At 54.4% G+C, this 249,349-nt stretch overlaps 12 protein-coding genes and 1 long non-coding RNA gene across 49 annotated transcripts; 7 read left to right on the plus strand and 6 right to left on the minus strand.

Moving 5' to 3' along the window:
• Positions 1 to 4,842: 4,842 nt before the first annotated feature.
• TNMD (tenomodulin) lies at positions 4,843 to 17,037 on the plus strand. Its single transcript, XM_086850361.1, has 9 exons — positions 4,843 to 5,323; positions 5,414 to 7,088; positions 7,155 to 8,560; positions 8,683 to 8,817; positions 11,881 to 12,021; positions 12,811 to 12,912; positions 14,629 to 14,782; positions 15,924 to 16,096; positions 16,337 to 17,037. Exons 3-9 carry the CDS (start codon positions 8,210 to 8,212, stop codon positions 16,544 to 16,546), a joined length of 1,266 nt encoding a protein of 421 aa, XP_086706487.1. The 5' UTR covers positions 4,843 to 5,323; positions 5,414 to 7,088; positions 7,155 to 8,209; the 3' UTR covers positions 16,547 to 17,037.
• Positions 17,038 to 19,346: 2,309 nt separating this feature from the next.
• TSPAN6 (tetraspanin 6) lies at positions 19,347 to 24,572 on the minus strand. The gene is made up of 8 exons (XM_086850741.1): positions 24,425 to 24,572; positions 24,142 to 24,330; positions 23,862 to 23,936; positions 23,217 to 23,315; positions 22,859 to 23,014; positions 22,121 to 22,204; positions 20,266 to 20,364; positions 19,347 to 20,060 (listed from the first exon to the last, which is right to left on the minus strand). The coding sequence occupies exons 1-7, from the start codon at positions 24,509 to 24,511 to the stop codon at positions 20,296 to 20,298; spliced, it is 759 nt and encodes a 252-aa protein (XP_086706867.1). The 5' UTR covers positions 24,512 to 24,572; the 3' UTR covers positions 19,347 to 20,060; positions 20,266 to 20,295.
• Positions 24,573 to 27,229: 2,657 nt separating this feature from the next.
• SRPX2 (sushi repeat containing protein X-linked 2) lies at positions 27,230 to 34,430 on the plus strand. Of its 2 annotated transcripts, XM_086850773.1 has the most exons (11): positions 27,230 to 27,746; positions 27,862 to 27,988; positions 30,886 to 30,969; positions 31,056 to 31,247; positions 31,831 to 32,007; positions 32,322 to 32,448; positions 32,542 to 32,663; positions 32,769 to 32,948; positions 33,065 to 33,198; positions 33,266 to 33,387; positions 33,660 to 34,430. In XM_086850773.1, exons 2-11 carry the CDS (start codon positions 27,919 to 27,921, stop codon positions 33,838 to 33,840), a joined length of 1,389 nt encoding a protein of 462 aa, XP_086706899.1. In that variant the 5' UTR covers positions 27,230 to 27,746; positions 27,862 to 27,918; the 3' UTR covers positions 33,841 to 34,430. The 2 variants fall into 2 exon arrangements, with proteins under 2 accessions (XP_086706899.1, XP_086706900.1); XM_086850774.1 differs by lacking the exons at positions 27,230 to 27,746; positions 33,266 to 33,387 and having other exon boundaries at positions 27,749 to 27,988.
• Positions 34,431 to 34,783: 353 nt separating this feature from the next.
• Positions 34,784 to 41,774, minus strand: SYTL4 (synaptotagmin like 4). Of its 21 annotated transcripts, none has more exons than XM_086850761.1 (17): positions 41,593 to 41,774; positions 40,651 to 40,798; positions 40,304 to 40,519; positions 39,669 to 39,778; positions 39,393 to 39,507; positions 39,125 to 39,232; positions 38,758 to 38,872; positions 38,566 to 38,650; positions 38,289 to 38,392; positions 38,094 to 38,180; positions 37,585 to 37,763; positions 37,293 to 37,395; positions 36,310 to 36,471; positions 35,778 to 35,883; positions 35,574 to 35,673; positions 35,139 to 35,347; positions 34,784 to 35,032 (listed from the first exon to the last, which is right to left on the minus strand). In XM_086850761.1, exons 2-17 carry the CDS (start codon positions 40,758 to 40,760, stop codon positions 34,890 to 34,892), a joined length of 2,052 nt encoding a protein of 683 aa, XP_086706887.1. In that variant the 5' UTR covers positions 40,761 to 40,798; positions 41,593 to 41,774; the 3' UTR covers positions 34,784 to 34,889. The 21 variants fall into 21 exon arrangements, with proteins under 21 accessions (XP_086706887.1, XP_086706874.1, XP_086706868.1 ...); XM_086850748.1 differs by having other exon boundaries at positions 40,651 to 41,038; positions 41,439 to 41,708; XM_086850742.1 differs by having other exon boundaries at positions 40,651 to 40,988; positions 41,439 to 41,706.
• A 639-nt stretch (positions 41,775 to 42,413) lies between these two features.
• Positions 42,414 to 45,141, minus strand: TYW2 (tRNA wybutosine-synthesizing protein 2). 5 transcript variants are annotated; one of them, XM_086850772.1, is made up of 7 exons: positions 44,824 to 45,141; positions 44,554 to 44,701; positions 44,288 to 44,477; positions 44,053 to 44,203; positions 43,874 to 43,983; positions 43,412 to 43,569; positions 42,414 to 43,343 (listed from the first exon to the last, which is right to left on the minus strand). In XM_086850772.1, the coding sequence occupies exons 1-7, from the start codon at positions 44,904 to 44,906 to the stop codon at positions 42,897 to 42,899; spliced, it is 1,287 nt and encodes a 428-aa protein (XP_086706898.1). In that variant the 5' UTR covers positions 44,907 to 45,141; the 3' UTR covers positions 42,414 to 42,896. The 5 variants fall into 5 exon arrangements, with proteins under 5 accessions (XP_086706898.1, XP_086706895.1, XP_086706896.1 ...); XM_086850769.1 differs by having other exon boundaries at positions 43,412 to 43,728; positions 44,824 to 44,962; XM_086850770.1 differs by having other exon boundaries at positions 44,053 to 44,477; positions 44,824 to 44,962.
• On the plus strand, positions 44,954 to 51,989 carry CSTF2 (cleavage stimulation factor subunit 2). Of its 3 annotated transcripts, XM_086850764.1 has the most exons (15): positions 45,159 to 45,269; positions 45,386 to 45,464; positions 46,110 to 46,279; positions 46,762 to 46,898; positions 46,991 to 47,110; positions 47,204 to 47,359; positions 47,466 to 47,589; positions 47,898 to 47,960; positions 49,059 to 49,118; positions 49,716 to 49,857; positions 50,222 to 50,373; positions 50,670 to 50,932; positions 51,294 to 51,404; positions 51,547 to 51,672; positions 51,796 to 51,989. In XM_086850764.1, exons 1-14 carry the CDS (start codon positions 45,212 to 45,214, stop codon positions 51,667 to 51,669), a joined length of 1,758 nt encoding a protein of 585 aa, XP_086706890.1. In that variant the 5' UTR covers positions 45,159 to 45,211; the 3' UTR covers positions 51,670 to 51,672; positions 51,796 to 51,989. The 3 variants fall into 3 exon arrangements, with proteins under 3 accessions (XP_086706891.1, XP_086706890.1, XP_086706892.1); XM_086850765.1 differs by lacking the exon at positions 49,059 to 49,118 and having other exon boundaries at positions 44,954 to 45,269; XM_086850766.1 differs by lacking the exons at positions 49,059 to 49,118; positions 49,716 to 49,857; positions 50,222 to 50,373.
• Positions 51,990 to 52,452: 463 nt separating this feature from the next.
• NOX1 (NADPH oxidase 1) lies at positions 52,453 to 58,190 on the minus strand. Of its 2 annotated transcripts, none has more exons than XM_086850775.1 (13): positions 58,063 to 58,190; positions 55,934 to 56,029; positions 55,482 to 55,592; positions 55,317 to 55,401; positions 55,098 to 55,240; positions 54,840 to 55,021; positions 54,517 to 54,655; positions 54,323 to 54,415; positions 53,941 to 54,167; positions 53,700 to 53,862; positions 53,471 to 53,617; positions 53,145 to 53,269; positions 52,453 to 52,975 (listed from the first exon to the last, which is right to left on the minus strand). In XM_086850775.1, exons 3-13 carry the CDS (start codon positions 55,539 to 55,541, stop codon positions 52,849 to 52,851), a joined length of 1,491 nt encoding a protein of 496 aa, XP_086706901.1. In that variant the 5' UTR covers positions 55,542 to 55,592; positions 55,934 to 56,029; positions 58,063 to 58,190; the 3' UTR covers positions 52,453 to 52,848. The 2 variants fall into 2 exon arrangements, with proteins under 2 accessions (XP_086706901.1, XP_023773783.1); XM_023918015.2 differs by having other exon boundaries at positions 57,038 to 58,186.
• XKRX (XK related X-linked) lies at positions 58,167 to 69,080 on the minus strand. The gene is made up of 4 exons (XM_086850776.1): positions 68,989 to 69,080; positions 63,082 to 63,436; positions 60,916 to 61,175; positions 58,167 to 59,470 (listed from the first exon to the last, which is right to left on the minus strand). Exons 2-4 carry the CDS (start codon positions 63,372 to 63,374, stop codon positions 58,725 to 58,727), a joined length of 1,299 nt encoding a protein of 432 aa, XP_086706902.1. The 5' UTR covers positions 63,375 to 63,436; positions 68,989 to 69,080; the 3' UTR covers positions 58,167 to 58,724.
• Positions 69,081 to 70,258: 1,178 nt separating this feature from the next.
• On the plus strand, positions 70,259 to 77,354 carry ARL13A (ARF like GTPase 13A). The gene is given in 9 exon segments (XM_086851018.1): positions 70,259 to 70,406; positions 71,357 to 71,513; positions 72,571 to 72,641; positions 72,859 to 73,108; positions 73,410 to 73,515; positions 75,182 to 75,475; positions 75,557 to 75,761; positions 76,090 to 76,191; positions 76,471 to 77,354. Coding segments are annotated over 9 exon segments (1,410 nt in total). The 3' UTR covers positions 76,548 to 77,354.
• A 7,754-nt stretch (positions 77,355 to 85,108) lies between these two features.
• Positions 85,109 to 138,175, plus strand: ATP11C (ATPase phospholipid transporting 11C (ATP11C blood group)). Of its 5 annotated transcripts, none has more exons than XM_086850021.1 (31): positions 85,109 to 85,248; positions 102,055 to 102,174; positions 103,576 to 103,665; positions 107,048 to 107,128; positions 108,085 to 108,192; positions 108,760 to 108,888; positions 111,191 to 111,294; positions 111,886 to 111,936; positions 112,755 to 112,819; positions 113,345 to 113,426; positions 113,805 to 113,955; positions 114,709 to 114,906; positions 115,765 to 115,926; positions 116,024 to 116,181; positions 117,064 to 117,135; positions 118,016 to 118,089; positions 118,722 to 118,825; positions 119,376 to 119,557; positions 120,112 to 120,375; positions 120,715 to 120,889; positions 121,539 to 121,641; positions 122,174 to 122,319; positions 122,688 to 122,747; positions 123,791 to 123,918; positions 126,279 to 126,414; positions 127,648 to 127,663; positions 128,126 to 128,191; positions 129,035 to 129,138; positions 130,516 to 130,669; positions 132,946 to 133,036; positions 135,080 to 138,175. In XM_086850021.1, exons 1-30 carry the CDS (start codon positions 85,222 to 85,224, stop codon positions 133,029 to 133,031), a joined length of 3,396 nt encoding a protein of 1,131 aa, XP_086706147.1. In that variant the 5' UTR covers positions 85,109 to 85,221; the 3' UTR covers positions 133,032 to 133,036; positions 135,080 to 138,175. The 5 variants fall into 5 exon arrangements, 4 of the variants coding, with proteins under 4 accessions (XP_086706147.1, XP_086706148.1, XP_086706149.1 ...); XR_015276101.1 differs by lacking the exon at positions 127,648 to 127,663 and adding an exon at positions 133,873 to 133,968 and having other exon boundaries at positions 85,110 to 85,248; positions 135,080 to 137,943; XM_086850022.1 differs by lacking the exons at positions 127,648 to 127,663; positions 132,946 to 133,036 and adding an exon at positions 133,873 to 133,968.
• Positions 138,176 to 141,739: 3,564 nt separating this feature from the next.
• On the plus strand, positions 141,740 to 198,663 carry MCF2 (MCF.2 cell line derived transforming sequence). Of its 4 annotated transcripts, none has more exons than XM_086850929.1 (30): positions 141,740 to 141,893; positions 151,933 to 152,001; positions 152,544 to 152,658; positions 158,919 to 159,009; positions 165,175 to 165,294; positions 166,721 to 166,837; positions 167,454 to 167,603; positions 171,193 to 171,317; positions 171,779 to 171,893; positions 172,254 to 172,373; positions 173,472 to 173,663; positions 174,927 to 175,118; positions 175,262 to 175,433; positions 178,871 to 178,959; positions 179,524 to 179,612; positions 179,836 to 179,902; positions 181,593 to 181,708; positions 181,821 to 181,890; positions 182,225 to 182,317; positions 182,647 to 182,739; positions 183,692 to 183,817; positions 184,568 to 184,789; positions 188,200 to 188,292; positions 188,581 to 188,659; positions 189,186 to 189,249; positions 189,559 to 189,665; positions 189,740 to 189,852; positions 190,120 to 190,232; positions 191,623 to 191,723; positions 196,800 to 198,663. In XM_086850929.1, exons 1-30 carry the CDS (start codon positions 141,752 to 141,754, stop codon positions 196,838 to 196,840), a joined length of 3,396 nt encoding a protein of 1,131 aa, XP_086707055.1. In that variant the 5' UTR covers positions 141,740 to 141,751; the 3' UTR covers positions 196,841 to 198,663. The 4 variants fall into 4 exon arrangements, with proteins under 4 accessions (XP_086707055.1, XP_086707054.1, XP_086707056.1 ...); XM_086850928.1 differs by lacking the exon at positions 196,800 to 198,663 and adding an exon at positions 191,977 to 192,531 and having other exon boundaries at positions 141,810 to 141,893; XM_086850930.1 differs by lacking the exon at positions 196,800 to 198,663 and adding an exon at positions 192,299 to 192,531 and having other exon boundaries at positions 141,810 to 141,893.
• Positions 198,664 to 199,855: 1,192 nt separating this feature from the next.
• On the minus strand, positions 199,856 to 211,472 carry F9 (coagulation factor IX). 2 transcript variants are annotated; one of them, XM_086850269.1, is made up of 8 exons: positions 211,391 to 211,472; positions 209,304 to 209,467; positions 208,953 to 208,977; positions 206,923 to 207,036; positions 205,289 to 205,417; positions 203,124 to 203,362; positions 202,488 to 202,611; positions 199,856 to 200,580 (listed from the first exon to the last, which is right to left on the minus strand). In XM_086850269.1, the coding sequence occupies exons 1-8, from the start codon at positions 211,455 to 211,457 to the stop codon at positions 200,033 to 200,035; spliced, it is 1,410 nt and encodes a 469-aa protein (XP_086706395.1). In that variant the 5' UTR covers positions 211,458 to 211,472; the 3' UTR covers positions 199,856 to 200,032. The 2 variants fall into 2 exon arrangements, with proteins under 2 accessions (XP_086706395.1, XP_086706394.1); XM_086850268.1 differs by lacking the exon at positions 211,391 to 211,472 and having other exon boundaries at positions 209,304 to 209,654.
• On the plus strand, positions 208,468 to 212,821 carry LOC147650617 (uncharacterized). The gene is made up of 4 exons (XR_015276282.1): positions 208,468 to 208,712; positions 209,379 to 210,107; positions 210,223 to 211,925; positions 212,129 to 212,821. It is a non-coding gene; the product is annotated as an uncharacterized LOC147650617 (long non-coding RNA).
• Positions 212,822 to 249,349: the final 36,528 nt, after the last annotated feature.

The following is a 249,349-nucleotide window of genomic DNA, read 5'->3' on the forward strand; positions in this document are numbered from 1 at the left end:
GCTTTCTTTAGTGAGCAGTTTCTCACAGGACCAAAAAAAATTGTAGAAAGGTGGAAACAAATCACTGTAGGTGACAGCAGAGTAAAGCAGATTCTCCTGGGAATTTCCACATGCCAGCTGAGACATCACCAGGGACAGAGGCAGGGTGCAGACCCCAGTGCCAGGGTCCCTTCCCAAGGGCTGCAGAACCAGGGAGAAGGGGAGATGCTGGAGGTGCAATGGGAAGAGAAGATCACAGCAGGTGGCACAGAGAGGGAAAGAGCAAGGAGGAGGCAGCAGGAACCAGGAGGGAGAGTGGGAACAAAGCAACGGCAGAGAGAAAAATCCAACAGAAGGGAAGCACCTTGGCAGGGAGGGAGGAAAAAAAAAGAACCTGCCAGGTGTAGCGAGGGGAGAGCAGAGCAGTAGAAGAGAAAGAGCATGAGATGAAGCCTCAAGCCTTAATGCCAAGGAAAAGAGAGAGGAGAGAGGGAGGTGTTATCTGAGAGAGGGCACTGCAGATGCTCTCTGTGTGCCCAGACTGCTCCAAAGGCACAGGGGCTGTGTCTCAGGGGGCTTCACGAGGCACAGCCAGGGGGGACAGCGAGCTGAGCCCCCAGAGCAGACCCTCAGGGGTGCATGGGGTGGAAGGTGAGGGCAGACACACTCCACACCACAGTGCCATGGTGTCCCCCTGCACCCATCTGCCAGCACACCTGCCTGGGGCATGGAGAGTGGCACAGGAGGAGGAGGCCATCCCCTGCCATCACCGCCCCAGCCTGGTGCAGGTGCCCAGAGCAGCAGGGCTGGTCAGTGCCTGCCTCACTGCCCTGCCCCACAGCTCCCACCTCACCTGTGAGCACCAGAACCTCCTCCCAGCCCTCTTTCCTTCCTTTGCCAGTGTTTCCTCTTGCTGCTCCTCAGCACACATTGCTGCTGGGAGCCCTGCAGGCCCACTCTGCCAGCCAAGGGCACACCCCAAATCCTCCTGCATCCCCTCAGCCCCTGTGTACCCTCCCAGCAGCTCAGCAGCCTTGGCTCCAAGCGCCTCTGCTCATGAGGAACACCTGATGCCCCAGGAAGAAGGGTGGCTGTCAGGAGTGCCCCCATCTGGGCACCCCCAGCTGCCAGGGAACATCCAGAGGGGAGCCAGCATCAGCTGATGAACCCCAAAACTCATGGGTTACAGAGCCTTCCATCACTTTGTTCTATTTGAGGCAGACGTGGGCAACCATGCTGACTTTGGTTCATTTCATTTATTTTATTGATTTTTAAAATAGCTGGGTTTTTTTCCAAAAGGGCCCTGGGGCTGTGAACAGCTTGACTGTACGTGTGAGAACTGGGAAAGTGCAGCAGCAGAGCTGGAGGCACAGCAAAACAGGTGATGCTGAATGGAGACTTCACCAAGAAAGAACCAGGCAAGCCCCCATCTCCTGAGCCTCAGAATCTCCCCAGGAACCTTGGTGCACCCAGGAGACCTGGGGAATTCATCCCCCATCACTGAGCTGCAGCTGCCTGTGGTCTCAAAGGACAAGGGAAAAAATGTTTGCATCATCACTGGGCAATTAATAGTAAAAGACATCAATGGGAGGTTTAATGACAGTCAAAGAAAAATTAACTGTATTGAATTTCTTCAGTTTAATGGATCCTTTCTTGATTAGTAGCATGTGGGAGTAATCTCAGCTCTTTCTTTACTTGCTTTGGAGTAAACAACGTTAATGCATGTATCAGGTGACAGTAAAATAAGGCAGGAGACATTGTGGTACTGCACTGATTGAGTAGGAAATGTTCAATATGTTAACATTAAACACTGTGGGTTTGCTAAGCAGTGACAAAACACTGGTTATTCTCTTCACAGCAACGAAGACCCTTTTACCAAAACTTTTCTTCTCCCTGTAGGCTTCCCCCTGGCAAGTTCTCAGCTGAGGTAAGACACTGAGCTGGCAGTTCCTCAGGTGGGACCCTGGAGCCTCTCTGAGTGTTGATGAGTTTATTGCTGGTACCCAGAGCATCCCTGCATCCCGCACTGGTACCCAGAGCATCCCTGCATCCCGCACCGGTACCCAGAGCATCCCTGCATCCCGCACTGGTACCCAGAGCATCCCTGCATCCTGCACCGGTACCCAGAGCATCCCTGCATCCCGCACTGGTACCCAGAGCATCCCTGCATCCTGCACTGGTACCCAGAGCATCCCTGCATCCCGCACCGGTACCCAGAGCATCCCTGCATCCCGCACTGGTACCCAGAGCATCCCTGCATCCCGCACCGGTACCCAGAGCATCCCTGCATCCTGCACTGGTACCCAGAGCATCCCTGTATCCCGCACTGCCCCCCACACCTGCAGCACCACACCTGCACCTCTCTGAGCAGCCAGGCCGGCCTCATCCACCTCCTTCCCCTCAGACACAGTCATCACAAAATTGCCTGCTGCTAATGAAGGAGGCTGGCAATTAACTGCTGCCAGCAGAGCGTTGGCATCACTCCGAGCAGCCGTCTGCTGCCGTGAGCAGGGAGCCCAGTAACACCTGCGGTGCTTTTGGGTGCTGGGTGATGGGGGGATCGCTGCAGGGCAGGGGGAGACAGCAACCCATCACCCCCAGGTTATCCCCTGCTTGCTCTCCTTTCTTGCACATCCCAGAGGAGCTGTCAACTATTCCTTAACAACCTCCAAACTATTTTTAATAAAAGGTTTTTCGGTGTGGCACCAACACACACGGAGCTTTCAATTGCATTTTAGCTGTCCCAGTAGGAAGCAGCTCTTTATTGGGAAAAGTGACTTAGGATAGTGCAGGATTATAGTCTTTGCATTACAGGTATTCAAAGCCCAGTGAAAATAAGATCTGCTCAGCACACATTCCATAGCTGAGCTAAGCCTCGTGCAGGGGGAAGCATTTTGGAAGAAGTTAAGTGTTTGAAGTAAAACCGTGTAGTCATCTGGTAGAACAGAGACGTGAAATTGTTATTTATCAAGATGAAACTGGCATTTGGATAAAATTCTCCGGCGCTGTTAATAACTTGTGTTGACGAGGGAGTTGTGAGAGCAGCGCTGAGGCAGCTGTCCCCGGAGCCCAGAGTGGGATTTTTCATGGGCTGTGAGCAGGGGAAGCGCGTGTCTGCTGTAATAACTTTCCAGGAGCCTCCGTCAGAACGGCCACCACGAATTTATCTTTTTCTGTTCTCTCCCAAAGCTTTGTCAGTTTTGAGTAATTTGCTGTGAGTAGCAGCTGCTGGAGTGCCACATGGCCACGTGCGTCTCTGACACGAACTCCAACTCCCTGAGCAGTTTTATCATAATGATTAAGTTTCTTAAGTTGAATCAAGGATGTCTCTGGAGTTCCCTACGACGATGTGAACTTAAGATAAACAATGAATGATGAATAGGCCAATTACTGAAAGCTCCCTTACTGAAACCTTGGGCTGAGGCTGGATGTGGCTGCTTGATAAGAGGAGGCACACATCCTCTCATCTGGCAAATGTTACCCAAAATTGAACGGTTTGAAGCAAAGACAGTTCTGGGTAATCAGGCACTGGCTAATGAGCACCTTTCTTTTAGATGTGCTTTTTCCCTTTCTGCTTGCTGTCCATATTGCTGGAAGTGGAGAGGGAGCCACGTGCTACAAATGCTTCACCGTGGCACAAATCCCTGCCCTGGGCCCCCACAGTGCAGCCCAGCACACGGCCCAATAGCAGCAGGACACTGTCAAGGGTGGTCCTGCACATCTTCTGGGGTAAGGAAGCCTTTCCTGAGAGACCCACCCAAATGAGAGGAAGGTCTACCAGCAGTCTGATAAAACTTCATGGGTGCAGCTGCAGAGGGACACAGACAGCACAGCTGAGGATGGAGGGAGAAGCACCTTGGAGCAGGGATGCAGCACTCCAGCCCTGCTGTCAGTCAGCATTCTGGACATCCCTGGGGCTGAAGCACCAAAAAGAGCAAAGCAAGAGGCATTTTCCCTGCTGAGGGATCTCCAGAGGCAGACAAGGGCCGAGGTGGAGGGGGACAGTGATGTCCCTCGGTGCTGTGGCTCTGTGCTGCTCCTCAGGCCCCATCCAGGAGCAGGTGTCACCACTGCCAGCAGTGAGAGCTGCATGGACCACGTGCCTCAGTAAATGATATGATTTACTTACTACCTATGGAATTGCCCAATTAATTCACTATCCACATTAATATTATGGCTCATTTTTAACTTTACTGTCTCCATCGTTCCAATTTAGTGCTGCTCAGAGATGCTGCCACTGACCTTAATGGGTTTTTCATTATAACAAAGAGCATGATATTAATCACGAGGGGCTTTCAGCTGCAGGTTGCTGCCCTAACCCCACTGCTTTGAGGAGCTGCTTTTTAGTGGTTTGGGGACCTATTTTATTTCTGCCAAGCTGCTCACCCCTGCTCACACCGTGTGCAATGCTTTGTGCTGTCCAGGAGGAATTTCTTGGTATAACATTTCCAGGCACAGAGGTTTTATGCTGCAGTCAGGCTGTGCTGCAGACATGATAGATTTCTCTGGGCAAATTGGAACAAGGAGTAGAAAACTGAAAGGATGCACCAGTCATAGCCAATGAGTCTCCTATTGTCCTGCATAAAAATCAAATGCCTTTTAATCATTTCAAATGTTCTTCTGGGTATCAATTAGTCACACATTAATATCAGCATTGCTTCTCTTCCTCAGTTCACATCAGATTAAATTCTCCCCTGTCATATACACTCGCTCTCATTAGCTTCATGGAGATTAGTAATTGTTCCCTCTCCATTGGCATTGATGGGAGATTTTCATCACAACTGCTTTTTATACAGAGAACCTGGTTGTCATCTTAAGGACACTAAGGGGTTTCCCCCAAAATTGTTGTCTTTTCATAAAAAATACTATTTTTTTTTCTTTTTTTTTTTTTTTTTCCCTTGAAACCCTGAACCCCAGAGCATTGGGGAATAGGGGGAAAAACACAAGATTTTTCATGACAATCACTTTTCATGACAATCCTACAGTTTCTGTCCCTCTCTGCATCCCAGCTGCCACTGAGACAATATCCATGTCCTTGTCAGGATCCAGTGGCTCTAACACAGCCACAGCTGCTGAGGGGGGACCCTGGGGCTGCAGGGGGATTTGGTGCTGTCAGAGCCCCCATCCAAGGCTGGCTGTTCATGGCAGCCTCTGTGGAGAGCAGCAGTGTGGAGGGCTCTCATCCTGCTCCCTGCTCTCCCTGGGGCCAGGACAGTGCGGGCTGAGCTGCCCTGGGTGTGCCTGTGCTCACCCCTGCTGCCCCCAGCCCTCCTGGCAGCTGTGCCAGCTGTGCAGGGCCAGCTGTGCAGGGCAGCTGTGCAGGGCCAGCTGTGCAGGGCCAGCAGTGCAGGGCAGCTGTGCCAGCTGTGCAGGCCAGCTGTGCCAGCTGTGCAGGCCAGCTGTGCAGGGCAGCTGTGCCAGCTGTGCAGGCCAGCTGTGCAGGGCAGCTGTGCCAGCTGTGCAGCACCAGCTGTGCAGGGCCAGCTGTGCAGGGCCAGCAGTGCCAGCAGTGCAGGACCAGCAGTGCCCAGGGCTCCAGCCACAGCATCCCCCACACCCCCAGCACCCACCCTGGCCTCTCCATCCCCAGCACTGCCAGAGCTGGAAGGGACCTGTGATATTTATTGAGTTTTATTAACTCCCAGTCCTGGGAGGTTCTCACCTCTTGCAGCTGATTCAGACACCCGGCTCCTGATGGAGTTACAGTGATTGCCGTTAAAAAGCTTGACATTTACCTTACAACAGTAATAAAATAATAATGCCTAATTTGGTTTATGAGTGGTATTTGCAGTGTTTCCTGTGCCTTGAGTGGGGGATATGGTGAAGATCTGCTGATCAATTATGTCTGCTTAGCAGCACTGCTGTAATTCTTTCCTGTAATCAGAACCATCTTTCAGTAGAGCTGCTCCAAAGTTTTCCTCTGAAACTCTAATTTTGACAAGAAAAGAAAATGTTTTCAAATACTTGAATTTCCAGTGAATAACAAAAGCTTCCAAGATGGAACTTTCTGGAGAGAAGTGGAGACAGACAAACCTGGTGTCTGCACAGATTTGCTGCATTTAGATTTCCAAAACCTCTCAGATGTTTTCAAAGGCTGTCTGCAATTGCTTTCCATTAAAAAGGGTTTTTTTATTCTCCTCCAAACAACCTCGTCAGTATGATTCCCTTCTGCTATTGCCATCTCAAACATTAACCCCCCTGCAGTGCGTTTGGCACCCCTGGTACTGCTGGGGGGCTGTGGGGTGAGGAGCTGCTGCTGCTCTGGGGCCAGGGAGCCCAAAGGCCTTTGCAGGGAGCAGAGACACACCAGGGCACCCCCAGCACACACAGGAGCACAGTGCTCTCCCCAGGCTGTGCAGCATCTCTGTCCCTCCAGGATTTACCCCAGGCTGCAGCATCCCAGTGCTCACAAAGCCAGTGCCAGACCTGCTAAAAGCAATTTCTTTCTCCATTTCTCATCCTGAGCAAAACTCGATGTGGATTTTCTTTTTTCAGTGCAATTTTAATTAGTGCATGATGCACTTTGGGTTTTTATTAGAGTAAACAGCTTGGAAAAAAAGTCCATGCCAGCTCTTCTACACCAGGGAGCCTCATCCTGTTCAGACCAGAAACCTCACGCCGGATTTCTGAAAGCCTTTCTTAAGATGGGTTCATTTCCATGAAGAAATGCTATGATTTCAACAAATGGAAATTTCTGAACATATTGAAAAAGAAAAAAAAATAGTCAGGAAATTCCTGGCTAGACCAACTTAGGGGTAGGGCTGTGCACAGGGCAGAGAGCTCAGGCCTCACCCCACACACGTGTGCACACTGCATGGCCAGGTACAGCCATGCACACCCTGCTCACGTGTCTGTACACACACACAGTGCACACACACAGACAGACACAAACACACACACAGACAGACACAGAGACACACACACACACAGACACACAGACACACAGAGACACACACACAGACACACACACACAAACATTCACACACACACACGTGTGCACACTGCATGGCCAGGTACAGCCATGCACACCCTGCTCACGTGTCTGTACACACACACAGTGCACACACACACACACACACAAACATTCACACACAGTCACACACACACACGTGTGCACACTGCATGGCCAGGTGCAGCCATGCACACCCTGCTCACGTGTCTGTACACACACACAGTGCACACACACAGACAGACACACACACACACACACGCACACTCACACACAGCACACACACACACACAGCGACACACACACAGACACACACACACACACACACAGACACACAGACACACAGACACACAGACACACACACACAGACACACACACACACACACACAGACACACAGACAGACAGACACAAACACACACACACACACACACTCACACACAGTGCACACACACACACACACACACACACAAACACACTCACACAGGTGTGCACAGATGTGTTCCCCTGCCCTGCTCATGTGGCCCTGCCATGCCCCTGTCCCCCTGCCATGCCCGTGTCCCCCTGCCATGCCCCTGTCCCCCTGCCATGCCCGTGTCCCTCTGCCATGCCCATGACCCCGCTGGCAGCTCCTGGGCTGTTCCCACACACGCACAGACAGTGCAGCAGTGTCCCTGTCCCCAAGCTCACAGGTACCCTGCAGTCTGGGCACCTCCAGCCATTGGCACACGGGCAGAAGGGAAGGGCAAAAGCACAGACCAAGCAAGGAGAGCGCCCTGGACGTGTCTGCCAGCCAGGGCACTGTGGGGCTAGCCAGGGCACCATGGGACCAGCCAGGGCACTGTGGGGCTAGCCAGGGCACCATAGGGCCAGCCAGGGCACCGTGGGGCCAGCCAGGGCACCGTGGGGCCAGCCAGGGCACTGTAGGGCCAGCCAGGGCACCGTGGGGCCAGCCAGGGCACTGTAGGGCCAGCCAGGGCACCGTGGGGCCAGCCAGGGCACTGTGGGGCCAGCCAGGGCACTGTGGGGCCAGCCAGGGCACCGTGGGGCCAGCCAGGGCACTGTAGGGCCAGCCAGGGCACCGTGGGGCCAGCCAGGGCACTGTGGGGCCAGCCAGGGCACTGTAGGGCCAGCCAGGGCACCGTGGGGCCAGCCAGGGCACCGGGGGGCCAGCCAGGGCACTGTAGGGCCAGCCTGGGCACCGTGGGACCAGCCAGGGCACCGTGGGGCCAGCCAGGGCACTGTAGGGCCAGCCAGGGCACCATGGGACCAGCCAGGGCACCATGGGGCCAGCCAGGGCACTGTGGGACCAGCCAGGGCACCGTGGGGCTAGCCAGGGCACCATAGGGCCAGCCAGGGCACCGTGGGGCCAGCCAGGGCACTGTAGGGCCAGCCAGGGCACCGTGGGGCCTGGTGCGGGCACATCCAGCGGTCTGGCACCAGCCAGGCCCCGCGGCCAGCAGCGCTGCAGGGATGCTGGCTGTCCCTCCGTGGGGGTGGCCGTGGCCCAGCCTTCCCCCTGCATGTGCAGCCAGAGCCTCTTAACTCCACCTCGGAGCAGGCTGGCTCCTCGCACACGGGACACCATGGGAGGGACGGCTCGGCGCAGCCCGGAGCGCTGCCGCTTTCTGGACGTAAGTTCACGGCTTGCCTCGCCACCCTGCATCCCTGCGGTGCCACAAATGTCTGAGGAGTGTCCTCCTCCCCCCGGGAGCCCCCAGCACACCCTGCCTGGCACTGCTTTGTCACCCAATAGGCAGAAGCAGCCAAGCCCAGGAAGAAGAGCTGCCCCGGGTACCAGCTCTGTGGACTGCTCCTCTGCGTGCTGCTCCTTTCTCTTATTCTGATATTTTTTGGTGTCAAATACCTCTGGAACCCAGCACCCAGAAAAGTAAGTAAAAATTCTTTGATCCTGCATTTCAGAGCTTTGCTTCCCCAGAGCTGTCCCCCTCCCCTTGACTCGCTGAAACTTTTAACAACTCTCCAAAAGCCAGGCAACTTCACAAAATGCATTTTCTCAGACCACAGGTATTCATGGGACTTTTAAAAATCTTTGCATTATTCATAACTAGCTTTTACTTTACACAGGCTGGGTTTTTTCCCTGTCACCGCATTCTTTCCCCAGTTGACAATTACAGGGGACGGGAGCTAAGCCATGAAGAGTTAAAGTTACTCTTATTTCACCAGCAGCAAATTTTATGACAAGTAAGAAAATATTTTCCATTTCATTTCAATTATCTTGCCAGAAACCGGTGGAAAAGTCATTATGCCACCGCATAAAGAGGAGAGAAAGCCAGGACGCAGCGGTGATTGATTGTCACGGATTATATTTCTTACTTTAATGTGTCTGCAATGTGAGGGACGGTGAGACGGATTAGCTTCTGGAGGAGCTCCTGCTAACTGGATTGGGCTCTTTTATTCCCAGCTGCAGACGGACACTGCTGCAAGTGCTGAGCGTGTTGGGGCAGCAGCAGGACTGAGCATCTCCAGGCACAGCCTCTGCCCACTGCTGCCAAAGCCCTTTTTTATCCCACACCCCAAGAAAATTGTTTAACCTCGAAACCAGCACCCTGCCTGCTGCCTCTCATCCTCTTTTCCTTTGAATTTCCATGCTCATCCAGGAGGCCCCTCTTTGCACCCCATCACCAGTGGGTTTTTCTAGCTCTTAAGAACATCTCCAGAATTCCTGTGCACAGCCAAGGCAGGCTCTTTCCCACGCTGGCATCTCCAATCTCCCCCCTGCCCTATCCTGGAGCTGCTCCAGCCTGGCCAGGCTGCCCTCCTGCTGGGCAGAGGAAACACCCTGCTAGCTGGAAACTTTATCTTCTTATCAGCAAATGGAAATAAATACCCCCCGAAATAAAAGAGAAAACAATAAAAGCCATATGTTCCTCCAGAATCCTGCCAAGATGATTATAAAGTCTCTACTGTTCCTAGCAAAACAGGGGTCATGCCAGGCATGAGGGGAAGAGGCTGTTAACCCCTGGAGGGGCGGTTTTCTCTGAGCAGGCAGCACAGAGTCAATGCCACAGCCCCAGAAAGGACATCCAGCCCTTGGTGTCCTCACTGGTGGCACTGGTGGAGGATGGAATCCATCCAGCACCCCCAGCACCTGATGGGCAGGCAGGAAGGGTGTGAGGTGATGAGAAAGCAGAGCTGTTCCTGCACACAGACACTCCCAGAGCCAGCACTGCCCCGTCCCTGTGGCTGTGGGGCTTCTCCAGCCATAGGAGTCCTCAGGACACAGCAGGCTGGGGGAGTGGCAGTTTGTAACGCTCAAAAATATCAGCCAAGGGGAATTCAACTCTTTAAAGAACATGAAACCCTTCAAGCTTCCTTTGTGTAACTGAAGAGTGGAAACAAAACTTGAAAGAGGAGTTGTTCCTCTGAGGGGTGGCCTTGGACACGGCTCTGCCCTCTGCACAGCAGCCTCCCTGCCGGCCAGCACAGCTGATGATTCAGCTAACGAGGGCTTCATCACAGCCTTGCAGAGGGACATATTTCAACCATTCACCAGCAAGTGTCATTTTTAGCCCTATAAAACATCTCACAGCTCTCTGAGCAGCACAGAGCTGGCAAAGCCCAAGTGGGTTAGCTGGCCGCTGTGCTGGCCAAAGTAATTCTTTGTAAATGGAGAGGCACTTGAAGGTAAGGTGCCACCTGGGATCCTGCCCTCCTTGAAATGATTTATGGCACTGTGTGCATTTTGTCAGTCAAAACCAGCGGCCTTCCACCCATCTCAGGCTTCAGACTGTTTTACCATATCATAAAATCCATTGAGAGCTATAAATCTTTACAAAGTCTTCCTGCAGACCAGCAGATGTCCGTGGCTGCTGAGGCGCACATCACTCCTCTGACCTTTAAGCAGGGGTGAATGTACCCATCAGTTCCCGTCTGCACAGCCAGTTCTGCCCCCAGGTGGATGCCAAGCAGGGGATACCAACGCTGGGAACACGGCTGAGAGACTTTGAACCGCCCCAGGGCAGGGATGTGCAGGAACCAGGGCCCTGTGCAAGGGGGTTTGGGCTGGCACTAAGGGCAGAGCTCCTGCCCCACACCAGTGGGGCCAGCATGCTCCTGCCTGGTCCCATGGCCACGCCGTGGGATGAACAGAGCTCTCCCCTCCCTGTGCCTCCATCTCTGCTCCCTGCCCCGTGCATTTGAGGGGGTTTGCACAAGCCCTTTACTTCCACGTGGCACTGTTCAATTTGGGAAGCGAGGCTCCCCAGGGCCTGCTGGAGCTCACTGTGCCAGCAGGACGGGCTCTGTGCCTCAAACAGCATCTGCCACTGCTCACCCTGTAAGGGCTGGGCATCCACAGGGAGCGGGGGCTGCTGGAGCACGGCCAGAGCTGCTCCTGCTCCCCTGGGATGATGCCGGCTGCTGCGCCCCAAGCTCTGCAGCAGCTCTCGAGGAGCTCTTTGATCCACAGGCAATCCTTGATCTCCTCCAGGCAGAGAGAGGCTCCTGCCTCTGCCTTTCAGGAAAACCAGAAGGCTCAGAGTTGGAGAGAGTAAGCTGGGGAGGACACAGTGGAGCAGGTGAGCTGGGGACACAGCAATGGAGCAAACGAGCCAGGGATGCAGCGTGGAACAAGCGAGCCAGGGAGAAGGGAGAATGGAGTACCTGTGGATTTGGGAATTCAGTCTAGCCTGGGATATAACCAGGCTCATGCCACAGAAAGCATCAGCTGTGGCAAAGCTGCTGGTGCAGGTGTGGAATCTTCTCCCAGGCCTGACATCCATTACCCCTCGTCCTGGCTGCAGCCTGCTCTTTCAGCCAACCCAGGCTCCTCCCTGGGAGCTGCCTCTCCTCCTGCTGCCCTGGTGATTGCTCTGGCTCAAGCTGGGCTGTGAGGAAGCAGCCAGTCCCCAGCAGTGGGGGTGACACAGCCGGACAGCCTGTGAGGCTGGAGGGGTGCTGAGCTGACCCCCGTGTGACTTTGGCCTCCCAGGTTTATGACATGGAACACACGTTCTTCAGCAACGGTGAGAAGAAGAAGATTGTGATGGAGATTGACCCACTGGCCAGGACAGAGACCTTCAGCAGCGGGAATGGCAGTGAGGAGATCCTGGAGATCCATGACTTCAAAAATGTGAGTGTGGCCACTTGTCCCTGAGCCCTGCAGCAGGACTGATGGGATCCTGTCACACCATGGAATCACTGGAGCAAGTCCCGGGACTGTTTATTCCTGCAACAAGGAGAGCAAGACCCAGACACGCTGGGGATGCTCTCAAAGGAAAGGAGACATGTTATCTACATAAGATTCCACCTGTATTTAATAGTGGCGTGGTTCAGTTCCAGTGAAATACATCTTAGAAGCAAGACCTGGTTATTGGATTTACCCTTGCAAAGGAGCACAGTGATCATCAGTCTATCTGAGCCCAGTGCATTTGTCTGTCTGGAGAGCATTAAAACCTCATGACGCTGTAGAAGGCTCTCTATGAAACCTAATTAAAATTTGTAGGGAAATACCCTGTGCAGTGACATATGGCAAAATTTTGAGCTAATATCCTAGCAGGAACCGGGGGGCTGAATGTTCATATAACCATAACGGTCAGATGCTCTTCTGCATATTTTTATTTATGATAATGAGAGCTCATGATAGTTAGGAGATAGGAGAAGAGGAGTAGAGTAAAATTTTATGTCTACCTGCCTTAAAATATTTGTAAAAAGCCCAGTTCTCCCAAACCATAAAATGCAATATCCCTTATGAGAACCTGTTAGTACATCTTAGCACCGCTGCTGAACGGAACTGGCACAAAAATAGCAACAGGAAAAATATGACTAAACCCTCCTCCTCCAGCTGTACCCTGCCTCCAACGGGTTATTCATCCTACTCTTTGCCCTCACTGCTTTTTGGGTGTTTGCTTTGTTCCCATAGGGAATTACCGGCATCTTCTTTGTGGGACTTCAAAAGTGTTTCATCAAAACTCAGACTAAAGTCCTACCCGAGACAACAGAGGCCAAGATCCCTGAGCTTGAGGTAGGTGAATAAAACAGGGCTCCCCTCTGCCCTGTGAAATCCTCTCCTCTCCCTGGCACAGGGGCTGCCATTCCTCCCATCTCCAGTCTATCCAGAGATGCTGCAATAAAGAAATAATGAGTTGTGATCGCTTCATAAAATGATCTTGTTTCAGAGGATTGCTTATAAAAACAAGTGAAAAGAGACGGGATTAGACAGCGACAGACAAAAGCACAATACCAGAGATCAAGAACAATAATCCTGTTGTAGTCAAAAGGTCGTAAGGCAGCTCAGGATTAGCAGGCACCAAAAAGTCAATTAAATCGTTTTCTCCAAGATTTCAGCATCATGTTTTCAAACAGAATGAGGCAGAAATAAGTGATTTAAAAGAGAAGCCACATTTAAGAAATGCAAATTGGGAAAACTCTTGGCGTGCAGACGTGAGAGGTGGGAAGTGCCAGGCTGGGGCCACTTCCTTGTCCTGCATGGACCTTGATCCCACTGATGTGCCTGATGGCATCCTGCTGCAAGGAGCCTCATGGAAGGAAGTGTGGGCTCCAGAATTTAACCCCTCTCTGACAGTGTGACCTGGAGTGACAGCTCAGTGCCCAGACCGCGTTTGTCCTTTGTCCCTGTCCCCGTCCCCGAGGCCCTGGTGGTGGCACAGCCTTCCTGCCTCCCCATTTGCAAGAGGACGGGTGTCAGCAGATTGAATCCCCCCCAGGGAAGCTGCTGCAGATAAAACGCCAGCAGGACACGTGTTTGAAATGAAGCGTGGGCAGAAACATTTCCCTGAATCATGACCCAAATTCCCAGACACCGATTCTTTGATTATGCCCTAAGAAGCTAATAGATCTTTTCAGCTACCGTCGTAAAAGGGATATAACTTCCCAGGCTTTAGCAGAACATTGCCCCAGGTAGAGAGCTGGAATGTAAAACCCAGTGAGATAAATGTAGATTTAAGCTCTAGTCATGTCTTCTTGGAGCCTGCACGCTGCCAGGTCTGCAGGCAGCACCTCCCCGACCCCGCGGCTCCCACCAGACTCCAGAAATGACCCAGACTGGGTCAGGTTGTGTTGGCTCCTTCCTGTGACTTCCTGAAGCCGTAAGGAAAAACTCTATAAAAGAGATATACAGCTCTAGGTGCCTTCTGGAGAGAAAAATGCTTTTTGCCAGCTTGCTCTATGGGCTACCACCACCAACACAGACAACGTTGCCTTGGCAGAGAGCTCAGCGCAGACCCACCCAATAATCTTTATATATCTCCTCCCTAAGTGCCTGCCAAAACACACCATGGACTAATGCGACGGCAGAGACATGTGGTATAAATTACAGAATACAGCCATGCAAAGAATTTCTGTGAGGAGTAAATTAAAGTGTTCCATCAAAAAATCAGTAGCAGAAGGAGAGAGAAATTAAGTCCTAGGAGCAAAGTAAAGCAGAGGTGCTTTAATCTTGTGTTTTAAATGACTGGGGGGCTCCAGAAGGCTCTTGCAGATAGTGGGGACTGTGCAGGAGAAGGGTCTTGGATGATGAGCTAAGAGAGAAGGGAGCAGGGTGGTGAGGGCTGTGGGGGTATCACTTGTGCATCCTGTGAGCACCAAGAGCCAAGGCAGGTGAAGTCCAGCTGCTCTCTGGGAGGGGAGAGGTGCCTCTAGGCCAAGGGGAGGAGAAGCAGGCAGTGGTGGGAGCAGGGTGTCTCACCACACCAGGGTAATGTCTCACTCTTCCTTCCAGGGACAAGAAATCACCACCACCTACTTTGAGCAGTCTGTGGTCTGGGTGCCTGGGGAAAAGCCCATTCAGAACAAGGAATTCCTGAAGAGCTCCAAAATTTTTGACATCTGCAAAAATGTGACCATCTTCTGGATCCACCCCACGCCGATAGCAGGTACAAGGAGCCACCTCCTCCCCAGGGGCCTCATGAGCCCTCTGACTGGGAACAGCCCTGTGACACACCTGTGCCCCCCCTGCCACCTCCCCCTCTGTGACACGGTGGGACACTTCCACAGCCTCGCTGTGCATGGCAGACATGAACACAGTGCTGCCCATGACCGCAGGAGATCATGGCCAAGGTAATAGCAGGGGCTGAAGTTTCTCTCTGCAAAGCACTTGTTTCTGCCGGCTCCCCACCGCCCTGCACTTTGCAGAGTCACCACCCTCCTCATAACAAGGGGGGAAAAAGACAATCCCTTGTACCTGCAAAGAAAGCAGCACTGCTGGAAACTGGGACGCCTAAATTCTCGTCACCACATGAACATCAGAGTGCGAGCAGACATCTGCATCTAAATCACACGGCGGGGTTGCCACCTCCAGCTGCTCACTACACAGCCCTTGCAGAGGTTGTGGCCTCTGAGATCTGCTGGTGTAATTACCCACTCTCTCTAACCCACTTCCAGCAGAATGAGCCAGTTTAAAAAGCCCTGCTGAGAAAACTCCCTCTGCTCTGCAGCCACAGGGGCACACGGCATCGCTCACAGGCCAGCTCACCAGTGATCCACGGGCAGCTGGGCACCGCAGCTCCCTGACGCAGGGCGAGGCTGCTGTCCTTGACTGCTGTCCCCTTGTTAGAGGACATCTGCAGCAGTGTCCTGGGCCAGTGAGTCCAGCTGGGTCACCAAGGTGCATCCAAGGCCTTTGCCAGGACAGCAGTGTCCCAAGGCTGTCTGGCATCTTCCCTAGCACAAGAAAGTTTTGCTGCTGTGGTTCTTTCCTAAGCTGAGAGCTGTAGCTGGGCATGATCTGTCCCAAATGATGCTGCTTTGATGGGGCCCCACAAATCCACCTCCCACACAGCCACAGCCCCATGCAGGAGATACCAGCACCACCCACCATGGGCCTGGGGATGGAATGGGCTGTTGTGTCCTGCAGCCCTGCAGGCTGGGTGGGAGCAGGAGGTAACAGAGCACTGCTTTGCCAGTGGGATTTTCATGTACCCTGGCACCAAATTCTGCTAGAGACATTAATTCTTTTGCTGCATTTGTCCGCCTGTTCCGTGGTTATTGACAGCAATATTTGGACTCTTCCTGTAGCTCCTGAGCTGTCCAACCTTGAAGGGGCAGAAGAAGAAGACCCTGAGCTGCTGCTGGACAAGCAGAGCTGGCTGGACAGGGGGAGCGAGCGTGAGCTGGAGAAGGAGGCGCAGGCAGGGCCCAAGCGCCGGGCACGGCAGCTCACCGAGGAGGATCTGCCCGTCAATGACTACGTGAGTGAGGGAATCCCACCCTGGGCTGCCCTGGCCGCAGTCCTGGTGATCCTGGCGCGGCCCCAGGCTGTCCGGGCTGTGTTCCTTGGGATGCCCTGTGCGTGTCCCTGGGGTGTCCCCATGTCCCCAGGGAGCTCTCTCCTCCTCTGGGCTGCCCAGCCTGCCCTCCCAGGCTGTCCTGCCGTGTTCCTGGGGAGCCACAGGACCCCTCCCCGCACCGACTGTGTCTCTCCCCGGCAGTCGGAGAACGGGCTGGAGTTCCACCCTCTGTGGGATGAGCGGGGTTACTGCTGTGCCCAGTGCCGCCGTGCCAACCGCTACTGCCGCCGTGTGTGCGAGCCCCTGCTGGGCTACCACCCCTACCCGTACTGCTACCAGGGCGGGAGGGTCATCTGCCGCATCATCATGCCCTGCAACTGGTGGATCGCCAGGATGCTGGGCAGGGTGTAGCGCCCGCCGCTCCGCCCTGGGCTGCGCGCTGGCACGGGACAGCCCGGGTGATGCCCGGGTGATGCCCGGGTGACGCCCGGGTGATGCCAGGGTGATGTCCGGGTGATGCCAGGGTGATGTCCGGGTGATGTCCGGGTGATGTCCGGGTGATGCCCAGGCGATACCAGGGTGATGTCGGGTGATGCCCGGGTGATGTCCGGGTGATGCCCAGGCGATACCAGGGTGATGCCCGGGTGATGCCCGGGTGATGCCCGGGTGATGTCCGGATGATGCCCGCACACCTGCGGCCCTGGCACCTCCCGGGTGACCCCTGCACACCTGCGGCCCTGGCACCCCCCGGGTGACCCCCGCACCCTGCGGCCCCGGCACCCCCCGGGTGACCCCCGCACCCTGCGCTGCTGCCGCGGGGCTGGGCGAAGCTGCGCCCGGCAGTGTCGCGGAACAGCAAGAGGCAAACAATAAACGTCTCGTATGAGCGATTGCAAAGAAAATGGAAAGTCGTTTCGTCTCGGTCTGATGCTTAATGGGTCTGCGAAGTGATCTAATTGCGCGGCTGCCTCCTCAGGAGCATCCATAACTCAGGTACGGGCACTGCCAGCGCAGTGCGAATGTGCAGAGGTCCCTAATTTGCTCCCTGATGGTGCTGGGGACTGCTCAGCATGTCCTGACCCTCTGTTCCAGCGTGCTCTGACGTGTTCAGCTCAGGGGTCCAGCTCCCCTCTGGAGCTGTGTGCAGCACAGGCACAAGGAGCTCCTTGGGGAACCAAGCAGCCAAAGTCAGAGGGAATCCACTCCTGTGGAGGACCTCAGGAGCCACCAGCTGTCCCCAGCCCTGTCACCAACAAATGGCTGAAGCCTGAGCTGCTGCAGGGAAGAGGTAAATCCTCAGCACTGCAGCTGTCCTGAGCAGGACACTGCCTGCTGCAGGGCTGAAGGCTTACACCAAAATCCCTGGGCAGATTTCTGCCCATGGCCTTGGAGCTCGTGCCAAAGCCAGGTCCCAGATTTCATCCCAGGGAGCCAGGGCTGCCGAGGAGCTGTGACATCCTGCAGGTGTCACCTCCTCGGTGTCACCAGGGGAGCACACTGCCACGGCCAGAATGTACACACAGAGCAGGGAACAGAGGCAGGTGCCAGGTGTGGCACTCCCAGGGCTGCCAGACCCCCTGCAAATCCCCACAGCTCCCATGGGGATGTGAGCACGTTTTAAGGGCAGTTCCCCTCCTCCCCGTTCATGGCTGCACTGACAAAGTGGTTAAAACACTGGGGGGCACAGTGCAGCACAGCTCCCCACACACCAACCCGCCCTGGGGACACCCAGCATTTCTGCCAAGTCCCTTGGGACATTTATCCCACTGAGAGGGGAGGTGCAAACACAGCGGGGGGATGTGTGAAACCCACCCAGCCACAGCTGCTGTAAGAAACCAGAGCCCTGGGGCCAGCCAAGAACGCTTTTGTCCCTGCTCTGGGTGTCCAGACAAGTGACCAAGGTGCACCCAGTGCCTTTGTCAGGACATTGGTCTCCCAAATCTGTCTAGCATCTCCCCCAGGACATGCCTGTACCTTTAGAGCATCTCTGCAAATTAAAGTGAGTCATCTACATAAGTGCTATTTAACCAGATAAGATCCACACCCTCTGATGGCTGCAGTGCTTTTGCTGCCTGTGGGGATGAGCAGGCTGCACAAGCCTCCACGTTCCCCAGGTTGGCACAACTCATGCTGGCTTTCCTGCAGCTGCTTGGAAACCTCCAGGCTCCCCGTGCCACCCTCTGCCAGAACCGTCCCCATGCACCTGGCATCACCTCCACCAGGTGTCCCAGGAAGGAATCTGCCTGCAGAGGCAGGGCACAGCCCAGGGCAGGGTCCCTCTCTGTGTGCAGGCTTTCGGATGAGGATGGATTTATCCAAACCCATTCCTGCTTCTCACGTGTCCCTGCCCTGTCTCCATCCATCCGTTCGCTCTCCGTAGCCAATCTCCAGCCTGGCTCCCGTGCTCTGACGCACTCTGCCCTGCCATCCCAAGCCAGGAGGCTCTCAGCCAGCCAGGAGCTGACAACAGTCTGATTTACTCACCTGGGATAAAAGCAACACCAGGATTTGGGGCGTTTCCCTCCAGGTTCCTACGTCAGTCATTGTTGGGCTGGGGCAGCTCACCCAGCACCCAGCAGCTTCTGCCAGAGAGGTGACACTGACAAAGGGCCACCACTGCTAGCCAGGCTTCACTGCTCTGTTTACACCTGCCTCCTCCCCAGGAGCTGTACAGGGGCCCTGCATCCAGCCAGACACAGCTCATTTGAGTTCAGTGCTTGAGACCCAAAAAATCCCCCAAGCTTGGCAGAGGGGTGCTTCACTGCGGCAGCAGGCTCACAAAGGCAGAGGCTTGCTGACAAAACTGCCCAAAAATGAGCAGTAACAAATGAATTCAAAAGCTTAAATCCACATTTCTTGCCCTGGGGAGCAGCTGGGGGCCTGGCACTGCCCTGCCCTTTGCTCCAAGCCAGCAGCCAGCAGGCAGAGGATGCCCATGTTCGCACTGGGCTGAACTCACCCACCCAGCTCCTGGGCTGGGGTGCTCCAGGCCCTCTGCTCCAGCACTGTTACACAACCACTGTTATGAAGAAAATTCAATTACAGCAGTTATTTGCAAGCAGAAGTGCACCAGTGCACGTTGGAGGAATGCAAACTGCAATGGCCACAGGTTCCTGGCTGCCCCAGAGTGAGCACATCAGCCTGGGGGGACTTGCTGCTCTTCAAGCACAGCAATTTCCAGGACATGAAAAGAAAAGTCAAGGAGGTTTCATAGAGTAAAATATCTTAATATTTATTGTGTCTCGGGACAAAAAGAATTCTACTTAATACATAAAATGAGTTGAAGCAGCATATAATACTGACAATCAAGTCACAGCTGAATCGGTGCAAGGACACCTACCAAGGTAAAGGCACCAGGAACTACATCACCAAACCTTTCTACAGCTTACAAAGAACCACTACAGCCTGTACTTAAAGAAGTACAACTATAAAAAAGTATATAAAACCCAGGGGAGGGGTGAGACAGCTTGGCAACAACCTTGGTGAGCCAAGGCTTCAGGCAGGCAGGACTGTGTTTTAACAGCCCTGTCTCGAGAACAACTCTGTCTGGAGAGTGAGGGGATGTCAAGGGGCTGCCAGAGGGAAGGGGAAGCATTGCTTTCCCAGTGGAGGCACTGAAGGTGAGCACTGGGACACCTGGGAGGCCACCAGCACTGCCAGTCCAGCACAGTGTGGCACTCAGGGCAAGAGCTGGGGGCTGCAGCGCCTGGAGGAGCGCCCTGGCTGCAGCCACCACAGCCACACCAATTACCCCAGGTGGTGGCACAGCAGAGTAGTGTCAGGACAAGTCCCTGAGTGCACCAGGACAGCTGCTGCACTCCTTTCTATGAGCTAGTTGAGAAGAAGAATCAGTCAGTTCAAAGCAAGATTTCACGACACGGCATCCGGAGGAAAGCGAGGCGGAGGAATCCTCCCCAGCCGTTCCCTGCAATGCACACAGCAGTGTTAGCACACAGCATGGATTTACACACAGGCTAAAATGACCCAGGCTAAAATGATCCAGGGTAAAATGACCCAGCAGACACGATCTTGCAGGTGTCCTCTGATCCTGAACACGTGGCACTCCCACCCCATGGGTGAGCAGCAGCTGCCAGCGGGGCAGAGACAGTCCACCAAGCCTACAGACATACCCAGGCACAGGCACAGAGCGCTGGGGCCAGCTACACCATCTCATACTGATTGTTGGTGATGTACCGGGACAGGCAGCAGGAGAGAACGATGCCAATCAACTGAAAAAGAGAAAAAACAAAGCCTGCACGTCAGAGGTAGCCAAAACCTAGGAGAGGTGTTTTCAGGAGAAAACCTGATAAATTGATCCAGGGTTTTATGAAATCCAAGGATGGACAGTGGGGTTCACAAACCACAACAAGGGCTGCTGCACCCTGCTTCAGAATCACTGGAAGTGGCTGAAGCACAGGATCCTGGCAGGCACCAACTAAACAAGCTCCTCACAAGAGATGCCCCAGGTCCCATCCTGTTTCATGTTGCTTCACGAAGCATGTACTGCTTTATGGTAATTGCAGAGATTACACAGATATCAGGAGTGTCACAGGCAATTACACAGCCACCGGAGAATGGCAGCACCTCTCCCTGCTGCAAGGACAGGGGGAAGCAGGGCTGCTGTTCTCACATCAGGAAGGCACTGTTAACACAACATGCTCTGTTATCAAAGCACAGCCTCCCAGCACCTGTGCAGGCTTCAGGGCCAGATCCTGCATGACTCCACAAGCAAAGTAAGAGGCACATTGGCACAAAAGGTCCCCATCAGATGCATGGCCCAGCCAAGCTTGCTGAAGAGGCAATAAAAGCTAGGAACTGGTTACAATTCCCAAGCCTGCCATCAGCTAAGATAATGCTGCAGCTGGGAGTGTGTGTGCAGTTCACCATTCATGTACCAGCCACATCCCAAAGAGCCCAGAGCCAGCCCAGCCCAGCCGGGGAGGATCAGGGCGAGCAGTGGGCACAGCACAGCAGCTCCAGCTCTCAGGCTGTCCCGAAGCACTCCGGAGCACCAGCTGCAGCCAAGGGCTGCTGGCTCCCACCTCTGCCCCAGTTCAGTCCATCTGCTATGGAAAACACGTGGTGACAAGCTGATTACAGCCGAGTATCTCGGCAGGTTCCTGCTCCCCACGCCGGGCAGCCTGCAGCGCCTTGACGCTCACATCACAGCCTCTCACATCACAGCCTCCAGCACCAGCTCAGGGGGAGGCAAAGTTTGAGCCCCTCCAAAGTCAAGGCTGGCTGCTCAGAGCCCGGCAAGCTTCCACAGTGCAGCTGAAGGAGGGCCAGCTGCACATCCTGCAGCCCGGCTGCAGCGCATCGGAAAGCCCTCGGCACCTCGGGAAACCCCAGCACGGCGTCAGCACCGAGCTGGGGGCAGGGGCCTCCCGTTTCCTGCCAGGATAGAGCTGCTGGAGCTGGGCTGCTGGAGCTGGGCTGCTGGAGCTGGGCTGCTGCTGCTGCAGGACGTGCCCTGCACATAAAGGGAAGGAGATGCTGGGGAGCAGGAGCGAGAGGACACTGCGGCAGGGCAGGGTGGCCCATGGGGTGGTCAGCCAGCAGCACGAGAGGTGCCAGCAGGCACTTCCAGAGACCCCACCACACAGAGCAATGCCAAACCCCTTCCTGATAACAGTGGTGGCTGGGTAGGAAAAGGAAGAGCACAAATTTGATCCCTGCCAACAGCAGGCGCAGTGAGTTTGTCCATCTCCGTTTGGTTTTTCTTGAAGTCTTTTGTTTCAGAGAGGAGCTCTATCCAAATAAACCTGAGCTCAAATAGAGCTGGGGCTTCAGCCCTGGGTGTGAGAGACTGGGGCCTGCACAGCAGTCAGATTAAATCCAAGGGGAATCCACAGAGTAGCTGCTCCTCCCTGACTGAAACCAGCCGTGCCTTTTGTACACAGCAGACTGCACTGAAATTCAATTTCTCTGGAGATGTGCTGGCTTCACTCTGCACTCCTCCCGAGCCAGACAAGGGAGATTTACCTGGAAACACGCAATGCCAAAGGAGATTCCAGCCACAACGCTCATTTTGGACTCCATTGTTGATGTTACCAGGAAAAAACAACCCTGCAGAGGAAGCAAAGTAAGAAGGTGGATGCAGTGCTTTCCATCCCCAGGAGTGCAGAGCAGCTCCTCCCCACAGCACCCCCAGCTCCAGGGGAAGATGCTCCTGTGCAGGCAGCAGTGGCTGCTGGCTGCCCCCCTCTTTCCAGACCTCAGCAAAGCCATTTCCCTACCAGGGCTGTCCCAGCCTGTGTCCCAGCCCAGGTGCCTTATCAAGGGGAGCACTGCCCTTGGGCTGCTCCCAGCCTCAGCAAGGTGACTCATCAGAGGAACTCGCTTGCATCACTCAGCCATCCCTGTGGATGTCACACGCCCTCTCACCTGGGTCAGGACTTTGCACCAAAGGGAGATGTCAGCACTGCTGGAACAAACTCTACTGGAAAACTACTTCCTTACTCACCTGTTCTTCAAAACACACATCCCCAAAGGCCAGTGCTCGGGTCTGGCTGCTCCCTGACCTCGAAGGAAGGAGTGGTGGAACCTCAGACAGAAGGGAGGATTCCATACCCTTACCCACTCCGAGGGAGTCCCTGGGCCACTGAACATCTGCATCAATAGGGCAGTTCTCCTTTCAAGCTGCCAGGGACAGACTAGCCCTCCTCCACCCACCCATCCCTGCCCAGGACTGGCAGGTGGATTTTTCTGGGCTTAACTTACATCCACAAACACTTTCAGCTTGGCCTTGTTGGGGTCTTTCAGATCTTCCTCCGAGCAGTCGTTCTGGTTCTTGCAACAGCTCTGGGGGATGCCCTTCTGGCTGAAGTATTCAGTCTTCTCCCAGTCAGAATAGCTCTGCACCCCGCAGCAGTGCAGCTGGAGCACATTTGGGGAGCCTGGTCACACCAGGGAACTGACCCCTACTCCCACCATCACCTCCACGGCTCCCCCAGCCCCGGGCAGCTCACCCAGCATCTGCCAAACCCCCAAGGCCGTGAGGGGGATGTCACAGAGCTCCGAGGGGACACCCTGGGCCGAGGGGAGCATCCCCTCCTGCTGCCCAGCCCGGGGCTCTCACCGTTCTCTGGATGGTGTCCACGGCCTCGCTGTGCCGGTCCGCAGTCACGTTGTAGTCCTTCAGGGCCAGCTCCAGGTTACTCTCAAAGTTTGTCTTTATCTGTTAGAGAGAGGTCTGAGCGGTGGTGCCGTCCCCTCCTGCCCTGCAGGACCCCATCCCGCGTTAGTCAGCGCTCGGTGACGGCAGGAATGACTCCGGCCATGGCCAGCAGACACTTGCCAGCCACCAGGCAATTAGAGGCTGTATTAAAGGGCGGGCTGGATGCACTGTGGCAGCAGGGATGCTGCCTGTAATAACAAGGACGTGCACTGTGCCAGCTCCCTCCCAAGCAGGCACAGGAACCCTCCGAGGAGCTTTAATTACTGAAATTATTGCAGAAGATAGACCAAAGCCAGAAATTACAGTCCAGGGCTACTATGCCTGTCCTGATGGAGGGATAACGTGCCGTGCTGGACTGACCCTGCACCCAGGCTCGTCCTTCTGGGTCCTTACAGGGACCAAGCGGCTCTTTGTGCTGGTTTAACCCTAGTTCTGCTAAACTAAGCACCGCTCCCAAGCAGCACCTCTGTCCCTCCAGTGACATCTGCACCTGCACTGGGGTGAAAGCAGCATCAAACTCACCCTGCAGCGGCCACCCAGACTCACCTCGTGCCTGAAGACGAAGCCCACGATGGCGGCCACCAGGACGATGAGGAAGATGAGGGACAGGAGCATGGCGTACTGCGGGCAGAAAGGAGGGGATGGGAGGGATGGGGCAGGACAGGAGGGGACGGGAGGGGACAGTGGAGGAGGAGAGGATGGGACGGGGTAGGGTGGGGATGGGATCAGACAGGAATAGGTTGGGATGTTCCGGGATGGATCAGGAGGGGTCAGGAAGGATCAGGAGAGGATGGGGCTCCATCCCTGCCTGTCCCAGGCCACCCACCAGCTTGAGCATCCAGGTGCTGCCGCGGCAGGTGGCGAAGCAGCCGAAGGTGCCCAGGAGGACAACGACGGTGCCAGCGCCCACCAGGACGAACGGGACATTGGTGGCTTTCTCGTCCAACAGGGAGAAGTAGACGGCCAGGCTCACCCTACCCCAGATGCCCACGGCCAGCAGCACAATGCCCGACACCTGGTGGGGAGAGGGGAAAGCCGCGGTGGCTCGCGACTATCGCGACAGGGCGGCGCAGCCGCGGCTTGTATCGGGGGTTAGGGCGGGCGCTCACCCAGAAGACGAAGGTGTAGGTGAGCAGGACGCTCTTGAGGCAGGTGATGACCGGCTTGGTCTGCAGCCGCCGCGAAGGGGACGCCATGGCCGACACGGGGCGACTGCGGGGCGGGGCCGGGGGAGGGGACACGCCCCCGGCACGCCCCCGACACGCCCCCGACACGCCCCCGAGCGGGGCCGGTCCCGCCCCCCGCCGGACGGACCCGAGCGCTCACGGAAATGACCGAGCGCGCCAGCAGGCCCGGTGCTCTTCCCTCTTTCTCCCGCAGAGGGCGCCAGGGACACCCCAGTGCTGTGACACCCCTGTCCTGTGCTGTGACACCCCAGTGCTGTGACACCCCTGTCCTGTGACACCCCCTGTCCTGTGACACCCCTGTGCTGTGCTGTGACACCCCAGTGCTGTGACACCCCTGTTCTGTGCTGTGACACCCCCTGTCCTGTGCTGTGACACCCCTGTGCTGTGACACCCCCTGTCCTGTGCTGTGACACCCCTGTCCTGTGCTGTGACACCCCCTGTCCTGTGACACCCCTGTGCTGTGCTGTGACACCCCAGTGCTGTGACACCCCTGTTCTGTGACACCCCTGTCCTGTGACACCCCTGTGCTGTGACACCCCTGTGCTGTGACACCCCTGTGCTGTGACACCCCTGTGCTGTGCTGTGACACCCCCTGTCCTGTGACACCCCCTGTGCTGTGCTGGGACACCCCCTGTCCTGTGACACCCCTGTGCTGTGCTGTGACACCCCAGTGCTGTGACACCCCTGTTCTGTGACACCCCTGTCCTGTGACACCCCCTGTGCTGTGACACCCCTGTGCTGTACTGTGACACCCCAGTGCTGTGACACCCCCTGTGCTGTGACACCCCCTGTCCTGTGACACCCCCTGTACTGTGACACCCCTGTACTGTGCTGTGACACCCCCTGTGCTGTGACACCCCTGTGCTGTGACACCCCTGTTCTGTGACACCCCTGTGCTGTGACACCCCTGTGCTGTGACACCCCTGTTCTGTGACACCCCTGTTCTGTGACACCCCTGTGCTGTGACACCCCTGTTCTGTGACACCCCTGTGCTGTGACACCCCTATGCTGTGACACCCCTGTCCTGTGACACCCCTGTACTGTGCTGTGACACCCCTGTGCTGTGCTGTGACACCCCCTGTCCTGTGACACCCCTGTTCTGTGACACCCCTGTTCTGTGACACCCCTGTGCTGTGACACCCCTGTTCTGTGACACCCCTGTGCTGTGACACCCCTGTGCTGTGACACCCCTGTGCTGTGCTGTGACACCCCCTGTCCTGTGACACCCCCTGTGCTGTGCTGGGACACCCCCTGTCCTGTGACACCCCTGTGCTGTGCTGTGACACCCCTGTGCTGTGACACCCCTGTGCTGTGACACCCCTGTTCTGTGACACCCCTGTGCTGTGACACCCCATTTACTGTGACACCCCCTGTCCGGGGCCACTCCCTGCTTAGCCAATGCCACCCTCTCTCCAGTGCCACCCACTGCCTTCCCTGTGCCACCGCCTGTCAGTGTCACCCCCTGCTTGCCCCATGCCACTTCTTACCTGCTTGGCGCCACCCGCTGCCACCTCCCGCCTGCCCCGTGCTACCTGTGCCACCCCCTGCCCGACCCGCGGTGTCCCTGCTGTCCTGCTGCAGCCCTGTGCAGGTGTCCAGCGGGACAGCCAGCCACCCCGCACCGGCACACAGCACCAGCAGCACGCCAACAACGCCGGCCTTCGTGCCCTGGGCGGGGTGAGCCCCCCGGGGGTGTCCCTGAGCCCTCCTGGGGGTATCCTGAGCCCTCCCGGGGCTGTCCTGAGCCCTCCCGGGGCTGTCCTGAGCCCTCCCGGGGCTGTCCTGAGCCCTCCTGGAGCTCTCCTGAGCCCTCCCGGGGGTGTCCCTGACCCCTCCCGGGGGTGTCCCTGAGCCCTCCTGGGGGTGTCCTGAGCCCTCCCGGGGCTGTCCTGAGCCCTCCTGGAGCTCTCCTGAGCCCTCCCGGGGGTGTCCCTGACCCCTCCTGGGGGTGTCCCAGGGCTGAGCCCTCCTGGGGGTGTCCTGAGCCCTTCCGGGGGTGTCCTGAGCCCTCCCGGGGGTGTCCTGAGCCCTCCTGGGGGTGTCCCTGAGCCCTCCTGGGGGTGTCCTGAGCCCTCCCGGGGCTGTCCTGAGCCCCCTGGGGGTGTCACTGAGCCCTCCTGGGGGTGTCCTGAGCCCTCCCGGGGGTATCCTGAGCCCTCCCGGGGCTGTCCTGAGCCCCCCGGGGCTGTCCTGAGCCCTCCCGGGGCTGTCCTGAGCCCCCCGGGGCTGTCCTGAGCCCTCCCGGGGCTGTCCTGAGCCCTCCCGGGGCTGTCCTGAGCCCTCCTGGAGCTCTCCTGAGCCCTCCCGGGGGTGTCCCTGACCCCTCCTGGGGGTGTCCCAGGGCTGAGCCCTCCTGGGGGTGTCCTGAGCCCTTCCGGGGGTGTCCTGAGCCCTCCCGGGGCTGTCCTGAGCCCTCCCGGGGGTGTCCTGAGCCCTCCCGGGGGTGTCCCTGAGCCCTCCCGGGGGTGTCCCTGAGCCCTCCTGGGGGTGTCCCAGGGCTGAGCCCTCCCGGGGGTGTCCTGAGCCCTCCCGGGGGTGTCCCCGAGCTGCTGCGGGCTCCCCACACTCGGAGCGGGGCCTCCCTCCTGCCCTCTCCTGTCCAGGACAGCGTGTTATTAATTAGCGCATTGAGCCGCCACATAATTAACCCTTTGAGACAGCAGCACGTCCCCACTCGAGCGCTCCTACCTGTGCGTGCCCGGCTCAGCCCCGCTCTCCCTTCCCTCGCGGCCCCGTGCTCTGGATCCCAAATCCCGGTGCTTCCAGCTCCTGTCCTGCCTCCCGCCCGACCCGCGGGCTCCTCACGCAGGCTCTGCGCTCCCTCTGCCTCTCGGGGGCCGAGCTTCGGCAGGGAACAGACCCCAGCTGCAAGCGCCTGCCCCCGGAGCGGCTCCGGAGCCTTCCTGCAGCGGGGTCTCTCCCTCCCTCCCTCCCTCCCTCCCTCCTGGCAGGAGGCTGGAAAGGGGACCCGGCTCCTGCGCTTTTGTGCTCGTCTCTGCGGGCCCCCCGCTCCCGGAGCCCGTCAGGGCTGGCACAGGCTCGCTTTGGCTCTCTCCTGTGTCTAAACAGGCTCCTGGCTCTTCTGCTCGCAGGAGAAATCCTCTCACAAGCTTTTAAAGCCCCGGAGAAGCAGGAGGCGCGTTGGAAAACGGGCGATCCTGGGATTTATTATTTTTCACGATCTCATCATTTTGGGCCTGACTCACGGCTTTTGAATGTTTGGGATGGGCAGCCAAGGGGGAAAGTAAGTTTGCTGAGCACAAGCAGAGCGGCCAGGCAGGAGGGACAGACATCTGTGCGGTGACAAGGCGACAGGGGGGGCCGTCATCCTGCCTCCAGCTCCTCTCCATCCTCGCCAGGGCTCGCGGCTGCTCCCGGCCCGGCCCGGCAGGCGAGCTGCCCACCGCAGCCCCAGCATGGCACAGGAGGCAGCCCCCGTCCTGCTGCTTGTCCTTGCCAGGCTGGTGTCATCCACGTGGCACGAAGGTGAGTGCGGGGTGTGCGGGGTGTGCGGGCTGTGCGGTGCACGGTGTGCAGGGTGTGCGGGGTGTGCTGGGTGTGCGGGGTGTGCAGTGCGGGGTGTGTGGGGTGTGCGGGGTGTGTGGGGTGTGCGGGGTGTGCGGGGTGTGCAGGGTGTGCGGGGTGTGCGGTGCGGGGTGTGCAGGGTGTGTGGGGTGTGCGGTGCGGGGTGTGCAGGGTGTGTGGGGTGTGCGGTGCGGGGTGTGCGGTGCACGGTGTGCGGGGTGTGCGGGGTGTGCGGGGTGTGCGGGGTGTGCGGGGTGTGCAGGGTGTGCGGTGCGGGGTGTGCAGGGTGTGCGGGGTGTGCGGTGCGGGGTGTGCAGGGTGTGCGGGGTGTGCGGGGTGTGCGGGGTGTGCAGGGTGTGCGGTGCAGGGTGTGCAGGGTGTGTGGGGTGTGCGGTGCGGGGTGTGCGGTGCACGGTGTGCGGGGTGTGCGGGGTGTGCGGGGTGTGCGGGGTGTGCGGTGCACGGTGTGCAGGGTGTGCGGGGTGTGCGGGGTGTGCGGGGTGTGCGGGGTGTGCGGGGTGTGCGGGGTGTGCAGGGTGTGCGGTGCAGGGTGTGCGGGCTGTGCAGGATGTGCGGGGTGTGCGGTGCGGGGTGTGCGGGGTGTGCGGGGTGTGCAGGGTGTGCGGTGCAGGGTGTGCGGGGTGTGCGGTGCGGTGCGGGGTGTGCGGTGCGGGGTGTGCGGGGTGTGCGGTGCAGGGTGTGCGGGCTGTGCAGGATGTGCGGGGTGTGCGGTGCGGGGTGTGCGGGGTGTGCGGTGCGGTGCGGGGTGTGCGGTGCGGGGTGTGCAGGGTGTGCGGGGTGTGCGGTGCGGGGTGTGCGGGGTGTGCGGGGTGTGTGGGGTGTGTGGGGTGTGCGGTACAGGGTGTGCGGTACAGGGTGTGCGGTACAGGGTGTGCGGTACAGGGTGTGCGGTACAGGGTGTGCGGGGTGTGCGGTACAGGGTGTGCGGGCACGGCAGAGCTCCGGGGGCTGCAGTTCTGCCGCTCTGCTCCTCCTGAGGACCCTGGTGGGGAGGGATGGAGCGTGCCCGGGTACAGCCGTGCCGGGAGAGCATCCGTGCGTGAGGTGGGGGTGAGCTGTGGGCACAGGGAGCGATGGAGGGGATGCTGGCAGGCATCCATGGAGCAGCAGAAACGCAGCCTCTCTTCCTCCCTGCCCCGCCTGCGGGAGCGCCGCTTCGGGCTGACTCCCGGCTCCCACGGGGACCGTCGGCCCGCAGATGTTTGCTGGACGGAGCACACAGCTCCAAGCGCTGGTCACGGGCCTTGTTTGGGGCTTGGAAGCTCCCCTGCTTCCATCCCCTCCCCTGGCCGTGCTGCCTGGGGATGCTCCTGCCCAGCGCAGCCGGGGCTGAGCTGGCCCCAGGTGAGAAGGAAAAGGCAGCAGTTGCAGTAGAAGGAAACATCACCATGAAATGGCACATCTGCCTGCGGGGACACGTGCGCTCTGTCCCCAGGGCCCCGGCGGCAGTCTTGGCAGCCCCCCCGGGAAACAGCTTTGTTCTCCCGGTCACGGAGGCATCCCCAGTGCCGCCCCCATGGGGACCGTCCCTGCTCCTCTGCTCCCGAGGATCCCCGGCAGCGGGAAAAGGCAGCAGGACAAACGCATTGTGAAAACGACTTGTGGGAAGCGGCGGGGAGCCGCTCCGTACTAAAGTTCATTTTGGAAAAAGATTCGTAATGGAGTTTCCTCCCCGTGACGGCGGGGCTCCTGCTCGGACCGGCCCCGGCGGATATCCCCCTCCCAAAGCCCAGAGCAGACACAAAGGAAGACTGCGGGCAGCCCCCGCGGGGCTGCGGCCTTTGCTGGGGTCCCCCCGAGGCCGAGCATCCCCGGGGGGGAGCGCGGGGGGGGCGGGCTGGCGGCGAGGAGGGGGCAGCGCTGGCGGGGGCAGCGGAAACGCGGCGGAAACGTGAGCTCAGTGCTGGGGAATGCCGCGGCCGGCCCAGGCGCCGGGGGGACACGGGGAATGACGCCGGGCCTCTCCCCCTGCGCGGCTCCCTCCCCACCGGAGACTACCTGGCCCATGAAGGCCCGCGGGGGCTGTGCCCACCCCATTGCGGGCCCCGCTGGCAGCACGGGTGGCGAGGGGCCAGCATCTCCGGGCGAGCCCCTTCAGCAGCTTCATCCTTCCCTGGAGCACGGGCCAGGGGCTGCACCCCCAGCACCCCCGGCCGGGCAGCTGGCCATCCCTTGCCTTGGTCAGGGCATGGGCAGGAAAGGGCAGGAAAGGGCAGGAAAGGGCAGGAAAGGGGCAGGAAAGGGGCAGGAAAGGGCAGGAAAGGGCAGGAAAGGGCAGGAAAGGGCAGGAAAGGGCAGGAAAGGGGCAGGAAAGGGGCAGGAAAAGGCAGGAAAAGGCAGGAAAGGGCAGGAAAGGGCAGGAAATGGGCAGGAAAGGGGCAGGAAAGGGCAGGAAAGGGCAGGAAAAGGCAGGAAAGGGCAGGAAAGGGCAGGAAAGAGGAGGAAAGGGCAGGAAAGGGCAGGAAAGGGGCAGGAAAGAGCAGGAAAGGGCAGGAAAGGGCAGCTCTCCTCCTTCCCCTGGGATGCCCCGTGGCAGTGGCGGTGCCATGGAGCGGGTGAAGGACTTCCCGGCAGCACGGAGCTGGGGGTCAGTGCCAGCCCACTCGGTGCCAGCTCCCGTTTCCTGCCACAGCCCCGGCTGCTGCCGCCGCTGTTTAGTCTGCGGCCGGAGCCAGCGCACATCGTGTCCCTGGGGACCGCGCTCTGCCCGCTTTAACCCGTGCCCGCAGCCCCGAGGACGGGCTCTGCCCGGGGCTGGCACTGCTTGCTGGCAGCTGCGGGGCGTTTTGCAGCCATGAGCTACCCTGCAGCCCGCTCGCCTCTTCCTTCCTCCCCAGGCTCCGGCTACTACCTGGAGAGCCGCACCAACGAGGTGTACGCAGAAGAAGCCGCCCCCGAGCCTGCCCTGGATTACCGTCGGGGTAACGGCGCCCAACCCGTCCTTCGGGCCCTCACGGGGAAACCGAGGCACGGCAGATTCCTCCCTCACCCCCCTGCTCTCCCGCAGTGCCCCAGTGGTGCGCCACGCTCGTCATCCACCGCGGAGAGGCCGCGTGCTCCTCGCCGCGGGGCAGCGCGTACCGCAGCAGCCTGGGGAGCCGCTGCGAGCCGAGCTGTGCCCGCGGCTACCGCCTGCAGGGGCCCCGCAGCGTGCGGTGCCTGCCCAGCCGCCGCTGGTCCGGGATGCCGTACTGCCGGCGTGAGTGAGCCCCTGCCCCACGGCCGGCCCCACAGCCTGCCCCACGGCCTGCCACACAGACAGCCTGCCCCACAGCCTGCCTGCCACACAGCCTGCCACACAGCCTGCCAGCCCCACAGCCTGCCCCACTGTCAGCCTGCCCCACAGCCTGCCTGCCACACAGCCTGTGCCACAGCCTGCCAGCCCCACAGCTAGCCTGCCACACAGCCTGCCACACTGTCAGCCAGCCCCACAGCCTGCCTGCCACACAGCCTGTGCCACAGCCTGCCACACAGCCAGCCAGCCCCACAGCTAGCCTGCCACACAGCCTGCCACACTGTCAGCCTGCCCCACTGTCAGCCCCACAGCCAGCCCCACAGCCTGCCAGCCACACAGCCAGCCCCACAGCCTGCCAGCCCCACAGCCTGCCCCACTGTCAGCCTGCCCCACAGCCTGCCCCACAGCCTGCCCCACAGCCAGCCCCACAGCCAGCCCCACAGCCTGCCCCACAGCCAGCCCGCCCCACGGCCAGCCAGCCCCAGCGGCTGTGCCCACTCCCGGGGCCGCAGCCGCTTCCCTCCCCTGTTCGCTCTCTCCATCCCAGAAATCCGGTGCCACGTGCTGCCAGCGGTGCTGCGGGGCTCCTACGTGTGCTCGGCGGGCGTGCAGATGGATTCCCGATGTGACTACACCTGCCTGCCCGGCTACCAGCTGGAGGGGGACCGGAGCCGCGTCTGCATGGAGGATGGCCGCTGGAGCGGGAGCGAGCCAGTCTGTGTAGGTAAATTCTCACCCACGCTGCTGGGGCAGGCAGGAGCCCGTCACCCACACCTGGGGTGTCTGCAGGTGTCACCCCACATCCAACCCGGACATTTCCTGCGCCTCCCTCCCTTGGCAGCCTGTCGCTGCTGCTCCCCGCAGTGCCATTAGCCCTGGAGCACAGGCACCGGCCCGGGGCTGGGACACTCAGCGCCGGCTCTACAGCATGTCCGAGGGGCTCCGGGGTCCCCGGGGTGCTTCAGCACCGGGCCTCGCTCTCACAGCTCAGCCAAGGCATCCACAGGTTCCGTGAATCCCTCTCCTCCCTCCGGGCAGATCTGGAGCCCCCCAAGATCCGCTGTCCCGACTCCCGGGAGCGCATAGCAGAGCCGGGCAAGCTGACTGCCACCGTCTACTGGGACCCTCCCCGCGTCAGGGACTCTGCAGACGGTGTCATCAAGAGGTGAGGGCAGAGCAGGCGCCGCCAGCCGGGGCTGCAGGCCGTGCCGGTGGCCCTGCCCGGGATGCTGATGAAGAATGCCGTCTGTCGGGTCAGGGTGATGCTGCGGGGCCCGGAGCCCGGCTCGGAATTCCCCGAGGGAGAGCATGTGATCCGCTACACCGCCCACGACCAGGCTTACAACCGAGCCAGCTGCAAGTTCAGCATCCGCGTCCAGGGTGAGCGGGCTCCCGTGGGGCTCCCGCTGCCGCCCGCAGCTGCACAGGCACGGCCGGGGCTGCGCTCCAGCACCCGCAGCCCTCAGCCGCCTCCCCTCCCTGCAGTGAGGCGCTGCCCCGTCCTGAGGCCGCCGCAGAACGGCTACATCTCCTGCACCTCCGACGGCAACAACTACGGTGCCAGCTGCGAGTACCTGTGCGACGGGGGCTACGAGCGCCAGGGCAGCTCCGTGCGGGTGTGCCAGGCCAGCCAGCACTGGACGGGCTCCCAGCCGCTGTGTGCCCGTGAGTGCTGCGGCCAGGGCTTGGCCGTGCCCCCAGCTCTGGGGGACGCTGCCTGATGGCTCAGAGGGGTGACGGGGGACACGATGGCACCTCCCCACACGCCTGTCTTGCCCCAGCCATGCAGATCAACACGGATGTCAGCTCGGCCGCCAGCCTGCTGGATCAGTTCCACGAGAAACGCCGACTCTTCGTCATCTCGGCCCCGGACCCCTCTAACCGCTACTACAAGATGCAGATCTCCATGCTGCAGGTGAGGAGACCTTCCTGCTGCCCCCTCCCCACCTCCAGCACCCCCTCAGTGTCCCCCCCGTCCGCAGCAAGCTGCCTGCGGCCTGGAGCTGCGCCACATCAGCACGGTGGAGCTGCTGGGGCAGCCCCCGCACGAGCTGGGGCGGATCCGGGAGCACCGGCTGTCCCCCGGCATCATCCAGGAGCTCAGGTAGCACAGGAGATGCGGCTGTTCCAGGGGACAGGGAGTGGGAATGGCCCTGGGAATGGCAAAGCTGAGGTTGCAGCTGGGTTGATGAGGAGCCCCTCTCTGCTGCACCCGAGGGGCCGGTGCAGTGGGGGAGCCCCCTGCAAGTGTCACCAGAGCTTCCCAGAGCTCTCAGCCCCGGGAAGAGGTGGGAGCCCCTATTCCAGGAGGATCTGGGCATGTTGCAAGAGGTGGGCAGGCTCAGCCCTCAGAGCGAGCCCCCCTTGCACCTGCAGGCGCTTCCTGCACCTCACACGCTCCCACTTCAACGCGGTGCTGCTGGACAAGGCGGGCACCGACCGCGAGCGCTTCATCTCCCCGGTGAGCCCCGACGAGCTCTTCGTCTTCATCGACACCTACCTGCTGAGCGAGCGTGAGGCGGCCAGGCGGGCACAGAGCGGGGACCCCTGCGAGTGAGCCAGCCCCGGGGAGACCCCCGCCCTGCCCCGCGGGGATGGACCTTTCCTTTCTGCTTTTCTAGTCGCCACCGTAGAGGAGGAGCAGGGCCCGGGGAGCTCCGGGGCAGGGGAGCCCCTCTCTGGCCCTTGTGGCACACAGAGGTGAGCCAGGAGCGGCTGCCAGCAGTGTCCCTCTGCCCAGCAGCCAGGAGCTGTTTCCAGCTGGGGATGGGTCGGGACCCTGGCGGGAGACACTGGAGTGTCCCTGCTCAGATCCAGGGCAGGGGGAGACGGGGAGCCAGGGGAGAGTGGCAGGGCAGGGAGGGCAGGCTGGCCAGCAGTGTGACAGCCCTAACACGGCAGCTTCAGCCTCCCCACGGCTCACCCTGGGCACAACCTGGACCCGATGCCTCCCACTCTGAAAGCCTTTATTAAAAAGCAAATGGTCCCACGCTCAGCAGAGCCCACAGCAGCCAGCCAGCGTCCAGTCCCCACTCCAGTGTCCCCTGCCACTGCCTCCCTCTCCCACCACCCACAGGGAACCCTTTCTAGGAGCTGCTTTGGCAGTAGAATATTAACTTGAAATAAATAAATTTGTATAAAAAGTCAGTGCTAGCACATGTGTCACTGAGAGGCCTGGGAAACAAACGTTTCCTGGAGACCACAATCCCCAGCCCTCCCAGGCTGACCCCACACAGTTCCATCCATCCAGTGCCACAGCTGGGGCTGGGCTGTGTATGGGGAAGAGGGTGGAAAGGAGAGAGCAGACCATGGAACAGGGTGGTAGGAAAAAGAATGGGAAGAAATAAAAACACAAAGACATTTCAAAGCATTTTGCCTGGGGAAGAAGAAGGGAGGGTCCACAGGGACTCCAGTTCAGCCTGAAATTTGGTACAAGGCTTATGACAAGAGAAAAACCCTTTTAATGAAGCTAAACCAAGAAGACTTTCTGCCCAAGCCTGTTTAGAGAAGGTCATGTTTATTAAAGTGTAAGTAAAAAGAAAACACGGTGCGTATTTGGCAGCCTTGCCAGGCTCCCAACAGCAGTGCCAGTGCTGGTGCCACAGCCTACAGCCTCAGCTTGGCCATGCTGGAGCGGAGCTGGAGCGTCCCCTCCGCCCAGGAGCCCGGGTACTGGCACATCTTCTGCCACAGGTTCAGCTCCTCGCCCGTGGAGTCCATCCAGTCCACAGCCTGCCCGTTGCTCATGCCTGGGGAAAAGGATGGGATCAGTCACTGCTGGAGCAGCCTCCTGCCCGCAGCACAGCAGCCCCAGTGAGGCTGCTGCTGCTGCCCAGAGCTCGGTGGGCTCCTCACCATTGCCCACCCCCAGACGGACGCCCCCGAGGAAGTCGTTGCTGGACAGCGGCTCGCGGTCCCAGACCGTCAGCTCCAGGCAGATGTGCTGCAGGTCCTCGGGGTTCACACCGTTGTAGACAAAGGTGTGGTTGTAATGAGGGTTCAGGGTCTTCTTCACCACGGGCGTCTTCCTCTTGGAGGCTTTGTTTTTGTGTGGCAGGAGGTAGCTGGGGGAAGCAGCCCCTTGGGTTAGCAGCACACAGGCACCAGCTCGGGGGGCTGGGGCACCTCAGCACCCAGGACCTGGCCTGGAGCCCCCCTTCCTGCCTTTCCTGGCACAGCTCAGGGAGAGGGACCATGACACCCTGCAAGGGTTCCTTCCCCAGGTCCCCCAGCAGCTTTGGGAATACAGCCAGGGAGGACAGTGCCCCCCGCCCCAGGACCCTCACTCACCCCTTAACAAAGCTGTCTGAGGTCCCCCCTGACTTGGCTGCTGTGAGGTTCTTGGCTTCCTTGATCCAGACCTGGAGCTCACCACCTTCCCCTGTTTTGCCTAGGAAAAACCCAGCACAGTAGAAATTAATCAATTTAAATTTTACCACTGCAAACTGTAGCTCCTGCAGGGCTGCACACTGATCCTGGAGCTCCAGCACCCACCTTTCCTGCCATTCCCAGCCCCGGGATGCTTGGCAGATGGGATGTACTTCATGGAGACAACCAGCTCGCCCTTGTACTGGTGAAGACCAGCAGCATCTGCCCCAACCTGCACAGAGGTGAGAATTACCAAGCACTGCAGAGAAGCCATGGCACACACAGTGACAGCCTGGTGTGCAGCACCTCCTCAGGCTGGGACAAAGGACTTGGCTTCTTCTAGATGTGGCTGAGCTGGCACAAGTGCCTGCAAACTCTCCCCAGCATGACCAGTGGAGCCCAGCTCCTTTGGGATCTCATTTTGGCCCAATCACCTGACAAGAAGGAGGGAAGGAGGACGGAAGCTAGGTTCAAGGCAGAAGATCTGCCTGCCCTTTTTTACTGCAACAGCACTGCTGTCTGCATCTGGGGTTTTCATATCTCCAAACATTGGCACAAGTCCCTTTGAGCAATGCTGAGGTCTCCACACCCCTCTGCCCACTGAGGGCTACACCCCCAACAGGACCAGGCAAGGGAGGCTGCAGGGGCAGGGGCACACCTTGCCATGCAGGGGCAGGAACTCCTCCAGGTGGCTCTCGAAGTTCCAGGCATCCAGGGGGACCTCCACCTCCCCCAGGAAGGTGTTGCGGCCAAAGCGATCGTGGTGCCACACCGAGAACTGCAGCGTCCTCGCGAGCAGGAGGGACTTGCTAATCTCATACTGGGGACAGAGAGGAAAACCACTGGTGGGCAGGCAGCACAGGACAAATGGCAAATTCCATCAGCCACAGCTCACGAGCACGAGAGGAGACAGGCTGGAGAAGCAATGGATGTGCACAGGAGCTCCTCTTTCTTTCCACGCCTGCTCAAAGCTCAGAGTCCCAGGGCAGAGTGCAGGAGCCTGTGCTCTCCCAGCAGATGGATGGTCCTCAGAGCCAGGACTCATCCAGCCATCCCACCACAAGCAGAGCTCTGCCAGCCCAGTGAGCCTCAGGTGGTCAGAGCACAAGACCTCAGCAAACCTGGCTGTGGGAGCCTAAAAACCAAACCACAGCTCTCACTTCCTCCTGCACAAGAGTGCCTGGCCTCAGGTGCTCTGCCAGGCTCGGGGACAGAGCCAGCCAGCAGGGATGGTGAAGGGCAGTGCCAAGTTGTTCTGTCCTGGGGCCCAGAACTGTCTTATCTCTGCCCCTGTGGTGTGCTGCCCTCCCTCCTGCCACTGTGACCTGCCTCCAGGGGCCAGGAAGCCTGAAGAATGAAACACCCAGGGTAAGCAGGATGCCTTTGCTCTGGGGAGCGCCACAGGAACCAGGGACATGTCCTGTGACACGGTCACATCTGCAGCTGTGCCTCCAGCCCACCGTGGCACTGGGGCTTGGCAGCACGGCCACAGCAGAGCTGGGAGTGCAGGGATTTCAGGCTGCAGTCTCTGGACACGGGTCCCCTGCAAAGACCCCTCTGCAGCGTTAGGAGCTCACCCCTCCCCTTGCTTGTTCCAGCAGCATCCTCTGAGTAGCTGCAGCCCAGCCCATCCCCACTCACCTTCAGCAGCTCGTTGTACAGGGGATTGATGGTATTGCGTTTGATGGTCGTCTTGCGCTTCCCTTGCCGGGATTTGTCGGGCAGGAGATAGGTCTTCACATACCTGAAGGGAGAACAGGCAGCACTTCAACAAGGCCCCTCCACAATCAATCCTCCGAGCTCCTCCTCAGGGCAACCCCAGACCTTCTGCCTCAGCAGGACCCTCCCACTTACAGCTCCCATCTCTGGTGGGACCCCACAACCCGGCTGGGCACCACCAGCGGTGCCAGCAGCTCTCTCCCCCTGCTCTCACGGGTTGGAGCGCTTCCTGCCCTCGTCGCCGTAGGCCAGCTGGCGACACTCCTTCACGTGAATGAACAAGGTCTGCGTCTTCTGCTCGTAGCTCAGGGAGAAGGAGATGCCCCCGGTGACAGCCACGCTGCCGAAGTCGCCGGCCTCGCTGTAAATGCTGACCATGCTCCCCAGCGTGCTCTGGAAGACGTGGCAGGGCTGAGCTGGCACAAGATCACCTGAGAGCCCCTCTTCAGCAAGGTTATTCCCTGTGCCTCTTCTGCACAGCCCCACCTGCCTCCCCATGGCTGGGGATGGCCACAAGTACCTCCCACCCACACACAGCTGCCTGGATAGAGATGAGTCTTCGCATTTTGATTCCCTTCTAGGAGAAGAAGCCTCCCCACACAAGGCTCTTACCCCTTCCCTCTGTGAGCTGCCTGCCCTGCCTCCCTCCCCCCAGCCCTTTGGCAGTGCCTTTTTCCATCACTTTTCCCTGCAGTGGAGAGGAGCACAGCCACAGGAGCTCACCGAGGAGGTGCCGCTGCGCATGCTGCCCCGGGCCACCCGCTGCCGGTGGATCTCCACCAGGTTATCGATGTCCTCCTCCTCCTCCTCCTGAAGGAGAGGGACAAACTGCCTGTGTGGGGAGTGCTCAGGCACAGCCAGCCAGCCACTCGGCTCCTCCACCCAGCAGCCATCTCTGTGGCACTCTGAGGGTCTCACCAGCTCCGTGTTGAGGCCAGGGACCGACTTGCTCCTGTCCCCCAAAGAGCCACCTTCCCCCACAAGGTCCTCGGGGCGCAGGTCGATCACGGACTTGGTGTAGTCTGCACGAGAGGTGGTGAGCAGGAGGCAGTGGCATGAGCAGGATTAGCAGAGCCCTGCTGCTCCCTCACACAAGGGGCTCCCCCAGCCTCTCCCATCTGCACTGAAAGCCCTTCACAGCCCAGGGAGGAGGGGCTGCCCACCCCGGCCGTGCCAGCACCCGCACATCTCTCACCCGCAGGCCTCACCACCCGCCGGGGGTTCTTCTTGAATATGGTTTCATGCTCGCAGGTGCTGCTGCGGGTCCCCACGGTGGCATCCTGGGGAGGAACAGTCCCTTCAGAGCAGGGCAGGGCTAGGAGCCCTGTGGGGTGCCCAGCCCCATGCCCCAGGACAGGGCTGTGCCTGCTGGAGCAGCGTCACGCACCCGTCCATCAGAGAACGCGTTTTTGGAGCGGAGAGGGAGCGTCAGGCTGGAGGAAGCAGGTCCTGCTGGCACAACAACCTGTTTTCCAGGGACAGCTCTCTCCAGGGAGTTCCTCCTGTGGCAGACACAGAAAGGTCTGTCCCAGGCCACAAGCACAGTGTGCAGAGGAAGTGCTGGCCAGAAAGTGCCATTTGAGCTGCCCGTAGCAGCCTGGGCACAGAGGACCTTCCTGCCCAGGGACAGGCTTCAGCCCAGCCAGAGGAGCCAGCTTCCCCTCGCTAGACTGAGAAAAAACACACTTCAGATGAAGGTCCCCTCCTCTGCCAGCCAGTCTTGCCAAGGACAACCCACCTCAGGATCCTCTCACCTGCCCCCCACATCAGCAGGACTAGGTCTGTAGCTGTCCAGGCTCATGTTTTCCATGGACTCTGTGTCGCTTTTACCATCCCGAGGGTCTGAGGCATCTGGAAACAAACTGCAGACAAGAAAACCACAGGTATGTCCTGTTTGGCGAGGAGGCCGGTCTGAGAGAGCTTCTGCACCACGGCTGATCCACGTGGGGCAGCAGATTCCTCTCAAACCCGCAGCAGAGGGGAGCTGGTGCCTGGAGCATGGGGGACAGCAGGAAATCTTACCTGGACCCCTCCCGGGGTGCAGGGGGGCTCGGCTGCCGGACTGCAGAGGAGCTTTTAGGCTCGCTGAGCTGGGCTTTCTGGAGGAGGGTTTGTCCCACAGTCTCTCTTTTGCTGGCTGGAAGGAGAGAGGCATCAGGAGGAACACTGCTCCAAGCTCATTCCCTGGAGCAGGAGCTGTTCCCATCCAGCTCCACGCTGGGCAGGGGTGCACTGGGGAAAGCTGGAGCATCCCAGATGGCTGGGCTGTGGGACACGGCATTGCTGTGGCACCCCTACCTGCCGGCCTGTGCCGCAGGGACAGCCGCACCATGTCACTGCCCAGGTGGTTGGCGAAGCGGTTCACCCTCTGGTCATAGAACCAGTCACCCGTCGTCTTCTTCAGCTCCCTGCAGGGCAGGGGGTGGTGGGGGCAGTCAGGGGCAGCAGGGGCTGTTTGCTGTGCCCCAACCCACCCTCCGTGCTGCCACAACCCAAGGACACAGGTACAGTGGGCAAAATCAGCAGGTGACAGGGCAGAGACAATTCACTGGGCACTTGGCAGGCTCAGCTACATCCTCAGCAAACACGGGAACAAGCCAAGTTTGGTAAGACAGGGGAGGGCAAAAGGGAGGAAACCTGGGATGCCTGAAACACAGTGCAAGGGGCACAGGGGGATGCTGCAGTCAAGTCAGGGGGGTGAAGGAGCAGGATGGACATGAAGGAGACTCAGGAGTGGGATATGACCCATTTCTCCATCACCCAAACATGAGAACTCTCTCCAGGAGTGACATCAGAGCAAGCTGCCCTGCACTGGAGAGGACCAGCCAGGCTAGGAAAGGCTGGCCGTGGGGCATCGAACTGAGGCAGCTGAGAAGAGGAAGGGGACAGGAGACACGCACAGAATGTGCCCGCCGCTTGTCCCGGCTACTCACGCCTCCTTGGTGCAGACTTTGCAGCGCCAGGAGCCGCTGGGGCTGCAGGAGCGGCAGTCCCGACACACCAAGTGGTTGCAGCCCCGGCAAGTGTTGGCCTTGGGGCTGACTCGGCCCAGGCTCTGCTGGCAGCGGGCACAGGTCCGCTCGCTGTAGCGCTGGCTGCCCCGCTTGGCTCCCTTGCGCCGGATCTCCAGCAGCTCATTCTTGAGGCGCCTGCTCAGAGCCGACACCAGGAGCTGTCACAGGCGCCCCGGGACCCCGGGGACACCCGCACTGTCCCGCAGCCACCCGCTTCCGAGCAAAGCGGGGAGCCAGCTCCTGCCCGGCTCCTGCCGCGCTCGCACCTGATCCTCCTCTCCTCGGCTTTGCGGAGCTCCTCGTCGCGCTGCAGGACCTGCAGGATCAAATCTCTCTCCGCGTCCGACAGGAAGGACAGATCCACAGCCTCCGACATCGCTCCGCCCGGGCCGGCTGGCCCTCCCCGGATTCCAGCTAGGGACGTGCCAGCTGCTGAGCCCGGCTCTCGCCCCGCCAGGTGCCCCGTGCCCGTTGCCGGGGCTGCCCGGGATGGCAGCCGGGACAGCGGCCCGCCCGCCGTCTGCAGCGCCCTGCCCCGGGCCGGGCTCGGGCCGCCTGCCAGCGCCGCCGCCCCGGTGACCTCAGCCGGCTCCGTGGGACCGGGCTGACGCGCAGCACCCGCGGGCAGCCCCGGCAGGAAGGAGCCGCCCCGGGCTGCTCCTCCCACCGACGCACCGGGGCTCGGAGCTGCCCGAGCCCGAGGATCCGCCGGGAGCGGACCCGCGGCAGGGACAGGAGCCGGCTCGCAGCAGCGGGACCCGGGCGGCCGCTCCAGCCGGGATGGAACCGGAGCGCCTGCTCGGGGGCTGCAGCCGCTCCCCGCTCCTGCCCGTCCCGCAGCCGCGCTCCGGCTCCCTCGGGGAGCTCCTCTCTACCGGGGAAAGGGGGGCCGGCACGGGTGGCACCGCCGGGGCTGGGAGCTGCCCCCGCCCCGGGACACCGCGGCTCGACCCCCGGACCACGGAGCGACCACAGAGGGACCCCCGGCTCCCCCCGCGTCCCCACCAGCCGAGGGATCCCCGTCCTCCCCCGTCCGCGGAGGAACCCTCGGTACCCCCGCCAGCGGAGCGCCGCCCGGTCCCACGATCCGGCCGGTACCTGCAGAGGATCCGGCCGGTACCTGCAGAGGATCCGGCCGGTACCCGCGGCGGCTCCGGCCGGTACCCGCAGAGGCTCCGGCCGGTACCCGCAGAGGCTCCGGCCGGTACCCGCAGAGGCTCCGGCCGGCGCTCCCGGCAGCGGGAGGGGAGCGAGGGGAGCGAGGGCGGTGCCGGTGCCTTAAAGGAGCCGCGCCGGGCGCACCTGCGGCACGGACGGGCCGGCCCGTGCGGGAGGCGGTGCCCGCAGCCTCCAGCCCCTTCCCCCGCCCCATCGCCCCGGCACAGCGGCCGCTGCACCCCGCGGGGCCCGGTGCCACACGGCCCTGACGGGCGGGCAGCTTCTCCCGAAGAGCACGGAGCGCACCGACACCCGACCCGCGGGGGACCCCCCGCATCCCCAGGGCCGTGGTGTCCTCCCGCCGCCGGGCTCCAGCCGCTGCCCTTGGCCTTCGCAGCAGAGATACGGTCCCCGCCGGGCGGCTCGCCCCCCGCAGCACAGGGAGCCCCGAGCACACGCGGCAGGACGAGGCGAGGGGCTCCACCCGTGGAACGAAGAGGACACCTGGGTGTTTCTCGCCACGCAGGACACCTGGGTGCAGCCCCAAGGCAAACGAGAGCACGCGGCTCTGCCCACACTTTCGGCCGCACCCCAGGGACGGGAGAGCCACAGGCTCCCAGCCCTGTGGGAAGCGATGGGACGCTGACACAGTGGAAAAAACCACACAGACATCAAAGGGCCAGCGGGAGCTTCCTCACGGGGCAGGGGAGTACACAATAAATATGTAGAGGGCTTTGGGCTTGCAGGCAGACAATGCCACAGAGGCTTTGCTCCCCGAGCTCCTCCACACACCACCCTAGGGCCCAAAGTCCCCAGGCCAGACCCCACACTCGCACCAGTGTTCACATTTTAATTGGACACCAGCAAGAGGTGGTGAGAAAGATCTTTATTTCTGAAAAAGAGCTAGGAAGAAAGTGAGATGAACAGAATTGTTTACAGTACATTAAAAAAGCATGCTGGGAAACACAAGCACAATGCTTGTCCCTGACCTGCTGAAATGAACTCAGCAGGAACCCAAGGCTTCTCAGCACTGTGGCTCTCTCCTGTGTGAAAACGGGGCTCAAGGTGCTACCACATGTCCAAGACCTGGGCAGTGACTGGCAGAGCCAGGGCAGAACACTGGCACTCTGAGCACCAACTTTCTCCATCCTTGTCTGGATCCTGCAGGGATCTGCCATGGGAGCACAACCCTGGGTGCCCTGGGCATGGGGAGGCACTGCCAGGCAGTGCTGCCACTGCAGAACCAGGGGACATAAGGCACATCTGGGCTGGCAGCAGGACACTGCTGGTAGCATCTCCCTGCCCCTGCTGCTTGACACCACCCTTCCACGGGAGCTGGAATGTCCATGCCCTGCTAATCGGGCAGCACTGGCCGGCACTCGAGGTCCAGCACGAGGTGATGCACGTGTGGAGCGTAGGACTTCACCGGCTCCACGTGCAGGACGCTGGTGCGCCACGGCCGCCCGTGCAGCTCTGCCAGCAGCCCCTGGATCCGTGTGGCCGTGGCTTCGGCCCACCTCTGCCACTCGGCTCTGAGCCTGGCCCCCAGTGTCTCCTCCCCACCGTCCTCTGTTGGCTGCTGTGCCTCTCCCCCAGAGCTGGCTGTCTCTGGAGAGCTGTGCTCGGCCAGCAGCACCGCGGGCTGCGGCGGGGCCGGCGCACGGCGAGTCTCCACGTTGTGGTGGATGTGGAGAACCCCACCCGTGTCCTTCTTCAGGACGCGGCAGGCCACCGGCCAGCCTTCCTCCGAGCTGGGAATCAGCCCCAGGTACACCCTGTCTGCCACATCCCGCAGCTGCAGCTGGGAGGAGAGAGGAGGTGAGGGCATGCCAGAGGAGAGGGGTTCCGCGGCCAGGCGGCAGCGCTCACCTGCCGGCTGTCCCCGGCGTGGATGTGGCAGCGATCCCGCACCCCGTTCAGCACCAGGCTCCTGTGCAGGGCCTCCACGGCGTGGCTGTTCCACTCACAGGCGTGGACAAAGGCAGCTCCCGCGTGCACCAGGAAGGGCAGCGTGAAATAGCCGATGCCTGCAGGCAGGAGGTGGCAGCGGCTGAGGGCAGGGAGCTCCAGAGATCCACACTCCTGAGGGCAGGATGCACACTGCCACCCTGGCTTTCCAAGTCTGCTCTGCTCTGGGTCGGGAAAAACCCAAACACTGGAAAAATGGAAATTTATCCTTCCCTCTTCTGCAAAAGTAAAATCTGCCTTGAAAAATGCTTAGAGGACCTTACTTTACTTCCAGTCTTTGGCCATCCTCCTGAGTATTCATTCCAAGCTGACATTTGATGTCTACCATCAGCACCTGCCCCGCCCCTTCTCCATCCCCGTTACCTGCATAGAGATCCACCAGGACCTCCCCGGAGCAGGGCAGTGAGGCCACACGCAGCTTCTCCGTGATGTTCCCCGGGGAGAACATGCACTTGGTCACGTCAAAGGTGTACCTGGAAGAGCCCACACGGGTGAGGGCAGTCCCTTCCCCACAGCAGCCGCATCCTGCAGCTCCTGCCCACCTGATCCCGTTGTCCAGGTGCTCCACCCAGCCGTGCTGGCCCAGCAGCAGGGTGACACGGGGGGTCCGCATCCCATCCGGCATCACCCGTCCTCTCCTGGCCACCCGCCGGGCTCCCAAAGCCGAGGCGACCGTCTCCCAGAGCTCCGGGCCTGCAGCCAGCACGGCGGCAGGTTTGGGGGATGCGGGCGGCTCGGCGGGCAGGAGCGGGCCGGCCAGGCCCTGCTCGCCCTTACCCAGCCTCTCCCAGGGCGCAGCCTTGAAGCTGTCCTCGCTCAGCAGCACCAGGTCGCCGTGCCTCTGCCAGGCGTGGGGCACATCCCGCTCCAGCTCCTCCGACCAGCTGGTCCCCAGCAGCCGCCGCAGCTGGTCCCGCAGTCTCCGGGCAGGCGGGCACCGGCGGGCGGCCCTGGAGGGCAGCGGCTCCTGCAGCAGGGACGGGGCGCATGGGGCTGGGTGCCACCGCCCCACGCAGGCCTCAGGGCGAGGCAGCTCTGCCAACCTGGATCCGGAGCAGCTCCCAGGGCATGTCCGGGGGCAGGCAGAGCTGGGACAGCTTCTCCTCCAGCACCGGCAGGGCCACGCGGCCCCCTGGCAGCCGCTGCAGCTGGAAACGCCCGTCCGAGAGCCGCTCCTCTTCCAGACATTGCCTGCAGGGCACGGTCAGGCCCTTCCCAGCCCCGCAGACCCTCCCGCTGCAGGGCTGGCCCTGGGACCGTCCTGTGGGAGCAGCACGGGGCTCCCATTCCCCCTCGTTCCCGCCGCCCCTCACCTGAGGCGCTGGGCGAACCTCCGCTCCGTGGCCAGCGCAGGGACACCCATGGGGACAGGCATGGGGCCGTCCGTGGCCTCCATCCTGCCGAGCCCCGGCCGGTGTCAGCCTCGCCGGGGACTGTGCCTCGGCGCCGGTGCCCGAAACGGCATCCCCGAGGCCGCGGGGCTGCCCGGAGACCGGCTCTCGGTGCCGGGGGATCCCCGAGGCCGCAGCAGCCCCGCTCGGGGGTCCCCGGGAGTCGCGACCCCCGCACGCCGCTGCCGCCGGTGCCGCGTTTCCCGCCGGAGCGCGTTCTCAGGGCGCCGCTGTCCCGGTGTTGGAAGCGGAAGCGGAAGCGCGAGCGGGGACGGTTTGCGCGCGGACCGGAGGCGGCGCGGGCGGTGCCATGGCGGGGCTGTCGGTGCGGGACCCCGCCGTGGATCGCTCCCTGCGCTCCGTGTTCGGTGAGGCCGCGGGACCGCGATCTGCAAAGGGAAAGGGGCAGGGACGGGCAGGGGCAGGCGGGGCCGTCGGGGCCGGTACCCGCCGCGCTGACCGGCGGCACCGTCTGTCTCCGCAGTGGGGAACATCCCGTATGAGGCCACGGAGGAGCAGCTGAAGGACATTTTCTCGGAGGTTGGGCCCGTGGTCAGCTTTAGGTGAGAGCGGCCGCTGGCGTCCCCCGCGTGCCCCGGCTCGGCGCAGACCGAGCCCCGCGCGGAGCTCTGGAACCGTGCGATCGTAAATCCAGAACGCCGGGAAGGAGCTGGAAAAGCATCCAGCCCGGTTCCCTCAGCACTGCCAGGCCCACCGTGTCTCCAAGTGCCACATGCACACACCTTTTGACCATTTCCAGGGATGGTGACTGCCTTGGGCTGCCTGTTCTAATGCGGGACAACCGCTTTGGCGAGGAACCTTTGCCTGATGTCCCATCTCGGGTCCTGCTCGGGCTCTGTGCTCCTCACTCCCGTCCCTGTCCCTCTCAGAGGTGTTTTCCATCCTTGGCAGCTGTCCCTGGAGAGCTCTCAGTTAAGGTTTTGGGAGTTCCGGGAGGAGGCAGTCCCGTCCTGTGCCTTGTGGGGTCATGGCAGGCACAGAGCTGGCACTGGTGGCCCCACAGCTTTGGGAACACCCATGCCAGGAGCCAGCAGGCCCCTTGGCTTTGGACAGGCCCGGCTGCTGCGTGCCTCGGGCTGACTCGGGAGCCTTGACCGTGCTCCCGGCGCTCCTGCGGGCTCTAGCCCCGCATCCCCTCTGGAGCTGTGGGAGCCGTGGGCACAGCGGGTGCTCTCCTCGCCGTGCAGGCTGGTGTACGACAGGGAGACGGGCAAACCCAAGGGCTATGGCTTCTGCGAGTACCAGGACCAGGAGACGGCGCTCAGCGCCATGCGCAACCTCAACGGGCGCGAGTTCAGCGGCAGGGCCCTGCGCGTCGACAACGCCGCCAGCGAGAAGAACAAGGAGGAGCTCAAGAGTGAGTCGGGGTTTGGGGGTCTCACGCTGGGCCTGGCCTTGACAGTGCTCTGGGGAGTGCCTCTTCTGCCAGGCTGGCAGAGCCGGCCTGCTCTGAGAGCTGTTGTGAGTAGTTCCCCAGAGGGATGCATGGGCTCAGCTCCATGTTTTAGCTCCCAGATGATCACAGAACCACGGAATTATTTAGGTTGGAAAAGGTGTCTAAAGATCACGGTCCAACCTTTGACCAAACACCACTGCATCAACTAGCCTGGAGCACTGAATGCCACATCCAGTCTTTACTTAAACACTTCGAGGAACAGTGCCTCCACAGCCTCTCTGAGCAGCCTGTTCTGATTCCTGATCACCCCTTCTGTGAAGAAATTCCTCCTAACATCTCCCAGTTTTCGCTGCCTCCTTTTCCCCTTGCTGGGCTGGTGCTCCCCTCCTGATGAGCCCATTAAACACCGTTTGTGTCGTACGAAGTCACCAACTGTATTGCAGGCCTGGGCACGGGTGCACCCATCATAGAGTCACCCTATGGGGACCCTGTCAACCCAGAGGATGCCCCCGAGTCCATCAGCCGGGCAGTGGCCAGCCTGCCCCCCGAGCAGATGTTTGAGCTGATGAAGCAGATGAAGGTGAGTGTGAGCACAGCTCCTCCTGCCACTGCCCGCACCCTCCCAGCCCCTGTGGCACCTTGGCAGAGCTTGATCCGTGCCTGTCTTGTCAGCTGTGTGTCCAGAACAGCCCCCAGGAAGCCAGGAACATGCTGCTCCAGAACCCACAGCTGGCTTACGCGCTGCTGCAGGCCCAGGTGGTCATGAGGATCGTCGACCCGGAGATCGCGCTGGTTTGTCCCTTGCTGCTCCTCCAGGGTTGGGAGGATATTGGTGGTAGCCTTTGTGGAGTGGCAGTGGAAAAGAGCTCCTTTTTCCTCTCCTAGAAAATCCTGCATCGCCAGACCAGTGTTCCTCCTCTGATCCCAGGCAACCAGCAGCCAGTGGCAGGGCCAGGGCCTGGGCCAGGACCGGGGCCTGGGCCAGGGCCCAATGCGCAGCTGAACCCGCAGAACACCCCATCGTCCCAGCCACAGCCCATAGTAAGAGCCTGCACAACACATGAGCTGTGCCAGCCCCAGCTCTCGCAGCTGGGGCGCACACCCAGGTGTTGGGGTGTCGCTGAGATCCAGTGTCTCTCCTGAGCAGGGCGGGATGCACGTCAATGGCGCTCCTCCTCTGATGCAGCCGCCCATGCAGGGGGGAGTGCCAGCCCCAGGACAGATGGCAGCCCCTGTGCAGGGCCCAGGCCCTGGCCCCATGGCTCCAGGAGGTGAGTTTGGGCCAAGCTGCCCCAGCCGTGAGCACACAGGTCCTGCAGACACCCCCCTCTGCCTTCCCCCAGCCAGAGGGCTCGGCCCTGTGAGAGCACACGTAATCCTGTACTGTACATTGTGGTTGTGCTGCTGCCAGAGGTGGCCTGCAAAGTTGGATTACCCCTGGGGGGAACCAACACCAGGGGAATAAACCTCCAGATGCTCCCTCAGGAGCTGGGAGCGAGAAGGTATTTGGGGCCAAAGGAAGGGGTTAGTCATCAGGGGTGGCTGAGGAGGGGTCTGATCTCTGCCTGTCCCCTCTCAGGTGGGATGCAGCCACAGGTTGGGATGCCGGGTGCGGGGCCCGTCCCCTTGGAGCGCGGACAAGGTAAAACAGACGTGTGTAGAGCTGTGTGTGGTGTGAGCCTCGCTCCAGCGAGCAGCGCTGTGCCCCAGCTGTCTGCAGCCTGGCTGTGCCCAGCCCCGGGGCTGTGCCTGCGTTTGTTCACTGAGGCACAGGGCTGTGCTTGCAGCTCCCTGGCTCCCAGGGCTCGGCCCGTGCCTCGATTGGCTCCCAGCTCATTCTGCGCCCTGTTGTGCAGTCGTGCCCTGGAAGCCAGGAGAGCTGCCTGTCCCCAGGGGGGACGTGCCTGTGTTTTCCACCTTTGCGAGCCCACGTCTGTCCCTGTGCTTGTGCGGGCAGGCAGAGCTTGCTCTTCTCCGGTCCTTGTCCTGCTCCTTTGCTGCCGGGGTGCTGGGAAGCAGCTGGTGCGGCCCCGCGTCCTCCTGTCCGTGCCCGGCAGAGGGAGCTGGGTCTCCGTTTTGGCTTGAGGCTGGGCAGGGGCTTTCCGGAGGGTGACGGCTCGGCATTCCTCCGCAGGCACGGTCTGTACGGCCCAGCCCTGGGGCCCGATTCCTTACGGTTCACACGTTGCCATACGTAGGTTAGCTCGACCCAGGTGTTCCTGTTCTCCCAGGAGCAGCACATGCAGACACCTGTCACCTCTGTTGCCTTGACTTCTATCCTAGGCCTTGTTGCAGCTACATGGCAAACCTAGTCTGAGATCCTTTGGCCTTAGGGGCAGCTGACTCTCATTTTCTTTGGGGTGGGCACTGTCTTCCTGAATGCTGCCTGATAGTTCTTGGCACCCAAAAGGTTTTGGAGAGCAGAAGCTGGGTGTGCGTTACGGGGCCGGCGTGGGCCCAAGGAATGCCGTGTCTCTTGGCAGGATGTCTTCTCTCTCTGCCTCTCTCCCTGAGTCAGGGAAGGACTGTGCCACTCTGGCTGTCCTGCCTGTGGTGACAAAGGTGGCGTTAACGGAAGAGGTTGATAAAACCAGACTCGCAACGGTTTCTCTGTAGGTTTTCCTGGGGACTTCAGGGGGTGTGATCCTGCAGGCAGCACTGTCCCCAGCACTGGTCGGTGCATGTGTGCATACACTATTTACGTGTCTGCTCTTTCCCTCTTTTCCTGCTGCTTGCCCAGGGAACCTGCAGCTCTCGCCCGTGGGACCTGCCAGGCCTGCGTCTATCGAACGCGTTCAAGGTATCCCGGCAGCCGCCAGCTCCCTCTTCCCATGGAGCTCGTTGTGGAGTGTCACCCCGCTGTTGTCAGGGCCAGGGACTGGCATGGCACTCCTTGTAGCCTGACAGCAGTAAGAGGAGATGAAGTAGGCAGGATTTCCTCTAGGGCTACAGGAGAGAACAGGCTAGAGCCATGCATGGAGCCTCCAGTGGAAAAGGAGAGCCTGTTTGGAAGGGCTTTTGCCTGAGATCCAGCCCCCTTTGACACTGTGCATCCAGGAGCCTTCCAGGTCTTGCTTTGCTCCTGGCCCCACGTCAGCAGGGTGCTGATGCCCACGCTTGTAGGGATTGCTGTAGGGACACCCATGCTTGGTGTTGCCCCTGGTGCCATAAGGAACCTGAGATAAAAGCAGAGAAAAAAGAGAGAGGAATAAAGCTGGCAGCCAGGGAAGGGGCTTTGGTGTGCTCCAGCCTCACGTGTGGGGCTGCATCCCCAGCAGACAGCACAGCTCAGGGGAGCAGCGTGGCTGCCCCACACCCGGCAGAGAGCGCCGGGGACAGTCTTGGCACGGCACTGGTCATGCAGATCCTCACGAGTTCTTGTGTGTCTCCCTGGCAGTGCCCATGCCAGACCCGAGGGCCCCTATGCAGCGTGGACCTCTACCTGCTAGTGGCCCGCCGCCCCGAGGCCTTTTGGGAGATGCCCCGAATGACCCTCGCGGAGGGACCCTGCTCTCAGTCACTGGAGAAGTGGAGCCCAGGTGAGGGGAGAGGGAAGGAGAGGAGCCCTTGGCACTGTCCCCTGCCCAAGGGTAACCTCTCGCTGAGGACAGGGATGGCACCAGCCTTCCGGGAGTCACTGCTGCCTGGTCAGAGGCCCGTGTGCTGCCAACCGTGGGGGCCGGCCCGTTTCCCCGGGGAAGGGACATCCCCGGGGTGATGGCAGCTGCCCTGTGGCATGGGGCCACCAGCACCCATCCCTGTGCCAGCCTCCCCTCCTCCCCTGCGGCCGGCTTCGGGGGCAATCCCAGCGCTCTGCCCAGACCGTGCCAAGCCAGTGTCTGATTCACACTCTCTCGCTTTTTCTCCTCCTCCTGCTTTGCTCTCCTCGTCTCTCTGCGTCAGAGGTTACCTTGGGCCGCCCCACCAGGGAGCCCCTATGCACCATATGCCTGGTCATGACAGCCGTGGCCCCCCCCATGAGATGAGGGGGGGACCCATGGGAGAACCCCGACCACTGATGGGAGAGCCACGGGGGCCCTTGATGGATGCTCGAGGTGAGAGAGGGGGCATGAAATACTGGGTGGCTTGGACTGTGCAGGCAAGAAGTCAGAGCAGAGCCGGCTGCCCCGACCCAAGGCACGGGAAGGGGTTTGGGCAGTGAAATGACTGACTCCAGGCAAGGAGGGACAGTCCCAGGGTGCAAGGGACTTTCTGCAGGCATGTCCCCTCTGCCCCCAGCCCTGCACCTCTAGGGTGCTTGCTGGCCCCCAGACGAAGGAGGCAGCAGGCTCACTCCCACACTCCTGCAGGACTGCTTCCTTCAGGAGCTTACCTTGTGTTTCCTCCACAGTCGGAAGAGATCCCCGAGGGCTGGAGCCGCGCGGGCTGGAGCCGCGGGTGATGGAGGCGCGAGCCCTGGAGGCGCGAGGCCTGGAGCCGCGGGTCCTGGAGCCACGAGTGCTGGAAGCCAGGGCCATGGAGGCCAGGGTCCTGGAGCCCCGGGGCCTGGAGCCTCGAGGGCCTGGTCCCAACCCGCGTGGCCCGATGCCTGGTGGGATACAGGGTCCTGGGCCACTTAACATGGGAGCCAGTGGCCCACAGGGGCCCCGCCAGGTACACACGGCTCTGCTCAGCCGCTTGGGCACCAACAGCATCCTGTAGGCTGGGGCTGGCAGGGGGGGTGTCCCACAGAGCTGCAGCACCAGGCTTTGGTTCTGAGGGATCAGGGCATCTGTCCCATTTCCATCAGCTGGGGACGGGACAAGGCTCAGGCCTCTCTCCACCTCTTCCTGAGGCACAGGAAGGAGCACAGGAGTTGGGAGAGGAGAGCACATAAAATGCACTCTCTCTTCATGCTCAGGTGTCTTCAAGCAGTCCGTGAGGGCATCCATCTGATCATCTGTTTTACCTTCCTGCATTTGTACGGCTGAGTGCAGAGACCCCTCAGTCCATAACCCCTCTGTTACTCTCCCAGGTTCCTAACATGGCTGGGGCAGGCATTCCTGGGGCAGGAGTCCAAGGAGCTGGTCAGCCTGGAGGCTTTAGCCCTGGACAGAGCCAGGTCACCCCCCAGGATCACGAAAAGGTGAGAGAACAAAAAGGAAAGGGTGAGACAGTGGGAGCAGCACTTCCTGTGTGCCTTTCTGTGGTGGGGTCAGCCCCTCCCTGGCTGTGGTATGCTGTGGCTGCTCTGGCAGGGCATGTCTCTGACCCCTCTTTCCCCACAGGCAGCGCTGATCATGCAGGTGCTGCAGCTGACAGCAGACCAGATCGCCATGCTGCCCCCAGAACAGCGACAGAGCATCCTCATTCTGAAGGAGCAGATCCAGAAATCCACGGGGGCACCCTGACAGGTGATGCCCTTAACCTGGTTTCGTCCTTTGCCTGTTCCCCTCTGGTAAAACAGCTTCCTAGGATGGGACTCTGCCCTGCTTCCCTCTGTGCCAGGCTCACCCTCCTCCCCTTCTTTCTGGCAGACCCAAGATGAAGATTCCATGTGCTTGGATGGAGTTGATGCTCCAAGGCAGCTGCTTCCCATTGCTACCTGAGCTGATGGTGCATTTTGGGAGAGCTTGTGTCACCCTTGAGAGGCTTTTACCTCCAGTTCATGTTTTTGTTTTTTCCTGTTTATATTTTATGATGTTTGACATAAAGCTTTGGTTTGAGTAAATCCATGTCCCTGGCTGCCTTGTTTGGTCTCTGGTGGAGGCCACAATGGGAGTGTTGCTTTCTGGGAGCAGTGTGGCCTGGCTCCAGTCTTGTCCAAACCACTTGCCATCCTCCCTCCTCCCCACACCAGGGCAAGAGCTAGTCATGGAATTTCTTGTGCCGTGCAGTTTACAGGGGGTAGGGGAAGGGCAGGACAGAGAGCTTGGCTTTCCATCCCTGCTGTCGGGGCAGGAAGGGCTCTGGATCCGATTGCAGTATCACTTACCACGCCAGCCTGCTCGGGGAGCGGGGTTTCCCTCTGCATACACTGGAGCAGAACCTGGTGGGAGCTGAGCTGTGTGCTGGATGCAGGCTGGCTCTGGGGCTGCCAGGGTGGCAGCGAGTCCCTGCTCTTCTATTGCAGCCCTACAAGGGGGCAGAGCATGGGCTCCTTTGTACCTGCACAGCTGAGTCACCACGGAGGCTTTCATTACAAAGAAGTTTAATTTATTCTTATACAAAAGACTGTTCAGGCTCTGAGGCGTGTTTGGCCCCTGACACCTGCGTGGATGCCCACGTCCCATCCCCATCCCGTGGTTCTGCCCAACCCGCTGGGCTCCAGCAGCATCACAGAATGAGTGGTTTCCCAGTGAGGGGGCTGCCTGGAGCTACAGGCCCACTTGCTCCATGAGGACCCCTTGTACACCAGGACAGGTGGACAGCAGTCTTTGAACCTGGAATTTCTCATGGAGACGCAGTACCTTGCTGTGTCCTGCCTGGCTTCAGTGCGTGCACAGATGCTTATCCCTGGCCTTGCTTTGGAAGAGGCTTGAGGCAACAATCAGGTTCCCTGCCCGCTGGGGCACCAGCCTCGCTGCCACTTAAAAGTTTTCCTTGTTGAAGTAGAATTTGACCTTCCTGGGGTCCAGGCTGGAGTGCTGGTGACAAGACTTCTGCAGGCTCTTTGCCAGGGCCTCCGGCCCACAGAGGAATACACCGACCACTGACCTGCAAACAGCACGGGGGTGTCAGTGCCAGGTGGGCAACTCAGGGAAAAGCGATTTCAAAGCTTTTTGGGCTCCCTGGGATAGCACACCTGTCCCAAAGGCAGCCCCGTGCTGAGTGCCAGGAGGGTGCCTCCAGCTCTAGCATCCCAAATTCCCTGCTCAGCTCTCACCTGGGGTGGGCTGCAGCCACTGCTGCAAACTCCGTGTTCCACATGGGCCGCCCGAAGATGGTTTTGTGCCTGAGGCCCGTCACTGTGTCCGTAGCGGTGTCGAAGTGGAGCGCCACGTTGTTGGCCTGGGCAGGCAGGGATGGTGAGAACCCCAGGCACCACCCATGAGCCTCCCCTCCAATCCCTCACCACAGAGGAGCATCCATTGTTGATCCCACCAAACACTGCCTGGACTTTGTGCCCAAAAGCCATTGCCATGCTTGCCCTGCCCTTCCTGCCCGGCTCGGCCACCCTGTGTCCCCCGTGCCAGCCTGCATTTGACTCACAATGCTGGTGTCCCAGCCTGTGAGGAAGAGACGGTAGGTGAGGAAGTCTGCCTTGCCCGACTCGGCCATCTTCTGCTCCAGGGAGGCAAGCAGGTCGTTGAACCAGGCAAAGGCTCCTGTGTCCCGGCAGAGCCAGTAGAAGTAGATCTGGGACACAGGGGAAGAGTGCTCAAGGTGCAGCAGAGCCAGAGGGAGAGACCCACAGCTGGTCCCATGGGACGTTCCGTACCTTCTTGGTCTTGAGGGTCTGGTCAGCCTGCTGGAACTTGTACCAGATGGACTTGAGGATGGAGGCGAAGGGGGTGACACCGATGCCCGCTCCAACCAGCATGGCCACCTCGTACTGGAACACGTCTTCGCTGGCCGTGCCAAAGGGACCATCCACCTCGATCCTGCCAAAGCAGGGCCTGGGTGAGAGGTACGGCCTCCCCAAGCCCCTGGCATGACCTGTTGGGCACTCTCCAGCCTACCTGGGTGTTTCCAATTGGAAGGTGTCAATGAGACGCTCTGTCCAGTCGCCAGCCGCCCGGATGTGGATGGAGAAGAAATCCTCCTCGGGTGCAGAGGTGAGGGTGAAGGGGTGCCACTCCAGCGGGGAGATGGAGGGGCAGTTGACGAAAATGTACTGCCCCACCTCCATGCAAAAGCCCTTCTTCTGCATCTGCAGCTCCAGCACACGGGCAGGGTGCATGACCACCTGGGGGCACGGGCAGGGCTCAGAGCCCAGCCTGGCCCTAGGAAGGGGCTGGAGCTGTGGCCCCTGCCCGCCTGCCCACGGCCACCACGGCGAGGAGCTGTGGCACCGGTGACTGCAAGGGTAGGAGCTGGCACAGGAGCTCCTGCACCACCCACCTTAGTGACAACCACCTTCTGCTGTGCACGCCAGACCCGCAGGATCCGCTCGAAAACATAGAGGATGATGGGGGCAAGAACCCACTTCCAGGACTGTGAAGATGGAGGAGAGCAAAGGATTGGGAAGGGCCAGAGCATCCCAAAGGCAAGGGAAGAGCTTCTCCCCCACCACAGCCATCCCACCACTGCCCTACCTCGGCAGGGATGCTGCCGAACTCGGGGTCTTTGCAGCAGTTGTGGGTGCAGTTCTGGTCCCGCAGGGTGAGGTACTCGGAGCAGTGGTAGGGGTGCACCTCTGCCATGCTCTGCTCCGTCTGCCCACGCACCAGCCCACTGCAGGGAGGTGAGGGATGAGCCCAGGGCCAGGGCTGAGCCATGCTGCGTGAGGCCAGCTGGGCTAGCCCGCCCTGGCAGTGGCAGGTCACAGCCCCACTGGACTCTCCCCACGGCTGCCCCAGCAGAGCTCTGTGTCCACTGCGCCCCGCTGTCCTGCCCTGGGGAGTGAGAGGAGCCTTACGCGATGCCGTGGATGACGAGGCCAGCGAAGTAAACGAGGAAGAGGTGGTGTGTGTACCAGAAGAGCTCAAAGTAGTTCCTGCGGATGAACTCGGTGGAGGACGTGACCATGAGGATGAGTGCCAGCGTGATGATCACCCCCGTCAGCCCCGGGATGGTCGTGAAAGCCACGTACTCGACGGTCTGCAGGGGCAGCAGGGTGGGTTAGGGGAGCAGGGGCAGGTGGTGGAGGGCTGCTGGATGCTGAGGCCACACTCACTGTCTGGTTGGAGTGGATGGGGTTCAGCCACTTGCTGCCCTGCAGGTGCATTTTGGAGAGGACGGCGGGGAGGCTGCTGTCGGTGGCCTGCTGGCTCTGGTTGTAGCGCTCCAGGTTGAAGAGGTGGGCGATGGTGTGCACAGCTGGACGGGGGACAGGCAGTCACCCACCGGGCAGCTCCCAGTCCCCACGGCTGCCCCAGCCCAGTCCAGGGGGTACCTGTGAGCAGGGCCAGCGTGTAGGCCACCAGCTTGTGGAAGGTGAGGTTGTGGTCCAGCTGCTTCCGCAATGTCCGCCGGCAGCACTGCAGGGAGAGGTGCTGGTGTCAGGATGGGGACAGGGATGGGGACGGCCAGGCTGGCTGTGCCACCACGGGACACTCACCGAGCAGGTCCCGCGGAGGAAGGAGAGCAGGTTGCGGCAGACGGGCAGCAGGATCAGCATGCTGTTGAAGTTGAGGCACTTGGCTGATGCTCGAGCCCACGCCAAGGCAGACTGTGGAGAAGAGAGGTGAGCACCACTGTCCTGTCATGCTGTGCCAGGACTGGGTCAGTTCAGTGCTGAGCTGGGACTGAGTGATGCTGGGCTGGGAACTGGGGTGGAGAGATGCTGGGCTGGCATGGGGACCGGGAGGGGGAGATGCCAGGCTGGGCTGGGATGCTGAGACCTGGGACTCACACAGGGACCAGCATGGTGCAGTGCCAGGCCAAGGAGTGGGAAGGAAGAGGACAGAACGTGAAAGGGGTGTGGGACATTGCAGCCCTCACCCCACTGCAGCAGGGCCCCGAGGGGCTGGTTGGCCTGGGCAGGCAGGGTGTCCTGGGGCAGCACCTTACCCCAAGGATGGCTCTGGTGTAGAAATACTGCTCATGCCGGTCAAAGAACAGAAAGTAGTAAGTGAAGAGGAAGATGTTGATGCCCAGCCAGGCTGCCTGTGGGGGAAAGTCACAGCTTCATGAGGGACCCTGTCCCGGGAGCCTCTCACACTGCAGCACTCAGGGCTGGGTGCAGCCAGAGGGTGTCAGGGCAGCATATCCCATCCTGTTTCCTCATGAGCTGCCCTGTCACGCACAGGGCTGGGACACGGAGCCAAAGATGGGGAGAGGTGTGGAAGTCTTGCAGAATTGCTATCTTGTCACACACTGCCCTGTGCATCACCCATGCATGAGGAAGGAGGAAAGGCAGGAGCAGGCAGTGCCTGTGTAACGGGAGGGAAGGCAGATCCCGAGGGTGGTCGGGACCGTGTGGGAAAGATTCTGGGAGAAGGAAGTTTCACAGGGAGATTGCTCACCTGGCCCCACTGTGCTGCTGTCCCCTTCCTAACACTGCATCCCACACTGCCGCCTCTCACAGCCGCTGAAATTTTTGCAGAGTTCCCAAAAAAAACCCACCCTGCCATGTATTTCAGTTTTGGCTGTTTTCTTTTTCTTTTTAAAGTAACTTAAAAAATTAAAATAGCCCAACTGTCTGTAAACCCCCATGTTCCCATGCATTCACAGCTCCTCACGCAGTGCTGAGCAGCTGATGGGTGCTGGCCAGGCAAGCTCTGTTACACCAGAGATGCTGCAGCAGATCTGGCAGATGGTCTCTGTGGTGCCAGCTCCTCGCCCTGCCACGAGTTTTCACAGAATCCTCCTCCTCTCACAAGGGGAGCAGAGGCACGTGGGAGGCTCCCAGCCAAAGTGGCTGGGCAAAGCAGCAGCACTTAGAAATTTTCCAGGACCCCCTTTCCCGTGAGCTGTGTTTTCCCCAAGAGTTCAGTGTTCCAGGGCCATCCCTGCCCTGGCTGCGGGCTGGCGGAGCAGAGGGGACGCTCATCTATCCCCACAGCCCAGCCCAGGGCAGCTCATCAGTGCCCACCCCAGAGCCCCCCAGGGCCCGTAGCCCCCCGGGTCCCCCCATGGTGCCGCCCGGTGAGCCCCCCAGCCCCAGCCACTCACGAGGACGGCGGCTGAGAACCAGTGGTTGACCAGCCAGTTGCCCATGGTGCGATGTCCCCGCCGCCTGCCCGGCTCTGCCCGTGTTTTATGGAGGCAGCAGGCGGAGCGGCAGCCCCGGCCGCGGGAACGGCACCGCGGGGACTTTCCCCTGAGGAGACTTTAAGGAAATGCTGCTGGTTTCAAAGGCCACCTTCCAGGAAGGCAGGGCTGACCCAATCGGCCAGCACCGAAACGAGCCCCTTGTGCTGGCCAGGGACGGCCCCTGCCGAGATCCCCCGTGCCCCCACGGCTGGGTGACACAGGGTGTCTGGCTGCTCCTCTTGCGGTTTTGCAGCCTCTGAGCACAAAAACAGGCTTTTTTTAGGGTAGGAATTTCCTGGGAAGCAGTTGTGGAGGATCTGTCCTGTGCCTGGCTCAACAGCTCTGTTTTCCCTGTTTTCTCTGTTTCTCCCTCGCCAGCCTCCACTGCCCGTCTTGCAGGGAAACCACCAAAGGAGGAGAAGCATCCTGGGGTCACAGCCCTGTGCCAGTGCCACGATCCAGCCCGGGCATCCACTGCAGGACAGGTGATCAAGATCGAGCACCAGTGGTGCTGCACCTCCATGGGCCCCCCAGGGCCCCCCAGAGCATCCTCAGTCCAGCACCCAAACTGAGCTGAGCCCAAAAACGGGTGCTGGGGTGGGGGTGTCACACTCCTGGTTTGGGGCCAGGATGCCTGAGTTCCATCAGCACCCACTGCCACTGCTGTGCCAGCCTCCCTTCCCCTCCTGCCTGCCCTCCACTGAGCCCTGGGGTGTCCAGTGCTCCAGCTGGGAACAGCAGCCTGTTCGGGGCCCCTGAGCCTGGAGGAACAGGTCGGACAGGCTTGCTCCTTGTTGGCATGCTGCTCCCTCCTGGCCTGCAGCCACGCTGACGGAAGCACAGGATGAGGCCAGCCCCCATCCTGCCATGCTCCTGTACCCTATGGGCTCCATGGAGGGGCTCCCCCATCCCCACTTCCCGCTGGCACAGCCCCATTCCGGTGCCTGCAGAGGAGAGGGTTACGTGACCAGCAGGTGTGAGCAGCGTGCCAGCCCCGGTGGGACAGTCCCCACCCTCCGCGTGAGTCACTGCAGCACCCAGACGCAGCCACAGCAACGTTTCTTTACTGCTTAAAACAGTCCCAGTGGCACCCACGGCCCGAGGTCACCCTGTCACCATAGCAGCAGTGGGGGCACCCCAGGGACAGCCAGCCTGCAGGGGCAACTGCTTGGGGCACCCCGTAAGTCACAGAATTGTAGAACCGTAGAATAGTTTGGGTTGGGAGGGACCTCTAAAGGCCATCGAGTTCAGCTCCAGACATGGGCAGGGACATCTTCAACTAGGCCAGGTTGCTCAGAGCCCATCCAACCCGGCCTCAAGTGTTTTCAGGAAAGGGACATCCACCATCTCTCTGGGCAACGTGTGCCCATCCCTCACCACTCTCATTGTAAAAAACTTCCTTATGTCCAATCCAAATCAACCCTCCTTTGTGTTCATGAGTGGTCCTGAGCGGGCAAGCACCCCCCTGCCACCGTGGGGATGCACCGGGACCCGCTGCCACCGCAGGAGCGTGGCACTTGGCCCGTGCCACAGGCATCCCCCGGCTGCCGGCGCAGCCCTGCGCTGCCCATCCCCGTGTCCGTAGCTGGCCGGAGGAGCCGGGCGCTCAGACAATGCTGTGCCTGACGCCCGGCTCGAAGGGCGCCTCGAGGCACAGAGGGGTCCCTGCCGCGTGCCGGCGGCAGCACACGCAGTGCAGGAAGTCAGCGACGTTGTGCCGGAAGAGCTGGCGGCAGGGGTGCAGGTACTGGAAGAAGAGGAGCATGAAGTAGATGCCCAGGCAGTAGCCAAGGAGCAGCTGCAGCACCAGCAGGGCGGTGCAGACGTTCTCATAGACATCAGTCTTGAAGAAGTACCAGAGGATGACGAGGGCCGTGTTCTCCGCCAGCCGGGCCACGTAGTACACGGCCAGGCGGCCCCAGTTCTGTGACTTGTCGATGAGGTCCCGGTCAGCCAGCTTGAGCTGCACGGCCGACCAGCAGAACATGTTGATGCTGGAGTAGAGGAGGGTGAAGGCACAGAGCACCACCACCGTGCCCAGGCGGCTGAAGTTCTTCTCGATGTTGTCAGGCAGGCGGCTGCCGCTGCGCCAGAACTGCACCCAGGGCAGGAAGAAGACCACCAGGAGGTTGGCCAGGGCGATGGGGATGATCCAGTGCTTGAAGACGGTGCTGAAGAGCACGAGGACGGCGATGCGGGTGGAGATCTCCAGGCTGCGCCACAGCACAATGCACAGGAAGGCCAGTGGCCGCAGCTGGACCTTGTAGTCATCGTACTTGACCTGGATGGCCAGGATGTTGCAGACCAGCGCTCCGTAGGTGACTGACACCAGGCAGATGGCCATGAGGACGGCTGCAGAGGGAGACAGCAGGGGAGTCAGGCAGTGCTGGACACCAGGCTGTGTCCAGCCTCTCCTCTGCCTGGGGTGCAAAGTGTGGGGTGACAACCCCAGGTGGGAAATGTGGGGTGCCAATCCTGGGTGAGAAGAACAGGGTGCCAAACACCCGGGCTCAGGTCAGAATCAGTGGAACACTGTCAGAACAGCTCATGGATGGTGGTGACAGTCCCCATGATGAGATGGCTGCGGGGGTTGTTGGCAGCAGGAGGCTCAGAACCCAAAGGTTCTCCCTACACCACTAAAACACAAACCTTAGGCAAAGCAGAGCCATTTCTGTGGCTGGACCATGCCCCAGCCCCCCTGCCCTGCGCAGGAAATGATGCTCAAGGGTAAGGGGGCACAGCCTGTCTCTGCCTTCATCCCAGCCAGGAGCCACACCGCTGTAGCCCCAGAGGCATCCCAAGAGCCAGCTCCATCCGAGGGCTGCAAAGCCAAGGTCGTCTGTAGGGAATGCCAGCAGCTGCTCACATTCAGCACAGCCAGGAATACCACGGAATAAAATGGAAGAGTGCAGCTGGTCCCATCCATGGTGGCTGCCAGCTGCAGGGCTGAGCTGACACTCCAGCTGCGAGGGAATCACCCAAAACACATCACTTGGTATTTACTTCCTGCATCTAGTGCTAGAGGAGCACTGGCACTCGTTCTTCCTGTGCATCTGCAACTCCCCAGAATGCCTTTGCAGAGGGCTGTGGCCAATTAGGGGATTTCTATGTGGCATCTCCTGTGCTTTTCCTTTTCCTGCACCTGCTGTGGGCACAGGTGACAAGGTCTGGGCTCCCAGCACTGCTGGGATGAGCGGGTGGGTGAGGGAGCTCCTTCACCCAGCACTGCAATGGGAATGGAGCAGGGGCCCAGCTCGGTACCATGCCAAAACGGGAGTTAAAAGTTTGCTCTGGCATATCCACCCCCAAGCACATAAACATCCTGGGAGCAGGCAAGGGAGCCTCAGAGTGGGAGTGCTGGGCTGGGAGCTCTGGCTGTTCAAAAATGTGCAGAAATAGATACAGTGGAGGGACTTGAGGGAAGCCAGAGCCTGTAGCTAGATGGAAAAAAGTGGAGACTGGAGCAGGCCAGGACAGGGACCTGGCATGACATGAGACATGGCACTGGGAGGATGGCTTGGTTCTGGAGGGCAGATCCAAGGGCTGGGAGCAGAGCCTGGCACCTCAGTCATGCCCACTCCTTCCCACTTTGCATCGCTGCAAGCAGGAAAAGCAGAGAGCTGATGAGTGCCCAACTTCTGTGGGTTGTGCTCCACATTTAGGGGAGCCCAGTGGAAGCTGTGTCCCAGGGAATGACATTTTGGGTTGCCCGGATGTCACATCAGCACAAGCAGCTAAGGAGCTGCCACCGTGCCCTGCTGGGGCTCCTGGGGAGCCCTGGTGCCAGGCGCCCTTACCTCGGGCCACAGGGACGTACTTCTCCAGGACGCTGATGTAGAGCTGCAGGGTGAGCTGCGGGGTGGAGCCCAGGAAGGCCTGGATGACCGCCATGCGCTTGAAGGCGTTGCGGTGCGTGGCCAGCCGGCGCTCCGAGTGCCCCACCTCCTGCTCCATCTCCACCTCGTAGCCCTTCTGCAGCCGCCGCTTGCGGGTGATGGTGACGTAGGGCTCCTCCTCCCTCCCTGACCAGCAGTACACCAGCAGGGCCTCCACACACCTGTGGGGACACAGGAGCTGTCACCCCGCCGGCCATCCTGCTGTCCCCCACTGCCAGCACCTCCAGCCCCACCCTGCTGCTGCTGGCCAGACCCCACTCCTGCTGAGTGCACCCCAACCGTTTGGGAAGGTGTCCAGCAGTGCTGTGGGCAGTCCCTGACCGGTCACACCAGGACCATGGAGGTGTCTGGTGGCTGCTCCTCTGCTCCAGCATTCTGGGTGAATCATGTGAAGCAGGGGAGCAACAACTGCTCCAGCTGCTGGAGGAAGTGCAGCATCCAGGGTACAAAGCTGTGACTCTGCTGGGAGCTACAGCTACAGGAAGGTGTTAATGACCCTTGGGTGATCACCCTTGGCAAAAACACCTTCCTCTAAGCAGAGGCAAAAGAAACTCTGAAATATCAGTTGAACATCAGAGTTTTCTTTGATGTCTCATCTTGAGCAGAAGAAGGCTTCCACACTTCCTCCCTGGTGGGGGCAGCAGGAAGGAGAGCGCAGGGTGAAGCCATGTGTGGCATGGGCAGATAAGGCAGCGCTTCCGCAGCCCCTTCTCTGTGAGCTGAGCAGGGCTGGGGCTTTCTGCCCTGCCTGCAAGGCCAGGGGGACCCCCAGCCCCTCCACACAGCCGTGGGGTGGGTGTGCATGGCCACAGGGGCTCAGCTTGGCTCCTGCCTGGGGACCAGCTGGCTCTGGGACCAACAGGACAACTTTGTTTGTGCGCGCTTATCAGGACGGCACAAATTGCCGTGGATCAAACCCAAAAGGAGTGAGGGTTTAGGATAAATTCTCTTGACAGATCAAGCCAGCACTCAGGGCTCATTGCAAACTCTACCAGGAAAAGAGTTTCATCCCAAAGGCCCAGCTTGCAGGGTAGTCCCAGCTGGCTCCCAGTGCCCTGCCAGACCTTCTCAGCAGGCTGGGCTCCATCTCCAGCCCGAGCAGCCGGCTGAAGCAGCCCCGGCTGGCAGCACCATGCCCACCTCAGACAGCCCCAGGTGGTGTGGGGAGAGTCACGACACTCCTGTGGGTCAGCACGGGCTGGCAGCACCGAGCCCAGGTGGCTCTGAAGACAAGGCACGGTGACAGGGACACGTTGGTGCACGGCTTGTTTCCGGTGACAGAGGAAGTGCAGAGCAGGCCCCACAGCGTTTTTGGGGCCCCGTGGTACAGTGAGCCCCAAAGCACGGCTGCTGGCCTGCCCTTGGGAAGGAGCCCCATGGAGATGGTGGCCTTGCCGTGCTGCCCACAGTGTGTTCTCACTGGGTGATGACAGCCCGGGAAGCACCGCAGCATTCCCAAGGAATGAGGGATCAGCTTGTGCAACATCCATCCACCCCTCACTGTCCTCTTCCCAGCACAGCCCAGTGGCCCCACAGTTCCCATGCCAGCCCCACTCCCACACCTAGCTCTTCTCTCTGTCCCATAAGCCCCACTGAGTCCCACTCCTGGCCCTATGCAGGACACCCCAAGAACCCCACTATGTGCCCGAGAGCATTGTCCAAATGTTTGTTGAACTCAGACAGGTGCTGTGACCACATCCCTGGGAAGCCTGTTCCACAGCTCCACCACCCTCTCTCTGCCTGTAAAACCTCTCCTGGTATCTGCTCTAGACCTCCCTGCCTCGGCTCCCTACCGCGTTAGTGTTCACCCACCGGGATTCCCGTCTGTGCTCCCAGCACAGGCGCGGTGATGGCAAAGAGGCTGAGCGAGTGAAGCGCCGGCTGTCCCCGCTCCCCGGGCAGAGCTGTCCCAGCAGCCGGGATGCCGCGGGCTGGCCGAGCCGTGTCCGGAGCGGGCTCCAGCCGCAGCCGTGGCAGCAGCGGCGAGCAGCGGAGCCGGGGAGCAGCTCCGGCCCCGGGGTGCCCGTCCTGCCGGCACCCAGCCCCGCCGGGGTCCCCCCTGCTCACCTGATGATGGGCCCGAGCTGCAGCAGGTGCATGAGCAGGACGAGCGGGCGGTCGCGGCTGAGGTCGCGGTGCACGAAGATGAGCGTGAGCTGCACCAGGACGGAGGGGCAGAGCACGAAGAAGACGGTGAGCGCCAGCCAGAAGCGGTCGTCGGAGTGGCCGTAGGAGAGGCAGAGCACGGCGGCCGCCGCCCCCTCCCCGCAGAACAGCGCCGTCGAGAAGACGATGCCGAGCGGCAGCTTGGCCCGCGACGGGGCTGCGGCGGGCGGGCAGCCCCCGCTCGGCCCGTCCATGGCGGCCCCGGCCCGGCCCGGCCCGGCCCGGCCGCTCAGCCCCGCCGCGGCGCCATCCCGGGCTGCGGCGAGAGAGGAGCGAGCTGCGGGGCGGGCCGGCCCGGGGCGGGGCTCCCCCGCCGCACCGAGCCCCGACGGCCGGCCCCGCACCGAGCCCCGCAAAGAGCCCCGCACCGAGCCCCGAGCCCGCACAGAGCCCGAACCGAGCACCGAGCCCGAACCGAGCCCGAACCGAGCCCCGCAAAGAGCCCCGCACCGAGCCCCGAGCCCGCACAGAGCCCGAACCGAGCCCCGAGCCCGCACAGAGCCCGAACCGAGCACCGAGCCCGAACCGAGCCCCGACGGCCGGCCCCGCACCGAGCCCCGCACCGAGCCCGAACCGAGCCCGAACCGAGCCCGAACCGAGCACCGAGCCCCGCACCGAGCCCCGCACCGAGCCCGAACCGAGCCCGAACCGAGCACCGAGCCCCGCACCGAGCCCCGCACCGAGCCCGGCGGCGCTCCGGGACCCCCCCACCCACAGCCCGGGGGCACCGGCCGGGCAGCCCCGCTGGGTCCGTGTCCTCCCGCCCCGGGCCCCGAGCTCCCGGCACCCCAGCCCTGCCCCGGGCACCGCCCTCGGGCTCCGGGATCCCCCTCACTACTGAGCCCTGGTCCCTGCCAGGTGTGGAGGTCCCTGCCCCAGGACAGCCCCACCCGCACCTCTGCCCCAGCACCCTGTCTTGGACCCGGATCTTTTACCGAGGATTCCCCATCTCTGCAGGGAACCGCGTCCCCAGGACAGCCCCAGCGAGGCCAGCACCCACAGCCCAGCAGCCCCCCGCAGCACCCACTCCCCAGATACCGAGCTGATAATCCCCACGCTACCCCTTGAGATTTTGGAGCCCTCCTCCAGACCCCCCTGTCAAGTCCAGGCCCAATCGATTCCTGACTGGGAATCGGTTACCAACACCCCAAGGTGCAGCAACACGTGGAGGGTCCCTCCAGGGGGAATTGTTAGGTAGCCCCAGGGATACCGGGGTCCCACTGTGGGGCAGGAAGGCTGCCAGGGTGGGGGCCAGCCTTGCCTGAACCAGATGGCTGCCAGAGAGCTGCCTGCACCCACCAGCGCCTCAGATCTGGGTCCTGACCCCAGCCCCAGCCCCAGGAACGGCAGCACATGGCCCTCGATGGGGCAGCGTGTGGGAGGGAGAGTGTTGTCACGGCAGGGAGGATTTTGGTATCTTGGAAGGCAAGCTGCGCCAGGGACACCCGGTCAGGTCCCCCGAGAGCCTGGTGTGTGTAGCAAGATTTGGAACTATGTTACACGGGGGATTCCTCTCCTGTATCTTGGATGTTCCTGCTGCCAGGTGTGACCTTGTGTGACAGCTGAGCAAGAGTGCTTTTCCCATCACCTTCAAGGACCCACCCTCAGGATAACGGGATCCGTGGTCTCTCTGACAGAGCCAAAGCTCCCAGCGCTCAGCCCCACATCCCTCCTGTGCATCCCACCTTGATCACAGGCAGGGGTGGGAACACAAGGCTGGCTGGGCTGCTCCCCACCTCCCCGGCCATGGGGGTCCCTGCTCTGCCCAGCACACGCTGCCTCCAGCTCCAGCCCTGCCCACCTTGCCCAGGAGTGCTGCCCAGGGCACAGCTGCCACGGGCACATGCTGTCCTACCTGCCCAGGTCACTCAGCCCAGCCTGGACACACGGGACAAGGCAAAGACTGTTTGACATTGGTCACTTTCCCCAGTTTAGGCAGACCAGGAATTTTTAGGTAACTTTTAAACAGCTCTCGGTGTTCAACCCTCAGCAGCTAGGCCAGCTCACAAGGAGGTGCCCATGCTAGCAACAGAGACACTGTCCACTCACCTGCCCCGCACAAGCCAAAAGCACAAAGCCTCCCAAACCACTCACACAAAAGTTTTCCCCCTTTCACCAGGCTGGAAGCGTTACCAGGACTATTGGGCTTATCAGCAGGAGAGCTGAGAATAAAACTGCCTGAGACTTTGGAGGCCATATCTCCCCCAGCAACAGCTCCCACACAGAAGCAATCCCTGTCCCTGCAGCTGCTCAGAGATTTTTCTTCCAAGCTGAACAACTGCTTTGGGAAATCACAAATGCCATGAGCTCACAGGGACCGGCCTGACTGGCGGGGACAGGAGATCTGTGTGACCACTCAGCTCTGGTATCACACTTACATATATTCAAGCTGTTTTTGGAAAACAGCCTCTCCAAAAAAAATTCTGTCAGGGCAGAGGGTGAAAGCAGCAGTGTCCAGGCTGACTGGTGACGGTGGCCAGGCAGGGTGAGAGCTGTGCACGGGAGCAGCTGTGCCCAGCTGGGTGCTCAGCCAGCGACAACACATCCTGTGGCACTGCCAGCTGCACCCACGGCTCTGTATCGGCAGCAGGAGCAGCGTGCCGTTTGTACCATTTATGCAACTTCCACTTATCCAAATTAAAAGCATTCCCCAGGAGACTGGCAGGTCACCAAGCCCTCGGCTGAGCAATGCCTGGGCTTCAACTCATCGTATTTTTAATTTCAGCTTCCCCTGCTTCATGATGAAACACTTAAGAGCAGTTGCTTAAGCAGGCAAGAATTCCAGTCCTGTATCCATAAGCACCAGCAGTGTTGAGAGGAATGGAGAGACAAAGCCTCACAGCATCTTCCACACCAGCTATTATCCCATTTTCTGTCCCAAGCACGGAGAGGCAGCGAGCTGTTCATGCCGTGAGTCACCTGTACAGCCTGACCCCACCTGTGTGCAGCTCAGCGCTGTAAACAGCAGACACACCATAAAAGTGATGTGGGTCACAGATAGCATCAGCTCCTGTCCCACTGCCCTGCCACTCCCTGGCCCTGTCAGCACAGCTGGGGCTGCACAGACGCCCTGGGACACCCCTGCCACAGAGAAACTGCTGATCCAGAGCTGCCACGGGCCAGCAGGGCCAGCCAGGTGCCGGGGACATCCTACCCAAGTGTCCCCACTCGACAGTGGCTGCATTCTGGAGCAGCAGAGCTGGTGGCTGCTGACAGGCTCTCACTCTGGAACCCCAGAACAGCCCCTGGGATGGTGGATGTGAAGTGACACGGAGTCACACAATCTCCCAAGCTGGAAGGGACCCACGAGGATCGCTGGGGGTGCCCAAGGCATCAGTTTGAGCCTCACTACCACCTGCAGATGTCAATTTTCCTGTTTCCTCAAGTGCCTGCCCTGCCCTGGACAGCATCCCAGCTTCATTAATTTCTTAATCCCAGCCTCCATCATTTTTATTTTAATCCCGGTGTTCACACAACACACTTTGCACAAAGGGCAGTGCCGGTGGTGGCCGCCCACAGTGTGACACCGCAGGGTTTGCTGTGCAGCTTTCCCAGCCCTTGGATGTGCTGGGACATTTGTGTGTGGGAGCCTGGGCTGTACAGGGGCGGGAGCAAACTTCCTCAGCGGCTCTCAGTCTCAAAATAACCCTGTCTGCTTCACACACGCCTGCCTGGTGGCTCAGCTCCTCTAAAAGGAGAAGAGAAAATTGTTTGGAAAGGACAGGGAGCTCCGAGCCAGGCTCTTGAAGGGCCCAGGTGGGGAGAGCTGCCAGCACAGCACGCTCCCCCAGCGCTCCTCTCTAGGACCCAGAGCAGCCACCGCTCCCAGGGGGCTCGTTGGGACATGCCAGGAGCACTCTGCTGCCTTCCCAAATATAGCCCTGCACACAGAGGTGGAGGCAGTGCTCGGGCTGTGGGGCTGGCCAAGCTCCCTGACTGCAGCCCTGAATCCTGCTCAGGAGCACGGGCTGCACCGGGGGTTAAACATTCGGCTGGGGACGTGTGGATCAGCAAAGTGCCCCCTGAGCCCATGAAGTGGCACTCACAAAGTGTCCCCCAGCCTGATGGGGATGTGAGAAGGGAATGTGTTTTGTCCCCTCATGGCAGCCACGCTGCCCTACCGGCAGGGCTGGGAGCTTCCCAGGAATCTGTGAGCTGGGAATTTTTTACTTAGTTTGGAAATAGCTTTGCAAATGACTGGTTTCCACAGCCTAAACTGTTTGGATTTTGCATTGCTTTCACAGTAACTCAACTGTAATTTTCCCTGCCCCAGCAGTCTGTGGAATAGTTTCTGGTTGAGGAAATATTTATTCCATTTGCTTCATCATGGGACTGCTTTTACCACTCCAGTTCCTCATCCAGCCTCACTCTGACCCTGCTGGGAGATGATCTGGTATCTGTGCTGAGGATCTCATCCCTCTAAATCTCCCTGGAGGCTGTGCTGAGGCCCCTGGGATCTGGGCACGGGGCTCAGGATGCTTGCAGGCAAAGCTCAGGTCATGTCAGCGCTGCCTCACGCTTCAGTTCTTTACTGAAAAGCAGAGTTACCTTTGGGTGCATTCATAGGTCTTTGTGATAATTACACATTTTGAAGTCACGCCTCCTTGGCTACAGTCCCAGCACAGGCAGTGGGTGATGCTGGAACACTAAACCAGGCAGGAAGGGTTAAAATGACCCTTAAATAACTGATTCCCCTGGTCCCACCTGCTGTAAGAGTACACAGCCCTGGCAGAGTTCTAACCCAGCGGGGCTGTGCCTGTGTGTGCCCTGGGCACCCTGGCAGGCAGGAGGAGCAGTTTATACTCTCCTCTCCCCCCTGCAGGAAAGCAGCAGGAGCACCAAAATGCTCCCAACAAAACCACTGTAGGAGCCTGGGAAGGGCTCGTAGCCATGGCAGGCCCTTCCCAGAGCTGTGTGCGTGGTGCAAGGAGCGAGGAGGCAGCAGGGAGCAGAGCAAACAGAGCGCTCAGATCCAAGCCTCTCCTAGGAATTTGTGTATGCTTTGGCTGGGAAGCACCCTGCCAGGAACTGGGTGAAAAGCAAACAGCTCCCTGCGTGCTTCCTGCCCGCTTCTGCATCCGACTCAGGGCGATGGTACCCGTGAGGGGGAGCACAGAACGCTGCAAAAACCATCTCCCTTGCCCAAAAGAGCTCGGGGAATGGTTGCCCACAAAGGCTGCATGGCAGTGGGGTGCAAACCATCCACCCTCCCCAGTGCCACGCCAGCAAACCTCCACGTGCCCCAATTCCTCAGCAGCAGGTCTGGGTGTCACAGGCTGTAAATATCCTGCGTTCCCAGCCTGGCTGCGGGGCGTTTGCCTGTAATTAGCTCTTGGGATTTGGGAGCTGGTGTGATCCGGGGTTATCGTCAGCCACCAGCACTGGGCTGGGATTTAAAGGGACAATGCAGATGATGTCTGCATACCTCCAGATGTCTGCATACCTCCAGATGTCTGCATACCTCCGGCCTCAGTGTGCCGTCATATGACACCTTAAATAGAGAGACGAGGCTCTCCTCAAAGCCTGTGTGTGTCCTTGCCCACCACAGACCCCTTTTCTGGCAGAGTCGATGTGGTTCCGAGCAAAGCAGAACAGCTTGCTAATATTCCTGCCAGGACTTTTTGGTCTTTGCCATCACCTTGGCTTGGCGTCACCTCAGCTCCAGGCGCTCAAGCCAAGGCAGCCCCTACTGCTCTGCCCACCTGTTCCCTCACAAGCCATCACTCCCCACGCCCCCGGCCGTCCCCCCAGCTGTGCCCCGGGGTGTCGGAGGGGTTCCCGGTGTGCCCGCCTGGGGCACGTACTCACGGGGTTCAGTGGAGCCAGGGCAGGGCAGCCCGCCAGCGCGCGGCCTTCTGCGCTTCTCCGTGCTCCCTGTGCCTTCGCCTCATCCCCTCTCCTGCGGCATCCAGCGGGCAGAAATAGCCCCAAAGCACGTGCTGCCTTCCGGGGAGCGATGCCAGGGGCACCCTGGGCGCTGCCCTCCTCGGGGGCTGCCCTGGCACTGGTGGCACTAGGGGCTCCAGCCCGGCGCCGTGCCGGGGCACGGGCTGCTCACAGCTCGGGTGAGGAACATCTTCATTTATCTGCCAAGATAATAAATTCTGCCTTAGAGTTTCTCACCTGGCAACAGTCACCAAGGAAACGAGAATGGCTGCTGCGGGTCCCCGCTGGCACCGCCTGGGGAGGCCCGGTGGCCCTGGCAGAGGGTGGCCAGCCGTGTGAGCATGGGGCCAGCTGCCCGCTCCAAACCCGAGCACAGGCCCAGCAGAACACACATCCGTGTGGGCTTGGCCCTCGTGCCGCCTCTCTGGAGCCGAGGGTGGGTTTCACCAGATTTGGGGTGGATTTTGAGGTTTTCCTGGCTGTTGATCCTGGTGTGTCTGCGTTGGGAAGCGTGACCTGGAGCTGCCCCAGGCTCCTGGGGGGTTTCCCTGTCCCCAGCTCCAGTCTGACCAGGGATTTTGGACACTTGTTTTAAAAGCAGTGGCACCCCACGTGTTCAGAGATCTCTGGAAATCCGCTGGTGCCAGAGGGAGATCAGATCCTGCTGCCCCTCAGAAGCTGAGCCACTGCCTGCAGGGCTGCCTGACACATGGCACTTCCCTATTTATAGCACCTGTGCTCATAGCACATTCCTATCCCTGCTGGGCTATCCCCTGACAGTGCCACCCCTAAACAGAGATGCAAGAGCTGACACTTGGAGCACATCATTTCAGCCCTCACACGGCTAACCCTGCAGAAAGCATGCCAGCCCCACGCTGTGTGTGTGGCCACTGCTGCTGCTCCCCGCAGGCTGCTGGCACAGGATGGGACAAACTGGGAAAGGCCATGGGGATGGGGACAGGGAGGTGCTGCCACTGTCCCCCATCAGCAGCACAGGGGTGACCAGTCACCCCAAAGATGCCATCTGGCTGTGATATCAAAACAGAAATTTCATCAACCATTAACCATGTGTGGCTGCCTGCCCATGGCATGGAACTGGGGCACCTCCCTTGCCCAGGACAAGTGCCAAGCTTCCCAACAGTATATGGGGCTGGGGAGAAGGGTGTGGGGCTGGGGAAAAGGGCAGGGGGCCATGCCCATCCTGGGCTTGCACCCCTGGGGCCAGGGCAGTGTCTCAGCATCTTTGGCTCGTGGTGCTGAGCTGGTCCAGGTAGCGTGGCTGCTGCTGGGTGGTTTAGCACAGGCTGATGTGAGGCAGCAGGCTCCCTGTCTGCTCCTGGGTATGGCTTTTGAAGGATCTCATGCCTTTGTCCCTCTTCACTTCCCCCACCCAGAGCTCCTGCAGCTCAGACATCCCTGTGTGACTTCTCCTCCACACACATCAGTGGCAGCAAGCCAGGGAGGGCAGCTCTGGCTGGGAAAAGAAGCAGGAAACCTGAGAAGCAAGATAAGAGCTTCAGAGCTGAAGATCGAGGAGCTGCGGCTTTTATTTCTCCACTCTCTGCCCTGTGGTGTGAGTGTCTCCACCACTTCCCTGCTCCCAGGCAGGCTCCTGCTGGGGCTGGGCACTGTTTGTACCCTGGGGAGCTCAGGACCTGCTGCCACTCAGGCCGTGCCCTGCTGGGGCACGAAACACAAGCAGTGAGCAGTGATGACCCCAGGGTGGCTCAGAGGGGACCCTGGGTGAGCAGCAGGGCTGTGCACACCGTGAAGGGGATGCTTCTTGCAGGGGCTGCAGACAAACATCCCCTCAGGGTGGTGAGAAGGCAGAGATGCTGTTCCTGGCCCCCAGTGCTGCCCACACGGGCTCGCAGCAGCGTCTCCACCACAAACCAGCGAGGGGACACGAGGCTGCAGCGGGCTGGGTGAGCCAGTGCTGTGTCACCCAGCGTGGCAGACAGTCCCACCACAGCCGTGTCCCAGCGGCCACTGGCCCAGGCTGACCCACCAGGATTAAGGAGCCTGGAGTAAGTAATTTAAATCCAGATTAGATTTAAGCAGCTGCTACGCAAAGGGCATGTGAGCAGAGGCTGTGCAGTGGGGATGAGCAGGTGAGAGTCTGCCTGGCACTCCTGATGTGAGGGGCTGCCAGGGCAGGGTCTGTGCCCATGGGGTATTGCCCAGAAGGACGGGTTTTTCTCCAGGCTTGGCTGGTGTGCAGCAGAGGGGAGGCAGCGCTGCTGTGCCGTGGGACAGGGCACCTCGGGATGAGATGTTCCCTGCCGTGAAGAGAGAGCCCAGGCAGGAGGATGAAGCACAGGGACACGCTGGGCTGCTCACTTCATAGGTGCTGGAGAGAGGCCACCCCTCTGGGCAGGGCTGCAGACCATGTTCCACCTCTTCTCCCACTGCTGGTCGTGGCTGCAGGCCATACAGGAGCCCATCAGGTAGGTTCCTGTGCCCACTCCGGGGCTCCCAGGGATGACAGTATTTAGCCTGTGTTTATGAGTGTTGAGGGCACCATGTGGTGACAGGGAATGCCGAGTTGCAGGAACTGTCCCCAAGCTGCTGAGCAAGGCACACGAGTGTCCTCGCTGCCCCCGCAGCTGGCAGGAGCTGGCAGGCAGGGAAGCAGGCTGGGCAGGGATGCAATGCAGGGAATGGTTCCACTGGGATTCCAGCTCTGCAGGGGCAGCAGCTCCCCGGGAAAGCTGGGGAGGATGCACTGAAATGCCTGCATTGCTTGCATGTATCAGGACATCCAGGTTAATTCCCTGGATGGAGGAGGTTTATGGTCCTGTCCCTCCAGAATGGGCACCTCACCTGCTGTAATGCTGGAGGTGGAGCCGTGCCACCTCCACTGCCATGCAGCCTGGTGTATAAGTTAAAGGAAGAAAATGGTATTGCAAATAACTGCAGTGGCTTGTCAGTGGCAGAGAAAATATCTGTGTGGCTCTAGTGGATCATTTTGCTGGAGAGTGGGCAAAGAAAATATCTGTGTGGCTCTAGTGGATCATTTTGCTGGAGAGTGGGCAGGACTGTTTAGCAACAGGAAAAACACCCGAGTCCAAGCAGAAGCTCATAAAATCATCCGTGCTACCTTTCCCTAGCTGGGTATGCTCAAAACTTCCTGCAAGGGAGGAGTAATCACTGACTGCATATAAGGAAGAATGCTGGCCTGTGCATATGATTGCTTAATCCTATATGATTTGAAAAGAAATCTTTGCCACAGGAAGCACCATGAAGGCTCTGCAGTGTGGCTGTCCCATGGTGTTGCGGTGGCTCCAGGCACTTGTGCCTGTCCTCACCCTCTGCCATGCGCCAGGGATTGTCCCTGCTCTTGTCCCCAGCTGAGACAGAACCTGTGTCACCATCCTGCCTCTCTCCTGGCTGAAATGCAGCTGCCATGGGCAGGGTGCTTTGCCCGGGGGCCAGCAGTGGTCACTGCTCCCCAGGGAGCACAGCCTTTTTCTGGGATGCTCACCTGCTGCTGTTGCTCCCCAGGAAGGTGACCCTCCTTGTCATGGGGCTGGACAATGCAGGGAAAACCTCTGTCATCGTGGACATAGAGAGAGGTGAGGAGCAGCACGGCCCAGGGCCGGCCTCAGGCGGCGGCAGCAACTTCACGGTCCTTTGAAACCGAAGGGCCGAGACTCGTGAAGTGCAGCCGCTGTTCTGGGAGGCGGCGGCCGTGTCCGGGCAGCCCTGGGAGCGGGGATGTGGCTGGGGCAGGAGGGGCACACGGCACAGGGATGCTCCTGTGCCAGCTCTGTGCCCTCTCCACACGGCCAGCGCTGGCCGGCGAGGCGCTGCCCGATGCTCAGCCTGGCCAGAGGCGCCTGCGGGTGGAGCGCTTGGAGGTGACGCTGCTGGAGCTGCCCGGGGCCCAGCGCTCCCGCAGCGCCTGGCGCAGCCACTACAGCCGGGCACACGGGCTCCTCTTCGTGCTGGACTCGGGGGACCTGCCTCGGATGGAGGAGGCCCGCAAGGTCCTGAGCCGCGTCCTGAGCCATCCTGACGTCTCCGGAAAGCCCCTCTTGCTGTAAGGCCGGGACGCAGCCCGTGAGGCGGGGGTGAGGGGCTGGAACCTGAGCTGGGGATGCTGCGGGGATGTGGTACCCGGGGAGCTGCCGGGGGATGCGGGGACAGGAGGGGCCCGCAGCGCCCGGGACACCGGAGCATCCGTGGAGAGAGGCGAGGAGGGGCTCCGGTGCCGGCTGAGCGCTGGGGCTGCGCTTCACCGGATCGCAGCCAAACCGGGAGCCAGCACACGCAGCCCCACAGGCGCACAGCCAGGCGCCGGGGCCGGGGTGACGGTGACAGCCGCTCTCCCCGTGCCCCAGGCTGGCCAACAAGCAAGACTCGGCGGCCGCGCTGCTGCCCTGCGAGCTGATCGAGCGGCTGTGCCTGGAGAGGCTGGTCAACGAGAACCGCTCGCCCTGCCGCATCGTGAGTGCGGCCCGGCTCCGCTCCCAGTGCCCCGATCCCAGTGTGCCGAGCCCAGTGCCCCGAGCCCAGTGCCCCGAGCCCAGTGTCCCGAGCCCAGTGTCCCGAGCCCAGTGTCCCGAGCCCAGTGTCCCGAGCCCAGTGTCCCGATCCCAGTGCCCCGAGCCCAGTGTCCCGATCCCAGTGTGCCGAGCCCAGTGTCCCGAGCCCAGTGTCCCGATCCCAGTGCCCCGAGCCCAGTGTGCCGATCCCAGTGCCCCGAGCCCAGTGTCCCGATCCCAGTGCCCCGAGCCCAGTGTGCCGATCCCAGTGCCCCGAGCCCAGTGTCCCGATCCCAGTGTGCCGAGCCCAGTGTCCCGATCCCAGTGTGCCGATCCCAGTGTCCCGATCCCAGTGCCCCGATCCCAGTGCCCCGATCCCAGTGTGCCGAGCCCAGTGTCCCGATCCCAGTGCCCCGAGCCCAGTGTCCCGATCCCAGTGTCCCGATCCCAGTGCCCCGATCCCAGTGCCCCGAGCTCAGTGTCCCGATCCCAGTGTGCCGAGCCCAGTGTCCCGATCCCAGTGCCCCGATCCCAGTGCCCCGATCCCAGTGCCCCGAGCTCAGTGTCCCGAGCCCAGTGCCCCGATCCCAGTGCCCCGATCCCAGTGCCCCGATCCCGGTGCCCCGATCCCAGTGCCCCGATCCCAGTGCCCCGATCCCAGTGCCCCGATCCCGGTGCCCCCCTCCCAGTGCCCCGAACTCAGTGTGCCGATCCCAGTGCCCCCCTCCCAGTGCCCCGAACTCAGTGTGCCGATCCCAGTGCCCCGAGCCCAGTGCCCCGATCCCAGTGCCCCGATCCCAGTGCCCCGATCCCAGTGCCCCGAGCCCAGTGCCCCGATCCCAGTGCCCTCCTCCCAGTGCCCCGATCCCAGTGCCCTCCTCCCAGTGCCCCGATCCCAGTGCCCCCCTCCCAGTGCCCCGAGCCCAGTGCCCCGATCCCAGTGCCCCGATCCCAGTGCCCCGCTCCTCCCAGTGCCCCGAACTCAGTGTCCCGATCCCCTCTCCCCTCTCCCCTCTCCCCTCTCCCCTCTCCCCTCTCTCCTCTCCCCTCTCCCCTCTCCCCTCTCCCCGCTCCCCTCTCCCCTCTCCCCTCTCCCCTCTCCCCTCTCCCCTCTCCCCTCTCCCCTCTCCCCTCTCCCCTCTCCCCTCTCTCCTCTCCCCTCTCCCCTCTCCCCTCTCCCCTCTCCCCTCTCCCCGCTCCCCTCTCTCCTCTCCCCTCTCCCCTCTCCCCTCTCCCCTCTCCCCTCTCTCCTCTCCCCTCTCCCCTCTCCCCTCTCCCCTCTCCCCTCTCCCCTCTCCCCTCTCCCCTCTCCCCTCTCCCCACTCCCCTCTCTCCTCTCCCCTCTCCCCTCTCCCCTCTCCCCTCTCTCCTCTCTCCTCTCCCCTCTCCCCTCTCCCCTCTCCCCTCTCCCCTCTCTCCTCTCTCCTCTCCCCTCTCCCCTCTCCCCTCTCTCCTCTCCCCTCTCCCCTCTCCCCTCTCCCCTCTCCCCTCTCCCCTCTCCCCTCTCCCCTCTCCCCTCTCCCCTCTCCCCTCTCCCCTCTCCCCTCTCCCCTCTCCCCGCTCCCCTCTCCCGGTGCCCGCGGTGTCGCCGCCCGGCGCTGCCGGCTCTCATCCCCTCCGTCCAGCAGGAGCCCTGCGTGGCCAAGCGGGTCCCCCCCTGCGGCCCGGCCCGTTCCACCGTGCAGGGGCTGCGCTGGCTCCTCCGCGCCGCCGCCGCCCCGGGCCCGCCCGTCCCGAGGGTCCCCCGCTCCCGCAGGTTCGTGCCTGTCCCCGGCCCCGGCCCGGCCCGCAGCGCTCGCCCCCAGCCCCGCCGTGCTCTCTCCCGCAGGGACCGGCCGCCCCCCGGGGAAGAGGCTCGGGAGGGCGCGGGGAAGAACGGGGAGCCCCGGCCGGAGCGCCCCGACCGCCGCCTCCTGCCCCTGGTGAGGGACTGAGACCCCGGCATGGGACCGGCTGGGACAGGGGCTCTGCCACCCTCTCCTCATCCCCCTTTCCCTGCCCAGGAGGACAGCGCTAAGGGCCCCAGGAGGAGGAAGAGGAAGGTGAAGGTGAAGAAGAAGGGCTCGGGGCAGCCGAGCCCAGCGGAAGAGCCGGGGGGACCGGGAGCAGGGGGTGACAGCCGTGCGGGGGCTGCCGGGGGGCTGCTGCTCCCCAACAGGGTCGGGCAGGAGGAGCCCACACCCGTCGGGATGGTCACCCCCCACCCAGGTGAGAGGGACTGGGGGGGCTGCCAGCTCTGCAGGACCCCCAGAGCCGCCCTACACGGAGCTTGCCAGGCCTGGCAACGTGACCGAGTGTTGGGCCACTGGTGGCCGCCACCTCCATCAGCTTTGCTTGCAGATCAGCTGAGCGGGGAGCCAGCTCACAGGAACCCAGAGGGGAAGAGGAGACACGCTTGAGCATCTCCACAAGGGATGATGCACACAACCCACGGAGGACTGCAAAACTGCCACCAGCAGTCCTCTCAGCTGGTTTGGTGACAAAGGCACCCTTGCTCAGGTGTTTGGTGCCTGAAATTTTGTATTTCTCCGTTCAGCACAGGGTATGAAAAAGAAAAAAAAGAAGAAAATCAAGAATAAAATCAAGTCACGGGAAGCTTCTCTGGAGCAGCGGCGTGAGGAGGTCTCAAGCACCTTCGGTTGGTGTTTCTCAGGATGGGTTTTGCTGAAAGCACCAGGGCTGTGGCAGTGGGCTGGGAGCGGTGGGGGGACACCTGGCCATGGGGTGCTTGGTGTGGGGACAGGCACGGGAAAGGTGGGGGCTGCTGTGGAGGCAGATGCTGCTGTCTGTGCTGGTGGGATGCAGGGGGGCCACACGAGTGCCCTGGGCCGGAGCCTGGGCTGTCCTGCAGCCCGCACTCAGCACAGGATGCCGGGTGGAGCCGGTCCCGGTGCCCGACTGCTCCCCTCGTTCCCAGATCTGTACCGGCGGGCCATGCTGGCTCTGAGGATGAGGCAGGAGCAGAGGAAGCAGCCGTCGGCCATCGCTCCCTGAGGCACAGGGCTCGGTGGCAGCGGGACCCTGCTGGGGCGCTTGGCCGGGGAGCTCCTGGGCCATAAACAGCATCACTGTCCTCTGCAAGGCTTGAAAACCAGGGATCCGCAGGGGCGAGCCGAAAGTCCCTTTGTCAGGGCTCCTCTGGCAGTGGGGCTGCAAATCCGGCTGAAAAGGGAAGGGCTGGCCCTTGCTGCCCCCTGCTCGCGTCCCGCGGAACGCTCCGCCGAAACCCCCATCAGCCTGCGGAGGATCCGAGCAGCATCGCAGGGGGAAATCTTGGCTCTTGAAGTGCCCTGTGCCCTGGGAAAGCTGTGTTTGCAGGCCAGGGGCTGAGCCGGGCCGGCAGTCTCTCCTAGGAGCAGTCTCGTTGCTGGAGGTGGGAGGGCAGTCCCGGGTGATGTGATGTGCAGAGCAGCTCAGCCCAGCCCTGGGCCACATCTGGCAGGGCTGCCAGGACCCTCTCCACACCGGGGAGGAAGGCGATGCCCGTGCCTCCTGCAGCCCCTCAGTGAAAATTTAAGTTCAATGGCAGGCGGTGGCAGAGGTTCCCTGCCCGGACTCGTTCCTCCTGATCCCACCATCAATTCCAGAGGGACAGTGCCACTGGCAGCCTGGCACTGCTGCCCCAGTGGTCCCTGATGCAGGGCTGAACGGGGAAAAGAAAAGAAACTGGCTACTCTTGCTGGCCTGCCAGAAAGTTCTGTCTAACTCTGCTGTATTCAGTGGTTGGTGACTACAAGGATTATTTGTAAATCAATTGTAAATAACAACAGCAGGAGTTGTAAATACAGAGCTTTCAGTAACCCCCTGTCTCAGTCTGGTGGGGGTCCCTGTGGTGGGGGTGCTGTGGGGTAGAGGGTGAAGTGGGCACCACAAATGAGATGGTGGTGAGTGGTTCCCTCCCATGAATTTTGGGTTTGTTGGAAAGCGCTGGAGCTCCAAATGCGCTGAGAAGCAGGAAGCAGTGCCTCAGCAACTGCTCTGGAGAGACACATTTCCCATCTCTTGTGCATAGTATCAACAGCATTTTCTACAGGAGCCAGCTGGTGACACAACCCTGCTTTGCATTTCAGCACTTGGATGCTATCTAGCACATCCCTCTGTTCCAGTTCCCAGAGAAGCTGACTCAGGAGCATCAGGGCAGGCAAAGTGTCGTGCCTGCTGCCACCAGCACTGTGGTGGTGCCTCAGCCAGGCTGTGGCTGCATTCTTGTGCTGTGTGTGTGCTGCAGTTCTGCAGCTCTTGATGCTGCCCACCCAGAGACCCTCATCTGCCAGCAGGGCCACCAGCAGCTGTCTCCAGCTGGGTCCTTCTGAGCTTTAAGGACGGAGGGAGGTGGAAGGAGGGAGTCTCCCCTTGGCTTGCCAAAGTTGATGACTGTTTGGTGCTGCCAGGAGGAGATGAAGAGATGTTTCTGCAAGTGCCTGTGGGAATACACCTCCCACCTCCTCATACCGACGTCACTTTGCACACCTGGATTGTTTCCTGATGCCTGTTATCACGATCAAAATTTAAATGTGTGGGCTGGAAGCTGAAGAGTGAGACTACTGCTCTTTTGTGAAGAGCACTGCTTGGTCAGTGTTAAAAACACGGCCAAGTCCTCCTGTGCACAGGAACCCAGCAGCCTTTCCAGCAGCAGGAAGCCCTGGAGGAGAGCCTGGAAGATGGGTCCGTGTGCTGAGGCTGTCAGCTCCACCCATGGCCCTGCGGTGCTTTCTCCAGTGTCACTGAATTTCGGTTTCTGCACACTGGCTGGGCTTAGCCAGCAACTACACCTGATGTCATAGCCCCTCCTGGCTCCAGTCTGCCCCAGAAATGGGTGGGGAGGGTGATGCTGGCTCTGAAATCTCCTCTGAGAACCCTTGATTTGCCCCACACATGGGCAGGGCAGGAGGGTCCCCACACCAAGCTGCTGCTGTACATCCACTGTTGTGTTTTATTGAGAAAAACTAAACTGGGTGGTTCTCCCATGTACCTTGGTGCTTCCAGGGGAGTGGGAACCGTTGTGGATTTCATAATAATTTCCAGGATTTTGATGGAGGATCAGCCTTCTGAGCACCTGCAGTGGGGATGCCCCGTGCTCCGAGGGGCAGACAGGGAAGGTCCCAGATCGGTCCTGGGGGGCTCCACAGCAGCTGTGGGGCGGCAAAACCCATCAGCAACCAGGTCTGACAAAGGAAAATAACTTAAATAAGAGACAGAGATTTGTGATGGGTGAAAAACATGGCAGTTCTTTGTTCTTCACTAAACCAAATTTATAGAAGGAGCCAGAAAGAGCTTTTTGAGAGCATTTCAAACATTGGAATTCGAACACTGATTTAGGGCAGTAAAGAGAATTAACTGCAAGTGATTCAGGTGAATGGGTGTTTCACAAGGCAAATGGAATGGATCACATCCTGTGGGGTGCCTGCAGGTAACTCTCATTCCCCACCAAGCCATCTGTGAATCCCATCACCTGTCCTGGGGCACATGAACAGCCAGAGCGTGGGCAGGGGGTCCCTGGAGTCCAGAGCCTGGGGTTTGGCTGGTGAGGGGCTTTCACATGGAGCTCTCCCTTCCTGCTTCCTGACAAAGGTACAAAAACGAATTCTAAGACATCTCTTACCTCTCCACAGCAGTGCCTGTGGGGGAAAGGTGAGCAGCCCCTGCTCCTTGGGAGGCACTGCTAAGGTGTGGGGCTCTTTCCCACGTTACACTGTTGTCTAAAAGCTGCTTATAGAATGTACAGACTTAAATCAACACGCATAAAAAAGGCTTTTAAACCTTGGAATGGGTGTTAGGGTTGATAAGAGCCTGGGGTGGGTGGTTTTTTGTGCTTGAGAAGCTGGTTGCTATGTACACTTTCTCCTGCTTGCAGGTTCTACCCTCTGACTAACTTGGGTGGGCTGGGCCAGCATGCTCCTGTGGAACTTTCCCTGCTGAAAATGTGAGTGTTGGGGAGTGGCTCAACTGTTTTCAGATGAGCACACCAGGCTCCAGGTGACTTTCAAGAGATCATTTCAAATATTGCAATATATGTGATAACAGACAGCTCTCAAGAGGGTGAATAATGAGTAACCATGCACAGAGTTTCTTTTGGGTGTTTTGTTCTCTGCTGCAGAGCCTCTGTTGTGCTACACTGAAAATGAGACCTGCAGTGCTTGCTGAAAAGCTGCTAGGAAAAACAGCAGAACTCATTGACAGAAACTCCCTAAGCTTCTTTTGATTGTCATGGAAGAGGCTATTAACACTCTGTAAGAAAGGAGATGACAAAGGACTGGAAGATGAGAAACTATGAAAACTTTCCCTTTCTAGGTTAAATGAGCCTTGTTGGAGCTATCATTGCTGGCAGAAGGAAGAAGGATATAGTCAAATTTATTTAATAGCTGTGTTTGTCTTGGGGCACCAGGAAATATGCTGGAGGTTGAGGTGTATGGATCACATACCAAAAATACTTGCTGGGTATTCCCCCTTTGAATCAGAAAAAGCCTTCTTTTAAAAAGAGACATTTTGTTAACTAAAATTTGTATTCTCTTTCATAAATTATCACTCTGTGAGTTGCTGCATATTTGAATAGGTTATTTCACACTATAAGGAGAAAGTGCCTCTTGAGAAAGGCTAGCAGTGTGTTAATTAGAAGGGCTTTTGCTACAGGATATCCCTGGATGTGGGGTCAAGAGCAAATTTATTAACCAAAGCTTTTCATTTGAAAGTCAGCTGCAGCAATCAGAGCTCAGGCCTTGTCTGTGAGAGAACTTCTACCTTCTTAAACTGTACTTACATCCCAGGGCAGCTGCGTTTAGCAGGACTGTAGCCCAAATACCTGACTGGTGGCATAAATCTGCCTTGCTCCCCAAGCTCTCATCTGACTAGACCTAACACCGCACCTTCCATGCACAGTGCAGCCGTAGGAGAGCTTTGGGGTGATTTTCTAGGGTTTTCTATGTTGATTTTTTTATATAAAAAAACCCCTATAATAAATCAGCTGTCACCCTGCACGCTTGGAGCAACGAGTCCTACTCCAAGCTGCAGTAACTCTAAAAAGGAGCCCGCAGAACCCGTCAGGACCTTGGCGAGAAGAAACGCGTCTCCACCGGCTTCATTCGACACCTGAGATTATAAAAATCCCTGCAATGTTTGGAAGACGTGGAGAGCAGATTGCTTGTTTCGCAGACAGCTCTTCATCCTGCTGGCCACACGATGGCACAAGAAGCAAAGAACAGGGCAAAAATCAATGTTTAAAGAGAAGCTGAGGGTCAGCTGAGCCCCAGGGCGGAGGGGAGCCCGGGTACCTGCCAGGACCCAGCTCCCAGAAGCTCCATCGCCCTGAGCAGGCAACACAGGGACAGAAAAGCTGTTTGTGAGAGGATTTAGTGGGTTTAACCCAGCCGTGGGGGCTCAGGGCGATCCCTGGGCTTTGTGCCCTGCCCGCAGGCTGAGCGCTCTGCTGCAGCGCGCAGCTCATTTTGGGCTGATTTTGTGCTGATTTTGTGCTGATTTTGTGCTCATTTTGGGCTGATTTTGTGCTCATTTTGTGCTGATTTTGTGCTGATTTTGGGCTGATTTTGTGCTGATTTTGTGCTCATTTTGGTGCTGATTTTGTGCTCATTTTGGTGCTGATTTTGTGCTGATTTTGTGCTGATTTTGTGCTGATTTTGTGCTCATTTTGTGCTGATTTTGTGCTGATTTTGGTGCTGATTTTGTGCTGATTTTGTGCTGATTTTGTGCTCATTTTGTGCTGATTTTGTGCTGATTTTGTGCTGATTTTGTGCTGATTTTTGTGCTGATTTTGTGCTGATTTTTGTGCTGATTTTTGTGCTGATTTTTGTGCTGATTTTGTGCTGATTTTGTGCTGATTTTGTGCTGATTTTGTGCTGATTTTGTGCTGATTTGGTGCTGATTTTGTGCTGATTTTGTGCTGATTTTGTGCTGATTTTGTGCTGATTTTGTGCTCATTTTGTGCTGATTTTGTGCTGATTTTGTGCTGATTTTGTGCTGATTTTGTGCTGATTTTGCTGATTCCAGCAGCGATGGACCCAGCCAAGCTGTGTGCTGTGAAGTGCTCCCTGGGAGAGGGACCTGTCCCCTGTGTCCCTTCCCTGGGCTGGCTGTGGGACAGTCCCTGCAGGACCCCCCGGCACAGCTCCGCCTGCTCGCGGCTCCAGAAGCGCACTGAAAACACATTTATTTCCCTTGGGGAGAGCCCTGAAATGATACAATTGCTACCCAATGGCAGTGGAACCGTGCCGGCTGTCCCAGGCCATGCAACAGGGCTGCTTGGCTTCCCTGTGCTGGGCTGCTTTCTGTGAGAGCGGGCTTTGCTGTCCCGGGGCCACTGTGTCAGCAGCTACAGGGGGTGGCAGCTGCCTCGATTTCCCCGGTGAAACCTGCCTTGGGCTCCTCGGGGGGAAGCAAGGACACTGCTTAGCTCCATCCATGTGCTTCACAGCAGGATACAGCAGCTCCTGCCCTGCCTGGGCTTGGGAGACCAGAGCTCACCTGGAGCTCTTCCCAGCTCTGCTTGGACTTGTTTCATCCAGGAGCTGCCTGGAAAAGGGTGGCTGTCCCCGTGGGCAGTGCATGAAAGCTAAATATCTAATGTTTAATGCTGTACCACAATCCAAGTCCTGCGTTTTGCTTCTAATCCCAGAAAACTTAAAAAAAAAAAAATAAAAAATTCAAACATTTCAAACGAAACTGAGTAGGGGCTGCAACCTGTATGGCACAGGAGTTGTAAGGACACGTGCAGCTGCATGGATTCTCTCCCTGCTGCTGAGACAAACTCCCCGTGGCAATTAATTCAGGTGAAAGGTGAGGAGCAACTGTACCTGTAGCAATATACTGAGGAGAATCGAGCTATTTTTCTGTGGGCCAGGTAGATTGCCAGATTGCCTTTGGAAACATGCAGGTGCTTAACTCCAAAGGCTGGGGGTTCTCTGGGCATGGCTGGTCGGTTCTGCACCTACCACAGAGCCCTGCAACAGGAAAAGTGTCTGAGAACAGCAGCTCCCTCTTCCAGCCAACACAAACAGGCCAGAAAAACATCAGGAAAGTGCCCAAAAAGCAAGGCAAAAGCTGCAGGGTGGTGTTGGTCTAACTTTAGTTCTGTTGTTTTGTGGGGGAGGGAACTCTACAGCCAAACTGGTTAGGTATTATAAGAAGATGTTTAACAATTACCATTCATTATTTTAAAATGCCTGGCATTGTTTTCTGGTTTCCTCTGTTGTGGCTAGGCCTTTGTGTGGAAAGGTGAGTAACAGCCCAGCTGCACAGGGAAGAGTGGCAAGGTTGGGGATGCAGATGGGAGCTGGCTTGGGAATGCTGCCTTGCCCCACAGGGATGTGGGAGTCTCCACTGATCCATCTGCTTGCTGCCTCGGGAGAAATGGGGTGAAAATAACCCCACAGACTCCTGCCTGCCCGACACCTGACTTCTATTTTGGTGCTAGGGCAGGCTTAGATATATCACACTGTGTAAAACTGCCAGACAGTGGGTGCTTCTGTAGAGCAAATGTGACAGGGTTTAGCCTTGGTAAAATCAATATGATGCTGTTTTCACTTTCAAAATCCAAAGTGAAAAATGTGTGTGTGTTTTCCAGGTCTCTGGAAGCAGCCAGTTGCTCTCTGGGCCCAGCTGTGGTGCCACAAGGTGAGTTTTGCTCAGTCTCCAGGAAGAAGCTGACTTTGGAACGGGAGCAGTGCAAGCTCCTGGCTGCTGCTCCTGGAGGTGCTCGGAGCTGTCAGCAAGGGACAGCACCAGGAAAAGTCCCTGCCCTGTTGCAGAGAATATTGCTCCAGAAAAAAAGCTGTTTTATTACTAGGCAATAATGGTGTTGAGAACATAACAAACACATGTAGATTTCATTAGGTTACATGTTGTCTTTTTCAACTGGATGTGGAAAACATAACACAAACACGTAGATTTTGTCAGGTTACATCTAGTCTTTTTCAGTTCTGATGGTTTACATTAATATTCTCATGCACTGTGCCTGCTCAGCTAGGAAGAAGCTCCCTGGAGGAAGCATTTGAGGTGAGTTTTGCTTTCCCCTGTGTGCTGTCCCAGCCCCGGGGAAGGGGTGTGTGCTCAGCTGGGGCAGGGCTGGAGGCACCAGGAGCTCTGGGCCAAGAGGCTGCCCTGGGAATAGGCTGGCCTGGCTGGCAGCTGGCTGAGCCACACGTGGCAGCGAGAGTTTCTGGAGAGGAGAAGTACCCAGGGACTCGAAACAGCTTCTGTGGTCAGTGTTGATTTGGGGAAAACGCTCCGAGGTGTGTTTATGCTGGCTGAGCATGGTGGCCGTGACTGGGCTCTGCAGCAGAGGGGGCAGGACTGTGTGCTTGCAGTCCAGAAAGCCAACCCTGCCCTGGGCTGCATCCCCAGCAGGCGAGGGAGCGCCTTCTGCCCCTCGTTCCTTACATCTTGAGAGTCTGCCCTTCCCGAGATCCCCGCCTGCAGGGCCGTGTGGAGCTGCCGGGGCAGGTTCAGAGGAGCCCGTGAGGATGCTCTAAGGGCTGGAGCATCTCTGCCAGCTATGGTGGCAGCCTGAGAGAGCTGGGGGTGTTCAGACTCTGCAAGAGAAGGTGCTGAGGAGATTGTTAGAGTCACTTCCAGTGCCTGAGGTGGATGTAGGATGGCTGGACAGCGACTTTTAATGGGGCATGTAGTTATAGGACCAGGGCGAATGATGCTTTGGGCAGGTCACACAAGGGCTTCTTGCCCCCTTTAAACTGAGAGGGAAGCTTCGGACCGAATATTAGGAAGGTGAACCCTCTCTTCTTCCCCCGAGAGTGTTCTGGCACAGGAAGAAGGATGGATGCTCGGGGGATGCTCGAGGCCGGGATGGACAGGGCTAGCGGAAGGTGTCCCTGCCAGGACAGCTGTGGGAACGCGGTGGTCCCTAGGGTCCGTTCTGTGCCAGTGGCACCGCAGAGGGGCCGTGCAGCGGGGACACACCGCGCTCCTGGGGGCGGCGGTGCGGCTGTCCCCGCTCCCGGTGTCCCCATTCCTGTCCCCGCTCCCGCTGTCCCCGCTCCCGGTGTCCCCGCTCCCGGTGTCCCCGCTCCCGGTGTCCCCGCGGCCCTGGCAGGGCCCGTGTCCCGGTGTCCCCGTTCCCGGTGTCCCCGCTCTCCCTGTCCCCACTCCCGGTGTTCCCGGTGTTCCCGGTGTTCCCGGTGTTCCCGGTGTCCCGGTGTCCCGGTGTCCCGGTGTCCCCGGTGTCCCCGCTCTCCCTGTCCCCACTCCCGCTGTCCCGGTGTTCCCGGTGTCCCCGTTCCCGGTGTCCCCGCTCTCCCTGTCCCCACTCCCGGTGTTCCCGGTGTTCCCGGTGTCCCCGGTGTCCCCGCTCTCCCTGTCCCCACTCCCGGTGTTCCCGGTGTTCCCGGTGTTCCCGGTGTCCCCGGTGTCCCCGCTCTCCCTGTCCCCACTCCCGCTGTCCCGTTTCCCGTCCCCAGCCCCGCCTGTGGCTCCCCCTGGCGGCGGCTCGGGGCAGGCCCTGCGCTCGCTCCCAGGCTGCTCCGGGGCGGCGCCGCCTCCAGCGCGGCGGGACAAAGCGGGGCCGGGCCGGGCAGTGCCGGGCCATGGAGCGCGGCTCGGGACGGAGCCGGCGGCGCGGCCCGCAGCCCGAGTAGGAGCCGGGCCGAGCCGGGCCGAGCCGGGCGATGCGGCGGTGAGCGCGGCGGGGCCGGGCGGCGCCGCAATGCTCCGCCGCAGCCTCAGCCGCCTGGTGAGTGCGGGGCCGGGGCGGCGGGCGGGGAAAAGTTGCCTGTGGCGGGGTGGCGGTGTGGCGGGGTGGCGGTGCGGCGGTGGGGCGGTGTGGCGGTGGGGCGGTCTCCTTGCCGTGTGCCGGGGCTGTTCCCCGCGGGGCTCGAGTTGCCTTCGCTGCCGGAGCCCAGAGCTGGTTTTTGCCTGCCGGAGCCCAGAGCTGGTTTTTGCCTGCCGGAGCCCAGAGCTGGTTTTTGCCTGCCGGAGCCCAGAGCTGGTTTTTGCCTGCCGGAGCCCAGAGCTGGTTTTTGCCTGCCGGAGCCCAGAGCCGGTTTTTGCCTGCCGGGGCCGCCGGAGGTGATTCCCCCGGGCCGGCGGCGCTCCCCGCACCGCGTGGCTCTCCCTGCCCGGGGCGGGATGCGGGGCGCCGCGGGACCCAGCCCGCTCCCGGTGCCGGTGCCGGTGCCACATAACCACTGGCACTCCTCGCCGTGAGCTCACTGCTTGGCCTGAGCCCCGTCACTGCTCGTTTTTCGCTGTTGCACGGCGGATGTGGGGAAAGCGGCGTTTGGCGTGGCTCGCTGTTGATTCAGCAGTGGCACCCATGGCGCAGTGCGTACTTAGCGAAGTTGGGGCTGGGGCGGTGCTGGGCGGGGGGCGCAGCCCCGGGCCCCGAGCCCTGCCCCGGGCTCCAGCCGCTCACCTGCCGGGACCGGGCTCTGCCCGCAAGGCCGGGCCGCGCTCTCCCCCTCGCTTCTGCCTTGGAGAGAGAGATTTGTGCCACGTCTCGCAGCACAAGGGACTCGAAATGCGCGTTCCGAGTCTGGAGGGAGCTCTGCGGGGCAGGAGATGGCTTGATTTGGGGTTGATTTTCCGTTTGCGGGCTGTGTTTCTGTTGCAGGCTCCGGGTTAGCCCTGTGGAGAACACACCTACCGCAACCATTGTTTTGCAGCCTCGGGGACACACAGATCAGATGGAAGCTCAGTGCCCTGATTTTCTGGCTTTGATGCGCTTGGAGTTTAGCTCTGCCCTAAGCGCTTCCTACCCCACCCGCCCTAGCGGGAGGGTTCACCCAGCCGTGTCGAGAGGGGTTTGTGGTTTGAGGCATCTCCAGTGAGTTGAGTTAAAAGCTCCTTGAGGTGGCTGTGAGCAGGTACCTGCAGGGGCCTGGCTGGGCTCTGCATCCTGCCCCCGAGGAGGGGTCCCTGCCCTGCCGGGGGTCCCGCACAGGCTGTGTCACCTCTCGCAGCCCCTGGGCGTGGGGAGGGGACCTTGGGTGCTGCTGGCTTGTCATGTCCTTTGAGGTGGAGAAAAAGCATCCCGAGCACAAGGCGGGTGTTTCTGACCGCTCTGTGCAGGGCTGAGCTGGTGCAGCACCTGTGTGGAAGGGTAGGGGTGCTTTTCTGGCCAGAGGAGCAGCTCTGTTCAAGGAGCAGGACAGAGTGCCAGCTCATCTGCAGTGTTGGTGCGGGGTTTACACGCGGTTTGCACCTCCTGGCTTTGTAAGCAGCGTTTCAGCAGCAAGGAGCTGTTTGTGATCAAGCTGGTGCCAGTGGCACGGGTACCCCAGTATCAGCCTTTGGCTGATGGAGCAGCTCCTGCCGTGCTGCCGCAGCTCTGCCCTGTCCCAGCCCCAGCCCCAGCCCTGCAGGTGCCACGAGAGGCTCGGGTCAGTCCTGTCCCTCCTGCTCCTGCGAGGAGAGGACAGCCTGTGCCAATCTCTGTGGGACTGTCCCCGAGGTGCTGTCCTGCCCTCAGTCCTGCGTGGGTACTGCTGGCCTTCGAGGGATGCTCATCTTGTGGCAGTGCAGAAATTCACTGCAGTTATTAAAGGCTGCAGATTTTCTGACACTTAAGATCCCATAGGGCTGCTCAGTCAAACGTTGTAACCTCTCCACTGTGTGGTCTCTGCCTGAGGCTCGTAAATACCAACAGATGTTAAAAATCCTCTTTTCAATTCTAACTCACAGCTTAGGCACAATGGACGTGACCTGCCCTATCAGCGTGACTGTTTATGGCTCTGTTTTTCCCTCCTATGAACTCTGTCCTGAATAGGGTGTGAAATGGGATGGTAGAAAAAGCAAGAAGGGTAAGAGTGGTGCTCGTGGGTCTGCTTAGCTACCCAGGGGTACAGACTGATGCTCTGCAGAAACAAATTGGATTCTGAACTTTGATTTGCACCACCGAAATAATCCCTGTCAAAAGAAGAGTGGGGCTGGGATCACTGCGGGGAGGTGGGATTGAATTGCCATGGTTAATCCACTTTTAGGAGATACTGCCAACTTGAAATATAACTTTAATTCTTTTTTGGAAACAGATTCTAGCACTGGAGTCTTATTTTTAGTCTCCTGCTGCTCGTACGGCTGCTGTGGGGAGGATGCGGGAGCGGAGAGGGAAGGGTGGGGGTGTCTGGGGGAGGGCTGGGGTCACTCTGCTGTGCTGGGCTCCTCGCAGGGCTGGGGTGGGCACTGTCCACTTCCCGACCCTCTGGGCAGTGCTGTCCCTGTGCTGTGCACTGAAGACACAGTGTGCCTTTTCTCACAGGTTCCTCCCCCGTGTCCCTGGGAGCTGCACCCCGGGGCACAGCTCTGCACCACGGTGCTGCGGGGCCCCTGCCCGTCGGGGTGCTGTAAGGAAGAAGTGAGACGTGCAAAAAGAGAAGTTGCTGATGCCCTCATTGTTTTCAGTTTTCCTCCCAGTTGGCTTTTATTTAAGGCTGGTCTGGAAGTGAGGCCTGGGAGCTGTGGCCCTGCTGACGGTGCAGGAAGGCTGGGGATGGTGGGTGAAGCACCCCAGGGTGCTCCCCCTCCTCTTGGGGTGCCTGGTGCTGGCTGAGCCCCTGGGCTGGTGCTCCCTGTCGTGTGCTGTGTCCTGGGTCTCCTGCCTCTGCAGTCAGTGCAGTTCCTCACTCTGCTTCTGTGTGTTCCTAGGACAAGTAAGAAAACAACAAACATTCTGTAAGTGGGAGCAAAATTCTTCTGAGTGTTTGTGCAGCGTGTAACAATAGGACCTTAGTTGTGTTATTCCAATTTAATTAAATACCTTGGGGCCTGATCCTCTTTGCAGCCTGTGCTCTGGTAGATCCCTGGAGTTTGGTGAGTGCAGGGCTTGGTGTGAGCTGCTGGTTCTCAGCCCTGTTTGCTTGGTGCTGGGGGAAGAAGGTGTCTCTTAGCTGGGTGTGCAGGGGTTGTCGCTGGGCTGGAGCCGAGTGGCTCTGTGCCTTGTCCTAGGCTGCAGTGATGTTCTCTCGCTGCTCCTCTCCTGGGGTCTGCATCCCTCTCTCCTGTGCCAGCAGTGGGGGCACCCCCAGCTGGGCTATGGGGCCCTGTGGGGCAGGTCCCACCTGGAGCTCTGCAGGAGCATTCCCCTCTGAGACCTGGTCAGATGGCTGAGAATGGGAAAGGGCCCAAAGTCACTTCTCAGGTGGGAAGTAAATCCCCCCTGGCACTGGGGAATAGATGAGAAGGGGCAGAGGGGGAGAGCCCCTGGATGTCCTGGGCAGTGTGGGGCTGGTCCCTGCCCAGCTCGGGGGGATGCTGGAGTATGGCTTGTGGAAGGTGTCCAAGGCTGCAGTGGAGGATGCTGATTTACACTCCCATCTTCAGGCTGTGCAGCAAGTGTGTAATAAAACCTATTTTAGGAATCAGAGCACATCTGTGATTTTCTTTCACATTTGTTTTGGTTTTTTTTTTTCCCCCACAGAGTGTGAACAAACATTAGTGTGTGATTGCTGTTCCTGTTCTAATAATAAAGATGATTACACTTAGGAGTTGGAAGCTGTAAGAATTGTCTTTTCCCCCCCAGTCCAGCCATGTTAACACCTGGAGAGTGAGGCTGTACATCAGGTACCTTTTACCTGGCTGCCAGCTTCTGCAGGAAGTGTTCTCATTGATGTGACAAAAACCTGCAAGGAAAGGTTGGGGCTGGGGTGTCTGTGACACCAGCTGGCAGTTCTGCTTGGAGAAACCCCACACTTCCAAAGAGTATGTATTCTAATGAAGCCACTTGAATTTTTCATGGAAGTTGCTGGAATTTTATTTTGCAAGATGTGTTTATCGTGATAGCAGCATTCCACGTGCCTAGGCCAGTTCCCCTGTAGCAGCCACAGGGCAGCTTGACCACAGAGACAGGAGGCTCAAACAGGGAAGCTGGAACTGCAAAAAATCTTAGGGTTGCAATCCCTTATTGATGCCCCTTCCCTGGAAAGTGGGGGCACAGGAGTTTCTCAGATTCCTGTAACCATTTCCTCTTCAATGTCTCCTAGCTGTAGCCTTATTCCTAGAAATAGCTCAGCCATTTGGCTAAAAATAAATAAGAATCAAGCAAAAAGCTTGGCCTGGGATAAAGAGCTATGTGGGAGCGTTCATGGGTGCAGTTAAAGTTTGGGGAAGTTGGAAATCCCTGTAGGGAGGGCTGGAAAGCACCGGTCAAACATTAATGATAAGTGATGCTTCTAATTAAACCTGTGGTATGCTGAAACTTTCCTGTGCAGAATAATGAGTCTTGGCTGTGTTTTGTGCTCCCCTCCATACCACTTTTGTCCCTAGCTGGTATTTTGGTAAGAGTAATGATGATTGTCTGGGCTGTGTGGGAAAGGTTCATAGCTGAGCTGGCTGGAGCTGCAGCTGAAGGCATGGCAATTTGCTTTTAATAATAAAATTTGTAAAAGCAAACAGGACATCTATTAATAACAAGCTTTTCAGCTTTGCCTTTAATTTCATCCCGTTGCCTTTGGTTTATGGGTTTCCTTTCTGATTAAAACTGCTGTTTTCTGGCTGTAGCTGTCTCTAGCAGAGAGATTTATTTGCTTTTAACTAACTCTTAAGCTGGTGGAGAGCGTTCGTGGTGTAAGTCAGGTGAAACCCTCACACCCAAATGAGTTGTTGTCCAGTGATGATGCTTTTAGCAATGCAGGTTTGGTCCCTGTGAGCATCCTCCTCCCATGGCCCCATGCTTGCATCTCTTATCCCAGGTGTGTAATTCCTTGCAGTGTGGGACCGCGTTCCCTTGGGGGATGTCAGCCCCTCATCTTTGCTGAGGGAATGCTGGACTGGCCCGGTGGGGGAAGGTCTCTGTGCCAGGATGTGCCTGCCAGAGGAGCTGGCATTGCAGGGGAAGGGAGTCACTGAGCAGGGAAGGGGAATTTTCCAAGCAGCTTGGACACAGGGTGAGCGAGTGTGCTGTTAACTCATTTGCTGGGGTGGTTGTTCGGGGGAGTTTCCTGTATTTACTGTGTGGGAGGCGGGTGCTGAGGCTGGAGGGCAGCAGGGAGGGTTTCCTGCATGGCTCGGGTGTTCACTGTGGTGCCTTTGTGCCCAAATGTGTCCCCTGCCCAGGGGAGAGGGCAGCTCGTGCCCTGGGCCAGGACAGGCCATCCCGAGCTTACCTTGGAAAATGCCTCACCTCTGCATCTAGACTGAAATCTGCTTTTCTCTGCTGATGTTGGAAATATTTCTGTGTTTTCCGAGGCCTGGGAAGGACGGGCTGGTTTTTCCTGAGCAGGTTTTGCCGGTGCTACACGCAGGGTGCTGTGGACTTGACCTGCCTGTGCTCTCCCCAGGCAGCACACCTGTATCCAGAGCCAGCTTGGATCCCCAGGGGTGATGCTGTGGCAGCCAGGAGAGCCTGGCACACATCTGCAGCTCTGCCCCTGCCAGCTCCCTCACCTCTTACAAGTGGACAAGATATTTTTTTTCCCTACTTCAATTAGCAAGCAAAACTGAGGTTCAGTGGTGGGGTTTTTGGTGTTTTCCCTTGTTTGCCTGGGTGCTTGCAGCTGTCTCCAGCTTGTGGGGACCGTGCAGGCAGGGCTGGTGCCCAGCAGCTGGGGCTGTGTTTGGTGAGCCCTGCTGGGATGGATGTGCCTGAAGGACACACTGAAATGGGCTCTGCCCAGACCCTGTCCTGCCCCAGGGACACGCTGCCGGTCCGAGGGGTGTGCTGATCCTTGCAGATAGGTGACAAGGACACTGCTGCGCACCTTGCTGATGACTGTAAGCCATTTCTGGTATTATTATTGAAATAATTGTACAATGATCTTGTGTGCTTTGGCTCCCCTGAGGCTCCCTGCACCCTTTCCATAGGCTGGCCCCAGGAGCAGCCCCTGCTGCAGTTGGCCGAACTGCCTTGAATCATCCAGCACGCCTCCAGTGGCTCGTTCCCTGGCTTTGCCTGAACTGGCAATGTTTGAGTTGGGCAGTCAGGATTTTGCTTTTTTGCAGTAAACTTGACTCCAAGACTTGAGCATGGAGCTGTTCCCTGGAGTGCCTTAACCCTCCTGTGGGAGGAGGGCGATGCTCTGCTGCCCGTGCGCTGCAGGGGATGGCAGTGAGTGGCAAACTGCTTTAAAGCTTGATTTACTAACTTGTAGCCTGGGGAAATAGTGAAACTTCCCTGTTTTAAAAGGTCTCCTCTGGCTCCTGCCCTGACCTGGCTCCTGCTTGGCAGCAGCACGGCTGCTGGGTCAGGAAAAGCCTGTTTTGCCCAGAGGCTGCAGTGACTTCAATAGGTATATATGCATTAAATATACATGCATGCAATATATGCACATTAAATATGCATATAAGCAATATATAGAGATGCATTAAAAATAAATATATTTATTTTTGGTTATGGGCTCTTTCTCAGGCTTGGCCAAAGCCCAGGGAGCTGCTGGGCAGTGACTGGCACAGGGCACCGCACTGATGGTTGCAAAGTGCATTTGGGTAGGGAGCTGCACGTGGGACAGTGGGGTGGGAGAGGAGCTGAGGCTCCCAGGTGGGAGCAGAGCTGTCCTAGGTTTCGCTTCTCGTCCCCTCCATCATTTTCTGTGCTCTCATGGGGGTGCTCGCTGCAGCAGATGCTGATCAGAACCAATGCTCTAAAATATTTAGCTCCTTATGCAACCTCTTCTGCACATGATTTGCACTTTGTCCACTCCTGTGGGCACCTGTTGCATCCTGCTGACTCCAGTGGCTTTTTTTCCCCAAACCTGGGTTGTGCTGCTGGGGATGGAATTCCAGCTGAAGGCCATTTAGTCTAAAAGCCTGTCTCCTCTGGCCACCCAGCCTGATTGATAGCGATTCAGAGACATTTGTCCTGCCCTCCTTAATGAAAGCTTAGTGCATGATCCAGTTGTTTGTAAAGAGCTTTTTGTTTTCCTCCTGCAGCAGAAGGAGGGGTGAGCCCCTTCCAGGCTGTTCTAGCTGGATATTTTGCTCTTAAATCAGGCTGCTTTTTTTTGTTTGCCATCTTGAACAGGATTCCTGTTAAACTCTATTGTGGCCTTTGCTGAGTAATGCTTTGCTGCACTTGCTCTCAGCTGAATTTTCAGGATCTATAGGTGATGGACTCCAGCCTTTCTTATGGAGAGCTTGGTAATTCCTTGCTGTATGTTTCCAAAGAATCTTTTCATCTGGCATGTCTTAAAGTGTGCTGTGCACCTTAACAAGATTCTGTGAGATGATTGAAGTGGGACACAGACATTGCTCACTTGGTCAGTGTAATTTATTTGCAGTGTTGTGGCAAAGGCAGTGATTTGCAAACCAGAGGGATCCTCTATTTCTTGTGCTGTGAAGGACCTAGAAAAGCTGAGTAAGATGTGCAACAGGCAAGAGCAGACAATTTGAAGCGCTTCTTTGGTACTGCCATCCAAGATCTCTTCAGCAGTAATACAAATTAAATACTGCTTGACTGCAGCGACGCTGTGCTCTGTTGCTGGAGTCTCAATTGGCTTAAGAGGGGAAAAAAATAAAAAAAAATAAATCTCACTGCCGGGAAATTAAATGCAGGGGAAAAAAAAATCCACTTTTGTGAGCAGCCCTTCCATCTTTTATTATGATTTCTGTGTAATTCCTCCCCAGCATTCATACAAAGCCAGGCAGCTGCTATCTGTAGGGACTCAGACTGCACTCGGGGAGGCTGCAAAGCCAGCCTTGAAATGCAGTATTAATACATTTTTTTTGTTTGCTTTGGGTGGTGTTTTGCATGCCACTTCTGTTCAGTCTGAGCTGTGGAAGGTTTTTATTCTTTTTGTTTTTTCCTCCTTCCTTACAGCTCACCATTTCTTCCATTGTTTGCTCAGGGAGGGAGTGCAGTAAAATGAGCTGCGATGCCAAGGGCTGTTGTCCTGTATCAGCCAAACTGATACTGTGGGGCAGGTAATTTCCATGGGCTGGTTTCTGCTAGGGCAGTTCACTGGAGGGAAGTGGCACTTCCCACTGGCCAGGTACCATTGCAGTAGGTGCAGGGTGGGGAGCAGGCAGAGAGAGGAGACCCAGGGTGAAGGAGCTTGTGTTGGTGATGGTGAGAGCAGGAATGCCCTTGTCTAGGGAAAGAGACTGATGGGATGCTGTTCTCAGCTCTGCAGCTGGTGGAGCTGGGGTGCACCACAGAGAATCCCCAAGCTCCAGGCCTGATGTGCCAGGGCCAGTGAAAGCTCAGCTGCTGTGTCCTTGCAGCTTTCCTGGCTGCTGTGCTGGGCAGCGCTCGGTGTGGGGCTCGCTCAGCCTCTGCTGCCTTCCCCAGCACGGCTGCAACAGGAGCCAAAGGATTTCCTGGAGATAAACAGTTCTAGGCCACATGGTGAGGATTTCTCTCCTGACTGGGTGGATTTCACTGATATCCTGCTATGACTGTGCCTGCAAGCCCCAAGGATGAATCTGTTGGCGATTATTGTACCCAGACACAAAGATGTTCCCAGTGTGGTCTGGGTCCTGTGGAGCAAGGGGTGAAGTAGGTGACTCCTACCTTTTGTCTCCTGGTGCTTCTATGGAAACACTTGTCTGTAAGAAAACCACAGCTTTTTATGGTTTTGGAGTTGGAAAAGTTGCTCTGACCCTGGTGAGAAGAGCATGGGGAGGTGCTGGGACCTCGGGTACCCATTGTGGGGTTGAGGGCACCCCGGGATGCTGGTGCAGGACTCGGGGAGCCCCAGCAGGCTGGACCTGCCCTCCCCTCCCTCCTGCTGGCTCTTTGGGATTTGGGACAGCTTCCCTGGCGGCTGGGCAGCCCTGGGTGCCAGCCCTGGCTCCTGGGTGCGGTGGTGAGGTCTGGCTGGGCAGCCTGCAGCCTCTGCCCCTGCAGTGTGGGCAGCCAGGCAGGCTTGCTTCCCAGGGGAAAGGGAAGAAACTGCTCTGGGAAATGGGCTTCTCGCCAGTCAGCTGGCAGCCTGGCTCTGAAATGCTGGGAAAACTTAAAAAGAGGCAAAATGTTTGTAGGTGGCAGAGGTTAGAGTAATGTCTGGCCGAGCTGGGATGCATACCATAGCATTTAGGGGTTTTTTGCTTCCATAACTGAAGAGCTCAGGCTTTCAGAGGACCAGAAAACAACGGGAAAACCAACAAATTATAGCTCTGCTGGGTGATGCAAGCACTGACAATTGCAAACTGGGAGGTTTTTTTCCATTTTGCTCTTATTTTAATTTTTGCCAGGCCAAATCACTGCTCTGGAGAGCCTGCTGCCCTGCTAAAATAGCTGCCGATGAACAGACATATGTGCACAGCTTGAGCCAGGGAGAGGAGGGAGGAAGAGTTTTGAAGACAGGAAGACCTCGTTGTATTTGCTTTGTGACCTCTGCAAAACATTTGGCTCTTATTCAAAGTCCTTTTTCTGTTCTCCAGCCTGAAGTGTTCCTATGAGCCTGAGTTTTATATGCCGGCGGCATGCTGGTCAAACTTTTCTTTTGGACTGCCAAAAATAAAGATCTGCTGCCTGTATTTCAAGATGAGCAATGGTTTCATAACCCTGGCTGCCAACAGGGCAGGGGGAAAAAAGAATTGAGATGCTGAAAACTTGTGAAGGTCGGTGGTTGTGTGTGAGCAGGAGCAGCAGTGTTTCACAGAACAGCAGCACTGAGGTAGTGCTGCCCCAGTGGATCCAGTCTGGCCTTGGCTTTCTGCATCGCTCATGAGCCCAGCTTTGGACCAAGTGCTGCTGAGCAGAAGCTGGGGTTGCAGCCATGGTGGCACATTTGCTGGGAAGATGCACTACTGCCTGGTTTGAGAGTAGGCTGCCTTCAGAAGGAAAAACAAAATCTGTGCCAAAAAAAGGTCTTTTCAGCTGTCACCCCTGTCCACGGCACTCCTCAAGTCCAGGATAGGGCTGGGCTCTCCTTTAAATTTATTATCTAGGGGAAAAACTCTTGTATTTCCTCTCTCCACCCTTGTGAAATCTTTCAAGTAGCCTTTTCCCCTGTTCTCTCCACTCAGGCATGTCTCTCTCTGCTTTTATCAGTGGCTTTGTTGGCCAAGTCAGTTTTTCCAGGAAATGCAGCCTGGTTGGGCTCTGCTGTTCCCCACCCGCTGTCCTTGCTGAAGGTGATCTCCCTGTCAGGCCATGTGGTGAGGCAGCAGGTCTTGGGGACATGGGGCTGGGCTCTGGCTGGCACCCCTTGCTTGGCTGCCCTTGCACTTGCATTAAGGGTGGTGTGGTCTGGTTCAGTGATGCTGTGCTAGAGCTCATCGTGTGCTGCTTTACCATCCCCAGGGCTGAGGTCTGGGTGTTGAGCCCCATCACGTGCAGGTTGTGGTGTAAAACCCCCCAGGTTCTGGCCCTTTTCCCGTGGCTCCTCCTTGCTCTTGCCTTTTCTTTAGGTCTGGGGGCTCTCGGGGTTGCCCCTGCTGCCCCCAGCCTTGGCCGGAGCTGGCTTAACCCAGCGGTCACTCCCTGCTGCTTGTGTTTTGTCCCTGGCTGAAATATCAGTGGCAGCTTCTGCCTCAGCACAGGAGAAGGGATACTGGTTTAAATTTCAACTTTGTGTTTTCCCAAGGTGCCAGCCTTCCCATCCTGCTGAGGAGTGAGCAGCAGAGTCCCGTCCAGTGGGAGATGAGATGGGGCAGTGTGCGCCTTCAGCCCTTCCTCTTGGACCTATGAGCTCTCAGCATTGCAGATCCAATGCTGGCTGTTTGTTTTTTCCAAGGTCTGTGCATGTTATTGACCCTTTCATCAGGCACAGGGACAGTGGTGGGGTCGATCTGATCGATGGAGCTCTCTCTCTGAATCAGGAGATCTGCCTGAAGATGTGGTCGGTGTGGGTAAGCACAGTCGGAGCTGCTGAATTAGGAAGGGTGTTCTCAAAGCATGGCTTGTGCCCTCCAAGGAGTGACTAAGGACAAAGAGCCACGGGGAAATTGGCAAGAAGAAATCTCAATTAAAAATATGTCGGTTGGGCAGCGAGGCTGATGGGCTGAGCAACTTCCCGAGGCTGATGGATGTTTTGGGGAGGGTACGGTAAATTTATGGAGGCTTTTTAAAATTGTGGATGTGTTTTCCTTTGTTCTTCTGAGGCTAAGTGAAACAGGAGCTAGAACAGGCTGTTTTGGGAGGTGCTGTTATTTTTGCAAGCTTTTTTTGTAAATCAGGTCGCCTTCCCTACTACTTTTATGATAAATGGAACAATACTGGAGCAATTAGACTTTAAAGTACTCATGAGATTGAAGCCAAGTAATGTGATTTAATCTTTCTTTTGCATATATTTAATATAAGCTGTGATTTCATTCAAATGTTTGAGCTTTGTACTTGTACTGTATAATCTCTGGGTTTAGCAGATGACTTTTTTTTTCAAATGCCTGTGGTTTTTATTAGATCTGTTTTCTATGAGTTATTTGTGTTTACTTTGTGGCTTAAAGTTATCTTCAGCAAACATGAAAGGAAATGTTTTTTTCCTAGTTAGTTCTGGTTTTGGTGCTTTCTGGAACTGTAGTAAATCAAATGGTGGTGGTTTTTTAGTTTTTCTTGTGCCACTGTTTTTTTTTTCTGGAAACAGGGCCAGAAGGTAGCACAGACATTTGCTTTCCATATGGGGGATATAATTAAACACTCTGTTTGCAGCTGCCCTAGAAATATTCCTCTTGAAGTGGCTCCTTGTCAGCAGTGACTGCAGAGCACAGGTTCACCTCTCCTGTTGAACTCAGTCTAACTCCATTAATTTTTACCCAGGCTTGCTAATTGTTACCCAGGCTTGCAGCTTTTATCCAGTGCCATGTGGGTGCTGTGGTGGGATCCCAGGCAGTGGGGAGGGTGGGAGCAGTTGTGCTCCACAGGGACATTCCTGTGGGAGAAGGGTGAAGAGGCACGGGGGGACAGTTGCCTGAACTCAGGCAGAGAATTTGGGGACTGCTGTGGGCTGCAGATGTAATTCTGCCACCTCTGTGTAATGCTCCCACAGCTTCAAGTCATCAATATGTTGGGTTATTAATTGCATCCATGGGCATTTTTACTCCTGGCCTGATGCCTTCAAATCATACCCATTCTTACCTCCTCAAAGAGAAATGAATAGTGAAACTCCGAGCCTCAGGTGACCATGGGCGCGTGGATGGGCTTTTTCAGAATGTAAGAAAATATCCATTATCCCCCTCAATGCCTTGATTTCAGAACTGCTGCTTCTGGCAGTACGTGGGCTTTATAAGAGGTGCAAGCATGGGAAGGCTGGGTTGCATCAAAGCATTTGACAGAACACATTCATGTGTGAGCTGCTCCCTGGCACGAGGAGGTGCAGCAGCAGCAGCAGCAGCCCTTTGCCCTGCCAAGCGTGGGCAAAGGCAGGACGGGCAGCCAGCTGCCAGCCCGAGGGATGCTCCTGGCAGAACAGCCTCGCTTGCCTCTTCTTTATCTCCTGGGATTTCTGTCTGACTCTCTGGCTGCTGTCTTCCAGCTGAGCTGCTTCAGGAGAGATCTGCTTTGGATGCCCTGCTGATGGGCTTGGTTAGGCACTGGGGGAGTGAACAGGAGCTCTGAACTGAAGCTTGAAACATTGCAGGAGAGCCCTGCATCCCCTGGGCTGGTCCTCAGCAGATGCTGTGCTCCATCCCTTCTCAGTTCCTGGTGTCTGCAGTGTCCCCCTGGTGTCTGCCTGCTGCTGGGAGCTCTTCTGGCTCGCAGGGACACGGGAGAGCAGCTGGGTCTGTGTCACCTGCCGGCATCCCCAGATCCTCCAGGCTTGCTGGGGCCATGCAGTGTGGCTTCCCTGGCACTGTCCTCACACTGTGCCCAGTCTGACTCTGCTGGTCCCTGCAGACAGCTCTGCCTCTCCCAGTGCTCACACAAACACCTCCGGCCCAGGGAGGTGAGAAAGTGCCTGAGGGGAATGCAATTGTTTATTTTCTTGAATAATCCTTGTGGCAGGCTTGGCTCTAAACAGCAGGAGAAACTCTGGCTTTTGCCTGTACCAGCTCACTCCAGCACTGTGGACTGCAGGCTTTATAGAACCCAACGAGGCAGCTGCTTGAATTGCATCCAAGTAATATTTTCTTTTATTTTTTTGCCATCAGAATTAAATTTTTTCATGAAAGGCAGTTGGAAAAAGTCATCTAAATCCTCTCCCTGCTAATCTGCATATTTTATAATTTCCCCAAAAGCCTGGCAGTTATTCCCTAAATCTGCCTCTAAGTCTCTGTTGAGAGCTGTTATTAAGACGTAGCAATCTATTAACGACCCGGCCAGGGCCCGGGCTGGGCTCGTCAAAGTGAGAGCTTTTAATTGCTGACTTCATCCAACACCTCCTGCTGCAGGCGTCTGGTGTGTGCTGGCTTCTGGGGGGTGGAGAAGAGATGTGGAGCGAAGCCTTGCAGCTTCTGGCGTGGCTGTGGGATGGTGTGATGCCGTGGGAATTGAGGCAGTGGCAAGGGAAGTGCTGTGAGTGGTGGGAGCCTGTCAGACCGTGGAGGGGTGCACGGTGGGTTCCAGTGTCACTGCTCCCCTGGCATCACTCACCTGTGTGGGTGATGCTGCAGGTAATCAAAGGGGCTGGGGGATGTGAACCCTCCGGTGCACCTGGGTTTGGGTTCTCTGCTCTGAGGCTTCACACACACCGTGCTTCCTGTGGACACTCAGGAAATCCTTGTGTATACTCTTCCAGAAGTGCTTTAAGCAGAACTCGGTGGTTTCCGTGCCGGTGTGTGCGAGTGGCAAGCCCTCACCCTGCTCCTTCCCAGCGCGTGGCAGGGGAAGCTGTCGCTTCCTCCCTGGGCTGGAGCTGCTCCCCAGGCACTGCTGGCTCCAGAGCCTGGGCAGGGCACGGTGGGGACCAGACGTGGGGACGTGTCCCAGCTGCTGGCTCTGCCTCCTGCTCCCGGGGCACAGGTGGGTGACACCGTGGCTGGCACCTCCACGATGCAGCAGGTACGTCAGGGACCCTCCTCTGGCTGCAGTTTGTAGTTTGCAAGAGGCGCTGTTTGCCGCTGCAGTGGTGGTGCTGTGGCTGGGAGGATGGTGGCATTCCCTGGCTGGGGGTGTGTGCCAGCCCTGCCCAGCTTTGGGGTGCTGTGGCTGGAGGATGTGTGCCATGGGGTGCTTTGGGGTGCTGTGGCTGGAGGATGTGTGCCATGGGGTGCTTTGGGGTGCTGTGGCTGGAGGATGTGTGCCATGGGGTGCTTTGGGGTGCTGTGGCTGAAGGATGTGTGCCATGGGGTGCTTTCGGGTGCTGTGGCTGGGGGATGTGTGCCATGGGGTGCTTTGGGGTGCTGTGGCTGGAGGATGTGTGCCATGGGGTGCTTTGGGGTGCTGTGGCTGGGGGATGTGTGCCATGGGGTGCTTTGGGGTGCTGTGGCTGGGGGATGTGTGCCATGGGGTGCTTTGGGGTGCTGTGGCTGGAGGATGTGTGCCATGGGGTGCTTTGGGGTGCTGTGGCTGGGGGATGTGTGCCATGGGGTGCTTTGGGGTGCTGTGGCTGGAGGATGTGTGCCATGGGGTGCTTTGGGGTGCTCACTGCTGGGGGTGCTGGTGGCTGCTGCCTGTCGGGAGGTGCAGGATGTGGTGTAGGACATGAATCCTCCTAGCACTGGAGCTGTGAGGATGGTCAGCGCCTCCCCAAGTGTAGGCATGGTGTAAAAACACTTCTTTAATTAAAGGTGCTGCAGATGTGGGTGGGAAACAGAGGAAGGGAAGAGCTGCCACTTCCTTTGGGTAGATCTGCTCCTTGAGCAACAGGATCCATTCAGTTGCTGCTGCTCTGGGTCCACCGGTTTTAACAGTTTAACTTTTTGGTTTTGACACTTTCCTCATGCAGCAGTTAGTCCCAGGCCTTCTGACAGCATGTTTTTCTTCAGAGCACCTTTTCTCTAGCTGGGTTTTGTTTGTACCTTGACAAGCTGCCTGCCATGAGCCCTTTGGACAAGGGGATGCTGATGCAGGGCACTCAGAGCATCCACCTGCAGCAGGCTGAGCCCGTGCAGCTGACATGGGACAGGGATTTGGTGTTTGTGACACCTGCTCTTGTGGGCTTTCAAAGCAAGCAAGCTGTAGGGTTGAGGATTAGCGTGACTCAGTGGGATATGAAGAGTATCTGCTGGTGTTTTAGCAGCCCTGCTGCCTGCTAATGCCCTCGAACCATAGGCTGTGACAAATGTCTTCCCTATTCACGTCTTAAAATTCAAAACCTGAACTCTAAGGAAATCTTTCCCTGGTCTAACACCACTCTTTTCCCCCTCACCCATCTTCCCCTGTTTGCTCTTAGTGGACACTTTAAACTCACTGTGCAATTTTAAGTTTAGCATCACAAAATGTTTCCTGCTGCCAGCCAGGTCTTCTCCCTTGGCTGTGAGCATCTGTGGCAAGGACACTTTGTTGTATGGAAGGGGGAACCTGGACAGAATGAAAAGCTGATTTTTGAACTACTGCACAGTTCTGTTGTTTTTGAAAGTAAAGTTTTCTGAGAAATTTGTGTGCTGGGCTGGCCAGAGCTGGAGGCTGATGGAGATGGAGCTCACAGTGCTGCCTCAACCACTGAGAGCTTCCAGTGGGCTGCAGGGACCTGCCTGGCCTCAGCTTCCTCACAGCTTGGGAAAGGCTTTAAAAGAATCTTCAGGAAGTTGGAAATGTGATGTTTGAGAGTTACACTGAGCTAGACAAGGCCTGGTGCTTTTGGTGCATTCAGGTACGGCGTTTACACATCTCTCCTCTGGATGGGGAGGCTCTGTCTGTCTGGGGGGAGCTGTCTCCTCCCGTGTGTGGCCTGGAGGGGCTGTGGGGAGGCTGGGGCTGTGCTAGAGCCCCGTGTTGCTGATCACAAGTGTCTCACAGGTGGCTTTGTGCAAGGGCTGCTGTCGGGCAGAGCAGCCCTGCTTCCCTGCTGGGGTTACTCCGCTGCAATTCCCTCATCCTGCTGCCGAGCACTGGGGCTGCCATCGAGCCCCCATGACATGAGGCTGACATTCGCTTGTGACATCTCATTCTGCTTTAAATTAAACCCCCAGCAAGCCCAGCTGGCTTCCCAGCAACCCTGTGTGTCATCGTGAGGAGTTTGTGATGTGAAGCTGTCTGCTTCACGATTCGTGATTTTAGCTGAGATTTTTAAATAGCAGAAGCAGACCTGGTTGGTTTTTGGGCTGAGCACTAAATCTGTGTGTGCCAGTGTGCTGGTGAGCCATTTTGCGTGGGCTGGAGGCTTGGACAGAATGAATGTGAGGGAGCTGCCATCGTCCTCCATGCAATGAATAAACCCAGAGCTGAAGGATTCTCCAGGTCAGGACTAGGAAGAGCTGTAAAGATGCTAAGTTATGTTCCTAATGACTTCAAGTGCTTGGTAAAGACATCTTCTCCCTCAAGAGGGAATAAGCTGGCACAGGCTGCAGCTGTCCTGCACAGGCAGGGGTGCAGTGACCTGTCCTGGTGGGGTTACCATGGCTGAGCAGAGGTGTGCCTCAGGCTCAGCACGTCCCTGATTCTGCCCAGTGACCTTACGTGTTCCTCGTCACTCTCTGTGCTTTGGCTGGGGCAGACAGGTGAATTTTTGAGCTCCAGCTGCCTCATTTCCAACAAACACGGTGCACTGAGAAGCTGGAAGCCGTGAATACAAATATCTGAATTCTTGAGCTAAATGCTGTTTTTCCCTTCCCCTGCCTGCCCTGACAGTGTGCTGGGGAGGAGAAGCGGGTGGGGACGCGCACCGTGGTGGTCGGACACCGGCCCGTGTCGGACACCGAGGCGTGCGTGGCACAGAAGTTCTGCGACAACAGGATCGTCTCCTCCAAGGTGAGCTCCCCCTGCTCCTGCTGCTCTTCTCACCTGCTGCTGCTTGGCAGTGGGCTTGGGAGCCCAGAGTTCCTCGAGGATGAAGGCAAAGATTGCCCTGCAAGCAGAGCAGCCTGGTACAGCCCTCACACACGGCTCCAGTCTCTCAGCGTTTGGTTTTTCATCCTACCAGTGCCAGTGGGGGTGTGGAGAAGTTCCTTTCCTGTAGGCTGGATGAGAGCAAAGCACATGGACATGTTGATTTTGTAGGTTTGGGGGGGGGTTTGGTCTGTTTTTTTAAATTTTCTTGCATCCCCTTTGGGAAGAAAAGACAGGGTAGGTGTATATAGTGCAGCATGAGGTAACAGCATCTCAAATTTTATTATTATTATTTTATCAAGGGACATAAAAATATGATTTTTTTTTTGGTTCTGTGGGATTTTTTCTTTCTTGAGATAGGACAAAAATAACCATGCTCTGTTTATCCCTTTGGATGAAAGGGGGGGAAACATTCATATGGTATTAATGCAGCTTTTGTTTATGGTGCAAAACTGTGATGACACCCATCTGCCTTCTGCTTAGCTTTTTTCCATGACATTCATGAAGCTATTTCAAAAGATTTGGAGCCAATTCGAGTAAAATATCAAACAAGTGGCATTCCATATTGTCAACACAGCTGGATACGTATCCCAGCGCTTGGGATTCGTGATGCTCAGCATACACTTATTTTAACACTTCAGTTTTGCTCTATTGAGCTGCAAGGGGGTTTTTCCCTCTCCTTTCTTTCTTTATACATCTTGGATCTTATCTGTTTTTGTATGCCTGGGGGTTTTTTTTGGGAGAAGTTTTCCGTCTGCTGGTGTTTAACTTGTGTAGCATTCCCATTGACGTTTCCCTGGCACACGGGGGGAGCCTTCAGTGAGGACACCTTCCCCTCTCTGTTCCCTCCCTGACAAATGGTTTGCTTTAGCACTAATTTTAGTTCTTCCTTGATTTATTTTTGAATGTTATGTCCTTGCTCTTTTTTCCCTTTTATATTTGCTAGGCCTGGGACCTGACCAATCTCTTTTATAATTAAATGGACATTGGTCTTGAGACTTGACTGCTTATTTTTTTTTTATTCCAGACAGACTGAAAGAGAGATATTAGAGCCATTATTTTCCATGTTGTTCTTAAATTCCACATGCTTTCCAGAGTAAATTATTCAGCAGCCTTCTTAAAATTATAATGAAGCACAACCTAATACTGAATTTGTATGAGCAGCATGGCTCTTCTTTTGCCTTTTTTTTTTTTAAACAAAAGCAGCTCTAAGATGGTTTTGGGAATTTGGAAAAAAATGTCTCCACTGTGGGTTATGCTGTGATGATGTCCCTATCAGCCATGTGCCTTGGTCTGTTTGTGAATCCCCTTCTCTCCCCACAGTACACCCTCTGGAATTTCCTCCCCAAGAACCTTTTTGAGCAGTTTAGAAGAATTGCCAACTTCTACTTCCTCATCATCTTCCTCGTGCAGGTAAGAGCTTTGATGCTAAGAGCAGGTTTTATTTAGGCACTGATGTTAAACACAGCTCAAACAAGAACTGAGCTTTAAAACTGTCTGTGCTTATAAGAAGTTTGGAAATTTTTGATTTGGAAGCTGCATTAGAATTCTGCCACACCATCCAAGGCATAAAAATAATTTGAATATCTGGGCCTGTCTGAGATGGGGTCTGAATGACTGCTGAAACACTGAGAAACCGTCTTATTTCTAACTGTTAAGATCATTCAATCACTGAAAATATACTTGATGCTACACAGTTAAGATCTATTCTTTTGTCACCGTTACTTCTTCTGTTTCACAGCTCTGTATTTCTCCAAGTGATATGATATTTTTGTCTCAGATACGAGTTGCAAGGCAAGCAGGAGAGATAGGATGTACTCAGTAAAGTTCAGAAAATGCATAGGATGACTTTGGGAAACCTGAAGCTTCAGGAAGTTGCTCTTCATGGGCAAAACAGCAAATTTATTACAGGCAGAAACTTTTCCTGCTCTGCTTTGTGGCTTGAGTGTAGGGACAAATCCTGAGGAATACTCACCTGTTCTGTCATCCGAGAAGGTGCTGGGGCAAAGGGAGTTTGGCAGAATGGCTGCAGTGCCTCTGCTCACCTGGGGCTGAGCACACAGCCAGTCCTGGGCTGGAAACAGACCCCAGAGCAAAGGCAAAGGCGTGCTGAGGCTGCTGGGGTTCTGCTGCTCAGAGCTGGGCGATCACTCTGGCTCCTGTTTAAGCAGTGAGTGCCTGCAGTGTTCAGCTGTGCAGGGAAGGGTTCTGATTTCCAGTCCCTGTGGCTGCTGTAGGAGCAGGGATCCCAGGCCATGGCTCCTCCTGGCAGTGTGACATGAAAGGCCAATTTACTCTGCCTGGCTTGCCTCCATCTCTTCATTTCACTGGCGTTGCTCCATTCTGTCAACCCCAATTTGTAATTTGCCTTGAGCTGAAGCGATACCCTGGAGTCAGGATGTCCTTTTTGTGTAGCTGGCCACTTAGTGACGTGCTATTACATTTTATCTATTGACCCTGTGGCCGTGGAGAGCGTGGAATATTCCTGATTCTAATTACAAACCGGGTTCCAGTCTAGCTGTGTGCCCGTTTTAGGCACAGGTCTCTGCAGGTGAGAGAAGAGCCTGGCTGTTCCTCCTTGTCTGTGTTCTGTGTTCCCTCAAAGCTGGGAAGCAGCCCTCATGATCAATTGGAGAGCAAACAAAGCCAAGTGAGCAAGGCCAGCCTGGCAGCAGGATGGAGCAGCCCTGCCCCTGGGTGCTTGTCCTTCTGGAGATGGCACTTGCCCTAAAAAAGCACTCCAGGCCACTCCATTCATTTTAAGTAATACCAAGGCTTATGCCTTGAAAATGCCACCTGTATCTTAAATGTTTGTGCTTATATTTAAATTTCTGTGAATGAATGGGGCTGCATGAGGAGTGAGGTGTCAGTGCTGGAGGAATTGCCTGCTGTGTCTGCCCTGGCTGCTGGGGAACACTTCAGCAAAACATCTGTTTCTCTGAGACTGCAGATCCAGCTCTTTAAGCCAAAGTATGTGCATTAAACATAAAACACGCTGCACAAACAGGGCTGCAGTTCTTTGGTTCATCTGTTGCAGCTCTCAGGAGCCTGCAGGGAATCTCCTGCTGGAAGGGGCTGGCCTGGAGTGAGCACAGTCCGAGTGTGTGTGTGGACAGACCGGGCTGGTGGCAATCAGCTGTTTCAGGAGGCAGCAGGAATGAAAAGAGTCTCTTTGAGGAGGAAAGTGGAGATAACTTCTGGAGTGTGGTCCTTAGTGTCCTGAGGAATCTCGTAAGAAGGAACTATTAAGTAACTGGAGGACTTTTTCACTTCTAAGTGGGTTCAAATTCAGCTGTTGAGGTCCTAAACCAGTCCAGAAATAGTTTCAGAGGGGTCTGCCTGTGTCCTGGCTTGCTGCTCGTGTGTCCCTCAGCTTTTCACCAGCCACAAAGGGGAAGAGTAGAATCCAGCCACAGGGCTTTTGCAGCCAAACTCCAAATACACTTATTAACTATTCCAGGCACTTCATCTGATAGTGTGTTCCTATATCTGTAATCCTGGATCTGTGTGGGCAGACATTGTACTGTTTTTTTACATAGATACACACAACTCCATCTTGTCCAGTGCAGGAAGCTCCTGCTGGACAGCAGGAGATGCTTTACTTTGCCCTTCTCAGCAGAAAGCCCAGGTTCTTCTTGGATTCCCAAGATCTGTCTAATTTTTGCAAGGTAACTTTTGGCTTCCTGGCCTGTGACAGTGCCCCGTGAGTGTCCCATGTGCTGTGTGCAGTGTCTGTGTGGCACTTGGCACTACCCTCACTTGAGGCTGATCCTCCAAAGTGTGCTTTCTACCAGACTTTCTGCTTGGAAGCATTTTACACCCTTTTGAGTGATCCAGGCTTTCATGTACCTGGAAATATTTTTGGTGTTTATCTTGGCTTACCCTCCTGCTACTTAACTCATCTGCCATTCATCTGGCTGCTTCTTGTGGTGTATCTCTTCCACTTCAGAATCTTTTGGCTTTTCTCTCTGGGTTCAGTAGTGCAGGGTAATATGACAGCATTTCATGGTCAAAAATGTCTGTGTAGCTGGTAGGAGGAGCCCTGTCCTTAGCACAGCTTTTTACAGGCAGCCTGAAACAATAAATATCCAAATGCTGCTGTTTGTGAGCGGGCTGGGGAAGCACAAACAAGAGACAAAGTCCCTTTGTGGGGACACAAAGCCTTTCTGCTGAGTTTCCCCTTTCATCAGAGCCCTCATCATCTGCGTCTCGTGCTCCCAGTCTCTCCAGGAGCAGCAGGGAAAACGAGCAGTTTGTGGAGCATTGGCTGGGAAGGTGGAAAGGGCTCTCTCCCACTTACAGACCTGTCCTGCCATTCTTACCCTTTCAGGGCCTGGTACAGTCAGAAGGAGCAGTGGTTTCCCACAGCCTGAAGGTTTAATTAGTGATCCAGGGCCTTGCTGGTTTCCCTGGTGCTGCCTGGAGCCCTGGGCTGAGCTCGGGGAGGATCCAGCTCTCTGCCCAGGGCCCCTGTGCTACATCACACTCCGAGCTCCAAATCTGAGAGCTTAAAGACAAAGCCTGCCTTTCTCTTTTACTTAAATATTCATGTTCTGTTCTGCAGTGTATTTCGTAGGTAATTTGGGCTGATGGGTGTTATTTTTAGCCTCCCAGTGTCAGTGGTTCAAGATGACTGGTACTGCCCTCCCTTTCATAACCAGCCCTCGCTTCCTTTTCTCCTCTGCTAGGCTCTGACCTGCCCTCAGTGGGATGAGCACCCTTTTCCCTCCATAAGCAAAGTTTTGGTTTCTTCTGGTGCCTAGCCCAGGGCTCAGCAGTGTTTTTCTCTCTGCAGGTAATAGTGGACACCCCAACCAGCCCCGTGACCAGTGGCCTCCCGCTCTTCTTTGTCATCACTGTCACAGCTATCAAACAGGTACAGGTGTCTGTGGGGAGGAGAAGATGCTCTTTGAGACAGGTAGAGAAATGGATTTAAATAGACTCAGAAGCCACCAACATGTGCTGGGAGGTTTGCTGCACCCTTCTTAGAGGGTGAGATGGGCACTGGTGCTTTTCAGGAGATTTGCATTTTGAGTGTGGGTGTCTCCTGCTCTAGCAGTGTAAAGCATCCCTGTGCTGCTGAAAGCAGGCCCTGAGGGTCAGCAAAGCTTTCTGCTCTAGGTCTGGTGGTACTTGAATGTTTTTCCTCTTAGAAACACTCTGAGTCCTCTCAGAGACGTGTTCCAAGTGCAGCCCACGCTCTGCTCCCATGTTGGTAGGTGGAAAGGACAGGTTCTGTTCAGCCACTCAGCTAGTGCTGAAAATGTGTACTCCTCATCTTCTTGCAGTGTTAAAAGACCTTTTGCCTCCCATCACAGGCACACATGCCATTTAAAATTTCCTGACTGAATAATAAAAAAACAAGTTTCTTCTACGGGGGCTGGAAAGGGAGAGCTAGAATAAAATCTCTCTGCTTCAAATCTCGCTGTTTTATTCTTCCAGTAAAGACTGAAGAGGAAGAGTCTCATCCTGCGTTACCATAGGAAAGAGATGCAGGCTGCTGAGTGTATTATTCATATTATCAGTCTGTTCTTACCAAAGCTGAGAATAATAGAAATGTGTTACAGTAGTTTAGCTGCTCGTTGCATGCCCCGCATGTAGATTATTTTTGTGTTATTTTCATCTGTTCTGAATCTGTCAAATATGCATATGAAGTTTTTAAAATAAATCGATTCAGTCTCAGCTGCTCTGGTTGATGTTTTGTCAGGCATGAAGGAGGTCTAAGGGCGGTTGCCTTATTCATTGTTTTAATTTGTCCCTCTCATCCTCTCTCCTTTTTCATGAGTTTACTCACTTTGTTACAAGTTTGTGTTGCCTGTGTCTGTGCCTTAGGGCTACGAGGACTGGTTGAGGCACAGAGCTGACAACGAAGTGAACAAAAGCAACGTCTTTGTTGTGGAAAATGCAAAGCAAGTGCGGAAAGAGAGTGAAAAAATCAAGGTAAGTGTTAACTGAGAGCTTGCATGTGTGCCTCACTGAGGCTGAGGGGACAGGGAAGGAGGGGTGTACAGGGTTAGAGCTGCCCCAGCCTGCTCACTTTCAGATGAGATGCTCCCAGAGCTGTTCCCAGTTAAGGAGTGAAGCTGCCTTTGATTGCTTTTGAAAAGCTGTCTCACAAAAGCTGTACCCAGGCTGACAAGTGACAGATCTGTCAGCATTTTGCACTTCTCCAGGACAGACAGTCCTCTTCTGTTTCCAGCTCTCCCAAGGACACCAGGAAGGTACATTTAGCTTTGATGTTGATTTATCACACCACACTTGAGGCAAGTGCAGTCTCCTGCTCCATCGAGATTTAGCAGAGAAATAAATGCTGGCTGTGTATTATGTGTGGGTGCTGTGAGTCAGTGTGGGGCTGGTGGCCCCAGCAGGCTGGGAGGGATGCTCAGTGCACCTCTCACACCCTGGTTTCCCTTTTAGCCAAGGTGATTTCTTTTAGGCTTTGAGTGAGGCTAAATCGTGTAATAACAACTGAGAGGACTTGTCATGTGAATGTTTCCTTTCCCCTAGGTTGGAGACATAGTAGAAGTGAAAGCAGATGAGACCTTTCCCTGTGACTTGATATTTTTGGCCTCCAGCAGCACTGATGGGACCTGCTATGTGACTACAGCGAGCCTTGATGGCGAGTCCAATTTCAAGGTGAGGGGCAGCGTGTGGAGCTGCTGCCTGGGGATGGCCCTGCCTGCAGGGTGGGCACTGTGCTTGCCTGGAGGCTGCTGCCATGGAGCCCACCCCATCCATGTGTGCCTCTTGAACAGCTCCTGCCTCCTGTCTGCTTCCAGTGTGTCAGCAGTGAAGCCCTGGGGGATTGTCTGTGCTCTGTTTTGTCTCCAAAGGCCACTCCTGCTGGCACTGCCCCAAATTGGATTGTCATTTATCGATATGGCTTGGCTGTGTTAGTGCTTCCCTGCTCCAGCCCCACTGTGAGCTCTGCTGCTGCAGGGCAGCAGTGCCTGCAGCTCTCCAGCTCCTTTCCAGACCTGCCAGCACTCCTGTTACTTAACCAAGCATTTCCAGTGAGATTAGGGACTTCTTTGAGGCAGCGTGTCTACATTCATTTGGGGAGTTTTTCACCAGCATCATTTCTGGGATCTTCTCTCCCTTTCCCTGAAGCGAGCAGTGAAACTTAACACTGGTCTTGCTCAGGATGAATATTTTCAGTCTGTTTTCTTTCTTTCTCTATCTCCCCTCCTCTAAACTGGGGAAAGAAGCAACAAGAACTGATATACGTCAGAAGACACGAACATTTGGTTGCACTTGAGTTTGATAAATATTTATATAGATACTAGCAGCTGCAGTAGTAGGACTGGGAGATACTTTAAAATGACATGATTCATTCCAGCATACTCTGAAGTCAGTGGGAATACCACTGTGTGTGGATCTGGTGTGTTTATCTGGGATTTGTGGCTCTCCCCTCTGGGTGGCTGTTAATTGGGGCTGGATAACCTGTGTGGGAGCTGGTGGCACAGCACTGGCTCCACTGGTGAGGAGGAGCTGCAGCTTTGAAGTGGCTGGAGGCTAAAAATAGCTAGCCATGTTCAAAGGGTATTGCTTATTTGTGTCAGGTGTATTATATGCATGAGTTCACATCACTCTGGCAGAGTCTTGGCTCTCACTAACTTGTGAGTGTGGAGATGCGATGCTGAGTTTCTGTATCGAGCACTGTGGTGGTTTCTTCTTGGTTTGTGGATTCCTGTAGGTGACTGGGAGCTGTCTCCTGTTTCATGACGAGGTGAAGATGAGCTTGAAGGGGAAGAGAGAATAGAAAAGCCAGCTCTGTTTGGGGAAATAGATAGATAATAGATATTAGGAACCAGGGTTTGCTGCAGAAGGGGGGTTGAGGGGAGCACACTGGGGTAATCACCAAACCTCATCTGCAGGGGTATCTGCTGCCTTCCTGGTGGGGATTTTGCTGCTATTTGGGGCATGTCAGATGCAGGTATGGGAGAGGTGCCTGATGAAGTGTAACTGGAATAGTGGAAGAGATTTTGTCAGGGTTCTGTCTTTGAAGCACAGATCTTTGGCCAACAAAAGAACATGTGTTTTCTAAATGCACTGAAGGATGTGAAGATCGTGGAATTGATTGGGAGGTGGCTTTGAAGTATCACTCAGCAATTGCAGGATGTCTCTGCTGATGGGAGCATCACAAAACCCCACACAAGGGCTGGCTTTGGAGCTGGGCGCTGCAGGAGCAGCTTTGACCTGTGCTTCACAAAAGCTGTGATCTATTCCAGGGCTGCACGTGTGCTCGGGCATTTTCAGCTGGAAAAGGCAGGCAGGTTAGCAAAGCAGCACAAAGGTGGGGATTTCTGATGCCATGACTAGTGTGTGTAAGGTGGCCGTGCCTCCCGGGACGCGCAGGGACGGGGACGCGCGCGTCAGGAGCGCAGGAAGCGTTTTAATGAATTTGTTTATGAAGATGGATTGAGGCAGCCTGCCGTGCAGCCCGCCGTGACTGGGAGCTCTGAGTAGCTCCTATAAATAGAGCCTGAAAGGCAGCGAGCAGATCCTTTGTGGGCTTTTCAGTTAATTATGAGAGATGAACCTTTGCAGCAGCAGCTGCTAAAAATAGCTGGGAGTCTGTCAGTGCTCCACCCCATCCCTGGTGCTGGGGTCTGGGTACCATCAGGAGCCGGGGCAGCTGGTCCCCAGGAGCCCCATCCTCACCTGCAGCCTCCCCTCCACCCAACCAGGGCAAAGCCAAGGATGCTCTGCTCTTGGTGGATGCCTGAGAGCAGCCGCTTGCTGCTGTGGTTTCTCTCAATCATTGGTGACTTCATTCTCTGCTGAGGGACGCTTTGTGGCAGCGTGCTGAGGGCTTGGGAGAGCTGCTGGTGCTGGCAGCCTTGTGCAGGGGGGCATTTGAAGGGATGGGGTGTGGAACTGGGGGCTGGGATTGCTGCTGGGGCTCGTGGTGACGCTGCTGTGCTCCTGTGCCCAGACTCACTACGCGGTGCGCGACACCACCGTGCTCTGCACCGACGAAGCCATCGACACCCTCACCGCCACAATCGAGTGTGAGCAGCCACAGCCTGACCTCTACAAGTGAGTGTGTCCCTCCTGCACCCTGCCCTGCCTGGTGCCACCCCCTGCACACCCCTCAGCACCATCACCTGGGGCCATCTCCCTTCCGTCAGAGACCAGAGGTGTCTCGGGGCAGTGCGAGGCCACGGGGCCCCCTCTGAATGAGGATGGCAAAGTCTTCAAAGCTCAGTGGCTTTGCAGAAAAGCCTCCCCTGTGCAAGACTTTGTGTGGTATAATGAGCTGGTTTTTGTCAGCTCAGCATGTAATGGTCCATGTAGCTATTCTCAGGCCACTCTACCTTCCCAGCAAAATGCCTTGGGCTGAATGACTTCCAGGAGTGGGTGATGTGTGTGATGTGTGTGATGTGTGTGGGAAACCCTTGAGGGAGGTTTTCTGGGGTGTGTTGCAGTCTGTAATGGGGCTGTGCTGGGGTGTGTGAGCACTCCTGAGCCTGGGCAGTGTGTGCCTTCTCCCTGTCCTGAGCACAGCCACCCCTCTGAAACATTAAACTCTCACATTCACTTCTTTCTCTATTTGCTTCCATTTCCTGTTAATTACTTTGATTATCTATAATGTGTTTGTAATACAAGTTTCTCATATTTTTATGACAGATTTGTTGGAAGAATTATCATCTACAGAAGTAACCAAGAGCCTGTGGCCAGGTTGGTCTTGCAGCTGTCTGTTGGCCCTCCTCAGAGGGCTTGGGCATCTACAGAGAATTTCAAGGATTTGAGCTTTTCCTGCCATCATTTGGGAGTATTTTTTTTTCTTTAACCATTCCTAAGATTTCATTCTAAAAGGAGGCCTCCCTTCTGCCATCCTGTGGTTTGTTTGAGCCCCTTTTGGGGAAGCAGTGCAGGATCACCTGGGACTGTCCTGCCCTGCTGATGCAACACAAATTTAGCAGGCAATGACAAAATATTGTCATTGGAAGGTAAGAAAAAACTCAAACATCAGAGTGTTTCACAGAAAAAAAGAGCAAATAATGTTCATAAGCCATGCAAAACATCTGGCTGTCACCAGAGCACGTTGGATGGGTTTTGTGCTCTGGTGGGTCTGTTCATGCCCTGGAAACAACAGAGGGTCACTCAGGCTTTCAAAGAGAAATAAAAACACAAGTGGGGCTGTCAGCTTTGATGGTGCCATTGATTGATTGGGCTGGAATGGACAGGATGATTTTAACACTGCATTTTTATAAAAGTACTGGAACATACTGGATCTGAACATTTTGCAGTAATTTCTCAAAAGTCTTATTGAAAATCCCCCAATAAGAGTGGAGCTTTGCATTGGAGATTGTATTTGTAAGGTGAAATGGAAATGTAATTATATAAAGAGAAACAAATTCAAGCAAGGCCCCAATTTAACATACAAATCCTGTAACCAGACGTAAGGAACCTTAGTTTATATCCTATTTATGATTTTATAAAGTAGTTTGAATGTTCTTCAAGTGATCTAATGTTATCATTTCTTTTATGTTTAGGTCTTTGGGTCCTGAAAACCTGCTGTTGAAAGGTGCTACCCTCAAAAACACCAAGAAGATTTATGGTGAAGTTATTTTTGTTTGTTTATTCAAATAGTTCTGATAAATAATGACAAATGTAGACGTTCACTACTAAATCTGGAGAGGGAACATATTTCCCTGCCTAGCTGGGCTGTACAGCTGTGGGTCTCACACGAGCTGGTTGCAAAGTGGCCAGGGTGAAATTGGGAGGCCCTGGCCCTATCTGCAGGGCTCTGTTAAAACACCAGAGCAAGCTGTTCTTGCCTGAGCCACCATGGGCAAGGAGCTGTCCCCAGGTGCTGTGCTGGGGACACAGACACTGCTGGTGATGGCTGTGATGGGAGAATGATGCTTCTCCTGACTGTCCCTGGTCCCTGGGCTCTGGGACACAGCAGGGACATTTCTTAGCAGCCTCAGGGTTTGTGTGGTTGAACAGTCCCTGGGTAATGGCTCTTCCTTCAGCTGGGATTGGGGTTTGATGTAAACACCGATGCCCCTGATGGCTGAGTGCCAGCTGGGTCCCTCTGGGGCTGCCAGTCCCTTATGAGCCCTGCTTTAATACCCAGCAGGAGTTGCAGTCTATACTGGAATGGAAACAAAAATGGCTCTCAACTACCAAGGGAAATCTCAGAAACGGTCTGCAGTAGAAAAGTGAGTATTTATGTTCTGAAAAATATCAGTAAAACCTGTTGGGTTTGGGTTTGTTTTTAATGGAAGTCTTGTACAGAAATAATCCCCTAATCCACTGCCTTTTGTTTCAGATGCTCTCTGATTGCATGGAAAAATCTGGGTATTTGAGAAAGTATATCTTGCAAGGATCATTTTTCATTTTAATTTTTTTTTTTTTAATTTAAAAACAAAATTAAGAAATGTTAACATATATGAACCTGACCCTGACTATCAGCAGTGTCAAAACACTTGTTCTGTAATTCCCTTCTTAAAAGTAAGGAGGTCCTGTTCCTGCCTATTTACATGTTTTTCTGTATCAAAATAGCTGCAAGAATTTAAAAAAAGAAACCTGTTTTTCAGATCTATCAACGCTTTCTTGATAGTGTATTTGTGCATCTTGTTGGGCAAGGCCACTGTGTGCACGACTCTGAAATACGTCTGGCAGAGTAATCCATTTAATGATGAGCCTTGGTACAACGAAAAGACCAAAAAAGAGAGAGAGACCTTCAAGGTAAGTGGATTTGTATTTCAGCACCTCCTCCAGCTTTACTTATTCTGGCTGTTTTGTTTAATCTGATGGTGCCTGCTGCCAGCCCTGGGAGTCCTGTTTGCTCACAGAAAGTGCTGTTGTTTCCTTCGGTCTCTCCTGCTGTTTGTGTTTCTTTTGTGCCTCTCTCATGCTTGTGCACAGTGATATTTGTGTGGAGCAGGGCAAAGCATAGATAAATACTATATAATGCAGAAATGCAGCTGATTTAACCTGGGTCCTTATCTGAACTCGAGCTGTCTTTCAGCTCTGAATAGGTAAACTTGAACTGAGGCCATGTCAACCAGTTTGTTAAACTTGCCGAGACGTGGGCACTCAAGCCTGAGAGAGTGAGTGTGTAGAGACCTTCATTTGATGGGATATTGAGGAGGATGTCACTGCACCACTGGTACCCTTGCCACTGGTCTCAAGCCACCTGCTCCTTTTTCCTGCTTGCTCGGGGTCAGGATGAGCCTGTAGCAGTTTATTCTGACCACAAATACACTTTTGAAGCATTGCTTTGGTCACTGTGAAGCAGTGATGTGTACTGGTAGATCTGCAGAAGGCAGTGGGATTTTCTGTGCCGAAGGAAAATGGGATTTGGCCCTGTATCTGGGCTGTATTTGTTTCTGTGTTGTTTTTTCCTGTTTAACCCTTTCTGAGAAGCTGTCTGGAATCGCTGAGGTGCTGCTGGAGGTTGCCCCCAGGTCCTGACATCTTCTCCTCTGTCCTTTGCAGGTCTTGCGGATGTTCACGGACTTCCTGTCGTTCATGGTCCTCTTCAATTTCATTATCCCTGTCTCCATGTACGTTACAGTGGAGATGCAGAAGTTCTTGGGCTCCTTCTTCATCTCCTGGGACAAGGAGATGTTTGATGAAGAAATTCAGGAGGGAGCGTTGGTGAACACCTCGGACCTGAACGAGGAGCTCGGGCAGGTGAGCACGGGCTGTGTTTGCATCTGTCTGGATGGAGATGTGGATGGAAGTGCCCTCCCTGCAAGGAGCCCTTGTAGTGGCATCCCTCACGCTCCCCTGGGGCCAGAGCTTCACCTGCTTTGGTGGCACTTTCCATTTAATGTGATTGCACTGGCTCTGTGAGGCAGATAAGGTTATAAATAGTGCATGAAAGAGGAGGAATTGGGTCACGCCAATTGTTTCCATATTGGGCAATACCAGGAGCAGCTCTGCGTGGCAGGGTGCTTTGCTTTCACTGCTTCAATTAAAAATTAAAAATCCTCTGACTCTTTGGGGATTAATGAAGAGGTCTGCCCAGTCATCTCCCTGGGCGTGCAGAGCACGTGCAGCTGTGCTGCTGCTGCCTTGCTGGGGCACCTGGGCAGCTCAGGCTTCCCTCTCTGATGAGTGCAGGGCATGGCTAGTGCCTCCTGCTTTTGGTTCTGCATCAAAAACAATAATAAAAATACACTTGGAGTAGTAATAAGCTCATTGAAATACAGCTCCAAGATGAAAATCCCCCAAAGGAGGCAGCAGACCTGCAGCAGCAGCTCTGTGAGCAGCAGGGCTGTAGCAAAGGACCCAAGAAAGTGCATGAGGGGAAGGTGAAGAGCCTGAAGACAAATTTTAGTCTTCAGAAGCTGCCTCCCATCACCTGTGCTGGGAAACAGAGGGGCAAAGCAGCAGAAGTGCAGTGATGTAGCGGGACACCCGTGTCTGTTCTGCAGCGGGGCTGGGAGAGCCAAGTACTCCCCAGCACTGGCCCAGGTGCACTGAGGTGCCCCAGGCTCTGTGTCTGGGCTCCTTCCCCGGCCCCTGGCAGCTGTGTGGTGCTTGCAGGTGGAGTACGTGTTCACAGACAAAACAGGGACTCTGACAGAGAACAGCATGGAGTTCATCGAGTGCTGCATCGACGGGCACAAGTACAAAGACTGCCTTTCAGAGGTGGATGGCTTCTCCCAGACCGACGGACCCCTCAAATACTACGGCAAGGCTGAGAAGGTAAGCAGTGTGTGCTGCTGGCTGGAAGGGTTTGTGGCCAGCTCCTGGCTGGGTGAGGCATGCAGCTGGTAACGAGCTCTCCCTCCCTCCTGCCCAGAGCCGAGAGGAGCTGTTCCTGAGAGCCCTCTGCCTGTGCCACACGGTTCAGATCAAGGAGGCAGACCAGGTGGATGGGCTGATGGCACACCCAGAGCGCAAATACACCTATATCTCCTCTTCCCCAGATGAAATCGCTTTGGTGAAAGGCGCAGAAAAGTAAGAATGTGAAGATGTTGGCTTTTTAATTCACCCTCTCTGCTGGGAAGGAGGGAGGTGAGGGTGGTCTGGAGGTGACAGATGCCTTTGCATGGTCTCTCTGGGAACTGTGCTGTGGTACCAGTGCTGGACCTGACCTGCAGTCCTGTGAGCCTGTGGGTTTGAATGAGCTCTCTGTTAAAGGGATGCTCTGTAAAGGATCTCCCCTGAGCAGCTCCCTGGGAAGCCATGGTTTGCATTCACTGAGGACAGCCCCAAGTGCTGCAGTGCCCAGGTGTGGCAGAGGCTTCTTTGCTGCAGCCCACATGTGCTTTAATCCCCTAGAAACAGAGACCAGCTGCCATGTGCACATTGCAGTGAAATGCTTTCCTTGCCATGCAGTGGCAAAATAATAGGATGCTTACTTTTGTCAACCCCACATCTGAATCCTGCCAGAGATGCTCCAGGGCAGGCTGGGTGGGGCTTAGAGTGACCTGGGCTAGTGAAAGGTCCCTGCCCATGGCAGGGCTTTGGGTGATCTGTAAGATCCCCTCAGCCCAAGCCATTCAGTGATTCTGTGCTCTTTGCAGCCCCTAGGTTTTAGATGGAGGCTGGTGCAGCTGTGTATACTTGCTCATGGCTTGTAAAGCTGCCAGAGAGCCAGTGGACCATGTCCAGAGGCTCTGTGTGTCTGTGTGCTCCAGTGCCCAGGCTCTCCAGGGGATGGGAGCAGTGCCAGGACATCACAGCAGGCTCTGCATGGAGCAAACAAACATCCAGCCGTGCTCCTTAGCTCGGGCTCACCCAGCTCTCTGCAGTGCAGAGGGTGAAACGAGAACATTGTTGTATGATATGTGCCAATGGGTGTTTTCAATGTTGTTCTGTCCTTTTGTTTATTGACAGGTATGGTTTCACTTTTCTAGGACTTGAAAACAATTTCATGAAAATACGAAACCAAAAGAATGAAACTGAGATGTAAGTGCTGCTGGGGCTGCTGAGGAACGGGGCTGCTCTTCTGCACCACTCCCACCCAGCTTAATTGAGTTTGGTCAGCCTGGCAAGGTCAAAGCTGTTCCCTGAGGGCTGTCAGACCGTGCTGACCTGCCCCAAAACTCCTGTCCCATTTACACAGCACAGCACATCAAGGTGTAGGTGACGTTAAAGGCTCACTTGCAGAGTGATCCATGGGTGGCTTTCTGATGTCTAAATTCAGGTCCCTCAAGAGCCTTCAGTCCTTTGTGTGTATCCTTCACCTGTACCAGGTTGTGCAGGTGGCTGCAGGGATTCACGAGGTGGCTGCTGACCTTATGGGCCGTGGCTGGGGCTCACAGCAGACACTGTAAACCTGAACTTGTGATACTGCTCCATACCCTGTAACCCCCTTTTCCCCCCTCCCAAGCTGAAAATAGTTCGATTTTACCCTGTGCTCACAGCTTGGTGGACATCTGTGAGTCACTGGCCTAATCCCAGCAGTCCCTGATAACTTCCCTTCACAAGCAAGTTTCACTTCCTACTTCCCTCATGAAGAAACTTCTTATTTAAGTGGGAGACTCGGTGTTACTGCTTGTGGCACGTGGTGCCCCGTTCCCTGCTGAGCCCCTGCCCAGCCTGGGGCCTTGGTGCACTGCTGGCTACCCACACCCTCAGTCCCATGCTCAGAGCACCACAGGACTACTGGAATTTGGGTTTTCCCCTCCATTTTCTCGTGCGGTAGCTGTGAAATTCATTCCCAGGTGGCTGATGCCACTTGTAGGGTGTATTGATTTCTGCAGCTCATTGTTAGTGATTTTCTGTCTCAAATAGTTATTTTTCTATTTTTCCTCTACTGAGTCAAAGCTTTTTTCTTTTTCCAAAGGTACCAACTCCTCCATGTGCTGAACTTCGACCCCGTGCGGCGCCGAATGAGTGTCATTGTGAGAACCAGCACAGGTACAGGCCAGCTGCTCTTGTGGCCTCTCAAAGCTGTGTGCACAGCTCTGAAACACATCCTCCTCACTCCTGTCACCCACACCAGCTGGGCTTTTCTAGGCTGGTCTAACTGAGTTCTGTACTGGGTTAATTTTCCTTCCTAGCAGCTGTTTGGGAGCAGCAGCAGCTCAGGGGATGAGAACAGTGACCCTTGGAGAGCTCCCTGCCTGCCTTGTTCCAGGCTGGAACAAGTACAGGGAAGACATGTGAAAATGTCCCCTGGGTGGGATGGGGTTTCATGGGAATAACAGACAAAAATTCAGAGGTCACCATCCTTCTCAGGTGTCAGTCCTGTAAAGTTTGGGATGCTGGTGTTACCCTCCCTGGAAAGGTTGCCAGGGGTTACAGGTACAATGTCCAGCCTGTTGCAGAAAACTTGCTCAGAGACAGGTAGGGGCACCCAAAGTCTCAGCCAGGTCAGCCACAGGTTTTTCACAGGCTGGTCAAGAGCCATTTTTGGTAGCCAGTTGGGTTTCTAGCAGTTCCCTCTTCAGTCCTGCCACAATTCCTCCCTCTGCATCACTTGCTTGCTATTGACATTAAGTCTTTCTGCAGCTTGTGAGTGCTATAAACTATTTATAATTTGCTTTTAGGAAAGTTGCTTCTCTTCTGTAAAGGAGCAGACTCCTCTATTTTTCCAAGGGTGCAGCAAGAAGAAATCCAACAAACAAAAGTCCACGTGGACCGCAATGCTATGGTGAGCACATGGGTGGAACTTGGCTGGCCCCTGGGCTCAGGAAAGCCTTATTCCAAAAATAGGGATGTGACCTTGCTTTGGAGGGAAGTGTTGAAAATGTGAGTGTCACTTCACATTGTTTTGGTGCCAGGCTCCTTTCCTTTTCTGTTTGGTTGGCTTCCACCTTTATTTGATATACTTATATGGTCTCCATCACAGTTGTGTCCCAGCATCTCCCAGGCAAGTTAAAAATAGAAGTAACATCAGCAGCCTGGTCCCAGTTCTGGTGGCACCCAGTCCCTGCTGCTGCACGCTCTCAGCCCTGGTCCTTCTCTTAGTTTCTTTCTGCACATAATAAGCAGCACCATGATTGCTCTGGTGGGAAGAAGTTACTGTATAAACACAGAAAATTGCTCTTTTGACACAAACCAACAAATTCTCCTTGCCCTCAGGGTCAGTACTGCCAGAAGGGCTGATGGTAGACAAAAGCACCAACCCTGAAGTGAGGAGCTGTAAAGAATCTGGATTTAGGGCATTTGTCCACTTTATTTTCTTTCCCTCCCGCTGCCAGGATGGCTACAGAACACTCTGTGTGGCCTTCAAAGAGCTGACTGAGAAGGAGTATGACAGAATTGACAGACAGCTCAATGAAGCCAAGATGGCTCTGCAGGACAGGGAGGAGAAGATGGCCAAGGTTTTTGACGACACAGAAGCAGACATGCACCTGATTGGGGCTACTGCTGTAGAAGACAGGTAAAGAGGGGACTGCAGCACCAGCCCTGTGCTGCCTGTGGTTTCTCTGTGATGTGGCCTTGCAGCCCAGACTCGCTGTGGTGGAACTGAGCAGCCAGGCAGGTGCTGGCACTGTCCAGGGCAATTAATTACACCATGGCACAACCCATTTCACAGTGCCCTAGTTGCTTAAATTGGCTGGTGTAGTAGGAATTGGGATTTATTAATGAAACTACAGAAATACTTGCACTTCTAGAGAGTGAATTAAGCACACAGCATTAATTTGCACATCAAAACAAATTCAATTCCACATTCAGTTATAGTAACTGCAAGTGTAAATTAAACTCTTACTGTGAGGCCTAAGAGTCAAGAGTATAAAGCAGTGATTTCTCTTGTTGCCTGCAAATAAAAGCTTGGTATTGCTGGCTTGTAATCCTGACTCCTGTGGCAGTGGTGTCCCCAGCATGGGAACAGTCAATGAGCTTCTCTTGGGCTGGTGTTGTGTACCTGCAGGCTGGAGTGGGGGCAGTGTGGATGGGGTGAGGCTGACTGTGATGCTTTGCTTGTGCTCGCAGGCTGCAGGAGCAGCTGGCAGAGACCATCGAAGCCCTGCACGCAGCTGGCATGAAGGTCTGGGTGCTGACAGGAGACAAGATGGAAACTGCCAAATCCACCTGCTACGCCTGCAGGCTCTTCCAGACCAGCACCGAGCTGCTGGAGCTGACGGCGAGGACGGTGGGCGAGAGCGAGAGGAAGGAGGATCGGCTCCATGAGCTGCTGCTGGAGTACCACAAAAAGCTGATTCAGGATGTTCCCAAAAACAGGGGAGGCCTGAAGAGGTAAGAGAGCCAGAGGGCCCGGCCCTGCGCCTTTCTGATGCAAATTTGGTACAGCAGGAGCAGGCTGTGGCCCTGGGGACTGTTCCTTGCAGGCACTGCGACTGGTTCCTTTGCTTTGCTCATCATCTCTGGTATTAGCTGGCTTTGAACTTAATTGCTCTGTTCCTTTAGTGAAGGGCACGTGTTAAGTCTAAGCTTTTTAAAATTGCTAAGCCCTGAAAAATGGATGGGAAGAAGATTAGCCCAGAACCAGTTTTTTTTTTCACTAAGATGATAAAAGCAGCTAGGCTGACTTCTTGGTCTGATTATGTTTCACACGTGTTCCTTGTTGTGCCCCAGGAGCTGGACGTTGAGTCAAGAATATGGACTGATTATAGATGGCTCGACGCTGTCGCTGATACTCAACCCCTCTCAGGACTCTGGCTCTAGCAATTACAAGAGCATATTCCTGCAGATCTGCCTGAAGTGCACTGCAGTCCTCTGCTGCCGGATGGCCCCGCTGCAGAAAGCACAGGTATTTCCCTCTCCCTGCCTGGAGCACGTCACTGCTGCTGTGACGCACGCTGCATTCATCAGCTGCGACTTGACCTGATCATCCTGATCAAGCAGGACTTCTCCAGGCTATGTGTAAGCCTCGTCTGAGCTTCAGAGCATGATGAAAGCACACCATTCTTTCCAGTCTGAATGCAGACCCTTTGTTTAATGTGCTGGCAGGAACCCGTAAGCCCAGGCCAATTAGAAATAAACAAAACCTCCCGGTTTGCTCTTTTATTATTTTTTTTTCCCTTTCCAAATTTGTCAAGTGGAGTCCGTGACTTCCTCACTCCAGCAGATGATGTCCCAGCCTGATAAGTGATGTGTTTCTGCACCCTGAGAGGCGTGAGAGAACCCACCTTTGGGAGAGCAGGGTCTGGCAGAAGGGAAGAGCAGGATGCTGCTGCTGGGGTTTGTTTTTAAATAATGTCCTTCAGCCCTGCACAGCTGGATTGGGCTCTTGCTCTGGTTGTGACTGCAAAGCAAGTAACAAGGGCTTTTATTAACCTGGTGTTATGTTGCTGCTGTAAAAGCCTGATTGCTTGTCCTGGGGGAGCAGTGGGAAGGTCTCTGGAGGCTTTTGAACTGAATTTTGGGTTCTGCTGCTGTCCTTTCTTTAAATCTTTTAGATTGTGCGAATGGTGAAGAACACAAAAGGAAGCCCGATAACCCTGTCCATAGGGGATGGTGCAAATGATGTCAGTATGATTTTGGAAGCACATGTTGGAATAGGTAAGAGTCCCTGGATCACCCATCTCTCAGCCCAGACCTGCTCTCCTGTAACACCACTGGAGAAAAGGGGCATGTTCTTCACCTGGGGCTGCTGGAAATGCTGTGGTGCCCCTAATGAAGGGAATCCAGTGCAGTTCATTTGGCTGTGGCTGCTGTGAGCACAACAGCTCTGTGGGGGTGTCTCAGGAGGCTGAGCAGCTGCAGGGGAATAACTGAGCTGTGGGAGATGCAGGCCAGCCCACGGGGAGCCAGTTCCTTATCTCCCATCAGGTTTGCCTAGACACCCTTCACCACCCTTACACAGGAAATCACAGGGCAGCCTAAAAACAGCTTAAAGACTCCAGAGGGCAGGTCTGAGTGTTGTGGAGCCAAAACCACACAAAGTGTTCATGTTTGGTCTCCTGGGGCACTCAGGAGGGAAACTGGGCCTTGGTCATGCCTTGGGACACTGAGAGATGTGAGCAAACCCAGTGGGCAGCATCCAGATTCCAGCCCCTTGGGGATTAACCCCTTGCCATGCTTCTGTCTCCAGGGATAAAAGGCAAAGAAGGACGTCAGGCCTCCAGAAACAGCGACTATGCTGTGCCAAAGTTTAAACATTTAAGAAAACTGCTACTAGCACATGGGCATTTATATTATGTGAGAATAGCACACCTTGTACAGTATTTCTTCTATAAGGTAAGGGGCAGTGTGCAGCTGATTTTCTTGGTTTATCCTATGCATTTCTTTGACAACAGAATGAAATAATAAACAGGAAAAAACCCTGTGGGATATTCTGTAGTTCTGTTTTCCTTCCCCAGGACAGGCTGTGTCTGCCATGTGCCTGTCCACTGACAGCAGTGCTTCCAGGGGAATGTGAGCATTCTATTGTCTCCTGCAGACACTAACTGCTCCCTGGATTGGTTTTGTGCTTGATTGAACAAGTGCCCTACCTTGTCTGATGTTGTAATGTCAGACACTAATGTCTGATAACAGGAAAAACTGCTTGGATTTAGACTGAGAAGTCAAGTGCTTCCCTGCTGACCATTTGTCTTTTGTTTTCCTAGAACCTTTGCTTCATTTTACCGCAGTTTTTATACCAGTTCTTTTGTGGATTCTCACAGCAGGTAACTTCCAGTAATTTGCCTATAAAAGCAAGATAGACAAGATAAAAAGCAGGTGGCATAATGAGGTTTCCTAGCAGAGACTTGGCTTTTGGCATCCTGTCCCTTCACCATCCTGCTCTAGAGGACAGCAGGAGCTGACCTTGTTGCTCAGCACTAGATCTGGAACATAACATCTTGAGACAATGACCGAAAACAAAGCAGTCTCCTTTCTTTCCTTTCCCATCCACCAGCTGTAAACACAGGTGGACACGTTCCTGAAGTGATGAGAGAAGGGTTGAGCTGGTTTGTCAGCGCCTGATTTTGCTATTTCTGCTTCTCTTATGAGAACAGGTTTTGAAAGGTTTCCTGCATTTCACTGCATTAAAAATGTCACTCAGAAGGAAGAATGGTTCATTCTTTTATGGCAGCTTTAAAAAAAGACACACAATGAGTGTTACAGAGCTTTGCTTAGTCCAAGTAGGCAACAGAGGGGCAGATCCATGTGGTGAGTGGGTTCATGTGCTTGGAGGCAAGAGCTTTGGCTTTCGTGTCAACTTAAGGGGCTTTTGTGTCTATTTGGGCTCAAAAGTAAAAGGAAGAGTAAATGGTGAGAGATAATTCCCTGCTTGTTTTGGCAGAAACACTTGCCTTTTTCTTTTTCTGAAAAAAAGAAGCTATAGTTCCTCTAAAACAGTCTAGAGAGTCTTTGGAGAACCACGGGAGGCATGGAATGTATTAATAGAAACGGCAGCACAAGAGCAGCAGGAGGAAAGCTGTGATAAAGGCTGTTTAGTCATGTTTTCCTGGAGGATGAGCTGGAGATGAGACCAGCCAGTTACAGACCTTGCTGTCAGTGGGAGCAGGTCCCAGGGCACGCAGCCTGCGGGTGCCTCGCTCCCCCAGCATTGCACAGAGCACGGCTCCCATCCAGCAGAGCTGTGCTGTGTGACAGAGGGATGGCTTTGCAGGGTATGTAGGAGACAAGGGCTGGAAATTTATGGTTTCATTTTTGTGTGGAGAGGCCTTTTTCTGTTTCTCATTTAACCTTTTCTTCCTCTTCTAAGCCACTGTATGATGCTGCTTATCTGACCATGTACAACATCTGCTTCACATCGCTGCCTATCCTGGCTTACAGCCTCCTGGAGCAGCACATCAGCATCGACACGCTGACCTCGGACCCTCAGCTCTACATGTGAGTGGTCCTGGGCTGGGTAAACCTCTGTCAGCCATGGTTCAGTTCCCTTGGTGCAGGAGTGTGAGCAGGTATCACTGTCCTGTGTCAGGGGTGGGATCACTGAAGGGCAGGAAAAGCCATTTCTGCCCCTCCTGGCTCAGCTGTTCCTGCAGGCAAGCTGAGCAGCCTTGTCTTTTCAGCCTGTTGCTACTTGTTTATGCCCTGACAGTATCTGGTCTGGCAAATTGCACTGCTGTATCTCTGTGAAAGAGTCAGCTGTAGGTGGAATTCATCCATAAGAAAAATGGAGCAGTGAGTGTGGCCAGAGCGTTCATTCACGTTACCTTTGAGCCAAGCACGTGATGGAGCGTGTAATGTAGGGAGGGGAGATGTAGCTTTCAGGAGGAAAAGAGATCCATTCATTTTCAGAAAGATGGATGTTTCTGAAGCCCAGCTCAGGCAGGTGGTTTCTCAGCTTGTCTAAATGGGCATGGTCCCCCAGGCTTCCCCTGCACAGGTCCCCTGTCAGAACCCAGGGAGCTCTGCTCATCCATCCACACATCGGTGTTCTGCCACGTTGCCCAGGGAAAGGAGAGCTTAGACTGTCTCTCTCTGCTTTGCTTGTTGCTTTCTCTGCTTGGCTGCAGCAGGGAGAAGCTCCAATCTTGCACAGAAACACAGACAAAACACAGAGATGCTTTCCATCTTCCTCCCAGCCCTGCCCACACACGTGTTTGGGGCAGCCCTGTGGAAGGAAGATGTTTTCTGGAGGAAACTGCCCTCTGTGCATCCCTGTTGCTAATTCCCCAGCCTGGCAGTCAGCTCAGCCCTGTGGAAAAGGCCAGCTCAGGGCTGCTTTGGCCAGTGGCTGTTGCTGTGGTGTGATGCTCCTCAGCAGTGAGGGAGCCACATGTGGCACGGCTGTGCTCGAGCCAAGGGTGATCTCTGTGCAGGGACAGCAAAGGGAGTTACCAGGTGCCTAAAATATTGTGTGAAAATTGCCTTGGGTGTAGAAAAAGCAGTGCATGCAGCAAGAGCTGTGAGGCTGGGAAGAGGATTGGGTGGTATTGAAGTAAACAATCAGAGCCATGGTCGATCAGAGCTCTATATTCCTTCACTCTATGGCAAAATGCCACAGTCTGTATTTTTAAATAGCTTGGTAATTGAATATTGTGCAACAGAGAGCAATAACAGCAGGCCCCTGTTCCTTCCCCTGGTGGGCTCTCTGATCTCTGGGCTCTGTCTGTTGAGGGGAAACAGCCTTATTTTGAATATTCATGACTGTGCATGTGCTGCTGGATGCAGGGCGCCCGCTGCGCTGCTGCTGGAGAAGTGCTGAGCTGCTGCAGTGCAGATCCTGACTCTGGAAAAAGCCTGTTTACCACGAGCACTGCAGGACAGAAATGGGAATGCAAAACAGAGCTCACAGGGAGGAAGCTGCTTGTATTTTCTGTCTTTGCAATACGCCACACTTCCAGTCTGGTTTGTCTTCGCTCGTTCCTCAGACCCAAAGTGTGAAATGTTGGAGCGTGGTCACAGCATCGTTGTGTGTAGGTTTCAGTAGGGTCTCGTTTCAGAAACTGCAGTTGCAGGAGCCCAGCACCACACAGGTTTGCCAAGTGCATCTTGCTGGAAATGGATGTATTGCTTTAGGAGTTAAGGAGAACAATGCAAAAAAGATGGGGACTCTAAAGAAAGCAATCTGACAAGATAATGATGCAGGGAACTGTTTTTATCTCCCTCCTGCCCCGATAGCTCCCCCGCACTCCCCAGGTCCTGTCCCTGCAGAGCTTTGCTCGTAGCCCATCCGTTTGTTGCTGCTGCTCCATGCCAGATCTCATCCTGTATTCAGCCAAGAGCCTCCTGCTACAACCCCTGTGATAAAAACACCCACCATACAATTCAGGAGGTTATTTTCAGCCTGTGCAGAAAAACACCACTTCAGGGAACAGGCCTTGCAGAGCTTTTCTCAAAAAAGAACTTTGTGCATTCAACAAAAAGAGGGGAGCACACCACAGATTTTGTGCATCCCATATAGCTGCTCTTTAGCCTTACCCCACTTGTAAAATGGAGCAGATAATGTCAGATACCATGGGCAGCACAGGGGCTGCAAGAGAGCTTCAGGACAGCATTGCCTCTGCTCACTCTGCTTTTTTCATCCAACTTACCTAGAGGAGAAGGACAAAACAATTCATATGCTGAACCTCTTGTGTTTTCTCATGATCAGCAGCTGCACATGAGAAATGTTCTTTATGTGCTGGCAGGTATTTCTGTGGTTTCCCCCCTTGCCTCGTACTCCAAATCCCCCCAGTCCCCTTTCTGCTTTCCAGCACATGCTGAGCGTGGTGTGATGGGCTCGTTACTCCATCTCTTGGCAGGAAGGTGTCGGATAATGCCATGCTGCAGTGGAGGCCGTTCCTGTACTGGACCTTCCTGGGCGCCTTTGAAGGACTTGTGTTTTTCTTTGGGGTTTATTTCCTTTTCCAAAACTCATCGTTGGAAGATAACGGAAAGGTAACGGCAGCAGAGGGAAGGAGGACAAGTGTTTGTTCTGTGTGCTGCCTCTGATACGCCTGGCAGGGAATATCTGCGTGCTTAATCTGTGCAGCGTGTCTCGAGTCCTGTCCAACAGTGCAGCCTTGCTTATGGTGTGATTCTGCAGCAAATGCTTGAAATAAAACATTTTCCAGATCGCCATGGAAACAGGGCAGAGCTGGTTACACGCACTAGGTAAAATGACTAGTCTCACACACAGCTCTGTTCCAAGCCAGTCAGCTTTGCAGTGTGCTCGTCCCCTGCTCTGTGTGGTCCCAGGCACTGGCCCAGGGCAGGGGCAGTGCTTGTCCTTCCCCCAGTGACAGCCTGACCTTGGGTGTGTGCTTGGCTGGCTGTGAGCGGCTGGATTAGCGCACCTTGATGAGATGGTGCTCGTTAGTGCAGACAGTGCAGGGCTGGCTCTGTTTGGGGCTGTGATTCCAGCCCCTGGGGAAGGCTGGTGCTGCCCCTCTGCTCCTGTTCTGGAGGCAGCAGAGGTCCCCAGCTGCTGGAGCAGCAGGATGTTGTCCCTGCTGCCTCCTGCTCGTGCCTCTGCTGTGGGGACCAGCACTTGTGTCACCACGTCAGCGAGGTGTGGGAATTCCTGGGGTTAACTTGCACAGAAAGAGGAGGAAAAAAGATGGAGGTTTTTTTAATTTTTACTTTTTTCTTATTTTTTCTTATTTTGCTGGTTAACTGAGTACAGAGCAAGGCATTAGTGCAGGGCAGTTGCCATGCATTATTAGATTTTGGCTGATGGGAAACTTCTTTACAATATCATTTATGGCCCTTGAAAATACCTAAACTCTTTTTAGTGGCTAACACTTAGAGAAAATTTCAATTTATGTTTGTATATTCATACATTGCATCAATGCCAGCATTTATGGCCCCAGCCAGATGTAGTCAAGCCCCTGTATTGTCAAATCAGTGCTCTTTTGTATCCATAACCATTGTGGTTGTATTTGAATGAAACACGAAGCACTGATCTGTTCTGCAAATGCCTTCAGAGGTCAGGTCTGTGTGGCACTACAGTGAGATCTGTGGTTATGTTCTGTTCTGTAAACACTTATGCCTGTAAGAACTGCTACCAGCAATTGTTCATAATATCCATGTATGTTTGATTGACTCGTTTTTCACTCCTATTGACTTTAATTTTTTTGCATTTTTTGGAAACTTTTACATTTCACTTTCTGTTTTAATGTATGCATTCAGATCTTGACAGCCTTTGGTAAGCATCTCTCCCATTCATTGCCATCATTTGGATTTATATACAGTATCTGCTTTTCTTTGTGTGCGTAGTCACTAGTACCCACAAACCAAACCAGGTGGAGCAGTCCCCACCGGTGCCTTCTGCAGAGGGGCCTGCAAAGAGATGATGATGATGATGAGTGTGACGAGAAAGCAGAAACTGAGTAAATTGCCAAGAAACCCTGAAATGCAGGTGGTGCAATGACTTTGTGTCCTGGATCGACATTGCTGTTAGTAGGAGGTTGTCCCTGTCACCGTCCCAGCTCTGGTCACCCGTCTGTGTGGCACTGCATGGCTCGGGGCGGCGCGAGGCGTGCGCGTGCCTGGGGCCCTGCCGGGGCTCCTGCCAGCCCCCCCTGCTCCCTGCTTGCCCCCCGTGCCCCTGGCTGTGCCTCCCCCGCGGGGCAGGGCTGCCTGTGGCAGTGCTGTGTGTGTTTTGCAGGTGTTTGGGAACTGGACCTTTGGGACGATTGTTTTCACCGTGCTGGTGTTCACCGTCACTCTCAAGGTCAGCATCTCCCTCCCTCCCTGCCTCCCTCCCTGCCTCCCTCCCTGCCTCCCTCCCTGCCTCCCTCCCTGCCTCCCTCCCTCCCTCCCTGCCTCCCTCCCTCCTCCCTCCCTGGGCTGGGCACTGTGGGATCCTGAACTCAGAGTGCTGAAGATCAAGTGGCTACGAGCATTTTCCACCACACTTAAATCCTCTTTCTTCCATGGAGGCAGAAGCTGCTCACTTCCCTTTGTGTAGTCTGTGGTTTTTAGGTGTTTGTTTTGTTTGAGTTATTTTTCTAATTTTTTTCCCCTCTTTTGAGGACTCCAGTTGGTTATGGTTGACTTTTCCCCATGTTTTCACCTCTTGATGTTCAGTTCCAGCAAGAGGAGAGGAGCACTAAAGAATTTGGGTTTGTCCACCTTGTTTCAGACAGGGCTGAGTGCCAGAGATCACAAAAGCACGTGTGTCAAATAACAATAGCAAACCTATTTTGTTTCATGGAGCTTTCCAGAACAAACTGTTTGTGTAAGACCTTACAAAAGGTCTTTTGTGTTTGGTTCAGGACAGCAGGTGGTGACAAGAGGCAATTACAGTCCCTGTAACCTTTAGATGTTTCTTTCCTGTAGCATCAGGGGTTGCATCGAATTTATCCCATTAAAAAGTGTCAGTTACAATTAGGATGTCACTGTTTCCCTGCTAACACTGTGGACATTGAAACTGTTTTTCCTGGTGCCCATATGCACAGAGGTAGCTGTTTGGAGAGCCTTCATCCTTAATGTGGCACCAGTCTGAAGTTTCATATCAATACAATCCAGTACACTCTGCATCTAAAGCCTGTTTTGTCTCTTTTTATTCCCACAGCTAGCATTAGACACCCGATTCTGGACGTGGATGAACCACTTTGTGATTTGGGGCTCCCTTGCTTTCTATGTGTTTTTCTCATTCTTTTGGGGAGGAGTCATTTGGCAAGTATCATTTCTTATTCCCACGGCTTTCTTAGGGGAGAGCCCCGAGCTCGTCCCTCCTTGGGGTGTCCCGAGACCTGGGGGTGCCAGGGCAGGCACTGCCCTGCTCGCTGAGGAGGGGCACCAAAAGCCAGTGCTGGAAGGGGCTGCTGCGTGGTCAGAGGTGTTTGAGGAGGGCTGAGCCCCCCAGAGGGCAGAGCCTGTCTGAAATAATGCTCTGGGCATCATCCACGTGCTCAGCTTCAGCAGGGCGTGTTTGCTTTTCTGCCCATGGTGTCATTTCTGCTGCTGAGGCTCTTGCCTTTATCAGGAGGCTCTAGAGGGAACCTTTCAGGGTGTATGTGGGTGAGAGAGACAGAATTTGTGGTGGAAAGAATCCCAGTGAAACAGAAGGAGGGAATGGATGAGGCAGAGCAAGAAGACCTGGCCCTCTGTGACAGAGGGGAAGAATAAACAGGAGAAAGCCAGGTCCTGATGTTGAAATTATGGAACTGAGTAAAAGAAATTCTCATTGATTCGAGTGCACCCAGCATTTCAGGTTTAAATGCAAAAGCAGGTGAGCATTAGCACATTACAAACATTGCCAGTTTTGTATTTGCTGTGCTGCAGTAAATGTTCAGTTGACAGACAGCATCTCTGGTTTACACCTTTGCTTCTCCCAGGGCTGCTGGCTGGATCCCTGATCCAGCAAGCTGCTAATTAGGATGTGGAACAGGTTTAAATACTTTGTGTGCGGGGTCACAAGCTTTAGCTCTTCAGTTACCTTTTGCTGACCAGCAGATCCAGATCTGCAATCTAGCCACATCTCCTTGTTAAATGTTAGTTCTCTACTGAAAACTCTTCCTGCTGTTTAACTTGCATAGCTCAATATTTTTGATCTGAGTAAGCAAAAGCTGCTTTGGGATCCTTGTCATCAGTTATTGATGAGGTGTTTTTCACAAGCAGCTGGTTGCTCTCCCTCATCAAGGAAAGGAGGAAGGGGCAGATAACCTGTTGTGATTGAGAGACTCTGGATTTCCACTATCAAAACCAAACCAGAAGCTACAGCAAGGCCTGAGGTTGAAATAAAATTACCTGTTTTTGGTGAGGTGAATCATTTATCTTTCAGTGGTGGTGGCTACATTCAAACCCCTTCCCACCCTGAAAAGAAAGAGACATGGAAGGTACAAAATGGATCATGACAAGCTTCCAGAAATAGTGCAGCTGGAGGCAGGAGATGGATTGGGAGGAGGATGGACAGTGTGTTTCTGTGCTGTATCCATCTCTGTCTGAAAGGGAGGCATAACTGCTAATAGCTTTACCTGAAGTCTCCTTTGATTCTGGTCTTCTTGGAAAACCCATGTTAACCAGAATTTATTTGTATCTTTTCTTTTTCAGGCCTTTCTTGAAGCAGCAAAGAATGTATTTTGTATTTGCTCATATGCTGACTTCTGTTTCCACATGGCTGGCAATAATTCTCCTGATTTTTATCAGCCTTTTCCCAGAAATTCTTCTAATAGTTTTAAAAAATATAAAAGAGAAAAATCATCAGGTAAGGAACAAGATGATGTATCACACTGTATTTTTAGGAAGACCTTTCTTACCCTTAGGCACCAGCTGAACCTCTAACAATACCACGTACCACTCACATCTCTATGGAAGGCTTTTCCTTCACATGCCAAAAATGTCAAGAAGTTATTCTAGAAATACTGCCTAGATGTGCAGCAGGGAGTCAGCCTGAGCCTTTCCTCAGCTGCCTTCCCTGGCTGGGAATGTGGTGTCCCCTCGAGAGGTGCCTAAGCCTTGTCCAGCCTGATCAGCAAACACACCCTAGCTTGTCCTGGGAGCTCCTGCTGGTTTTGGTGTCAGAAGGCACGAGCAGGAGGCTCCCCTGGGTCTGTCCTCAGCTGCTGGTGCAGTGGGAGCAGGGCCAGGCCGAGTCACGTTTGCCCACCCTCCGTAAATAACCGAAGGCTCAGCCCGTGGTGCTCGCTCTCCCTGGAAGCTGTCTGGTTTCTTAACAGCTTTCCTTCACTGCTGGGGAGGAGGGCTCCCTTTACAGCTGGGAACATCTTAAAAAGTTACCTCCACTGCTCTGGCAAGTGGTGAAGCACTGCCAGGCTCACAACTCTGTGCTGAGCCCCCTGCCCCTTGTCTCTGCTTGCCCAGAGGGGCTGAGTGTCCCCGAGGGGCAGCCCTGTCCCCTGCTCCCCCTGCTCCCCCTGCTCCCCCTGCTCCCCCTGTCCCCTGCTCCCCCTGCTCCCCCTGCTCCCCCTGCTCCCCCTGCTCCCCCTGCTCCCCCTCTCCCCTGCTCCCCCTGTCCCCTGCTCCCCCGCTCCCCCTGTCCCCTGCTCCCCCTGCTCCCCCTGCTCCCCCTGCTCCCCCTGCTCCCCCTGCTCCCCCTGCTCCCCCTGCTCCCCCTGCTCCCCCTGCTCCCCCTGCTCCCCCTGCTCCCCCTGCTCCCCCTGCTCCCCCTGCTCCCCCTGCTCCCCCTGCTCCCCCTGCTCCCCCTGCTCCCCCTGCTCCCCCTGCTCCCCCTGCTCCCCCTGCTCCCCCTGTCCCCTGCTCCCCCTCCTGCAGCATCAGCAGGTCCTGCCCTGGGCCAGCACGGGGGAATTGCAGCCAGCCCTGGCCCTTGCCCTGGCCCTTGCATGTCCCCAGGCTGCTGCAGGGCCCAGCTGAAGGGACGTGGGCTGGGAGAAGAGAACCCCCAGCCCCTGGTGATTGATGGAATCACTGAATGGTTTGGGTTGGAAAGCTCCTTAAGGATCACCCATTTCCAGCCCCCTGCTGTGGACAGGGGTGCCATTCACTAGATCAGGTTGCTCAGGGCCCCATCCTGCCTGGCCAGGGCTGGGGCATCATTAAAGTCAAAAACAATTGAGATGGTAAGAGAGCTGTGGTTGTATTTTGTGAGGAGCCATGTAACTTCTCCCACTTGAGTATGATTTAATAGTTTCTAGCTGGACAGTCCTGTTGAGGAGGCAGGGAGGGAGTTGCTCGCAGCTGCAGACATGGGACAGTTTGGGGACAGTGCCCTGGAAGGGTGACCTGGGGATTTCTGAGCCCCAGCTCAACTCACCTGGGAGATGACCCATTTTTGCCTTCAGCTGCTGACCAAAGATCCATCCCCTCTTGCAATACTTTCAAGAGTGCTTTTTATTCATTTAACAAAGGCTCTTGTGAAATCACTTAGCAAAGCAAAGTCAACTAGAAAAGTCTCTTCAGATGTGCATCCCAAACTAAACACAGGCTGAGCCATATTTAAATGTACATTTTGAGTAAGAGCTTTATTAGAAGTGCCTGAAGGAGATGCTGGCTCTGGATATCTGTGCCAGCCATCAGACACCCTGTCAGCTGCCTGATTTGTAAAGGCATCTAAGACCAGGTAAATGATTTCAAATCAAAAGCCTTATTGAGAATCCTGACCTTAATATTGAAATAAAAATAAATAAATTGAAATAAAATAAAGCTGCCCAAGGGAAGCATTAAGTGAAAAACAAACTTAGGGACATTGTAGAGAGGCCTGAACCACAGCCTGGTGGCCGAGGTTCCCTTCTGGAAGGGGAGGATGGATTTGAGGCCAGGTTGTTGGGCATTTGCCCTCGATCCCAGTGGGACAGGCTCTCACCCCCATATAGTTTCCTATAACACAGCACATCAGCTCTGCTCAGCCTTTATTAAATTTTCTGTGTGGGATGTGGTGATTGCTTTCATTTTGTTTTGGTTCTGTTTGTTTAACTGCAAGGCGCATTTGTGTTTTCCTTGGTTTCTGCCTTTCTCTTTCTTGTACTGCAATTTTCTGTCTTTTGTGCTGTTGTGAACTAGGTAACGAAGCGCCTTCCTTCCTCAGGAACATCCACTATCTTCATGCTTTCTCAAACTTCCAGCAATCACAGCTTTTCTTGGAGTGAATAAGGTGATTTCCTTTCTGAGTCGCAATGTGTTGCTTGCTCAACTACTTTTTTTTCTTCCTTCTAATGCCTAACTCCTGAAAGCCCACGTTTAGATTTGCTCACACAGCAGAACCTTGCTTTCCCCTACCTTTCGCCTTAATTTAAATCTTTCACTCAAGTGTTTCGTCTGTCTCTGCCCTTGGGTCTCTTGCTGCAGCTCAGGTGGGCGAGCTGGTGGTGCTCAGGATGTCCAGGTGAGGTGGACACAAAGCTGGTTACCCTCTCCTGCCTGGCTGGAGTTCGGTGTCAGTGACCAGATGGGAGTGGGACAGGGTGGAATTGATTTGTCCAATGGCTCAGGCTCGTCTGCCCTGGGAAGAGCTTCCCCAGTGCCCAGCCCAGGCCACCTGTCAGTGCTGCCCTTGTTCCTTGTGTGAGTGATAAAGCCACAGCCCAGAACCCTCTCATCAAGGGATGGTGTTGGATTGCTGGCCATGGGACTGGCAGGGTCACCCACAGCACATCCCCGGTGTTGGGGTTCACTGCAGATCTCCACCATCACTTGCTCTTCTGAAGATGCCAGTTGTGTGGGGATCAGGGCTGTGCTCCTCCTCCCTCAAGAGCACCATAAATCTCCAAACATTTAGAGAAGCAGGGCTGGTTTGTGAGTGCCTGCCGTGGCTCTTGCTCTGCAAAGCCCAGGCAGCGTTAGGATCACCAAACCTAGCGAGGGCTCAGCGTGTGTTGCTCCATCCTTTGTGGAAGGCTGTACCTGTAGCAGGGGCTGTGTCTGGTGGTGTCTGAGGCAGGCTGAGGTGAGGTGGTGTGTGCTCTAAGTGTCTTTGCCTCGCTGTTGCAGAGCAGCAGGAAGGCACCTGATTCACTGTCGGCCAGACCTTCTGTCAGACCACTTCTTTTAAGAACATTCTCAGATGAGTCTAATGTGTTGTAACAGGTACCCTGTCTGGAGGAGTGGGGATGGTTTTAAAGGCATCAATTAACCAAATGTAACCCCCTCCAAATCAATTAAACCGTGGTTCTTGTAATCCTCTTGCCTATCGGTGTGGGGCACCTGTCCTTGTGGAATAGAGATGCAATGCTTGGGATGCATTTTAATTTGGGGATGTTGTACTATCCAACTTCTCCAGAAACCCTTATCTGTACAGATACTTACACATATTTGGCAATATGTAAACAAATATTTCAATCTATTAGCAGAGAATTGGAGAGGGCAGTCTGAATTGTGCTAACCCTGGCTGTAAAAGCTAATGCTGATACATTTACGGTGAAGGATGGAAATCTCAGCTGTTAAAATGATTCCAGTATTGCATCTGATTTGTACCAAAATCCCTTTCTCTAGGGTGCATGCTGTTCTGTCAGATAGAAATAAGTATGTTTTAATTCATCTGCTAGATGGGAACTAAACACATGTACTCACCTGTGTGTCAGCACATGGGACAGAGGCATGTCTCAGTGTCTGTGTGTCTGTGCACACACCCAGAGCATCCTCCTATGAGCTGACTTGATTTTAAACTTTATAGCCAATAGCAGAATAAAAGAGGTAAAAGTGCCTAATTGAATTCACAATTCTGTTTCAGGGGAGACGTTCCGTGTGGTGTCTGCTGCAAACAGAAACCTGCAGATTATCTACGAGCCTCTGGCACCTTTGTGCCCAGCCCTGCTGCCAAGGCAATCAGGTTTTTGGGCATGGCAGGGCCAGCAGGAGGCTTGGCAGCCAGCCTGTGCAGCCAGTCCTTCCCCACTGACATTAGGTGGTGCTCTCCACCACCACATTCTGGTGCAGCTGCTGTGGGAGGTGGCTGCACCAGCACAGAGCTGCAGGGGACAGCAGGGCAGATGCTGCTGTTAGACCTCAATGCAGCATTTTGAAAGCTGAAAATTCATTTATCATCTGATTACCTGGTTGTGAATGATATTTGGCACTTTTATTATGGGCTAATCATTCTTCTTCTCCTATATAATTTTTTTGAATAACCCAGGAAAAGGTTTGAGTTTGGGAATGTAACAGTTGCAATACATGTCTGTGTTCCTTCTGATTTTTGCAGGCTGGCCCCTTTGATCTGCCCGTGTTAGTGTCATACAAACGTATAGAGAATGGTTATGTGAAGGCTGAAGATGCTGTCACTAATTTGGCAGAAAGATATCCTCTCAGGATCCCTTAAAGTGCTCCACCCCAACACTGCAGATGGTCATGCTGTAGGAAAGCCGTGGTTTTACCCTGGCAGTGACCTTTGATGCACCAAGACCCGTGAGCAGCCGGGGCACTGGCCCCACGGTACCCGTTAGTCTTTGGTCTCGTGGCTTCCCTGCCCTCCCAGAAAAACCAGTTCTGCCAAATCCTGCATCGCTGGAGGCTGAGAAAGCATCTTTAGGCATTCACCCCAAGCAGCATGGACTGAAGTGCAGGAGTGCAGTGCCAGCCCCATTTCACACGGGGGCTTCCTCTGCCCGCTGCAGATCTGTCTGAGAGCTGCTCAAAGCTCTTGCTCTGCCTGACCAAAGAAGTAGCACAGACTTCAACCCAGAAACATTCCCCTCCAGCCCCTGAAGGCAGTGGCAGGAGGCTGCTCCCCTCACACAGAAGGTGATGCAGCCCTGCAGCCCCTCCCAGCCGTGCTTCCCAGGTGCACACGGCAGGATCAGCCGAAAATTCAGGAGAAATCCTCGCTGTTCCCTCCTCCAGGTGGAGCTGGAAACCATCTGTGTGTCCACAGCAGCTGTCCGTGTGAAGACCTGCGGTGCTGGGAAGTGCCAGAGCATCCTCCCACAGCCGCTTTGCTGCTGGGTGAATCCTGCTGGAGGGTGAAGAAGAGGTTTTGTGGCTGTCTGTGATGGAAGGGAGCTTTCCTGGGGGAGAAGGAAGCCCACAGGTTGGGCTGTGGCAGGCTCTGAGCTCCCGTGGCTGTGCTTACATTACTGCACTGTGCAGTTGCTCCAACACTTGGAAGGCCTGAGGGACAGCGTAGCCCTTGCTGATCCCAGGGACAGGGGCTGTGCCTGTGAACCTGCAGGTGTACAAAACTGCATCTTGAATTATTTGCACTAAGAAAAAAAAGAAGACAGTTTAAAATTGAATACATGAACCTGATTTCATTTTACATTTTATTTGTTTTTTAAATTGGCATGTTCTTTTTAAATCTACCTGTACCATGGTTGTAGGAACTTTCCTCTTTAGGTTCTGCACAGCAAAGGTGAGATGCCTGGCTCTCGATATTTTTATTTTCTCTGATACTTCGTACGTGGAAAGAGCAGCTTTTTCTGTTGTGTGAAGTCATGAGCAGCGACAGAGCAGCCTGTGTGCCGCAGGTTGGTGTGACAGCCCCTCCCTCGTGCTGCTGTCCCCCGGAGCAGCTCTGAGAGAAGCTCCCAGCCTCATTCCAGGAGCTCTGTGGCTCACACTCGCTCGGGCCTTGTCACACACGTACAGCAGAACGGTTTGGGACTGGGCTGAACGTTCCCCCAGCCAGTTTTGTCGAGCTGCAGGTTGTTAATGTTTGTAAGAATCCAGTCCTGCTCTCTGGCTGCTGTCCCTGCGGTGCTGAGAGCAGAGGGGAGCGCTCGGTGCCAGCAGGGAGGGGACAGACGGACAGGACTCGGGACCATGCACTCTGCACTGGCCACACGTGGCGTCTGCGCTCCCCGCATGCGGCTCGGGAGCTGCACTGCCAGCATGTGTCCCCTGGGCAAAGCTTTCTTCCCTCCTTTCCTTTCTTTGTTTTCCTGGCTCATTTCACAGACCTAGCATTCGATTGCAGACCTTGTCCTGTTCTCAACTTGCTGAAATGTGGTGCCTACAGATCAAGTATACGACGAATACGATGAAGATATGCTCTATATGCCAAATCTAACCATTCTCCTTAAATATACAGTTGCTGACTTGTGTTTACATAACCTTTCAAAAATGGGCGCTAAAATGCCTAATTCCTGTGATTCAGAACCATTCCAAGCCCAAATGGTCCCAAGCCTGATGCCTTGCTTCTCAGTTTGTTTTGTGTCATGCTCTACTCCAAGGGTCAAAGGCTGTTCCTCTGCAATTCCACTGTGGGAGCAGTGAAGCTCAGCGTGTGTGTGAACTGTCCAAATAGTCACATAAACGGGATGATTTCTGCTGCCTGTCCCAGGACAGAGCCTGCTGAGAACCAAATCTCTCTCTTGGCATTTCCAAGTGTCATCTCCAGCTGGAAGAAGCCACTGCAGTAGCTGCATGTTCAAACCCAAGGTGTGCTTGCTGACAGGTGGGGTGGAATTCACGTTGTAATAGCAGCTTATTTTGGGAAAATGCAGTTTTCCTTGGGCTTGCATCTTCAGCCAGTGCACTGGTGCAGTGCTGGGTGCCAGGCCAGCCCGGCTGTCCTGCAGAGGAGCTGATCCTCGTCACATCAGCAGCAAAAACAAAATTCCTATTGCTGTGGGTGACTTGTGGAATCAGGGGATGCCCTCTGAGGTCAGAGAGGGGAAGCAGAAGTGGTGGTAGGGGCTGTAAGGTGTGAGGCAGCAGGGTTGGAGAGGCAGGAGTGGGACAGGAGCTCGTGTTCCCTGAACGCTCCCCGTGCTCAGTGAAAGGTCAGCAAAGGCTTCTCGGTGGAGAAACTCGAAGGAAAAAAGGCTGGGGTTTGCTCATAATAATTTGTTGAAGTTTTATCACTGACTAGTGACACTGAAAGATAAGGAAAGTAATTAAGATTCCCTCTAAAACTCTCATGTGATAACAGTGGAGCTCGGTGTAGTCGTAGCGACTTCTCAAAAACTAATCCTAATTGTTATGAGAATATTATAAATGACTTGGAATTGCATAAAAGCTTCAAATTGAATTTGTATACACACAGTTGAGAAACTTTCCTAATACTGCACCATTTATCCAGTTTCCCAGCTACGAATTTTTTTAAAAAACCATGTAGTGTATAGAAAATGTAAATTATATACAGGCAACGAGCAGATACATTTTCAGCTTCTTGCAAAGAAAAAGGACTGCAACCTTACATTTTTTCACTTAAATGCAATTTTATACATTTATGTTGCTTTATATCAAGGAAATTGAATGTGAATGTTACCTTTTATGAATGCAACTTGCTCTTTTTTCATTACAGGAACTTTTGTTTGAAGTAATCAATAAACTTTGGTATGTTGTTCTGATTAATATATATTTGTTGTCTGTCTCATTTCCTCGGGTACTCCTGGGGGTGGCTGAGTGTGTGGGTTTGTGCAGGGACAATCAGCATTTTCACTGGGGCCATGCTTGGTTTTCTGATGTGGAGCAGCATTTGCTCAAGGAAATACTGCTTGCTTCTCACCCCTTTTGTTTTTCCAGCAGTGTATTAGCAATGGGATCAGCTGCTGCACAGAGCTGGTCTGTGTGCTCTCATGTCCCTCAAAATGAATGTTTCATTAAGAAAGTGAATCCTGTCAATGAAGTGAACAAATTGTTTTAACTTTCTAGAATAGGTGAACGCAGGGCTTCAGCTGATGTTTAGGAACTGTCCCCTGTGCCTGATTTCCATTTGTGTTTTCCTTACTGCTCTGTTTTGGTTCTTGGTTCTGTGCTGTGGCTGCCTGTAATAAATAAGTAAATAAATAAGTAAATAAATAAGTTCAAAGCCTCGAAACACAGATGAGGTTTGCAAAGTGCCTGGTGCTGGTGAAGCTCAGGCCCAATATTTGCATTGATGAAATTCCAACAACACAAGGGAAGTGCTAAAGCACGACTCACAACGTTTGTATAATGCACAAGAAAAATATATAGACTTAACTTTCTTTTTAAGGACACGGGTCTGTTTGCAACTGAAATGTTTGTAATGAGAAAGTGACAGTTTGAAAGATTCTGTTTTGGCTGCTTGGATCCCTGCAGCTCCCGTCAGGCACCGCAGGACAGATGGCTGAGCTATTTAAAACAAACTCTAACCTTTGAGGAGCAGCTCGTACTATTGGAAACCAGATACACGCATTGAGAATCTTCATAGCGCCACTGAGGGAGAGTGGAAATTGTCTGAAGAGCTGGAGAGGGCTTTGCTGTGAGCTGGCTCGCCAGGCTGACAGGACAGAGCTGAAATGCAGCGATGGGAGATGACCGCAGGTCACCGAGCATTTCACAAGCACCAAAATTAACATTTCAAACGCCCACGGTGCCCTTCTTGTTAGAAAGGAGAAGCAAAGCCATGGAAGGTGATTTTCAACAAGGACAGCAATTTTTTCAGGCCAGGCTGTTGGCATGTGAGGGCTCTTGGCACGTGGAGGGGTCACGGTGTGCCTGTCCCTCGCTGTCCCCCTGCAGCTGTTGCAGGACATGCATCCACATCCACTGCTGGGATTGGCTTTGCTGACGTCTGGGGATAACCTGCTGAGCTGGAAAATACCCAGTGACCTGCACAAAGGGTATGTGTGTGCACCTGTGAGCGTTCCTTTCCAAAACCAGGAGCTGGAACAACAGATCAGGCAGCTCTGACTGACAAGGGGAGAACAGAGCCCTTTTTTTCCTCTCCACATTCAAGCAGGAGACATAAAACCCTCCTCCTGACTAACCCTGTGCAGCTGTGGCTGGCTTGAGTGGGGCCAGGGTTTCAGTGCAGGGTCTGCTCTGCCAGGCCCGTGCTGGGCAGTGCCCCTGGAAGGAGGGTGATGCTGCTGTCTGCACGAGAAACCCTCCCAAAATCCCTGTTCATGGCAGCCAGCCCAGGTTAACGACTCCCCTGCACGAGTGCTTTGCTTTGCTGTGCTTTCTCCAGAGGTGAGCAATTCCCTTGGACATCACTTGGACTCTAACCTGTGTTTAGCCAGCTCTGCTTTTCCAGTTCTCAGTACTTGACTGAACAGGTATTTTTGAAGAGTGATTTCTCAAAGCCAATTAATGGCTCCAGTCTCAACCCAACCTTCTAGCCTTAATCTGGGAAAGGGGCAAATAAATAAAATTAATAATAAAATAAATAAATAAAAAAATAAAAGTTCAGGGTTTTTTTCAAATTCAAGAGATTTTGAATTTTGCTTGAGTGGGTTTTTTCAGCCTCTGATCTGGAATTAATGAAATTAATGAGAATTCTTCCTACACCTTCTCCCTAAGATTAGATTTAAGGATGAGGCATTGCACCCACATGAAATAATTCTCTGCAAACAGGTGCTGCAGGTGTTCTCAAGATTTCCCACAGCTTTGAAGGGCTCTTGCCTCTTACACACAAATTTGCACTCACCACCCTCAGAGTGCTGAACATTGCTCTGGGGCCTGGACAGAAATCCCTGAAAAAGAAACAGCCGTGGTTCTGTCTGTCAGTGTTTCCTTCCTCATCCGTGTCCTTGCTGCTCTCTCAGTTTATCATCTCCTGGGCAGGCAGAGGGTGAGGCTCAGCTCTGGAGGGGCTGGACGTGCCAGGGAGCTCCTGGCAGTGGGGAATGTGGGAAGCTGGGTGCTGCAGAATGCCTTGCTGGGGTTGCTGGGCATTCCTGGTGAACTGTCCCAAAGCCAGGGTTCCAAACCACGAATCTTAGTGGCCACAAGGAAAAGCCGTGAGTGATTGCCCTCCAGGCTGAGGGAACACAGCTTTCCCACGCTGTGAGCTGCCGGGGCTGCCCCGGGTGAGCTGAGCTGTCTGGAGGAGCTGCAGCTTTGGGATGTGCAGGATTCCTGCCAGCACCCAGGGCCGGGGCTCAGCCCACCTGGGCTGCAGAGACCTGATCCAGACCCTGCCTTAATGACTCTGCCTTCTGTTCAGAGAGCAAGAAACGCACTGATTGCAGAACCTTGGGGGTGGCAGCTGCCTCTTCTGCTGGGCAGCTTCATTTTCCCCAAATCCTGTGTCAGAAGTGGGTGTGTGCCACTCCGTGGGGATCAGTCCCAGTTACAGCAGAGCATCCCCTGCACGGTGGTAGAGCAGAACTGAGACTTTGGGCACTTGGATGGGTCCCATTTCTCCGTGAGCTGTGGCAGTTTAGGACAAACAGCATTCCTGCGCTAAGGACACAGCAGGAATGTGTGTCTTGACTTGGAGCCTTGCCTATCAGACTGGTTTTTTCATGAGCACCTGAACTCTCCCTGTCACACAAGAAGTGCTCTATGACCAGACAGAAAATCATCTATCCAAACTGTTTGGTAGGGAGAGCCTGCTGTGTCACGAGCAAGAAGCACTGACTGAATGGGTTGGTTTTCCTTGAAAAATTCTGTATCAGTGTAAGAAGGGCCTACCCAGAGATGCTGGGGTTTATATTACCATGGCTCTTTAATTAGCAGTACTGACTGCTGAAGTGTTGGGAAAAGGCTGCTATTATTGTAAAGACAATAATTGAAAGGTTGTTTTGGAAAAACAGGAACATCTGCTTCTCCATGCTGCCTTCCTGGGCAGCTCCTGCTCCTCTCGGGAATGAGCCGGCATCATTTCAACCAGGGGCGGTACCGGGGCGGTACCGGGCGGTGCCTTTGCCGGTACCGGGTGGGTACTGGGTGGGTACCGGGGCGGTGCCGGTGCCTTTGCCGGTGCCTTTGCCGGTGCCGGGTGGTACCGGGGCGGTGCCGGGCGGTTCCTTTGCCGGTGCCGGGCGGTTCCTTTGCCGGTGCCGGGCGGTGCCGGGGCGGTGCCTTTGCCGGTACCGGGGCGGTACCGGGGCGGTTCCTTTGCCGGTGCCGGGCGGTACCGGGGCGGTGCCGGGGCGGTGCCGGGGGCGGGCAGAAGCGGCGGTCCCGCCCGGCGGGCCCGGGGCGCGGAGCGGGCGCTGCGGGCGGGGAGCGCTGCCCGGCCATGGCGCTGGCCCCGGTGCCGGTGGCGGTGCCGGTGGCGGTGCCGGTGGCGGCCGGGCCCCCGGCGGGCGGCACCTCGGCGGGGGACATGGAGCGCTACTACCGCCTGCTCCGCAGCGCCGCGCTGCTGGAGGCCGCCGCCGGTGAGTGCGGGCCGCGGGCCCGCGGGGCTCGCTCGTGTCCGGGCGGGGGGACAGCGGCTTTCCCCGGGCACCCGCGGGGCCAGCGGCACCGCTCCCGGCCCCGCAGGGCTGCCCACAGGTACCCACAGGTACCCACAGGTACCCACAGGTGTGCCCACAGGTGTGCTCACAGGTACTCATAGGTGCTACCACAGGTGTGCTCACAGGTGCCCCCATAGCTGCACCCCCAGGTGTCCCCACAGTGCCCCAGGTGTCCCCACAGGTGCCCCAGGTGTCCCCACAGTGCCCCAGGTGTCCCCACAGTGCCCTAGGTGTCCCCACAGTGCCCACATCCCCGCAGCATCCCCGGCCGGTGCCGCTGCCGGTGCCGGTGCCGGTGCGGAGCGCGGCGGGCGCGTTGTGCGCGCTCGGGTCCCGCTGCCCGCACAAGGGGGAATCGGGAATTGGGAATCGGGAATTGGGAATTGGGAATTGGGAATTGGGAATCGGGAATTGGGAATCGGGAATTGGGAATCGGGAATCGGGAATTGGGAATCGGGAATTGGGAATCGGGAATTGGGAATCGGGAATCGCTCCTCGCTCCTCGCTCCTCGCTCGTCTCTCGCGGGTGCCCGAGGATTGCAGCTGCTGTTCGCTGTTATTTACGCACGGGACAGCCGCGGCTCTCGGGATGCTGGCAGTCCCCGACGTGTCACCGGGATGCTCCGGGGGACAGCGCTGCTCCTGGCCTGCCGAGCCGTGCGCGCATTGCCGTGGCCGCAGCCGGGGAGCTCATCCCTGGCCAGCTGAAGGGCCAGGCTCGGCAGCGGGAGCAGGAGATGTGTGTAAGGAGTGCAGCTCCTCATCCCTCCCGTGTCCCCCTGTCCCCAAACACTCTGCACGCCAGGCTGTGCCCGCACAGCCCGAATGTGAGGAGCAGATGCAGTCTGATCCCTCACCCCAGGCCGTGGCTGCCCCAGCGATGTTCCCTCGATGGACAGTGATCTGCTCAGAAGCTGTGTGGAGCCCTCGCGTTTGCATTATTTCCCTGTGGGGAGTCCCAGGTATTTTTGCAGTGGAATCCTCCCTAAAGCAGGAAGGGGAGCGGCCCTTGGCTGACCCCAGCCTCAGCAGAGGGTGCCCACCTCGACAGGAGCGGGAAGCAGGCAAAGGCATCACTTCTCATCTGTTTGCAGCTGCAGAGTGCTTGGAGCTGTGCCAGGCACACAACAGACACACTGACCCAAAAAAGCTCCCTGTCTGATGCCAGCTTCCTTGGCATCTTTGAAAGGCACAACTGGGGGTGCAGGAGGAATTTGTCAGGGGTAGGGCACAGGTGAGGGGTCCACCAGCGTGTCAGCTGCTCCCCAGGAGCAGCTTGTGTCCCTTCTGAGAGGTGCCAGCAGCACCCTCTGCTCGGCTCTGCTGCCCTCCTGGCCCTGGTCGTTTCCCTGCACCCCAAAATGGGGTAATAGATGTAGGCAGGGGTGCTCATGGTCAGTTAGCAAAGGATGCTGCTCGAGTGGTGTGATTGCTCCTTGTGCTGCTGTCAGCATGGAACACCCGCGCTGCAGGAGCAGGAGCTGGTGACACGGGCAGGGGGACACAGATGGGGCACGTTTGCCGTGTAGGGAACCAGGTGAAAGCAGGCAGTGGGTCTCCTCTGAGCACGAGCCCTCTGTCCTAACCAGCTCCTGGCAGATGACCTTTGTGTAATCATCCAGAGCCAAAATATCCCCACAAAGACACGCTTGTGTGGTTATAGCTGCAGGATCCGGACCCACGATTTGGCATCTACACAGGTTCTTAAAATAAAATATTGAGAAAAAGACAAAGTTGAGTAAGGTTCTCCAAATCATGAGATTAAAAATAAGTCAGAAGGTTTTTTCCCTTATTGCTGATTTCTGAGCATCCAGCCTGATCTGGGACCATGTTTTAACCATTTCCCTACATGTAGCAGTACTGGAAACTTGTTGGTTGTTAGTAGAAGGTGATCTGCCTTAGACTGAGATAAAAGCCTGTAAAAATCCCAAGCCTTTTATGGCCATTCTCTTCTCTAGAGTGGCTTGGGCTCCCTCAGAGCGTGGCAGAAGCACAGCAGCCTCCAAGAGCTCCGTGCTCTCCTCAGCCCGGGGCTCTGGCTGCCCCCGAGCAGTAGTAGTCTGGGAGCAGTCAGTAGTACGTGGGATGTGCTTCCTCTCCCTACATCACATTTGCTACAACCACTTTAATGGCTTAGCACTCACGTACCAGGACAAAAGTGAAGTGACAGCAGGGCTGTGTGGGAGGGAACAACTGAAGTGTAAAACATGGGGAGGGAAAGCAAGAGTTTTCCAAAGCGCTCTCCTGGCCACTGAGCTAGAGGATGCTTGGGGACACAGAGCTTCCCCCGTGTGCACAGGGGTTTTAGAGCTGGGACATTGCCCGTGGTTGTGCTGCCGTGGGAGCCTTTTGTTGGTGCTGGTTTTGGCAGTAGGACTGGCAGGGACATCCTGGAGCCACAGCCAGCGGCTCTGGGCAGCCCCACATCCTGCACCAGTGGTGGCTGTGGACAGGAGCTGAGCGCAGGGCAGGTCCCTCCTCAGCCTGCTCTGCTGCCACAGCCTCACCCAGCTCATCTTCCAGCTTCCCCAGCACAGGGAAACGTCAGGCACTGGAAAATGGGTGGGCAGAGGAGCTGCAGTGTGAGGAGCGCTGGTGGAAGAGACTGGGTGGGGCTGCCTTGTTTTCCAAATCCCTTTTCCTCCCAGGCGATGCTGGACTTGGTCTGGGAGCAGAGATGAGTCAGGATGTCCTGGGACAGAGCTGTTCCCTGGGAGCCAGCACACAGCACAGTTATCCTGCTGCTCCGGGGCTGTGTCCAGGGGCTGCTGCTGAGACAGACAGCACCAGCAGCATCCTCCCCATCCCTCTTCCCATGGCACAGACCTGCTCCTGCTGCAGGAACACCCTTAGCTGCATTTGGAAATGTCATTTAGCTCAGTGGGGAATGCCAGAATCGGGCATTTCCACTTTCAGTTTGGGAAAAATTCTGCTTATTTTCCCCTGTTTCACAGTTGAGTTTCCAGGTGATGCTGCTGGGGGAACCTGGCTGCAGAATTTCATTTCCTGGCTGTATCAGCTATGAGAGAAATTGTTCCAGTGTCCTCAGAGAACTTCATTCCAAGCTCCCCAGGCAGGTGGTGGGGCCCCAGGATTTACTGCTGAAATATCTCCCAAGAGTTGCTCTGTGCTGGAATTTCTCTTTGAAAAATCAGTGTTTGCATGGTTCTGAATGAAGATGGGAAAGTTACTGATATCTGTATATTTTTATAGGGTTTTAGAAGTCTTTTGTGCTGAAAGGGCTCTGGTTTAGGGGCTGGTGGTTTGGGCTGGGGAGATGTTTGCTAGTGGCAGATGCTAAATGTGCCTTCTCCTGCTCGCAGTGCTGATGTGCAAACAGCTGTCCTGCTCTCTTTGGTAAGGGAAGAGTGGCTGGAACTGGAAAAAGGAGAAAACTAAAAGTACATTGAAGCTCCTGTATGTTAGAGATGCAGGAAACTAGATTTTCTCCACTCCCACATTGTGCTTGAATCCAAAAGAGTGGGTGTTGAAAATCTTTTATTACATTTCTTGCAATAGACGTGCATTCATGTATGGTGGAGCTGGCTTTTATCTTCCCCAATTTTTGCTTAGTTTGGTGTGATATGAGAATAGAGTTTTTCTGATTGGACATGGAAACAGCATAACAGGAGGTAACAGCTAAGCCTCATTGCTGCTTAATTTACTTTTCTTCACCTTTTCTTAGCAAAGCTTCCACAGTTTCTCAGCTGCTAAATATAAATTGGAAGAGATTTCCGCCCCCAGCCCCAAAACTCCACGGTCTCCAGCACACAGGGTCTGTTAACCTCCCCTGAACGTCCTCCTGCTCGCTCCAGCTGCCAGGAGGGTGAGGAAGGATGGCATTCCCATGGCTGTGGGATCTTTATCTGGTGCTGCTGGCAGCAGTGGTCAGCAGGGGTGAGGCTGTGCTGTGCCTCAGCGGTGCCCTGGCTGCTCCTGCTGTGTCACAGCCGCTGTTTGCAGCTGCAGGGATGCCTGGCAGAGGGATGCTCCTGCCCTGGGCTGCAGCTTGGCTCTGCAGCCAGGCCCAGGTGGCTCTGTGGATGTGTTGGTCCCACCCTGGTGAGCAGGGTCAGCTCCTGCTGGCACTGGGGATTGTCCCTGAGTTCATCCCTCCATGGCTCACTCATGCTGCCTGCATGCCAGTCCTCAAACCTCAATTGCACCCACTTAACATTTCCCATTTCTTCTCTTCTTTTCCTTTCACAGCACCTTTTTCCCCCCACACCTTTTTCCTCTTATCCTCAGTGTGTCTATATCTAAGCCTTTGGAAAAGGTCACTCTAGTTTTCCAGCAGTTTTCCATTTTTGCTGTGTGGTGTGTTAGCTGGGCAGGTCTGGGCCATGGGGATGTGTGTCTGCCCTGACTCACAGAAGCCCTGGGAGGCCTCGGAGGAGCAGCACAGCCCTGGGTCAGAAGAGAGAACCATCTGCTGCTGCTTCCCACGCTGTGCCAGAGCAGCTGCCTGGGGAGAGATAAAAGAAGGAGCGTGAAAATAGAGTGAGCCTTTCCTTAAAAGTCTTCCCCAATCTGAGAAAAGATAATTTAAGGAGTCCTTGAAGCTGGTGAGGTGACCAAGCCATCATTCCTAGGGATGGACTCACCCTGGTGGGACTTTCATGCAGGGGCCGTCTTCCTCAGGATCAACACATCATATCTTCCAGGAAAACAGGCATTTGTAAACCTGCCCTTTGCCTCCAGGTGAAGGCCTGGATTGGACAGGCTGTGGACAGGCAGCAGGTGCCTGCAGGCTGAGCCAGGGCTGGGGGTGCTGCCCTGAGCCCCTGGCCACAGAGAGCTGTCCCTGTGCCTGGGGGACAAAGGGACCTGCAGCAGTCCCAGGTTTTGAAGCTTTTCACTTTTTTATTTTGATGTAAAAGATACCTTCTTTTGTGTCAGTCACTTGGCTGGGGAATGGCTGCAGGAACCCCCTGCTGCCCTTGGGTGCCAGCTCTCACCCAGCCTGCACACACGGACAGCTGCATCAGCCTGGGGCTGCAGGGTCTGCCCTGCTCTTCAGACGTGCCCATGGCCCTCTGCTGCCACCGAATCTGCTGCCTGTTCTGCTCCAGATCAGGACCTGAAGCCACAGGAGACACGATTTGCTCTTGGCTGCCGGAGTTTGCTCTCACATCCAGAGGCAGCCTCGGGACCTTGGCTGGCTGTTCCCTGCTCAGAGCAGCTCCTGCCTTTGGTGGACAGAGCAGCACAGGGTGCCACACGTCCTGCAGTGCCACGGGCTGTCTCCATCAGCCTCTGCCACCTGCCCAGCCCCTCCTGGCTCCCACAAATGCTGTGCAAACATCTGCCCTGCCTGTGGCCAGCAGTGTGTCCTGTTCCTGGGCAGGACACACACCGCAGGTGCCTCTGCTCACGTGGAAGCAGGATCCTGCTGCAGGTGCAGGCAGCTGGGGAAGCAGCAGCTGGGGCAGGTCCCCACAGCCTCCATCCTCCTGCCCTGCTCTCTCAGCCAGCACCTGGCACCTGGCACAGCTCTGTGTCGATGCTGGCTGTGCTGTTCACAGCAGGGCAGCTTGCAGGCAGTGCAAAGCAGTATTTTTTTCTCCCCTGTTAAATCCCTCTGTCCTTCTTTGTGGCTGTGGTGTGTGGGGAGGGAGTGCTGGGCTGCAGGGTCACCCTTTGGGGTGTGTGGAGGGGGTATGGCAGTGCAGGCAGGGCTGGGCATGGACTGCAGCTGCTGCAGGGATTTCTCCTCAGACACGGGGCTGCATTTCTGTTCTTTGCCCCAAGGAATATCCAGTTTGGAGAGTGGAGTGGCTGGGCAGGCCACTGTCCCCACCGTGCTGGGTTCATGGTTGGGGTGCTCTGCTCCAGGGGAGTTCAGTTCAGTTCAGTTCCCATTCCTGCACAAAGCCAAGATGGGAATGACTTAACCCTTGCACACCCAGTGTGTGTGTGCTCCATGGGCTGTCTGGGGAGGCTTGCACAGACACTGGCCCCAGGTGCCTGTGGCAGCTGGAGAAGAACAGCTCATTGAAGGTCCCCAGAGCTTTCTGCAAACCCTGCTGCTGTGTCTAGGGCTGAGTTAAGGTGGTGTCTGAGGACTTTCTGGGGCAGGTGAGCCTTCCTGTGGTGGCACAGCCCAAGGCAGGCACTGGCTGGCTGCCCCAGCTAGCCCAGGAAGCCACCAGGAGACATGGAAAGAGGTTACAAATGTGCTGATTTGGATTTCCCTCAGAACCAAATCAATGCTGCTTTGCTGGGTGTCCAGAGGAACGGGCAGATCATGGAGACAAAGCTCAGTGTGATCCTGTACACTTTTCATTTGATTCACTTCAGTTTTTTTTCCTAGACTACAGCAGCAGCCCCCACAGGAGAAGCTGCTATTCTTCATTCACAGAGCTGTCTCCAGGTGGGTTCCATAGCAGCAGACAGTGTTTGGTCAGTGTGGAGAGCTTGGCAGATGTGTTACACAGCTGCTGCCCGCTCGTGCTGCGGGCCTGTGAGGTTTGGGAAAGGAAGGAAAACAAGAGTTGCTAAGAGCAAAGCACTTCAGAGTTTAATTGAGTGTCACCAGAGGGATTTGGACTGGGCCAGGAGCTGTCCCCTCCCTGGGTGTCACTGCAGGGAAGTCCCTGGGTGCCTGGATCTCCTGCAAAGGGGAGATCTCTGACAGTGAGCATCGTTCTCAGCCTCGTCTGGGCAGTGCTCTCCAGTGCATCCCTCTGCAGGGACCCTGAGGTGTCCTGGGCTGTGGGACCAGGAGATGGGGACAGGACAGGGACCCTGAGGTGTCCTGGGCTGTGGGACCAGGAGATGGGGACAGGACAGGGACCCTGAGGTGTCCTGGGCTGTGGGACCAGGAGATGGGGACAGGACAGCTTCAGCAGGGCTCCTTGCTGAGCCACACTGCCTGTCCTCAGTGGGGTAGGGAGCTCTCAATTCCCCCTTTGTCTTTTCCCTGCTTGGCCTCAGGCAGCCTCCAAAGCTCTGTATCATGGCAGCAATCTTCCCCCTGCAGAGGAGTCTCTGAATGAAAAACTGCAGCAACATTTCATGAATGCCCATTTTAAAACCTCCATAAAAATTACACTCTTGTGACAATTTACCATCCAGATGCTGCTGGTTTTTAGTAAGACCCTAAAGCTTGAGGTCATGCCAGCTGTGTGGGGACAGCAGTTTGTAAAGTGCTGTGAGATGCTGCAGCATGGGGAGTTCAGGCTGGGTTTTGTAACAGGTGATGGTCACAAAGCCTCTTCTTGGCTTTGAAAGAAAGGAGTGGACTTTCCTGGAACCTTCATTTCCTGTCCCCTGTGCCGAGAGCGATGCAGGCTGGCTGTGCTGCTCATGGCCAGCACCCTGGGGTCTCTTCTGTACTGTCCCAAGAGTGTCCTTTAAACAAAAAACCCCCAGTTTGCTGCAGAGCATCAGCTGAAGCCTTGTTTGAGAGCTGATGTCTTTGGTGCCTTTCACTGCTCTTTCTGCAGAGATTAATATTTGAGGACAAAGGTCATGCTTCTGTTGAGGATTTATTGCAGCATCCAGCTGATGTGCCTCAGGCACAGCAACACGCCCGTGGATTTGGTGCCAGCCTTGATCTTCCCTAACATTTGCCCAGGAGGGTGAGCTCAGAGGCCAGCACAGGGTGGGTGCCAGGGTGAGTTCAGAGGCCAGCACAGGGTGGGTGCCAGGGAGAGCTCAGGGGCCAGCACAGGGTGGGTGCCAGGGTGAGTTCAGAGGCCAGCACAGGGTGGGTGCCAGGGTGAGTTCAGAGGCCAGCACAGGGTGGGTGCCAGGGTGAGCTCAGAGGCCAGCACAGGGTGGGTGCCAGGGTGAGTTCAGAGGCCAGCACAGGGTGGGTGCCAGGGAGAGCTCAGGGGCCAGCACAGGGTGGGTGCCAGGGTGAGCTCAGGGGCCAGCACAGGGTGGGTGCCAGGGTGAGTTCAGAGGCCAGCACAGGGTGGGTGCCAGGGTGAGTTCAGAGGCCAGCACAGGGTGGGTGCCAGGGAGAGCTCAGGGGCCAGCACAGGGTGGGTGCCAGGGTGAGCTGGCCCAGAGCAGCTCTGAGCACACCACAGGCAGGCTGCAGTTGTGCCCTGACCTTGCCAAAGGGCAGTTCCTGCTCCTGTGGGAATGGATCCTGCTCCTCTATCCTGCTCCCCAGGGGATGGGTGCAAACTCCCCCTACCTCCCTGCTTAGGTGGCTCTCAGTGAGAAATGTCATGTGAAACTTTTAAATGAAGTGATTTTCCCTGAGCATGGAAGGGTTAAGCTCCTTTCTCAGCCCATTTCCTGATCAGCCTCAGTTAACCAGCACATCCCTCTCCTACCAGTGCAGAACCCAACCAAAAAGCTCATTTTCTGTCAGCCTGGAGCTGTGTTTGCTGCTGCTGTTGAGCACTGGGGACACAGCACGAGCTGGGGCCGTGCCTGCCTTGGCTGCTCTGCGTTTTGGGGAGCGCCAGGGCTGGGCAGGCTGGGCTCTGAGCCTTCACCCTCCTGTGCACACAGATCCCCACACTGGTTTGTCACAGATACCTGGGCACAGATTGGGCTTTTGTCTCGCATTTTCAGTGGCACACGTTTGATATCATCCAGTTCATGTGCTGGAGCTCATTACGTTGTTAAATGTCAGTTTTATCAGTTGACCTGGTAAAAAAAAATCAACAAGTAGAGAAGAAATCTTTTGCTGCTGCTTGTCCTCAAGTTGGGGGAAGGAGCTGAATGAGAGGCAAATATTTGAAATATCCTTGCAACACAAACTTCTTTCCCACCAAGACCAATTCTAGGGCCGGTTAAAATCAAGAATGTTTCCGTGGATAAATGGGACTGAGGCTCAATCATCAACAAAGAAAAATGCCATTTTTATCTATGAGAGGGAAATGCAGCAGTGTGTGCAGAGAAGGGCAGGGAGCAGCCCTGGCTGCTGGGGCTGGGGGAGGCAGCGTGCCCCCCACATCTGGGCTGCAGCACCCTGCAGCCAGTACAGGCCTGAAAAACCTTTGGATAAAGTGGAAGTGACCAGAAAAAAGGGAAATAGAATAAATATTGATTGTGCTGGAGTGTGCTGAAGTATGCAGCCTGTCTGATTTAAAACAGCCAGAAGATTATTCCCTAGGACCAGCTCTGTGAGATAATCAGTGTTTAAAATTTGATTATCAGAAAGCCCAAGGGCTTTAATCTGTATGGATGTGCTTCAAAACATTTATTTGCAGGAACAAGGATGTTTAATTTTTAGCTGTCATTCCATTTATAGATAATCCAGAAAAATGTCTATCAGCTTTAAGCTCCTCTTGTGTTTAGTCAGTCTGGTCTTTGTTTCCTTCTCCTGGGGAAAGGTGAAGTTGTGTGTGTTGTTCTGATGCGCTTCATTGCCACTGAAATGATGGTGGTGCTAAATTTGGTATTGAAACAGCCGCTCCCATTATTTAATTAGGAAGAAATCTAATAACTGAACATAAGAACAACAGCCTCTCCAATGTCTGTGGCCCCATGCCAGGTGAAAACACGATTTCAGAAGCTTATTTGTTCAAAATTAAAGACTGTAACAGTCTGAAAGCCCAGCCTTGTTCCCAGTGCAGCAGCCTTGGATGCTGCAGCTCCCAGCAGAAACCTCAGCCCATTGTGCTGCCAAGGCTGGGAGACTTTGTAAAACAAGCAGTAGAATTACTAACTCCAAAATATAAAAATTTACATTGGATATGGCCCATTGAGGGGAGGGCACTCAAGCTAAGGGCCAGTGCTCCCTTGGGACACTGAGTGGAATACATTTGTTGCTGACTTGTGGCTTTCACCCTGTTAGAGTCATTAGAAACATTAGCATTAACATCCCTGAGACCCATATATCCTTTATTACATAATTTCATTATTCATAATTTCATGTGTTGTTTAGGGAAGCTGCACTTGGTTCAAGCCCCACCTTTGGATTAACACATTGATAAATCTGTTTGCTTTGCCTTTATGCTTTATTTTGATTGCTGCTTTTCCCTTTCTCCAGAAACTGCAATACCCATCTGTGCAAAGGACATCAGTGATGATCTGATGAAAGAGTTTGCTTTTCTGTCTGGTGAGTACGAGAACATCCTCAGGGTCTCTCTCTCTCCCTGTGGTAATGAAATACTCCAGACAAGCTTTGCTGTTTGTCAGAGTGATACTCCACACGGGCTATTGCCCATCAGGTGGTGTCCAGTGCCACAGAAATGTTGTTAATAAAAGATGGAGGCAGTTGGAGAGAGCAGATTGGGTTTCTGTCTCGTGCCACACTGTGCAATGTTCTCACCCCCAGCACTCAGTGCATTCACAGGTGCTCTGCTGTGCAAGGTGTCTCTGTAGGTTCCAGCCCAGTGTGTTTATTTCCCCTTTCCCTTCTGATTTCTTTTACTGTCCTGTGTAAAGCACACCCAGTAAATGAAGGAAATACCTGTACTCGATGCATTTGTTTCTAGCACTTGTGTGTTGTGCTTGGACTCTGGGGCAGCCTCGGCTCGGTTTTGCTGTTGTGGTGATGGGAGAAGCTCCTGTTCTTGCTGTGAGCTGGCTGTGCCCTGGGCTCTGCTGCTGGCCCTCCTCAGCAGCGTGCCCAGGACAGCATCCTTGTCTTTCCTGCAGGTGGAAGAGGGAAGGACAAGGCTTGGATCATCACCCTCCCCGACAACGCTCGCTTCAACGAGGTGCCCGAGGAGAACGTGGCCAGAGTCTTGACGTACCTGACCTCAGTGCCCAGGTGTGAGCTCCCTGCTGGCCCCCTGGGCTGGGCACAGGGGAGGTCCTGCAGGGTCTGCAGGGCACAGGGGAGGTCCTGCAGGGCACAGGGGAGGTCCTGCAGGGTCTGCAGGGTCTGCAGGGCACAGGGGAGGTCCTGCAGGGTCTGCAGGGCACAGGGGAGGTCCTGCAGGGTCTGCAGGGCACAGGGGAGGTCCTGCAGGGTCTGCAGGGCACAGGGGAGGTCCTGCAGGGTCTGCAGGGCACAGGGGAGGTCCTGCAGGGTCTGCAGGGCACAGGGGAGGTCCTGCAGGGTCTGCAGAGCACAGGGGAGGTCCTGCAGGGTCTGCAGGGCACAGGGGAGATCCTGCAGGGTCTGCAGGGTGCAGCCCATTGGGGTGAGTGGCTTCTTCAGCTCTCAGACATGACAGAGGGGTGCCAGCCCTCCCAGGGTCCAGGGGAGGTATTTTATGTGCCAGGAGCTGCAGAGTAAGGAGTGGACATCATCCCTGTGACCTGTCAGCTGGAATGTGTCACACATTTCGTTGATTAAGTTTCTAATTAACAACAAGCTTTCCTCAAGCTTTGGCATGTGTCACCGCTTAAATATGCCATGCCACTGCAAAATAATGTTTTGACACGTACAAACAGAGAGTCATTACTGTGGAAAAAGAGAAATGAAACCCGAGGAAGAGGCTAATTACAGGAACAAAGCGTTTGGGGTGCCCGTGACAGGTGATGGCTCAGCAGAGAGCAGCAGCTCGCATTGCCTGCCTGTGTGTCAGGGCTGAGCTGCTGACAGCCTGTCTGTGCCTCACACAGGGCTGTATACTTAGATTAATGACCCTCCTATTTCTTGCTGCTGAGCCTGGTGACTCAGTTACCTGGAATGCTTCATTTTCTTGAATAATGCCTGTTCTGGCAAATTTCTTCCTGCAGGGAGAGCAGGCTGACGTGGCTGGATGGGAGCTTTCCTGTAGCAGCTGCTTTGGGAGAAGTGTGGAGTGTTTAGGCACCTCTGTTCAAAAAACACAACGAGCCTCTGGCTCCTCTGTGTTGATGGACTCTGAGGTTTCAAGGGCTCCTGGCCCAGCAGGAACAGGACCCTGCCAAGTGTTGGCCAGAGGGGTTTCTCCTTCCTCCTGTGCAGGCAGCCCTGCTCTGTGCATCTGCACTTGCCAGCTCTGTCTGCTTGCTCCAAGGCTTCTTACTCCCTCTGACTGTGAACACCCTGGCATTAGCATGATGAGCAGTCTTGCTGTCCCTGTAATAGGTCAAACTCAATCAAGAAACTAATGAGAGCTGCGAGCTTGCTGGTGATTCAAACATGTTTGGCATGTTTTTAGTAAAACCACTTTAATCATCTTGCTCTGCTTCTCCTACCACCATAACAGCCTGCCCCAATGTCTGATCACCTTAAAAGCGTGTTCTCCCTACCACTTTGGAGCTGAAAGGCTCAGGTGAGCAGGCAAAGCATCACCCAGGTGAGGGGGGCAGGGTGTCAGCCCTGGTGCCCCAGTGTACACATCCCTCAGCAGCATCACATTGTGGGGTCAGAGCTCAGACTTTGGCCCAGAAAGTCCCTAAAAGAGGGAAATACTTACCTGCCAGAGGGATTTTATTTCCTCAGATGTCAGGGTTAGGTGTGGGTGCACCAACAGCTCCTTCCCTGTGGATGTGCAGGGGCAGATGGAAACCACACACCCCGTGCCTTTCCTGTGCATTGTGTCCCACCTGTGCCAGTTGAGAAAACCCCATGGCTGTCAGGTTTGTTCTTTTTGGAGAGCTGAATTTCATGAGGCATATTTCTCCTGGAAATCATTGCTAGATAAAGGAGATTATTTGATTGCTCAAGGCGAGTGCATTAACAGCAGAGCCAGGAGGAAGGTGAGTCCTGGAGGCAAGTTCATTTTTAGTATTCCTGGGATCTGTGCTGCAGGCAGCTGCAGAAAGTGCTTGTGTGGATGAGCTGTAAGGGAAAATAAGTAGGTGCCCACTTTCTATTCCATGCACATCCAGCTGAAAATGCTGCCCTGGCTGCCTCCAGGCTGGCTGTGCTGAGCAGCACCTGCAGTGCTTGAGGCACAGGGAAGTGTGACAGATCCTGGTATTTGCAGAAAGTGAGTGATAAAGCAGCACTTTATCCAGGCTTGGACTGAGGGCTGTGATAGTGTGGTCTTTACAGCAAATACAAATCTTTTCTCTAGCCTGAAGGAATTTATCTCTTACAAATTAAGCCAGAATTCCAGTAGAAGCTTAAAGAAAAAAAATAAGAATCAGTTGAAGTCAGTTATGATATCTGTAATATTGTTACTACAAAAAACTGTCTTAATTACTATTAAAGTAATATTTGAAAACTAAAAAGATGCCTCAGTGTGCAGCAGTGGTGTGGTGTTACCTTCAGTGCTGTGTGCAGTTCTGGGTGCCACATTTAGAAAGGATGTGAGGGCCCTTGAATGTGTCCAGAGGGAGCAAGGGCTTGAAGGAATGTGCTGTGAGGAGCAGCTGAGGCCTCTGGGCTTGTCTGGTGTGGAGAGAAGGAGGCTGAGGGGGGATCCCATCGCTCCCTGCAGCTTCCTGAGGATGGCAAGTGCAGAGGAAGCTGCTGAGCTCTTCTCCTTGGGATCCAGGGATGGGATGTGTGGCTCAGCATGGCCTAAGCCAGGCAGGTTTAGGACAGACATTAGGGAGGGTTTATTTGCTGAGGGGTGTCAAACACTGGAACAGTTTCCCTAGGGATGTCATTGATTCTCCAAGCTGCCAGTGCTTAGGGGGCATCTGGACAATGCCCTCAACAGCATCTTCTCACTTTTGGTCAGCCTGAAATAGTCAGAAATTTGGACAGGTTATCACTGTGGGTCCCTTCCTACTGACAGATCCTATTCTGTTCTGTTCTTTGACTCTCCAGCCCTTTGGTATTTAGACAAGCTTTGCCTGTTTCATTTGGGCTGGGAGGTGAGGTGCAGAGTGGTTTGGAGCTGTGGCTGCTAACACAGAGTGGTGGCACAGTGGAGGGTGATGGTGGCTAAAAATACCTCTGAATTGCAATATTGGGCAGGTTGTGACAGCGTGCTCTGATCCCAGCAGCCAGGATGGCCAGGGAGTCTCAGTCCTGTGCTAAACCTCACAGCTGCAGACTCCAGGGTCCAATTTCACCTCCTGCAAAACATCCCAGGTCTTTATTTTTAGTCTGGTGCATCCTGCAACGCATGCAAAGTTAGGGATGAGGGGGAAAAAGCGACAAGAGACACTCAGAGAGAAGTAATCCTTCCCTGGTTATCTGTCTCCATCGTTCTGCTGCTGGATGCAGACAAGCAGTGCTCAGAGCCTTGGTGGAGAGCATTGATTTATTTTCATTGTCAGTCTAAGAGGTACATCATGGCCTGGAAATCTGATAAACCTGCGAGGCCTGGCTTGCAAATAGTCACAGACTTTCTCCACTGGCCCCAGAATAAATGACAAATTTCCAACAGCAGGTGTCAAGGCTGTCAGACTGCTGGGAACTTTCCTCTTTGTTTCTGTAAGGGAACTGATAAAAACAAATTAGCATGCTCAGAGGCTGCTCTCAGAGCATAACCCTGTCCTGCCTGACTTCAGCTTTTCTTAACTGGCCCTGCACTACTTTTCTCAATTCCTTGGGTTCTGGGGGTTCCCTTCAGGTTCTGTTATGATTACAGCAGTTCTGTGTACACACAATTTATGTTTTTCAATTGCAGACTCTTGGCAAACACCATGGGGAGTTTGGGAATTGTTTCTTATAGCTCAGAGACATACCTTTGAAATTTTAGAGTGTGCTGGAAAACCAAAGGGTTTTATTTTTGCCTCAAACCAAAGGATCCTTTGGCTCCCACCCACCTGGGTCACTTAGCTCCTGGTGGGGGTGAACAGAAACCTGCAGAATTATTTCACGTTGTCTAAACTATTCTGAGCAAACAAAGGTTTTGGCTGAGCTCACCATGCTCACAGCTTCAGGCTTCATTACATGTACACGTTCTGTGTATGACCAATATGTAAAATCTGATATTAATTTTCTCTGCTCTTTTCTTCTGCGCTTCAAAGCCACTGAACAAATTCAAATGAAACCTTTGCACTTTGGGTGTGACGTGACAGATCCGTAAGATCTGTCACAGGATAGCTTGGGAGCTGGGTGCCTCTACATATCTTCAGTCAGTTCTTCTTATGGATCCAAGGGAATTTTATTTTTTATCTGCAAGCACAACTGTTAATTCCTCTTAAATATATTTGTCACAGTTGTGGCTGCCACAGACCCAGCAGCAGGATGTGCACTGAATGAAAGCTGCACTGGCTTCAAGTGTCTTTTTCTCTTTTCTGTAGTGGAGGTGCCAAGCATTGTGTGACACTGCTGGCTAACCCAGCACGTGTTTCCTCCCAGGCACAGCAGGCAGTGCAGATGATGCTGGCAGGAGGCTGCTTGCACAGGGTGTGCCCAGAGCAGACACCTGACCCCTCTGGGAGCCAGCACGTGGCCTGGGAGCCCAGCACTGGGGTGCCTGGACACGTGTGGGACCTGGTGTGGGACCTGGTGTGGGACCTGGTGTGGGACATGGTGTGGGACATGGTGTGGGACACTGTGTGGGACCTGGTGTGGGACCTGGTGTAGGACATGGTGTGGGACCTGGTGTGGGACCTGGTGTGGGACCTGGTGTGGGATCTGGTGTAGGACACTGTGTGGGACCTGGTGTGGGACCTGGTGTAGGACATGGTGTGGGACATGGTGTGGGACCTGGTGTGGGACATGGTGTGGGACCTGGTGTGGGACATGGTGTGGGACATGTGTGGGATCTGGTGTGGGACATGGTGTGGGACATGGTGTGGGATCTGGTGTAGGACATGGTGTGGGATCTGGTGTAGGAGATGTGTGGGACACGGTGTAGGACGTGGTGTAGGACGTGGTGTAGGACATGGTGTGGGAGATGTGTGTGACACATGTGGGACATGGTGTGGGAGATGTGTTTGACACATGTGGGACATGGTGTGGGAGATGTGTGTGACACATGTGGGACATGGTGTGGGAGATGTGTGTGACACATGTGGGACATGGTGTGGGACATGGTGTGGGACATGTGTGGGACATGGTGTGGGAGATGTGTGTGACACATGTGGGACATGGTGTGGGAGATGTGTGTGACATGTGGGACGTGGTGTGGGACATGGCATAGGACAGGTGTGTGACACGGTGTGGGATGTGGCTGTCCTGTTTCAGCAGCCACAAAGTCAATATGACACACAGCAGGCAGGTGTCCTGTGAGCAGTCTGGAGTCAGCAGCGCTGTGCACGCTGCAGTGCAGTTTGTAACTCTGCTGCCCCAGCTCATCTGGGGAGCAATATTTCAATTACACACCATTCCATACTGCAGTGTGCAGCTGGCTGCCTTGCTCAGACCGGGCATTTCAAATTGCTCCAAGGATTTGGGTGTTAAAAGGGATGGCAGGAGGCTGTGCTAGTGTGCTGGAAAACGCCTCGCAGCAATGGCTGTGTCCCCAGCAGGACGGGCTGGGACAGCCACCACAGCCTGCTGGAGCAGCAGAGCTGTCCTGGGCCAGGCTGGCACTGCCTGCTGCCACCCCTGCTGTGGGATCAGCCCAGGGGGGAGCGGGGGGCTCAGGGCTCCGGCTGGGGGAGGCTGCTGGGCAGGGACATGGCTCCTCCAGCCCCTGCAGGCTCCTGCTCAGGAGCAGCTCGGGGCTCAGGAGCAGTCTGGGCTCCAGCAGCCCGCAGTCCCCACCTCACACAGTTCCCAGGTGATGCTCAACCCTGGGCTCCACAGCCACGGAATCACAGAAAGATTGGCTGGGAAGGGAGCTGTGGAGATCAGAGGATGGCCTGGGTCAGAAGGGATCCTAAAGCTCACCTGTCCAACCCCCCAGCCACAGCAGCTTCACCTGGAGCGCGCTGTGCTGGAATATCTGCAGGTGTTAACAGCCCCAGGGGCTTTTTGAAATACCCAGAGAAGGAGAGTTCACAATCTCTCTTCACAGCCTGTTCCAGGGCGCTGCCACCCTCAGGTGAAAGACATTTTTCCTCAGATTCAGATGGAATTCCCTGTGTTTCAGTTTGTGCCTGCTGCCCCTTGTCCTGTTGCTAAGCACCACTGGAAGGAGTTTGCGTGTTCAGGAGATTTTTTTCAAAGGGAGTTTCAGGAGCTGTAGAAACACTAAAATGGGGTTTGCATTCTGAGTTCTTGGATTTGGGTTTTTTTTTGGGAACAGAGTCACTTTTCTTGGAACATTATCTGATTATTGGTATTTTCTTATCTTGCAGTCAACACGAGTCTGACACTAAATTTATCCTAATCCTGGATAGGAGACTGGACACATGGACATCTGTCAAAACAACTCTCCAAAAAATAGCAGTAAGTCCTCTTTAGTGTTAATTGCACTGAGTCACCATGGCTTTATGTATCTCCTTCAGCAGCCACTGGGAACCAGGAGCAGTGGTGCTCCTGCTTCCTCTCTAGGCAGTACTTTACTTTATGGCCCTGTAATTAATTTCACTGTGCAAATGAGCTGTTTGTGTATTCATTTGCTTGTTTGATCCATTTGCTGGGTTTTATACTCTTTTGCAGTGGTTCAAATGTGTTTTGTTCTATGCTTTTGATGGGTGGAAAACTTTGCTTCGTACATGTTCTTTCTTGACACTGGTTTGTAGTTTATTTTACCTAATTGTTGGTGGCTGAAAGTTTTAGGTTCTTTAAACAGGCTTCAGAAGCATTTGGATGTGGGCATGGGTGGAAAAATTCATTTTAGAAGTGTATGGATGCATTGATGTGTTTTAAATGATCTGGCACACACATCCATGTGCTACACAGCATCAGCAGATACCTGGTCTGAGCACAGCTCACACGTGGGGTTTGGCAATTCTGCATCGCACTGGCTCTTGGAATCAGAGCTTGGATTTACAGCAGGGCCTGCAGCTGTAGGAAAGTCAGGTTTATGGGTGCAGGGGAAGGCAGGAGCTGACAGACAAAGCCTTTCCCAAGCACATCATGCCACGTGGGTAGGTGAGGGGAAATATTCTGGGTGTATTATTATTATTGTGTTTGTTTCTGCCCATAATCATTGGATGGTTAAAGATATTGATTCCTCTGAGAAAGGATGAGAATCTGTGCTGAGACAGAAAATGCTTACCTGGTTCTGATAAAGTTAGATCTTCTGGTATATTCAATTGTTAATACTGATACAGCTGAACTTGGTGTTAAAAATACCTGGCTTTGCTGGCATTTTGCTGCTCAGCATCTCACAGGAGGCAGAGAGGGTTCCCTTTTCACAGAGTGAATGAGATACCATTTTTGATAAGTATTTTTGGTTCTGAATGTTAGAAACTGAACTTGAGAGTGTGGTTACCATACCCTAGAGAAGAAGCAGCATTTAGGAAGTAGTTCTTTAAAGTGATCATCAAAATTCAGTTCTGCTGCCAGCATTTGAACAGGTGCTAATACCAAGAGCATCCTTTAAGGATGGTGTGCTTGCTTTGCATAGTCTGGAAGTTTCAAATGGGAAAAAAATCCTGTCCTAATTTGTAATTGTAATTTTTCTACAAAAGTGACATTCATTTTGTGTTTAATAAGAAAATTTAATTCTTTGAGCACCCAGCCAGGGTGTGTATGAGTGTGCCAGGTGTCCATGTGGAGAGGTGACTTTGCCTGCAGTATCAGGGCTGTCCATGCAAAGAATGGGAGGTGCTCTGTGCAAAGAGGGATGAGAAGCAGGAAACCCGTGTCCACTGAATCTTATTGCTTTAAAAATAGAGTCTGGTCCTACATGGCTGTCTGTGTCCAGAATGTGTAAGGACAAAAATTTAAATCTTGATTTTTGGTTTTTTCCAATCACACATCATAAACCCTGATGCAATTAAAAAAAAAAATAAAAAAATCTTTTTTTGATCTTTGTACAATTTTGGAGTAAAGGAGTGCCATGAAGCTGAATTTAAACTACAGAGTGTGTCCTATTTTTTCCAGCATATGTATATGCAATTGCAGCTCTGCGGTTGTGCATCTGATCTTGCAAATTCTTCTATCACACTGTACAGATTTTTGTTTTAACTCTTTCTGCGTGGCTCTAATTGCCTGGGCAAGCCAGGCTGGCGCTGGCTGTGGGAGCGGTGCCGGGGCAAGCCTCGGCTTTTGGCCGGAGCAGCTTTCCTCAGTTTGCCCAGAGCAGCTTGGAAAGGCACCTTGGAGATATCGGCAGGGGGGAAAGGGAAGGGTGAAAGCTCTGAGCTGAGAGCCCAATCCTCGCAGGAAAGAGCGTCTGCAGCATGATTTTTGGCATTCCACCTTAAAAGCAAAGCCGGCGCTGGGGAGGAGAGCCGGGCTGCAAGCCGGGAGCGGAGAGCCGGGAGCCGGGCGAGCTGGGGCAGCGCCGGCTGCCACCCGCGGCATCCGCAGCATCCCGATCCACGGCATCCCTGCATCCCGGCATCACCCCATCCCTGCATCCCGATCCACGGCATCCCTGCATCCCGGCATCACCCCATCCCTGCATCCCGGCATCCCGATCCACGGCATCCCTGCATCCCGGCATCACCCCATCCCTGCATCCCGGCATCACCCCATCCCTGCATCCCGGCATCACCCCATCCCTGCATCCCGGCATCCCGATCCACGGCATCCCTGCATCCCGGCATCACCCCATCCCGGCATCCCCGCATCACCCCATCCCGGCATCCCGATCCACGGCATCCCTGCATCCCCGCATCACCCCATCCCGGCATCCCGCATCCCGATCCACGGCATCCCTGCATCCCGGCATCCCGCATCCCAGCATCCCACATCCCCCCATCCCTGCATCCCTGCATCCCGCATCCCTGCATCCCGCATCCCGCGGCCCCGGCGGCTCGGGCCGATGGCGGAGGCGGGCCCGCGGCGGGGCGGGCGGCCCGCCCGGGATGCGGTAAGGCTCCGGGCCCGCCGGGCTCCGGCCCGGGGGAGGGCAGGGCCGGTGGGAGCGGTGCCTGCAGCGCTGGATGTGCCGCGGCGCTGGGGAATATCAGCGGCATCCTCCGAGTGGGAGCGGCCGGCGCTGGGTACCGCTGGTACCGCTGGGTATCACTGGGTACCGCTGGTACCGCTGGGTATCACTGGGTACTGCTGGTACCGCTGGGTATCACTGGGTACCGCTGGTACCGCTGGGTATCACTGGGTACCGCTGGGTATCACTGGGTACCGCTGGTACCGCTGGGTATCACTGGGTATCACTGGGTACCGCTGGTACCGCTGGGTATCACTGGGTATCACTGGGTATCACTGGGTATCACTGGGTACCGCTGGGTACCGCTGGTACCGCTGGGTATCACTGGGTACTGCTGGTACCGCTGGGTATCACTGGGTATTGCAGGGTACCTCTGGATGTCCCTGGGTGTCCCCGGGTGTCCCTTGGTGTCCCTGGGTATCTCTGGGTGTCTCTGGGTATCCCTGGGTGTCTCTGGGTGTCTCTGGGTGTCTCTGGGTGTCTCTGGGTATCTCTGGGTGTCTCTGGGTATCTCTGGGTGTCTCTGGGTGTCCCTGGGTGTCTCTGGGTATCTCTGGGTATCTCTGGGTGTCTCTGGGTGTCCCTGGGTGTCCCTGGGTATCTCTGGGTATCTCTGGGTGTCCCTGGGTGTCTCTGGGTATCTCTGGGTGTCCCTGGGTGTCCCTGGGTGTCTCTGGGTGTCTCTGGGTGTCTCTGGGTATCCCCGAGTGTCCCTGGATGTCCCAGGTGTCCCTGATGTCCCCGGTGTCCCTCTGCTGCCAGGCTCCCCGGTTCCCGCAGTGCTGCTCCCGGCTCTCCTGCTGCTCCTGCAGGGAGGGACAGGCTGTGGCAGAGGGGCCTGTGCTGATCTGTGCCCCAGCGGTGCTGGCAGCATCTCTGGGGTCAGTCGTGCAGAGGCAGAGCTTGCAGAGCGCTGGGAGGTTCATTCTGGCCCTGGGGGAAGCAAAAGCTCAAATGAGTGCCTGGCATTTTGTGCATGACTTTTCCTTTAAGGGGCAGCAGAAAGTCATTAAGTTCAGCACCTGTTTAAGGACTCCCAGCCTGAGTCTGCAGTGCTCAGAAAGAAACTTACTGGCAGTTACTACTTTTTATTAATGTTTATAGATTACCAACCTCGTGGATGCCCCAGTGAACTGCAGGGAAGAATAGTCTCTGAAAACTGAGTTCCTAAAACAGGGGGAAATGGTAAAAAAGTGCTAAATGTGTCAGATTGAGAAATTCAGTAATGAGGCAGTAACTGTGATGCTTTCAGTGCATGTCCTTTCTTGTGCTTCATTAGCCCAGTTCCTCTGTATTGATTCAATCAGGGATCTCTGTGTGGTTATAGTTAAATGTGCATTTAAAAAGTTGCTGAACTGGCCTTAAGGAATCGGTGTCTGAGTCCTTGGGAGGGATGTTGTGAGCATGGGCTGTGGTCAGTGAGAGAGTTAACAGTAGTGACATGTTCCTGATGTTCCTGTGCTTCCTGCCTTTCCTGGGGTGCTGCAGAGGGCAAAGGCTTTAGAGGGTTCTTTAGGTGTTCTGTTACATAACCCCAGCTTTATCAAGTGCACAGGATTCTTTTTTAGTCGTACAAATTATAAGATAAAGCATAAGGCAAGATTAAGGATCCTTTTGTCTTTGCTTTCTTTAATATATTGTGGGAAAGGGTTTTTTGGAGCAGTATCTTCAATAGGGCTCAGTTTTCAGGAAACTTTTCTACACTTCAGCCCTGAGAAAAATGAAAATTGTTACAATGATTAAAAAAGATACAATCCCTACAGCAGTACTGTGTTGAGGAATTCCTGCTCTATGTAGGTTTTTTCTAACATTTCATTCTTTCCCTTAATTCTCTAATAGGGCACAAGACATGGCTTGTTGGTGTCTGTCTTTCTACAAACTTATTTCTCGTCTTGCTCCTTTTTTGCCATGCTTGGAATACATTAGGTATCATTTGCAAAGCTGTGTTTCTTGTTTTGTAGCTGCTCAGAAGTACTGACCTTGATCCTACATGTATAAGACCAGCTGAAAAACCCCCAAATGCTTTCTAAGCTGAGTGGCAACCAAATCTCATGTGTCCTGGAAACTCAGCTGCTTTGAGGTGAAACATCAAGGAGCAAGAGGGAACTGTGTTTGGAGAGCCAGAGCTCCTCCAGGGAGTTTGCTCTGTGCCCAAAGGGTGCCAGTTAAAAAGGACTTGAAGGAGTAAGAGAGGCCAAAGCTCCCAGTGCCAGGCAGGGTTGAAGGGGAATGGTGGCAGACCGAGGGAGGGTGAATTTCTGGCTGGTTGTTCACAAAGCTATTCCTGATGCATTTTTCAGGAGAGGTTCAAGGTGGGAGCACAAAGCTCACAGAGGAGGCATCGTGTGGTGCCCAGGTGTGGAGCAGGAGGCAGCACCAATGTCTCTGTTATTTAATGGTTTGCTGTTGTTTCCAACGCCAGGTCTTTGTCCCTGGCACCACTCTTGTTGGCTTCCAAAGGGTACGAGTTTGTCATTTCATTCACAATCTTTTTATTTTTTATTTTTTTCTGCTCATACTTAAAAAACAGCAGATCAATATATTGGATTTATGTGGCTTATATCATCCTAAAAGTCGCTGTCCATTTCTAAGGGAAGTTGTGGGCAGTGGAAGGCACAATCTGCCCCTTCCTACCCCCAAAAACCGAGCAAATGAGTGACAGTGCAGTTCATGGATGCCAGATCTCTCTCAAGTGTGAACCAGGCCTGTTTTAAACAACACTGATGAATGTTTGTGGGAGTGATCTTTGTTCTGAAGGCACACATGAAGTGCCCTGCAGTGCAGAGTACCTGAACATGTTCATTATTCTCACCCTTGGTACAGAGGCTATTTTATCATGTTTCATGGTGGAGGAGGATAATAAAAGGAGGGGAGAAATGTAACCTGGCCTGGCAGGATCTCAGATTAAACCATGTCTTAATTAACTCAAATCTTTGTATCATGTGCTTATCCATAATTTAATGATGCAACTCCTACTTTCTTGAAAATTCTTTTCCATTCTCAAGAACCCTTTTCACAGATCTATTTAAAAATGCACCTGCCAACCATATGCTTGAGAAAAGGCTCCAGCAGTGTAGACAGGAAATTCCAAATTCTTGCCACAAATTAAATGTTGCCTGGTAATTACCAAGGACAAGATGAGTGTGCTTGATGCAGTTATGGGATGATTAGCAAGTTTGGCAATAAATTTTGCTTCCTCAATCTGTCATTCCTCTCAATGTTCCAGCCCTCTGTTCCCTGCTAAGTCATAATTTCACTCCCCAAGTTATAATGATCAACAGTATCTGTATTATTAAAGTTTATAGGAAGTGTGCCCCTGAGGGCAGGGCTCTGAAGGGGAGTGGGGCTGGACAGCCCTGCTGCAGTTCTGTCCCATAGCCCCGAGCCACTCCCAGCATCTCCCTCGTGTTTTAAAAAGAAGAAAAGGCAATCAGCAGCAATGAGAAAAAAACAAAACTCCAACAATTGAATGATTCCCCCTCTTTCCAGTGCATTGAAAGCTGTTGTTGGAGCTGCCCAGGGTGAATGTCCTCTGTGTTTCCTTGCAGGCGTCGTTCCCAGGGAACCTGCACTTGGTGATGGTTCTCCGTCCCACCGGCTTTTTCCAGCGCACCTTCACTGACATTGGATTTCGGTTCAGTCAGGAGGATTTCCTGCTCAAGTTACCGGTACAGAGCTGGGTGTGCAGAGCTGTTGTGTGGGCAGGGCTGGTGGGGCTGGGCTGACACTGCCCCGCTCTGCTGCTGCCCCAGGACAAGGACGTGGATCCACTGGAGCACGTCCAGAGAGGCTGAGAGCTCAGCCCCTCTGCCCTGGAGCCAGGCTGGGAGAGTGGGGCTGCTCAGCCTGGAGAGGAGAGGGCTCCAGGGAGACCTCAGAGCCCTTCCAGGGCATAAAGGGGCTCTGAGAGAGCTGGGGAGGGACATGGGACAAGGAATGGAGGGACAGGACACAGGGAATGGCTCCCACTGGGTAGATATAGATCAGATATTAGGAAGAAATCCCTCCCTGGGAGGGAATTTCTGGGCACAGGTGCCCAGAGCAGCTGTAGCTGCCCCTGGATCCCTGGAAGTGCCCAAGGCCAGGCTGGACACTGGGGCTGGAGCACCTGGGACAGTGGCAGGTGTCCCTGCCCATAGGAGCAAGGCTGGAAACTTCATGATCTTTAAGGTCCCTTCCAACCCAAACCATTCTGTGTGAAGAGTAGCCAGGAATTCATTAAAGTCTGAAAAGTCAAAAGACGTGTCTAGTGGAGCTTTAGCTATGAATTTTACCCATATCCATCTAAGTGTAGACTCCATACCAACATCATGCTGGTATTTGTTCCCAAAATAGCAACTGAAATGAGCTTATAGTCTCAACTCAAAATTTCCAGACTTTTAAACCACCTTGATTATAGGACATAATGAGAATAATTAAGCAAAGTACATTTATAGAATCCAAGGCTGATGCTGTAACACTGAAAACAAATGAATGCTTTCCTTCAGGAAATAGCATGATTTTGACAAACATAACATTTTTCACTCTAAAATGCCTGTTCTCTGCACAATATCAAACATTCCTGACATATCCCATGGCAGATCAAGACACACCAAAAAATCATGAGTACTTATTTATGTGAAATTGGTCCGTGCTTATAACTTATTAAAATGTATGTGTTCTTTCCAGTTTACTGGTCATGCCTTGCTTAAACCTGCATCACTTTGTTTGCAGCCCTGCTCTGCAGCATCTCACTGTGCTTTGCACTTGGGAAAGAAAGCACGTGGAGATGAGGGGTGGCTCACAGCAATGGTCAGACCCACGGAATAAAAGCTGTGTTAAGCCATAGGTGTAAGCAGGGAGCCCTGCTCCAGAACAAGATGTAGAGCAGGCTCAGGTTTGAGGTCTGTGAAGGATCGGTGTGCTGGGCAGGGGTGATGCCAGCAGTGCCCTGTGTGTGTGCAGGTGCTGATGCTGGGCAGGGGTGATGCCAGCAGTGCCCTGTGTGTGTGCAGGTGCTGATGCTGGGCAGGGATGATGCCAGCAGTGCCCTGTGTGTGTGCAGGTGCTGATGCTGGGCAGGGATGATGCCAGCAGTGCCCTGTGTGTGTGCAGGTGGTGATGCTGAGCTCGGTGAGTGACCTGCTGACCTACATCGATGAGCAGCAGCTGACCCCGGAGCTCGGGGGCACCCTGGAGTACTGCCACAGCGAGTGGGTCATCTTCAGGACGGTGAGTGCCACGAGCCCTCTGCCAGCCAGGACTCCCTCTGCAGGGTTTTCAGCACTGGGGGGCTGAAAGTAACCCCCAAAGGCACTGCACCTCCTAGGCCAGATGTGCAAAGAGCCAAGGGGTGTTTGATGGGTTTGCAGGGGAGCTGGATGATTGACTCCCTCAGGCTCCCAAAAGATCTGTCTTCGTAAATCTTTATTAAAATTCCCTTAATGGGAGATACCAAATAGGACTCTTTGTTAATAATGGTCGCTTAATGTGATTAATATCAGAAGTATGTTTGGGAAGCAGGGAAATGAGACTGCCTACTGCATACTGACCCAATGCAGAGAATTCAAAGATTTCCTTTTGGGTTTGTTTCTTTCCCTTTGCAAGAACTTTCCTTGCGCATTGCCAGGAACCAGGAGCTGTGTCTCGCTGTACGTTTTCACACCTCCTGTGCACTCTCAGTTTTCCCTGGGATGTTTCTCCCAGATGAGCAGGATTCCCAGTGGGATGTTCTGTCTGCTCTGTCAGCTCGGGCTGCTGGGCTCCCCTGTCCCTGCAGCCATAGCTCCTAGTGAGCTGTAGGAGCGCGGTGATGGCCAAGCTGATCGCGGTCCCCGTGTCCCCGCAGGCCATCGAGAGTTTTGCGCTGACGGTGAAGGAAATTGCCCAGATGTTGCAGTGCTTTGGCACGGAGCTGGCAGAGACGGAGCTGCCGGAGGACATGTACTCCATCGAGCGCATGCTGGCCCTGCGCACCGAGAGGTACTGCCAGCTCAAGGTACGGCCTGGCACGGCTCTGCCTGCGTTGGGGACTGCCTGCTCGGTGTCTGCTCCTGGCCCCTGTCCGTGTCTGCTCCTGGCCCCTCTCTGTGTCTGCTCCTGGCCCCTGTCCGTGTCTGCTCCTGGCCCCTGTCCGTGTCTGCTCCTGGCCCCTCTCCGTGCCTGCTCCTGGCCTGCTCGGTGTCTGCTCCTGGCCCCTGTCCGTGTCTGCTCCTGGCCCCTCTCTGTGTCTGCTCCTGGCCCCTCTCTGTGTCTGCTCCTGGCCCCTCTCCGTGTCTGCTCCTGGCCTGCTCGGTGCCTGCTTGGTGCCCACTCCTCACCCACTCCTCACCCGCTCGGTGCCCACTTGGGTCTCCCTCTGTGCCCAATCAGTGTCCACTCGGTGCCCGCTCCTCTCACTCCTCGCCTGTCCCTGGCCCGTCCCTGGCCACCTGCCATGCCCTGTGCTGCTGTCAGACGAGGCATGGCACTGAGGATGGTACAGGCACTGCTGATGGTACAGGCACTGCTGATGGTGCAGGCACTGCTGATGGTACAGGCACTGAGGATGGTGCAGGGCACTGATGATGGTACAGGCACTGCTGATGGTACAGGCACTGCTGATGGTACAGGCACTGCTGATGGTGAAGGCACTGCTGATGGTACAGGGCACTGCTGATGGTACAGGCACTGCTGATGGTGCAGGGCAGTGATGATGGTACAGGCACTGCTGATGGTACAGGCACTGAGGATGGCACAGGCACTGATGATGGTACAGGCACTGATGATGGTACAGGCACTGATGATGGTGCAGGCACTGAGGATGGCACAGGCACTGATGATGGTACAGGCACTGATGATGGTACAGGCACTGAGGATGGTGCAGGGCACTGATGATGGTACAGGCACTGATGATGGTACAGGCACTGCTGATGGTACAGGCACTGAGGATGGTACAGGCACTGAGGATGGTGCAGGCACTGAGGATGGTACAGGCACTGAGGATGGTACAGGCACTGATGATGGTACAGGCACTGAGGATGGTACAGGCACTGAGGATGGTACAGGCACTGCTGATGGTACAGGCACTGCTGATGGTACAGGCACTGCTGATGGTACAGGCACTGATGATGGTGCAGGCACTGAGGATGGTACAGGCACTGCTGATGGTACAGGCACTGCTGATGGTACAGGCACTGAGGATGGTACAGGCACTGATGATGGTGCAGGCACTGATGATGGTGCAGGCACTGAGGATGGTGCAGGCACTGAGGATGGTGCAGGCACTGAGGATGGTACAGGCACTGAGGATGGTGCAGGGCACTGATGATGGTACAGGCACTGATGATGGCACAGGCACTGATGATGGTACAGCGGTCCCTGTCTTCATGAAAGCCTTCAGCTTTTCTCTTAAACAACATTTGTTTCTTGAATATTTCAAAATTTTTCAACTGTCTGTGATTGTGATTAATATTATTATAGGAGTCAGTGGAAGGTTTAGTGCAGCCAGCTGCTGCTTTATCAGCCTGTTCTCTTCTGTGCTCCTGCATCTTTCAGGGAGCAGCACAGGCCTGGCCCCAAACCCTTCCTTCAGAAGCAATCACTGTGTTAAAAGTTGTTCTGTGTGGCTGGAGAATGAGCTCCTCTGCTTTGACAGCTTTCATTTACCTAAGTCAAAGAATTTTATCTATTTGAATTTATAATCATGTGTCATTCATGTGACAGCAAGTTCCCAGAAAGCTGCCTCTAGGAAATACTGAAAATGTCATCTGGGTAGTGCTGTGTGTAGGCATAAATACATGTGTGCATGTTTAGAAAGCACCACTACAATACTGTCAATGGGCCTCCATCTCTTCTTTGAAAATGAAGAGAGTAATATAAAATAGCAGCTGCACCTATTGCAAGGTGCTCAGTGACTTCAGCTTCGTGCTCAGGGCTGTGGCCACAGTGTAGGGGGCAAATACCAGCTCCAGAGTGTAGGTCTGTGTATAAACCAGTCAGCAGAGCCCGCTTTTCTCTGCGGAGAAATAAAACACGTGACGAGTTTTCATTTGTGTAGAAAGCACAGCAGCACTCAGTACAAGCCATCTGTTGCTTTTAATTCCTCATCTATTAATTTCAAATATCAAAACCACTCCTTGGCTTTTGTCTGAAATGAGGTCTGTTGGCTTTTTTCTTTTGTTCCTTCTAAGACCATGAAACACAAAAGCAGATGAGGAACTGCACAGATTGTGGTGACAGCAAGACATGGGATCCTTGTCTCTCTCACACACCCCCAAGACTGGTACAATTGATTCCTAAATCCAAATAATTAGTCAATCAGAATAATTTATGGAGCTGTGATGCTGAACAGAAACTGGCAGCAAGCACAATGAAAAAATGAGAGAAATTAATTAAACAGAGTAACTAATAAATGAACCCCATTGATATGCTGAACAGAAAAAGTCAAGTTAGCACCTGTTTGACAGTTGGGCCACTTTGCTTTATGGATAATGAATGGCTTTGAATCAAAAGGAGCATGGGTCTCTGGAGAGTGAGGTGTAAGGGATGAAATAACAGCCACCTGCAGTCTTAAACATGCTGCATCATTCCTCTTCTCCTCTGGGTCTCGTGCCTGTGGCAGTACCAAAAGGAGACAGGTTTTTTGCCTTGTAGTCATCTTCCAGGGTGTTTTAGTGACAGGGATGCAGTCTGGCAGTGGACACTGTGTGTGGCAGAGGGGAAGTTCCTGCAGCTGTGTCCTGCTGCCCTGAAGCTGGGGTTATGTTTGCTGTGAGCTGTCTGGGGCAGGCAGACATTTAAGCAAGTCTGGGCTTTCTGAATCTTCTCCCTGAAGAGATTTTGCCATTGTTTCTCCTGCAATAGAAACCTGGCTCTCTCCTAGGATGGGCTCTTACTCCTCCAGTGACCCAGCTCTCCACTGGAACCAAACACAGGTCACTCCTTCAGGGCCTCTTCCATCTCAGTTCATCAGCTGTGTGTGTTTCCTCCCTCCTCACTTCTGTGTGGCCTCCTTTTTCTCAAGATAGTTGACTCAATGCACATGTTTCCTTGGGGGCTGAGCCCAGCCAGCACAAAGCACCTCAGCTGATGCTAATGCCAACACCAAGGGTTTAAATTTTCCCCAAGCAGAGGTTGTGTTGGGAGTGTTGACTTTATCAGTTGAGGTGAGTGGTGCTACGTGGGCTCAGTCCTGGCTTTGTTCCCCCATGGGATGCTCCTCTTACAACCTCCTCTCCTGACCTTGATGGAGAAGCACCCCTCAGGCTGTGGAAATTCTTGCTTGAAGACATGAACTTGTGGGAAATGTCTGACAGCACCACCTGCCCATCAGGGGAGAGCTGGGGCAGCGCTGGCCTCCTGCATCATTCTGTGGCCTGATGTATTCATGTGTGCCAGTTTCCACCCAGCCTGGTGATGGGTCCATGGCTCAGGTTGTGCAGCTCTAATTCCATGTTAAGAGGACTGAAACATCTGCTGGAATCCTTTGGTCGGTTGGGTATTGGGGCTTCGTTTCACACAGGGAAACGAAAGCAGGAGAAGCACAAAATGACTTATCCTTACCTCACAATAAGTAGCCTGAATGAGAAATGTTTTGTGTTACACAGGAAGATATTACAGCAGTCACAAAAGAGGGAAACTTGCTTTTGAGCAGTTTTGAAGAGCCTGACTCTGGGGAATGCAGTCAGGACCAGCAGCAAGAGAGGCCTGGGGACTGGGAGACTGTCAATCGGTGAGTGCACCCTGCTCCTAATTCCCTGATTTTTCAATGGAATACTCCAATTATTTAGGTGTGGATGTGTGAAGTCACCTGTTAAAGACAAAGATACCAGAATTTTGCTCCAGTCCATCAGATTGCTGGGTGACTTCTCTCATGATTTTGACTTGCTCTGATTTTATCCCCTCTGTTACGATGAGGCTGTGGAGTGGATGCAGGGCTCTCCCATGCCAGGCTCCCGGGTTTTACCCAGCTAAATGGAGACAGCAGCAGCTGCTTCACACAGATGCTGTCCCCTGCACTGATGTTTCATTAAATCTCTCTCTGAGATCATCTCAAGTCATATATACACGTCTGTTGACTTCTTCTGAGACCTTGGGTCCAGAACACCTGTGTAAGTGATCTCTGGGTCTTGTCCATCTCTGCTTGTCCTCTGTTTCAAACTGTTCCAGTCCTGTCCTTTTTCTGTGCCCAAGGTTGCTTGGTCAGCTGCGTGAGATGGAGACTGCTTTTGATGGCTTCTGGGAAAAACATCAGTTAAAAATGGAGCAATATTTACAACTCTGGAAGTTTGAGCAAAGTTTTCAAGAGGTAGGATCTGATGTGCTTCCATTGGCAGAAGGGAGAGCTGGAGATCTGATGGAGAGAAGTTTCAATGCCTTTTATTTTGAGAGTGTTTAATTTATGCTGCTGTTCCTTGACTGTGGCAGGGCTAGCTAGCTTGGGGAGATGGCTGTGCTTTCCCACTGAGAGCTAATTTAGGTATCACTGCCCTGCAGTGACGTGGATTTTGCTGATGGAAGCATCTTTGAATTTAGAAATTAGTTCTTGGACACTACTTGTATTATTTGATTTAGCAGTCTTAGCTCAAGTGTGATTAATTTTGGGCTCAGAATTATTTCCTGCCTGTGCTTTGTATCCTTTTGCAGCAATCTTCTTCTTTGTGTCTAGGTCAAGAACGCCATTGAATTTTTAATGGGTCAGCAAGCAGAGCTGCCCGACACTGGCGACAGCATCCCCCAGGTGAAACAGAGGCTCAAGGACTTGGATCATTTCGATGGCATGGCTCAGGTGAGATAATCTTGCACACAAGAAGCGCTGCTGAAACACAAGAGCCACATTCTGTACTTGTGGTAGGAGGTCTTTGCTGAAATTACCTGGTCCTGGTGTAATTTATTGGTAAGTGCTGCACAAAAGGATTGATTTCATGTCTCTGTTCTGAGCAGCAATGCTGTGATCACCCTGAAAGCCAGAAACAGGGTATTTAATTATCAGAGTTAAAATAAATTGCTGAGCCACCATGAAAATCCGGAACAGATAAATGTCTGAACGTGGGGGAGGCGTGGGATTTAATGAGCTGGAAGAAAAATTCTTTATATTTTAAGTGCTTTAGCTATGCTAATAGGCAGAAACTTGTTACCAGGCACATGGAGTTGCAAAAAAAGTTGTATCCTGACATGTCTGTGACTTGAATATAACATATGGGTGAAGACTAAGAGAAGTAGGGGAAAGAAGAGTGAAGAGAAATGATTCATAGGAGCCCAGCTTAGGATGTGACCTCTGCAAAGGGATGTGCTGAGTACGTGGGCCAGGGTCAGCAGAGAAATCCTGAGGGATCTGGACACTAGAGAGAAGAGTTCTAGAGAAAGGTCTGAGGATTTCTGGCCATTTGGAAGAAATGTTTATGGAAGAGGGAGGAGGATGAAAAAGGCAGGCAGGGTACAGCTGGAAAGCCATCCCAGTGGAAATGCAGCCCTGGAGAAACCAGAACCCTTACACTGAGTGAGGTGTGCAGAAAAGATCTTGTGTTCTTGGCATAAGACACCCCTTAACTACTGCAGTTCCCTTTGGTGCTTGGGAGCAGAGTGGGCCTAAGCTGGGCATCAGCTGTGGTTTATTTGGGGTGCAGCTCCTGGAGGGGCAGTGGTGCATGGCCAGCAGCTGCTCACAGCATCACTACTTTGGTGAAACACTCTTTTCTTCTCCATCCTCTTTGTGATAGCAAAGGTTTTTGTTTGCAGCTGCTGGGTGCTTTCACCCTGGGTGAGCCACCCACGCTGGCTGCTCCTAAGGGCAGTGATCCCCACGAGTGGCTGCAGCCCCGTCAGTGAGATGGGTACGTGCAGACACCTGGGCATTAGTGCCGTGTGTTCTCTCCCTTTCCTGCAGGATCTGATAGGGAAGGCTCAGGTGGTGATACTGCACGGCCACCAGCTCGCAGCCAACCATCACTACGCGCTCAACCTGATCTGCCAGCAGTGCAACGAGCTGCGGCACCACTGCGACCTCCTGGCTGATGACATCAAAAGGAAGCAGATGCGCCTGCAGAAGACCTTGGACCTTCACACTCGCCTTCAGCAGGTGGGGCTCAGAGATACAGGGCTCTGAGGACATGGTTGGTTAGCTTCCCCATGGGGTTAGCCTCTTGTTAGCTGGAAGCATCTGCAGTTTGCAGCTTTTCTTCAGCAGTCAATGGTAGGGAGGTGTTCCTGGAGGCTGGAGGAGTGCCACAGCCCTCCCTTAGCTGGGGAGTCAGCAAACAGGTACCTGTGAGGGCAGCAGAAAGAGCTGGGCATCTCCACAGAACACCAAGTTCCCCTGCTGTTCTCAGTCATGCTTTCATGCTGCAGCCATGTATTAATTGACTTTGGAGTTTTTCATGCCCAGTGCAACAGAGGCAATGCTTTCACATAAACTCCAGCCCTTTCTTCTCAGTGATTTACTGAGAATGAACATAGCTGAGTGGAAAATGAGGTGACAGATTGGTAGATAGGCACAGCTGCTGTGTTCTAGCATGGAAGTGGAATCATGTGGTTCTGATGCTCTTTGATAACTTAATCAGCATCAAATATTCATTTAGGGAAATTCACGCTAATTAAGCCAGAAGGCACAGGGCTGTAATGTGCTTGAGGCCAATTAAGAGAAACAGTGGATTTTGACCCTGTTCCATTTCCCTGTTTTGGGGAACTGGGGAGCTCGTTTTTCCTCTCTGTGTGCTCTACTTCGGCATCGTGCTGATCTGTGGGGACAGAGAGTTCCTTGGCAGCCTCTCAGCTGCAGGACAGGGGCCTCACCTGGGCTCCTTGCAGGCCTGGTTGGTGCCCAGGTCTAGTCTGGGGCTGTGCTGGAGCACAGCATGGTCCTGCTCTCCGTGTCTCCCTTCCCCTCACTGCACTGGAGATGCTCTGTTGTTCTTGGCTGGAGCATCTTCTCAGCCTGGTGCACACCAGTGTGTGAGTGCCAATGAGCCCCAGTTCAGGTCTGCACTGAGCCTTAGGAAACCTGCCAGCCTCCCTGTGAGCTCCAAAGTGCCCATTGCAGCTTTCCCAGGTGGAGAAATGAGCATCTGCTTGTCACCGGGGTCAGCTGTGTCCAGTGCTTCCATGGCAGGTACACCACTGATGTCAGCCAGGTACAAGTGGGAACAGCTTGCCTGGGTCTGTCCAGGACTGCAGTCACCTTACAGAAAAAATGTGGCCTTTTGCTTTATAATCAATCCACAGTGAGTGCTGAGGTCTTTGGGAGGGCTCTTTAGCTGCATCCAGATCCCATCAGTGATGTTCCTCATGAGAACCTCGCTGCAGCAGAGGGAGCCCTGAGGTCTCACTCCTGTGCTGTCCCCAGGCTCTGCAGTGCTGTGATGAAGGTGCCTACCTGCTCGCCAACCAGCAGATGGATAAGTGCCAGTCTAAGGAAGGTGCTCAGAAAGCACTCCAGGACATAGAAAGATTTCTTGAAAGCTCTTCAGCCTACTTAAACTATGATCCCCAAGCCCTACACTACGATTTTGAGTCAGTCTTAACATCTGAGTTGAAGGTAAGCAGTGCCTCCAGTTCCTTGTCACACAGGTGAGAAGCAGGGTTGGACCGTGTGGCGGTGCTGTCACCTTTAGAGTCCTCTGCTTTGGGCCAAAGTGCAAATGCACGGTGATTATGTGTTTCTCCCTTCACTCTCTGCAGTGCCAGATCCAGTCAGTGCAGGTGAAGCTGGAGAACGTTCGCAGCATGTTTGAGAACCGGCAGTCCTGCTTCAAGAAGCTGCTGGACAAACACGTGCGGCCTGTCCAGCTCGTGGCTCCTCGGCCAGAAAATCCACCGAGATCAAAGTCACCCTTATTCTCTCCTAAACACGGTAAAATACTGCAGGCTTACCGTATTTTCAGCTGATATTTTGCTTTGAGGCAGGAAGAGTAAGGCTTAAGAGGGTTTTGAGGAGCTAACTTAGCCTTGCTGGCAGATACAGTTATTGGATGGTGTTAAATACATAGCAGGTGATTTATTACCTTTCCAGTGTTTGTGTCAATGTTCCCATACCTCTGTGAAGGATGAAGGTGGTTGCTTGTTATTCATTCCACTTCCTACTCAGTAGAAAGAGCTGTAGGTAGTGAACACCAGTTCTGCTTTACTGGCATCCTGCTGGGCTGGAATCTGGTGAGTTAATACTACAGGGAAAAAAGGGCAGGGCTTATAAATTTATTAGCTTGCCTATTCTCTGTGGCTGTCTTGAGCTGGAACTGACATAAAGTTAGACTGATGTTTGCAAAGGAGCTTGGAGAAATGAGGAGCTCAAATCTCATGAACAGAAACGAGCTGGATGCTTAGCTCCTTTTGATTCCTTCAGGGTGTCTTCCCTAAATCCCAGTTGTGGAATAATTAATGCCCATAAAGGTACAAATTCTCATTGAACTGAGGTCACTGAATGTTCTGCCTTAGTTTTGGTAATGGGATGTGGCACCATGTTAGCTTTAAATGATTAACATTAAAACTTTCATCCTTGGCAGCCTTGAGTGTACCAGACAGAATTAAAAGAGATTCCAAAGTAGCATTCATGTATTTCCAACCAGGGACTTGCTAAATTATGTCAGAATATTAAATTCAATGATCTGACTACATAAAAGCAATTAAACATTTGTGTTTTAACACAAGGCTTTTATGATGAATTCACAAATATTGGTTATGGTAAGTTGTAGCAGGTGTCATACAGCAGCAAAAGCAGCTTCAGTTCAGGGAATGAGAAATGGAAATTGCCAAGTGGAGGGGTGGGAATGAAGCTGGATGCAATGAGGGAAATGAAACTACTCCAGATTCAGGCCAGTGCAGCAAATAAATCCCAGATTTCCTCTTCCCAGGCTGATGCCACCCTCTCTAAAGCACATTATCTTCTGAAGCCCTTTCCTCAATCAGTAAAAGCTCTGAGTCTTCAAAGTAGAGCACTGCCCGTTTTACCTGGCACAGCTTTTCCAGCTTCCTAGAAAGAGGAAAGGGTTAAAGGCAAATTATTGACTGAAAGAGTAGGGTAAATGGGTGGCCACCTCTGTGGGATGTTGTGAGATCATCACTCAGCTGGAATTATTTCATGCCTTTATGGGATGCAGGTTTTTCTAGCAGAGGCACTCGGTCACCTGCAAAGCACAGGCATCCTCCATTAATCCTCTGCCTGAAAGTAATGATCAAGTGTGGGAAAGACAAAAGGCTCCTCTTTGGCTAGATCATGACAAGAGAGCTTTTTAATAAAGTCTGTTTGATACCAAACATCAAACTGCTGCAGGCCTGCTGGCGTGATGGGCAGTGTCAAAGGCACACGCTGAGCTCTGCTGGGAGTGCTTTGAGATGGATGGGTTTTATGGTGTGGCTTGAAACCAAACCAACTCTGAGCACATCACTTTCGTCCTCTATTCCTTCCTTTCTTATATTTCTATGCCCCTTTCCCCCCCTTCTGTCTCTGTCTGAGAACAGATGCTTCCTTTTATCTTTGCCCTGGATTTGAAGCCTGTCTGAGAAATGTGGGTCTAATTTTTAAACCATTTTTTGGGGGTGGGGAGGTGGGGAAAGAGTAAATCTCTCCCACCCTGAGCCCTCAGGTGTGAGATGTGCACAAGTGGCACTGCAGGCTGTGGCAGAGCCCAGGTGCTGGAGCAGAGTCACTCTTGCAGGAGAAGCTGGTGCCCATCTCCCATCCAGCTCCAGCCCTTCAGCAGGACCCCTGGCGAGTCCTCATCTCTTTTGGGTCTTCCCATGTGTGATGGGCCCAGCCCACGCACACCTCTGGTCTGTCTGCAGCATCCAGAGCTCTCTGATTACACCTGCAAGGCCTGGCCCTGGTGACCTGCAAGGCCTGGCCCCGATGACCCTCAGTAGCCACTGGGCCCTGGTCACCCTCCAGCAGCCAGGCCATGGTCACCCTCCAGCAGCCAGGCCATGGTGACACTCAGCAGCCAGGCCATGGTGACACTCAGCAGCCGGGCTGTGGTCACTGCAGCAGCCGGGCTGTGGTCACTGCAGCAGCCGGGCCGTGGTCACTGCAGCAGCCGGGCCATGGTGACACTCAGCAGCCGGGCCGTGGTCACTGCAGGAGCCGGGCCGTGGTCACTGCAGGAGCCGGGCCGTGGTCACTGCAGCAGCCAGGCCGTGGTCACTGCAGGAGCCGGGCCGTGGTCACTGCAGCAGCCAGGCCGTGGTCACTGCAGCAGCCAGGCCATGGTGACCCTCAGCAGCCGGGCCGTGGTCACTGCAGGAGCCGGGCCATGGTGACACTCAGCAGCCGGGCCATGGTGACACTCAGCAGCCGGGCCGTGGTCACTGCAGCAGCCGGGCCGTGGTCACTGCAGCAGCCGGGCCGTGGTCACTGCAGGAGCCGGGCCGTGGTCACTGCAGGAGCCGGGCCATGGTGACACTCAGCAGCCGGGCCGTGGTCACTGCAGCAGCCGGGCCGTGGTGACACTCAGCAGCCGGGCCGTGGTGACTGCAGGAGCCGGGCCGTGGTGACTGCAGGAGCCGGGCCGTGGTGACTGCAGGAGCCGGGCCGTGGTCACTGCAGGAGCCGGGCCGTGGTCACTGCAGGAGCCGGGCCATGGTGACCCTCGGCAGCCAGGCCGTGGTCACTGCAGCAGCCAGGCCGTGGTCACTGCAGCTCTCACAGCTGCCCCAGCTGCAGATGTGCTCTCCACACCAGTTTGCCCTCAGAGCATCCCCATGGCCTCCCCTGGACTCTCTCCAGCATGTCCACATTTTTCTTACAAAGTATTTCAGTGGTGTCATACAACTCATTGGAGAGATTGATGCTTTATTTTTGAGCTTCCAGGTTACCTCTGTAGCTCAATTACAGCTTGTAATTTTTTACTGACAATATCAATAAATTTGTGCAAGATGGAGAAACAGTTTATTACAGCTGAGCATCTTGCCCTACATTCATAAAAGGACCTTAAAACAGTGTCCTAGTAGGGGATGTTCTTTTTTGTAGTTTATTTGCTTTTATTGTTTTTGCTGTTATCATATGCTCGGGCTTCAGAGACTTTGTTAGGTTTTGGTTACTGTGTTCCCTTAGTGGGCATTTTGTTTTTTTCTAAATATTTGTACTTTATGGCCTTTATGACCATCTGATGTGCTGTGTGGAATCAGTATTGTTTGGGATAAACACCCTTTATTTTGTCAGCTGCTATTAGTACGAGCTAACTAATTATTTATTCTTAAAGTGTATCCCATTTTTCTTCCTGATTTCTTAGTTTCTGTCTGAAGAATCTCCTTCACTCTAGATCTACATTATGTAACTCTGCTTTTTTTCTACCCAAGGTGTAGATTTTAATTCCAGTTTGAAATTTTCATTTGATCTCTCTCTCCCTGGGAAGAAAACTTCAAGAAAAACTCCAAGTTCTCGCAAGGTAAAAATTATTCATGAAATCTGAATCAGTTTTATACACAGAAAAACTGAAACTGCTCTGAAGTTTGGATTTGGAGATGGTCTCTTTATTTTCTTTTTTCTTTTTCCTCTTAAAAAAATCAAGCAAACCCAAACCCTCTTCTATCCATGTGGTTTAGTTGGATTAATCCAACACCTGAGCTCTATCTTGACTGATTTTCCAATATCCAGATACCAATTTCCTGTGTGTTATTCCCTGAGCTTATTTCTTACATAACAGAGGTGTGTATTAGGAAACATCCCCATCCTCAGATATTTCCCCTGTGGAAACTCTTCTCTGGCCTCTTCACTAATGAATTATTTTGCCAGTGTTTTCAGATTTTATGTAGCAGAGTAATTTCTGGGAAAATCTGGCTACCCATTCCGTGTTTTTTCCTGTTAAGGTTTGCTGCCCCAGGGTTCTCATAGGGAAGCCCATTTCATCCTTCCCCAAAGAGTTTCCTGGCTGGCACCAGGGGCTGGGCTCCTCCTGCCCCTGCAGGGCCCTTCCTGCAGCTCTTCCCAGTGCATCCCCTTTCTCTTCCAGATCGAAGTCATGCACGACTACCAGGAGAAGCGGAATTCCTTGCAGTATTTCATTTCAGACAGTGATGACAGCTTAGATATACTGAAAGGGTAAGCACTCACCCCATTTGCATGACCTAAACTGCTGTTCATTTCTGGCCAGTCCTTGCCCCATCCCTGTGCTCCTCCAGCCTGTCCCAGGTGTGGTCTCTTGTGCTTTTACCTCTTGGTTATTGATGATACCACACATATTTTGGGCTCCTTGGCCTGCACTGATCACCTGTGGGGCTTTTTATTGACATGAAAATAATACACTTCTATTTTTTTATTTTAGTCATGTCATAAATGAGCTTATAGAAACAGAGAGAGTGTATGTGGAGGAACTCTTCACTGTTTTGACGGTGAGTGACTTCTCCAGGTTGCTCGTTACTGTTCCCTGGTGACTACAAAAGGGCACCTGCCACTGTCAAACTGAGCAAAGGTGTGACAGGGCAGCCTTCCACCAGGCTGCCAGATCCCAGTCTAGTCAGAAATGCTCCAGTTTGCTCTTTAGGTTTTCTTTGTTGGAGGCATCTGCAGGAGCAGTTGGTGTCAGGATGAGCTTTTCATCAACAACAAAGGAGAATCCTTCTGTTTGTACACAAAAGCATTGTTAATTAGCCTTAGCAGGGCCTGTAAAATATACAAAAAGCTGTTTCTTTTTACCGTTCTCTAATTTCCTTTACCTTTAGGAAACAAAAGGAAACAGCTTGTGTTTTATCCTTGGGAGAATTCTGTCTCAATACTATGAAGTTCGTGACTGTATGAAGCACATTACTTTAGAAAGCAGATAATGATTTCTCATACTGTCATTTACACATTAGTACTTTATTCCAAAATAACTCTTGCTGATGGCCAAAACAAGTTGGTTGTTAAATAGCTCCCCCCTGTCACATTTCTCTCACCCAGGAGCAAGCAGGATATAAATCTGTTGGACTGCAGGTAGTTACACATAATTTCCCTGCACTGATTGGGTTTTTTGTTAAACCACTCTCTGTGATGAATCAGTTGGCAGGTACACAGATTTATGGCTGTGCACATTGAGTCTAGATAGAGAAAAATGGACAGATTGACTTCAGTATTCTGGAAATAGTATTTCCTTTAAAGAGGGAAGTCTGCTTGCTGGCCTTAAATAAAAATGACTAATTGTCCAGATACTTATCATCTATTGCATCCTTAATCAACTACAAAATGCCTGCTTAATACAAGGAATATTGATTCCAAGCACAGTGAGTGTGAGAGATTAGTTTGGAAAGGCAGAGGAGATGTGCTGTACATACTGAACACATTTGCTGCTCATGTAGAAGGGTCTCAGTCCTCGGAGAGCAGCAGGGCCAGCCTGAGCTGTGGCTGATGGCATTCCTGGGGGCTCTTTGCACTGCTGAGCTCTGCAGTGCCTCCTCCCTGCACTGCAGTCAGGAAATCTGCCATACCTGCTGCCCCGATGGGCTATTACTCTGGGGAGCTTTACACTCCTTCCTAGTTCCACCCAACAATTTGTATTTCAGTGTTGTCCCTTCCATCTCCTCCCCAATCTGGGAGCCTGGAAGTGATTTCAAGGGGCAAGAGGAGCCACAGAATCCAGAATTCTGAAGCATTGAGCAAGACCCTAGTGCTCAGCATGCCTTGTGCAAGGGCAAAAAGCCCATTGATTTTTGATTTGATCTCCAGCTGTGTCTGGTTTGTAGCTCACCTCTGGCACTGGTTCTGGTGAGGCTGTGTGGGACTGCACACACACCCTGCCACTGCCATGACCCACACAAGCACTCCTGTGCCTCCTCTCCTGCAGCCAGGCTGATTTGCCTTTGGAGAATTGGGAGCATCTCTGCAGTGCTGCCAGCCCCACGGGAGCTGTCCCACACCATTCCCTCTGGACCACAGCCCCGTGTGCCCAGGGACTGAAAGACAGGGATTTAGAGACCAAAAAACAGGGAGTAAAAGGGATGTTGCACTTGGAAACAAAGAGATCATATTGAAAATGTGTTCATGTCCCCTTTTAACCTGCCTTTGAGGAGATGGCAGCTGAGTGATGAGCCCTTTTTCACCTGGCAGGGCTACAGAGCTGAGATGGATAATCCTGCCATGCTCATGCTCCTGCCCCCCGTGCTGAGGAACAGGAAGGACGTGCTCTTCGGAAACATGCCCGAGATCTACGACTTCCACAACAAGTATGGTGCTGCTGTGTTCCCCTTTTATCACACTGATCCCTCAGAATGCTGGAATACCCAACCCTCACCTTGCTCACTGCTGCCTTTCTGTCCCTTCTCCCATCTCTTGCAGAATCTTCCTGCACAGTTTGGAAAACTGCCTGGGAGCACCGGAGAGAGTGGGATGTTGTTTCCTAGACAGGGTGGGTGAATCATTTTCATGTAGAAAGCAGGCTGAAGGTCAGCGTTTCTCCCTGTGTGTGGCACTCTGCAACACCTCGGTGATGCCGGTTGAGTGAGAGGCTCCTGCCCCTCAGGGCCAGCAGTGGCCATGTGTGGCCAGCAGAGATGGGGCAGAGCAGGCGCTGTGGGGCCTGCTGTGATCCCCAGCTGTGCTTTCCTCACTCAGACTCGCTCACTTCTGGGCATTAAAGCTGGCAGCAGAGCTGAAAGCACACGTGGTCTGGCACTGGCCTCGTTTGCTGCCCGGCAGGGCTGGGTCCCTGGGGGTGACTTGGCTCTTGGCTTGCCTTGCAGAGGGAGGATTTCCAGATGTATGAGAAGTACTGCCAGAACAAGCCCCGCTCCGAGTCCCTGTGGAGGCAGTGCTCCGAAAGCGCCTTCTTCCAGGTGAGCTGCTGCTTCTACCTGGACAGGCACCACTGGGGGACTTGTCCTAGATCCCCTCCTTGAGAAGCCACAGTTCTCCTGCATTTTGGTTGGTGTTGTGTAAAAAGCACCCTAAATTCTCACAAAAAGGGATGCTGGAGGTTCTGGTACCCCCAGAGTGCAGATCCACTCGTGTTATTCTGCAGGTTGTTATAATATTTCTTTAGTTGTAGGTACCATTCAACACTTTGACATGAAATCCTTGAAGTCCTCAAACCCCACGGTGGTGCTGTTGGAATAACTAACTACTTACAGATGGTGCAAAACTTGCTCTGAATTCTGTGTTCCAGGAATGCCAAAGAAAATTAGAACACAAACTGGGGCTGGATTCCTATCTGCTCAAACCAGTGCAGCGCCTGACAAAATACCAGTTACTTCTGAAGGTATTTCATGTTCTGCTTTCAAAGGGCACCAGCAGATAGATTAGATTGGTTTTATTTTTCAATTAAAGGTTACCTGTAAATCAGCACCAAGCTTTGGATGACATATTGCTTATCTTGGCCTCTCCTGAAGTGAATTTCAGTGAAGATGAATGTTCACATACCTGAAAAAGGAACAAGTGCTTTTACAGGCCATTTTTTAAGGACAGACTGTTTGAATCTGTTCAGAGATACAGAATTACAGAAGCATTTGTAAGAAAACCGAGCTGAAGTTGATCATGGGAATCTGATGAATGAAATATATTGTTGCATCTCTTCTCCTCGGGTGTTGATAGCACCTGTAATCTTTAATGCATTTATTCTTGTGCTCTCTATCTGAGGCAGGGCAGTGCTGTTATTCTCACTTTGGAAGGCAGGAATAACACTTGGGTAGTACCTTCTAGCCTCATGAATGAGTACACATGCAGCTGTAGGTGGGCACAGGAGATCTGAAATGAAACTAATTTTATCTCGGTGGTAAAATTCTGTCTTCCATTTACTGACTTGAAGGCTCTGGATGTTATAAATTCTGTTCCTTGTGTCTGCCAGTCTGAAGACAGTCATCTGCTGCAAGTTCATTTGAGGGCATATTGGCAGCTAATGAAAAACCCCAGCCTTATTTGCCATATCTTACCAGGCAGGAAAACGCAAGACAAAGGAATCAGAAGAATGTGATGCTGCTCTATGCTGACACCACCTTAAGGAAACACATTAAAAATAGGCCATCCCTCCTTGACCTGTTCCACGCCTCATACTGACTGTACTTTAGAGGGAGCCTTTTTTCCTTCTCCCTTTTTCAGTGACATGAAAAAAGAAACTCGGTGTAGGTCACTTCTGGGCACTGGAAACTTCAGGCAAGGTGGAAAAATCTGCTTTGTTCAAGTGCAAACACGTGCTCTCCTATTTCTATTTTCAGGAGCTGCTAAAGTACAGCACGAGCTGTGATGGAGTTCAGGAACTTCAAGAAGCTCTGGTTGCGATGCTGGATTTGCTGAAGTCAGTCAATGACTCCATGCATCAGATTTCAATCACAGGATACGATGTGAGTAGCTCTGAGCAATGAGAGCCCTTGCACAAGGCTGGGAGATGTTCTGGGAATGGATGGTGCCCAGAATGTGTGAGCTGAGTTCTAGCCCAGAGCAGCTTCCAAGGGAATGGGCTCAGGGAGCCCTCACAGGTGACAATCTTCCTTCTGATTCCAGGGCTTTGGGAATATCCAGAGCCACACAGTGCCCACACTTGCCACCTTGTGGTTTTCTGGAGTATTTTTCCAGTGTGCCCCTTTGTGTTCTCATGGCTGAGCTAATAACTCACCTGGGGTGTTTTCATAGCATTTCCCATTCAGTGCTTAGCAAACGACTCTGAGGCTGATTCTGAGCCTTTCCCATTGCAGTGGTTGTCTTTCCTAGGCTTTCAGGGAAGCTGCTGGCCCCAGGCCTGGCCTCCTGGAGAATTCCATCTTCTGAGACTCAGTTCAGGCTCAAATCTCACTTCCCTGTCCCAGAACTCTCAAAGTGCTCTTCCATAGGAGCTGGATGGTTTTCTGTTATTTTTAGTTCTTCCAGTTTCTGACTTTCTAGACTCACTGCAGCCCTGCATGAGACCTGTGCATGACCCCCCCTGGCACCAGGTCATCACTCCCAAAAGATCCTCTGATCCTTCTGGGAAGACCTATTCTTAGAGGGACGTGCCTTGGAACAGAGTCCCCTGTGTCCCATCATTGTTTGCAGAGTCCTCTTACATCTTAATTGACGTCTCTTTCTTCCTTTTTTGTTTGTCACGCTGTCCCCAGGGTGACCTGAGTGAACTGGGGAAGGTATTGATGCAGGGATCTTTCAGTGTTTGGACAGGACACCGAAAAGGGCCAACAAAAATGAAGGATCTGGCCAGGTTCAAGCCCATGCAGAGGCACCTGTTTCTGTATGAGAAAGCCTTGGTCTTCTGCAAGAAGCGAGAGGAGCACGGAGATGGATATGACAAAACCTCATCTTACAGCTTTAAGCACTTTCTGAAAGTAAGGAGTTTGTTTTTATTTATGAAAGTAAGGATGTTCTACACAGCCATGTACATTGCAGAGCAGGAACTGCAGAGCCAGGGGGGATTTTTTCCTCTGACATGGTGGCTCATCTGCTGCTGCTGAGGGCTGTGATGCCTCACAGGGATGTGCCATATCCATGGAAGGCTGTTGGTTGAGTGAACTCTGACCATATCCATGGAAGGCTGTTGGTTGAGTGAACTCTGAGGACCCCCAGAGCTGAGACAGCAGCTGGGAGAGCCCCTGGACTGGGAGTCAGGGCTGTGACTGTGCCAGGGAAATGGAGCTGTGGCAGTGCCAGGGATACAGATGTGCTGGTCTCCTGCTCCAGTCCATGTTCCAGGAGTGCCTGAGGCTGTGGAAGAGCACTGTGTCTTCCCCAGCCCACCTGGGAGAGCAGGGGGCTCCTCCTGGCCCAGGGAGGCCCCTAGGGCAGGCTCTGTTCTCCTGAGCCCTGTTTTCCACCCCCAGGAGGATGCAGGATTAACTCCTCTTCCTCCCCATTCCCCTCTCCTTTGGCAGGCTCCAACTGCAGCTGAAAGGACAATTGTCAGATGACAAGGGTAGCCTATGGCAAAATGTGAGGGATGTAAACAACTGTCCCAACCCTATAAATGCTAACTATTAGCAATAAAATTCCCAAAGTGCTGCTCTGAAAGAGGCACGCTGCATGTGATCAGCAGTTCTAATATCAGCATTTTCTCCTCAGTGCTCTGCCTTGTTCTTCTTGAAAAATGAAAACCCACAGGGGTATATTTTAGATTGGGAAAACTGAGAACCTGCAGGCAGAGCAGATCCCTGCTGCAGGTCCCTGCTCTCAGTGGGGTCTGGGGAGGGATTTGCCAGAAGTTGTCAGAAAACAGGGTAACAGCAGAGAAGTCTGTTCAGCTCTGGTGCATGTTACAAATGATGTAATAAAAGCAAGTCTCAGGCCATATGCTTTGGTACCCAGTGTTTTCCCCAAGAAGCATCATTTTCTTTCTGGAGAGCCTGTTTCCCCTGCAGTGCTTGTTTTACCATGCTTGCTTTCAAAAGGACTGAAGAGGTGCCAGGGGCAAGTGCAGCTCAGGGGAGAAAATCCCAGGCTCAGGAGTCCAGACAATGTGTCCACAGGTTTCCTTTGCCTCGAGAGGACTCATTTTCCAGTTGTTTGGTTTGACACAGAGGGTGGACTTAGAGAATCTGTGGATGTGAGAGGATTACATCTGCTCACCTATGTTTTGAGAATTGCTGTACTGAGGACAAAACCCTGTTTCTGGAGCTTGACATCTATTTGATTTGTAATCACAGACACTGATAGTGGAAAAGACCTCTGAGATCACTGAGTCCAACTGTTAAACCAGCACTGCCAAATCCACCACTAAACCACGTCCCTAAATATCAGGAAATTGTTTCTTTGCAGCAATGTATTTTGGGGATTCAGGATTGAAATGAGCTGTTGGGTAGATGCTGTGTAACAGATCATCCATAAAACAAACAAAAGAAACCCTCAGGATGATGTTTTGCATCCTGAGTGAAACGAGCAGTGGTAAATACCTCTTCAGGTGAGTCAGTGACCCAGAGGATGCCAGGTAGATCTGCCTGGTGCCAGGTGGAAGCTGATGCAGGTGAGCACCATCCCAGAGCTTTGCACTAACCCAGCTTTGGCTGCACTGCAGTGATCCAGCAGCTGACAGTAAATCCTGGGCAAGGAGAGGAAATGGAATTTTAAAATCCACTGACCTGAATGAACAGACCTTAAATCTGTCTCTTCCTGGCACTTGTTCTTTGCATCACCTTAGTAGATCATCTACAATTTCTAATATCTTGAAGCCTGGGCAGTTTTGTGGGAGCCTCTATAAATTGCCAAGGTAAACAAGAGACACAGAGCTGGGAATTGCAGTGCTGGGATGAGGTGCTCTCTAGGCTGCCCTTCCAAGAGCTTTCATCAATTTTAAGTTTTTATAAAATTAAAGCAGAGCCTCATCCAGCTTTCTGAAGGGGAAATGGCCTCAAGTTTTCCCAGGGGGGTTGAGTTGGCTACGAGGTGTGGCCAGGCACTGGCACAGCTGCCCAGGACAGAGGGGGTCCCCACCCTGGAGGGATTTAAAGGCACATGGATGTGGCACTTGGGGACAGCGGTTTGTGGTGGCCTCAGCAGGGCTGAGGGAATGGTTGGTCTCAGGTCTTTTCCAGCCTAAATGTTTCTATGATGTCAAGATCAGCTTGGTTGCTGCTCCCTGAGGCTGTTCATGTCCCTGCAAAGGGACATGTGAACACATGCACATGTGAAGCAGTTGGAACAGAACATTTGTCCATGGTACCTACTCTGTAAATCATCAAAGTCTTTCAGAACAAAAGCTCTGGGCACACACATATTATCAAGGAGGAACAGCAGTGTTGAGCAGATGTTATTGCTAAGGTTTTGTTTGTGTTTATAGTGGATTTGTCTAATCCAGTCTGCGTGAATAATTTATGATAGATGATACCTTTATTATTACATCTGTTCCAAAACATGCAAGTGAGATACCTGAGCTATTTTTGACCATCCTTTAATCAGTGAATAATTGCCAGCAAACGCTGCTTTAAGGGAGAGGATGGTTCATGTGGTATCAGGTATCACAGCAGTTTTCATGGCCTCACCAGGAGGGAGGTCAGGGGTCTCCTGTTGCTGAAGGTTTCTTGTCTCTAATCATGGCTTAAGCTTGGTTCAGGTGGGTCACATTGTGCAGATCCTGAAGGATTTGGGCCTTTGGTGTTTTCATCCAAACTATCAAAAGTAGTTGCTGGTAATGAGTAAAGCACAATTCAGCTTCAAGCCTGCACGTGTCCTGGAGGCCAGGCTTGGGGCAGCTCAGGCTGTACCCCAAAAATTAACCCTCCTTTTGGAAAGAAGGGCTCATTCTTCCTAGGGTGCTGTCACCACTGCAGGGATGGTCAGGGGCCAAAAGGCATTGAACTCAAACTCCTGAAGGAGCTAAGGGCTTCACAAATGGGTTTGAAGGATCACTGGCAAAGGGAAACAAAGAATTGAGTGAGTAAAGGATAATATGGCAGAAATAATGAATGTGGACAAATAACGTGTCATGTATTTATAAATCTTCATGTGCCAAATCTGAGAAATTCTTTGCTGAAAGAGGCAGCTGAGATGATGCTTCAGTTAGTTCCACTGATTCCCAAATGAAAACTTCCCAAAGGTCCATTGATTTGTTTTGGAAAGCTTATCCAAAATGCAGCTGATAGAAAGTCAGGAGGGATGAGACAGATAATGACTTTCAGTTGCTACTTAAATTAAAATTGTTGAAACATGTTAAAGTCAGTGAAAACAGGTCTAACTTGCTGTCAAAAGTTTGGATTCCTGGGGAAGAGGGAGCTTTGTGTTCTGTTTAATTTTTTGTTTGGATTTGCAGATGAATGCAGTTGGAATAACTGAGAATGTGAAAGGAGATCATCGGAAGTTTGAGATCTGGTACAGCGGGCGAGAAGAGGTGTATGTGGTGCAGGTTTGTAGCTTCAGAAATCTGGGGGTTTGCACATCCTCAGAGCAGAAGGAAGAAAATGTCTCACTGATCTTTATGGTTGTAGTGATAGCTCTACAATTTCCACTCTGCCTTGCCTGGGTGTGATGGGAATCATCAATTTTAAAAGATTGAGACTGTTTAAAATTTAGTAGTAGCTCTGGGAAAAAAAAAGGATTTCAGATAATTATGGCATAGAAAAGTAAGATTTTATTGCTACATTATAATGGATGACTCTTAATTCAAAATTCAGACAATTTTCTCTTCTTCCAGGCCCAAACAGTAGATCTGAAAATGGCATGGTTGAATGAAATAAGAAAAATTTTGTTCAAGCAGCAAGAGCTTATTAAAGGTACATTTGATCAATTTTTCTGTGACTGACTCTGAAGCAGAAGCTTTCCTATTGTCACATTGCTGATCCTCAAGTCCACTAATTCTCACTGGAGAATTGATTTTTAGGAGCCTGGTAGCAAAACTCTGGAGTGAGGCCTTACATTGCAGGGAAATAACATAACTTGGAGCAGTAAAAACAGGGTGCTCATGTGAAAATAGATCACAGAAGTATGTTTTTCTGGTTGTCATTACCTTGGGGATTATTTCACATTTGTTATCATAGGTTTAATTCAACAAGATACATAACAGATGACTAATTTTAAGCATATTATGGTCCTCAGTAGCATGCTCAGTGTTGGATTTGTGCTAACGTTCCTCCTTAATCATAACTAAGCCTGTCCTTTGCAGGAGTCCACAGGTTTTTCTCTGTTTTTCTCTGAACAGAAATCAGTAAGGTTGTACAAAAGGTCTAATTTTCAAGGTAATGCTTCAAGGGTGAGGGTTGCTATTAAAGAAATGTGTTTTGTCTGTGCTTGCCCTGGCAGCCGTGGAGAAGCAGCAGCCTGGCTCGTGCTCGGAGCTCCCGCTGTCCTCGCAGCTGGGTGACAGGTGAGTGCCCCCTGGGCAGGGGACAGCAGGGCTGTGCTGCTGGGGACAGGGGCTGTGAGGGGCACCCTGGAGCCTGGCAGCTCCTCTGCAGACAGAGACAGCAAAGCCAGGGCTCTAACTCAGGGGAGAGACACTGCAGCAACTCCCTTCCCTCTCCCAAAGAGATTGAGAACCGGGCACTAAGTCCTTACTCTTCCCAGAAACATTACAGTAAGAGGTACCAGTATTATTTCTGACCCTATTTAACAAAACCTTAGGGAGTTTGTGTGAAGTAAAGCCAAGATTTTTGTTATTTTTGTATCTGTTCAGGAAGCAGCAGAGAGCCTCCATCAGCTCCGAAGAGAACGACTCGGAGCGCACCAGCCCGGTGATGCTGGACAGTGGGCTGGTGTCCCCCCAGAACAAGCCCCACAGAAGTATGGCCCCTTCCCTCCCTCTGGGGCCCTCCTGTGGCTCTGGGCTCCAGGCTGAGCCCCACGCTCTCTTGCAGGCTGGCCAGGAATGTCCCAGTCGCTGGAAATCTGCGAGGGGCTGGAGGAGTGGTCGGGCCACCAGTACCTCTCCAACTGCTCGGACACCGAGGAGGAGGACGGGAACCAGCTGGTGGGTGCAGCTGAGATAACCTCAGAGCCTGGGGGGTCTCACCCTGCCGTGTTCTCCTTACTGGATCATGGCTGTGTCTTGTCCGAGTCTCTCAGAATTTCCATATCTCGGTTTGGGGAATGAGAAGGTGTCCCAGCTACAGTTTCTTGAAATAATTTTAGTTAAGGTAGCTGGTAGGGCTCTGTCACCTTCCCTGCAGCAGTCAGAAATCACAGCTGCATGATATGAAATGCAGCTAAATAAGTTAAGTTTTTCTCTCTACCACAGTCTCCAGGAAAATACAAAGCCCTTGCAGACTGCAAGAGGAGAGGATCAGAGGACCTGCTGGTGAAAAACGGGGATGAAATTCAGCTCTTGCATGAAGATGGTGAGGGACAGTGGTAGGTATTTTAGGATTACTTTGCCTTATCTGTAAGGTTTGCAGGGCAGTCCCTTGAAATGTCCCTTGCCTGGGGATACACTCCGTGCTCTGAGCTTCAGATCATTCCAGAAAGCTGGAGAATTCATTCTCTTGCCAACATTAGGTGCCATCCATGCTGGCTTGGCCTGGGGAAACAAGTCAGGGCTTCCCTTGCCACGGGTCCCTGTGTGAGCTGGGTTTTACCAACACCTCCACAGCCCCTCTTGCCATGCTCTTCCCACTTCAGATGGTGCTTCCCTTTGCCCAGCTCAGCTCCAGCCTTTGTTCCTCTGAGCTTATTAACAGCCACAGGGAGTAATTACCAGGCATTTTCCTCCCTCAGCCAGCTGTAGGAGTGTTTCCTGGGGTGGCTGCAGACTCTGTTGTGTGTGAACACAACAAGAGAACTCCTCAGAGCTGCTGCTCTGCTGGTGGCTGGGAGCATCCCCTGGGAACACCCCTGAGGCTGCTGCCCCTTGGACCAGCAGTGTCCTTGTCTGGAGGGGCAGCATGGCCCTCAGATTTACAGCAAGTTGGCTGAGGTTTCTGGCTCTTTCCAGGATGGTTCTGAGCAGCTCTCATCAGCCAGCCCATGGTAGGAGGGAGCCCAGTGTGCTAAAGCCCCGTCTGGGGTGTGGGAAGGGTGATGTTAGCAGGAGCCTGTGAATGCACAGATGTCAATGCCCTGTGCAGGATTCCTGGCTGACAGCTACAGCCTTGCACTTCAAGGGAAATCAGACTAGGATAAAATAGAATATTTCAATTGCAAGGGATCTGCAAGGACCATCTGGTCCCACAGCATTTTGAAAAATTCAGTTTGTTGTTAGCAAAAGCAGATGCAAAGCATCTCAGGTTTGCTGCAAGTTCACCTCTCCTGGGGGCTTCAGACAGTGCCAGTCAAAGATTTCTCACACTAAGCTTTTTTGTTAGCACAAATTTCACTACATGAGTGAGACAAAGGGTTGTCACGAGTATGAGCATGAGTATTTCCAGCTGCCTAAATCTTGGTTTGAATTTGCTTATTGTACCCTGACTGGAAATCATCCCACCAGACTCAAGAGCAGAGGAGTGAGAAGAATAATTGCCCTTGACTCCTTCAGTAGCCAGTTTTCCTCAGCTGTTCTCTCTGGAGGTCTCAGGCAGAATGACTTGACAGGGAGTCCTGTTCTTCATTGTCCAAAGAGGTGTAGGTTTTTAATTAGGTTCCTAAATTTAGGTGGGAAGAATACTTTAAATGTATGGCCAGGTCCTGTTAAAATGCTTCCCTGCTTTGAACAAATTGTTTGCACCCCCAGCTGTGTAGAATGTGCCCTCACCAAACTGCTTCTGGCTTGGTTGGCTTCTGTTCCTAATGCTGTTGTCATTCCAAGGTTGGTGAAAAACCTAAACAGAAGAAAAGAAGGCTGGATTCCTGTCCACAGTCTGCAGATAGTAGTCGGTGACTGCAGATTTCGGAATGCCAAAGTTGCAGGTATTTGATAGCACGCCTAGCAGAAATATTTCATATCTCAAATCAGGTCTTTTTTAAGCCATTGGCATTACACTTGATGTACTAAATCTGGCTGCATCTGCCTCTGCTGGAAAAATAGAAAAGCGAGCAGCTATTCCAAAAAGCCTGCAAAAGTAGTAAATTAAGCTTTTTGTTTGTTTCTTTTTTTAACACTCTAAGACGTTTCTGAGACTTTAGGCACTAGTAAATTAAAACCAAGCATTTAAAAACATAGATTTCATTGCAAGAGCACTGGGTAGAAGACCGGGGAGAAGAGACGGAGTCTGACCAGGGATCCCCGGGACTGTTTTGCCTCCTCACTGCTGTAGCTCAAACCCCGTGTGAACAGGAGGTACCTAAGCAAAATCCCCTCCTGCTGCAAAAGACATCGTGGCCTGACCCCAGCACTAAAGGCAATACTTCCTCCTTGCTGCCTCACTCCTGCCCTCACTGCTGCCTGCTGGTTAATCCATCCTTAGATAAAGTTTATAACAAACAGGTTTCCAGGTTTCAGCCAAAGGCTTAGAGGCTCCAAACCCATATTTCTCATTTTCTAGCTGTACCTGTACATAGAAATAGATAGGGAAGCATAAGAGATGACACAAGAAAATGCCTTAAGAGCAGCCTGTTGCCCTTGCCACAGCATCACCACAACCATTGTTGCCTCATCACCATGCTGTCCTCTGCAGATGGGAGACCAGGGTTGGAGATGGAACAGCTCAGGAAGCCCACATAGACTTAACCCATTAAAAAAAAATAAAAAATAGTAGTTATGACTGTATGAAGCAAATTTTGCAAGGAGATTTCTCTTTAAATACTTCTTTTGTGTCAGTATCTATTATTTTGATGAATGTGAAGGAAGCCATCTGAAAGGCTTAAAATTCCAGTCAGCTCACAATGGGTTTTTGTATATTTTCAGTGAAATCCTTCCCATACAGGAAGGTATTTTTTATCCCCTTTGTTGCAGGGCAGTTGAATTTCACAGGTTGAAGGTTTGCTGACTTTCTGTAAGGGGTAGTTTGCTAACCAATGTTCAGAGTTTACTGGCACCCTGTTTCCAGCTGCAGTAAAGGCTCCCTTGAGCTTCTCTCTGTGTATAGCTACCCCATCTCACCAGGTCCTGTGCAGAAGGGTTTTCCAGCTGGGAGTGCATCTCAGAAAAAGGGTGCTGGGAAACTTTGAGCCCAGGTTTGCATTGTCAGTGGTCAGATCCCCAAAAACCTAGAGACTGACAGCTCTAGACTGGTTTATAAAGTTGCTGGGTAGAGGCTGAGGGGAATTGCACGGGGTGAAACCACAGAGAATGGCTCCTGTGAGTGCCACAGCAGTGCCCAGGCACTCCAGAGCCGTGTCCCAGGGCTGAGCACACTGAGCCTGTTTTCCCTGTGAAGGTAACTGGTCTCTTGCTGTTTCTGCTCATGCCTGCAGGCCAGAGGCATGATTGCAATCTTGCACACACCCCAGGAAATACTGGGGGCTGATGTAGGATGTTCTCTTGCCGTTTCCTAGAGCTATTCCTAGAGCTTTTCAGCAATGTGTCCTTACAGCCAGAAGCAGCTGGCACTCTGTAAACTGATTTTCATACAGTTCTTGTGCAGTGAGCACTGCCCTTTGCCCTGGGGCTGGTCACTTCTCCTGCAGGTGACACCGAGTCCTTGGCAATGGTCTGGACTGGGCTCTTTCCTGCTGCTTCAGAAGATGGAGCTCTTGCTCCAGAATAGCAGAGGGAGGATCAGGCAGCCAAGCTCGTGGAGTGAAGTAGGGGCAGGAGGGAGCGTCAGAGCCCTCAGGGATCATGAGCTGCTTGTGCTGAAACGCTGCTTTGCATGTTGGCAGTGTAAAACCGACTGATCTGTGGGATCCCCAAGGGCTTGGGGAGTGTTGGAGTCACTTCAGTGCTGGGGGAGAGGCAGTTCTGGCATTTCGTGGGAGCAGTGCCTTTCTTATTGCTCAGCTCCAGGTTCCCCTAAATAAAACTCCATGGCCAGCCACAGAATTTCATAGCAGAATTCATACAAATCTGGGGTTTGGGATTTTTTTCAGGGCAAAGCCTTTAGCTGAATAGAATAAATGGTTCTCTTACCTTCACATTTCTCCTTAGATTTATACTGTGGCCCACCACAGGATGGCTGCTAGCTGCATGCCTGCAAGCTGTTCCTCTCCCCTCCTGCTAATTAGTCCATAAATATAATAAATAATTATTATTATATGTGTTGAGCCAATACAAATTATAATGAAGTTACAGGGAACATTTTGCTGTCCATTTTAAGTTAGCAGAGTAGTATTTGGTAAATGCTTCACTCCCCAGCCGTTCCAGCTTTGCAAATCCATGCTCCTCTTGTAAATCTTGGCCTGGATGGAAGCCATGAGGTTCTCTGGGAGAAAGGTGGCAGGCTTGGAGATAATTTTGGGTTTTCCAGGTTACCGACTCCATTCCGGACTCCGGGACAAATCCGGTCCGGGTTTTCCAAATTACCGACTCCATTCCAGACTCCGGGAAAAGTCCGGTCCGGGTTTTCCAAATTACCGACTCCATTCCGGACTCCGGGAAAAATCCGGTCCGGGTTTTCCAGATTACCGACTCCATTCCGGACTCCGGGAGTAATCCGGTCCGGGTTTTCCAAATTACCGACTCCATTCCGGACTCCGGGACAAATCCGGTCCGGGTTTTCCAAATTACCGACTCCATTCCGGACTCCGGGAAAAATCCGGTCCGGGTTTTCCCGATTACCGACTCCATTCCGGACTCCGGGAAAAATCCGGTCCGGGTTTTCCAAATTACCGACTCCATTCCGGACTCCGGGAAAAATCCGGTCCGGGTTTTCCAAATTACCGACTCCATTCCGGACTCCGGGGAAAATCCGGTCCGGGTTTTCCGGATTACCGACTCCATTCCGGACTCCGTGAAAAATCCGCTCCGGGTTTTCCGGATTACCGACTCCATTCCGGACTCCGGGAAAAATCCGGTCCGGGTTTTCCAGATTACCGACTCCATTCCGGACTCCGGGAAAAATCCGGTCCGGGTTTTCCAAATTGCCGACTCCATTCCGGACTCCGGGAAAAATCCGGTCCGGGTTTTCCAAATTGCCGACTCCATTCCGGACTCCGGGAAAAGTCCGGTCCGGGTTTTCCGGATTACCGACTCCATTCCGGACTCCGGGAAAAATCCGGTCCGGGTTTTCCGGATTACCGACTCCATTCCGGACTCCGGGAAAAATCCGGTCCGGGTTTTCCGGATTACCGACTCCATTCCGGACTCCGGGAAAAATCCGGTCCGGGTTTTCCGGATTACCGACTCCATTCCGGACTCCGGGAAAAATCCGGTCCGGGTTTTCCAAATTACCGACTCCATTCTGGACTCCAGGACAAATCCGGTTCGGGTTTTCCAGATTACCGACTCCATTCCGGACTCCGGGAAAAGTCCGGTCCGGGTTTTCCAGATTACCGACTCCATTCCGGACTCCGGGAAAAGTCCGGTCCGGGTTTTCCAAATTACCGACCCGGAGGTTTTCTGGGAGAAAGGTGGCGGGCTTGGAGATCATTTTGAAAATAGGTTTTCTTTCTGATGTGCCTCTAGCTGTAAGGTCTGAGATTAGTCCTTGCTGCTTTCTTCCAAACACATTTATTCTGTCTGCTGTGCAAACCCACGGTGGGTTTTTTTAATGTGCATGGCGAAGGAACAGTTTTGTATTGCAGGTGGTAACATGCAGAGCTCAAAATGGAAAATATTTGGAGAGAGCTGTGCTGAGAAAGAGCAATACTCAGAATGTAGCTGAGTATTAACTAACTGCTGAGGCTCACCCCTGTCTTGGTAGTTTCAGCTGCCTTGCAAGTGGTCAGGCATTGCCTGGTTAACTGGCTTGGCTTTTCCATGAGTTAACACAGAGATGCAGGATTATCTCTTCGTTTCAGGGATGGTTGGGGCTCCAGCATTGCAATCCCAGCTCCTCCTCTGCACTGGAGCAGGAGACAAAGCAGTTCTGCACATCTCTGGGTGGCCAGTGTGCCAGGGATCACGCTTGGCAGCCCTGGCAGCTCTGTGGCAGTGCAGAGAAGCGCATCTCAGCTCTCAGCTGCCCTGCAGCACCCACGGCAGGGCTTGGAACCAGGTTATTTCTGGAGTCCCTTCCTGCCCAGGGTGGGCACAGGCTCCTGTTCTACATGCCAGACTCTCTCCTAGTTTCTTTAACATCCCACTTGCCAAATTCTCTCTTCCAAGCCTTAGGGGGATTCCCTGTGCCTGCTCTCCATGCCTGATAAAGCTGAGCAAAGGTTTCCCCCCACTCACACTGCCTGAAGGACTGAGCTTGCATGTCCTGTGTCCTCTGGCCAGGGCACTGGGGACTGTCCTGTGCCATCACTGGCCAGGGCACTGGGGACTGTCCTGTGCCATCACTGGCCAGGGCACTGGGTACTGTCCCGTGTCCCCTCTGGGCAGGGCACTGGGGACTGTCCCGTGTCCCCTCGGGGACTGTCCCCTCCTGTGGCTCCCAGCTCCTGGTCAGGGTATTTTGGGTGGCTGTTGCAGGCTGCTGTGAGCATGCTGGCTGAAGCGTGCAGGCTTTGTCAGGGTGTGGCTGAAATGCCCCTTGCAGTTTGCAGCTGCAGCACAGCTCTGCCCCTCTGGCACGTTAATGACTGCAGCCACAGGCTTTGGTGTCTGTACAGGGTCCCTTCGTGGCAATGCTGATTTCTTTTTGGCCTTTGAAACATAAAGCAGGGTCTGCTCCCCCGAGCTGCTGTGCCAGCCAGCTTCACAGAACAGCTCTTTAGGAACGCCAGAAACCATTTCCAGCCTGACAAAATAAGGAGCCCAGAGAAGATATCTGCCGGCCTTGCTGTGATAATGAAGTGATAGATGATGGAAATGAGTCAAACCCTGTGGTCCTGCCTTAGTCAAGGCTCTCACTGAAGCCAGTGGGAGTTCAGCTTTTAGGGAGAAATGCAGGAGTGCATTTATTTTTTTTCTGTTATACAAATGTTACATGATTACAGGGAACAATGTATTTCTTGGAATAAGATGCTTTAATATTAACACCATTCTCCATTACTTTATAGATGCTGCCCTGTGTAACACGAGAAAGTTTAGTTCCCCTTGACTTAAGGGTGAACTAGTAGCATCCTATTTTCGATGCTCTTTGGAAGCTTTCAGCTAAGTGTTACAGAGAAATAGCACAGTAGTTGGAGTTGTCCTGTACAATTCATCACATTCACAGACCTCCCCAGCTCCATCTGCACTGAGTGGGACCGGGGTCCTAAGCAGCTTCTCATGCTCATAAAGGAAGCCATTCTCTGCTCTTTGTTTTTTTTCGCCTGTGGAAATTATGGGATTTTATTCATTTTTCCTGCTGTTTTTCCATGACATACATCATGTTTCATCAGAGAAGTACGCTACAGTTTCCTGACACTTTGTTTAGATGCTTGAAATTTCCTCTACAGGTTGAAGTAGGTTTTGCCTACTTATTAGCTGACAACTGTTGAAGTAGCAAATAAGAGTTGTGTTTTGATAAACCAAAAAGAAAAAAAAAACCAAACAAAGAAGTTGTATGTCCTGCTGAATTGATTTTATGGGTGGATTTTTCTTAAATATCTGCTTCAGCTATGTGAATGTAATGTTCTGTAAGAGCATCATGTGGCTGACTCACACGTGAGGATGCAATAACACTAAAGATCCTCTTTTTGCACTTAGGGCCTGACTCCAGCCCACTGCAGTCAGCCTCCTTGATTTCAGTGAGGTCTGGGTCAGGTCAAACGGACAACTCAGGGTTGTCACCAATCACTTCGGGTCCCAAAGCGTCCCAGGGCTGAAACCTGTATCTAGCAAGTGTTGAAGTTTACATTAATGTATGTACTTTTGGAACACGTGCCATAAATCCAAGCTAAATGTCCATGTTTGCACTAAGGATGTTCTTGTGATAAGACTTTTTCAGCATCTTTAACAATAATGTATCTATAGAATTTTTGAGAAAGGAAAAAGAATGTTGAAGACTCCTGTTTTAAATTTGTGGTTTTTGTCTAGTTTTGCTTTTGTAGAACATAGGTAGGTACAGGTGGTTTGAACTTTTGAGCAGATGTGTGCAAGGAGCACCTGAGTGTGTGGAGAGCAGGGTCAATAGTGTGCATGCAGTGGTGAATTTGCTCTGCCCCAGCCAAATGAAATGTTCATACCATGGACTGAAGGGGGACCTTTCTGATCTGGTTTTTATTTGTGAACCAGCCCTTAGACACAGTCCCAGGTTAAGTTAAACCATGCTGGGTGTGTTTTGTGACCGTTTTTGGGAGGAGGAATTGAGCTGCTGGCTGCCTGTGGTTTCCTGGGGTTCCCCAGCCACGGTGGCTGCTCCTCCCCTCGGGGTCTCCCCTCTGGGGCTCCCCTCTGCACCCCCAAGCTGGGCCAGCTGAGTCTGCACCAACAGCACGCTCCTGGTGCTCACAGGGCAGAGGTTTCAGCCCCTGGAGGGTCTTCTCATCTACTTCCCAATCAACCACATTGCACTAATTAGGTGGGAAAGGAGGAGTGTCTTAAGTTACTGCTGGGGCTGTTTATGGTGGTAACAATTCCTGTGGTAACAATACACGTTTTGAGGTACAACTGTAAATATTTGTCTGAAACACAGCACACATTGCATATTAAATGATTTTAATCTTTTTTGTCTTCCATAGTTTTAAATCTAAGCCTTTATTAATTTATGAGGTTGATAAGTTCTGCAAATCTGAATGTACAGTCTGAGGTTTTTAACATTTGAAACTTTGCACATGGTATGTTCCCCTGAGTATGCTGTTGAACTAGGCTCTTCATGTATATCTATAAATTACAGTAGAGAATTTTCTCTGACTGTAAGTTTAAATGAACTATATTGTATATGTACCTGTAAAAAATGTGTTAAATCTATATTTAAAGATTAAAAACTTGTTAAATAAATCCATCTGAGAATGTGCAATTCTGTTCAAAGAGCCATCTGCTATAATTCTAGAGAAAAAAAAGTGCTCACAGTGTTGGTTTTATTTCATTTCCTTGGAACAACTTAAAACCTTACATGCATTTTGATTTTAAGGTAAGCAGTGGCAGATGATCCAGTTGGTTTCTTGCTGGATGCAGTGGCAATGAAAGTGGGAGAGGCACCTCAGCATTCCTGCTGAAGTCTGAAGGAGCAGCTGCTGCCACCCTGCCCTGGCTCAGGGTGTCCCCAATGCCAGCCTCCCCTGCATCCATCCCAGCACAGCTCAGGGTGTCCCCAGCCTCCCCTGCATCCATCCCAGCACAGCTCAGGGTGTCCCCAGTGCCAGCCTCCCCTGCATCCATCCCAGCACAGCTCAGGGTGTCCCCAGCCTCCCCTGCATCCATCCCAGCACAGCTCAGGGTGTCCCCAGCCTCCCCTGCATCCATCCCAGCACAGCTCAGGGTGTCCCCAGCCTCCCCTGCATCCATCCCAGTGGGGTCAGAGTGTCCCCAGCCTCCCCTGCATCCATCCCAGTGGGGTCAGAGTGTCCCCAGGCTCCCCTGCATCCATCCCAGCACAGCTCAGGGTGTCCCCAGCCTCCCCTGCATCCATCCCAGTGGGGTCAGAGTGTCCCCAGCCTCCCCTGCATCCATCCCAGTGGGGTCAGGCCATCCCCAGGCTCCCCTGCATCCATCCCAGTGGGGTCAGGCCATCCCCAGGCTCCCCTGCATCCATCCCAGTGGGGTCAGGCCATCCCCAGCCTCCCCTGCATCCATCCCAGTGGGGTCAGAGTGTCCCCAGCCTCCCCTGCATCCATCCCAGTGGGGTCAGGGTGTCCCCAGCCTCCCCTGCATCCATCCCTGGGGAGCCATCCCCAGGCTCCCTTTCCTTCCAGCACTGGGCAGGGCTGCCAGGAGCCACCTCTGGGCTGCTGCCCACGCTGTAGCTCAGCCTGAGTGATGTGAAAAGCTGTTTGGGAGCCCTGTGTGTGCACTGGTGTGTGTTCACCTCCCTCGTGGGCTCCTGCTGGCCTTCCCTTGCCCACAGCGCTGTGTGCCAGCTCTGGGGTCTCGTGTGAGCCGTTCCCCTGCTGCTCCAGCGAGCTCTGCGTTCGGGATCTGGGGACTGGCAGCAGCAGAGCAGTGCCAGCGCATTCAGAAACGCAGCCACGGGTCATTCAAAGGGCTTTTTATTTCCTTATTACCACATTTTCATCGCATTCTCCCAACTTTTGCCTTCCAAGAGCGAAAGTTGTTTCATTTAGAGATGTTTATAGAAATGCGATGCTATCTGAGAGCCCCAGCGATGGCTGTGAGCCCTCTCCAGCCCCCCAGTCCCTCCTCCAGCTGCTCAGGGGAGCCTGGTGTTCTGCTTTATCCACTTGACGTACTTGGAGACCCTGGTGTAGATGCCGTACTTGCCCGGCAGGGCACACTGCTCTCCCCAGCTGGTGATGCCCGTGAGGAACCAGGTGCCCTCGATCTCGGTGGTGTGCGGGCCCCCGCTGTCCCCCTCGCAGGTGTCCCTGTCCCCGGACGGGAAGCCGGCACAGAACATGTTCTGCAGGATGCTGGTGGAGGTGCTCTTGAGGCAGGTGGGCCGGTCAACGAAGGGCACCTTGAGGACCTGCAGGGTGGTGGCGGTGCGGCCGCGGAAGAACAGCTTGCCCCAGCCGCTGACCGTGCCGATGCCCTGCCTGAGCAGCGCATTGCTGAACTGGCGGCTGCCCAGGCACACCGGGCTCACGTAGCTGTTGAAGGTGAGGGGCCGGTCCAGCTCCAGGAGGGCGATGTCGTTGTGGTACTCATTGATGGAGGCGTTGTAGGTGGGGTGTGGGAGCAGCCTCACCACCCTGCGCCGCTGCTCCGTGTGCTCCTCGCTCCTGAGATCGTGTTCACCTGCGGGGAGCGGTGGCTGGGGCATCCCCCGGCACCGGAGCCGTGCCCTGCCGGCAGCCCCGGGCCGATCCCGGCCCGCAGCCCCGCTCCCGGCCCGCTCCTGCCCCCGGCTCCCGGCGCACATCTGTTCCAGCTGTGGCACCGGGCGCGCACGGTCCGAGCGGCCAGCACGGGCTGCCGCAGCCGGCAGCGACGCGTTCCGGGCTTTGGCAGCCTCAGGGAGAGGCCAGGGCTGTCGCCCTCGCAGCAAAGGGGGCAGAACGCGCTGCTGGAAAACCTTGGTTTAAAATCAATAATATTAGCGACGAGAAACCTTCCCTTGCCCGTTCTGAAGGGGCAGGGGCAGGATGGGGAGCAGGAGGGCACCGCTGCCACCCCTGGTGCCCACCCGAGGCTCAGCAGCCCCTGCGGCTCCAGGTGCCGGCAGGTGCCGCCTCCCCTGCCCCGTGCACAGGTGGGGAGAGGGAAGGGAGAGCGCTCGGGGCTCGGGGAAGGGGCAGCAGGTGAGAGAGGCAGGTGAGAGAGAGAGGCAGGTGAGAGAGGCAGGTGAGAGAGAGAGGCAGGTGAGAGCGGCAGGTGAGAGAGAGAGGCAGGTGAGAGTGGCAGGTGAGAGAGAGAGGCAGGTGAGAGAGGCAGGTGAGAGAGGCAGGTGAGAGAGAGAGGCAGGTGAGAGAGGCAGGTGAGAGAGGCAGGTGAGAGCAGCAGGTGGGAGAGGCAGGTGAGAGCGGCAGGTGAGAGAGAGAGGCAGGTGAGAGAGGCAGGTGAGAGCGGCAGGTGGGAGAGGCAGGTGAGAGCGGCAGGTGAGAGAGAGAGGCAGGTGAGAGAGGCAGGTGAGAGAGGCAGGTGAGAGAGAGAGGCAGGTGAGAGAGGCAGGTGAGAGAGGCAGGTGAGAGCAGCAGGTGAGAGCGGCAGGTGAGAGAGAGAGGCAGGTGAGAGAGGCAGGTGAGAGAGGCAGGTGAGAGAGGCAGGTGAGAGAGGCAGGTGAGAGCAGGATGGCTTTTCCCACAGCCCCCGAGGTGCGGGGGATGCTTGGTCCCTGCTGCGGGGCTGCTGCTCGCTCTGCCGAGCTCTCCGGAGTGCATCCTCCTCCTCCTCCTCCTCCTCCTCCTCCTCCTCCTCCTCCTCCTCCTCCTCCTCTTCCTCCTCCCCATCCCCATCCCCTCCGAGCAGCATCAGCGGCGCTCGGGCCGTGCCCGTGCTGCTGCGGAGCTGGCCACAGGTGAGACCCCACGGCTTTTTTGGGGCAGAGGGGGAATGGCAGCTCCCTCCCAGGCTGTTTCTACAGTGTAAACGCGAGACAAATGTTGGGGAGACTTTCAGGTGGTTTTTCTTACGTTAGAGATGCTTGCTATTGCTGAAAATGTGATTCAGGGATGGAAGTGGAGAAGCAAAGAAGTGTAGGGGATGGGAATGCTACTTCCACCGGGCTTTAAAACCACCTGGATGAGCCTCTGGCTCAGGTGAGCTCGCCCATGGCCAGGTCAGTCTGTGCCTACACTGAGGTCCTGCAGCTCTGTGGCTTTGGGACCGAGACAGACCCAGCTCACTGCTCCAGGTGCTGGTACCTGCAGGCAGCAGGCGATGAAATGCTCCAGCTTCACCTGGGGCCCGTGTCAGGCCCTGCAGGAACCCGTGTCAGGTCCTGCAGGAACCCGTGTCAGGCCCTGCAGGAACCCGTGTCAGGCCCTGCAGGAACCCGTGTCAGGTCCTGCAGGAACCCGTGTCAGGCCCTGCAGGAACCCGTGTCAGGTCCTGCAGGAACCCGTGTCAGGTCCTGCAGCCCCTCGTGTCAGGTCCTGCAGCCCCTCGTGCCCCTCGTGCCCCTCAGGGCGGTCACAGTGTCCTGTGCCATCCCTTGTCCAGCCAGGGCCAGCCCTGTGTCCCTCCCGTCCTGCCCAGGTGCTCACCTGCCACAGCAGTGAGGTTGTGGGTGTAGCCCGGCTTCAGGCAGTGTGCTGCTGTCACCACCCACTTCTCGTTGATGATGGATGCTCCGCAGAAGCCCAAACCTTTGCTGTTCACCAGCAGAACCTGTGGGAGCAGGGGGAAATCACACTCTGGGGTTTGTGTAAGCCTGGACCACTGGAGGATGGCCCTGGTCACGGCAGGGGGTTGGAATTAGGTGATCTTTAAGGTCCCTTCCAACCCAAACTGTTGGATGATTCTGTGATCTGCTGAAACTGATGGAGCTAAAAAATAAGTTGCATTGCTCCTTGCAAAACTCCCTTTCCTCAGCCTTCAGCTTACTTTTGGTACATTCATGGGCTACTGGGCAATCTGCTGCTGTAGCTCAACCCTTTGTGCCCCAGCAGGTAAAGCTGCTGTGACCCTGACTTCTGCCTGCCTTTGCCAGAGGAGAGCCCCACGCAGGCAAGTTGTGTTGCTGTGGTGTAAAGCTGTGGATGGAAAGGAGCTGTGCTCCTGTTAGGCTGGAGACCATTGCCTGTCTAACCTCAGAGACAGGCTCTGCGTATTTAAAAGATGGCCCTGTACTCAGAAAGCGACTGCTGGGGTTGCAGAAGGTTTGCAGACAGAGCTGGTACCTGCCAGGGCACCTCTCCTTTCAGGCTGTCGGAGCCGCCGACCACGCGCGTGCCCGTCCTGAGCACGGGGCTGATCCTGGCGGTGGCTGCAGCGCTGCTGTCCGTGCTGTTGTCCAGCTCCTCCTCGGGGCCATCGTCAGCGTCATCAGCGGTGATGTTCCAGTGCTCAAAGGTGTTCATGGAGCGGGTGAGCTTCCTCTTGGCCTCGGGAGCCGTGATCCTCCCGCAGGGAAATGGCACTGGGAGAGGAACAGTGGCAGCTGGGCCTGGCTGTGTGGCCAGAGGGGCTGGAAGGAGGGAGGTGCTGCCTCACCTCAGGCTGGGAGCAGCAGGGCTGTGGGCTGACCACGGGACCCTGCGCCTTGGAGCCACAGCAGCAGGGATGTGTCAATGTAGCAAAAGCACAGATTGTTCCTGGGCTTTGGAAATGACACCTGAACCGCTTGAAAAGTGACAAAGGCTTGTGCTGAGCGTTTGTGCCTGCCCTGGGCAGGATGTGGGCAGGATGCATACCTGGGAATCCTCTGCTGGGCAGCTGGGGCTCGGCCAGCAGTGACCGCAGAACAACAAACAGCAGCTGGGACAGGGCAGGAAATAGCAGCTGCCAATTGTACAGATAATCCTGCTTGGCACCAAGGTGAGGAAAACATTAATAAACTCTTCCTAGAGTTGTGTATTTCCTCTGTTAATGGAGATCTCATCTCTAGGCTCGTTTCAGACGAGCTCTTCCCATTCCTCTCCCACGCAGTGTGTGCCGAATTCCTGCTGGTAGTGGCAGTCAAAATAGTAAATAGCACCAGGCATTGTCTTTCATCTGAAAAGCTTTCAGAAGCACTGAGCAAACAAACATTAGTGTAAAATCAGATGTGAGTGTGGCCTACTGAGACTTCATCCTTTAAACAGTTCACTTCAGGAACAGGACTCAAATGAGTGTTGAGTGATGGAAAGTGGTACCTGCTGGCTTAGCCCATGAAATGAAGGGTTCAGAGCCAACAAAAGAGCTTCTGCAGGAAGGGCAATCACCCAAGCTGAAAGATGATCTTGCTAGCCGTAAACCTTTCTGGTGCAGTGAAAGTGATACAGCATGTTGGGCAACACAGGCCTGAGCTCTTGATGAGATCCTTTGTTAACAGGATTCCCAGCCCAAGACAGTTCCTGAGCTGAGTGCTGACAGGCAGCACATCTGGGAGCTCAGTGCTCCCTGCTGCAGCTGACACAGCTCCCCTGTGCAGGTACCTGCATGCAAGCTTGGCTGTGCAAACACGCTGCAGTCAGGTGCTAGAAATGCAACAGCATCGATGTTAAACTGACTTTGGATGCCAAAATATTGATCTGCTCAATCTCTTCTCTGCCAGATGTGCTGCTGAGGTGTTCATGCCCAATCCATCTGCTGTGGGTTGTGTCTGCACGTGTCAGTGTAGTTATGGGTATTGTAAAGGTCTAGGAGCAGGGCAAAGCTGGGGAGCACAAGGAGAACCAGATGTTCTTCAGCCCTCTGGGAAGCTGCATTTTCCTTCCACCCCAGCCAATACAGCAGCTAAGCCAGAGTGCAGCTCTCACTGAGGAACTCTGCAGATACACACTGCTGCCAGGACAGCACCAGCACAAGGCTTCACGTGTACCCACCCAACCCAGATTATCGACACTGGCTCAGGACCAGCTGTGAACAGACCATCAGGAGCAGTAAGGACAGTAAGCCAAGTCCTCTTTTGTTCTGAAAAGCTCAGAGCATCCTCAGTGTAGAATCAGTGACTAACCACTAGCTCCTACTGGAAGAACACAGGAGCGAGCCCTGGCTGGGTGCTGGTGTAGCTCAACATCACCTTTCTGCCTTCAGAAAATTTCTGATCCAGATTTAGAACTGTAAGATGGCTGGAGCCTGGCTGAGCAGCATCTGAAACGAGCACTTGCCTTTGAACAAATTCCTGCACAGCTACCCACCCTCTCACTCAGCCAGGCCAAAAAAGGGATGCTCACATTGACCCCTGCTGACCCCACATCTGCCCTTGGGACACTGCAGGGTCCGGCTCCACCTTTGCTAAGCAGGAAAACAAGCAACAAGGTTTCCAGCAGGATATTGCCTGTGTGAAATTCATGTAACTAAATCCAGGACAAGGCCTTGAAAACTTTAACCCAAATCTCTTAAAAACAGTTTAAAAGTTAACCTGTAGGCTCGCAGGACTTTCCATCTTCAGCCAGTTTGTAGCCAGCAGCACAGGAACACACAACCTTCCGTGGGGGCTGGTGGCTGCAGAAGTGCTTGCAGCCTCCATTTTTAATAGCACAAGTGAAGTCTGAAAAAAATGGAAAAGGAATTGTGAGAGCTCTTTTGAAACACAGCTGGTCAGAGATTTGTTGAGAGCTTTGGGCTCAGCAAGCCCCCGTGGCTGATCCAGACTATGGAAAATAGATTGCAAGGAGATGGGGAAGAAGGACACTGCCATCCCTCTCATTAGAGTGGGCAGGCTGAGGAGCTTTTAGAGCCCCACAGAGCCCTGGCAGAGCCTCCTGCCTCCAACAGCTGCGTCCTGGCTGAAATTTGGCAGCCTGACCCTACAGGACTCCTGCAAATATTGGGTAAGAAGCCATGTGATTTCCCCACTCTTGTGCTTTTGGCAGTGGGGGAGAGCAGCGAGTATCAGCAGCAAAGCTGTGCCCAGCAGGGCTCTGTGCTGGGATCAGGGCTGGGCTCAGACTGGGCTCCAGCCTTGGCGTGGCAGTGAGGTGTCCCAGGCTGGGCTGGAGGAGCCATCTCCAGGGATGTGTGATGGAACAAGCCCCAGCCTGGGGCACAGAGAGGTTCCTGTCCTTCCCCACCCCTCACTCCTCTGTGCTGGGAACACCTCAGAGGTGGGAAACCACCAGTCTGCAGAGGCCCTTGCAATTCTCAGTGAGTTTTCAAATAACTTCACAGCAGATTAACTCCACTCCTACTTCCTCAAGGACACCTCTCTTCCTGTAGCCATTTTAATGCCATCATTTACTATTTTTACAGAGCTCTTCTTCACGCCTCACTTCCAGCTCTATTTTTGCTCCTGACTTCCCCAAGAAATCTGCAATGAGACTATTTAAATTTGATGCAACTTTGAAATGCTCTTTTTAACGTACACTCCTCTCTTGCCAGAGCAGAAACACAACTAGAAAGAGAATCTTTTATTAGTGCAGCGAGTCTAGCACATTATGCGAGTTGCACAGCCCCTGATTATATTATAAGAGCTGAATATCCCTCTTGCTTAAATTATCAGCTGTTTGGTGTTCATAAACTCCTCAACCCATCAGGAAAATATTTGCCTTTTATTTGCCTCCAGAATCAAGGTTGCTGCTGATAATTATAATTATGAATTAAGCAGAGTGCCATTGAGAGGAAGTCAGGATAATCCTGCCCTGCCCAGCACCTGCTGCTCAGCCTGGCGTGAGCAAGGGAAAGGGGGGAATGGGGGTTCCATGGGGAAACTCTGCTTTCAGCAGGGTGTCCCTGGCTGAGCAGGCCCAGAAGGGCTGGGGCATAAAGGAAGGGCTCTGTGTCACCATTTGCCATCAGCCACAGCTGAGCCCAAGACCTGGAGTGTGCAGGGAGCCCTCCCTAGGAGCAGAGGTGGGGCTGGCAGGAGCAGAGGTGGGGCTGGCAGGAGCAGAGATACCACTGCTGCATGCCCAGGCTGTTCCCCTGGCAGCCCCAGTGCAGCAGGCTGCATTTCCCGTTCCTTACAGCACAGCACCGAGTGTCTGAAGCCTCTGGCCAGGAGAGGAGCACTCCTGGGTGCCCTGGGGCTCTGCCAGAGCAGCACCTGGCACGTACCTATCTCGCAGTTCTTGCCTTCGTAGCCAGCTGGGCACCAGCACACGTAGGAGTTGATTTGGTCCTCGCAGGAGGCTCCGTTCTTGCAGGGGTTGGGGTTGCACTGGTCCCCATCTCAGAGAGAGGAGAGGAGAGTTAATGAGCACAGGTTCCTGCACAGCTGCTGTGCACATCTGGAGCCTCACTGTGCACATCTGGAGCCTCTCTGTGCACTCTGGAGCCTCTCTGTGCACATCTGGAGCCCTGCTGTGCACTCTGGAGCCTCACTGTGCACTCTGGAGCCTCTCTGTGCACATCTGGAGCCTCGCTGTGCAGAGGGCAGGGCCAGCACAGCTCCTTGGTGCTGGGGGAGGTCAGGTCCCCCAGGTGCCACAGCCCTGGCAGCACAGGAACAGCAGCAGCAGCTCTTCACCCCAGTCCCAGCGTGTCCCCTGAGGGTTAACTCTGCTCCTTTCAGCAGAACCTCTCTGCAGTCAGCTCACTCAACATCTCAGCTTGGCCAAATTAGACAAGTTTTGAAGGTTTGCTACTTCCAGAGTGCTCTGAGTCTCCTGAGCTGGCTTGTTCTAACAGGAGCAGTGCTCTGTGACAGTCTGGGTCTGTCCACTGGGGTGTGGAGACCTGTCTGTGTGTTGGGCTTGAGAACCTTCCAGTTGTTCCTTCTCTCTCCATCCTGTACCTGTATTTATTACCTGCTCTGGCTCTTTCCTCCTGTGCCAGGGCTTTTATTCTCACAGCTGCCTCCAGCTGAGAACCCGAGGCTTTAATGAAGATACTCACTATTGCAAAACTGGTGATCTAAAACTTCGGAAAAGTAAATCAGCGATGCTGGATGATGGGGAAGCCCTTTGAGACGCTTGTGCCAGGGCACAGGGAAAGGGCAAGGCTGTGTTTGTGTCCTGGGCAGTGGCAGGACAGTGAGGCACTCAATGGGGTTTCAGGGATGGGCTGCAGTGCAAAATGCAAACAGGAACAGAATGCTTTGGGCTTGTCTGGGTCCCGGAGGTTTGCAGGCAGGGGGAGGAAGGCAGCTGGGTGCTGTGCAAGGGGAGCTCCCGTGGGCTGCACACTGGGAACAGCAGCTCACTCTGAGCAGCAGACCCAGCACCTCGGGGGACAGGAATGGATGGCATTCCTGGCTGTTCATCAGCTAATTTGTTACAGTGGCAGGGAAACAAATGCACTGCTGAGTTCCATCAGTTGTGTTTTCACAGGACTGTCCTACAATGCAAATGTAATGTTTTTATTTTATAGTCTGGACTGAGTAATCTGAATTATTTAAGGCTTTTTACTGAGATGTTCTGGGCATTTTGCCAATCTACAAAACAGTTCATTTATTGAAATGTCCTTAAAATTAGTTTCAGATGGTGTAGTGGGCACTGAAATCTTTTTGTTAAGGGACTGAGGAGTCGCTGGGGATGGAGGCTGAAAAGGAAGAAGTAGATGTGGAAAGAAAACTGAAGTGAGGGTCTGGGAGCAATGGTGTGAATTGCAAACAGCTGTTTGCTATGATCACATTGTCTCCACTTTAATATGGCATTTCTAGGGATTCACGCTGTGCCCTCACAAGGCTGTGCCTTATCTGGAGATCTCTGCTTGAGAACAGAGCATCTGCAGTTTGCTGAAGGGGTGTTAATTATTGCTGTGCTATTTTACCCTGTGACACAGCTGAAGCTGAAGCCCAGAGCGTGCCCTGGGCTCAATGAGATCCAGTACTCTGCCTGAACTGGTTCTGTTCCACGAGGCTTCTGAAATTTGTTCAGAAAAACCCTGCTTGAGCAAATAAAATGGTAAGACTTTTTGGGGTTTTTGGGGGGATTTTGGGTTATTTTTTCTTTTTTTTGTCTTGCCATGTCTATACCAACGGGACAGACCCAGGCTGGCAGCTGCAGGGTGTGCAGTGCAAGGCCCTGACTGGCTCTGTCATTACAGTTTCTGGATGCTGAAATACATTTGATACAGATCCATCAGGTCTGTATGCACTGAGACAGGAATATGAAGCATTAGAACACGAAGAAAGCAGCTCTTACCAACGTATGTTTTCCAAAACTGCATCTGCAAAGGGAAAAAAGAAAAAGTTTCCTTTGTTTTCTAATTTCTGGGTGTTGTGTGACTGAAGCAGTGCCTGGATGGCTCCGAAGCTGAAGGAAAGACTTGCAGGGAAAGCAGCACCTCCATCACCCCAGTGGTGGCTGGTGAAGCTTTCAGAGCGGCTCCCCAGCCCAGCTGGTGGAGCACAGGTGAAATCAGCCGTGCCAGAGGCTGCCCCCAGCCCTGCAGGTTCTGTCCTCGCTGTTCCCCCTGCTGCCCCTCTGCAGGGCTCAGAGCAGGGGGCTGCAGGGAGCAAGGTGCTGCCATTTCCCAGCAGCATCAGAACTCACCGTTTTCTCTTCGTTCTCAAACACTTCTCGTGCCTCTTCATAGCTGCATTTCTCCTCTATGCATTCCCTCTCCAGGTTCCCAGGAATGACCTCCTCCAGCCGGTTGGAGTTGGCTCGCCTTTGCCTCTGCAGGACCGAGCTCGCCTCTTTGTTCTCAATGAACACTGGAACGGGGACAGGAGCAGGGGCTGGGCTGGGAGTTTCTGTTCTCCCAGGAAACCAGCCCAGCCCAGCTGTGCACCCCCTTTGCCCCACGGCCAGACACATTTCAGGGCTCTTATTCTGCACCTGAGCTTTCCTTATTGCCCAGCTTGAGCACAATCCAAACATCAAATCTGCAGAGCCAAACATCAGAACAGCCAATGTGCAGAAATGACTGATGGCAAGAGATTGGGAGTGCTGGAGTTTGGTGCTTAAAATACCCTAAAGCAGGTGGTGTCAGAATCTCCCAGCACAGATTCACAGACTGGAATAAGCTGTTTGAGAGGGGAAAACAATAGCTTTTGTGTGCTGCTGCTTGAGGCTTGTCTGGCCACAGGAATTGTCCTGCTCTGTCTGCCTGTGCTGGCTGGGAATGGCCTCTGCCAGCAGCTGTGGCCTGCTGGGGCATTTCTTCCTCTCCCTCCTCCTCATCCTCAGGCCCTGGGTCCCAGGGTCCCCTGCAGGCTGGAGGGGAACATGAGCCTTCCTCACCCCTGGGCCACCTCCTGGCTGTGGGGGGCTTGTAAGCACCTCCAGCAGTGGCCACACGCCCAGGCAGGGCCACCAGCCTGAGCTGCTGGCACTGCAGGGAGCCCAGCCTGGGTGGGATGGCCACAGTGGCCACCAGCCTGAGCTGCTGGCACTGCAGGGTGTCCAGCCTGGGTGGGATGGCCACAGTGGCCACCAGCCTGAGCTGCTGGCACTGCAGGGTGTCCAGCCTGGGTGGGATGGCCACAGTGGCCACCAGCCTGAGCTGCTGGCACTGCAGGGAGCCCAGCCTGGGTGGGATGGCCACAGTGGCCACCAGCCTTGCCGTGGTGGCTGCCTGGTGAGGACAGCCCTCAGCCATGGGGTGCTGCCCTGGCTGTTGTCCTGGCAGGGCCAGGTCCCAGCAGCAGGGACAGCAGCAGGGAGCAGCCTGTGGCAGCCCCTGGCAGGTTTGCTCCTGACCCACCTCTGCTGAGGGCTCCTCTTCACCTCCCTAAAGCACATCCTTCCAGCAGGGGATGTCCCTGCTCTGCCAGCCCAGCCTCTCCTCTCTGTCCACCCTCCCCAGCACGCTCAGCGTGTCCCCTTGGTCACCAGAGGGCCGGGGCAGCAGCTCTTGGAGCCCTGGTCACACCTGTCCTGCCCACTCTGTTTACAGCAGGAACACCTGGATGGATGGTGGCAAAAACACGAGGTTCTGTTCATGTCCCATTGCTGAGCAAACATTTTGGAAAGAGCCTTTTTTTAACCAGTTTCCAGCAATGTTTAATGAAAGAAGAAAGGGCAGCCTTGCAGCAAACAGGAACTCACCCTGGACCTGAACCAGCCTCTGCTGGAACTGTTGCTGCTAGAGATAAATCAAGCAACAGCCTGCATTACTGTGTGTGATTGCCCACATCCATCAACTGCTCTGTCTTGTCTCCAGCTCTGGCTGCATCCTACAGCCTCTGTTAAAATCACTCTGGCTTTGGCTTTAAACAATCCTCGCAGGGCAAATCCAATGAGTGTTTTCTGGAGGTGAGCACTTGCTTGTTCTCCAGGACAAAGTGGTGGCACACAGAGAAGTGTGACTGTCCTCCAGCAGCAGCGCTCTCCCCTTTCCCCCTTCTGCCTTCTAAAATGGCTGAATCGAGCTCTGAAAGCTTAAAGATGCAAAAATCCATTCTTCAAATTAATCCCTGTGACACATGCTGTATAAAAGCAGCATAAAAGCTATTATTTCATTCCCCCAGAACAGAGGCAGAGCTCTAAAGAGGAGCTATAAACTGCAGCCATGCCTGTGAGCTGTTGTCTGTCACAAGCTGTGGCAGCACCGAGTGACAAACTGTCCCTTTGCTGCTGTCTGCAACACCCTGCAGCCAAAAGCCAAGGGTCTGCTCGGTCTTAAATGAACTCACCTGTATTTTCACCCCCAAGACAAGCTCCCAGAAGACACATGGAGAGTATGAGGGGGATATTTGCCATCTTCTCCCCCCTGCCCACACCTCTGGCTGCCAGCTTGGCCGGGCGGCGCGGCTCGCTCAGCGGTTCCAAAGTGCAAGCGCTGTTTACCGACTGAGTAACCCTTCAGTTTAAGGTCCCCAGATGTTGCAGTGCCCAGCAAAGGCAGCTGGATGTTCTGGCACGGGCAGTGCCCGTGTTCCACGGGGTGTTCTGTGCTCCTGGGGTGCTCCCAGCTGGCAGAGCCCTGCATGGGGCTGGGGCTGTGCCCTGCTGGACACACTGCTGTCCCTGCTCTGCCCATTGCCCTGAGCCACAGCAGCCCTGGTGGCTGCTAAAGCCTGTGCTCGAGCTCCTGAACCTCTGTGCATCCCTCCAGAATACCAGCAACATCCCTCTGTGAGGACAGGGCACAGACATTGGTGGTTCTTGGTGTTTGGAGTTATCTCTGTGAGGAAAGGGCACAGACATTTCTGGTTCTTGGTGTTTGGAGTTCCCTCTGTGAGGAAAGGGCACAGACATTTCTGGTTCTTGGTGTCTGGAGTTATCTCTGTGAGGAAAGGTGCAGACATTTCTGGTTCTTGGTGTTTGGAGTTATCTCTGTGAAGAAAGGGCACAGACATTTCTGGTTCTTGGTGTTTGGAGTTCCCTGTGTGAGGAAAGGTGCAGACATTTCTGGTTCTTGGTGTCTGGAGCTCCCTGTGTCAGGACAGGGCACAGACATTTCTGGTTCTTGGTGTCTGGAGCTCCCTGTGTGAGGAAAGGGCACAGACATTTCTGGTGCTTGGTGTCTGGAGCTCCCTGTGTGTGCAGCTCAGACCCAGCAGCCACAGGTGATGGGGACATGCTCAATAAGAGTCGCAGCCTGGTGAGATCTGTCTTGTCTAGGTGGAAAAAATCCTTCATCTTCCTTTTCTTGAGCAAACAAAAGGTCCTGAAACCTATAATTCATCTTGTTTCTTCTTGCTCAGTTTGAAATGATCTTTATTCATCACTGACAGGAGCTTTTGTTCCCAAATTTCTGTGGTTGATAAATGAGTTGGGATGAGGTAATGTGCTGTTGATGTAAATTGAATGCAAAGTGAAGAAGGTAATGATTGCCTCTCGTTTTCTGTGCATAAGGAAGTGCAAATGTGAGAAAATAAATTGAGCTAAAATGCTGAAACAATACATCTATCAATAAAGAGGAGTGTGGATAATGGCCTACAATAACAAAGGATAATTAGAATCTCATTACTGTAAATACTTAACTTTAGAACATAGGTCAGTCAAATTATTTTAGGTTTATGGTGCATATTTCACATGTAAGAGTTTTTGCAACATTATTGCCAATTAATCTTCACAGAGAATTCCAACATCATTAGAATAAACATGGATATTAATACAAATAATTTCTATTGTTTACTATTATTGCTGTCAACTTCTGGGGCACTAATTTGAAAGAAAAGTGCTTCTTTTTATTTATTTTGTAAACAAATCCTCGGAATTGTGATCCCAGATGAAGGCTTTGTTGTTTAGCTGGGTGGCATCGATCACATCTGGAAGTTTTCTCACTTAGTGTCCAATGTTCTGGAAAGAAGAGTGTTTCAAACAGCACCCAAGTGATTTTCCTTCCTATTAAACCAGCTTGCTGTGGCTCTTAGGAGATGTCCCTTCTGGTTTGATGTGGTTTGGGATTTTTGATTGCAGCATCTCCTTTCCTGTGGGAGCAGAAGCATCCCCCAGATGGATGGGCCAGGGCAGAGGGAGCTGGCAGGGCAGGGTCACCCCCTGGCCTGGGGGCTGCCCCCCCTCCAGAGGAGAGCTCTGCTGCCAGGGGAAATGAACCTTGTGAGAAGCCAGAACCACAAAACTATTTCCATTTTAATCTGATAGATTTTTAAAAAGAATATGCTCTGGCTTCACTGATCAATAATGTTAAACAGCCTGGTGGCTTGAGGATCTTGTTAAAGGATTGTTCATAATCTCCCTTGTCTCCAAATGCACTCTTTTAAGCGAAAAATCCTCACTCAAAACCTGAAGCAATTTGCCCTCGCCCTCTAGACAGCTGTGGTCAGTAATCTGTCCTTAACCAGGAGCAAACAAGCTATTTCTAAAACAAAAACCAGAACAGGGGAAGTAATGCTTGATCTTTATATTTTCTCTTCCCTTTGTGATTGCTTAGGAGTGGCTGGCTCTTCCTGCAGCTCTGGCCGTGGCAATGATGCAAAGGGAAAGGCAGCAGAGGCACGGAGCCCTGCAGTGCTGCTGAAATCATTAAAACCCTGGGGAAGGTACCAGCCCTGCTGAAGCCCCTCAGCCCCAGAGGCAGCAGGTGAGGGGTCCTGGGCAGTGCAGGGGGCTTTGGGAGCCTCATGATGTGAGCCCATCCCGGCTCACAGCACTCCAGATGCTGCTGCTCGCGGTTCTGCGCTGTGCAGGGGCTCAGGCCAGAGGAGGTGGCTGGGCTCAGGGATGGGAAATCGAGGATCAGCTTCTCAGTGCTGGCTCTGCCATCTCTCAGAGCCTCTCCTCATCCATTCCAGAGCTTTCAGCTTTCAGTTGGGCACTTTTCCTCTCTTTTATGCTTCAGTAATTGTGCCAAGAAAAGGCTCCCTTGCAGAATTCCCTCTAGATCCATCCATTGCAGTTAGCACTTAGCTCCATCCCTCCCATTTTATTCTGGTTTTAATTAGACTCCTGAACAGGAGCACAGAGCAAACTGCTTTCATCTGGGAGGTCCTGTGGCTGTGAAATATTTACAGGAAGTAAATAACTGTCAGAAAGTAAATAAGTGCCTGACTCTACATGAGTGTAAAAGTGCTTTGAAATAGTCTCATTCAAATACAGGCTCCTCATCTTGAGTGGCAGTGAGAAAACAGCAACACAGGCAAAAAATCCCCAATGTAGAAGATAAACACAATTACTAATTCATGGAGCAGCACGTTTCCCAGCAGCAGCTTTAGTATCTTTCTTTGCAGTTTGATTTAAAATAGGCCAGATTAAAAGGAAATCTGGATTTGGTTTGGTCATCATCTTTTCAGAAAGCAGAGAGCAAGCACGGGTAGACACAGCGTGCTGCTGAAGCCTCTCTAAATTTAGAATTCTCCATCTCCACTTCAAACTCTGGCTAAAGCAGAGAGAGAAAGCTCAGCTCCTGCAGGTTTTGATGGGTCAGGTAGATCAGCAGGCTCAAACACCAGTGTACAGAGCAAGAGCTGAATTAAATAGAAGCTGAAAACCTGGCTGGCTGCTGTGTCTTGGCATGAGATGACACAGCCCCTGTCAGGCCAGGCACGAGTGTGAGACAGAGGCTGCTCCTGCCCCAGGCTGGCATCCAGCTGAGCTGCATTCCTTCTCCACTGGCAGGGCAGGAGGAGGGAGGTGTCTCTTTCTCTCCTTTCCTTTAACCAGAAAAGCAGCCTCAGTTGACAGATCACATCAAGATTCATTTTTGGACACTTCAAGCTGGGGTGAAACGAGTCCCAACCAGCACATCCAAACCAAAGCCAAAGCTCTTGCACCTACACCGAGCTTAAAGTAAGAACATTCAGTGTTCTCTTCTGCCCATCTTCTAAATCAACATTTGTGGCTATTCCCTTCTTCCTTTTCATTGCCTTAATCATATTTCATCTGTAGTTTTTATCTTCTCCTTGTGTCCTATTCACTTTTCCCACCTCCTGCTCTCTGTAGTTTGCCTTCTTGTCCTTTAGGAGCAAAGCTCTCTGTGGTATCAACACTAAAATCCAGGGGGAGGAAGTGCAGAGAGGGATATTTCTAAGCTGTGCATCCCTGATTGTCACCACCAGGCAGCTCCCTGAGTCTCAGGTACTTCAAGCAGTGGCACTCAGAGCTTGTTCTCTGCTCTCAGGAATCCCTTGCAGCTGATGGGCTTGAGGGGCAGCTGGTGGAGCTGGGACCCCTCCCCAGGGCTCTGGGACATTGCAGGAGGCAGGGAAGGTGGGAATTCAGGGGGAGGGTCTGCACAGTCTCCCCTGTCAGCTCACATCCACGGCTCTGGCTCTGCAGGGAGATGCTGCAATTTTCCTGCTGAGATCCCCGGCCCCTCAGAGGTGTGTGAAACCACGAACAGTGAGGAATGAATTGGTGTTTTCAGTGAGTGTGACCTACTTGGGTTTTCTGTTCCCTGACCCAGTGCCCTGGAGAGCTTTTGCTGCTAACTCTGCTCACTAATGGATGCTCTGCCTTGCCAGTTCCCAGAGCCCTGCTCTGAAGAATAATTTGCAGCCAAATTCACCAGGAGAGGCAGCCAAACTCCTGAGCACTGCTGGGGCTGTCCTCTGAAAGCTGGGAAGGGTGGCCCAGGGAGCTTCAGGGGTTCCACTGTGCCCAGGGCAGCCCCTCCCTGCTGCTGGGGACTGTCCTGCCCTTGGAGGGGATGCTCCATCCTCTGCTGCAAAGCACACACCAAACTCTGGCTTCATCCTCCTGCATTTAATTATTTGCACTACTGCAAGGCCAGGAGACAAAACTGCTCTGTTAGCCCAGGAATAAATAGAATAAATAGAATAAATAGAATAAATAGAATAAATAACCCCCACCCAGGGCTGGAGGTGAGCAAAACTGACCCTCGAGCCTCTGTATTCTCTGCTCTGGGTTTAAAACACTGCTGCCAGGTAAATGTGAGCATTGAAGCTCAGTGTAGTAAATACTTCTGACCTATGCCCTGCCTGTGGGTAATTTACCACACACTTGAAAATCTCCTCTGGGTTATGTCCAATCCTCAGAAGTTTATTTCCAAGGTGGTTATTTATAGACTGCCTTCCTCACTCGGGTTTTTTGTGGAAGTGTCTGAACATCAGCTCTCTGAGAAATCCCCATAAAATTAAAATTTTCAATTTTAATGGTGAATAAACAGTTTAAAGGAAATGAAATATTATCCAACAAATCCTTCCTTTCACTTAAAGCTCTGAGACTTTAAATATTTATTAGCAGTGTCTTGGCTCTGCGGTGGCGTTAAAAGGCTCAGCACCATTCTGAGGAGGGAAACAATTTGATTAAAAACAAAGAGAAAATGCCACTTCAGATTACAGCGTTTGGAGAAATGAGCAGTGCTTTTGTCTTCTCTGTAGCACAGCCAGAAATGGGGTTTGGGTTTGTTTCCCCCTTTGAACTCCTCTGCCTTCCACAGTTTTGGGGTTCTTGTCCCTGCTGGAGCATTTCCCTGGGCAGATCCACCAATGCTCCCCACACTGAATTCCTCATGTGCTTCATCTGTAGATGTGGCACCTTTGGGGGCTTATTGCTCTGTTTTAGCTTCTGTTTTTCCCTTTAATCTCAGAGGACAATAACTTAGGGTTTGAGAAACCTGAGGAAACTTTTTCTCCCCAAATGCCTGTACTTCTTCTTTCTTAAAAAAAAAACCAACAAAACAAAAAACCCAAAAAAAACAACTTTAAAACTTTCAAAGGGTTCTCTACACAGTAGAGAACAGAAGCAAGATGTGATTATTGAATAGGATTTCAAATTGCACAGTGTCCCCCCTCCACAATCTGCTATTTCAGCTGGTGAAGTCACACCCTGCTCCACCTGAAGGGCCCAGCTCTGGTGCCAGAAGAGCCTGGATTGGGAACTGAGCCCTCCAAGGGGCTCCATGGAAAAGGTGAGGTGGCAGCAAATTGTTGGTGGTTGAATGAGGGAAAACAAATGATCGTGCCTGAAATCAAATGTGTTTCAATTAATGTTTCTAATCCGTCTGGTGAAAGTTCTAAATGCCATTTGTGCCTTCATTTTTGCTGTAAACACTGACAAACTCATCAGAGACAAGCAAATTGCCGTGTGTGCTACTAAAGGCAAAATACACCAGAAGTGGAGTAACCTGGGGGAGAATTCCATTGTGGGAAACCTCCTGCAGCCCTGAGCTTCAGGAGCCACCTCCCACCCCCCGTGGGCTCAGCAGCCTGGGGCTTGTCCAGGGGTTTGTGCTGGGGTTTGTGCTGGGGCTTGTCCTGGGGCTTGTGCTGGGGTTTGTCCAGGGGTTTGTGCTGGGGCTTGTCCTGGGGCTTGTCCTGGGGCTTGTGCTGGGGTTTGTGCTGGGGTTTGTGCTGGGGCTTGTCCTGGGGCTTGTCCTGGGGTTTGTGCTGGGGTTTGTGCTGGGGTTTGTCCTGGGGTTTGTCCAGGGGTTTGTGCTGGGGTTTGTGCTGGGGCTTGTCCAGGGGTTTGTCCTGGGGTTTGTGCTGGGGTTTGTGCTGGGGTTTGTGCTGGGGTTTGTCCAGGGGTTTGTGCTGGGGTTTGTGCTGGGGTTTGTCCAGGGGTTTGTGCTGGGGTTTGTGCTGGGGTTTGTGCTGGGGTTTGTGCTGGGGTTTGTGCTGGGGTTTGTGCTGGGGTTTGTGCTGGGGTTTGTGCTGGGGTTTGTGCTGGGGTTTGTCCAGGGGTTTGTGCTGGGGCTTGTCCTGGGGCTTGTGCTGGGGTTTGTGCTGGGGTTTGTCCTGGGGTTTGTGCTGGGGCTTGTGCTGGGGTTTGTGCTGGGGTTTGTGCTGGGGTTTGTGCTGGGGCTTGTGCTGGGGTTTGTGCTGGGGTTTGTGCTGGGGCTTGTCCTGGGGCTTGTCCTGGGGCTTGTGCTGGGGTTTGTGCTGGGGCTTGTGCTGGGGTTTGTGCTGGGGTTTGTCCAGGGGTTTGTGCTGGGGTTTGTCCAGGGGTTTGTGCTGGGGTTTGTGCTGGGGTTTGTCCTGGGGTTTGTGCTGGGGTTTGTGCTGGGGTTTGTGCTGGGGTTTGTCCAGGGGTTTGTGCTGGGGTTTGTGCTGGGGTTTGTGCTGGGGTTTGTCCTGGGGTTTCTGCTGGGGCTTGTCCTGGGGTTTGTCCTGGGGTTTCTGCTGGGGCTTGTCCTGGGGTTTGTGCTGGGGTTTGTGCTGGGGCTTGTGCTGGGGTTTGTCCTGGGGTTTGTCCAGGGGTTTGTGGCTGCTCCCAGCCCTGCAGCCTGAGCAGTCCTGCAGTCACCCCAGCCCTGCTCTCCCCTCTGGAAAGGTCTGGCTGTGGATTTCCCCCAGCCCTGTGGATTTCCTCGGCAGGCAGCCTCCTGCAAAGCCACCCTGGGGATGGGGAAGCTTTGTCTTCATCTGGAGGAGCTGGAGCCATCCAGAAGGCAATTTATTCAGAGTTAAATCTGAGTAACACCTTTTCCCCAGCACAGGATCTGTAGAAGCCTAAGCAAGAAGAGCTGGTGCAGATCTTTATTTTTCATGTCCATTCAGTTTTCCCCTTTAATTTCCTCTTAAAAGTTACAAAATACCTAACTGCAGAAAAGAGCAAATCTACATCTGCCAGTGTGTGCATAGCCTGCAGGCTGGAGACAATCCACAACACTGAGGTGAGCTCTTTTCAGGGGTTTTGTCGTGGTTTGGCCTTTTTTAATCCAAATTTTGTGTCCTGCAGGAGGAAGGGAACAGTGCTTTAAGAGCAGAAGAGTATAAAGTGGTAATAAATAAAGAGGGGCTAGGATTTAAAGGCAAGGCCCTTGTCTGAGAGTAAGAGTTTGGGAATGGGCAGTGGCAGCAGGGATGGGGGTGAGTGGTTAAGGAAAAAGCTTTAAAGCACCTGGAGGGGACAGCAGGCAGCCGGGGCTGGGGGGGAAGGGGACAAAGCTGAACCTGTGATCACAAAGGGCAAGGCTGATCCGGGCAGCTGCCCTGGGGCCATCAAAGGAGGAGTTTTTTGGGTGGAAAGACCCACTCCCAGCTGGAGCAGAGGTCCAGGGGCTTGCAGGGACACGTGAAACGGAGCAGAAATGGGAGCAGAGCTCTTGGGTTCTGCTGAGCCCAGAGCACCTCAGGCTCTGCCATCCCCAGAGGAGCTGAGTGCGTGTCCTCCGAGCCCCTGCTCCAAAGCTGCAGGGATGGGAGCTCGGTCAGAGCTGCCTGCTGACACCTCCAGGGCAGGAACAGCATCAGAGAAATCTGAGAAAAGATTCATCCCAGTCGGGGTCTTCTGGAGCCCTTTCTCACCCTCTTGAGGAGATGCAAATGTTCTGTACGGTCTGAAGGACATGGCCAATCTCACTGCTTAATTATTGCAAATGAGAGGAAACTTGGAACTGCAGCAAGCCCTTCTGAAAAGGAGCCATTGTTTTTCCCATCCTGCAAATTTGATGCATCTTGATTCTGCTGGTGCTTAAATGTGTGAAGAATCTGTCAAGAGCCTGGAACGTTTGTCTCTTTTCCATTCCATAGGATGTGGCAGATCTGTGTAATCTCCTGTCCTATAGCCTCTGTGGTACATTTAACAGCAGAAAACAACCAGGGCCTTAAAATAAAAATGAATTTAGGTTTGTATTAGGATGCAGAGGGAAGGAGTTATTTTTGCTGCTGTTTTCTTTTCCTGCTTGTTTTTTTACCTGCTCCAAATAGAGATTCTTTTAAGTCTTTGGTGTTTATGCTTCAAGCTAATGCAAATAGAACAGTGACTAAACCTGCTGGGTTTTGAATGTATGCAGAGAATCAAAAATTTTATGGATTGTTTATGTTATCTAAAGAAATCTCAAAGAATTAGATCGAGTAGTGAATTATAGAAGGAAAAATTTCCTTCCTTGTTGTGGGTTAAGGGAAATGTAATCTATTTGATGGAGCCCAGTGTAGTATTTTGAGGTGAATTTGCAAGTTTACTTGATGAAAACACTTGGGTTGATACAGCAGAATATATTTAGGCTTCAGCAAGATAGGTGATTTTGTATCTCAGAGCCCTTATTAAGTAACCAGAGAGCACAAAAATGAGTAAAGTCTGTGTTAGGGGGATATAAAATCGTGTAACTAATGCTCCTCAAACCCATCACTGTCAGCTGCTGGGTGCTCTCCAAGGCTCACCTCTTCTCCCTTTGCATGATCAGCTGGCTGGAAAAGGCACTGGCCAGAGATTCCAGCCCACAGATCAAGGATGGCCACTGGGAAAAGACACAGAATGGGAGTTCACCTGCAGCCCAAACGTGAGTGTGGTCCTTGGTCACAGATCCCTGGAGAGGGAGCAGAGCCCTGGGCAGTAATTGCTGTATGAAGAGTCTGTCTGGGCCAGCAGCTCAAAAAGGTTAATCAGGGTCCCCTCTAAGAGGCTTTACAAAAATAATTGCAGGATTCATTAACGTGCCTTGTTGTGAGAAACCTGAGCAATTTGCTCAGCTGTTAAAATAACAATTTTGTGTTAACCAAGGCGAGTCTGAGCTCTCCACGTTTGGAACAAAAGGTTGTAAGGGGAGCCCTTCCAATAGAGCAGATAAAGCTCTAATCACATCCTGGGGGTTGAAAAGAAGCCTCTTCGTTCAAGAAGCACAAGAGAATGGTCACTGGGATGAATACAGAGGTCATGGTCAAGTACCATTGCTGCAGAATTCTGGATGCATTTAGCATTGATGTGGAATTAAAAAATGATGCTTTGGGGTGACCTGTGGCTCCTGCTGCACTGCTCAGGTCAGAGTTTCAAAGCAATTCTTTCCTGGCAATTAGTTTACCCCGTGCCAGGGGAAGAGTCCCAAGACTCCTCTGAATTAGCCCCACTAATCTGAGCACCTGAAATGTGCCAGTCTGGGGGAAATTGTGTGTTTGCAGCATGTCCTGGAGACAGAAACATCCTGTCCCGTGGGCTCTGTGAAAGGCAAGCAGCATCTCCAGCAGCCTGCCCCATCAAAGCTTTGGGCTCTGCTCTGTATCACACTGTCTTTGCACAGAGGGAAGAACCAAGGATGCTTTAGAAATAGGAACTCTGTTTCCTATTCAACATTCAGGCCTGAAAGCTGATGAAAACAGCAGCAATTAGAGCGGGTGAGAGTGAGTAAGGTGCCTCTTCCACTTCATTTAGTAAAGAAACTGAGTTGTCTCCCCTAGGCACTTGTCTTGCAGCTTGTGTGACTGCAGATGGCTGGCACTTTGAAGGAAGCCTGTAGTTTAAAAGCAACTCTGAATCATCCTGCCTGCTTTTCCTGGCATGACACCACTTCCCTGTGCTGCTCTGCAGAGCCCAGCGCTCCCTCCCGGCTCTCTGTCCCTGCCTGCAGCACCAGGGAGCTGGGGGGGATGGAGAGATGGGGGTGATGGAGGTGATGGAGAGATGGAGGGATGGGGGGGATGGAAGGAATGGGGGTGATGGAGGTGATGGAAGGGATGGGGGTGATGGGGGGATGAGGATGATGAGGGGCTGGAGAACACGGGGGAGCTGCAGGTGCTGCCTCAGCCCTTTTAGCACAGAGCACTCAGCTCGTGCTGCCCGTGCTCCCTCCCCTGCCCTCACCATTCACCATCCCTCTTGCACTCCTTCCCTGCATATCAAGGCTGTGATGCCTGGCACGGTTGCAGGGGGAAACTGAACAATTCTTGGGATAAGACAGAAGTGAGGGCTCAGCTCTGGCTCGATAGCTTGGGGTGATTCATGGATTTCTCTGTGTAATGCAGAAGGGATTTGGGTTGTTACACTTCCACGTAGAGCCACCATGCCCAGCCCTGGGGCCTCCAAATGGGGTCTGAAATGCAGCACCATCCCCAATATTGTAATGATTGCAGTGATTCCAGTGATATCTCAGGGTAGCAGGAGTAATTAAGTTACTTTATTGTTTATTAATGAGTGTTATGGCCATGTGGCTGCAGGTTCATCCCCCCGTGCTGCTTCCTCTTTCCCATCTGCCGTTCTCCTCTTTGCTCCTCGTCAGCCTCCTGGCCTGGGGAGGGATGGACAGGAGCCCCTGGAATGGGGAAATGAAAGCCTGAACTGCCCAGAAGGATGCTGTCCCCTGGCTGCTGCAGAGGCCACCAGGTGTCTGACGTGGCCACCAGGTGTCTGACGTGGCCACCAGCTGTCTGACGTGGCCACCAGGTTCCTCCTGTGGGACCCTGTGAGGGGCAGAGCACTGAGATCTGCAGCTCTGCCCAGCTCCTTCTGCCAGGGCTGCTGGGCCAGCGCTGCTGTGGGCACTGGGCACTGCTGGGCTCAGAGATCCTGCATCACTGCTGGGTTCAGGAATCCTGCATCACTGCTGGGGTCAGAGCTCCTGCATCTCTGCTGGGTTCAGAGCTCCTGCATCTCTGCTGGGTTCAGAGCTCCTGCATCACTGCTGGGTTCAGAGCTCCAGCATCTCTGCTGGGTTCAGAGCTCCTGCATCACTGCTGGGGTCAGAGATCCTGCATCACTGCTGGGTTCAGAGCTCCTGCATCTCTGCTGGGTTCAGAGCTCCTGCATCTCTGCTGGGTTCAGAGCTCCAGCATCTCTGCTGGGTTCAGAGCTCCTGCATCTCTGCTGGGTTCAGAGCTCCAGCATCTCTGCTGGGTTCAGAGCTCCTGTATCTCTGCAGGGTTCAGAGCTCCTGTATCTCTGCAGGGTTCAGAGATCCTGCATCTCTGCTGGGGTCAGAGATCCTGCATCTCTGCTGGGGTCAGAGATCCTGCATCTCTGCTGGGGTCAGAGATCCTGCATCACTGCTGGGGTCAGAGATCCTGCATCTCTGCTGGGGTCAGAGATCCTGCATCACTGCTGGGGTCAGAGATCCTGCATCTCTGCTGGGGTCAGAGATCCTGCATCTCTGCTGGGGTCAGGGATCCTGCATCACTGCTGGGGTCAGAGCTCCTGCATCACTGCTGGGGTCAGAGATTCAGCATCACTGCTGGGGTCAGAGATCCTGCATCACTGCTGGGTTCAGAGCTCCTGTATCTCTGCAGGGTTCAGAGCTCCTGTATCTCTGCAGGGTTCAGAGCTCCTGCATCACTGCTGGGTTCAGAGCTCCTGCATCTCTGCTGGGTTCAGAGCTCCTGCATCACTGCTGGGTTCAGTGCTCCAGCATCACTGCTGGGCTCAGGGCTGCTGCTGCTTTGGGAACTTTCAGCTGCTTGCCTGCTGCCACTGCAGATGAAAGAGATGTTTGTCCCCTTAGCAGGGTTAGCTGTGCTGGGGACAGCTCCTGCCTCCATCTGCCCTCGGGGAAAAGCCTTTGTGCATTAGCAGCAGCACTTTGGGTGGAGAACACAGGCTTTCCATTCACCTCCTCAGTAAATAACATGTGGCACATGGAATGAGCTAATGGTATTTTTATGTAGGAAAGAGACAGGCTGATCACTCATTCACACTCATTTTTATGGTCTGTTTTATTCTCTCTGGTTCAAACCAGACAGATTCCAGCACCTTTTGGTCCATTTGAGGAGCAGGCTTCAACACCCATCTGCCTGTCTCATTCTTGCTCCATCGAACTCATTAAGCAAATGCCTCTGTGCAGCTCATTTCAACACCTCTGAATGTGGTTGTTCCACTCTGCATTTCCAGATGTAAAAATCATGTAGTGACAGCCACGGGCCGAGCCTTTGGCTCCTCCAGCCAGCACAGACAGCAGAAGGAAAGGCAAGGATCAGCTGATGTCTCTCAGAAAAATGCAGGGAAAGTCCTCTGAGACATGAGACTCAAATGTTCCTGGTCCAAAACCAAGATTGAGGAGGAGGAAGGTAATTCTAGGGGTTAGCTACTACAGTTAGGCTGGTTTTGGGAAAAATTCTCTAGGCAAAAATCCCCAATTTTCTTCTTCCTGGAGTGGTGAAAATACGAAGCTGGAAGGGGAAACACGTCCCAGAGAGCTCTGACTGCAGGTGTGGAAATGTGCTTCTGCCAAGTGGCTTTGGTCTCCACACAGCCCTGCAGGTGTCCTGAGCTGAGGACTCCTTTGCCACTCCCTGCAGGCTGTGTGAAGTGGGAGTGCTGCTAGTTCAGCTCTGAAATCCCTTTTAGGCTGTGACAGGCTCAGAGTGCATCCTGTGTTCCTTCAGCTTCTCCCTTCCCTTCTCCTTCCCCTATTCCAGAGAAATGGAAACCAGCTCTTCCAGCTAGGATGAACCAGCTTACACCTGGCTGGGGAAGGTTTGCAGCAGTAGGTGAAGACCTGGAGCTGTGAATTTCATACCCTGGGGAAGGTGAAGCTTTAATGTTTTCATGGTTCTGTGAGAAGCCCAATGCCAAGCAGGGAACAGGCAGAGGATGTGCTGGAGCTGCTGCTGCTGTCAGTGCCAGCCTCAGCTCTCTGTGAGACCCACACTCACAGGGAAGGCTTCAGAGAGAGCTCTATTACTATTAATGGTTCACTTGTGGGCAATCAGCTGCACCTGCAGCTCCACAGACCCAGCAGGGCACACTGCCTGCTCCGGGAGAAGTGCAGGGCTGTGCCTGCTCTGGAAGCTCAGCCTCTCTGTGGGTACAAGGCTTCACCCAGGGAAGGGAATTTGGGGTGGACTCTGCCAGGCACCAGCATCCCTGCCTTGGCCCAGAGGCAGGACAGGGCCAGGGTCAGGAGCATCAGGAGAGTGAGTGCAGACTGATCCTCTGGCATGTGACTCGTTGCACATGGCAGATCACTTGAAAAAGCAGGATCATACTTTATAGGAAAATATTTATTAAAACATTGCCAAGTGCTTTCCCCACATGCCTATTGCCTCATACCTCGTGTCAGCCACTGCCTGACTGCAGACCACTCTGCAAAACTGAGCTGCCAGCTCTGCACACGTGGGTAATTAACATCTATTTCTACATTATCTGTAACATAACTTTCATCTCTTTAGCCTTTCCACTTTCACAGCTTTATTTTAAGGATGGAGAGTCTGTAGTGCAGGGACACTCTTGATTTGATAGGAGCTGATGAATAGGGTAAGATAAATACCATATAAATATTTATTTGAAATAGTGCAGTTGCTGGCAGAGTGAATCAGATGTCTGTGTCTCATGATGCTAGCTGTCACTTTATTAGACTTTTTAATTCAGCCTTGAATCCATGCTTTATAGCCAGCTATTCCTTTTCTGCTTTGTAATTTTTCATCTACAGCATGTTCACTGCACACCTGAAATATTTGCACATCTTCTCAAATGCATTTTGCAGTGAGAAATTCCAGCTGGCAGAGCAGCACCAGAGTGAGAGTGCAGTGAAATCCCCCAGGTTCACACGGGGGCCAGTGCTGGTGGGTGGCACTCAGGCAGCTTTTCTGGTGGATCATATGATGGTTATTTGGAGACTGGGGAGAAGAATCAGAGCTGGAATGATGAGTTGTGGATATTAAGTGGATATTTTGGAGTTCCTGCACAAACAGATGCACTTCCAGAGCTCACAGTGGTCTGCAGACACCAGGGAAGACAAGAACCAGCCCCAGCTCCCAAAGGCAGTGTCAGCTCCTGGTTCCCACTGCTGTTAGGAAGTCATTGCAGTTTTTAAGGAGTGGGTAGAGGGTTAACTTCTGGCACTTGACAATGGAAAGATCTGTGCACCCATCCAAAGCTGGAGACTCAAAGCTACCAGACAAACTTAAATGAATGATAGCCTGACTCACCAGGATGAGTCAGGCGTGCTCTAGAAGGAGAGCTCCTCTCTGCCTGTGTGTTTTTGTGTGGAGGTATCAGGGAAGTGTTGTCACTGAAAACAGAATAGTAAAGCAGGACAAAGCAGTGAAATTGCTCATGAAACTTGTGCAGGTGGGAAAAGTCACCCAGATCCATTTCACAGCCTTTGCAAACTGCTCTGGAAATGCAGTAATCTAGGAAGATGTGAGTGCCTGTCTGTTCTCTGGAGTCTCTTTGTACTTGTTCACTGCAGCAAAATCTCTTGAGGTAGCTCTGCTTGTACTTTCTGTTGAACTGTGAAATGCTGCAAGATGTATTTGCAAAGAGAGATTTTCTTAGGGCAATGTTCTCTCCAAAGCAGCAGCTGCTTTCCCAGCCATCACTCTCTTCTGGTTTACCTGTTTCACTGCTGTCTCTCAGCAGCATTTTCTGGGCTACACGTTGAGAATTGCTTTCAGCCTGATGGGTAAAACGAAATGGGATCTCTGCCTGGTCCCTGCCTTTGGATTGCAGGTGCCACGTTGATCCAGGCTCCAGGCAGATCTGCTGTGGTCCCTCTCCTGCCAGCCAGGGAGGGCATTTGTCTGGAGCAGCCTTGGAAAGCCAGAGGATGGCACTGTCTAAACAAACGCTACTTTACTTATTGGAATGGCCCCAAAACCAACTGTAATAACAAAATTTGGGATTTGGGTTGCAGCTGCCAGCCCCTCGCTCTTCCCTGGGTGTTTTTTTGTGGATGACTTTATTTGTTGCCTGAGGAAGAGGGTGGGTGAGATGGCAAACAGATGGAGAACAGGAAGAGAGAAATGAAAATCCCGAGCCCCCAAAACCCAGAACTCAAAACTAATAATATCACAGTGTTCAGAAAGATTAGGCTCTTGATCCTGTTGGCAAAACCTGCTGTTTCCCAGCTGGTCAGCCAGCTCTGGCATCCTCCAGTCACAGTTGCAACTGAGAAATGACTGGAGAGCTGCTCCTGTGCTCAAATCCTCGCTGCCAGATGTGCAATTATCGCTGCTGAAGGAGAGAAAGACTCTAGCTTGGAACACAGCAGGCTCCAACAGCTTGATTTCCTTTGGACAGCTGTAGCACTCCATTTTGTACCTTACTCTAATTCCTGAGCACGGCTGACATCCCTCACCCCTTGACCTGTGCTGTCCTGTGGCTGTGATTACTTCAAATGGCTAAAATAGCTGAGAGTATTTATAAAGTCAGGTGAGATAAGGTAAAGGAGAAAGGTGGAAGGGCCAAGTCTCCTTTCAATGAGATCTGCTTTTCCTCTCACAGATATATGGCTTCTCTTCTTGACTGCTCCTTAATTAACATGAAAATGGACTAAATATTTTAAGCAAATCAGAATTTCAAGAAGCAGTTACAGCAGCGTCTCATGTTTAAATGTACGCAGCACTATGCACGTCATCATTGAATAATGAATTAATAAATATATCTGAAGGAATTTTTAGCCCAGAAAGCATTCCCCATTTTAGCTTCCAGTCAATTGCCCTATTTACTGCAGGGTTTTTTTTAGCAGTGCTATCAGTCCTGGAAGTAGCCTTGTCAATATTTCAGTTGCTTTGGTGCACAGAGCTATAGCATTCAGTTGAATTGTAATCCTTAAATTGCCAAGCAAACAGGTTTGCTCAGCTTGCCTGTTTCCTTTTTTTGGTAACAGAAACTTGGAAACCTCCTGTCCAGGGTAAGGATGAGGCCTCTTGTCTGACACAGCCGTGAGACTCTGCTGTCCCTGGTCACACCTCTCCCTGATGCTGCTGGCTTGGAGGCTGCAGAGAAGCTTCCCCAACAGAAAACATCCTATCCTGGGTTGATCCAAGCCTTTCAAAGGAGAGTCTGGGGCACAGGGAGGACTCTGGGGCACAGGGATTGCAGTGCCAGGAGCTGCCTGCTGCTCTCAGCACGGTGAGCAGGCTCCCAGCAGGAGCAGTGCCAGCCCCCAGAGCAGATGAGGAGCACATCTGGCCCTGCAGAACAGCTCCCTGTGCCTGTAATTCCCCCTCCCAGGGCTCCTGTCCTCACAGTTTGTGCTGTAATTCCCCCTCCCAGGGCTCCTGTCCTCACAGTTTGTGCTGTAATTCCCTGCTGTGCCTGCTGCTGGTGACAGGAGCATCCCTGGCACAGGGAGCACAATCAGACACAGGACACGCCTTATCACCACAGTGCTGATACACTAATGATGGGCAAAGGTGTCAAGAAAATGCACTGGCAAATAGTTTTCCCTGGAATCTGGTTTTCTAATGGCCATATCAAGTGCCACTTCCAATAGAGGAGGTGAAAAGATAAGGTGCCTGGGGAAGGAGATTTTTGAATGGAGTGCTGTGAGCTGCATGTGAGGCAGGGTTTGGGTTTGGTGCTGAGGCTGTGCACGAGGGACAGCAGTGAGCAGAGCTGGGCTCTGCCTGGCAGTGGGGCCACACAGTTCTGTAAGATGAAACCAACATTTGCTCAGGCCAGGATTCAGCTTGGCTCTAAAGCATGTGTATTAAATCCCATTGACTTCAGTGGGACTATTCGTGTCCTTTTAGTTACACAAGGGCTTAAGTGTTTTGCTGTGTTGAAGCCTCCCATTGAGACTTAAATTCACTCTTCCATGTAACATAAAATATCCCAATGGCAACATTTAGTTCTAGCTAGGAAAAGCCAGAGAAAAGATGAATTAAGTTTCTCGTTGAGTCACACTCAGCATTCACACAAATGGTTTCTGAGGTGTTTTCTCATCAAAATTACACATGCACCATTTATCTGAACATATTCCGAGGTCTAAAATTTTATCTTGGTTTCTCTTCCATTTCTTTAACATAAAAGTAACTAAATCCAGTGTCTGAAGACTGGTCAATCCTTTAAGTTATGCTGTGAGTGCTGATTAGCCTGCCAGCAGGGCCCTTCCCTCTGAATGGCCCTGGAAGGTGAGTGAGAGCCAGGATGGAGCAGAGGAGGAAGAGAAGCAGCCCTGGGGGAAGGGATGTGCTTCTGCAGGCTTCACCAGGCAGGAGAGGACATGAGAAAGAAGTGAACAAAATGTAGAGACCCAGGGCTACTGCAGGAGAACCAAGAGGATAAACCCTTCTCCCTTGGGGAAAAATGGCACAAAGGAAACAGGGGAAGCCCACAGCTGATTAAAGCTGTGAGTAAATGACACCAAACAAGCTCTTACACACCTCAGCTGTGCCAGGGGGAGGAGGACATGAAAATCCCCAGCATGGGGCTGTCCAGGAGAGCAGAGCTGGGGCAGGTGCTGCTTCCCAAGGCTCCAGCAGCCCCACAGGACACAGGTGAGCTGCTGTGTGCAGGGAGGGATGGGCAAACAGCTGTGGGAAGATGCTCTGTGCATGCCAGGGCAGCTCTGGGGAGCTTGGCCAGCAGCAGCTCTTGTAACTCCAAGAAGGACCAGGCTGAGCTGGCCCTGCTGGAGAGAGCTGCATTTAAACTCTGTTTGTTACATGCTGCCAGCAGGCACAGCCTGCTTGTAGGACGTGGATTAGGAGTGTAAAATGAACCTGTCAGATGCTCGTGGTCTCCAGGAGCATCTCTGTGAGCTTTAGCAGCAGGTCTGGCAGTGCAGAGCTGTGATTGCTGTGAATGTTGGTGTAACTCACACTCTGGGGTTTGGTGGCTCTCACATCCCCGCAGCTGATGGAGTGCAGGGAGTCTGTGGCTCTGACTGGAGAGCCTGAACAGAAACCCTGAGCTAGCCCTGTGTGCTCCTGAGGCTGGGGGTGAGGTGGCTGATGGGCACTGTGCTGCTCTTCTGCTCCCTCTTGATAAAAGCTGCATCTTCCTGTGGCTAAGCTGAATAATCTCTTCTGGTCTATCCTGTGCAGCTGAATTAATTGTTACACACAGCTCCCAAAAGCTGTAGCTCTGTGAACAGTGCATGGCAAAGGAGCTGTCAGCCTGCTGCAAGCAGGAGACAAACACACAGCAAACCCCTTCAGAGCTGCCTGCAAGGGCAGGACCTCAGCTGCAGCCCCAGTTGTGATTCCAGGTTACAGCAGGCCTGGGCTGTGACAGCTGCCCAGCACAGCAGGGTATGGCCAGACCTCGTCTCTGGGAGCTAACTCAGGTATCTCCAGCTCTGGCAGACGGCTGAGCTCACATTCAGCCAGTTCTGCAGGGATGGATGCTCTGCTGTCCTGCCCCTGCAGTTGTCAGCCCTGGCTGTGCACAGTGATGGGACTGGCAGTGACTGTGCTGGATGTCTCACCCTCGGGCTGGGCAGGACCAGGTGGAGCACAGAGGTGTGATCAGGCACAAGGAGCTTCTGCCAAGAACTTTATTTTTGTTTTTTTTTTAATGGCCAAGATATAAATCCTAGAGAATGGCAGGTGGTGATGAAAACAGACTCAGCTGTGGCTGCAGTCACACTGGCCCTGCTCTGACCCTGTGTGGAGACAAGAGAGCTGTCAGCAGATGACTGCACTCCTCAGTTGTAGGAGCAATTCTCTTGATGTGTACACCTGATTTATCCTTATTTCAGTACACTCATGTCTTTCTGCTCAATGACAAGGGCAGCCCAAGAATTAAAAGGAATTAGCAATTTCTTCTCATGTCCTCTGCTGTGATTGCTGGAATTGTTTCAGCTTGGAAGCAGGAATGGGTGGCCCAAGGTTTTGGTGCTGCACAGCAGCGTTGGTGAGGGTTCCCATCTTGTGTGCACACACGTGTACAGACGAGTCCCTGAAAGCTCACAGAGTCAGGGATCTCTGTCTAAATTCAGGATATTGTTTCCCTCAGTGAGCTGGTGAACAGCCAGCCCTGCTCTCTGCTGGGATCCCAGGTGTCAGCAGGATGGCTGAGTGCTGGATGGGCTCTCCAGGGAAGGAGCAGGACCACATCTCCCTTGCAGGGCCACTGGAGTTTGGGTGTTGTTCAAAGCCTTTCAGGGGTGCTGCTGTCCAAGAGCCTTCCAAGCCAAAGGCAGCTGCCACGTGTCCTTATTAAAGGCAGAGAAGACAGTGGGGAAGAAGCTTAGGATCAGAGTGGAGGAGGATTAGAAAGAGAAAAGAAAAATTAAATGGTAGCACCAAATTCATACCAATAATAATGTGAGCTGTAACAAGCAGCTCCAAATGGCTGATTTCCTTTTGGCCATTTTTACGTAGGAGTTTAAGTATAGATTTGGGAGGCTAAATATAGACAGTCTGAGATACCTATTATGTGAAATCTCAGTTTGAAATTATTCAACATCTTCCTGTTATCTATGAATAATCAGTGTTTTATCGCACTGTGAGACTGCCTGAACAAAAATCCTTTCAGCAGCTACTTCTTGCTGTTAGCTGGATAACTCAGGAGAGATTTCCTTTATGAAAAGCAGCCTTTGGACACTCTTCAGAAGATGAACATCTCTGCAGACTCTAACCAGGAAAGACAGCTGAGCAGGATGAGCTCACACGTGCCCTCTGCACAGCTCCAGCCTGGCTTTAGCAGCCTTGTTCAGGTTTGGGAGGGAAGGACCAGATCAGATTCTTCATCCTGAGCCTGCCATCAAGATCTCATTTACCCAGGTGACACCAGCAGCTTGTTGTGCAGTGTTCAGCATCATATCATGCTTGAGATTAAACCCCAGCTGATGAATGAACCCTTCACTTGTGTGAGTAATTGCTAACCATTAGAGCCTTAAACTGGCAACAGTCCTGTGGCACAGTCAGGGAAATGGGAAAAAGTTGTAATTGCAACCTGTGCTCGTTGGAAATCATTGCAGTTTTATTGTGCCACACACAGATTGACTGGTGCACCACTGCACACTAACACAGAGTATCAGTGCCTGTCCACCCCAGCAGGGACCTCTGCAGCTGCAATCCATTGAAAAGGTCTTGGAAGGCTATAAATACCCCAGCATTGCTCCCTGTTTTTGAATCAGAGCAATGGAAGCTAAATATGTGCTGACTCCAGTTGTGACAGATCCTGAAAGCGATTCTTATTCATTTTGATTCTTGCCCAGAATATCTTCCTTGCAGTCCTACTTCTGAAGCGCTGAAGGAAACAACAGTGACAACTCACCCCTCAGCCCTGAGCTGCAGAGGGGGAGGCTCTGCACAGCTGATTGCAGAGTGAAACACTCTGTTGGTCACTTCCCTCCCTTCTGTGCCAAATCTGGCTCCCATTAAGTATCAGGGCCAGGACCTTTATCTGCTGTCCCCTGGCACTGCTGTCCCCTGGCACTGCTGCCATCAGCTCTGGCTCCATTGGCAGGAGGATCCATGGCTCTGTTAGCCCAGGGGATGCTGCCAGCACTGCTCCATCCATGCCCCCCCCAGCAGGAATTCCCAGCTCTGAAAGGGGGAAAATGAGAATCCCAGGCAGGTGTTGGAGAGCAGGGAGGGCTGTGAGGAAGGTGGGCAGTGCCTGATGCTGGGGCAGCTGCCCCTTCCTGAGCAGAGGGATCACTGTGCCCTGAGCAAGCAGGAGCAGGCTCCCCACCATCCCTCTGGAGGCAGGACACCAAGGAGCAGAGCATTCCTGAGAACAAGAACACAGCTAGGATTTTATTTCTTGTACATGCTGTGTACAACCTCCCAGGGAATACAGCTGCATTCACACTTTAAGGTTAAAATCCAGGCCAGTGGAGAAACGGAGGTGTTATTCCTGCTGTGGAAACAGTGAAGATTACAAGGGGAAAGACACAGGCAGAGACAAGAGGAAATTTGGTTTGGTCTGTCTGTGGTACTGACATCCCAAAGACAGTTTCTCTGTTTCCAGGCATTTTGGAAGCCACAGAAATTGTAAATTTACACCTGTGGGTTTTTGGATCTCCAGCTCAGGAAATGCAGGCAAGGCTGCAGGAACAGATGGGAGCTATCAGCCAGCTCTGAAGTGATGTGCCTCAGGAGGTGCTTTATTTGTGGAGTTGTTGAGATCAAACAGTCTCAGGAGGTCCTTGGTACCTCTAGAAAAGGGGACTTTGGTTCCTGTGGCCCATTTCTGCCTTCTTTCAAACGTTTGCTTTGGGCTTGGGGAGGACAGGAGGGCAGCAGGGACCTCCAGGCTCCCACTCTCTCATCTCCCCACGAGAAGCCTGGGCTGCCAGAACACATCCTGCAGGTATAAAATTGATATTATAGGAAGGGACAAGGCTCCCTTCTCCTCCTCACAGAGCAGAACGGGGTTAACCATGAGCCTTCACAAGTGCACCAGAAATGTGAATGTCAGATGCCCAAAATATTGTTAAACACCAGCGATTTGCAAATTCAAATATTACAAGGCTGCTATTTTTAGCCCAGTGGAACCTTTAGTCATTCCACATTTAGATGGCTTATCAGAATTAAATAAATAACAGCAATGGTTACTGCTCAAATTAGGTCTGTCTCGGTTTCCATGGCATCCAATCTGTTATCTCCAGTACTCTTGCCAGGATTTGTACTGGGACTCTGGGACAGCAACATTTCTTATAAGGCTTATAAGGAATTATCCTGTAGCAATTTCAGCTATATGGTTTCTATGAAACCCTGGAATAAATGGGTTTATTTAAGATGAGTTGAAGGGGGGTTTTGGGGGTTTTTTTTGACTGTTTTCTATTTTTAGCACTGCAGCCTGCTCTCCCATGGTGATGCTTTAACCCTTTCAGGACATGTCAGTCTGGGGAACCTGAGTGGTGTCTGTGCCTGTTGCACTCTCCTGTGAGAGCAGAATCAGGCTTGGATGCTTTTAAAGCAGCACAGTGTATTTGAAATCCAGGAGTCAGGAAAATGGGATAACGGGAATCTTTGCTTCCACCTTTCTGCTGTCTCCCTGTCCTTTGAAAGCAGCTCCACAGAAGTGTTTGCTCTTGTTCCTCGAGTGTGGATCCTCAGAGGAATCCCAGCAATGCCCTGAGGCCAAGACAAAAATCCACTGCCTCTGTCAGGGGTGTGGCTGCAAGGTGAGGAGGGTAAATGTGTGGAACACAGATCCCTGTGTTGTGTGTCCCTGTGTCCCTCTGTCCCCGTGTCCCGAGAGCAGGCTGTGCTCTGCTCCAGCTCTCAGAGGAACACTGAGCTGTGCAGGGAAATGATCTGTGCTGCCCCAGCCAAGGATTTCCCCATGGCTCCTCAGTTAAAATCACCTTTCACAGGTGCATTCTTTAGTTCCTCGGCTGTTAGAGTGTTCAACTGAGGGTTTCATTAATCTTTTGTTTTCTAATGTTACCTAGGATATAGATCCTGCTCTCTTTTCCCCTCTGGTAAGCACTAATTTACTCGGAGTTTATTTGCATCCTGTTGTGAAGAAATTCTGGACCCGTGGCATTTTAAAAATCAATGGCTCACTGGGTTTCTAATTTCCAGGTAATATTCCTAAACAAAATGTACTGGTACATAGCATGGAGATTTATGGCAAATATTAAGCAGCTCTAAACAACACTTCTAGTATTTTTACAGGAGTGAACAACATCACAGGATAAACACTTTCACAGAGCTGCTGTGAGGGGCTCTCAGGAGGACAGGGAGGGCCACAGTGAATATTTTGGTGTTCAATGTTCACGTATTTGTGTCTCAGTCTTGCACAAGTGATACCCACACTGCCCTGCAGGCTGCAGCTGGCAGAACTGTCACCCTTTCCTCAGACACCAGTGGAGCTGTGCTGATTTATCCCAGCTCTGAGATACCTCTGGCACACACAACATTCCTACCACCCCTCACACAGAATTTGATTTACTCTAAATCATGATTGAAATACAGCAGCGTCTTTAAAGTAGGCAAGAAATGATAAAGTACTTGCTATTTCTGGAGTCACAGCCACCTTTCAGAGCCAGCTGAGCAATCCCCAGGTACAATCACCGTACAAAGACTTTAATATTTCAGTGCTCTGTCATGCTGTGGTCACTATAAATTTGCTGTGGCTGGGCACCCAGATGGAGTGGGGGGTGTATAAAGCCCTTTGTGTTTGTGGTGTGGAAGTACAGGTGTTAACTCCTGACTGAATTCATCCAGGGCCACCAAGGGATTGAACCTGAAATACGGCAAATCAATAATACAAACTCTGAGCTTTGTGAGCTAAGAATAAACACCGAGCACAGATGGAGTCAAACGAACCCGAGCAGGGGCACAGGGGAAATGCAGCAGCAGTGCTCTGTTATTGCAGGTCAATAAAGGCTGGAGAATGTTTGGCTTTCATTGCTGATTAAAAAGATTTTCCTGCAAATGTTATGAGATTAAGAGTGAGCTTTCTGTAGGTGCTGGAAGGGTAGTGCTAAGCAATGCTCACCTGTGCTGGCCCGAGGTGCTGGGGTGGGTCCCTGCTGAGCCTGGTTCTCACCTGGGGGTGCAGGTGGGAGCAGAGCCTGGCCAGAGATGCCCTGGCCTGGGGGTGCAGGACCCCAGCAGCTCTGGGGGGACATGGTGCATTGCATAACCAGCAGTTATGGCTCAGGAGGCAATTTCATTACCTAGGACTATTTTTAGGGGTTTATAACTCAAACCCATTACCTTCTTGGCAGGAACTCATCACACTGGTTCTCAGCTCAAAGCTGATACGTACATAACACTTGGCAGGGCTCCAGATAGATGAAGAACAGCTGCCTGGGATGTTTCCCAGGCAGCAGCTGTGGTTTAATGAGGGCTTGCCTTGCTCTCAGCTGCTGGGAGGGCACCGAGTGCCCTGTGCTGAGCCCGTGAGCAGGAAACTGGGCTGGTGTGGCGTGAGAAGGAGGGGACGGAGATGTGCAGGGCAAACAGTGCTCAGAGCAGGGGACGGGGCTGCTCTCCGAGTGCCTGCCTGCTTTAACTCCTGCGTGTGAGCATGGGTGAGTGGCACTTACAGCACCCGGGGCTGGAGATTCCCGGGGCTGGAGATTCCCGGGGCTGGGCTCTGGCAGCTCTTCAGAGCAAAGGAGAAGGTGCAGGTCTCTCCTCCTGTGTGGAGGCTGCCAGGCACAGCAAGGGGAGGAAGGGACAGCACCCTCCTCATCCTGCCAGTCCCGGAGCAGCAGGTGAGAGCTCCCTTCCTTCCCACCGGCGTGGCATGGCACAGGCTTGCTTGTCAGAGGTTTTCTGTCCGGAGAGCGGGCTCTTTACTTAATGAAACCACTCAAAAGATACAAAATATTCTCATCCCTCCAGACAGGGGCAGAGTGGAAGTAACAGCCCCTAACAGGCGATCCGGAGTCCCGGGAAAGCAGCTCATTCTTACTTTTAAAGCCCCACTATGAAATGAATCTGAGTTTCCTCAGCAGTAAATGCCCTGGGTAACAGGAAAGCTCTGGCCAGTCTGGCCGAGGTTGGGAAGCTCCAAAACTTTAATGGTTCCAAATTGCCGACTCCATTCCGGACTCCGGAAAAAGTCCGGTCCGGGTTTTCCAGGTTGCCGACTCCATTCCGGACTCCGGGAAAAGTCCGCTCCGGGTTTTCCAGGTTGCCGACTCCATTCCGGACTCCGGGAAAAGTCCGCTCCGGGTTTTCCAGGTTGCCGACTCCATTCCGGACTCCGGGAAAAGTCCGCTCCGGGTTTTCCAGGTTGCCGACTCCATTCCGGACTCCGGGAAAAGTCCGGTCCGGGTTTTCCAGGTTGCCGACTCCATTCCGAACTCCGGGAAAAGTCCGGTCCGGGTTTTCCAGGTTGCCGACTCCATTCCGGACTCCGGGAAAAGTCCGCTCCGGGTTTTCCAGGTTGCCGACTCCATTCCGGACTCCGGGAAAAGTCCGGTCCGGGTTTTCCAGGTTGCCGACTCCATTCCGGACTCCGGGAAAAGTCCGCTCCGGGTTTTCCAGGTTGCCCACTCCATTCCGGACTCCGGGAAAAGTCCGGTCCGGGTTTTCCAGGTTGCCGACTCCATTCCGGACTCCGGGAAAAGTCCGGTTCGGGTTTTCCAGGTTGCCGACTCCATTCCGGACTCCGGGAAAAGTCCGGTCCGGGTTTTCCAGGTTGCCGACTCCATTCCGGACTCCGGGAAAAGTCCGGTCCGGGTTTTCCAGGTTGCCGACTCCATTCCGGACTCCGGGAAAAATCCTCTCCGGGTTTTCCAGGTTGCCGACTCCATTCCGGACTCCGGGAAAAGTCCGCTCCGGGTTTTCCAGGTTGCCGACTCCATTCCGGACTCCGGGAAAAGTCCGGTCCGGGTTTTCCAGGTTGCCGACTCCATTCCGGACTCCGGGAAAAGTCCGGTCCGGGTTTTCCAAGTTGCCGTCTCCATTCCGGACTCCGGGAAAAGTCCGCTCCGGGTTTTCCCAATTACCGACTCCATTCCGGACTCCAGGAAAAGTCCGCTCCGAGTTTTCCAGGTTGCCGACTCCATTCCGGACTCCGGGAAAAATCCGGTCCGGGTTTTCCAGGTTGCCGACTCCATTCCGGACTCCGGGAAAAGTCCGGTCCGGGTTTTCCAGGTTGCCGACTCCATTCCGGACTCCGGGAAAAGTCCGGTCCGGGTTTTCCAGGTTGCCGTCTCCATTCCGGACTCCGGGAAAAATCCTCTCCGGGTTTTCCAGGTTGCCGACTCCATTCCGGACTCCGGGAAAAGTCCGGTCCGGGTTTTCCAGGTTGCCGACTCCATTCCGGACTCCGGGAAAAGTCCGGTCCGGGTTTTCCAAGTTGCCGTCTCCATTCCGGACTCCGGGAAAAGTCCGCTCCGGGTTTTCCCAATTACCGACTCCATTCCGGACTCCGGGAAAAGTCCGCTCCGAGTTTTCCAGGTTGCCGTCTCCATTCCGGACTCCGGGAAAAATCCGGTCCGGGTTTTCCAGGTTGCCGACTCCATTCCGGACTCCGGGAAAAGTCCGGTCCGGGTTTTCCAGGTTGCCGACTCCATTCCGGACTCCGGGAAAAGTCCGGTCCGGGTTTTCCAGGTTGCCGACTCCATTCCGGACTCCGGGAAAAGTCCGCTCCGGGTTTTCCAGGTTCCCGACTCCATTCCGGACTCTGGGCAAAGTCCGGTCCGGGTTTTCCAGGTTGCCGACTCCATTCCGGACTCCGGGAAAAATCCGGTCCGGGTTTTCCAGGTTGCCGACTCCATTCCGGACTCCGGGAAAAATCCGGTCCGGGTTTTCCAGTTTGCCGACTCCATTCCGGACTCCGGGAAAAGTCCGGTCCGGGTTTTCCAGGTTGCCGACTCCATTCCGGACTCCGGGAAAAGTCCGCTCCGGGTTTTCCCAATTACCGACTCCATTCCGGACTCCGGGAAAAGTCCGGTCCGGGTTTTCCAGGTTGCCGACTCCATTCCGGACTCCGGGAAAAGTCCGGTCCGGGTTTTCCAGGTTGCCGACTCCATTCCGGACTCCGGGAAAAGTCCGGTCCGGGTTTTCCAGGTTGCCGACTCCATTCCGGACTCCGGGAAAAGTCCGGTCCGGGTTTCCCAGGTTGCCGACTCCATTCCGGACTCCGGGAAAAGTCCGGTCCGGGTTTTCCAGGTTGCCGACTCCATTCCGGACTCCGGGAAAAGTCCGGTCCGGGTTTTCCAGGTTGCCGACTCCATTCCGGACTCCGGGAAAAGTCCGGTCCGGGTTTTCCAGGTTGCCGACTCCATTCCGGACTCCGGGAAAAGTCCGGTCCGGGTTTTCCAGGTTGCCGACTCCATTCCGGACTCCGGGAAAAATCCGGTCCGGGTTTTCCAGGTTGCCGACTCCATTCCGGACTCCGGGAAAAATCCGCTCCGGGTTTTCCAGGTTGCCGACTCCATTCCGGACTCCGGGAAAAGTCCGCTCCGGGTTTTCCAGGTTGCCGACTCCATTCCGGACTCCGGGAAAAATCCGGTCCGGGTTTTCCAGGTTGCCGACTCCATTCCGGACTCCGGGAAAAGTCCGGTCCGGGTTTTCCAGGTTGCCGACTCCATTCCGGACTCCGGGAAAAGTCCGGTCCGGGTTTTCCAAGTTGCCGACTCCATTCCGGACTCCGGGAAACGTCCGGTCCGGGTTTTCCAGGTTGCCGACTCCATTCCGGACTCCGGGAAAAATCCGGTCCGGGTTTTCCAGGTTGCCGACTCCATTCCGGACTCCGGGAAAAGTCCGGTCCGGGTTTTCGAGGTTGCCGACTCCATTCCGGACTCCGGGAAAAGTCCGGTCCGGGTTTTCCAGGTTGCCGACTCCATTCCGGACTCCGGGAAAAGTCCGCTCCGGGTTTTCCAGGTTGCCGACTCCATTCCGGACTCCGGGAAAAGTCCGCTCCGGGTTTTCCAGGTTGCCGACTCCATTCCGGACTCCGGGAAAAGTCCGGTCCGGGTTTTCCAGGTTGCCGACTCCATTCCGGACTCCGGGAAAAGTCCGGTCCGGGTTTTCCAGGTTGCCGACTCCATTCCGGACTCCGGGAAAAGTCCGGTCCGGGTTTTCCAGTTTGCCGACTCCATTCCGGACTCCGGGAAAAGTCCGGTCCGGGTTTTCCAGGTTGCCGACTCCATTCCGGACTCCGGGAAACGTCCGCTCCGGGTTTTCCAGGTTGCCGACTCCATTCCGGACTCCGGGAAAAGTCCGCTCCGGGTTTTCCAGTTTGCCGACTCCATTCCGGACTCCGGGAAAAGTCCGGTCCGGGTTTTCCAGGTTGCCGACTCCATTCCGGACTCCGGGAAAAGTCCGCTCCGGGTTTTCCAGGTTGCCGACTCCATTCCGGACTCCGGGAAAAGTCCGGTCCGGGTTTTCCAGGTTGCCGACTCCATTCCGGACTCCGGGAAAAGTCCGGTCCGGGTTTTCCAGGTTGCCGACTCCATTCCGGACTCCGGGAAAAATCCGGTCCGGGTTTTCCAGGTTGCCGACTCCATTCCGGACTCCGGGAAAAGTCCGGTCCGGGTTTTCCAGGTTGCCGACTCCATTCCGGACTCCGGGAAAAGTCCGGTCCGGGTTTTCCAGGTTGCCGACTCCATTCCGGACTCCGGGAAAAATCCGGTCCGGGTTTTCCAGGTTGCCGACTCCATTCCGGACTCCGGGAAAAGTCCGGTCCGGGTTTTCCCAATTACCGACTCCATTCCGGACTCCGGGAAAAGTCCGGTCCGGGTTTTCCAGGTTGCCGACTCCATTCCGGACTCCGGGAAAAATCCGGTCCGGGTTTTCCAGGTTGCCGACTCCATTCCGGACTCCGGGAAAAATCCGCTCCGGGTTTTCCAGGTTGCCGACTCCATTCCGGACTCCGGGAAAAGTCCGCTCCGGGTTTTCCAGGTTGCCGACTCCATTCCGGACTCCGGGAAAAATCCGGTCCGGGTTTTCCAGGTTGCCGACTCCATTCCGGACTCCGGGAAAAGTCCGGTCCGGGTTTTCCAGGTTGCCGACTCCATTCCGGACTCCGGGAAAAGTCCGGTCCGGGTTTTCCAAGTTGCCGACTCCATTCCGGACTCCGGGAAAAGTCCGCTCCGGGTTTTCCAGGTTGCCGACTCCATTCCGGACTCCGGGAAAAATCCGGTCCGGGTTTTCCAGGTTGCCGACTCCATTCCGGACTCCGGGAAAAGTCCGGTCCGGGTTTTCGAGGTTGCCGACTCCATTCCGGACTCCGGGAAAAGTCCGGTCCGGGTTTTCCAGTTTGCCGACTCCATTCCGGACTCCGGGAAAAGTCCGGTCCGGGTTTTCCAGGTTGCCGACTCCATTCCGGACTCCGGGAAACGTCCGGTCCGGGTTTTCCAGATTGCCGACTCCATTCCGGACTCCGGGAAACGTCCGGTCCGGGTTTTCCAGGTTGCCGACTCCATTCCGGACTCCGGGAAAAATCCGCTCCGGGTTTTCCAGGTTGCCGACTCCATTCCGGACTCCGGGAAAAGTCCGGTCCGGGTTTTCCAGGTTGCCGACTCCATTCCGGACTCCGGGAAAAGTCCGGTCCGGGTTTTCCAGTTTGCCGACTCCATTCCGGACTCCGGGAAAAGTCCGGTCCGGGTTTTCCAGGTTGCCGACTCCATTCCGGACTCCGGGAAAAGTCCGCTCCGGGTTTTCCAGGTTGCCGACTCCATTCCGGACTCCGGGAAAAGTCCGCTCCGGGTTTTCCAGGCTGCCGACTCCATTCCGGACTCCGGGAAAAGTCCGGTCCGGGTTTTCCAGGTTGCCGACTCCATTCCGGACTCCGGGAAAAGTCCGCTCCGGGTTTTCCAGGTTGCCGACTCCATTCCGGACTCCGGGAAAAGTCCGGTCCGGGTTTTCCAGGTTGCCGACTCCATTCCGGACTCCGGGAAAAGTCCGGTCCGGGTTTTCCAGGTTGCCGACTCCATTCCGGACTCCGGGAAACGTCCGGTCCGGGTTTTCCAGGTTGCCGACTCCATTCCGGACTCCGGGAAACGTCCGGTCCGGGTTTTCCAGGTTGCCGACTCCATTCCGGACTCCGGGAAAAGTCCGCTCCGGGTTTTCCAGGTTGCCGACTCCATTCCGGACTCCGGGAAAAGTCCGCTCCGGGTTTTCCAGGTTGCCGACTCCATTCCGGACTCCGGGAAAAGTCCGGTCCGGGTTTTCCAGGTTGCCGACTCCATTCCGGACTCCGGGAAAAGTCCGGTCCGGGTTTTCCAAGTTGCCGTCTCCATTCCGGGCTCCGGGAAAAGTCCGCTCCGGGTTTTCCCAATTACCAACTCCATTCCGGACTCCGGGAAAAATCCGGTCCGGGTTTTCCAGGTTGCCGACTCCATTCCGGACTCCGGGAAAAGTCCGGTCCGGGTTTTCCAGGTTGCCGACTCCATTCCGGACTCCGGGAAAAGTCCGGTCCGGGTTTTCCAGGTTGCCGACTCCATTCCGGACTCCGGGAAAAGTCCGGTCCGGGTTTTCCAGGTTGCCGACTCCATTCCGGACTCCGGGAAAAGTCCGGTCCGGGTTTTCCAGGTTGCCGACTCCATTCCGGACTCCGGGAAAAGTCCGGTCCGGGTTTTCCAGGTTGCCGACTCCATTCCGGACTCCGGGAAAAGTCCGGTCCGGGTTTTCCAGGTTGCCGACTCCATTCCGGACTCCGGGAAAAGTCCGCTCCGGGTTTTCCAGGTTGCCGACTCCATTCCGGACTCCGGGAAAAGTCCGGTCCGGGTTTTCCAGGTTGCCGACTCCATTCCGGACTCCGGGAAAAGTCCGGTCCGGGTTTTCCAGGTTGCCGACTCCATTCCGGACTCCGGGAAAAGTCCGGTCCGGGTTTTCCAGGTTGCCGACTCCATTCCGGACTCCGGGAAAAGTCCGGTCCGGGTTTTCCAGGTTGCCGACTCCATTCCGGACTCCGGGAAAAGTCCGGTCCGGGTTTTCCAGGTTGCCGACTCCATTCCGGACTCCGGGAAAAGTCCGGTCCGGGTTTTCCAGGTTGCCGACTCCATTCCGGACTCCGGGAAAAGTCCGGTCCGGGTTTTCCAGGTTGCCGACTCCATTCCGGACTCCGGGAAAAGTCCGGTCCGGGTTTTCCAGGTTGCCGACTCCATTCCGGACTCCGGGAAAAGTCCGGTCCGGGTTTTCCAGGTTGCCGACTCCATTCCGGACTCCGGGAAAAGTCCGCTCCGGGTTTTCCCAATTACCGACTCCATTCCGGACTCCGGGAAAAATCCGGTCCGGGTTTTCCAGGTTGCCGACTCCATTCCGGACTCCGGGAAAAGTCCGGTCCGGGTTTTCCAGGTTGCCGACTCCATTCCGGACTCCGGGAAAAGTCCGGTCCGGGTTTTCCAGGTTGCCCACTCCATTCCGGACTCCGGGAAAAGTCCGGTCCGGGTTTTCCAGGTTGCCGACTCCATTCCGGACTCCGGGAAAAGTCCGGTTCGGGTTTTCCAGGTTGCCGACTCCATTCCGGACTCCGGGAAAAGTCCGGTCCGGGTTTTCCAGGTTGCCGACTCCATTCCGGACTCCGGGAAAAGTCCGGTCCGGGTTTTCCAGGTTGCCGACTCCATTCCGGACTCCGGGAAAAATCCTCTCCGGGTTTTCCAGGTTGCCGACTCCATTCCGGACTCCGGGAAAAGTCCGCTCCGGGTTTTCCAGGTTGCCGACTCCATTCCGGACTCCGGGAAAAGTCCGGTCCGGGTTTTCCAGGTTGCCGACTCCATTCCGGACTCCGGGAAAAGTCCGGTCCGGGTTTTCCAAGTTGCCGTCTCCATTCCGGACTCCGGGAAAAGTCCGCTCCGGGTTTTCCCAATTACCGACTCCATTCCGGACTCCAGGAAAAGTCCGCTCCGAGTTTTCCAGGTTGCCGACTCCATTCCGGACTCCGGGAAAAATCCGGTCCGGGTTTTCCAGGTTGCCGACTCCATTCCGGACTCCGGGAAAAGTCCGGTCCGGGTTTTCCAGGTTGCCGACTCCATTCCGGACTCCGGGAAAAGTCCGGTCCGGGTTTTCCAGGTTGCCGTCTCCATTCCGGACTCCGGGAAAAATCCTCTCCGGGTTTTCCAGGTTGCCGACTCCATTCCGGACTCCGGGAAAAGTCCGGTCCGGGTTTTCCAGGTTGCCGACTCCATTCCGGACTCCGGGAAAAGTCCGGTCCGGGTTTTCCAAGTTGCCGTCTCCATTCCGGACTCCGGGAAAAGTCCGCTCCGGGTTTTCCCAATTACCGACTCCATTCCGGACTCCGGGAAAAGTCCGCTCCGAGTTTTCCAGGTTGCCGTCTCCATTCCGGACTCCGGGAAAAATCCGGTCCGGGTTTTCCAGGTTGCCGACTCCATTCCGGACTCCGGGAAAAGTCCGGTCCGGGTTTTCCAGGTTGCCGACTCCATTCCGGACTCCGGGAAAAGTCCGGTCCGGGTTTTCCAGGTTGCCGACTCCATTCCGGACTCCGGGAAAAGTCCGCTCCGGGTTTTCCAGGTTCCCGACTCCATTCCGGACTCTGGGCAAAGTCCGGTCCGGGTTTTCCAGGTTGCCGACTCCATTCCGGACTCCGGGAAAAATCCGGTCCGGGTTTTCCAGGTTGCCGACTCCATTCCGGACTCCGGGAAAAATCCGGTCCGGGTTTTCCAGTTTGCCGACTCCATTCCGGACTCCGGGAAAAGTCCGGTCCGGGTTTTCCAGGTTGCCGACTCCATTCCGGACTCCGGGAAAAGTCCGCTCCGGGTTTTCCCAATTACCGACTCCATTCCGGACTCCGGGAAAAGTCCGGTCCGGGTTTTCCAGGTTGCCGACTCCATTCCGGACTCCGGGAAAAGTCCGGTCCGGGTTTTCCAGGTTGCCGACTCCATTCCGGACTCCGGGAAAAGTCCGGTCCGGGTTTTCCAGGTTGCCGACTCCATTCCGGACTCCGGGAAAAGTCCGGTCCGGGTTTCCCAGGTTGCCGACTCCATTCCGGACTCCGGGAAAAGTCCGGTCCGGGTTTTCCAGGTTGCCGACTCCATTCCGGACTCCGGGAAAAGTCCGGTCCGGGTTTTCCAGGTTGCCGACTCCATTCCGGACTCCGGGAAAAGTCCGGTCCGGGTTTTCCAGGTTGCCGACTCCATTCCGGACTCCGGGAAAAGTCCGGTCCGGGTTTTCCAGGTTGCCGACTCCATTCCGGACTCCGGGAAAAATCCGGTCCGGGTTTTCCAGGTTGCCGACTCCATTCCGGACTCCGGGAAAAATCCGCTCCGGGTTTTCCAGGTTGCCGACTCCATTCCGGACTCCGGGAAAAGTCCGCTCCGGGTTTTCCAGGTTGCCGACTCCATTCCGGACTCCGGGAAAAATCCGGTCCGGGTTTTCCAGGTTGCCGACTCCATTCCGGACTCCGGGAAAAGTCCGGTCCGGGTTTTCCAGGTTGCCGACTCCATTCCGGACTCCGGGAAAAGTCCGGTCCGGGTTTTCCAAGTTGCCGACTCCATTCCGGACTCCGGGAAACGTCCGGTCCGGGTTTTCCAGGTTGCCGACTCCATTCCGGACTCCGGGAAAAATCCGGTCCGGGTTTTCCAGGTTGCCGACTCCATTCCGGACTCCGGGAAAAGTCCGGTCCGGGTTTTCGAGGTTGCCGACTCCATTCCGGACTCCGGGAAAAGTCCGGTCCGGGTTTTCCAGGTTGCCGACTCCATTCCGGACTCCGGGAAAAGTCCGCTCCGGGTTTTCCAGGTTGCCGACTCCATTCCGGACTCCGGGAAAAGTCCGCTCCGGGTTTTCCAGGTTGCCGACTCCATTCCGGACTCCGGGAAAAGTCCGGTCCGGGTTTTCCAGGTTGCCGACTCCATTCCGGACTCCGGGAAAAGTCCGGTCCGGGTTTTCCAGGTTGCCGACTCCATTCCGGACTCCGGGAAAAGTCCGGTCCGGGTTTTCCAGTTTGCCGACTCCATTCCGGACTCCGGGAAAAGTCCGGTCCGGGTTTTCCAGGTTGCCGACTCCATTCCGGACTCCGGGAAACGTCCGCTCCGGGTTTTCCAGGTTGCCGACTCCATTCCGGACTCCGGGAAAAGTCCGCTCCGGGTTTTCCAGTTTGCCGACTCCATTCCGGACTCCGGGAAAAGTCCGGTCCGGGTTTTCCAGGTTGCCGACTCCATTCCGGACTCCGGGAAAAGTCCGCTCCGGGTTTTCCAGGTTGCCGACTCCATTCCGGACTCCGGGAAAAGTCCGGTCCGGGTTTTCCAGGTTGCCGACTCCATTCCGGACTCCGGGAAAAGTCCGGTCCGGGTTTTCCAGGTTGCCGACTCCATTCCGGACTCCGGGAAAAATCCGGTCCGGGTTTTCCAGGTTGCCGACTCCATTCCGGACTCCGGGAAAAGTCCGGTCCGGGTTTTCCAGGTTGCCGACTCCATTCCGGACTCCGGGAAAAGTCCGGTCCGGGTTTTCCAGGTTGCCGACTCCATTCCGGACTCCGGGAAAAATCCGGTCCGGGTTTTCCAGGTTGCCGACTCCATTCCGGACTCCGGGAAAAGTCCGGTCCGGGTTTTCCCAATTACCGACTCCATTCCGGACTCCGGGAAAAGTCCGGTCCGGGTTTTCCAGGTTGCCGACTCCATTCCGGACTCCGGGAAAAATCCGGTCCGGGTTTTCCAGGTTGCCGACTCCATTCCGGACTCCGGGAAAAATCCGCTCCGGGTTTTCCAGGTTGCCGACTCCATTCCGGACTCCGGGAAAAGTCCGGTCCGGGTTTTCCAGGTTGCCGACTCCATTCCGGACTCCGGGAAAAATCCGGTCCGGGTTTTCCAGGTTGCCGACTCCATTCCGGACTCCGGGAAAAGTCCGGTCCGGGTTTTCCAGGTTGCCGACTCCATTCCGGACTCCGGGAAAAGTCCGGTCCGGGTTTTCCAAGTTGCCGACTCCATTCCGGACTCCGGGAAAAGTCCGCTCCGGGTTTTCCAGGTTGCCGACTCCATTCCGGACTCCGGGAAAAATCCGGTCCGGGTTTTCCAGGTTGCCGACTCCATTCCGGACTCCGGGAAAAGTCCGGTCCGGGTTTTCGAGGTTGCCGACTCCATTCCGGACTCCGGGAAAAGTCCGGTCCGGGTTTTCCAGTTTGCCGACTCCATTCCGGACTCCGGGAAAAGTCCGGTCCGGGTTTTCCAGGTTGCCGACTCCATTCCGGACTCCGGGAAACGTCCGGTCCGGGTTTTCCAGATTGCCGACTCCATTCCGGACTCCGGGAAACGTCCGGTCCGGGTTTTCCAGGTTGCCGACTCCATTCTGGACTCCGGGAAAAATCCGCTCCAGGTTTTCCAGGTTGCCGACTCCATTCCGGACTCCGGGAAAAGTCCGGTCCGGGTTTTCCAGGTTGCCGACTCCATTCCGGACTCCGGGAAAAGTCCGGTCCGGGTTTTCCAGTTTGCCGACTCCATTCCGGACTCCGGGAAAAGTCCGGTCCGGGTTTTCCAGGTTGCCGACTCCATTCCGGACTCCGGGAAAAGTCCGCTCCGGGTTTTCCAGGTTGCCGACTCCATTCCGGACTCCGGGAAAAGTCCGCTCCGGGTTTTCCAGGCTGCCGACTCCATTCCGGACTCCGGGAAAAGTCCGGTCCGGGTTTTCCAGGTTGCCGACTCCATTCCGGACTCCGGGAAAAGTCCGCTCCGGGTTTTCCAGGTTGCCGACTCCATTCCGGACTCCGGGAAAAGTCCGGTCCGGGTTTTCCAGGTTGCCGACTCCATTCCGGACTCCGGGAAAAGTCCGGTCCGGGTTTTCCAGGTTGCCGACTCCATTCCGGACTCCGGGAAACGTCCGGTCCGGGTTTTCCAGGTTGCCGACTCCATTCCGGACTCCGGGAAACGTCCGGTCCGGGTTTTCCAGGTTGCCGACTCCATTCCGGACTCCGGGAAAAGTCCGCTCCGGGTTTTCCAGGTTGCCGACTCCATTCCGGACTCCGGGAAAAGTCCGCTCCGGGTTTTCCAGGTTGCCGACTCCATTCCGGACTCCGGGAAAAGTCCGGTCCGGGTTTTCCAGGTTGCCGACTCCATTCCGGACTCCGGGAAAAGTCCGGTCCGGGTTTTCCAAGTTGCCGTCTCCATTCCGGGCTCCGGGAAAAGTCCGCTCCGGGTTTTCCCAATTACCAACTCCATTCCGGACTCCGGGAAAAGTCCGGTCCGGGTTTTCCAGGTTGCCGACTCCATTCCGGACTCCGGGAAAAATCCGGTCCGGGTTTTCCAGGTTGCCGACTCCATTCCGGACTCCGGGAAAAATCCGGTCCGGGTTTTCCAGGTTGCCGACTCCATTCCGGACTCCGGGAAAAATCCGGTCCGGGTTTTCCAGGTTGCCGACTCCATTCCGGACTCCGGGAAAAGTCCGGTCCGGGTTTTCCAGGTTGCCGACTCCATTCCGGACTCCGGGAAAAGTCCGGTCCGGGTTTTCCAGGTTGCCGACTCCATTCCGGACTCCGGGAAAAGTCCGGTCCGGGTTTTCCAGGTTGCCGACTCCATTCCGGACTCCGGGAAAAGTCCGGTCCGGGTTTTCCAGGTTGCCGACTCCATTCCGGACTCCGGGAAAAGTCCGCTCCGGGTTTTCCAGGTTGCCGACTCCATTCCGGACTCCGGAAAAAGTCCGGTCCGGGTTTTCCAGGTTGCCGACTCCATTCCGGACTCCGGGAAAAGTCCGGTCCGGGTTTTCCAGGTTGCCGACTCCATTCCGGACTCCGGGAAAAGTCCGCTCCGGGTTTTCCAGGTTGCCGACTCCATTCCGGACTCCGGGAAAAGTCCGCTCCGGGTTTTCCAGGTTGCCGACTCCATTCCGGACTCCGGGAAAATTCCGGTCCGGGTTTTCCAGGTTGCCGACTCCATTCCGGACTCCGGGAAAAATCCGCTCCGGGTTTTCCAGGTTGCCGACTCCATTCCGGACTCCGGGAAAAGTCCGGTCCGGGTTTTCCAGGCTGCCGACTCCATTCCGGACTCCGGGAAAAGTCCGGTCCGGGTTTTCCAGGCTGCCGACTCCATTCCGGACTCCGGGAAAAATCCGGTCCGGGTTTTCCAGGCTGCCGACTCCATTCCGGACTCCGGGAAAAGTCCGCTCCGGGTTTTCCAGGCTGCCGACTCCATTCCGGACTCCGGGAAAAGTCCGCTCCGGGTTTTCCAGGCTGCCGACTCCATTCCGGACTCCGGGAAAAGTCCGCTCCGGGTTTTCCAGGCTGCCGACTCCATTCCGGACTCCGGGAAAAGTCCGGTCCGGGTTTTCCAGGTTGCCGACTCCATTCCGGACTCCGGGAAAAGTCCGGTCCGGGTTTTCCAGGTTGCCGACTCCATTCCGGACTCCGGGAAAAGTCCGGTCCGGGTTTTCCAGGTTGCCGACTCCATTCCGGACTCCGGGAAAAGTCCGGTCCGGGTTTTCCAGGTTGCCGACTCCATTCCGGACTCCGGGAAAAGTCCGGTCCGGGTTTTCCAGGTTGCCGACTCCATTCCGGACTCCGGGAAAAGTCCGGTCCGGGTTTTCCAGGTTGCCGACTCCATTCCGGACTCCGGGAAAAGTCCGGTCCGGGTTTTCCAGGTTGCCGACTCCATTCCGGACTCCGGGAAAAGTCCGGTCCGGGTTTTCCAGGTTGCCGACTCCATTCCGGACTCCGGGAAAAGTCCGGTCCGGGTTTTCCAGGTTGCCGACTCCATTCCGGACTCCGGGAAAAGTCCGGTCCGGGTTTTCCAGGTTGCCGACTCCATTCCGGACTCCGGGAAAAGTCCGCTCCGGGTTTTCCAGGTTGCCGACTCCATTCCGGACTCCGGGAAAAGTCCGGTCCGGGTTTTCCAGGTTGCCGACTCCATTCCGGACTCCGGGAAAAGTCCGGTCCGGGTTTTCCAGGTTGCCGACTCCATTCCGGACTCCGGGAAAAGTCCGGTCCGGGTTTTCCAGGTTGCCGACTCCATTCCGGACTCCGGGAAAAGTCCGGTCCGGGTTTTCCAGGTTGCCGACTCCATTCCGGACTCCGGGAAAAGTCCGGTCCGGGTTTTCCAGGTTGCCGACTCCATTCCGGACTCCGGGAAAAGTCCGGTCCGGGTTTTCCAGGTTGCCGACTCCATTCCGGACTCCGGGAAAAGTCCGGTCCGGGTTTTCCAGGTTGCCGACTCCATTCCGGACTCCGGGAAAAGTCCGGTCCGGGTTTTCCAGGTTGCCGACTCCATTCCGGACTCCGGGAAAAGTCCGGTCCGGGTTTTCCAGGTTGCCGACTCCATTCCGGACTCCGGGAAAAGTCCGGTCCGGGTTTTCCAGGTTGCCGACTCCATTCCGGACTCCGGGAAAAGTCCGCTCCGGGTTTTCCCAATTACCGACTCCATTCCGGACTCCGGGAAAAATCCGGTCCGGGTTTTCCAGGTTGCCGACTCCATTCCGGACTCCGGGAAAAGTCCGGTCCGGGTTTTCCAGGTTGCCGACTCCATTCCGGACTCCGGGAAAAGTCCGGTCCGGGTTTTCCAGGTTGCCGACTCCATTCCGGACTCCGGGAAAAATCCGGTCCGG

This window comes from Cyanistes caeruleus, chromosome 14 (assembly GCF_971803275.1).
Source record: "Cyanistes caeruleus chromosome 14, bCyaCae1.hap1.1, whole genome shotgun sequence".
NCBI lineage: Eukaryota > Metazoa > Chordata > Aves > Passeriformes > Paridae > Cyanistes > Cyanistes caeruleus.

Excerpts from the sequence above, each read along its gene's own strand:
- TNMD (XM_086850361.1), top strand. The coding sequence starts at position 8,210 with ATGGGGCCAGCCAGGGCACTGTGGGACCAGCCAGGGCACCGTGGGGCT. Across the intron at positions 8,818-11,880 it reads GGAACCCAGCACCCAGAAAA|GTTTATGACATGGAACACAC; the intron begins GTAAGTAAAAAT and ends TTGGCCTCCCAG. Across the intron at positions 12,022-12,810 it reads AGATCCATGACTTCAAAAAT|GGAATTACCGGCATCTTCTT; the intron begins GTGAGTGTGGCC and ends TTGTTCCCATAG.
- TSPAN6 (XM_086850741.1), bottom strand. The coding sequence starts at position 24,511 with ATGGCGTCCCCTTCGCGGCGGCTGCAGACCAAGCCGGTCATCACCTGC. Across the intron at positions 24,331-24,424 it reads CCTACACCTTCGTCTTCTGG|GTGTCGGGCATTGTGCTGCT; the intron begins GTGAGCGCCCGC and ends TCTCCCCACCAG. Across the intron at positions 22,205-22,858 it reads AGCTGAAAGTGTTTGTGGAT|GGTTGTTTTTTCCTGGTAAC; the intron begins GTAAGTTAAGCC and ends CTTCCTCTGCAG.
- SRPX2 (XM_086850773.1), top strand. The coding sequence starts at position 27,919 with ATGGCACAGGAGGCAGCCCCCGTCCTGCTGCTTGTCCTTGCCAGGCTG. Across the intron at positions 27,989-30,885 it reads GTCATCCACGTGGCACGAAG|GCTCCGGCTACTACCTGGAG; the intron begins GTGAGTGCGGGG and ends CTTCCTCCCCAG. Across the intron at positions 32,949-33,064 it reads CTCCCAGCCGCTGTGTGCCC|CCATGCAGATCAACACGGAT; the intron begins GTGAGTGCTGCG and ends GTCTTGCCCCAG.
- SYTL4 (XM_086850761.1), bottom strand. The coding sequence starts at position 40,760 with ATGTCGGAGGCTGTGGATCTGTCCTTCCTGTCGGACGCGGAGAGAGAT. Across the intron at positions 39,233-39,392 it reads GCACCCCGGGAGGGGTCCAG|TTTGTTTCCAGATGCCTCAG; the intron begins GTAAGATTTCCT and ends TCTTGTCTGCAG. Across the intron at positions 35,348-35,573 it reads TCAGACAGCTTTGTTAAGGG|CTACCTCCTGCCACACAAAA; the intron begins GTGAGTGAGGGT and ends TGCTTCCCCCAG.
- TYW2 (XM_086850767.1), bottom strand. The coding sequence starts at position 44,906 with ATGGAGGCCACGGACGGCCCCATGCCTGTCCCCATGGGTGTCCCTGCG. Across the intron at positions 44,702-44,823 it reads AGGTTCGCCCAGCGCCTCAG|GCAATGTCTGGAAGAGGAGC; the intron begins GTGAGGGGCGGC and ends CGTGCCCTGCAG. Across the intron at positions 43,984-44,052 it reads CACCTGGACAACGGGATCAG|GTACACCTTTGACGTGACCA; the intron begins GTGGGCAGGAGC and ends GGGCTCTTCCAG.
- CSTF2 (XM_086850764.1), top strand. The coding sequence starts at position 45,212 with ATGGCGGGGCTGTCGGTGCGGGACCCCGCCGTGGATCGCTCCCTGCGC. Across the intron at positions 47,590-47,897 it reads TGGCCCCATGGCTCCAGGAG|GTGGGATGCAGCCACAGGTT; the intron begins GTGAGTTTGGGC and ends GTCCCCTCTCAG. Across the intron at positions 47,961-49,058 it reads CCCCTTGGAGCGCGGACAAG|GGAACCTGCAGCTCTCGCCC; the intron begins GTAAAACAGACG and ends CTGCTTGCCCAG.
- NOX1 (XM_023918015.2), bottom strand. The coding sequence starts at position 57,082 with ATGGGCAACTGGCTGGTCAACCACTGGTTCTCAGCCGCCGTCCTC. Across the intron at positions 54,168-54,322 it reads AGAAGGTGGTTGTCACTAAG|GTGGTCATGCACCCTGCCCG; the intron begins GTGGGTGGTGCA and ends CCGTGCCCCCAG. Across the intron at positions 53,270-53,470 it reads CAGGCTGGGACACCAGCATT|GCCAACAACGTGGCGCTCCA; the intron begins GTGAGTCAAATG and ends CTGCCTGCCCAG.
- XKRX (XM_086850776.1), bottom strand. The coding sequence starts at position 63,374 with ATGGACGGGCCGAGCGGGGGCTGCCCGCCCGCCGCAGCCCCGTCGCGG. Across the intron at positions 61,176-63,081 it reads CAGCTCGGGCCCATCATCAG|GTGTGTGGAGGCCCTGCTGG; the intron begins GTGAGCAGGGGG and ends GTGTCCCCACAG. Across the intron at positions 59,471-60,915 it reads GTACGTCCCTGTGGCCCGAG|CCGTCCTCATGGCCATCTGC; the intron begins GTAAGGGCGCCT and ends CTCCCTCTGCAG.
- ATP11C (XM_086850020.1), top strand. The coding sequence starts at position 85,222 with ATGCTCCGCCGCAGCCTCAGCCGCCTG. Across the intron at positions 85,249-102,054 it reads GCCGCAGCCTCAGCCGCCTG|TGTGCTGGGGAGGAGAAGCG; the intron begins GTGAGTGCGGGG and ends CTGCCCTGACAG. Across the intron at positions 126,415-128,125 it reads CGTTGGAAGATAACGGAAAG|GTGTTTGGGAACTGGACCTT; the intron begins GTAACGGCAGCA and ends TGTGTTTTGCAG.
- MCF2 (XM_086850929.1), top strand. The coding sequence starts at position 141,752 with ATGGCGCTGGCCCCGGTGCCGGTGGCGGTGCCGGTGGCGGTGCCGGTG. Across the intron at positions 182,318-182,646 it reads CCGAAAGCGCCTTCTTCCAG|GAATGCCAAAGAAAATTAGA; the intron begins GTGAGCTGCTGC and ends TCTGTGTTCCAG. Across the intron at positions 189,666-189,739 it reads CCAGAACAAGCCCCACAGAA|GCTGGCCAGGAATGTCCCAG; the intron begins GTATGGCCCCTT and ends GCTCTCTTGCAG.
- F9 (XM_086850268.1), bottom strand. The coding sequence starts at position 209,654 with ATGTTTGGCTCTGCAGATTTGATGTTTGGATTGTGCTCAAGCTGGGCA. Across the intron at positions 205,418-206,922 it reads AGGCAAGAACTGCGAGATAG|ACTTCACTTGTGCTATTAAA; the intron begins GTACGTGCCAGG and ends CATTTTTTTCAG. Across the intron at positions 200,581-202,487 it reads CAACCTCACTGCTGTGGCAG|GTGAACACGATCTCAGGAGC; the intron begins GTGAGCACCTGG and ends CGCTCCCCGCAG.